Source organism: Miniopterus schreibersii (genome assembly GCF_964146895.1).
Source record: "Miniopterus schreibersii genome assembly, chromosome: 11".
In the NCBI taxonomy this organism is placed as follows: Eukaryota; Metazoa; Chordata; class Mammalia; order Chiroptera; family Miniopteridae; genus Miniopterus; species Miniopterus schreibersii.
Window position 1 is genome coordinate 32895409 of NC_138111.1, and position 288358 is coordinate 33183766.

Here is a 288358-nt window from a genome sequence, read left to right on the forward strand (position 1 = left end):
AGAGTGTTACCGACTTTTACAAACTAGCAACTTAGTGCACTGAAACAAAAAAAGCGGCCTACACCAAAGTAAACTGCTTCAGAATTCTAGAAATACCATGATGAGTTTTGCTTATAAAGATAGGTTTCTACAAGCAGGGGCCAGGGCCTTTTACTTAGAGGGCAAACTTTAATCAGTACAGATAGACTTTTCAGGATTTAATCAATGCTGAATTTTCTCATAAAATTTTCCCATGAAAACATAATAATGTAAATATTGTGGACCCTGATGAAGATACCTACCATGAAGGACTCCTGGTGGCTAACTGGGCTCAAATTTAAAAGCAGAGCTTAGCTGCCACTTCTAAACAGGAGCCTCTCAAACAAGTCAGGCTTCAGGGAGAAGCTGCACTGAACTGCCTGCCTCCTGGACTGAACTGCCTGCCTGTACCACGTTTCTGCCTTATGAACCAGCCCTTAAAAAGGAGTTCCTGGAATCCTATTTCAACCAATAAGACTGACATTCTCCCTGTCCAATTGGAGTTTTGAAACTATATTACCATTAGCATCTTCACCAATCTGAACAGCTCCCTTCTGACTAATAAGGATAGTGCCTTTGGGCCAATGAAACTGAGAGGATTTGAAGTCCTTATTTGCATGATGTTGGACTAATCAGGGACCAGGGTCAGGGACTTCTCTCTCTATGAGTCAGCATCCCTTTGGCTTGGGGAGCACACTTTTCCTTTCCACTGAAGACTGCGTTTCCCTGGCTAAAGGTAAAATACTGAAGATGAAACACCAAAGACATCTCACTGGACAAAAGCAAAGAAGAGCAAGCAGAGCTGTCTAGTTGGAGAGGGACCACGCCCCAGGGCCACCTCACCCCAGGGCTGCCTCCCCTCAGGGCTGTCTCTCCCCAGGGCTGCCTCATAGCCCTTCTGCTTCATAATTGAGCTACAACCCCCTTGAGCTGTTCCAAGCCAGCCATGCTGAATCACATCTGAGTGAGCTGTTTGCACTGAATAAAGTTTCTTTCTTCATTACACCCCAAATTGAGGATTCCTGTTGGCCTTGAATTGGTGCCAACAACCATTGGTTGACAATATATAAAAGAAAAGCTAATTATATTCAGTTTCTTGTACTTATTCATTAAAGTTGGGTGGTTAGTTTTTATTACTGTCAGTGGGGTGTGTTATATGTTGTATGCATGTGTGTTCACACATATATGTGTGATATTGCAGCACATGATTTAATTTAAAATGAGCTTTATTTTTATTGGAGACAGTTTAGGCCTTATTGATTTTAACATTTCTGATTATTACCTTGTAGTATTTTCTGCAGAAGATGTCTAGATTTCTCATCACACATTCAAGTTAAAGCATAGGGAGAGTATGGCTACTCACTGATGTACCTCCAAATCTAACCCAATTATCCAGCCCAGTTGCTCACTATGATCCAGTATGATCTTTCTGGTCCAACATGACTGCTAATCATCCCCAGAATATTCTTTATTTGTTCTCTCTTCCATTGTTAGCCTACATGTTTTCCTCAAGTCAGAATACTTTCCACTCAACTCTGCCTATCAGGATCCTACCCATTTTTCAAACTTTTGCTCAGGTCCTATTTTCTTCTGGGAAGCTTCCTTTATCATCCATCCAGATGCAGCTTTAATATCTTCAGAAGTCATCTAACACTAATAAATGCACTATCAATCTGTCTCCAGTACATAGTGTGTCAAGAAGACTAATCTGTTTACATGCTTTGTCTCTCTGAACTACAGTGTGAGTTCTAAGAGGTGAGAGATTTCTGTGCCTGTTCAATGGCATGCTCATCATGGTAATTTGTACAATCTCTTAAGGTTGGTTGATAAATGATGTTGATTCTTAGGAGTTGGTTTCATACTTGGACTCCTGTATGTTATAAGGGCTAAATTTTTAGATTTGTTCACCATTGTTAGAGAAACTTAGAAGTCTTTTAAAGAAGATGTTTGGGTGGTGAAAAAAATGCTATGAGACCCTTAGTGAGTACTTTTCAAGATAATAAAAGGGTGACCTTTAGGACTAAATGAGAAAGTATATGTAAAATGCCCCAAAGACATCCAACACAGAGAAACATAAAAGTAATTATTTGCTATTATTAACCATTAAAGCACATTTTTGTATAAAACTTTGTTTCTGCAATGTGGTTATTTCAGACTCCCGTTTAAGTAAAATTTATTACAGTCCTTGTATGTGCTAAGTATTATGCTAGGGGCTTACTTAGATGTTACTTCATTTAATTCCTAAAACAATCTTACAGCTCTGGCAAATTTTTCCTTTTTTAATAAACAAGCAATCCGAGTTTCAGAGTGGTTAAGCAACTCATCTAATGCCACACCTTTAACGTCTCCAGATTCCAATTTTAATGTTTTTTCATATGCATTAAGAATTATTATAATATCAGTCTTTGTTAAACACAATCTGTATAGGGCATTATTCTCACTTAATCAAGTATTACATCACTTAATTCACATAATATATCTATGAAGAAGATGCCAAAGACTCAGCTGAGACTCAAGGAAGTCAAATCATTTGCCCAAGATCATATAGGTAGGTGTTGCAGAATAAGGATTTAAATCTAAATCTGTCAGATTCTGAAGTCAGTGGCTGTCCTACCAAATGGGAGTCAATTTGAACAAGGGGAACACACATTTTTTGCCTCAGTGTCACAAAACTGCTGATGGCTGCTAAAATGTCACAGGCTAGGAACCAGTGGCCTGATTTCTCATTTGTTTTTTAATTGAACTGCTCTTGGAACTCCTGAAATGCCTTTGGCATCTTTGACTCCATGTACTCCTCTCCTTCCTTGCTTGAGTAACTCCCACACATTCTTCAGGCCTGGAAGTAGCTGATAACCTCTTCTCTGAAGCCATTCCTTCTGCTTCCATTCTCAATAGGTGCTGTGCTTCAGATGTGTTCTCATGGTGCCCTGGGCTAATCTCTATCACCCACCAAACACGAAGCTTTTTCTCTTTCTCTCTACTAAATTAGGTCTTTAAAGTTTGTACCCAGCACATAGCCTTGAACATGGAAGGTACTTAAAAAAGTTGTTGAAGGAGCAAATAAATAAAAATTACGTCTCATCTGTATCTTTTGCTATTTCCCTCTAGTTAGTGATTCATTCTTCTGAAAAAACAATTTTTTCTCTACTTTTGAGACCATGCTCCTCCTCTTATTCACATTCTGAAGTGGTTCTCCTCCTCCTATATGTTGGCAGCAACAACTTCATTTCACTTAAGAAGCTTTTACCACAGCATTCTGAATATCACATATCATTTTTTTGTTCTGAAACCCCCACTACCCTTGCTCTGTCTTCTTTGGCAAGTGACAATTTCTCTGAAATTGAATTTTGTTCCATTTTTATTCTCATTTGAATTCTTGGTTGCTCTTGTTTTTGGGTGGTCTATATATTTTTAAAAAATAGTTTCTTGATTAGCTAAAAGCCATGTTGGAAATGCTCATGAATGAAATTGTATATAAATGGAAAAGCACAAACACTAGTGCTGTGACAGTCCAAACCTCCTCTGACCCCAGGGAAGAGGAAGGGCGTGTGGTCAGAATAACTTCCATGTTCATCCTTAGATTACGTCTTTTGTTTAGAGACTCTAGGCTAGGCTGTTTGAGTTCGCTAAAAGCTAAGCTCTGCTTTGGGTAAATAGGGAATATTGGTGTAGTTTCAATTGCCTTATCACACTCTCTCCTCCCTTCATTAGATGCTACAGAAAACAAGATGGAAGATGGAATTAGTTACTGGAGGTAGCTTCCATGATGAATGACCTGGCAGAAACTTGAGACATGGTGCATCTCTTTAGAGAAGACCACTACATTAGTATTATTTGAAGCATATAAGAGGCAATATAGCATACTGGCAATAGGTCAGGCTGCTCTCTCTGTCAGATCCAGCTTCAAGTCCTATCTCTGTAATTTCTTAAAGCTATCATCTTGGACAAGTTATTTAACTTCCCTGAAATCCAGTTTACTCATCTTAAAGTACATAATTATAGTTCATTAAAATTTTACAGCATATCTACTATGTGACAGTGTCTACATGCAATAGGCACTCAATAAACAGCGATCATACAAATATATGTTGTATAGCACTTTACAAAGCATGTTTACAAAAAACAAACTTTTGGAAAGATGGTCCCTATCTTCACATGTGCACTGGCAAACCTCATTAATTTTATTTCTCTGTCTCCTCTTTAGACCTATTCATGGTAAGAGGTAGTTTTATATTCATATTTTAATCCCAGGGTCTAGTAGAGCCCATGGAACATAGTAAACCTTCTTTAGTATTTTTTAAATTGAACTTTAGAGAATTTCAGTGACTTTCTCAAGGTCTCTCAGCAACAAAGTTGCCAACTCAATATGAAATGCACCTGAGTCCTCAAGTCCAATGAGCTTTCCACTCTATGTTTCTGTGGTTGTGTGTCTAGAGGCAATGTTACATCCACTGGTGGTCCGGACCTTTAAATACATTTATTGTTTGTTAGATATGATTTTATTTAGACTAAAAATTTCCATCCTTATAGCTCTATAACTCAAATGAAGTATGAAGTCTTAATGTGGGGAATAAGAATAAAAGCAAAGGCATTAAAGGATGTAGAATCTGCAGTACTTTCGTGGAGGCAGTTGCTTTTTTAGAATGAAGACTATAGCTGGAGTGGCATTTGTCTTAAGGTCTCGGTAGTTGATTTTTCAGGCTCATAGTTAAACATTTTTGAGGCATAATTATTGAGTTGGACACTATCCATACACTGGCCACGGCAGGGACAATGTTTTCAAGCCTTTAATTTGTGTGGTTTGAAGTCAGAATGAAGTTCTATAGATTTCATTTTTTTAAATCTCTAGATAGAGCATTTTCGTTAATTGGTATATGCTTTGCCTCAGTCAACATCCATTGAGAAATGTAGATGTTAAATGACTCACTTTCATCCCAGAGAATATCTCTTAGGTTTTAGAATGAAACATCATAAATAATAATCAACAGGTTTTTTTTCCCCTAATGAATAATCAAAGCCAGACTTTTAGTAATTTGACATTTTTGAAAACTAGCACATTACTTGATGAGTCTGTTTCACAAACTCCCCAATTAACATGAAGGCATTAAAAAGATCCAGAGATAATACTGTGGCTCATAGCGACAGAACCGAAAGCATAAAATAGGGTAAAATCTAAATTATATAGAAAGATTCTTAGTTGCTTGAAAGATACAATATAAAAAGTATTGTTAACAGTAAAAAAGAACCCCCAAAACAGAAAAGATTGTGTTTAACATGGGGCTCAGGGAAGACCAATGAAGAATGCTGAAACTTTGGTTTAGCCAAGTGATGGCAAATGGGTTTTCACTTGTGGATCAACTCAATGAAAAATACCCGGGAGTATTTTTTTAAAAAAAGATCCTAAATCTACTTCTCTCTTAGTGGAGAGGAGTGCTATGGGTAGGGAGCAGTGTGTGTACAGTGAGGGCAGGAAGGAGAAATGACAACATATACACAACCAGCTTGCCATTGTGAACATGGACACAGCCCCAGGTTAGTCCTGGAGGGAATGTGAATCCATTCATTACATCCAGAACTTATCTAAATATATTCTGGGTGTCTCTTTAGCCACTCTTTGATAATTTATCTTAACTTTTTTTTTTTAGATTAAATCTGGGGCAGGTATGTCAACTAAATGGAGAATAGATTATAGGTACTTCAAGTTCTTGAGTTGTTTTTTCTTCTAGGACTTGCTGACAATAGGATCAAAGTTGGGTGGATTTCTGTATCTCTGTCCTTGAGGGGCTCCTTTAGTATGAGGTTCAACATATATCTCTTTGCACTGTTAGGGCATCTCCAAGTGAAAGACCAAATGCAAACATTACAAGTTTCTGTTTTAGGAGCTCAAAGGTCTTGAACTACCATAAAGAAATAATTATTTTTACTATTTAGCATAATTTCCTTCAGGATGCTTAACTATATTTTAAATCAGGAAGGCCCAAAATATATATCTTGCCTATCATTGCTCTGCTGTGGTGACCCTGTAAGAGACTTTTATCTAATAATTATTCATAGTTGCTTCAGGGGAATTTTCCAGAATACTCTCCCAAACATAACTGCTGAGAGACTTCCCAAAAAGCAACGCTCTAAAATCCATTTGCTTAGAAGGTTGGCTCCCCAAGGTTGGTGTGTGCATTGCATTATCAGGTTTCTGTTATAAAATGTGTGTGCGTGTAATCAGAGATCAATCAATGTTTGCAGTCTTAATTTCCCTCTGTGACCTATAGAAAATCCCCAAATGTGTCCCAAATTGGTCCTTCCTTTCATCCTATCCTTCCTTCCTTCTCTTGTCCCTTCACTGTCTTCCTCCTTCCCGCCTTCCTGTCTCCCTCCTTACCTGAGTCAGTCAGTCAGTTAATCAAGGTATAATAAATATTTACTATTTGTTTAGAATGGTAAATAAAGAATAGACATTACCTACCTCCTAAGAACTAACTCCCAAGTTGAGAGACTATTGTCTGAATAATAAGAATTTATGAAACATTGGCAATGAAAGTGTGTGCTATCTCAAAATGATGTTCCTTAAGCCATGTTAAGTGGCCTTGAATATGTTTTCGGGAAGGCATCTGTGATCCATTTTTGCTTCTTGCCGGACTTTTGCATTTACAGATAATAACAATATATATATATATATGTTTGCCAGGGAATAAACACTCTTCTCCCAAATTTTGTAACAGTATTCTCCCTATTTGGTTCTTTTGATTCACCTAGTTAATCTCAAAATTGTTGTAGTGATCAGTTCCAAATAAATATCCGTTAATGTGCAGCAGACACAGTGGACACAGTAGATGAACTGAAACTTTACTCAGAGGAGGAGAAATTGTTTTAAACACATGCTCCCCCCCCCCGCCCCCCGCCGCCGCAAGTACGTCAGCCTCCTAGTAATTTTGAAAATGAGCTCAGCTGAATATATGAAACGAAGAGATATGCCCCTCCTCTTTGCCAGGATTAAAGTGTTTGGTTTTCACAAGAACTTCAAAATTAACCTTTGTGTGCTTCCTTATCTTCTCTTGCTCCACTGAGCTTTTTAAACATAAATGCCCTGAAGAAACACACACTCATCTTAAAACACTGAAGGCTCAGAATGTGACAACCCCAGGGTTCCCTAGGCCTTTGTCTATTTCTTATACTCAGTAGGGGAAAGCCACCCCCTCAGCACTGCCAACCCGCCTTGCCTGCGGAGGCGGAATCTCCACATCAGGCTTTTTCATCAACATGACCATGCACATTGCATTCAGATTGTAACACCTAATGGTTACCCAGAAAAAGCTTAACTTATTCCAATTGCTTGGAAGAAAACAAAGAAACAGAAGCTGCCCACAAAAGCAGACCCCAGAGTGGATCTGTTGGCTTTTTGTTCCAGGAAGACAAAAATCTATTAGAGGTGCTCAGAGCAAAGAATTAATTTCCATTCGTCACCCTGTAGCAGGAAGCAGTGCTGCTATTCGTTATACAGTCTGATTTTGCAAAGTTCTAGGAAATGAGGAATGACTTCACCACCACCCTTGGCCAATACACACACAAGTTAAAGTACGAAGAATGTCCAGTGAGGTCCTAATACATACGTATGTTGCAAATCAGACAGTATAAAATAATAGGGCCATTTTGAAAGAAGAAGATTTATTTATTTTTTTAAATATATCTTTATTGACTTCAGAGAGAGGAAAGGAGAGGGAGAGAGATACAAACACCAATGATGAGAGAGTTGTCATTGATCGGCTGCCTCCCGCATTCCCTGACTGAGGATCGAGCCTGCAACCCAGGCATGTTCCCTGACCCGGAATCGAACCACGATCTTCTGGATCATAGGCCGATGCTCAACCACTGAGCCACGCCCGGCCAGGCTGGAAGAGGGATATTTTTTAAGAATAATTGTCAAATAATAAATTGTGTTATAATGACTCATGTAAATGATAAGAAGCTCTCAGCCGTTCTTAGGTCTCCTTTGTCACTCTATGCTCCATGAGATGCCTGAGGAGAGAAAAGGCAGGAATAAAAGTGATGGAGGGACCTGTATGCTCCCCCCACTCTCCTCTCTCTCAGGATCTATAACAGCCCCTTGGAGTTTCCTTAGAAACTGCTGTCCTTTTTTTTTTTTTTTTTTTTTTTAATATTTCTTTATTGATTTCAGAGAGAGGAAGGGAGAGAGAGAGAGAAAGAGAAACATCAATGATAAGAGTTGTCATTGATCGGCTGCCTCCTGCACACTACCCCCTGCTGGAGATCAAGCTCTCAACAAGGGTATGTGCCCTGACTGGGAATCAAACCACCATCTCCTGGATTCTAGGTCAATGCTCAACTCCTGAGCCATGCCCAGCCAGGCCTGCTGTCCTTTTCGTTATTACCCTGTATGCACTGTTGTCTCCAGTAATCAGAAAAGGCAGGGTCTTTCAGCGACTGTGAAAGCACATGGCTTTTTGTAATCCAAAGAAGGAAACAGCAGTTTTGACTTTACCTTGACCCTGCAGAATCTGGTTCAGCTGTCCTCTGCTCTGCACATCAGGTCACTTACTTGTATGTCCCAGCCCCATCCCAGGATCTGGAAGCAAGACTGGTTTGGAAGTAGGTATATGGTGAGCATGGGGTCAGTAACTTAGTGACTCGGTCCTGAGTTAGGTCTGATGAAAATTCTGCTCTGAGCTTGGACACCTGGGCTCTTGGCACCTGGAGAACTGACTTGTTCCTTTCTGGTTGAGTCCTTCAGTAACCATTCCCTATCTTGTCCCCTCATCACTTTAATAAGATCCCTGATTTGAGCCCTAGTTACCCATTGCTATACAGGAAGTGCCTCCATGATCTTTCCCAGCTTTTAGGACTGGCTTTCTTTGTTCTAACCCCCATTTTCCCCAAGCTTGGATCTTTGACAGCTCTATCCAGAGAGTCCCAACAAGATCCATTAGCCAGTTGTTCACTGTTTCCTTTTTCATTGAAATCTTTTTATTTTTCCTTCTGTATGTACTTGAAGAGAATTCCAAGGTCATAGAAATTTGCAAAAATTGTTAAGGCCTGACACTCCTTTTTTAATGCTAGTATGAGATGAGTATTAGACTGTGGCCCTGAATGCCTTTCCCCCAATAAGAGATCTTTGGTCTGGCCTTTAAGTTCATAGAATCAAATATGTGGAGCCTGCTTACAGGCTCCTAATCTCAATTTTCTCAATTCCCCATATGGTAGGCAGAATTCTAAAAATGCTTTTCAGGATTCTGCACTCAAATTTCTGGAACCTGTGAGTATGATGAGAGATCATTCCTAGGATTACGTTATGTTATATGGCACAGTTGACCTTGAGATAGTGAGATTACCCAGGTAGATTTTATCGTATCATTTGGAACCCCTTTAAAAAGCATAGTTTTTCCAGTTTGGTAAGAGGAAGAAAAATGAGAGAGCTTTAATGCTCTCTTGCTGGTTTGAAGATGGAGGAGCCACATGCCAATAAATGCAGGCAGCTTTTAAGAACTGAGAGTATCCCCACCCTATGTCCTGGCTGACAGCCTTCTAGGAAAGGGACACCCAGTCTGACACCCACAAAGAACTGAATTCTGCCAATAACTTTAATGATCTTGGAAACAAATATTTTTTCCTGGGCCTCCAGATAAGAATCCATCTAAATGACATCTTGATTTTGGCCTTGTGAGACCCTTGTGAGAATAGAACCCAGTTGTATCCATGTGGATTTCTAACCTACAAAACTGTGAGCTAATAAATGGTTATTTTAAGCTACTAACTTTGAGGTAATTTGTTACAGCAGCACAATAAATATACCCATCTTCCTTACTCCCACCTAAGCCTTAGTGGAAGTGAATTATCAAAAAACAAGAATTTTAAGTCTGAGTAAAATGCTTTATGTACTTGGAGATTTTTAAACTTTAGATGCTTGAGTTTGATTGAAGAAAGTTTTGGAATTAAAACACATGAGCTCTTATAGTCTCTTATTAATGAATGTCCATCATTGTCTTATCAAACATTCAAAGGTCAATTCAATAACTTCTAAGGTAGACTAATAGGAGCTTTTATATGTTGAGTAGAAAAGGAACCTTGTCTCATAAACACAATGTGCTTCTCTTTGTCTCTAATACGAACTGACAGGGAATGAGAGAGAATTGGGTTCCAGGTCTTAGAGAGACTGAAGTATTAAAAAGTAAACATCATAGTATTTACTTATTAACATTAGAGATTATTAACATGCTTAGTTTCAATTTAGTTTTATAACAATATATTTTGCTACATCATTTAATATTTGACTTAAAATTACTTGGGTTTATCTTTTGGGAGGTTGTGAAGTATTTAGCATAAAGACTAACTTTACGATAAAATATGAATATTTTATGGAAGCACACCCAGTAAAATAAGTTTTATTGGATGGGTTCACTTAAGTTTAGCAACAGAAGAAAGGGATGTGTAATCATATAAAGTCTTGATAAGAGTATAAATTTAGGTTCTATTTTAATGTGGGAATGGACTTTAGTATTTAATTTATAAATGAGAATAATTAGCATTTTATATATATATATATATATATATATATATATATATATATATGTGAAAGCTTCTGTACAAGGCCCTAAAAATAAAACTTGCCTGATTAGTGAATGTTTAGAGAATATGTTCTGACCAATTAAGTTTACTATTTAGCTGTAATTTTTAATATTTTGCCCATGATAATCGAAAATCTTTCTCAACTATACTCTTCCACTTTCTTGCCTTAACAAGTGTACTATTCTGAAAATAAACATATTTCGAGATCTCACAGGTTCAGTTATTATTAACTCAAGAGTTAATGTCAATAACTTGAAGTCATTTATATATTATTGTTTTTAGAGTAAATTCATATGTACTTATCTGAGCTGTTTCATGTATAACCAGAACATTTATATTAAAGTAAGATGCAGAGTAATAAAGATTTGTGTGAAAGTTTCTTTGACTTTGGTTCCAGGTAACTGAGGGGCATTTGTGGGTATGTGCACTTGAGCACATATAACTATTATGTATACAAACTGTACAACTGTAGAAAAATAGAAACACAAAGAGAAAAATAAAAAATTGTGCATAATGTCACCTCATTGTTCTCCTCTTAGAATACTTATATTATTTGATTTTTTTCCTATTCATGCAATAATATTAATAAAATATGATTATGTTGAACATACTACATTAACTATATTAAATATTAAATATTAATTATGTCAAATTAGAATTATATTAAAGATATTATTTAATATAATAATCAATGATAAATATAGAATGCTTATTCCAATACATAAATTCAAAGAAATATTTGAAATGCAGGCCACATATAAGAGAGATGAACAAATCAGTCTTTAAGAAATAAAAGGTGATAGAAAGGGTATGGTGTTAGAACTTCAAACATAAATATAGGCTACTGAGATCTTTCTAATGGAAGAGAGACGTGACACAGAGTAATGGGTAATTTAGAAGGTGTTTATATTAGTCTTGGAATGTCGTCAGAGAAGCAAATATACACACATACTCAGACACATGTATATCCCGCCTGGACCCGGGTGGGTGGTAGTAAGGAAACACTGGGTTACTGAGAGCAAACCACAAAGAATTCCATCATTGATGAGTAATTGCGGGTGACTCTTTTCTTAACAATGCACAATCTGTTTGAGTCCTTGACTTTCAAAGAAACCAGTGTAGCTGCACATGGAGGGAAGTTTTCTGGTGTACTGAAGGATGTCTTTTCTTTCCCCATTGGTTAAATTGTACAATTTTAGAACTAGAAGGAATCTTAGAAATATTTTAATACTTCCCTATTTAATGAAGGAGGATATTAAAATCTAGGCAGGGAAAATGACATGCTGAAAGTCACTAAACCTTTCTAATAATGGACAAGAACTCTTGCTCCTTAATTTCTAGTCCACTGTCTTTCTTAATTATATGATGAAATCAATTAATAAATATTTACTGGAGAGTTTCTATGTTCAGGAAGATATTTAAGTGTAGTAATAATAAAGAAGTTTATTTTGCAATGTTTCTGTCCTCAAGGCATGTACATGTATGAATTAATTAGGAAAAAAAGCCATATATTATTAAACTAATAATCATGCAAATTAGAATGAGAGCAATAACAGATACTAGGAGAAAGAGAGTATTTGGCTAAAGCCATTAGAAAATGTTGTTTTGAAGTAGTATATCTTCAGAAAGAAATGAAAATAATTTTTAGGGTTTGGAACAGAACTGCCTTTGGAAATAATTATCACAATAATTTTTAACTTTCAAAATGCTATGTTTGTTACTGTTTAAAGTTTTTTTTTGCTAATTTTGTTTTATTTCAATGTTATTAAAAAATTTAATATTTTCTGTACAATTTATGCATAAAGTTTTTATTGGAATTTTTTTGTTGCATTTGACAGATACTTCAAAAAATTTACTCCATGATGTATTATTCCAATCTTTATTATTTTTACTTTTCTATAATTTACTACATTTTTAAAGTTTATTTTTCTGTAATAACTATGGTTCTATGAATATTTTCTTATATTTCTATTAATTTTTGCTTCATTTATTTTTATACTATGTTATAATACAAATGTTACTTACTTTTATATTTTCATGGTAGCTTTTACTTAATTCATTAATATCAAATGGCCTTATTTTAATTAATGACTTTTTTCCTTAAAATTTTCTTTACCTGAAATTAATTAGTTCACTTTTATTTGCCTGCTGATTTTTGCTCAATCTTTTTCTGTCTTTTCAGCTTAGGTTTTTCAAATTGTTTCTTCAAAATAATTTATAGCTTTTTAATATTGTTTTGGTAACAACTTTACTGGAATTCATTCATGTACAGTATACATTTAATAATTTTTAATATATTCAGTTTTGCAACCATCACCATAATTTTAGAACAATTTATCACCTCAAAATAAAATGGTATACCTATTAGTCATCATCCCCCAATTACCTCATTCCTTCCCCTCAGCCCTAAGCAATCTCTAATCTACTTTCTGCCTCTATAGATTTGCCTGTTCTGGTCATTTCTTATAAATGGAATCGTACAATATGTGACTTTTTATATCTGGCTTTTTTTCATTTAGCATAATGTTTTCAAGATCCATACACATTTTAGCATATCTCAGTACTTTATTTCCTTTTATGGTTGAATAATATTCCATTCTATGTATATATAACTTTTTTATGTATTCATCATTTGATGGGCGCTTGGGTTATTTCCACTTTTTAGCTCTTTAGGAATAGTGCCTCTATGAACATTTGTGTACAAGTTTTTGTGTGGACATGTGTTTTCATTTTTCTTGTGTATATGCCATGGAGAGGAAACGTTGGGTCAAATGTTAAATCTATGTTTAATTTTTTGAGGAGCTGCCAGACTGTTTTCCAAAGTGAATGTACCATTTTACATTCTTACCAGCAGTGAGTGTATGGGGGTTCCAGTTTATCCACATTATTGCCAACAACTATTATTACCTTTTTATAATTATAGCCACCCTAATGGATATTAAGTGGTATCACATTGTGGTTTGATTTGCATTTCCTTTAAGATTAATGATACTGACTATTTTTATGTGCTTGTTGGATTGTGCTTGTATATCATCTTTGGGGAAATATCTGTTGGGCTTTGTTTTTAAGACAGTATGAAAGCTATTTACATTCATTGGCTAAACTAGTATTTGTACTTTTGAATTCTATGTGTTCTACTTTTTGACATTTTACTATATGAACTTTATTTATTTTAACCTTTCCAAATGATTTGATGGTTAGGAATAGTTATTTTCAACCATTTTGATGGTTCTATTTAAAATTTGTAAAATCTTTTTCTTACACATCTCTGATTATTGAAACAAGATGAAAATTTAAAAATATTTCCTGAGTTTCACTCAGGTAAAATTAGGAAGTTATTAAACTCTTACTTTTACTTTCGCTCCATTCCTAGATTATGTATGTAAAAGTTTAGATAAGAGGGCAAGATTATTATTAGGTTATTATATAATCATGTTACATACATCTTATTTTTAGGGTTATTTCACACTGAATTCACATTTGGTAAGACAATTCTATTTTCAATTGATTTTAATGTGTATTTAAAATTTTTAAATTTATTTATTTTTCTTTTATTGTGGTATTGTTTTAGGCTCATCATTTGATCAAATATTGGAAAGATATGTTGCTTTCACAGCTAAAAATTAGAGAGAAATAAAAGTTTGAATTTATAATCTTTTGTTTCAAAGATACATACTTATTGGCATATTGTATATTGACATTTGAGACAGTAAAATAATCTTAATGGTAAAGCATTGTGATGTGTTTCAGTTTTAGATTTTCTTTCTCTACATATGTTTAAGAATATTTTCATTATTTTTATATTCAATATTTTCAGAGTATGCTTACATAAAAAAGAACCAATCAGAAATGAAGGCTACACTAACTGAAATGAGGGATAATTCAAAGGGAATCAACAGTAGAGTAGAGGGCACTGAGAATCAAATCAGTAATTTGTAACATGAGGAAGCAAAAAACACCCAATCAGAAGAGCAAAAAGAAAAAAGAATCCAGAAATATGAAAATAGTGTAAGGAGTCTCCGGGACAATTTCAAGCGTCTAACATTCACATTATGGGGAAACAGAAGGAGAAGAAAGAGAGCAAGAAATTGAAAACCTATTTGAAAAAATAATTACAGAAAACTTCTCTAACAAGTGAAAGAAATAGACTTACAAGTCCAAGAAGCACAGAGAGCCCAAAACAAGAGGAACCCAAAGAGACCCACAGCAAAACATATATAATTAAAATGCCAAAGACTAAAGACAAAGAGAGAATCTTAAAAGCAACAAGAGAAAAGCAATTAGTTACCTACAAGGGAGCACCCATTCAACTGTCAGCTGATTTCTCAACAGTAACTTTTTAGGCCAGAAGGGAGTGGCAAGAAATATTTAAAGTGATGAAAAGCAAGGAACTACAACCAAGATTACTCTACCCAGCAAAGCTATCATTTAGAATTGAAGGTCAGATAAAGAGCTTCACAGATAAGGAAAAGCTAAAGGAGTTCATCACCACCATTACATGAAATATCAAAGGGTCTTCTTTAAGAAGCTAATGAACAAAATAAACTGACAAACAAAATAGACCCAGAGACACTGAAGCATGCAACAGGCTGTTGTATTTCAGAGGGAAGGGAGGTGGGAGGTGGGGAATGGAAAGAGATTAACCAAAGAAGTTATATGGATATATGCATAACCCATGGACACAGACAATAATGGGGCGAAGGTCTGGGGAGGGAGTGGGAGCAGGGTGGAGGGGGTCAGTGGGGGGAAAAATGGGAGACCTGTAATACTTTCAAGAATAAAGATAAATTTAAAAGAAAGACCAACTCTTGGAAGAAAATATAGGGCAAAAGCTTCATAACATTGAATTTGGCAATAATCTCCTGCATATGACACCGAAGGAAAATGCAATAAATGAAATAAATTCGCAAATTGCACTTTATGAGAAAATTATACATAAAACATCAATAGAGTAAAAAAAGGGAATCCACAGAATGGGAGAAAATATTTGCAAATAACATATCTGATAAGGGATTAATATTTAGAATATGTAGAGAACTCCTAAAACTTAACAGCAGAAAACAAATAATCTGATTCAAAAATGGGCCAAAGACTTGATTAGACAGTTCTACAAAGAAGATATACAAATAACCAATAAGCACATGGAAAGATTCTCAACATTACTAATCATAAGGAGAATGCAAATCAAAACTATAGTGAGATACCACTTCATACCCATTAGGATGGCTTCTATCAAAAATAAGAAAATAGGCATTGGTGATGTAATGAAATTAGAATCCTTGTGCACTGTTGGTGGGAATGTAATGTACAGCTGCTGTGGAATACAGTATTGTGGTTAATGAAAAAATTAAAAATGGAATTACCATAATATCCAGCAATTCCACTTTGGGGAAAATACCTGAAAGACTTGAAAGCAAAGTCTTGAGATATTTGTACACCCATATCCATAGTAGCATTATTCACAATATCTAAAACATGAAAACCACTCAAGTGTTCAGCAATGGGAGGAATGGCTAAGCAAAACGTGGTACATGCATTAAGAAAGGAGGAAATTGTGACCTATGCTACAACACGGATGAACCTTGATGATATTATGCTAAGTGAAATAAGCCATAAAAAGACAACTACGGTATGATTCCATTTATATGAAGTACTTAGTCACAATCATAGAAATAGAAAGCAGAATGGGCCAGGGTTTGGGGGGAATGGGTAATGGGGAGTTATTATCTAATAGGTATAGAGTTTCAGTTTTACAAGATGAAAAGAGTTATGGAAATGGATAGTGGTGACAGTTGCAGACCATTATGAGTATATTTAGTAGCATTAGATTGTCCACTTAAAATGGTTAGGGGGGTGAATTTTATGTTATTTGTATTTTATCACAATTAAAAAATTGGGGGCTGGGAAGAGTCTTCAGGAAGCTTCCATTCACCTTGTACTGTTGGGGAACATGGCAAAGACAATGGAAGGAGGTTGCACCTGCTTTCTTTTTTATTCCACTAATGTTTAAATATCACTGGGTTTTAGAATTTCTTGAAAAATATAATTGCCTAGAAGTTATAAAGAAATAGAAATGAACTAGAACTAATCAAATGGGGTAATGATTAAATGATGTGAGTTCAAAAGGATGGAATTTTTTTTTTTAATTGTGAAAACTGATAAGAAACATAAAAATATTTATTATAAGATGTGAAGAGGAAGATAGCATTATTATGGGCATTGTGATTGAACTATGTGTCATTGATTACAGTTTTTTATTTATTCTTACTATATATTTTTTCTTACAATAAGAGAAAAAGTCCCCCTAGGAAGCTAAATTGTCTATAGTCTCAGGAAGGCTCCACTTACCAAATTCATGATTCAACCTGTTGAGGGTTTATCCTCACAATTTACCAGTCTCCTAAAGCTCTTACATACACAGTCTCATATGATCTGCCTAATTGCCCTTTCTATCAGGCCTTTGCTTTTGAACAAAATCAGTTGCTGGGTTCTTCATCACCACTCCCATCCCAGGCCATCTTAGAGCCACCTGAGACTCTATTTAGTTCCCTGTGTCAAATTTCTACCTCACTCTGTTCATTACCCACCCACTGGGTATTGCAATAAGACGGCAGAAGCTATAAAAAGCAATTGTATTAGAAAGTCTTTAAGTTACACACAAAAATCCAATGACAAGAACAAATTCTAAATTTACTGTGGATGTAAGCTTTTCACAGCTATGACAAAATTGGCTAAGTCTGAACAATAATAACAAATGTCTCTCTTACTCAAATGAACCCTGTGTAGCATTTTCCCTGCATATAGGAGCAATTACTTTCTCCTTGCTCTCAAGATTGACTCATCATTATTGTTTAGTTCCTAATGAGCACTGATAAAATATTCAGTGGTGCCTGAAATTTTTATCTTTTTCTTAAAGGAGGTTTGAAATGACACTCTTGAGTGTATGACTAAAGGTATCCTATAATAAAAGTACATAAAAATGTGTCAAGAAAATGAAAGTGTCAATAAAAATAGCCTCTAAGATAACTTCTAAAGGATGCTTCCTGCTGACCTGGCTTTTATTTCTTCTTTAAATATTAATTGTTGATTTGCTGGTTGGAAAGCTCAGTTTTGAGTACCAATAGGTCTATAGCTTCACATTTCTGATTAGTTTTTCATTCAAAAGAGGAAACTGGATTCTACTACTCCCATGAGGAGTGTTGGGTTTGTGTGCTGGTTCCACCTGCATGTAATATGTTGTTGGTGCACTTGCTGAGTCTCCATGTCTTGTTTTAATACATCGCTGTACTAGAGATGTTGGTGGGGAAAGTTGCCCATGAAAAATAGCAGAGCAATAAAAAGGAAAAAATAAAGAGCCAAGGCAGCACTTTCCATTCTGAAAGTGTTTTTTCTTAATTCTGTCTCAACTCCTCACACATCCCAAGGAGATAGTTCAATAAAATGGGAATTATAACTTTGATGCGTAACCGTTTTTGGCCCTGCAATGCAAAAGTGATGTAATTTTCAAGAAGATTCTTCATCTATATGCTAAGTGAAATAAGCCAGTCAGAAAAAGACAAGTAACCATATGATTTCATTTATATGTGGGATCTAGAAAACAAATTGAACTAACAAGCAAAATAAGAGACAGACTCATAGATAGAGAGCAGGCTGACAGCTCGGGGGTGTGTGTGTGTGTGTGGAGGGACTGAGCAAAAAAGAAAAAAGAGAAAGAACTCATGGACATGGACGACAGTGTGACAATTGCAGGAGGTAGGGGAGTGGGAGGAGGAGGGGATGGGGGGATAAATGGTGATGGGGGAAAAAATAAAATAAAAGAGAAAAAAATTTTTCAAAAGACCCCGTCTACTTCTCCTGCCCCTTCTATCATGTGAGAATATTAAATTGAGGGTAATATCTATCTTAAGAGGATTTTGTGAGAATTAAGTTCAATAATGTGTACAAAACATGTACCAGCCATTAAAAGCATATATTTTGTGTACTCATAAAACCGCTGGCTTCACTTTAGTTTTTCTACCCTTATATATTTCTAACTACTCACTTATATATTTGTTTGTTTTTATGTTGCTAAAGAGCATGCTCCTTTGAAAGCTGCCTTAAATGCTTTTGGGAGAGGTTCGAGCGTGCCAGTTATTAATTTATTGCTTCTCAGCACCAAGCCCACACTTCTTTGTCCTCCTCTGTCCTCGTGAAGCTGGACTCAACAAACGAGATTTGTTCTTTGCCGGCAGCTCGGTGGTAGGCTCTGCCAACATGGAGCACAGAGGAGGCTGTGAGGCTGGAGGAAGAAGAAGGGACTTGTTCCTCCTTGGCTGGCTTTTGCTTTCCACATGGTACTGAGGGCTTGGTTTGTGGCAGGCGCTGCAGGTTTCACTATGCAGGTGGGTGAGGAGGCCCTAGAACAGCCTTGCAATTCCCTTGGAGGTCTGAATCTCTCCCGTCGTCTCTGTGTTCCTCATTGCTTTCCTCTCAGCCCATGGGGGAGGCAGCTGCTCCCTGCAGTTGCTACTTCTGTTCCCCTTAGAATTCTCTTCTTCCCCACCAGTTGTTGACCACATTTTATCATGATTAACCACCATAGTTAACAGTTTTTTTATTCCCTGGTCAAATCACTGGTGTGGTTTCTCTGTCCTGACCATACTCCGATGGATACACAGAAACTATGCATGCATGCCCAGCCGGCGTGGCTCAGCAGTTGAGCACCGACCTAGGATCCAGGACATCGTGGTTCGATTCCCAGTCAGGGTCCATGCAGGGTTTGTGGGCTTCATCCCCAGTATGCGGCGTGCAGGAGGGAGCCGCCGATCAATGACTCTCTCATCATTGATCTTTCTGTCTCTTTCTCTCCCTTTACTTCAGAGGAAGTCTCTCTGAAATTAATAAAGACATATTTAAAAAAAGAAAAGAAAATATGCATGGCTGACAGTATTGAATATATTCAAAATGATATTTTTATTTAATAAATTTTAATAAATTTAATAAAATTTCACTGGGACTCTAAAAACAAATAAAATAAAGGCCTCCTCCCAAGGAACTCACAGCATAGTCATCTTGTTTTGTGTCATAGAATCCTGCTGTGCAGAGAATGTTTGAGATCAGTTTGTTTATTTTTCCATCTGATTTCCAACTTGCTTCTAAAGCTGCTATGGGAGGTCACCTTTCAGTTTTTGCTTTGATACTTTCATAGAGACATTTTTGCCCTCAGAGGTTATTATCCTGTTCTTCCTCATATTGAAACAAAACCCACTGCCTATAATTTCCTTTAATGAAACAAATTCTACTTTCTGGTATTGGTTAATTCAATAAATATTTCCCAGGCATCGTCTGTGTGCCAAATACTGTTCTAGATTCTAGGGACGTACTTGTGATAAAAACAAGGGTTCACTGGCTTCACTGAATATGTGTACAGGCAAAAAATATATATATAAATCATCAAAGAAATAAATAAGATGATATTGAGAAGTTAGAAAATAAACCAGGTGGTGCCTGAAGGAGATGGAATACTCCATCACGGCCCTCTCTAAAACAGGAATGGTTTGGCATGTAGGAGATCCCGTGGAAGCCAGTGTATCTGCACAAAAGTAGACATGAAAGCAGGTGGTACACCACGAGAGTACAGTGGTGGTAAGACCCGGAGATTTTAGGGATAGTACACAATGGGAAACCAGTTGTGCTTTAAACAGGGAGTCCCATTATTTGCTTTGAAAAGGAAAGTCTTTTTTGCCCCATGAATATTTTGTTTCTAGTTATCTCCCCTATACCATTTTCCCTACTGTTCCCTATTTTCCCAACCCAGTATTATCCATGTTAAAAATTCTCAGTTCTTTCAACAGTTCTAGTTCTCTTGTATGCCGTGGTTCCCAGACCCTCATTATCTTGACTACCCTCAAGACTTGTTCTATTTACTTGTCTGGATCTTAAAATTCATAACTTTTTATGCATTCTAAATGTGATCTAACCAAGGTGGAGAAAGGAAGGCTGCCTGCTGATTTGGGTAGTAAGTGGGTACTAGATGGTTTTAAATATTTTTTAGAAGCAAACTCTGCTATGCTTTTGACTTGTGCTGAGCCAGTGCTTAGTTAATTTGGAATATGGTGAAGCCAGATTATTTTCATCTTCAATTTCATTCTTGTAGAATTGAGTTCTTGAATCAGAATACAGAAGTTTGCAATATTTTTTCTAGTTTTAAATGTGGTCTTATTGGTATTTTCAAAGTAATTCTTTCTTTGACAGTGTCTAGGTATGTATGAGTCGCCTTTCAGGAATTTCCATAATTAAAAAACAGCTGTGAATAATTATGAAATACCTCTGAGTGAGCTTCAGAAATTAGCCCTAGAATTCTGGCAGTGTCAAAGAGACTTGTGTAATTTCAGGTTCCAAGAATTGCTTAAAATTTGTGCTGTTTCATATCAGGTACTGGGAAGGAAGGAAGGAATGAAGGAAGGAAAGGAGAGAGGGAGGGAGGGAGAGAGGGAGGAAGGGGAGGAAAGTCCCTTAATTTTGTGATAGCATGCACGAACAACCTTTTTGTTAACTTTAATTTATGGCAATATATATCTAGAGCCTGGAGCTCAGTAACATATACATATTGAAGTCAGTGGAGAGGTCTATGAGAAATGTTTCCTGTCTATGCTGAGAAAAGGAGTTATATTTGCATTAGAAGACACCTAAAAAATAAAATGAGTGTAGTTAGAAAACATCTCTCAAAAGTTAACATACATATGATCCCCAGCTTTTTAAAAATTAGTATTAAAATCTACCCACTCTAGTAAAAATGTTAAAAAAAAAAAAGTGCAGGATGCCACATTGACTGTGGTTATGGGGAACCTAGATTTTCTACAAATCTTAAGGATGCAGTGATCCTACCAGAGACTCTGGATACATTTGTGACTAACATGCAGTAACCTGTAGAATACTACTTTGAGTTTTATTAGAATTTTTTTTCTGTTATATTTAGTCATAGAAAATTTTGGTTACTTTGGAGAACTTCTGTTTCCTGTTTGAAAGAATAGTTCTTTGTTTTTGCCAAAGTACCCAGGCAAGAAAAGGACTAGTCCTGAAGTGTTACTATCTTTGAAAGGTGAACAATATAAGTACTTTCAACATGTAGAAGTGAGAATAAGGGGGCAGTGGGATTTAAAGTGGAAAGAGTGTTGTAGGTCTGGGTAGGTGTCTATCTCATAAACATTCTCCCCTTAATACTTACCACTAAGACTGCAAGTTCACTTGAGAGAATCATCTTATGCCCAGATTAAAAAAACTAGCTTCATAGTTGCCTTGCCACTGTGGGTTGTCATGTGACCCAGCCTTAGTCAGTGAGATGGAAACAGAAGCCAATTGGATTGGAATTCTGAAAATGCTAATGCTTTCCTATTTTAAAGTGTTTTTAAAAGACAGCCTTAGCTGTCTTTTTGACTATGAATTCTTTTTGTGCCTTTGCTTTCTTTTTCTTAGAATGTGAATTTGAAACTGAAACACCTTCTTTTACTATGGGTCAACAGTGGGAAGAGAAAAGCCACATAATTAGAATGGCAGAGCAGACAGAGAGGGTGTGTGGGTTTTATTGGCATAATGAAACCATTGAACAGCCCCTGGACTTCTTGTTCTGTGACCAAAAGTAAACCATATTATAATAGGGATTTCTTTACATGCAGATGAATGCAATCCCAACTGGTTGAGAAATCTGACCACAAAAATGAATAAATTTGACTTGATGTTTTACAGGAAATCTCTTTTATGAAGTCAGCAATGTTGGATTAAATTGAGCCAAGTAAATGTCTAAGATGGCTTATTCGATCATTTGAACAAAACTTTCCAATAAATCTCATTAGGAAAGTGTATTGTTTTCGTTTCTATTTCTATTTCTATGAATTCCTCACAATAGGCCAAAAATATTGGTTGAATTTAACCCTCTTTTTACTATCACATTTCATACTGAGTGAAAAATAGGGGTGCAAATAGACATCTACTGGGGTTTTTCTTTTAGCTTTGAAGGTTGGCATAGTGTACACACCTGCACACACACACACACACACACACACACACACACACACACACAGGAAAAAAAAACACACCAGGCATTTCCTACAAACCAATACCCCAAAATAAAATATTGCCACATCTTTCTTTCAAGTCCTTCAAATGCAAATAGGGTTATGGGCTTTTGGCTGTTTGCCTACATTTTAGTGCAAATTACCTTTAAGATGGAGGCCCTTAATCATAATGGATTTGGCCTGCTCTGATATACAGTGCTGACAATTCATGTCTTATTAATGAGTATTTCAAGCATCCATTTCTGTATATCTTGTCTTGTATGACAGGAAAACATACCAATAAATCTTTTCTCCTCCATTCATCACGGATTTTGACATCAGTAGTGTGAGGAAAGACAAAGAGGCATGGAGCTTAAGGGGATGTGTCTGCCACCTCACAAATGGCATTGCAGAAATTCTCCTGTCTTGAAATCACAGGTAACCAACTGCCTTACCATCGCTAAACAGCAATAGTGATTTTTTTGAATTGCCATGTTACCACCATCAATTAATTCTACTATATCCAGCATGAGTAGAACTGATCTAAATCCATGTTTCATAAGGTCTAACTACAGATGCAAATGGTTTAGATAGACGTTGTTCTGTATTAAAAATCTTCCATCATCAATGATAGAATATTAAGTTTTTGTAAACCTTAGAAATGCAGTAGAAAATTTTAAAATAGTTCTAATTTATTATTTTTAGTGAGATTCCTAGCAATGTTTTTCTATTCTTAGCAAGATAGATATCTATAATACCATGGGTGTTTCTTTCTAGTACAATAGTGGTGTGTTGATTGCTAAAGGTTTTTTTTTGCTAAGCCAGAATGTTGAGATATCAACTTGTCTCCTTTTATCTGTCACTTTTCCCACCCACCCTTTTAAAAACTCTCTCTGTCTTTTTCTCTCAGTCCCCTTCCTCAGAGTATTTTGAATTGTGCAATTTCATTCTATTTTTATCACTTTTATCTCAACTCAAACCACCACCATCATTCTCTAGCTTAACCTTTGTAGCTTTCTAATCGACTTCTTGCCTTTATTTTTGATAGTTCTGCGTTTTCCCACACACTCAATACATGCTAATTGTGTTTTTTAGAAGAGTTTTAAATGTATAGAACAAATGAGCAGATGTAGAATTCTCACATACTCCCATCCCCTATAGAGTTTCCACAATTATGAACATCTGGCATCGGTGTGGTACAGTTCTTTACAAAATGAAACAATATTGGAACATTATTATTAACTGAAGTCAGTAGTTTACATTAAGCTTCAGTCTTTTCACAATGCATCATGTCATGTTTTCACCATTACAGTATTGTACAGAATGGTACCCAGTGCTTCACCTTTTCATCCCCCACCTGCACCCACACCTTCACCCCCACCCCGAGCTTCTGGCAACCACAAATCTTACTATTGTCTCTCAAGCTGTGCCTTTTCTAGAATGTCATATAGTTGAAATCAAATAGTATGTTGCCTTTTCAGACTAATAATATCTCAGTTTTCTGTGGGCCTCAGTCCCTGGGCTGTGAGAAGGATCTTTCTGAAGAGAAGGATTTTGTAGTCTTTTTTTTCCTACGTCTCTATTCAGTGTGAGCTGGAGTTGGGTAATGGTACAGTAGTTTTCCGTGTAGGAAAGCCGTGTTATGGAGAACCTCTGAATGTACTTCAGAATGGTAGCTTTTACCCTCTCCCTTCCCCTGCCTGACATAGGTTGGGGTTTTGCTCAGATCTTCACTTTGAAGACTTGCTGGGGGTTCTTAGAAATAAAACCCTCAAAAGCATGGAGATATCCCCATAAAGACTGAGCCTCCAGATTTTTTAAGTATTTGATCAATTTAAAATTTTAAAAGTATTTGATCAATTAGAAAACATATTTGCAACATGTATAATAAAGAGATTAATATGTGAAGAACACTAAAAAAATCAATTTCAATGAAAATTAGGACAAGACATGACTAAGAAATTCAACAAAAAGATATATCTCTAAATATATGTATTTTAGAAGTTTATTCTGGTCATTTTTTTTATTGTAGTAAAAGCACTTAACATGAGACCTACACTCTTGACAGATTTTTAATTGTGCAATACAACATTGTTAACTGTAGGCACATGTTGTGTAGCAAATCTCTAGGAGCTATTTATGTTGCATAACTGAAGCTTTATACCCAGTGATTAGCAACTGCATTTCCCCCTACCCCTGGAGGCAGTAACTGATAGAAACACTCAAGTGGTAATTTTGATGAATTGCTGAAGGCCTGGTGTGGATTAGCTTGAGAGCTAAAGTTTTCAGAAGTTACTCCTGGAAGCTCTGACTCTCAAGCTAGTCCATACAGGGCCTTCAGCAACTCATCAAAATCACCATTTAAGTGTTTCTATCAGTTGCTGTCTCCAGGGGATTCTGCCCCTGGTTAGCCTAAAATGGTTGAAGCTAGGGGAAATGAATGAGAGAACTTGTAGTGGAAAAGATTAGAGGGTATAGAACAGACATTATGGAGAAGATTTAAATAATTTGCAAAAGAAAAAGGGCTTAAGAGAAGTAAGATGAATAAGTGGTAAAATGTAGTTCCAGGGACACCATGGGAAGAAAACATATCAGAAAATGGAAGGAAAAGCAGAAGGAAGAGTGGCTAGCTCTACTGAATATTTAAGCAAGTTAAATACTGAAAAAGTACCTGTTAAATTTAGCAATAGAGGGACTGGCTCTTATGTGTTAATATTTTGAGGAAATCTGACATCATTTTGACCATTGGTTGGACTCAATGAACTTTAAGCTTCTTTCCAGCCCTAAATTCTAAGAAATTGTCTGAGTTGTTTGCTGTTATCTCAGCAAAGAGATAAGCTTAAAAAATCAATAAACTGGACTCTAACAAATATTGCTCAAGATTGCCAATAGCCAAAGAAACATGTAGCTCTGATAGTGATTTTCAACCTTTTTCATCTCATGACACACTTAAACTAATTACTAAAATTCTGTGGCACACCAAAAACATATTTTTTGCTGATCTGAAAAAAAATAGATATAATTTTTTTATTCATACTGGACTGCTATTATTGTGTTGGCTGTTGTCATTTTTTTATTTGACAATCTAAAGGAAAAGAGGTCAGTGCCTTTATTTAGTCAGGTATTGCATGTTTAAAAATTTCTTGCAGCACACCAGTTGAAAATCACTCAGCTAAGAAGCTGGTAATTTGAGGCTGTGTATTTTTTATCTATAGTCACTTGCTTATGTCATTCAGTACAAGTTCCAAATATAAAATTTAAGCCTAAAATTTATAACATAACTAATATGTTTACTCTGGGGGCATTTGGGATGCTGCTAAATTATTCTATTTACAAAGTAATTATTATGTTTGTTGCTCTTTGAGGAGAATTGGAAAAAACATTCTATTAGGTAAATCATAGCAAAATTTGCTTAAACAAGACTGGATTCAAGTCAAAACATTATGGGCAATGAAAAAAAAGAAGTGGAAAATATTCACAAATAAAATTTTATCCCTGAAGATTAATTTGGAAGAAGCATATGTTATGTCATTACTTGAGCTAATTTTTTGCTTAATTTATTAAAATTTTTACTGAATTTTATTGCACACTTTTACTAAATATGTAGTTAAAATCCTCTGTCTGCAAAATGTCCTTATAGTATATTCTCAAGCCTTCAGCTGTGGTATAGTATTAAGAATAAATTAAAAGTCTCTTTTTTTAAAAAAAAATTATTTGCTTTTAAAAATCATATCTACTTCTCAGTTCCATATTGTAAATTGAGTTGAAATGGTTCCATTATCTACTCTAGATATTATCATCACCATTCTTTCTCTTCGTTCTCATGGATTAATAAATATGGCTTGAAACAAAATGTTGAAAAGTTACTATTGACATGAAGTATGTGTTTAACACAAAAAGTGTAGAAATTATATCTGTAATATCAATAAGACTGAAAAATTAGAGATGTATATATATATTTCTGTAGATAATGCTGTATCAACTCACCATTTTTTAAATATCCTATCTCTCTACTATGACTAAAAAAACAGTATAGTAGCAGGAATAAAAAAGACATTATTTTGTATTTCTCTAGTGCTTTGAAGATCCCAAATAGTCTTCAAACCTTACATAGTGAATGAGAAATTTCCCAGAACACTTATTTGAAGTGTTAGGATCCATAGAGAGCAAAATTAAAACACAGTAATAAAATTCCAGTTATCCAGAATGCTTAGGGATTGAATTATTCTATGCAGCTCTTTTCTGAAAATTTGCCTTCTTTTGGTACCAAACATATTAATTTCAATAGTATTAGTTCAAATTCTTTTCAATAATGAAATACAAACTTCCCAGCATTTCAAATAACCAAGTGTTATTTTTATAAATATAAATTTAGAATAAAAATGAGCAGATTCTTGTTTCCTCCCAAACCCAGGCTAAGTACCTACAAATATTTATTTCTTGATTTGTTAAGTGTAGACAATAAGTAGACTACTTGATAAATTGGCCTTTTACTGTGCAAAAGTATAATTTATCTCATTTATTCTCACACACCTTACATTTTCCCATCTTCTCAATACAGTTACCTGATCATTTGTTAAGTCAATGTTTATTTTTAAAATCGTATGATTACATAAATATTATTTACAACAAAGCCTCATAGCACATACCAGAATTACATTGCCTTTCTTAATCAAATAATTTTTTCTGTAGTTAGTCATTGCTTCATATTTTTCTTACTGTGTTCTATCAATTCAATGCCACATTTTAAAACCTCTCAGTATAATCAAATTTATTATATTTTATTATTTTCTGGTTTTATTTTTAACAACTTTGTCTAGGTATAATTTGAATGCAATAAACTGTACAATTTAAAGCATACAAATTGGTGAATTTGACATATGTATACACCCATGAAATGGCCACCACAATCTAGGTAATGAGCATCTTCATTCCGCTCTTTTATAAACCCTCCTTCACACTATTACCCAAAATCTGCCCAATCCTACCTACTAGTATTTCCCAAAATAATTTCATTACGTTTAACAATAAAATTTTTTTAAAAAACATAGTAGCAACCTCTGTGTGATAGCTACCATTCCAGTAGACACCGGAGGAATAAAGAGTCTCTAACGGTCATTCCAAACTTTAAGGGAATGGACAACTTTTAGCAAAGTATTAATAATTGACACTCAGTAAAATAATATCTATTGAATAAATTGCTGCTTATTAGAAGATGCTTTATAAATGCTAGTTGAATAAAACTGTACTGGACAACATAAAGAATGCAGAGACTATATTTATTGTTGACAAAGATGAGTGCGTATGCCTTAGCAGAAGATTTGACTGTGGCCCACACATGAAAGTTCCTGAAGCCATAGGGGGAAATTTATAAAATAAATGTCCCTTGTGTATTATTTTTTTTAATTCTCATCTGAGGATATTTTTTCCATTGCTTTTCGGAGAGTGGAAGGCAGAGAGAGAAAGACTGATGTGAGAGAGACACATCAATTGGTTGCCTCCCACTCGAGCTCCAACCAGGGCAGGGGACTGAGCCTGCAACCGAGGTACGTGCCCTTGGCCGAAATCGAACCCAAGACCCTTTAGTCTGCAGGCCAATGCTCTAACCACTGAGTCAAATCAGCTAAGGTTCCCTTGTGTCTTTTTGAACGATTGATTGATTCCTTTTTTATTCAACAAATATTTATATTTTGCTTGTTATGTATCAGAGACTAATGTATCAGTGACAAAGAATGACAAAATTCTAACCTCCTTATTTCCATAGTTCATATTTTAGTTTGGAAGGCCAGTATTTTTTTTTTTTTAATATATCTTTATTGATTTCAGAGAGAGGAAGGGAGAGGGAGAAAGAGAGAGCAACATCAATGATGAGAGAGTCATTGATCAGCTGCCTCCTGCACACCCCCTGCTAGGGACCCAACCAGGATCTCCTGGATCATAGGTTGATGCTCAACTGCTGAGCCATGCCAGGCTGGGCAGGAAGGCCAGTATTTTTAGAAAAATCCTCTCAACTTAAAACATAATTAATTATTTAACTGTGATTGTAAAAAGTGCTCTAAAGAACTATAGGTGGGGGAGCAGGTACAGGGTGGAGGGATCATGGGGAAAAAAGGGGGACTCTGTAATAGTTTCAGCAATAAAGATAAATTAAAAAAAAAGAAAGAGTATATGATTGTATAAAATATTGTAACAAGGGACTTTGACCTAGTCCTGCTGGTTCTAGGGAGTGTGGTATGTCTGTCACAGAATATTTATTAATAACTATATGTTGGAACCACACTCTGATGATAAACTTGATGAGGCTGAAGGGCATGGCCATGTACCTCAATCTGAGGGAACAGCTTGTGTGCAAAGGATTTATTCCTTCCTTAACAAATATAGCGCACTTAAAAAATTAGGCCAAATGTGACTAGAGTGAAGGGGTGGCCTGTATTCAGATCATGCGAAACTTTTAGGAAATGTTAAGCATTTTCTTTGTCCCAAGAAAACAGAAAGCCTCTAAAGGAATTTAAACAAGGGAGTGGGAGAATTTATAAAAGATTATTCCAGATTTACTCAGGACGAGAGTATATGCAGGGCCAGAGTATTATGCAGGGAGGCACTATTGGGAGACACTGACCATAGTGCAGGAAAAACTCCCTGATGACCTGGACTAATGTGGTAAAAGTGGAAATAGAGAAAAATGGTTTCATTCAAGGGGTGTTTAGTGTGTAGAACAGAAAAGAGCTGGTCCCTGGTTGGCTACGAAGGCTGAGGAGAAGGAGAAGTCATGTCTAAGTCCCTGGTTTATCTAACCAGGGGTGGAAGTATTCTTTGAGATTCTGAAATGCTACTCCTCCAAATGAAATCTTCTCATTGTGTTTAAAGGTTTTCTTAGTGTTCTCTTTGAAATGCTGTTCCCTGGCTCTGCTTAGAGTGATGGTCTAGGTACTGCAGGTGATAGGAAATAAAATCCTTGAGAACTGTTGTTTTCATATTGCTAAGAATGCATGGTGCCAAATCTATTCTAGAATAACACTTATGCCTTGAATGGTATAATTCAGAATGTCTTCATTTAATTCACTACTAATGTTGTATTAGAAGTTAATATGACTTGTCAGTGTATTATTGTATTCACACTGAAAAGAATTCTTTCTGACATTAAGTATGAGCATCTAAAATTCTAAATGTGTTAGAAATCATGCATAAACATAAGTATTACATGATCAGTTACTTACATGGGAAATTCTCATTCACTCTGCCATTCAGCAAACATTTCTTAATTTCCTAATATATACCAGCAATTACTAAATGCTGGAGATGTAAAAAAAAAAATTTGAAACACATTTCTCGTAAACCATCTCACTCTTGGGGAAAATATATGAGGGGTGGGAAGGAGGAATGGTACCTGACAAGATTGGTCAGATCTGGAGTGTGAAGTATTTTCAGTACAAAGCTTGAAAGTACAGTTTAAGGTAATCATATAATTAATCATTTTTTTTCTTATAGACAATTTCTAGGTAATAAATCTAGAAGAAATGATAAACTATGTATCACAATTTTGTTTATAGTACCTGATGAATTAATAGAACTAGCTAAAGACTGGTAACATAAAAAAGAGAGACAAGTCATCCTCATGTACCTCTTAATGCAAGTATACGAGACAACCTATAAATTTTTCTTGCTTAAAATGTTGAAACTAAAACAGACCAGGGCTCTTGATTTGGCCACCAATTTATGGAAAAAACATAGCAAACAAGGGAACATGTTAAATGATACTATGGAAGTACAATCAAAACCCAGAAGGACAAACAACCTGTTTTCTTCAACAACTATAACAACAATGAATGAATGAATGAATGAAGGAAGGAAGGAAGGAAGGAAGGAAGGAAGGAAGGAAGGAAGGAAGGAAGGAAGGAAGGAAGTGGGGCCTTCACCCCACTCTTGTCTGTGTCCTTGGGCCATACATATATGTATATTAGTTCTTTGGTTAGTCTTAAAGTTTTGTAATTTGGTTAAAAAAGATTTCCTTTCTTGTACTCTTTAGAATAGAAAATGATATAATGCCTGGGATTGCTTCAATGTAATCAGGGATTGAAAATTGTTTGGTCATGAATTGTGAACTGTTAAAATTAGTTTATGGACACATTAGTTTCTTTTATTATTTTAATTTCTTTTCTATAGGTTTTAAAATTTCCATAATAAAAAGTGAAAAAATAAAAAGTTCTTAATCATAGGGAAAGAAAAGAAAGAAGGAAGGGAGTAACAATTTTTGCCGATAAGGAAGCTGAACCTATTTAAACAGCAATTGTAAAAATGTGGATAAGGGACAATGAGGGGTTAAGCCAGGGCTTTGATGGTGGAGATGCCGTGAGAAAGAGTTCCAGGCTTTCATCTAGAATCAATTGGATGTAGGAAGCCAGGGGACTCTAAGGATTGAATATTGGGCAATTTGACGATGAGATTAACCAAAACGTTTTCAGAGAAGCGAATGTCCCAGGACACGGGAGTTCTCTTCACTGGCATAATAACTTTGAGATCCTGGTAGGATGTCCAGGGAGACCTTTCCAACAGGAAGGTGTTGAGACAGGAGCAGGCCTGAAGAGAGTGGTGGGAGCTTCACGGTTCTCAGATTTAAAAAGAAAATGGACCATGTTGATTTGGAGCGGTAAACAGCTCTGCTAGCACCTCCACCGCACCCCTCCCCACCTGCCCCACCACGTGAAACAAAATGCTCTCTGTTGCATAGTTGCTAGCTGTTTTTACCTTTTTCTACTCTTCCTGAAACTATTAAGCCTGTTTTATTATGCGAAGTGATTCTGTAAAATGAGAGAGTTTAGCAGACAGTTGGGGGATAGATTTCAGTGGAAGAATAAAGAGGAAGAAACATTTTATTAGAAGTAATAATAAGGAGAAATGTTTTGAGGAAAACGTGGGAAAGATGTAGTAATTGTTGGTGGAGGGGAAGCTCTAGGATAAGCTAGAGATGATTGAAGGGAACTTTATATTTTTATAAGATGGGAGATATAATTTCTCCTTCTATTTCTTCACCCAAACAACAAGCAAACAAACAAAACCTCATTAACGCTTCGGGTTAGACTTGTGTCTGAGTTTTTTTGGGTCCAGGTTGTGCCAAGACAGGTATTAAGAACAGATCAGTTGGGCTTCTCTTTCACACTGGGATTCTATACTGGGTGCTTTCAGGGAGAATGGTTGGATGGAGACATGCATTTGTATAAAGAGTGTTTTATGCTGGATGTTAGCCTCCCATTTTTAATTACTATTTTTATTTGCTATAAAGAGGAATACAGCAGTTCTGCCAAATTTTATACATTAAAACATCAAAAAAGCATGTGGAACAATTGTAAAACAATGAATGTGGAAGTTATATAATATTTCCAGCAGGAACAGAGCAATAATTTTTGAAGATTCCATGGGGGCGTCAGACAGCAGACTAGAATGATAGATAATTTTGCTCTGGAGACTGCAATCACGCAAAAACTAAATGATATGTACTTGGCCAAGTTTGCAACAACTATGAAATATGTTATGCCCCTTTGTAGATCAAAACAAAAATGAGGTTCTATTTATGCAAGTATTTGACAGTCAGTGTTCGATAGATACGATGATCATAAACATCACTGTCATTGTCATCTTTGTCAGAAATCATGAAAACTGGGTGAAGGAAAAAAGCAGACACAAGGAAACACCATACGGACAGGCGCAGCTTCAGCACCGGAAGCCTGCGGCGCTCCGTGGGAGTGTTCCATGACATTGGAGAGGCTGTGCCGCTCTTTCGGTCACCTCCCCTAGGGTGGCAGCCTTAGCTCCTACCTCCTGTGGTGAGACGCTGTCCGTTACCGCCGGTGGGGCTGAGGGAACTGGAGGACCCATGTAATGTTGATGGAAATTATCTTTAAAAAGAGCACTTTATGGCAGTTGGACAAATAATCTGACATGCAAAAGGAATTGAAACATCAGCCTGCAAATAAGTAGGGACGGAGGAAGGCTCAAAGAATGGGGAGAGTGTACTTGAGCCTGAACAAGGCCTGGCTAATTTTGAAGATGCACAGCCCTCTCACTCATGGGCATGGCTATTTGAGATAGACTCAGGTGATAGCAAGGAAGGAGAACATTACCGAAATTGGCTTCATAATTAAAATATGGGAAGGTCGGCACATTTCTACAGGGAAAACTAAGTTGGAGTTTCACATTAGATTATTATAAAACAGCTGATATACACGCTGTCAAGTCTTATTCCTAGAAAAACATTTTCAGTAATAATGGAGCATACTTCAGCAAAGATGATTTCAAGATTGCAAGCTACATGGGTTTTCTTTCATATCTCTCCCCTGTTTCCAGTACAGGCAGGAATAAAGTGGACAAGGTTTTTTAAATTAAGCAGAATGGTGACTTGACAGGAAATTAGATTGGAAACTCTTTCTAGATATGGCTATGCCACTAACCAGCCTTTTGACATAGAAAAAGTTCCTTTATTAGGAAAACGAGTGTATTGGGCTTGATCTTTTCTAAGTACTCATTTTCTAAGTTTTAGAAAGAATGAGTTTTAAGTTAGATGTAAATAGAACCTGAAACACACAGAACAGCAATAAAACAAAACAAAACATCAAACCTAGAATGCACTTTCCCTTTGAAAATGACCCACCATAAATAAAATGTTGAATTCTTATGCTTAAAGCAAAAAGAATCTGTGTCATAAACACATAGGCTATATAATAGTTGCATCTTACTGGTCCTATCACATAATAAGGTTGCATTTGATTGGTTAATTCTTAGTACCAGAAATCCTTATATACAAGTATAAGCTACCTGATTTTTTTAAAAGTCATTTTGGAGCAAAAAGGGTAGGTAATTATTATTATTATATTTTTTGTAAATCAATCAAAATTAAACCTATTTTTTTGTTAGATCAGCAAAATATATATTTTTTGGTGTGCAGCAGAATTTTAGTAATTAGTTTAGATGTGTCATGAGATAAAAAAGGTTGAAAATCGCTGAGTTAGAGAATCATCAGTATACAGCCAGAATTCATGTCCAATGCTTTATTGCCTAAGAAACTGGCTTATTAACTGCAACGTTTCTTTGTGTCTTTAGAAACAGTTAATGATATTTTCTTTGATCTGAACAACTGATTTTTTTTCTACATTAAACAGAACTTTAAATTTTCTTCCCTCATTCCCAGTGGCTTGCTGATCAAGCTAGCAGAACATTAAGGCAAGTCATGGCTCTATTCAACTCATGACATCAGGGAGCTGCTTCTGGTGCTCAAATCCTATTGCCATCTTGACCTATTGAAGATGTAACACATTTTCAGTGAAATTCTTTGTGTCTTTTGAGTTTATATCTTAAGGCCCAAGGAGAAATTGACTGGGCAAAATAAATCATGTTGTCCAAGTTTGACACAGTGAAAATCTTGGTTTAAGGTTACTTATTTGGTTACAAAATAAAATCATATACAAAAGCTATGACAATACGCTTTTCATCAAAAAGTCCCAAAATGTTCTACCTATTCTCTAGGCAGCAATTTACTCATTCCATATAGGCTTGTCCTGTTTGCTCCAGTCAGGCAAGCTGGGGGCTGGATTCCAAGCCACATAGGTGGAGATAGAAGGCAGGAGGCTGGTTTGCCATGTTAAGGAGCCCGTCTTAAAAGTTCTATTTTGACCCAAGTTGCTTTAGGGATCTTTATATTTGTTGAGTCCTAAGCAAACCTATTTCTGGTGCATAGCATGATGATAGGAGAGAGCGGCTTTTAACAACCTCCCTCCATTATAAATAACCAAGAGTATTCTGTGCACAAAAAGCTATTAAGGGTGACTAGTTTATCCAGACAGCAGAAGATCAGTGGGTGGGACCACTGTTAAAATATTCCCCAAATTCGCTGGATGAGCAGGGTGCATTTGTAACCTTACTGATCAAATCCAATGAGTACAGTGACATTTCTTCTGCAAAATATGTCTTACTCTTTATTGTGATTCTAAATTATAGGAGCGGCAGCCACACCCCAGAGGATTCCAGTAAATTGCGCTATTTGTGTGCAAAAAGCTGCTTAGAATGAAGAGTTAGTCTTTTCTGTCATAAAAACACTTTATGTGATTGGCAAATCAGAAAGTGGTCAATCAGCAGACAGTTATAGAGATGTTTTTCATCTCTAGTAACAGCAGGATGCTAACGGGAGAGTTAAGAGGAAAAGAAAAAAAAATACATTGATTTGTTGACAGAGGCCTAGCAGCTGTCACAGTAAAACATGGTTCTCTTGCACTTAATCAATGTCAGTCTCCAACCCAATCGTTTTGTAGCCCAGATGAGAGGCAATCAAGAAGAACACCTTCATAAGCATGAAGCTTGCTAGATGGGGCTCAATGAAGTGTGTCTTTAAGCTTAGGCACTCAAAATGTGATGCATGACCCAAAGCTAATCAGAAATGCTTAACCCTTTGAAAGGAGGCAGCGATTACTTACCTGTGTCATTTTTATTTTTAGGATAGAAAATACATTTCCTACTCCACCCACAATTTTTAAGATATCTGTGTCTGTTTCGACGTGCTGTTCTTTTTCTAGCTGGCTAAGTTGAGGCATGGCCATTAATCATGGTTCCATCTTAAAGTGTAGGGCACTATTTTAAATGTGTTGCATTTCTCAGAAAGATAATATAGGAACAATGACTAATTTCACTACTGATTTTTCATGGTTTCTTTCTGTGTGAATATTTAATTTATTAAATATTTAATTTATTAAATATTGCCTTATTATTAGTGCCTCTGGCCCAAGGATAATGGCTTGGGAAATTTGTGTCCCTGCACATTGAGACAAGCTTAAGAGCCTAAAGCATATTTCTTGTAACATGAGGTTTAGTTTCCTGTGAGTTTCCTTTTCTGCTGACCAGTGAGGAAGTTACTCTGACACACAAAATGCCAGTGACAGACAGGCTCATTCAAATGGAGAGAAATGTGGGGTGGCCTTCTGGTTTCCCAGCTTGGGGGAGATGCCAGTGCTCCTGGGCCACTGCGTGCCTCTTCACGCCATTGCTGCAGCGTGCCCGGATAAGCTGAGTCATCAGGGCTTATATTTCTTTGTGGTTCTCGCAGAAATAGGATTCACAAGCGGTGGTGGAGAAAATTGGTTGGGAGTGGGCTCTGCATTATCCGGAGAAAAACAAAACAAGTTCCTACTTCCTCACTCCATGTGAAATGCCACACATAGGAAAATGGGTTATCCGTCTTTTGTGTCATTTTTCAATTTAGTTGCCTTCAGAAATAATCTGAGTTAAGGGTGAAAGAGACAGAGGGAGTCTCAAAGGCCTTGATAGCTAGCGTGGGATGAGGAAATAAGTATTCAATAGAGATTAAGAAATGTTAAACTCCTACACAGTAATGTATGCTTGAGATTGCCAGAAAATATTTCAACAAAACAATAGACAAGAAATTGAGATAAACTTTTTCATTTAAGACAATTGTATAGTCCTAGATTTTTTGCTAACATGATTATTTTTATTTCACAATTCAGGGACAATCTGTTTAATGGGTAGATTATCATGATGAGAGTCAGGGGGCTTTTTACCAATTCCCCACTGCTCAGGTATGTCTCTAGGAATCAGTGTTTTTATTAATGAGAATTCACTTGTTCCCACTGATAAGAAAGTGAAGCACATTAAATTTTTGAGAGTTTACTTGAGGAAAAATTGATTTGAGTCAGACAGTGACAAACCGGAAGTGGTCAGGAGAGCTCCACTGATAGGAAGGAGCTAAGGTAAAGACTTCCATAAAGAAGATGTGGAAGCGCCTGGCCGGTGTGGCTCAGCAGCTGAGCATCAGCCTAGGAACCAGAAGATCGTGGTTCTATTCCAGGTCAGGGCACGTGCCTGGCTTGTGGGCTCCATCCCCAGTAGGGAGCATGCAAGAGGCAGCTGATCAATGACTCTCATCATTGATGTTTCTCTCTCTCTCTCACTCTCCTTTCCTCTCTCTAAAATCAATAAAGACATATTTAAAAAAAAAAAAAAAAAAGAAAGAAAGAAAAGAAGAAAGTGTGGAAGCAAAGCAGGAAATTATTTGTTAGACTATAGCCTAAGCAGTTACCTTATTTGGAAGAGCCTAGTTGGCTATTTGTGATTGGTTTTCCTGACTTTGAAACATTACAGCCTCAAGTGTTGGTTTGCTTACACAGACTACTAAAGCATTAGAGCCCGCTTTGTCTAATGGTCTCTTTAATTAGTTAAACACTAAAATTCTTATTATTTGACATACAAATACATTTACTGATATCATTTTCATATTTGTGGGAGTTTAAAGTCTGACATAACAGAAATTGCAATTTACTCTAGTAACGCAAAGACAAAAACAAAACAAAACAAACAAAATATAAAATAGGATGGAGAACCAAATAGATTTTATATGTCTTTCCATATGGATAGTACTTCATCAAAATAAAACAAATAAGTGACCATACCTATGGGGAAAGGAAATTCTCAAGCTTTTTAGTGAGCTAGGGATAGACCATGGAAATGTATTATTTAGTAGCCACTTTTTATGAATTCAAGATATGTAAAAAGCCATGATATTTTTATGTTTTGCCATTGTCTTTTATTATTGTATTATGTTTTAAATACTTTGACAGGTTTTCTTATGACCCCTATCCCTTTATTCCATGCTTACCTCATAAATCTTGAAGTTACTCATAACAGTAAGTTCTTTAACAAACATGTTTAGGAGCATAGCTATGGCTCTGGAGGGAGAACATACTGATGTAGTCTTAACAAGATTTCTCAACAAGATTTTGACCTTCTTCTCCCCCAAATGTTCAAATCCAAAGCATTTATCATCTACCAGGTTAGATGGAGATAAAGAAGGCAGGTGTGGAAAAGGGAAGCAGGTATTCCTGTAGCCTAGTCTTAGATTTGTACCTTAATGACTTTGTCAGGGCTTTTATTTTGTATATCTGATACTTCTTTAATGCTGGAGCTTTTGTTACTAACAGCCTTTGTGGAAAATCTTTCTTTGCCATCATCAGCACTACTTCAATATTTACCAGTTCAGAGGTGTTAGATTCTCTTTATTATCAATTAGTCAGAGCCTGGTATCAACATATGTTGATTGATAGTTACTGAAATACTACTAAAGAACATATGTGTTTTGAAATCATTATAGCAGAGTGACTACTGTGTGTTCATTTAGCTTATTTTCATTAGAGTTGTGTGAGAGACACCTCTATTTTCATTAGAGTTATGTGAGAGACACCAAGCGAGTATTATGAATCTGAAATATCATTTTGTTTTTCATCTGAGGCTATAGTTTCATACTTGTATTAGTTGTTAATGGAAAATATAGTTCAAAATGCAAACACTCGTTCTATACAGGTTGAAACATTTCTGACAAACCCTTGGGTAGCTATATTCCTGTTAAAATTATTTTTTCAAATCCATGGAGTACAAAGATGTTAGGAGAGTATTCAGTGAAGGTAAACCAAGGCTTGGACTCTTTAGGTACAAAGTGTTTTTCAAAAACTCTGGGAGGATGACAGCTATATCTGGAAAGGGTATGTATAGCACCTTCTTGCCTCCTAAGGACACAGGCTCTAGAATTAGGATTTAGGCTTACTTTAAATTGTCCTAGGCCTTTAAGAATAGAAACAATATGTAACTGAGGTCACGCTGGGTTACATCTGGCTAAAAGTCTACTTGCTTTAAATACCGATTGAAACTATTAATTCCCATGGAGATATCAGTTGTATTTGTGTCTGAACTGGTGACTATGTTTATCTTAATCTTTCTTAGGTTCCAGATCATTCCCCATCTCCCTTTCTACTTGATTTGACACCCATATTTTATTCTTGTCTGTGGCCAAGACCACAGACTGTAGTCTTACTCCAGTATTTACCACCTTTGTTTGCATATCTGCACTTAAGTCTTCTCTTTCCTAGAATGATGCCCAGTGAAAAATATAATATTGTCTTACCTTATCCATTAGTTTTTTATTTAAAAAATACTTTTCCATGTAGTCTGCTTACCTGTTGACTGAAATTTGCCAGTTGACCAACTGGTTGTACTGAGTCCCTTTGCTGAAGGTATCACAGGGTAGGAAAACGTAATGGACATGGGTGTTGGCTGTCTGGCTGTACATTCAGTCTACACCGCTTAGCAATGGGCTGACTCGAATGCTGAGCTCAGATTGCTCCAAGGACAATGTTGCTGTTGTAACTGAGTTTAAAAAGCACTTAACACAGAGCTTACCTAGCACTCAGTAGGTGTGCTGTACATGCCAATTTTCCATTTTCTGCCTGCCAGAGAAAGAGAGAGAAGGAAGGAGGAAAGGAGAGAGGAGAGAATCTAATATGTACCTTAAGAGATGTTTCAGATTAAATTTAGAAGAGATCATGTCCTTTCTCTCATTGAATTCAGCTCTTGCCTTTAGCTGTACACGGTGGACAGCTGCCTTCAGCAATTTGCTCAAAACTAGATTTAGATGTGTGATTGCCCTGCCATAGAGGTCCCACGAACTTTCAGTAGGGCTAACACATTACAGTGACTAAATCTTCAGTTTGTCAGCATCTCTAAGTGAGACTCTGCAGCCTGGAAAAGGAAAATACACATGACCATTACAATCAATAAACAATTTCTGAACACCTACAGCTGACACATTGCTAGGCTCTGAGAGGGTTGCAAAAATGACTCACATATAGACCATATTTTTTACATTCAATACGTAGACTCACACTTCTGAAAGAAGCCACTTGCTGTGAGGATGGCAGCTAAGTTCTGATTTACGAAGTCTGATCTGCTCACTTATAAGATGGCATATTCCCGGGGACTGACTACTCAAGGAACATACTAAAAAGTCTCCTTACATAATAGTCACGTCTACTCGTTCCTAGTTCTTTTACGTAAGGGAAGGCAACGCAAATGGCTCCCAAATGCTCTCAATTGACAGCAATTTTTGTCCATTTACACATGAAAGCATGTGAAATGAACAGGCGTGGAGAAGAGTGGTGTGCAGACCCATGGAGCCAGCGGAGAGCATGGTCCTCATGCTAATGGGAGAAATTATAAGAAATCAGGTTTACAAAATCTTTTCCAGAATGTGTTATTAAAGGAAGCCTCGCTGATTTGTAGTTCTTTGGTCACCTCTCCATGCAAAGCGTTTGGAAGGTAATTCTGGATGTTATTTGATCAATGGAAAGCGATGAGTCATCACATTTCAATAATACCGCATGTACAGGAATGATAAATGAGCAAGTGATTGGTGTTCCGGTAATGAAAGGAAATGCACGCGATGCAGATGTTGCTCAGCTCTGGACGTGAAAATTAACTGGTGAGGCGCATTTATTTGTCAGAAAATTCTCACTCAGACTTTTATTTATTTCCCTTTCCCTCACTTGTCATCTATCTTTTCTCAGTGCTTAATTAACGGCCCAAGCTATGTTTAGGTACTCAGATCAGTGCACAGAAAAATAACTGATAAGTCCTTTTTCTCTTTCTTTCTACTTTCTATGCCATCTTATGCTTGATTCTTATTTAAGTTTTCTTTTATTTGAATGTGAAAATTCTTTATATTTAACATCGGGTATCTACAACCTTGGTTTGTGGTTTCATTTATAATTACTATGTAACAAAATTTGAAACTCTGAATAATTCCAGAATAAGTAATAGATTTCTAAATCCACTCTTGCGGAATAAAAATTCATTTATGAGTTACTTATTTTATCAGTAGCGAAGGAAGAGAGATTAATGAAAGATGTCTTCGACCTGAAAAAAATAAAAAACAAGGATTCAGTAAGTATACAGCTTATGTAAAATAGAATTAAAGTTTGTTTCTGAAATTATTAGGAGAAATATTCCCTGAAAATTGAACACATTGTGTTTGAAAAAAAATCAGGAATTCCTTGTGATGTGGTCTTCCTTCCTTCCTTCCTTCCTTCCTTCCTTCCTTCCTTCCTTCCTTCCTTCCTTCCTTCCTTCCTTCCTTCCTCTCTCTCTCTCTCTCTTTCTTCCTTTCTTCCTTTCTTCCTTTCTTTCTTTCTTTCTTTCTTTCTTTCTTTCTTTCTTTCTTTCTTTCTTTCTTTCTTTCTTTCTTTCTTTCTCTTTCTTTCTTTCTTTTTTTAAATATAGCTCATGGTAGACAAGAAAAGAAAAATGTACCGTATCTTTCCTATAGTAAGATTACAAATGTATGAGCAGAATTATAATCTTGAATCAATTTGGGTTGCCCTTTCCCTCTCTTACCCCAGAGTTGGCCCTTAAACTATATATAGTAATAGGTGTGGAGTGACCTAAGGGTTTATTATATATCAACCATGCACACCCTCTATTGCTGTAGAGTGAGAAAAATCTTACTACAAATTAGAGTATATGGCTTTATTAGCTTCCTGTGATTGCTGGGACAAATTAGCACAAACTTGGTGGCTTAAAACAGAAGAATTTATTCTCTCACAGTTCTGGAAAACAGAGGCTGAAATTAAGGTGTGTCAGCAGGATCATGCTCCTGAAGGCTCTAGCAGAGAATCCTTCTTTGCCTCCTCCAGCTTCTGGTGGCTTTTTGGTTAGTGGCAGTTCTCAGTATCAGGGCTATGGATTGATCTGAGGAGCAAGATCTAATCCCATGAGAAGTCCTTGCAGATACAGTCAAAGTCATGAAGGTCAGGCTCCAGTTTGAGGGAGCTATGCTGGAGATCTGGACTCAGAGCCCTGGTTATGAGGCTAGTTGGACAGACCAGCCACACATGATGGGGGATGGGTAGAGGGCCGCACCGTGAGATGCCACGAATGCCGCAGAGGGCTGGATTCACTGCAGGCGTAGGAGATTGCGTCTAGGCTTGGCGTACTCATGGGTCAGAAGCACTTACCCACTGCAGGCTGGATTCTCACGAGCAGGGCCTGACAGGGCCAGGCCTGTCCATGGCAGAACTCTCCACTTGCATCTGGGTAGGACAGGAGCTGGCAGGGAGAGGCACTCCTGGAACCGGGACTTGTTCAGCTCCTCCTTTGTCTGGAAGATTAACAGGGAATAAGATGTGATAACTCAAGAGAACCAGCCTGAGTTAGTTAGTTGTCCTTTGCTGGGCTGTTGGCTGCTGATCGCGTAACAAGAATGAACGAGTTTCCCGAGAATTAAAGGGCAAACCCACCGTTTTAATCCTTAGCCCTAGAATCCTTGGCATTACTTTCAAACTGTACATCTAGTCAGCTATTTGCTAAACCAAGCACACTCATTTTTAGAAGATATAAAAATAAAATGTTTCCATTTGGAGTGCGTGCGCGTGTGTGTGTGTGTGTGTGTGTGTGTGTGTGTTGGGGGAGGTGATGAAGGGTTGAAGTGTTTTGGGGAAAAAAGCCAACTGCTCAGTGAACACAAACAGCAAAACCACTGTACCACCATCAGCTAAAATACAAATTGGAGTTTGGCGGAACTAAGCTATTAAGGGAGGATCTCATATCATTTAAATTAAAGATAATTTAGGTTAAGGGTACATTTAAGCAGTACACTTAAGGTAAATTAGCTCATTCAAAGTCAAGAATTTTTCCCGAGGTGGCAAACACACACTAAAGCGAATTTGGAAATTGAGGAGAGCAGATCTCTTTATAGGGCGATAGCAGATTTCAAGTTCTGACTCGGGAAGGTACAATGCAGTGTGGCTGTGACACTCGCTTATACTCCCCAGCAGTGGCGAAAGGAGGCGATGACAGGCCTTTACAGAGGTTATTGCTGATGGCTGAGGCAGGGTCCCTGGGATTCAGAGCAGGCCAGGGGGCTGGCATGACTTTTGACTCACTGTCTTTCAATCCTCACAGGCTGGCTTGGCCTTACGGGGCATCTTCAACTCAAGGTAATAGCAGTACTTTTCACTTCATTCATTTCTTGGCAGGAGACTTTTTGGCACATCACTTAGTGGAGGCGTTGGCCAGTTGCCGTCAGCTTTTGATGAAAATAAGACTTTTGATTTTTACAGCATTTTAAGCTCTCACGTCTGCCTTTGACTCAGTTATTGTCTGGGTTATTTTACATGTGCCATATATTGGAATAGCTGATGTTTTCCTTTTTTTTTCTTCTTTTTTTGAAACCTTTTTTTCTGTCAAGGACTTTTCCTACCACGTAATACCATAATTAGGGGAAAATAATAAATTATGATCTGTTGGGAAAATACCAGCTGCCCCTTCCTTTACGTGGTAATGTTAGAAAGCTGATTATGTACTTCCTGTGGAAAATCTGAAAAGTTAAAGAGCACAGTGGGCCATGGTGAGTGCCGTCTCTATACGACCTTTTCAGTCTTGCAGGCCTGTGTGAGTGAACCTGGTCTCCCAGGAATGCCCTCTTAATTGATTCACAAATTTCTCCAAGCAAATTCCCCAAACCTTAGCAATAATAGACTCATACCTAAAGTTTTATGAAAAATGTGTCCTAAGAATATGTTAAAGAACTTTCCAAATGATGAGCAATGACAAAATAATGCATAAATATCTTCCCTACGCACCCGTGGCTGGGCTCCCCCTCTCAAGCCATCCGCATTCTGAGTCACAGTCTTGGCGACTCTTGCTTTCCTTCTGGGTTCTTTCTGCCTCAATGTGGGCATTCAAATGGTGTGATAATGCCTCTGAAATGGCTCTTATTACTGGACCCCTCTACTCTGTTCTTATTACCACTGTTCTAGTTATGGTCCCTACCATCTGTTGCAGACACGGTTGCAACAGTCTTAATCTCCCCTCTTTGCCATCTCTGCTTTACACTGTCACCATAGATATCTTTCTGGTACTTTGATTCGATCATTTCACTTCGTTCCTCAAAAGAGTGAATGACTCCCAGTGTCTAAGTCAGGAATAAAAGTTGATTCATACAACCTAGAATGAGAGATCCCCTCAGGATTCTGATTTAATTAATTTTTTTAAAGCAAATTTAAAGAGATAATATGGGCTGAAAATGCATATTTTAAGTTTTGATACAAAGAGCAAACATAAAGAAAAATCCATACATATTTGGTTTAACTTCATGTGTATATATAGTAATAACTTTATCCAACAGATTAAAAATTCTTTTAACCATCGAAATAATTAACAGAAAATATTACTTGGTCACCAGAAGAAGCCTAGGTTGTTCATAAAATTCAATATGAATGTTAAAAATATTATATACATATTTATAATTATGAAATTAAAAAAGATCAGAAAACCTCAAAAGGTCAAGGCATCAGAATTTTACAAAATATGAAAATTCAAGTTTTGAAACTTTAGTAATATGAATGCTAATGAACATACATAACCACAGTAAAGTTATCAAAATTAGGAAATTAACATCCATGTAATATTAATTTATATACTTTATTGAAATTCTGTCCATTGTCCCATAAATATCTTTTTTTTTTGGTCCAGAATCAATCTAAACCAGGATTATATGTTGCATTTAGCAGACATACCCCTTTAGTATCATTTACTCTATCAGCCATTTACTTTGGGACCACAGAAAATAAGACTCTGTCATAGTCTTTATGGCTCCAACCCCCACCAAAAAAATCCCCAAACCCTGAAGTCTTAAGAAGCTAAACGTAGATTCTAGTAGCCCATAGGAGATAATATCTTACCTAAGTTTTGGGCTTTTTAAACCAACATCAAATTTCTGAGAGATTTTGTTGTTCTTTATGCAACTCATGAAAAATGGATTTTGTATCTCCTGAGGCTTCCCATACATCTAACTGGAATACCAGTAGGAAATGAGCAGATTTGCTGGAGCAACGTGCTATTTACCTGCCATCCTTTTCAACTCTAGCTAGTGACCGTGCTGGGCAAGGAGTCAGACATAGTGTTTGTTCCTCTGCTGAGCAGTCAGTTGGCATTTGAGGAGAATCATTTCTGTATAATATGCCAGGTCAGATAGCTGAGGAAGGATCATAACTCAAAGAAGGGAAGTGGAGAGGTAACTAAAATCATCCATAAGGGGAAAACATTGGAATTGTTCTTAAACTGTCACATCTTAAGAAGTAAAAACAAAACATTAGAGGATATCAATTGTTTCTATCCCAAAATAACTTTTGCCTGTGCAAATTAATATCCTTGTTTTTAGCTATAGGACATTAACAGTGGCTATTCAAATGCATAATAAGTTAACATATCTATCAAACACCCCCATTCTCTATGTAATTGGTATTTAAATACAGAAATTAGTGAAGCTTTGTTCTTATTCTCAAAATGCTCATAGTGTAAGGTAGCTTGGTCAAATAGAAAAATACTAGCTGTATTTGTCATCTTAAATTTTTCTAATAGCTACATTGAAAAATAGAAACAGGTGAAATAAATTTTAAAAATTTACATTACCCAACATACCTTATATTATCACTATGTTACATCGGTATAATACAAAACACTATTAATTAGATATTTTATATTTTGATTTTACATCCTAAGATTTAAAATTTGATGTATACATTACACTTACAGCATATTTCAATTTGGACAAGCTGTATATCAAGTGGTGAGTAGCCACACGTGGCTATCTTACTGGACAGTGAGGGTCTGGGAAAAGATAGAAATAAAGATAAAACTACATTACAAATGAATAAATCTATGATCCAAGTATCTCCGAGCGTTCTGGGACAAAGTTAAGTGACTCTCTTTTTAGAACAAGATGGTATCTCGTATTCTATTGTATAAAAAAGCACTTATATATTCAGTCCATATATTTTTAATACATTCACTTTTTAAAAGAATGAGTAAATGTAGTGTCAAAGAAGTGCACACAAAGACTTTGGAGCCAAGTTTTGAGGGGCATGTTGGGTCTATCCAATATCAAAGGAGGTAAGAGTAGAAAAAAGAAAAATACTGAAAGGCAGAAAGAAGAGAATGCAGAAAATTCCTGAGATTTTGAGGTTTATTTCAATGGAACCTGTCTTTGCTGTACCACGTAATTGAAATGATCTATTGAGCTTGCTCATGCTTTTTGGATCAGGTATGATTTTGGAGGAGACCCCTGCAGAAATGAAGTAAAGACTTGACTAGCTGTTAAGGTAGTTCCTGCCAGGCAGTTCATCAATCTGGAGAATTCAGGTCAATTTTTACTTTTTTGATTTTTGCAGTTTTCCCTGCTTGTTTATCTTGCCTAAGTTTCGTGTAGAAGGTTCCAAATTCTGATCCAGTCTGGCATTATAAACATGGATTTTAGCTTTTTTTTTAAAAAAAAAATCAAATGAATATCAGCAGCACCGTCTGTTAGTGTTTGAAAGATGCTTCACAGCTTTGAATGAATTGCGTACAGAGTAACATTTCTAAAATCCACTTGACTGGTGCCAGCTCCTTGTGAGGAAAACAGGTTGTTCCCTCTTGGTGGAAAGAATCAGATGGGAAAAAGGTACGTTAACAACTCTTTCCCCTTTCAAGTCTGGTACCAGCTTCCCGAAAGCTGTCATAAGGTCATTTCCTCCAGTTTAATTTTGCCCTTGTTCTGTAGATAAATGATAAATGTATGTATCTAATGTTCTCCGTCAGCAACCATTCTCAGCTGCTAAGCTAAAGAAAGAGAGGGGAAAAAAAAAAAGGTATAAAAATATACTTGCAAAACGCAGTAGTGGAATAGAAACCCTTTTACCTACAAGCTTAAATATGCAGACCCTTTCTTTTATAAAGAAGGCTGTGGCGGGTGGTTACTGAACAATCCTAGAATTGAAAAGCACACCAGCCTCACAGAACTGCTCATTTTCCTCAGGAAATAGCAAGAAAGGTGAAAATGAAGACCTCGTCCAAATGCAAACCCACACGAATGAAGTGTGAATGCCAATCAATTTTAGCAGCGGCCTGGCAGCCTGGGCGCCCAGCAGCCAGGCGGGACAGCAAGCGCCTGAGCCCCGCGGCCAGCCCTGCCCCTGCGCTCCGGCGCACACGCAGAAGGCCCGTCTTGCATCTGTAATGAGAGGCAGGTTCTGCACTAATTGTTCTGGCTGCGGGCTCGTGCAGAAGTGACTTACGGCGTTTCTGCCGGGGTCTGTCTGTTACTGGGGTGCTGCTTCTCCAGTCCGTGATCCCCAGGCAAGGGGCATGTGGGAAATGTGAAAATGAATGGTTACGTGAAGAAAGGGCAACCTTTTTATTAGACTAGATTTACTTAACTTTTCATTTAAAGGGCCATTTCTCTTAACACTTCTTTTCCTGGAAAAACATTGACCTAAAGTCTTTGTGTATGCAATTTTTATTAAATGCCATGCATGGCAGATTATTACTTTTTTTTTTTTTATCAGACAAAACAGGGAACTTTCAAAAAGTGGAGTTACATTTATAACAGTTAATATTGTAAACAAACCCACTCACATTTAACAAGTTTTGCCAATTTTAATCCAGAGCAAGACATTTTAGAAAAAAAAAATCTCTTCAGTCAATAAACATTGCGTCATAATGTAATGTTGTTCTATTAATAGGATGTTTCAAAGTTGAAAGGGGAGAAAAATCTTCACAGCTATGCTTTCGAATTTTCATGAAAAGCAGGAATTAAATCTATTGTGAAGCCCACGCCAGCCTGAATGAAATTCAAAATTGGCAAAACATTTGAACTAAATTTATAAGGGTAGCATCTTCTACTGCTCTCTGGCCAAGCTTCATGGGATGAAAAAGAGAAAGTGGTAATAATGTCACCACAAGGGTAACACACGAAAAAATGGCAACCACATTTTGAATAACCTCCATTAAGTATTAATAGAATTTAAATATCCAAATCTTGAACATCCCAAGATTCTTCCTTTGTAAAACCTCAAAGATGACCATACAACTGAAAGAAAATTAAAAAAGGGAACTTTTTTACTTTAAAAGTAATGCTACCCTTTATCTGTAATCCAGACATACAGTAACATTAATGACCCTAGACAGACATGTGAAACCAGAATAAAAGAAGAAAATATCCACAAAATGAGGAAAAGCTATGACAAAGCTCACCAAAGATTTTTCTCCCCATAAAAGTGTCACTACAAAGCTATATAGTTGTTTAAAATAATGCAGCAGATTAAAAACAGGTGTGAATACACAATGAAAATTTTTAAAATGACACAAAGGAAAAAATCACCATCCATAATAAATGCTTTCCAAAATGAAGGACAGAAATCCTACCTATTCAAAAGCCTCTAAAAGCATCACTGTCCATATTTGTGGTTGAAACTCCTGGTTGGCTGTTCTGATAGGATATTATCAGGCCCTATCACATCTGTTACCTTCCACCACCATAAAGTCTGGAAAAGCTTGTTACTCATTTTCCCAGCCTTTTGCAGCAAGAAGTGACCATGTGACATTGTGCAGGCCAGTGAAACGTAAGTAGCTGTTGGGAAATTTCTGGAAGGATTTTTGTATTACTGCTAAGAGAAATAGAAGTAGATGACATGTTTTTCTCCCCCCCCCCCTTTTTATGACTTGAATGGGCCTATGATGTTTGGAGTTGGGGTAACATCTTGTGATCTTGCAGGGACGGTAAAAACCCAAATTGAGAGACATCAGCTGCCTCCTAAATTTTATATTTTGTTCAGACTTAGTCAGAAACATTCTTAAGATGTGGGATCCTTCAGAAGCTTTTAGCCTCTGCTGTTTTCTCAGGGCCTCAGGAACTATATTACTTTAATACAAGTTTCTCATGTGCTTCCTGTTCAAAGACTTTGAAAGCTAATAGGATAGATGAGATTTTCACATCACTGTCCTCATGCCCATGAAGTTCAAATGCAATGAACTCCCATCCCTGAAGCAGTAATCCTGGTCAAAACTGATTCTAGAACCCAGCACTTAAGTGCTGTCAAAGACCGTATTCAAGACTCAGTGTTACCCGAGAGAAAGAAGATAAAGAAAAACATCAAGGTTTCTATGTTGCAAAGAGAAAATCAGTCAGTCTAGCCTACAGTCTCTGACTTATGAACTTAAAAAAAAAAAAATCAGCAGGAGAGATTTGGGTTTAAAAAAAAAGTTAACTGCTCTCTACAATTCCTGAATCTGTAGTTTGGTGTCTGTTATTAATTTTGGAGTGTTTTTGGCTATTATTACTTCAAATATTTCTCCTGTTCCTTTTTCTCTTCTGGTATTTCCGTTATGTGTATGTTATACCTTTTGGTATCACACTACAGTCTTGGATGTTGTGTCTTTTACTTATCCATTCTTTTCTTCTCTTTACCTCTCAGTTTTAGAAGTTTATATTGCGTATATTCAAGCTCACCGATTCTCTCTTCAGCTATGTCCAACCTACTCATGAGCCCATGAAAAACGTTTTTCATTTATGTTACAGTTTTTTATTTTTAACACTTCCTTTTTATTTGTTATTAGAGTTTCTGTCTCTCTGCTTACATTACCCATTTTGAATGTTGTCTACTTTCCCTTTATATTCTTTAACATATTATTCATAGCTACTGTAAGTTCTCTGTCTAATAATTTCAAAATCTGTGTCATGTTTGAGTCTCTTTTTGACCTTTCCTTTGCCCCTTCAGACTATTTTTTTTCCCTACCTTTTAGCATGTCTTGTGATTTTTTTGTTGTTTGAAGTCGGATATGATATATTGGTTAATAGGAACTCAGGTACATTAGTGGGGTTTTATGTTAATCTAATTCAGTGATTTTTAACTGGTGTACCACAAGAATTTTTAAAACATGTAAATCTGACTATTTAGTCAGGGGCACTGAGCATAGATTGTCAAATTAAAAAATAACAACAGCCAACACAACAATAGCTGTCTGGTGTAAATGAATCAAAATTATATCTATTTTTTGTCAGATTACCAAAAATATATTTTTTGGTTTGACATGGAATTTTAGTAATTAGTTTATGTGTGCCATGAGATGAAAACAGTTGAAAATTGCTGATCTAACTAGAAGCTGGGCTATGTTTAATGTTTGCTGTAGCTGAAGGTGCCAGAGGCTTCTAATATCTCTAGTGTCCTTGATTTTATCTCCCCTGCTTTCTTTGCACTTCTCTAAGAACTCCTCTTTAAATAGAATCTATAGCTTGCAGCTTTTCAGCTGTAATCCACTGTTATTATACAGGAGTCTTCTTGACCTGGTGGTAAATTGCTGAGGAGGGAAAGTCTTTTATGACTAAATCTTAGTCTTTTAGTTGGCCTGTGTTCCAGGGCTCTGAACTTCACAAATATTTCTTGCCTTATGTCCCCACACTCAACCAATCCCTTATATGAGTCAGCAAAGATAACAAGAACTAGAGTTGGGTAATTATTCTTCTAAGTAATTGGAAGAGTGGGGTAAAGCTCTAATAAAGTCTTTCCCTTGCAGAATAAGTGTTCTAAAATATAGTATGTTAATTTAAAAATTGAGGTATAGTTAGGCCAACAAACCTGGAGATGTTTGTCATTGATAATATAGTTTATTACTCACAGTTTTTAAGAGACTGGGCAGACTATGTCATGGGTGGCCACACAGGGAAACACCAGGGCTGTCATGAGGCAGAGAAAGAGGGAGGTACTGTGGGAAATAGCTTTTATTACTGTTTCCATGGGAAGGAGTGAATGTAACAGGATAAACTGTCTTAATGTTGACTAGCTTGAGTAATTTCGGTAGTCATAGTGTTGTCCCTAGTTTTCCTGAATCTGGCTATGGGGTGATGAGGGCAGGTGGATTCTGGCCAAGAGTGAGAGCCTGATACAGGAGGTGGTTGTGTTCTGAGCTCTGGATTGGTTGGTTCGCATTTGAAAATTGTATCCTTAGGAGAGCTATTTACTGTTTCCTAGGAATTGGCTATCCCTGGGAGGGTCAGTTTCTTCAGGGTAAGGAAAACCCCAAGATGTCAAAATATCAGAATACAGAAAAAAAAAAAAAAAAAGACATGATGAATACAGTAGGCCTTTTTTTTTCTGGAGAATTCTTTTGTCACATTTCACAATGGTTACTTTTTCTTCTGCTGCTAGAACTGGGAGGGAATTTTTTTTTGGCTCTTCACTGTGAGAATTTGGTGGGGTTCCTAGGGATACAACCCACAAAAGTGTGAGGGCATCCTTAAGACTGTGAGGGATTTTCTGTCTCATGTAATCCACACCCAGCTTCTAGCCATTAGTCTGAAGCACCATTCCAGTGTCCGTACAAGCTCATAGCTCTAGCAGCTTTTACTCTGGGTCAGCGGACCTTGGCTGTGACTCTATCCTCTTGCCTATGTCTCCAGATTAAACTGTGGTGGTTGGTCCGGCAACTTCTATTCTCTGATGGGTCCAAGAAAAGTCATGCTTTTCAGTTTGTTGAACTTTTGTTTTTGTTATAAAAATGGGAATGCCAACTTCAAAGCTCTTTACGTGTTGGAGCAGAAACAGGAAGGGTTGCATCTGACACCAGAAATTCAGTTATTTATAACTATAACATCACTAGTACCTTCTAGAGATGAGAACATTCAGCTTTGCACAGATTAAATTTCCTGATCTTCCACCTTGCAGAACTGGGAAAATGTAGAAAAAAACAACATTCCAACACGTTAAAAAATTTTAAAGTCTTTAAATTACACTCTTTTTTTCTTGTAATGATATATTTCCATCAGCTGTGTCTGCTTCCTAAAGAGTCAGGTGCTGCACCGGAGCAGCCATTTCCCTGCCCATAAACAGTCACTGATATGGACAATGTCACAACAAGCTAATATGATCCACAAATGTAAAAATTATATGTTACAAGTACTTGCTAAAATCAGTCCTAAACCTGTACTTTCAAAGCATACCAGTTAGAAAGATTACATCTTTTTTTTTTTTTTTAAATATATCTTTATTGATTTCAGAGAGAGGAAAGGAGAGGGAGAGAGAGATAGAAACATCAATGATGAGAGTCATTGATCGGCTGCACCCCGCAGCCCGGGCATGTGCCCTGACCGGGAATCGAACCCCGATCTCCTGGATCCTAGGTCGATGCTCAACCGCTGAGCCACACCCAGCTGGGCAAGATTACATCATTTTAATAACTGGCTACATAGCACAGCATAAACTACTATAAATGCTAAGCTCAAGAACTTTCACGGTTCATAGTTGTAAAACCCCAAGATGTAAAGTCTCATATTCCGGCTTCATCATGTGACAAGTCTCAAACATTAAGCTTATTTTGCCTCCTTATTTATTTTTCTATGTTCCTGGCCAGTACACTGGATGATGGGTTTTCATAGGATCCAACCAATAACCTGCCCAGATTCAGAAACAACTGAGAGATTGACAAAGGAGTTATGTAGATAGAGATGTAAATATCTCCTATGTGATTGATACAGCTATATTGGAGAATGTGAGGAAAGTCTGACAAGTAAGTGAGACTGATATTTCTACCTGATCCTCAATTCAGACATTAATAGAGTTTACCTGTGGGAAACAGCAGAGGTAGTTGCCCAGAACCCCTATCTTCCACTTTTTTCTAGTTCCTACACTGCTGTGTGTGTGGTAGAGACAGCATGAAAAGTCATGCATCTCATTCTTAAGTACTTTTCAAATATTAGCTCAATTCAGCTGAGAAATGTTGATGCCTACTAAATGGATAACTTATTCCAAATCCACTGGAACAAGTAAGATATTGTTCAAAATGCTGGAAGTGTTTAGGGAAATGCGTACTTGTGAAAACTCAGAGAATGGGGATCACATGTTTTCTCCCTAAGAGGTAAGAAAGAAGAAAGTATTAAACCATCTCATAAATTTTTATATCCCAATTAGTAAAATTATAAAATGAAATACTCTAAGTAGATAGGCTTCAGTTGGCTGGAAAAACACTTACTTAGGCAGCAAATATCTAATAAAAAGAAATCGAGGGGGGGGGGGAATTTATGATTGCCTGAGACTCTCTAAGTTAAACATTGGTACAAGTTCATTCTTTTCATTCTGGGAATCTAACAAATGTTGCTCCTTTATTATATATAAGACCAAAGACTCCATGAGGTTTTAGTTGTGCTCTAGAAATACATTGTTTTAAAAAATTTTAAAGACATAGGTTAATTTTTTAACCTAAATGATTCTTTAATTATATATTAACATGTGTACCTCAGTAATCTTAAAATAAATCATATAGTCTTTATCTAGTTCCTACATTGCTGGAGCTTATATTTTAGTGAAGGTAAGAAAGAATAAATGTACACAAGTAAATAAATGAATAGATAGATATTCAAATAGTGGTCATTGTTTTGGAATGATGATAGGGAGTAACTGGAGAATATGTGAAATTACTGGATACAAAAGGCCTCTCCAGAGAGGTGACATTTAAAATGAGACCTGATGGCAAGAAGGACAGAAGCATAAACATTTCAAGAAGTTAACACAAGAACTACAAAGGGCTTAAGGGGCCAATGAGCTCCGTATCTTTGAAGAAAAGAAAGATGAGTGTGGCAAGAGTGCAGAGACTGAAGAGGTAACAGATGAGTTTTGATAGCTTCATAAAGATGAACCATGTAGGACCCTTAAGTGTATCTATGGAGTTTGAATCTTAATCTACTGCATTTGAAAACCATTGGGGGGTTTCTATAGGTGTGAAATAATCTCAGTTATATTTTAAAGATTATGTGTAGAAAATGGGATGGCAGAGGAGAAGAGTGAAAGAAGGAGATGAGTTTAAAGGCCATTTTGGTGATCTAGGTGAGAGCTCATACCTGGTGACAGATGGCATGGAGAGATGTGGAGAGAATATGAGAGCCTTAGGCAGTATAAACAAAAGAACATGCAGGTGAGCTGGCCATAGGAAATAAGAGAATAAAAGAAATCAATAAATTGTTGGTTTGAACAACTGAGTGGGTGGCAGTGCCATTTAGAGTGACTGGGAGAGGAGTAGATTTGGTATCTGAGAATCAAGGTGTCTGCTTTCACATGTTATATTTCAAACATCTATTAGGTATGTAGATTGGTATGAGAGAGTCAAATAGGTAATTTGTTATATGAATCTTGAGTTCAGGGAAGAGGTCTGGGCTGGAGAAATAAATCTGGTAGTTAGGAGTACGTGAGTGTCTTTTAAAGCCATAGGGTTGAATGAAATTTCTAGGGAGAAATTGTCCCAGGAGCAAAGGGAGTTGCCTGGAATCCCTTGGTCATAATTTGAGGTTCAGTAGAAAAGGGACCCAGAAGACATTCATTGCCCAGTTCCTGGAATGATTCCCCCTTCTAGTTTTGATGCTACCATACTATTAATATGTTATTTTCTGTGAGACAAAGCTACAAGAGTACAATTGGAATTTTAGTTAGTAGCAATTTGTTTTCTCTTTCAAAAATGTTGTAAGGATCTCTCACCCTTTGAGACGACATAGATGGACCTGGTGATTATTAGGCTGAGCGAAATAAGCCAGTCAGAGAAAGACAAATATCACATGATCTCACTTATCTGTGGAATCTAATGAACAAAATAAACTGATGAACAAAACAGGTCCAGAGACATAGAAGTGTGGAACAGACAGACAGATCTCAGAGGGAAGGAGTGGGGGGCAGGGGGCAAGAAGAGATTAACCAAAGAACTAATATGCATATATGTATAGCCCATGGACTCAGACAGTAGTGAGGTGGGGCAGGAGCCTGGTGGAAGGGGGCAAGAGGGGGAAAATGGGGGACATCTGTAACACTCTAAAAAAAAAAAGAATGTTGTAGAACTACAAAGAAATGAATGGCGCATTCAGTAGCCAATGAAAAGCAAGAGACAGGTTAACCCCACAATTGACAACAAGATGGCCCCACCGTAATGGAATCAAGAGCTATGCTTGCCTCTGCCCTTACTTTTCTTCCTCTCTTACCAAGTCTTCATTGCCAAACTGACATGTTTTTTTAACTCCTTGTGTCCTAATTTAATCAGCTATTTCATATAAGATTGTGATCAAAGACTTCTATCTTTTAACTATTGGTCTTGATATTCCAGACTGCCTGCAACACCTTGGGTCAAATTTATTTCCACAGACTTTGGGATCCCCAAGTATCTCTTGCTACTTAGACAGATTCCCAGTTTCCTGTGAGGCTTAATCGCTAGCTCATGCTAGCCTTCTCATGTCCTTTGGAAGGCTGCACTGAGCATCATCCTTGTTAAATTATTGACATCTGTGGTTTTGCACAGTTCTTTCCAGGGTAAGTTGTTTCAAAGGGACTGCTTGCACTCCTCTAGAGTTACATTAGAGAACCGAATGGAATAAGAAGCAGCAGATGTCATCTCACTTTTATTTTCAAGGCATCCTCTGCAGAACAGCATACAGAACAAAGCTCAGGTTCGAGGTCACCTCCTTGCCGGGAGCCATTTATTCATTCCCTCCAGGGAAAGTCCTTAGAATGTTGGGAACAGCAATCAGGATAGAGTAGAGGCCAAGAAACAGTTGAGACTCTGCTCTGCAACTTTTTCCCTCATAAGTATTACATAAGTGAGGGTTTCTTTACTCCCCATAATGTGTTTTCCAGCATATAGAAGGTGTCAGATGCCATGTATAAGCTCATGTTCTTGAATTTGGGATTCAAACTTTCTAGAAAGTTTCCTGATACCCTTAGAGTCACAGTAATTTTTTTTCATGGCACTCTTAGCCCATAAGAAATACCTAATCAGCCTGGTCAGTGTGGCTCAGTGTTTGAGCACGGACTCCTTGCACCAGGAGGTTACCGGTTCGATTCCCAGTCAGGACACATGCCTGGGTTGTGGGCTCAGTCCCCAGGGGGGGACGTGTGGGAGGCAGCCTATCGCTTTTGATGTTTCTCAACCATGTTTCTATCTCTCCTCCTTCCTCTCTCTCTAAAATCAATAAAAACATACTTTAAAAAAATACAAAACCTCCTTTAACCCCAGGCCCCTCTCCCAACACCACTACTTTTAGTTCTTCTAAAAAAGAGAGAGAAAAAAGAAAAGAGAAAAAGAAATACCTAATCACCCTATTTTTTAAATAGATGAGTCCAAATAATTACTAAATTTTAATAATAGTTTGTGTGATGTTGTATGGTTGAGTTTTCCCTTTAAAATTTAAAGTGTTTGTAGCACCAAAGTGAGTTTGCTCCAGCAGCCTCTGGTGCATTGGTGCTCAGCTGGGAACCATGTGGCCATGCGACTAGCTACAACAGCTTCAAGCCTAACATTCCCAGAGCAACCCTCAAGGAAGAGGGTGTCACATCTGTAAGTCTCCTGCATTCCTTAATAGGAATCTGGGCTTTGAATATTTGGGAAATTGTACATGATGACCTTAGGAGTTCCCAATTTCCAGCAAATATAAAACAAATGGCAGGCAAGTTAATCTTTTCCACAAGGAGAGCAGGAATTAGTCCAAGCATTCACTGTTTATTATTAGTAGCAGTAGTGTGCAAAATAAGGCATGCTTGTGTGAATGTGAATTCTCTTCCAACTCAATGTCAATCTGCAAGTTTATAAAATGCAATCAAAAGCCATTCCCTGGCTGGTGGTGGACGACACGTGTTTAGCATTTGTTGCCTTCCTCTTATCCATTCTAAATGTGAAAGTCGGCCTGCAGTTGATCAAGTTCTCTCATATTAACAGCCTATAAAAAGGCACAGACGATAGAAAAAATATTTCTGCATATTTAAAGAAAAAAAGTGATGAATGATGCATTTCCCCCAGAATTCAGGTGTTCTTCCTCCGCAGTCCGCCTGTGAACATTTTACTGCTGGGTTTAACAGCCAAGTTTCAGCAAGCAAAACAAGATGTCCCTTTCCTTCCTATCAGGGGACATAAAACGTTTGCATTTTTTGGACTGCTTTTAATAGTACTCTTAAACCTATAAAGTGGGTGTAGATATAAGGGCCAGGATCTGTGACAAAAGGCACAATTATACTTCATTGCTGGCTTATTTGAAAATTCTGTTTTGTTCCCTTTATGTGACCATTTTACACTTTCCTGGATCTATGTGGAATCTATTCTATATGTGGCAGTACTGAATTGTCCTGCCATGGAGATTAAAAGAATGTATGCATGTAATTAGTTAATTGGCTGCTTGGCACTTTGAAAAGTGTGAGCTGGGTGTTTCCTGCCCCAGAGTCTAACCTCAGAATGACCACCCGCAGTCTGCTCCACACAGGGGATTAGGGACAGACACACTTATTTATTTATTTGTTTGAGAATTGGTTAAAATATGTGTGCCAGATGAGCTCCTTGCCAGAAAATACATTTAATTTAGAAATGAAAGATAAAGCATTTGCTGAGAAACAGGAGAAAGAGAGAGGGAAGCAAGGGAACTGGAACTAGGTTTCAGCCCAATATTGCACATGACAGAGTGCATCCATCTATATCCTAAAGTCTGCCTCTCTGTATTTCATTTTGACTTTGTACAAGACTATGGAGGAATAGAGCCAAGACGATTATTTCTTTTATGTCTAGGACATAGGCGTGCATGTACCACATATTGCCTGGGAACACCACTCAGCATGTGTTGGACATTCAGTAAAGTTTACTGACTCCAACCATGAAAGCCTTTCTATTCACTTCCTCTCTGGAGCAGGTCTTGTGGCTAATGATGGAAGCTGGATTCAGCTAGGGCTTGGAATTATTCTCAAGTAATTAGGAGTACTGAGAGCCAAAGATGAAAAACAAAGGACAATGGAGGAGAACACAGGGTGAAAACGACATCTAAATGGCAGAACCTGGATTCCATGCTCTGGTTGGCAACATATCAAGAATCCAACCCAAGAGGAAACAGGACAAAAGAAGATGATTCTTAAGTAATTTTTACTATACTTCCTGCTTTGGGTGTGGGGGAGGCAATGGAAGAGATGTAATTTCTAGATGACAGCTAGCATTTACCCATCTTTTCTAATTCCTGTCACTGTCTATAGGCTACTTTTTCTTGCTTCCTATTTGCTTTAGTCAGAAATATTTTTAAACTAATATGATTTATTGAATTTAAGAATTAAGAATTTAAAGTGTGAGAATTATATACCCTATTAAAAACAAAAGTGAGCCCAGCCAGGCTTGGCTCAGCAGTTGAGAGTCGACCTAGGATCCAGGCAACTGGGGTTTGATTCCCAGGCAGGGCACATGCCTGTCGATGACTCTCTTATCATTGATGTTTCTATCTCTCTTTCTCCCTCTCCTTACCTCTCTCTGAAATCAATAAAGATATATTTTAAAAAAACAAAAAAACAAGAAAAAACAAAAGTATAATAATAATATTATAGGTAATTTATTGAGTTATGTACAGTTTTGACAATTCTACAAGATACTAGTATTATTATTATTATTATTATTATTATTATCCTCTTTTCAGAAATGAAGAAACTGAGTCTTCAGAGTTTTTTAGTAACTTGGTCAATGGTATAAAATTAGTAAGAGGCAGAAGTCAAAATTCTAACCTAGGCTGTCAGCCATCAGAACCAATACTCAACCAACCTATGTTGGAGATCCATAATCCAAAAACAGACACACAGCATTATCATGTGAAACTTGCTGAAAAACATTGCAGGTACCGAAAAGGAAATGCATGTGGTTTAGAGAGAGGGAAGGAGTGATGAGAGTCCTTGAAGATTTTGAAAGTCATGACAAATACATGAGAACAAATATAAAACAAATGGCTTCCTTGTCAGAGATAGTAAATAAAAAGACTGACACTGAATACTAATTTAGACATTTCATTTCAATTATTTTGAATAAGCCAAGCACTTGATTCAAAATCCAAAAGATACGAAAGTATGTAGATAAGCCTCCTCCAATCCTGTTCAAGTCCCTCAGTTTCCCTGCACAGAGGCGGCTGCTGTCACCATTTTCACGAGTACCCTTGTGTTTTCTCTAGAGTAGGGTAATCAGAGAAGCCTTTAAGACACTGATTTTGGAATGGAGAAGTAGTGCTTGTTGACAAACCCTTTCTCACATATGCCTTAGTTCCCATAAAATCTGGTTAATTAGGTCTCACATGTTTGAAATTTGTGATGAACCACTTTAGAACAAGTGACTTTTTGTACATTCTATTTAAAAATTTCTAAAGAGAACAAGAGTGTAATCAAGATCAAAAGGGTGGGATTTCTCACCTGACATTGAAAAGAAATTGCTTTCAAGTACTTTAAAAGAACTTAATTCTTAGTTTGGCATCAAAATAGGCTCCTAAAGAAGCTCAAATTCTCAACTGCCTACTTTCCAGTGCCTTCTTTACCTACATATATACATGTGTGTATGTCTGTCAAATTCTCTGGAGTTGTAATTCTTCAAAGACAATAATACTTCTCACTACCTGATTCTCCTGGTCTTCCACGTGTCCGACTTGCTGAGATTTGTGGCGGCTTTAGCATCTTCTCTATATTATGACAGAGACGGGAGAGACAGTTCTGTCCCTGAGATCAGTGAAATGTTAGTTACTGCTTCGTGGACAGAGTTGAGAATGAAAAGAAAGAGATATATCCTCTTTCATCTTTAAGGTGGCCAGGGCCCCACAACTGCACACTGGGCAAACCATCACCCTGCAGTGCAGTCACCTGTATTGAAGTACCACAGACACTTCTGCATATCATTTGGCAAGATGCAACGCAATACTTCCAAATTATGTCACTATAGACTGGGGACACAATGAAGTGGTAAATTTCTGTAACTGGTCTTGATCCCACTGAGCCTTGCCAGAGCATGGAAGCTTATAAGGCAAAGCTTTGGGGTTTGGGGACACGTGCCAGGGATTCTTTTGGAGAGAATGCCAGGCTCTATCCACTTCACGTCAGATGGTTCTCCCAACCTCTATGGAAGAGAATGGGAGAGTTTTTCTCTTTCCCTGAAGCTTGGCTTTGAAGGAAGAGGGCTTCTCCCCACCGCAAAGTATAGTGGGACTAGCAAGGTTTTTAACTGAGTTAAGTCCAAATCTCTTCTTTGCTACTATTAAGTCTATTACTTTCACCAGTGTCCTTGGTTTGAACCAAAATTCCCTCCCCTGTGAAATAAGGAAAATCATCATATAGTAACACCACCTCTGCAGCGTTATAACGATGATCTGAAATGATGTGTTCATAGTACCAACCACAGGGTTGGCACTCAGTCACTGTCAGTTTTCAAGTACCTGCATTGGAGGTTGGCAACGGATGTGGCAGAAAATCCAAAGCCTGCCCCGGGTGATTCCTCACCACAAGAGCGTCTTCAGATACTGGGGAATTTGCTGGAGGAAGCAGAGACTAGAGATGGTTTGGGATCTGTTTTCTTGAATCCCTCTCATACTGCTTCTCTTCTTTTCCTCTGAGAGAACAGAATTAAGGGGAATGGAGCCCTGGGTGCAGGTGCACTAAATGCTCAGGCTTTTGGGGTGAGAGGCATGGTCTGGCCACCTAAGTTTTCCTAAACTTCCCAAACTATTTTCTTATCAAAATAATTATTTGTTTTGCAGAATTCTTATCCCAACATAAAAAATGGGTAAGGATGTAGTATTTATGAGAAGAAATAACCCTATTCCAGTCACCACAAAGGTCTATCCCAGTGTTAATGTCTTCTATGAAACAAGAGTGAACGAGTCACGAAGAACTCAACAACATCTCTCAGAATCTACCAGCAGCATATTCCTATTAAGCTGCTACAAAATTCCAGTATAATTGACTTCTCTTGTGTGTTGTTATTTTTTTCATTTTATGTGCAGTTATGAATTATTTAAAATTGGTACCTTATGAATGTCACTGTTTAACAGAACATGCACACCTCTCTCTCAAACACATTTACACAATGAGAAAATGTTCTTGTGTAAAATTTAGGATCTCTCTGAGACTCTGAGATTTAGTGTCTGCAATCACTTGGTGATTGAGTTTTTATGTTCTTGACATTTTTCTAAATGAATTCTCCTCTGATGTCAACGCTGGAATGGTAGCTTGTCTTTCAATGTATTGGGTTAAATGTTAAGGAGAGAACATCACCCAGGAAAATCCCTTTGGTGTTGTAGCAAATCCTAGGTAATAATACGTAGGCAGTTGTGAGTGGGCTGCCAGACATGGTCAGGACCCTGTGGATAATCTGATCGCTGGGAACTGTTCAAAGCGCCCAATATGTGAAATTCGGGCTGATTCAACCATTCTCCATGGCCACCCAAGCAGCTTCCTTGGGTATATTTTTAAAAATGATCCAGACAGCAGCTGCAGAAAATTTGGGGACCCTTTTTTCCCTTTGAGTGAGTGTTTCCAGAAAGCAAAATAAATAAAATGTCAGAGTTTGTTCATCTGGTTGGCAAGGCAAGCTCTCCCTCTTCTATGGAGGAGGCTGAGCTGAGGAATGCTGCGGTTTCTGGGATTCAAAGCCGGAGACACAGCACAACACACACCTTATTTGAGAGCAATTCACATCATACATTTTCATAAGGCATGGACCAGAAAGCAAGCTTTGTTTTCAAAATGTGTTTCCTTGGCACTAGTTACAGCAATTTGGTGTGTGGTTCATTGTCAAAATGCTGTGGGTGGCAAAGCAATCCACTAAAGGTGCATGAAATATTTAAATTGGGGTGGTTTGCTCGGGCCATTTACTCTGTTCCTAACACCTGTATTCCAATGACAACGGTTACGTCTCTTGTGGGGTGATAATCAGTGTACAGGATGTCATAGCTGGCAGAAACTTCACTGAGCAAACTTTTTCTGTACAGGGCCAGAGAGTAAATATTTTAGGCTCTATAGACCATATAGTTTCTGTCCCAACTACTCAACTTTATTCAACTCTGCCATTGAAGAATGAAACCAGCCATAGGAAATACATAAACAAGTGTGTGGGGCTAATGCTCCAATAACATGTTATTTATGGATTTAGCCCACTGATTGCTGCTCATTGACCCTCAGTTTAGATCATTGGTTCCTTTTTACATATGAAGAAACCAAAATCCAATTAGGTTAAAAAAAGTTTGCCCTTGTCACAAGCCAGTTGGTGGCTGGGTATGACATATCAAAATCCTGTGCTAAGTTTTTTTGTTTGTTTGTTTGTTTGTTTATTTTACATGTAGTTTTCCCTGAATAAAAACTGTCCTCCTGTTGCCTCAGAAGTAATAGACAATTCCTCTTCTCTGGTTTGACATTTTCTTAGCTAAAGGAAATGTCTGAACAGGAGAATCTACTGTCCTTTGAACATTTAATGTAAAAAAAAATCTATCATGGGTCAGACATATATGAATATGTTTATGGAAAACATGAGTGTGTGTGTTAAATACAGAATTTGCTACTTAAAACGGTAGGGGAAAAGTCATTTCTGGTAGGAGAGGAGCAAAGATTCAGGTGCTAACAGACTGGTTTTCTGCTCAGAACGTGGCATCCTGTTTTCTAGAACCTCCATTCCTAGTCTGTTTATTCTAGTGTGACCAACCCGTCAAGCATCCCTGTGAGGTTTCTGTGTTTTGTGAACCCCCAGCTGCCAGTGACCTCACCTGCCACAGAATTTACTTCTCACTTTTGCTTTGTACTGTGCTATTGCCTTGGTGATCTCACAGCCAATTTTATTTTGTTATTTGCATCTTTATTAATTTTTGGCAATGATTAACAAAAGGAGAATTTGGCAGTGAGAGGAGAAAAGGAAGACAATGAATGTAGATTATTTTAAATACTGGAGAAAGAGGTTTTTCTTTCCTTCATCTTTTTTTTTTTTTTTTTTTTTGATGGAGACATCAACATCACAGACAGCTCTCATCTGTGTTAGGAAGAGTGTTAAGAAGTGGATTAGGGAATGGATGGGGCCAGCTCACAGTGTCGAGCTCCATTTGGATGAGGTCTTGCCCAAGGTCATCATCTTGGGCAGGGCTGACACTTTCCGAAGCCCTGAGCGTGCCGGGGTGAAGGGGCCCAAAGCGCAGCACAGTGCGCTCTGGCCTTTGTCCCGCAGCCCTGCCCAGGTCAGCATGCTCCGCAAGTTCACCGAAGCTTGTTCCCTCACAGCAGCCTCTGTGACTCATTAATTTTGATACAGACAGAGATGTGTTACATGAATAAAAAGATTCCTTATCCAAGTAAATTCGAGAAATGGTGGCTTAAAGAAGGTTCTACAAGTTTCTTACCTCAGGAATTCTCAAACTCTTGAACATGTAGCATGCATTAGGAACCTTTAAGACAAGGAGATAGTTTGCAATGTTTTCTTAATATATTGCATCATTGGACCTTGTTATCACAAAACATGTCAAGGGACAACGTCCCCAGAACACATCTGGGAAATGCTGATTTAAGTTATTGTGTCATTCAGTGTTGGTGGAGTCGCCCTTTCCCAGTGGCAGATGTGACAGATCTGTCTTAGTGAGTGTCCAACAGGTAACTGTTGACAGGTCAGCAGGCCAACGTGCCCTGTGCGGTTGAGATGCATGTACCTTTCTCACTTTCTCATCTCTTTCCCTGGAGCCCTCTATCCTTCCGAATGCCGCTTCTTCTGTATCACGTTCCTAATTCCTTGTTGCACCCTGCTGCTGCACAAATGCACAATAAGGGGCCTCGATTGCCTAGGGGACCCACAGGGGTTCTCTGCTTCCCTCTGACCTTTTCGATTGCGAAAAATTAGCTACTGAGCAAAGCTTCAGCCACTTTGGGCTTTGTGTCCTGTTCCTGCAGGAGGGCCTTGGTCTAGCTCCCCCTCCTGACCCCTCCCTCTTTCACACATCACTCCCTGTCCCACTTACCCTGCAGTCCTTTTTCTTCCCATTTATTAGCACCTAAAACATACCATTCAATGTCCTGTGCTAATCAGCCTATTTAATAAATTTCATATTTTGGCAATGGCATGTGTAAAATTTCCCAGTTCTCTAATTCTTTTTTCATATTAACCTGGTCTTGTTTTATGACTATAACTTTTTTTTTTTTAAAATCCTCTCTTTGTCTCTGATTCACTTTCCTTACAAACCAGTTGCTCTTTTGCCTCTTATATGAAACTTTCTCTGAAACACTATACCCTTAATCCTAGTAGCCCTGGGTGTTTGTTGCCCATCTCTCCAGAGGGTTAGGCCAGCTCAGGGTACCTTCATTTTAAAGTCCTGATTCGGACACTAATTACTCAGCCATCCACCGTCTGTGTTTTGGGGCACATTAGGCACATTCCGTAGCTGCAAAGCTACATCATGAGGACCACGTTAGCTATGAACATATCTGTCCAACAGCTCTGCCTTGCTTCAGGTTGCACCTAAACCCTCTTACATGGACTTTCCCACTCGAGAAGCCTGTGTGAGCTTCAAGACAGCCCTGTAGTTGGGTATTAGTAGACTAGTCACAAGTAGAATTCAGAACCACTTTTGCTTTCTCAGAACTTCACAATTCCACAAAGCCAATTGCCTCTAACTGTACTGCAGGAGCATTAACACAGGTAGTTTTGTCAGAGCTTACTTTATTTCCTATCTCCCATCTGCTCACTCCACCTAGTCACCCTGTCTTCCCTGCTGTTCTTCCAGCAGATCAAGTCTCAGTCTCAGAACATATGCGTTAGCTGTTTTCTATGCCCAGAACTTTCTTCCCCCAGTATTCATGTGGGACCCTCACATCCTTGTTTCATGTGAGGTCTTCAGCTTATTATTCTATTTAAAATGAAAATAACGCACTCTGCTCTGGCACTCCTTAACCATTGTTTTATTTTCTTACTGTACCACTTTAAATCTAATGTAATAAATCTTATAAATAAATAAGTAAATAAATACATTTATTTTAATTTTTGGTTTTATTTTGTTCATAGGCTGTCTCCACTAAAATATAAATCCCGTGAAACATAACTTCCATTGCCTTTTCTTTCTCCTTTTATGGCTGTATCCCTGGCACTTAGAATAGTGCCCAGCATGTGGTAACTTCTCCAAGAATAGTTTTGAATCTGTGACTCTGGGAAGCAGGCTTTAGAACAATAGGCCACAAGTCAGTTGTGCTGGTAAATGTCAATCGATGTGATGACTTAGCCTGGGACCTGGGGGACAGAGTGAGAAAGCAAATGATGATTCCTGCAGATAGTAAACTACAGTCACCTGGAGAAGCATTTGTGTTTAAGTCACCTTAGTTCGAGGTTCATTGGAGGAGACTGAAGACAGCAATCCCAGTGATTCTTTTAAAATATCTCAGATCATGCCACTCCTCTGCTTACAATCTTCCAAAGCCTTTCCATCCCACTCAAGTAAAATCCAAAGTCCTTCCCACCATGGTCAAGGCTCTGCATGGTCTCCTTCCTCCGCTAGCCATTTTCTTTCTCACCTGGCACTGTCCAATAGGAAATTGTGTGAGCCACAGATGTAAGTTTGAAGGTTTACACATTTTTACCAGATTGACAAATAAAAACTGAAATTAATTTCAATAATATACTTTAACCCAATACACCTTCAATAGTATCGGTTCAACATGTAATCACTGAAAAATTATTAATGAGGTATTTCACCTTCCATTTCACACAGTCTTTCACATTGAGGCTGCATTTTAGGCTCAGCACGCATCTCAGTGTCGACCGGCCTCATTTCAAGTGCTCCGTAGGAACATGATGGCTCTTGCCACCTTGGCCTCCTTGCTCAGTCTCCTCGCTGTCCCTGTGATAAGGCAAACACATTTTTACCTGAGAAGTTACCAGATTGACAAATAAAAAATGCAGGACACTCATTTAAATTTGCATTTCATGTAAGTATCAAATATTTTTCATTATAACTACATTCCAAGTATTACAAGGGGCATACTGGTGATGTACAAGAATTCACAGGTATCACGGGGAACACACTGGCATTTTATCTGGCTGCTCTGTGCCTCAGGCCACTTACATTTCTTCTTCCTATGCCCTTTCCAAGGCACCATGCTTCAATTTGATTAGGTTTCTGTTCAGAGGCTTTACTTAGGGAGGCCTTTTCTCGTGACCCTTTAGTAAATATATCTCTGTCTCCATATCATTACTTATTATTTCCTTATCCTACATTATTTTTATTACTACTTTACAGCTTTTTAAAATTTATTTTTGTCTGTTCCTACCCCCCATGAAAGCAGAACATTTTTGTTTCTTGTTATCTCCCCAGTGTCAGGAAAAATGCCTGACACATAGCAGACATTCAATAAACAGTGTTCAATAAAAAAAAGGGAAGAAGGAAATAGTGGGAAGTTATTTATAATATGGGTTTTGGATCAGACTTTCATGAAATAGAATCTTGACTGCTTCTTTACTGGTGTCTGACTTAATTTCTTCAAGTGGGTTTTGATTATGTATATAAAGTACTATTGTGAGGATTTAGTAAGTGTTTAGTAAACCACTTATGTGTCTGCCACACAATAAGCAGTACACGTAGTGGATGAACAATAATAGTAGCCGTAATAGTAGCTAACAACAGCAATGTTTGTTCTTCAGGTTGACAACCTTTAGCTGTCATTCCAAATTCCACAAATCTCTAAAATTGAATCTTTTTTTTTTTTTTTTTAAATTGGAGGCAATACCTGTCTTGAGGTCACAAGAAGCTAATCAGAGCTTACTAATAATAACTTAGTGTTACTTTATGGTAGAAATGTTAATGTGTTTGATGATAGGATGCTACCTCAGACCCATCTGAGAGTAGTTATATGTTATACAGCAAATGTGCCATAAACTTTTTTGCATCTGAAAAATTATCGAAATTCTCAAATACATGTGGCTTCAAGGTTTCAATAAAGGAGAGCAGACCTGATTAGCTAGTTGCCAAGTAGAAGCTTTGCCAAATAGAACTTCAGAGAACAGCATACTGTTATGCCTGTCAGGTCTTGCTGTCCATGAGAGTACTAGGTTTCCCAGAAGACATGAGTCTATATTTTTCTTTTCCCTAATAATCTGAAGGTACCTAGAAAAACATTTAAAGATTGTTGAGGAGAACCCTGCTTTAATGTGGCTATCATTTTCCCAGTCTGTTGGAAATAGAGCTGGACAATTAAAGCAGGGCAGGTAATCCATTTACAAAGGAGTGCTCTTCTGAGCGGAGCAGAGCTCCGAAACTATGAGCCCTTCACTTTAAGAAATGCTTTCTTTCTCAGGAAAAAATTTTTACATAAAGGAATTTAAATCTACCCCCATCTAAAAGGATCACTCTCTAGGTAAGAGTCTTGCATACCCCTACCTTGCACTCCAGGGGTCCAACCTCTGTGCTGTCAAGAAGGAGCTGAGTGGGACAAAGAGAGCAGTTGTAAGGCAGACAGTGTGTTTGCAGTGAAGACATAGCTGGTGAAGAATATAGCTGAGAACATGTTGATTTTGCACGCTTTTATCCACAACTGCTTTCCCAGATGGCTTCAGTCTTGTGTTCTGCACAGGTTTTTAAAAGCCTCTGCTGTTCTCACTCTCTGTAGTGGTTTCTAGTGCGCTAATATTCTTTTTCCTTCCTCTTATATCACACCTGTGTGACCAAGTACCTTTTTCCTCCTGCCCTGTCATGTTTCGCCTAATTATATTGATGTGATAGTGTTCTGTTCACCAGTAAAATATAACAAAAAAGAATAACCCCAGGCATACATAACTACATAATTTTACCTTTTACATAGCAAATCACTTACAAGATATATGCATCATACATTTTACCTAACCTCTTTTCTTTATTTTAATGAAATATACTATCATTCTTACCAATACCTTAATTACCGTTCAACTTGAAAATAATACAAAAGCATTGCTATGGTCTGAAGGTTTGTGACCCTCCCAGTTTATATATAGAAATCCTCAAACTGATGATATTGGAAGATGCGGCCTTTGGGAGGAGATTAAGTTCCGAGGGCTGACCCTTATAAATGGAATTAGAGTCCTTATCAAAGAGTCCTAAGAAAGCCCCCTTGCTCCTTGTACCAGGTGGGACACCAGGAGAGAGTGCTTGCTGTCCATGAGGAAGTGGGTTCTCATCAGACTCGGAATTTGACAGTGCCATGATCTTGAACTTCTCAGCTGTAGCAGGTGAGAAATAGTGTTCTGTTGTTTATAAGCCACCGTGTATGGCATTATGAAATTACAGCCAGAATGGACTAAGACATTGTTCTAAATCTCTCTTCTGTGGGCCTTTCTATATTTTGTAATGGATAACTCAGGTGTTGGTTACAATTATAGTTTAGAATATACTTAACTTAAAAAACAAGCACTTTAAATTGATAAATATGTAGTATTTTCTTGTAAATATGAATGGAAACTCATGTACACACCTAATACTATCTATGCCCTTTTTTGTACAGATCCTGGACTTACAGATCTTTTAACTTACTGTATTCCAAAGGACAATGCCATCATCTATTCGCTTAAGAATTTGAGGATTTCCCATGACTAGGCTTTGAAGTGGACTTTGAGGTGAACTCTTTGATGGTTATATTTGAAAGCAGACTTATTTGACCACAAGAAGTTCCAGGTCCATATTGCTTTTATTTACTCCCATGGTATGGTTCCAATTATGACTGAGAGCAATGACTCCTTCAAATGAGCTGACGTCCAAAGATGAGATGCCTGGTTCATTTATTCCTTGACGACTGTATTCAAGGTTATTACAGAAGCAGTCTGTGTTTTTTTAATGACATGTCACAAAACCTTATAGTTTATAAGTCCAAGTATATATTTTTAAACTAATTCTAACTCAGATATATAGTTTGATATCTTGCTTCATTATTAAAAAAATCTCAATTTATAAGCATTTTAAGAAAAATTAAGCTTCTAAGTATATTTTTACATGCACTATCCATCCACTAATATTATGCATTTTCCATGAAACTGTGTGACTGATAATTATTGAATTATCAGACTTTTAAATATATGTGTTTCCTTTGATAAGCTCAGATACCTTTCAGGAATGCCAAACGTCGGTATTTAGACAAGAACTGAAAAGTACAGCCGAGGTAGCTGTGAGCTCATTCTGTCACCTCCTTTCCTGATCTTTGTCCTGAATGAGAAGTTTAGATCAGTGGTTCTCAAACTGTGGCCGGCGTCAGAGCCACTGGAGGGGTCCCTTAACCTGACCGCTGGGCTCCACCCCAGAGCCTCTGATTCAGTAGCATTTTGGACAGGTTTCCTGGGGAAGTTGATGCCACTGGTCTAGGGACCTCACTTTAATCACCTGCAGTTCCTGTGGTCCTTCATGTCAGTGCCTGACTCTCAACCAGCCCTGTCTGCATCATGAGGAGGGAATACCACCCTTCACCCTATCGCGCGTGTGTGTGTGTGTGTGTGTGTGTGTGTCCTTTTTGTATCAAAAACAACCCTTATTCTTAGTGGACAAAAACAATAGAAGACAGAGCCCAGACAAATGCAAGTTTTGACTTAAATGTTTCCATTCTTTTTGTTTCTGTCTCTGGCCAAAATAGAAAAATAGAGACTGTCTTCAAGCTGAACTGTGTCATAGATCTCTCCTTACTATGATTATTTTATTTTATTGGTGATGTTAATTTTTTTTTCTACAAGAAGTTTAATTTTGAACATATGTCAGAGCCCTGGGTTATATTCACAGAATTATGTTTGATAATCATGTCATTCTTCTATCTCCTAATTTACACAGGACAGTTAAAAAGAACAAAAAATAAGAATTATTATAAAAATATAGGAACATATGTTAAATGTTGTAAATTCAAAACACCATTCAGAAAATTCACAAAGACTTTTTATGGTCCAGGTAATATGGTAATGTAACGCTCTCAGAATCCCTAATACCATCACAAACAATTTTTTAAATTGGGTTACTAGCCCAGATTTTTAAGCATAAACATAAACAAGCCTATAAACTTCAATTTTGCATTCTTAGATAATGGCACTATCACTGTAAAGAATAAACACCTAGTCTCCACTAAAAATAATCTACTTCACCAAAATATTTTCTCCCAGCATAATTATGAGCATCACATAATGAATTTCATGAAATAATGATAATTAAATCCCCCAGGTTTTGTTCCACACTTAGGATTCCTTCTTTTTCTGCCACAGGCCATTTCCTTGGCTTCAATTCTGGGATTGTTGATACAAGACATGGTCAAAGGAACAGAGAGAACCTGGGCCCTGTGCTTGTACTGCAGGGCTGGTTAAGGAAGTATAACTAGTAGAAGCACTTTTCGATGAGGTGGCAATCGATAGAAGACTCTTTGAGAGCGAGGAACAGGAATGTAAGTAGATTCTGATAAGAGCTGGATAAGAGTCTCCAGAAGTAGACAGGAATTTAATTTGTTCCGGCACAGTGGATTTTTTTCTTGTTCCTGTTTCCAAGACTCTTCTTACCATTCCTATTTTCCTTTTGGCCAAGTGTGATTGATTAATTTCTTTGTCTGTCCCTGATCTCATTGTAATACCTATCAGGAGAATGAATATATAATGGTTTTCTTTTCTCATTACTGTCCTAATATTGTCACTAGAAATAACTAACGTGCCATGCTGTATTATTAAGAGATTTGTTACATGAACGATAAAGAACTAACATTCCTTATCTCATTCTGTAGTCCTATTTTGTTTGCAAAGGAGCTGGCTCAGATAAAAATTAGCTTTGCGCCCAGGGTGAATTTATTCTGTGAAGTGATACCATTCCAAATACATTATAGGAGGATTCCCCTGTTCTGAGTTCTGATGTGCGAGGATTTGTCTAATGTAAAAAAAAAACAAAAAAAACAAAAGCTAAGAAAATACAAATGGTAATTTCAATGCATTTAAAAGAATGAAATAGGCTTTATAATGCAAACCCTCTTGTATATAATAGGAAATGCAAAAAATAGGCAAAAATCTTTACCATAAATTAAATATAAAATCATTGGGAACTTTGATCCGTGAATGTGTGTGCGTGCATGTTTGTACATGTATTTTGTATTCTTTACAAAATAGTGGATCTACTAGATTTAGGTAACCATGAGAAGGCCATGTTCAAAGAATATATTAGTACATATTATGGAATCTACTGTTTACATGAAATGTAAGCTCAGAAATGTGAGGATTGAAGAAAATACCTCTAATTTTTTAAAAAATCTTGTTCACCTGAAGAATCCCCTTTAACTTCAAAAGAGGAGATCATGTTGAGATATGCAAGCAGATCTTTGTAAATATTTATTAAACGCATTTGTGTGTACTACAGTCCAAGCAAGGTCAGCAGAGAGCTACTGTGTGTCTAGATTTCAGAGGTGTTGTCAGACAGGCCTTTGGAAAAAGGATTTGTGTGTATAAGTGCGTAATATTTATTGGCACTTTAAAAGAGTTACAAGGGCAGCCATGTATTGACTGTTTTGGAGGCCATGATCTATTTGAGCCCTGATGCACATATGGTCCCCTTTCTCCTCTCAAACAATGTGATAGGGTTTTTATATCATTATTTTACAATCAAGAAAAGGGCTCAGCAGAGTTTAGGAGCTTCCTCAATGTCACAGTCACTAAGTGGCAGAGGCGTAATCGAAACCTAGTTCTGCTTAGCTTCAAAGTCAATGCATCTTCTCCACTTTTCCCTAATGCCTCGGGTTGCAGTCTCTTCTGAAGTATTAAATGCAGAAAGGCCTCCAAGAGGGAATTATGTTGTACTAAGTGCCATGTTAGAGTACATAAATAAAAATTTGCATTTTCTTAACTAACTAATAAGGTATATTTTCTTAGGTTGAAAATTGCTACAATTTTGCAAGTGTAATTATTGCATATCAAATATCCCAAGTGTATGGCACCTAATACAATATACATGAATCAATGCTTTGAAGGTGTTGCTGCTAATGTTAATAAATTATGCTCATTCACATAAAGGTCCATTCACTTTTGTGAGCTTTTGGTGAAATAGCTTCAGTGTGTAAAAATAAAGTAAAATAAAATAAAAAACTAGGCAGAGCAGGTAACTATACCCTGTAAAACTCAATGAAACAAGAGTCTGGAATCTAGGGTTGCTGTGCAGGTTTTTAATAATTACTGGGAGGTTTGCGTGGTCACTTGATATAGACTTTAGTGACCCTAAGATAATAGATAATACTTCTTATTATAGATAACTAAATTCATTCAACAACCATTAAAAGAAACTAAAATTTCCAGACAAATGTACATTCATTGATATTGGGTCATTTGGATATTTTAGGCAGCAAACTTTAGGGCCACCACCTTTGACTTTCACTAGTTACAGAAACTAGTACCCAATTAAAATGCTCCTGGACAGGCAACATTTTTGAGCAGGGCAGACTAATTACTGTAGAGAACAACTAGAGAGACATACTTTAAATCATACCGGTTGACCTCAGAAGGTGAAGCAAATTAGTGCCGAGAATACAGCTGCAAAAGGCAGCAAATAAGAAGAAATAAAGTCTGCACTGATATTAAATCTTACCTACCTGAAAAGACACCAAGTGACACCCAGCCTCACTCTCGGCTTTATTTAATGACTGCCAGAAAGTTGAATGTGCATGGAATGATTTACAAATTTGTTCTTACTCTTCTCATATTTTGAAGTTACTTTTGTATTGGAATTGGGGTTGCAATTATCCTATATGATAAATATCTGCTTTAAGTGATTTTTCAGCTAAAGGCAGTGAATTTGGCTTCCTTCTTTGATGTTTCTCTTCTCCTGTACCTGATGTATTCCACTGTGGCATGGTCACATGCAAGAAACAAGCAGGGGGATCTCAAAGTTTTCTTGAGCGTTATAAGGGATGACATCATCTGACAGACCTTTTAATGATTTACATCCTGAGAAAGAACTTACGTGTGATGGTAATTCTCATTGCTGCTGAAAATAAAATCTCAGTAGATTTATAGTCTTCTTGAAAGTTTGATCTGCTCTCCAGTTCAGCCAAAGCAAAGGTGGGTGATGCCTTTATAATCTATAGAGAAATTCCTGTAATTGTAGCTTATAATACACACACATAAATAAGCGTGCGTATGCATGCGACAGGCACACACAAAAACACACAGAGATAAGCCTCACTAGAATTCTCTAAAGGGAGGAATGGCTTTGGCTTGGCTCTTCTCTTCAAGAAACAAGAATTTTGACTTTTTTTTTTTTTAAGAAATTTATTTTTATTTATTTTTTTAAATATATCTTTATTGATTTCAGAGAGAGGAAGGGAGAGGGAGAGACAGACATAGAAACATCAATGATGAGAGAGTCATTGATCGAGCCCACAACCTGGGCATGTGCCCTGACCGGGAATCGAACCCTGATCGCCTGGATCCTAGGTCGATGCTCAACCGCTGAGCCACGCCCGTCTGGGCAGAATTTTGACTCTTATAGAGAGATAGTTACATTCAATCTAGTGTTTTTAGATGACAATAACTAGATATCTCTTAACTAAGGAATGTTTGAAGATTAAAAAAAAGGATCAGTAGTTCCCCCTTTATCCATGGGGGATATGTTCTAAGACCCCCCAGTGGATGTCTGAAACTGTGCATAGTACCAAACCCTATACTATATATATAATTTTTTCTATCCATATCTACCTATGATAAAGTTTAATTTATAAATTAAGCATCATAAGATATGAACAATAACTAATAATAAAATAAAATAATTATAATAACATACTATAATAAAAGTTATGTGAATGTGGTCTCTCTCTCAAAATATCTTATGTATTGCACTCACTTTTTCACTTAAAGGACCTGTGTACCTCTGGGAATATTTTGCCTCAGTGATGAGCTGGGGTCAGGAGTAAAATTTAATCCCTCAGCAACTACAGACAAGTCCTGTATTCTACTGGACGAGAACCTCCTGCCTCTCATCTTTGGTGTAGCTTAGTGGATGAGCTGTGTATATGGAAAAAGAGATCTACTCAACCTTCCCCTGGAAATCTGAACAAGCCTCCTGATGATGGCCATCAAAACACTTTCTATGTTTGCAGAAGAAACACATTAGAGATCTCTGACACATAAGCTAATGTGGGGACCCTGAGATTATGTCCAAGTCTGAGAAGTCCTTGGGAGGCCTTAAATGTGATTCCTAGGCTAGATCAAGAACAACTGAGTGCTGGTGACTTTCTGGCCTTGAATAACATGACAAAGTTTTCATACTATTTTAAATGAACCTAAAAGATTATGTCTGTGAAGAGAGCATTGAAAAGCCTTCTCTATTGAATTGATTGAATGATTCAGTCAAATCTCTCAGTTTTGATGTACTGTATTGATACAGCCTTATTTAAAGGTATATGAAGATTTCAGGTAAGGGCTGCACTTTTTTTATTTTTAATGGAGCAATAGTAAATATATTCAATTTAGAACCAAATCCAAATTGCTTATAAGTGCATGTGAATATCAATATTTAAATTGTTTCTAACTTTTACATTTGAGAGTTAAAATTTCAAATATAGACAATGACATTTCCACTCTGAAAATTAGTTAAAATGATTTATCTAATGTTCTGAATTAGAGTATTTGTGTGTGTGTGGGGGGGGGGGGAGGCTGGTATGCATACAAAATTTCCAAAAGGTAAAATGGGAAAGAGCAAATTCAGTTTTGTTCTCTAAGTAAAATCCAGCTGATCTGATGTTACACATTCATGGAAAAAACGATTGTCTCCTGCTTTGAACAATTTTAGTTCAAAGGATGCATTTTCCATCACTTACTAAAAGTTAAAAATCAGGAATGATAACTATTTAAGTGTAGCATTTGCCCACTGAATTCTGTGATGTGATAGGAGTAAATGGCAAGGCACGTGGAAGTTATAAGATGTTGTCTGCAAAGTTATTTACTAAGCTACATTAATGTATTCCAACTACTAATATACCATTTAGAAACTTTGCCTGAACTTTAAATTTATTATGGAAATGAATATTATCTCTTTTTAGAGAAATCTAGTACAGAAGTGGTTTAGTCAATAAGGAAGAATTTAATGTCTTATGTCATGACCCCTTTTGATAATGTGATCCTCTCCCTAGGGGAGAAAAACATACATATAGGTCACATTTTGCATTTAATTTCAAGATGTTCACAGGTCCCTGAAGCTCTTGGCTCCGGGTTAAGAACTCTTAATCAAATGAGTAGAACATATGATTATAAATCAGAAAACTTAGATTCTTATCTGACTTTAATGTTGATGAAATGCGTGACCTTGGATAAATTATGTATTTTTGTGTGCATTAAAATCTTCATCTATAAACATGATTGCTAATATTCGTAATAATTTATTCCTCAATACAGAAAATTTCTGGCTCTCTGGAGGCATGTCACAGTATAAATCCAATACGATATCATTATTAAAAGTAACTTGTGGCCCAGACACTGTGTACAATAAATGCCAACTCCATATATCTACATATATTTGTTTCCTTCTTTCGCACATTACAGGAATAAGTCTCAAACTAACTTTTTCTCTAGGGATTTCCATTCTTACTGAGGCTTTCCTATGACTATCAAATTAAAAAAACTATTTGCTATAGAATTGACAAACAGGTGATTAATAGCATCCACAATTGATTATCATTAATTGCTTCCTAAGTTTTGGTTTTTGAAAAAAAAAAATAATGCTGTAAGACTTTCACTAAATTGCCCTATGGCACTTCAATCAAAGGTTTCTTTTGGATCATTAAAAGTGATAGATCTTGTTTAAAACTGAAATCATGTGGTTTCATTTAAGGAATTTCAAATTGATGCCAGACATTAACATGACTTGAGATCATTTCATTTGAAATACAGCCCTACTGCATTTGGTCTCAATTTTCCTATCTGTCTGATTTCAGACAAGGGATGGCCCTGGCCCTTCATGGTCTTGTCTGTGATTTAACATATCCCTGGGATCTTTCCATGTTGTCCGTATCCTAGAAGACAGCTCTCCTGCAAAATTTACTGCCTTAGTTATGTGTCTTTATTGACTAAATCAGAGCAGGTAAAGATGAAAATTGGACCTGTTACTGCAACAGTTAATCACTAAGAACAACACAAACCAGCTAAAGTTAGTGGAAATGGAGATGCTTTGTGGTAGGATGTGAATCAAGATTTGGCTGCGCTAACTGATCATTTTTGGGGCAGTGAAATATAAACAATTGTAAATGGGATGTTCGAATGTTGAAATCATCTTAATGAGCTATTAACAAATCCCAAGCGCTATAAAAAGCATTGGTAGATATGAAACTGTGGTTTAAGAGTGTATGGAAATGATTCATTCTTCCTTGTGGTTCTTGAAATGCTACAGGCTCAATGGCAAGCTGCCTGATTATTGCTGGAGCTTTCTATATTTCATTTCAAATAAAGATAATAAACCACAAAGTTGAGGCCATGTTCTATAAACTTCCTCTGAATGAAAAAATGCCAACATATGCTTTTCACTACCTTAACTACCTTGAAGTATAAGAATAGTGTTATTCTTTTTTATTGGGGAAGCAAAGGGCAAAAGATATTATCTTGTATTTTTCCTGGTTTTTAATATTTTTCTCAAACTTTAAGCTATTAACTATTTGAAACATAGCATCTTTGGGAAAAGAGAGTAGCATACTTGTCTAGTAGAACCATTTTTTGGAAAGTCAGGATTTATTAAAGAAATTGTTTTATTAAAAAACTTGCAATATGAGGATGGGCATATAGTCACATATAATGTACTGTACTGCATGCTCATAATTTTAAGTTAGGTGAAGTACATTGTGTTTTTCTCTCATAACATTGACTATACCTATAATGTAAGAGGTAGCTGTGTTTCTATTTAATATCTATTTCTCTCACTTGTAAGGTAAATGAAGACATGATCATGTCCATTTTATTTTATTTTTATTTTTTTAAAGTAATACTTTATTAAATTTATTGGGGTGACAATCAATACGAACATATAGATTTCAGGTGTGGGTTTCTATGTTACAAAATCTGTATATTGCTCTATGTGCCCACTACCCAAAGTCATATCTTCTCCTCTCACCATATATTAAGACCCCCTTCATCCCCCATCACCCACCCCCTTCCCAATGGCAACCCCCACACTGCTCTTTGTGTCCACAAGTTTCAGTTTTATATCTCACATATGAGTGAAATCATATGGTTCTTAGCTTTTTCTGACTGACTTATTTCACTTAGCATAATATTCCCTCTCCATCCATGTTGTTGCAAATGGCAGTGTTCCACCCTTTCCCATGGCTGAGTAGTGCTCCATTGCATACACGTACCACATTTTCTTTATCCAGTCTTCTGTCTCAGGACACCTTGGTTGTTTCCATGTCCTGGTTAGCGTGAATAACGCTGCAATGAACAAAAGGGTGCATATATCTTTGCAAATACCTGTGCTTGAGGGTTTTTTTATATATACCCAGGAGAGGGGTTGCTGGGTCATAAGGTAGCTCTTTTTCTGAGGAATGGCCAGGCTGCTTTCCGTAGTGGATGTACCAGTCTACATTCCCACCAGCAGTGAGTGAGGGTTCCCTTTTCTCCACAACCAACCTCTCCAACACTTGTTGTTGCTTGTCTTGTTGATAATAGCTACTGTAACGGTGTGAGGTGGTAGCTCATTATAGTTTTGATTTGCATTTCCCAAATTGCTAGTGAGATTGAACATCTTTTCATATATCTATTGGCTGTTTGTATGTCTTCTTGGGAGAGGTGTGTGTTCAGGTCCTCTGCCCACTTTTGGATTGGGCTTTTTGTTGGTGTTGAGTTTTATGAGTTCTTTATATATTTTTGAAGCTAAATCTTTGTCAGAGTTACTATTTGCAAATGTCATCTCCCGCCGGGTTGGCTACCTGCTTGTTTTGTTGGCAGTTTCTTTTGCTCTGCAGAAGCTTTCAGTTTGATACAGTCCCATTCATCTATTTTTGCTTTTACTTCCCTTGCCTTTGGGGTCAAGTTCATAAAATGTTCTTTACAACCAAGGTCCATAAGTTTGGTACCTATGTTTTCTTCTATGTAGCTTATTGTTTCAGGTCTCACATTTAGGCCTTTAATCCATTTTGAGTTCATTGTTGTACATGGGGACAAACTTTAATCCAATTTCATTCTTTTGCATGTGGCTTTCCAGTTTTCCCAGCACCATTTATTGAAGAGACTGGTTCCTTTGTCGAAAATGATCTGCCCATATACATGTGGCTTTATATCTGGGCTCTCTATTCTGTTCCACTGATCTGTGTGTCTGTTCCTGTGCCAATACTATGCTGTTTTGATTATTGTAGCTCTGTAGTATCATTTCATTTTTATATTTTCTGGAATTTAACAATGTCAATCAAAGAGGAAATCAAATATTTTTTGACTGTTACATGGATGAATGTTGAATTTTTCAAAAAGTTTAGGTAAAATTCCATAGTACTAAGAATAAATATAATCTTTTAAAAATTGTATTACAAAAATGTATAAGAATCTAATTAGCCCTTTTCAGCAGTGTGCTCTGCCTACATAATCATACAATGATTTTATGATGTCTGCTCTCTGAGATTTTTCTGTTGGATCCTGACCCTTTTAAGACTGTGCTTCTCACTGTGAAGGGAAGTGTGTAGGTGACCTGCTGAAAAGGAGTATTAATTAGATATATTTCATAAAAACTCCCTTTTTACTGATGACTGGCTGGCTTTTGCAACTGTTTCTGGTGTGCCTGCTTCAACATTTTCAGCATTCAGAACTCTTTAACTTGCCATTGTTTCTTACACATTGATACTTATTTCACTGTGTATTTTCTTGTAACTTTTAGGCTTTTTCCTCCCTTCTATCAGCTTTGTTGAACTGTCCACTGGCACTGCTGAGAGGGGCTCCTCATAGAACTGAGCTTAACCCTGACCTAACCAAAATCAAGTGGCTTTTTCAAGTGATATCACTTCTACTTTTCATTACGTCTCTTGATTCTTACATGAATTGGCCTCTCCAACACCCCAATAAGTTCATGGTGTAGCATCACTCTATTCCATATGGGCATGGGTGTCTGGTGGCATTCACTTTAGTTCAGGCACTTTTAAAAGTGCATTTTGCAACATGAGGGGTTGCCTCCATTTTTTAAAATCCTTTTAATGTACTTTCCCCTTTAATCCTGTGAGAATGATTTCTTTATTTCTCCCCATTTTCTAAGAAGAGCGAATGCAAACCCACCTTAATTTTAAAACATGTTAAAGTATAAGTGCAATGAATATAAAAATGTTCACAAGTGGGGCCTGATAAAGAAAATTGTTCTTTTCTTGTGATTTTTACACAATTATAAGAGCAATGTTGTTTTACGAGTTCAAATTCTTGAGTATAAAGAACGAAGATGAAGTAGTAATTGCCAACTTAGTAAGTAAGAGATTAAAAGCATATGAGAGGTTCCAAAGTGCTTCAAAGTATAAAATAATGTATTAGTGTAAAAAAGCAACTCGCTGAAATCATGCTATTTTTATTCTGTCTTGGAAATAGCTATCACATTGAACCAGTAATGTTATGTTTCTTTTCCTGTCTTTGGATGAATATGACATTGTTTTTTTCAAAGCCCTTCAGATAGTATAACAAAGAGATTCGTCTAACAGGAACGACCTGTGACTTTTTATCTGCAAAAGCAACAGATAATCATGGTCTTTTGTGGTAAAGAAATACATTAAAAACTCCTTTTGGTATATAGAAGGGCACATATTTCCACAGAGCATAATCAGAAGACAGAGGTTTAGAGGGTAGGGGAACTATAAGTGGGCTCATCTTTCTTTCTTCCTTAACCCCTTTAAGACTGGTGTTTGAAGGTCCAGTATCTCCTTTGGCTAAGGAACTCCTTCTGAATGTCGGGGCAAGCCTGAACGTGGGTGGGAACGACTCATGTCCTTCGGCAATTCTGTCAACAGTGATAACAACTTTTTGTACTAAAGTTAATATGAGAGCTACAGTTGTAAATAACACTGCTATTTCTGACACTTTGTGTAGCCAATATAAGAAATGTCTACAAGTTACTTCATGCCATGAATAGTTTATTCTTCCACTAAAATTGGGGCAAGGACAGTCGTAACAACATCCACCTTCAGCTTATCACCTTCCCTATTATAGCACATAATAGAAAGATACATTTTGAAATCTTGGGATATTCAAGTTCCTGATACAGTCTCCAATCTCTAAGGCAGAGATCAAAGGAGATTTGAGAGTTCTTTATTTCCCATGATTAGAATGGCATTGTCTCAGAATATTTGTGAGAACTTTCCTAAGCACCAGTTTACAAGCTATCCACTCTCATTTTATGCCTGTCCTTCATTAGAAGATCCTTTCTTTACTACAGAGTGATACTAGGTCTTTTAACCTAATCACCTCATTGAGGAACTAACACTCCTGATAAGTTATTTTCTGCAATGATTTAGAGTTCTTTAAAAATAAGTCTGCTATTGCCTGGCCGGGCATGGCTCAGGGGTTGAGCATCGATCTAGGATCCAGGAGATCGGGGTTCGATTCCCGGTCAGGGCACATGCCCGGGTTGCGGGCTCAATCAATGACTCTCTCATCATTGATGTTTCTATCTCTCTCTCTCCCTCTCCTTTCCTCTCTCTGAAATCAATAAAGATATATTAAAAATAAAATAAAATTTATAAAAATAGGTCTGCTATGAAAATCCAATATGTGATAATGAGGCAATTGGCTTCAATCTGATTCATTTGCTAATATTATAGCTCTACCTGAGATGTCTATAATTAATCTACCCTCATAGGCATTTATTAAGCATGAACACTGTGTCTTGTAATATGCTATTGGAAAAATACAAAACTGACCCAAAGTATTCTGGTTGAGAAGTTAGTGTATTAACTCTACCTAGTCATATTTCATTATAATTGTTATTAACATGTTGCTTTGCAATATATGGAGTTTGGTTTTCATATGTTTAATATTTACTTTGTAGTCTTCTTTCACACGTGTAGAAAAGGGACATTTGGAGGCCTACCAAGACAACTTGATTGGACTGTTTGTTATGTGGATTCCAGCTACCTCAGATGCTGCCTGGTTACCCTGAGAGCTGAGAAGAATAAATTTCAGCCACTGGTAGTCTGTCTGCAGCATCCAGGTATATCACAGTGCACTGGTTGGTAATCTTGGCTGTAGAGCATGATTTCAGATAATATTTATTTTTCCTTGTTCTGCAGAAATTTTACAGCCCACTTCATTGTTGTTATTGCTATTTTTGTTTATGACAACAGATCCTTGAAGCAATTCATCAGACTAGGTGTTTGTTCTTAGACAAAATTATGTGTTCTCAGTCCACTGTCTACTTCTCCAGCTCTAGTGTTGTCCTTGTGGATACATCTGCCAGAATGTGTTGTACCACTAGTGCTCACCCTTTTTGCTTTTGATTTTTTTCCTTCTTCTTTTTGTTATTTCTCCTTTCCCTTCCCTTCCCTTCCCTTCCCTTCCCTCCCCTTCCCTCCCCTCCCCTCCCCTCCCCTCCCCTCCCCTCCCCTCCCCTCCCCTCCCCTCCCCTCCCCTCCCCTCCCCTCCCCTCCTCCCTCTCTCTCTCTCCCTTCAGCCTTTCCTCCCTTCCTTCTTCCCTTCCTCCTTCCTCCCCAATCCCTTCCATTTCTCTGGAGAGATATAAAACTGGAGCTTGTAAGGCTGAATGCTGAAGGAAAGCCACTGGGGTTGGAGGCAGGCAGGGAAGGCACTTATCCTCTTCAAAACTTGAGCATCTTATGAAAAGATGACTCTCTTGAATTTTAGGTGAAAGAAACAAATAAACTGAATGGTTCTAAACCAGATAAGATAAAGTGGGAGGTACATAGTAATTTGTCTGATTTCATTTAGTTTTTTAACATTAGTATACGACAAAAACACAGAAAAGGGATATACATATTTTTCAAACATTATTTTATTGCAGCAAAATTATCCTTCTGTGAATAACTTCTCTATTTATGGCCATCTTCTATTTAAAATTACTTGCACTGGAAGAATGCAGATGGAAAAAAGCCCCACCAATTTGTAGCTACAGGTTCTTAATAGCTTAAGGTTTCAGATAACCTAAGTTTTGGATATATTTAGGGTGTATTGTCTGTTCAAGTACTTCAATGCATAAATATTTTTAATTGGGCATCCTACTTTGCCTAAAATTAAACAAAAACTCTTACCTAATGCTTTGTATATGAAAGTTCTTGATGGGTTTTAAAGAATTTCAAATTCGTTACAATTTATTTTGAAAGAATCCAAAATCTCACTTGAATTGTATCATAATTTTAAGGTGAGGAGATTAGGCAAAGAACATATATGAATAGCCCACGGACACAGGCAACAGGATGGTGAAGGTGAGGGGAAGGGGTGTTGGGGGCTGGGAGGAGGAAAAATGGGGGACATTTGTAATAGTGTCAACAATAGAAAAAGCATTTGAAAATCAAAATGCAATCTCACTACTTTTACAATCTGTCATCAGATTAATAGTAGAGGGTTAAATGATTCTGCTTTGTGTTCCATTTAAATTTTATGAAGGTTTTAAATATCTTATTAGAATTGGGGAGGATCATCTTTTAACAGAGAAAGAAAAGTTGTCATTATTTTATAGTGAGCATTCATTCAAACTTAGCTTTATTAAGCTATTCTTCTGGCCAAGACAGTGTGCATGGTATCCTGGCGCAGTATCAAAATAAGTATGTAGAGTCAAAAGAGAAATACAATCTCAACATGCTTATTGTAAAACTACTCCATCACATGGGTCTTTTTCTTAATCTGGACATTTATTTGAGGAGACTAGACAAAGACACACAAAGAATTCATAACCATATAAAGTCAAATAGGAAACTCCAAGGCAGGATTTTGACTGCTTTATAATTCCTAATGAATTAACCATTCTGGGAAGAAGAGACCACTGTGGACCAAAGGTGTCAATGAAGACTTTCTAAGAAAGGAGTAAAAATGCATTAAATTTGAATGGGCTAAGAAGGTGGAGACAATCCAAAAGGGGAGTTAGACTGATGTGAGAAATGGATTTTGAAAACTTGTTTGGAAACTTGCTGTAGATGTAGGAACTGTAGTGGGAATTAGGGGACGAACTGACCATAAATGTTGTGAGTGAATAATGAACCTTGTTGTGAGTGAATAATGGCCAGTGTTTGGCCCATGAAGCTGACTCTGTTTATAGAGAGAATGAGCTCAAGTTCCAAGAAAAGGAAAATCTGGACTTGATGTTTCTACCGTCTGTGGGAAAAGTAAGCTATTTGTTCAAACAAGTAATCTAGCATTTGAAATTTTCTTCCATTTCTGCTTTAATGTGATGTCTATATGTGTCTCATCTTCTACATGATTCTCCTGTCTGAAGTGGCTGCCTACTGAATATATTCTTTTTTACCCTGACATAAGTCCTTGGTGCTTAAATAGATTGGGACTAGAAAAACTCAGACATTGTAGCTCCACAACTCTCTGTTCTAGGGCTCTGTGATTTCACATGCAAATGGCATGCTATGTTCTAGGTCGCTTCAATTAAGCCCCTCTTCTGTAAGTGATTCACTTTTTTCCTATTAGTTCTTGATCTTGGTCATTGGCCTCCTTTCTGGGTTCTTTCATATAGTATTTATAAATTTTTCTATGTTCAGAAACCTTTTCAAACCACAATGGTCCATTTGCTAGTAACTAGATTATCTTTGCTTTTAGAAGTATTGTACTCTCGATTTTGTCTAGTATGTTTCTTCAGTGCTCACTTTACTTGCCAGAGATACCGACACTATGGGAAACCTGACATTTTATTCTCCTAAGTGCCATCAGTAAGGACAAGATCATAAACAATTATAGGGAATAGAACAGTTTTACTGCTCTTTAGAACTATCAAAAGTTATGGGGCAAAAGACAGGCCAGGAAAAAGTGATTAAAGAACCTGGAAACATCAAACGGTGGCTGATGTTGCTCTTGGTGAGGTCAAGAAGCTCAAAAAGGAGCAAATATGTCAGGTGAAGTAAAGGGGTGGACAGTTCACATGCTGCAGAATTTCTCTTGCACTGTGTAAGTAAGTGGCTGTTGTTCATGACTGAACCTTACGGGAGAATATTCAGCTAAATCTCTCCTCAAAACTGCTGCTATTTTCAGATACTTGGTCTTATGCTGGGCATGGCCACAGCCTTGAGAGAGACCATTCTGAAAGACAAAGCTAGTGGCTTTCCCCATTGGTCACAAGTGGTCCCACGTAGCATTGCCAATGCTCTAGATAGTGTTGTGAATGATGGACTCTTTAACAGACTGCAGTAAGAGGAAAAAAATGTGTTGGTTTTCTTATTTCTATTATATTTCTTTCTTTCTAAAGTTTCCTCTTTTAGATTTTTTTAACTTTGTTTTTATTGTTGACACTATTACGGATGTCCCCACCACCCTCCCCCCCGCCCTTTGCCCACTTCCACCCAGCCCCTGCTTGCCCTTCCCTCTGGTCATCACCTCACTGTAGTCTGTGCTTATGGGTTATGCATATATATTCTTTGGCTAATCTCTGCACCTTCTTTCATCCAGTCCCCTCCAGCCCCCTCCCCTCTGACAGCTGTCATGTAGAGGTAGATTCTCTTCTCTGAGTATTTGCCTATTGAGCATATTCTTTTAATATTGAATCAATGAACCATTCCCCAAATCAGTTTTATTTATATATATATATATATATATGATTGAGAGGTAGTGATGGTTGAAGACAGAATTAATCATAGAGTATATTAAATAATTTCAGAAAATAACAATTATAGAGGTTGAAAATATTTGAACAGCCTGAAATTCAAAAAAACTATTTCAGTATTTTATATTTCACTTCTTGTCTGTTTAGAAAGTCTTATAGATATTTGCCTCTAATTTTCATTAAATGTGAAATCTTCCATATTTGTTATAGATATATCCCCTTATTCTTTTTCTGTATTTTCTTTCATTCTTTCACCAATGCATTATTTGTATTACCATGGTACTTGATAATTTCTGAATTAGGAAAATAAATTAGTGTTATCCACTTGTATAATTTTTTCCTATTTCCCCTTTGAATTTATTACCCATAAAGTTTTTGTTAAACTTTTTTTCTCATTATTTTATTTTATTAGCAATTTTAAATGTTTATTCCTGGTGATTTTCCTTCCATTGGAGGAGTAAGTTAAGTAACTTTGATTTAACGTGAAAAAATACTGTCTTCTAAAATACACGGGTACATTATAAAATTATAAATATTATTCCACGCATTCTCTGGATACTGAAAGCGTGAGCGTTATAAGGATGAGTTACACAGAATCGTACCTTATGGAACTATTCTAGCAAATGCGTGTTTTTGACTAAGCATTCCAACCTTAAACTTTTTGTCCCATGGGTTCTGTACCAAGGGCATGACTTATTGTGAACAAATATCCCCTTTTTAATACATTAATACTAAACCTCTTAGCTCTTCGGGGGATGTAGTTTTGCCAGAGAGGAAATTGGCCTTGTTTATTGCCTTTCTGCCTTTGCTGTTCTGAGTGGATTTTCATGCTTGTGAAAATGAGATCCTGGCTGGGCCCCGAATGAAAAGGAGAATATTGGGCCCATTTTCCCCTCTGCCGCTGCCAAGCCAATTGCACTCTCGTAGGTAACCCTCCTGCTCCTCCACACTTGAGCCTCTCCTGTGCAGAAAATTAGGACAACATCTGAGGAGGTCTAGGACAAGGACAACTGTCCACTAGGGACCAAGCTAAGGCTGGCAAACCAATTTTCACTTGTGAACAATGCCAGAGCCAACCCATATGTCTCCCATGGTGAAGCACTGGAGTGCGTCATTAACCCACTGTGCCACTTAGCAGCTTCTCTCCGCTCGCTGTCTTGTGAATTAACATCTCAGCTGCCACCACATCAGACCCTGCATTTATTTCTGTGAGGAATGCTGCTGAATGAATAGCAGTTCTCTATAACAAGTGATCAGGGCACAGCACTTTCAAATTTTCAACTGAAAGCAATAGCAATTTGCCATTCAGTCCTATGTCATCATCATCATTAGGTTGGGAAATCACAATTTGAAGGCTCATTGTAATGGGCTGTCAACCTGATATCTTGTAATTTTAATATGTCTGTGGTTAATAATTAATTGCTTTAACTCAGTAGGTGGGATCTGAATTTGGCTCCAAAAAAGAAATCCCTCTGAGCGGAAATATTCTTTGAGACTCCATCTTACGAAGCTCCCCCTCAATCAACCCCCTTTGCCTTCTTATTTAAATGATCTGCCATATAATGAAATCTGGATCAAAAGCTCCAGGCTTAAAATATACAACAAAAAGCTGCTTCTGGGTGAAGAGTTTGGATCCAAATCAAAACGTTTCTGTGCTCTGGTCATTATCACACGCAGTTAACTGCTGGGAAATACTGATGTTCAAAAGGTTGGGGGGAAAAAGGCACCTGCTTTCTCACGCTGGTTCATGTTTGTGGTCTTGATAAAAATTCAAGGCAACATATGCAGAAATTGTGCAGGAACATCATTCACATGGTAATTCCTTTGTATTTGAATAATTTCTTTTCAGGTGCTGGACTGAATGCTAGACCGGGCAGATTTCAGCATCTCCCTGCCTTAAGTTCTTCCATGATCATATTTTATAGTGTGGTTCATTTTTTTTTTTTTTTTGATAAAAAACAAACCCATTTTGTCAAGTGTTCAGAATGAAGGTGCTGCTGCTTAAGTTCTTCCTGGATCACAAGCCATAATGTGAAAAGTTTTCTCATATTTTGTCTGATGAATATTACTAACAATATAGTCATGGTGTGAACTCTCTGAATTCTTTCTCAGCCCAAAGTTTTGGTTTAATACGTTTAACAGGTGGAAGAATATTTGGGTAGACTCAAAGGATGCATACTTTAAGTCAAGCCTATGAAAAATTTAAATCATACTTCCCATGCAAGCTCCAGTTATACTCTGCATTTCCATAATACCAGGTGCACCGACTGCTTGTTCTCACAATCTCTACCTGCCTGCTGTTGGAATTTAGAAATGCTAAGCATTATTCTATTTCTATCAAGTGAAGCTCAAGATTTTTCAAAAGTTATTCTGGGAGTAAACGAAATTCTTTAGAAAATCTGAATCATTAAAAATAAGGAAAATGTATATGTAAAAGTTTGTGAGTCTGTGAGGGTGAAAAATGGCCACATGCTAACCTGACTAACTCAAGGAAGGTCTGTGTGGTGGCCTTACATACCCAGAGACCTAATGTAACCACAAAAGATAGTCTGAAATTAAAAATTTTTAGCTAAAAATCAGTTTATGGTGGGTAATCATGTCCTAGGCCACCATCTTCTCTGACAAAGGTCAGTCTTTACCTTAACTGAGCCAGTCTATTGTCTTTTTGCATCTACGATAACATATCTTTGGAGTGTCAAAGTAATTTTCCTTTTTCTGGGCCCCTCTAAGCACAGGTACTGCTCTTTGGAGACCACAAATCCCCTCATTGTTAGTAAGTTAATTGTTGACTGTTAACTATCCTATACCACCTGTGTAAAAGAAATATGTTCCTATCATTTTACTTTTCATCTAATCACAGAGGTTTCCCCGCTTTGCTTTCTCCAGCCTCCCTAATCTCTCACCAATGGATTGCATGTTACCCACTTACATTGTTATGTTTCCTCTTTTGATTGTAATGTATAAAATAAACTGCCATTCTCTGGAGCATTATCTCAATCCTTTGAAATTTTTCTTCCCAGAAACTGTTGACAGTTTGGCTCAAATAAAATCACAAAAATCCTTCACAAGCTTGAATGTTTCTTACTTTGACATCTGAGAGATATATTTGACCAGAGATGGGTTGAGGGCTTAATCTCATAATTATAATCAAGTACTAGCGACTTGCTTGGAGCTCCATGTAGAGACTGATGAAGAGAGGCTGTATCCAATCTCTGAACCTATAAGTTTTTTGATAAATCACAAATGTTTGTCATTGGGCAGAAGGTAGAAAAGGGCACTGATGCTCCACAAGCCTCCACTCTGACCCTAGGAAACCTATGGTGGGATCTGGGGTGATTTGCATATGGTAACCAGCTGGTAAAAACAACATTTCACAGTTTAAATAGTTGTTTTTTCTTAAATTCATTAATACCTCCTTTCAAACAAGTCTTCTCAAGTCCCAAAGATCCTTTAGATGTCCTCATATTGTTCTTTTTTCTGCAAGAGGCACCTTTATATCTATATTTATAGTCTTTGAATATAACCATACTAAAGATTTTGTGTGTTTTTTTAAAAAAAATCTTTCTATGTAAGGCTTAATGTTTGAGTCTATTAATTCACAGGTAACTTGCCAGCCAATAAAATATACTACTAATAGGGCAGTGGATTTGTCTCTACTAAGGGCTCAAAGTCAAAACTCATGCGCTTCAATTAAAAAGATGTTTAATGGTATATAAAAAGTGGTGAATTGGATCCAGCTTATACCAACTTGTGAGAGCTGATTGTTAAATTCTCAGTACTTTTTTAAGTAGGTTGTTAAACAAAGCCATTATTAAAAATTAAATTGTATAAACTTATGGTGAACTAAATAATTTTTTAAAAAGTACATTTTTAAGATTCATCAATTTTTAATTATTTCACTACAGTTTGCTATTATCTATGCTCTTAAAGTTATTTATCTAAATGGTGAAAATAGTATAAATGGCGTGTTAATGGGCATTTCTCTCCAGCTTTGCCTCAAGTGATATCATGTTGGTGGCTGGGAATTTGCATGGTGGAGGCATTTACATCACAGAAATTGGCAAACACTAAAATAAGGGCATGATTTATTATGTTGATTGTCTAGACCATGGATTGAGAAACTTTTCTATAAAAAGTCAGATAATAAATATTTAAGGCTTATTGGCTATAGAGTCTTTGTTGCAACTACTCTAGCTTGCTGTTGTGTCAAAGCTCGTAAATGATACATTAATGAATGGATGTGGCTGTGTTCCAACAAAACTATATTTATAAAACTAGGCCATTAGCCCCCTGGCTATAGTTGGGTATAGACTGAAGAAAGTAATAGAAAAGTGTTAATCATGCAGATTACACATAAAAGTGTGCCATATTTGTAGTTATTACATAGGAAAAATTTTTGAGAAATTCAGTATTTGAAAACTATTCTCTCATTCAGTAAAGACAGATCAAAAAGACTGAAGCAAACTGCAATAGCCTGATGCTAGTCAAAGAGAGGAAATTTGGTAAACATTCAAAATAATGCAATGAATTGCAGTGCATTATATTTTCTTACATCCATGAGTTTATAACAATACTAAAATAAACATTGGTAGGTGCCCTATGAGGATGCTAGGGAGCCAAGTGGTTATTTTGAAACCTTCCATATAATGGCTAATAAGATTTTTTCGTAATCTTTTCTATACAAACTATACTTCAGGATGGGAAATTAGTATATAAGATGACATTTTAATATATGAAATTATTTAAGGTAATAAATTAAGAAGAAATGGTAGAATGTCAAGATGTTGTAACTCCTATTAAATGAATGGATCTAGACAATTACCAGAAATGGCTGAAAACATATCAAAGAGAGAGAAAATAGATATTATGTAATTCCTGATTTGATTATATAATACCACCTATGAAAACAAATCACCCAAATAATCAAACCTGAACATGATCAAACCACTAGATGTAACTATCAATTTATAAAAATAAAAAGGGGCAGAAGATATTAAACCCACCATGGTTATGCAATTAACAAAATCCAGAGCATGACAAATTCTGTAAGATGAATAATGTAATTTCTTCAACAATAAAAAAAATACAAAGAAATATGATCAGATTGATGGGAGACTATAAAACTAAAGGTATATGAAAAGTAAATCATCCAGTTGCAAATTTATTATTTTAATTGAACCCCAGTTCAAGCAAACAAATTTAGGCAATGTGAAGAATGAGTAGTTGTGCCATACTAAAGGGTAATTGTTATTATATATTAGGTGCTCTAATGAAATATTTGTAAAACAGGTGCCTGTCATCTAGAGAAGCCTCCTGAAATGTTTACAGATTTAAAAAAAAAATGATACAGAGGATATAATGTTTTATATATATGTTTTAAAATGATCAAGGGAAGGAAAGAGTATAGGTAAAGAATGAGTGGTGACTGACCTCCTGAGTGGTGGGTGTATAAGCATTTATTACACGATTTCCTCTACTTTGTTTGTCTATGTTTGAACTATTGTATAATACAACGAAAATAAGTAAAATGCTGACTCTAACGCTGTAGAAGAGTTAAGCTTCTTACAGCTCTCTGACCTTGAGAATAAATTTTCTTAAACTAGCGTGGTAACTTTTTCAATAATTTTCAAACCAAGCCATTAGGCACTCACAAGAAACATCTCTAGTTCATTCTAATTTCTTTAAAAACCGTTCAATACTTGACTCTCTTTTCTCAAAACTTCCTTTCCCATGCTCACTCACAGCTTATAAAACTTAAAGCAATCCAGAGAGCATTTCTACTGCTACCCACCACCACATCCCCCCCCACCAGCGCCTGTGTCTCCATGCTCTTCTTTCCATGCTTCTATCTAAATAGAGTCCCTCCGCTTGGGGACTGGGTGCCAACTACTGTATGTCTACTCGGAGACATTTTCCCATCAACTTTCTCTCTTCTCTGCTCTACTATTATATTCCCTGTCTTCTTAATTATTTTTGTGCTATTATTTCCCTCATCTTAAATAAGAATTTCCCTTAACCATACTACCTCTGCCAGCTACCATCACATCTCTTTGTTCCCCTTTTAACTAAAGCTCTTCAGAAGAGATGCCTCTATGTGTTGTCTCCAATTTCTATTTCCCATGGTCTCTTAGAGCTACTCATATTGGGCTTTTGCCCCCAATATGCCACCAAAAACTGATATTGTTGAGCTTAACCATTAACCTTCATACTGTTAGACTGATGATCAGTTTTGGGTCCTTGTATTACTTGACCTCCTAGTAACATTTGACGGTGTTGGCCACTCCACCTTCCTTGATCTGATGGCCTCATTTGACTTTGAAGTCACCACACAGTCTGCTTTTTCCTCCTACCTCGCTCATTACCCCACACGTAGTAAATCATCCACCATCATATGTCGAGTTGAGTTTTAATATTCAATCAAAACTTAACAGCTGTGTCCTTTTGCATGTGCTCATCTTCATAGCGATTATCCAAATAAGCAGGTAATTTGAAAGACAATCTAAATTTCATTGAAGAATTTATGTCTTTTCCCAGCAAAATTAAGTTTTTAAGTTAAGAATTTAGTCATTTATTAAAAATGTGTCTATTTTTTATGTATATGGTGGTTGAGAGTCAGGGAAAGAAGATCATGAAAGTATTAAGTTATTGGGGAAGGCCTGACCACAGAAAAATCATCTGTAACAGGTATTTGAGAAGCAACAATATATGGAGGATATTTTTACAATGGCTCTCAAAATAGGAGAGCTAGAGAGTGAATTAGAGAAGCAAGGATGAAGTGAATCTCTACTGTCATTTCATCTATCACCTTCATAATTATTCTTGAGAAACCTCTGATTGCTATAGTCCTAGTGACTCAAGATTTAGAAGTTTTAACACTTTGCTTGTGACACTTTGTCACCATTATAAAGAGTCATTGATTTAATCCAAAAGCTCTTTTCAAACTCTTTACACTGCATTATGCTGGAGAGTCCTGTTTATTCCTCAATTACCGATTGCAAAAGGAATAAGATCTCACAGGGAAATATTTTTCCCCCCAGCTCTACATAGGATAGGATTAACCTGAAATGTAGGGATTATTTGATATTCTAAATGCAGGGTACTAGCCCTCCATTACTGAAAATGGAAGCTGATAATAGTACTTTTAACAATTTTAATGAAAGTTCTTTCACTTGTGTTTCTTTAGTTGGATATTCTGGTAAAATATAGGACTGTTATCATTTGTTATCTCTTTGGAATATTGGTCAGAAAGTTCAAAACAGGATAACCACACTGAACCACATATAATTAAATCTTATGCACTCTAAAAGGTTTGTTGGCTACCAAGCTATTTAGCAAGCACGGGGTGAGCCAAGTTGAATCGTAAACGAAGATACCGTCTGGTAACCACCGGGGCATTGCGGTCTGGGGACGGTTATTCTGGCTCTGGCTCTCCATTCCTAATCTCTTGGAGAAGTGTTTACATCCTATGATTACACTTCCATCTCTACACCAAGTTGTGGCTTACACTTTAAACTTCAGGCTTTTCTGGAATACTGTTGCTTTATCTTTTTCAAGATCTGCCTCGAGAGCCCTACGTTTTATTGCCAATTAGATAGATTTCCTAAACCATAGTCTGAAGGGAAAGAAAAAAATTCTGAAAACATTAACCATAATAAATAGGTTTTATAAAAGTTTTAAATCCCAGTATAGTTAATCAATTTGAACAAGACATTTAGGCTGTAAATAGCATTTTAAAATAAACAGAGCTTTACACAAAGTGACAGTTAGAATTACATTTTCTGCTTCTGAGTGTGAGAAAATTAATGTACCAAAAAAGTGCCTACTATTTAAAGACGTCTTGCTCCAGACGTATTTAACAACTGAGAGTTGCAGTGGGTAGACCGCTGAAGTGTCTCGTCATTAAATTATGTACTGAACATTAGAAACAGATGTACTCCTGGAAGTCTTGCATGACAACATTGTTTTGCAATTTCCCAATTAAGACATTGCTAAATCTGGAAACAGAACTGAACTCACAGGTCAACTGTCTTACCTTAACCACGGAGAAAGAGAGTGGTGAGTTTTGAGAAGGCCTAGTGGTTTACATTGGCAGTGTGATATAACTTTGAAATGCTATTTCTTTACCTTGTTTTTGTTCAATAGAAAGGAATTCACAAAATTATTCATTTTAAATATCACTCAAGCTTTAAAGTATTTAGTTTTCAACATACCAATGCCATAAACTACTTTGGCATATCAAGTCACAAGGGAAATCTTACAAAGCAAATACAAAAAAATAGAAGTAGAAAAAAGTTATACTCATTCTTTCTAACCACTAGGAAAAGTAGCTTTGTAACTCTCTGGAAATGAACTGTAGAAAACAGTATTTAAAGAAAAGCAAAATTTCAGTGAGGCATATTTATTGGGATAGGATTGAGCAAAATAAATGTATTGGAAAGAAGACTTACTGCCCTAGATATTACTGCTATGATAGTTCACATCAGGACTGTGGCACTATTATTAAAAAGTCTAATTTATTAACCATTAAAGTGATCTGTTGGTATTTGAAAAAAGAATGGAAAATAAAATTTTAATTTACTATTGAGATATTTCACCTCTGCAAATTTCTTATAAGCAGATTTTATATTCTGATTATTTCATTTTAAAAAATGGATATTCAGCTTCTGACCAGGATGTAGAACATAACACTGTACTGTATAGAATTAAAAAGCCTTAAAAGCTGAAGTTTAAAATTCATTGACCACGTGTCTAGGGGGAACTTTAAACTAGAAGGGATACCAATGCTGTGAAAATTCACTGGCTCGTATTCCTTCACGTGACATATTTTCCATAGAAATGAATTCAGGAAAGATTCTCAAATTCATTTGATATGTGTGAGAATTCTCGTTTGAAGATTTGTCCTCAAAGACTTTGGTAGTAACAACTTATAAAAAAGTCAGGCTTTGTTAGGCAAAAATCAAAAAAATTTTGTAAATTTTCTTTTATGAAATAATATTCATTGGAGACTTCTGTATGAAATGAAATGTCCTTTAAAAATTAAACAAACCAAATTTTTTTTCTCTGAATAAACGGGAATAAAAGCTACACATTTTCTTCATCTATGGTTGCCATTCTCAAATATTTAAAAAATATATATTTCCCCCCCCCCCCATTTTTTTAAAACCATAGGCCACAAGTCCTTTTGCCCACCATCTGCTCATTTCATATGACTTTGTTCACTAGGAATTTTTATTTAAGAAAAGAAGAAAATTTTCTACAATTGTTCTATACCCATGGTGAAGGTTCTTGTGCCAATATATGCATTTGCATTCATAAGAGATAAGCACTCTAAGACATCACTTTTCAGTAAAAAGGTTGATAGATTTCAAAGTGGCCCCAGATGACTGATGCTTCCTTAGCTCTTGCCCAATTGGAAATCTTTGAGAAAGAAGAAAGAATTTCTTTATTAATTCCTCATTCCTTACAAACACTGGTTAGAACAGTGTAAGTCAAAGAAAAATAACTTCAGGTTATATTTTTCTAATTTTAATTTTGAAATATTGTCAAGTGAAAAAACTTATCCATTCAGTTACTCTATAGTTTATAGTGTGTACTTGTCTCAATTTGTTTGGATGACTGCAATTTTATTAATTAAAAATACTGTTATACATGAGTTGAGGTTTTTTGGGGAGTGAAAACAATGCGTAATATTATGAAAGACAGACGTGTCTAAAGTATTGCCATTTGTTTCACATGACTTAGAAAAGAATGACATAGCTCTATGTTTTGAAATCATCAGTCTTCATGAATTATTTTATAAATAATGTTTGAAATAAAACCTCAGACTTATTTTTCCAATACATTTTCCCTGTGATCTTTAAATCTAGACCTAAAAAAGGGAAACTAAATCCTTAAATTTTAAAGTTATGAACACTTTATGCACCAAGAAGAGATTTATAAAGCTTAGTTTTTCTGTTTCTGGTCCCATAAATCTTTTCAGTATTTATTTATGTCTTTATTTGTTTGTTTAGAGAGAGCTCTAAGTCCACATATTTGGTAAAAACTGGAAATTGTGCTTTAGTCAGTGTAAACATATCAAAAAATAAAGTATCTTCTGGATTTGCGTCAGAAACCCAAACCTCTGAGATTGAGTAGCTTCTCATGTTGGCAAACTGTGTTCCCCTCATGAAAGATAAGATATGGGCCAACAAGTAGCTTTAGGATTTTTGTCTGCTATTTGCATATGAATCAAATGTGATCGCTCTTTAAATTGGACTTACTATTGGAGGCACAGCCATGTTTAATTCCAAACAATTGGCATTTGATGCAATCATTGGTTGGTTGTGATTAAAACCTTACAGAAAGCCCACCTATGATGCACAATCTAATATTTGTGGTCTCAGTTGGTAAACTTTGCCAATTCCATAAAAATCATTTTATCATAGCTAGATCCAGGCTAACCACATAGAGCTCTTTCTCTATCCATAATTACATAATTAAATTATTTTTATCTTAAAGTGTACTTTAAGAAAATTTTCTCTGTGGTATCTTATTAAAGAATCATGCTTTCTTAAAGTCTTGTTGTAAGCCAAGATGCCCATATGGTATGCATTATATAAAAAAGGTTTTCATGAGGAAATTTCTGCTCAGTTTTGAACCAAGGTCCAGGAACTGTATTACAGACTGCCAGTGATGTTTTAGAGCAAAGGGAATATACTTGCAAAGCAAACTTTACTAAGGTAATTGATGAGAAAAGAATTGGTTGTTAAAAAAAGTTATTACTCTCAAGGCAAAACCTGTCTCTCTCAAGAGGTGAAGAATTAGACATTTGAGATAAGACTAAAAAACATGCCGTCTGTACAGGAATTCCATCTGCCATCATGGGCTGAGGGAGAGGCAGTCTTGATCTGTAATAAGTCTAGTTTGTCTCTACATTTGGTTATTAATGGATATGTTATTTTTCATCCGCATTCTCTATTGTAGTTATGCCAAAGAGATAGTGTGAATACATGAGTAATAAACAAACTAGAAATACAAGGTTTGGTAGCTATGACTATGAATTCTGGAAAATTACTTATATTTCTCTATTTATCTTTAATTATACTAGAAATGTCAATACGCCTACCTCATGCTTGATATAGCAGGAATGAGTAACAAAGATATGACTCACATGAAGGACAGAATGCCTAGGGAAATGGAAACTTGTGATATTATCGTCTTACTCAGCCCAATAGACAACATTAGTGAATGGCAAGTGGTAAATAGCTTCGATTACAGTTATTTTATTTTCTGTGCCCTGGTGGATAAAAAATTTTCATCTTCATTCTCTATTTTATATATTCCTTAGTAAATAAAGCTATTCTTGAGGTTAAAGGATATAAAGAATCAAACATGGAAGAATGCTCAAGTCCTATCTGAATCTACCTGCACCTGAATTATTTTAATTTTTTAATTTTCTATGACAGAATGTTTCTTTATGCAGATCTGCAATGAATTCTTGAAATGAGAGAGTTGTCTTTCCATTCTTTCCAATATCCAAACCCAGTGTCAACACTGCTGAGGTTAAGTCATTAAATTTATTCCTAGTTCTGGCTGCAATGTTACAGCTCTTTGGGATTTCTCACAAAGCTTTTTCCCAGGTTGGCATTCTATTTTGAGAAAGGATTAAGTTGGAAAAAGTTTCAGTTTCCTATAAAGTACAAGATCATTGTTTCATAACGGCTACATCATGACATGATACATTTTATCATTGATTTTGTGGAGTATACAACAAAAGTAACCTAGGTAGTAAGCTGGATTTGGTTATTAGTTGTCTATTCCCTCCAAGAAAGTTTGTGAGCTCATGATGCAAAGTTGCTTATCCCCATTCCAACAACATAGAGCTGTATTTCAACAGTAAAAACATTAGTTCTCATCACTGAACTAAAAATTTTGAAGAAGGCAGTATCTATTTTTAAGTAGTTTACAGTAATCAGGACAGTGTGGTATTGGTAAATGAGCAGACAAATAGATCAATGGGACAGAATAGAGCACTCAAAAGTAGATCCACACAAATACAGATCTTTGACAAAGGAACAGAGGCAATATAATAGAGCAAAGGTAGTTTTTTCAACAAATGGTGCTGAAACAACTGGACAAACATGTGCAACAAAAAGAAATAAAGAGAGACGAGGGGAAGGGTGTAAGAGAGACAGACAGGGAAGAAGAAAAACAGGAATTGAATAAAAGCAGACTTCTTTTTAGAAACTATGAAAGCCAGAAGACAATGGCATAAGACCTTTAAGATGCTGGGAGAAAAATAATTCCAAACCTAGAATTGAACACCTATCACAATATTTTTCAAAAACAAAGGCAAAATAAGTTTTCAGACCAATAAAATTTGTGAGAATTTAACAAGGTCCACACTACAAGTCATGCTTAAAGAAAATTTTCAGACAGAAATTATTTGGTAACAAATGTATATTTGAATGTGCAAAAGAAGTGAGCCTTAGAAATGAAAATTTGTGGATAAATATAAAGACATGTTTTCTCACTTTTAAAACTTTCTGTAGGAGATAATTTTTATTATTAATAAATATACTTAATATTTATTATTAAGAAATAATGTAATGCATAGTGAGGTTTATAGTATTAGCAGAAATGAAATATATGACAATAAGATCACAAAAAGGAAAAGTGGTTATGGAGATATGTTCTTATAAGGTTCTTACATTATGTTTGAAGTGATAATATTTTAACATAGACTCTAAGATAAAGATGTATATGGTAAACTCTAGAGCAACCACTAAAAAGAAAACAATGAGATATGACTAACAGTAAAGATACAACAGAATCATAAAATTAAACTCATAAACTCATTACTATTAACAATGCAGAAATCCTGGAAGAGGAAAGAACACATGGAACAAATGAAAAATAACAACATGATAGATTTAACTTCAGTATTATTCATAAATACATTGAATATGTTGTACTCCAATACTCTAGTCACATTTAGTTATTAGGCATATGATATGTGATATAAATATAAAACACACACTGGATTTCAAAGGTTTAATATGAATTAAAATAATGTAAATTATTTCACTAATATGTGTTTAAATGGTAATATTTTGGACATATTTGGATAAATAAAATAATGTATTCAAATGATATGTCACTCATTCTTGGTGTGTCTATCAAATTTTTTTAAAATTACATATGTGACTTACATTTGTGGATCACATTTTATTTTTATTGGAGAGCACCAGTCCAAATTTTCCAATTAAGAGTAATTATTGTCAGATTGGATGAAAACCAAGACCTATATATATGTTGTCTACAGGAAACCCCCTTTAAGTATAAAGACATATGTTAAAAGTTAAAGAATGGAAAAAGTTGTAACATAAAAAACGACTTAAATGAAAGCTAGAGTGGTAATATTGTATCAGACAAAGTAGACTTCAGAACAAGAAAAAAATGCCAGGACCAAGACCAAGAGGGAGATTATAGAGTAATAAAGCGGTCAATTAATAAACAAGCTACAATCATTTTAAATGCAACCAGTAAGAGAGCTATGAAATACATGAGTAAAAGCTAACAGCAGATTGACATTTTAAGAAATGCTAAATCAAGCTAAAACAAAACAATTTATTCAGTTTGAAAGGAAATGATACCAGATACAAATTAGATTCTTAGGAAGAACTGGTAAGTATCTGGGTATGTACAAAACACCTTTTCTCTTTTCTAAATAAAATATATGTATAAAGTAAAATATCTATATATTTGTACAAAGTCTGTTTAAAGCAAAAGTTATAGCTTATTTTATGAAATTTATAACCTATGTAGATGTAATATGAAAATTTTAGCTAAATTATGGGGGTCTTGGTAAATGACAACCTAATAGTTGCACTGTTTCTACAATTTATGTGAAGTTGTACAAGTTTAACTCTATACTGGTTATGAAAAAATAAATATGTTCATTGTAATCTCTAGAGTAAAAAAAAATGCGAAAAAGCTATATAGTTAATGGGCCAATAGTTAAAATAAAATAAAATTTTGAAAATACACAATTTCAAAAAATAGTAAAGCAGTAGAGTAACAAAAAAAAAATTAAGGGGACAAATGAAAAGATACAATAAAATGGCATCTACATCAAGCCATATCAAAAATTACATAAAATATTAGGAAACAAAACAAGGAATTTACAAACTTTGGCCAAATGGATAAAAGTAAGACTCAACTATATATTGTCTAACAGAGGATGTTGTTTAAGTAAAAATACTTGGAAATATGCAGAGATTCTAAGATAAAGAAGCATGACCCTGTTAATAAGAGATGTACTTAAAACTTAAAGACACAGATAAAGTCAGAGTAAATGAATGACAATGAGAAATATATACAATGCAAATAGTAAATAAAAAAAGGCTGGAATGACTGTTAATAATAGATAAGATCAACTTCAAAGCAAAGTATTATTAAAAATAAAGACATTTCTTAATGATAAAAGTGATTTCATTAGGATGACATATTCATGAAGTAAAAATTGAGAATTAAACATAAAATAGATAATTGGAAAATAAAAATAAGTTTTGATAGAGAAGGATTTTCTCCTCCTTCAGAAATTAATAGAAATGCTAGATTTAGAAAATCATTAAAGATATAAATGTCCTGAACAACTCAGTCAACCACCTTGACCTAACTGACATTGACAGAACAAACACTGTGACATCCAACAGTCATCGAAAACACCATCTTTCAAGTGCACGTGATACATTCACCAAAACAGATCATGCTCTGGGCAACAAAATACGTCTTAATAGATTTAAAAGGACTGAAATCATGTCAGATAAATATATCACATATTAAGCCTCTTAAACTAAGACAACACCTTTTTCCTGCTTATGTTCTCTGATCACAATAAAATTAAATTGTAAATCAATAACAACTAGATGTCTGGAAAACCCTGAACATTTGAAAACTAAACAAACCCTCTGTGAATAATCTCTGGGCCACAGAAGAAATGATAAAAAAATCAGGACATGTATTGATATTGGCTTCCTTTTTCTTTCTCTAGCTCCAAGCCACTGGGAGTGCTCTCATCTTGGGGCCTTTGAACTGGCCTCTGAGTTGACCCTCTGCCTGGGACACTTCCAGCAACCAGCCACATAGCTTTGCCCTCTCGCTTCCTTTAGGGGTCTACTCAATTTTCATCTCAGTAAAATTTCTTTCGCAACACTATTTAAAATTGGATCCCCAGTAATTCCTACCTTCCCAGTTTCATGACTCTGTACTACTTAGGACTGTCTCACGTACCATATATTATTTTTGCTTTACTTTTTGTTTGGCTTGTCCTATTAGGCTTTATAAGAGCAGGGCATTTTTTTCCGTTTCCTTTTCTGACTTATCCTATGACTCCCAGTAACATTTAATGAGGGAGTAAATAAAGACATAAATACAAAATGTGCACCATATATTAAGAGACAATATTGTTAGGATCTGGAATTATATGCAATTTAATTTTTTGTTTTTTATTTCTACTTATCTGCAGTTTCTAATTCTTCTATATTGGTCATGAATATCTTGTGTATTTTTAAAAAATATATATTTATTGATTTCAGAGAGAGGAAAAGAGAGAGAGAGAGACAGATAGAAACATCAATGATGAGAGAGTCATTGATCGAGCCCACAACCCGGGCATGTGCCCTGACCAGGAATCGAACCCCCATCGCCTGGATCCTAGGTGGACGCTCAACCGCTGAGCCACGCCCGGCTGGGCTCTTGTGTATTTTTTAAGAACAAAATCTTGTTCAGAAGGGCCTAGTGACATATTTCCCAGAGCTAAACTTTGAAATACTTATTTCATAGAACTTAAATACAGGATGGAGGGGAGCAGGAGTCATAAACTTCCAGAAAATCTCAACTATCAAGATGTGCTGTCATCATTTTTCATACAAAAAGTTTTCATACAAAAGTTTTTTAAAAACCTTTTCTATACATGACATGAGATATATATTAAACATACAAATAAAAGAATCCATAATTTGTTATTCAGTGATGATATACAAAATATTTTATTTTAGTTTCAAATTACACTACCAACGTCATTTTCCTGACAGATTAACTTGAATTACAGTGTACAATCACATCTGACCATTCCTTATCTCTAACATTCTTTCGTTCAGGCTGCCCTGATGATTTGGCAGTTGAGTTGAAAGTGATTAGACAGTATCCGTAGCATTAGAATTATCTTGTTACTCTATAACTTCACTAACTTTTTAACTCGTGTCCTTGTTTAATTTGGAATCATCAGTACACCCCAGTGCCTACTCAGAACTTCAAAATTTAACCTCAAAACCAATTTAGCCTCAAAGAACCTAAAGTATAAAAGCATTCAATATAAGCCTGTGGAGATGTGCCTATAAAAATGAAAATAATCCTAAGACATTTGGTACTCTGTTTTCTATGTTGCATAGCAGAAGATACAACAATATCTCTTTTATATAAAATTTCAAGAATTAGATTTAATTTCTTTTATTTTGATGTCTGTTAAAAAAAACCACCCTATTTTCTATTTTATCTTTGAAAACAAACATTCAAATGAAGGCAAAATAAAGAGCACATACGAGACATTAAGCCTCATTGTAAACTGAGTCAACGCCCATCTTCGCTTCACCATCTTATTTAACAGTTAATGGCAAAAAAATGGCTGAAACTGACGGTATGTCTTGAAAATGAAAATTACCAGGAAACACTTGCAGCTCACAATGTTTCAGGCACGGGAAATGTAACTTCGTTTTATGTCTTAGTCCAGCTGGAGTGTGTGCTTTTCGCTGCTCAAGTCTTGGCTGGATCTGGTGGTTGCCGTGCACCATGAACATTTTATATGGAAAAAAAAGTGGTTCTTGTACAATGGCCAGTATTGCATGGCATCTGAGTAGACAGAAAATGATAAAAATATATTTCTCAAAACATCATCCATCCATCATGGAGTCGGCAGTCTGTGTTGTTAATTAGGGCTAACGCTTCTGCAGTTTTCTTATAATCGGATTTCTTTTTCTCTCATCTACGAGACTGACATGCATGCGCCTTCTCGCTTCTTCCTCCAACCGCTTCTCCCCCTCTGCCCCTTGAGAAGTGACACTGTTGGTTGGAGTTTTTTGAAGAATTTTCTGGGTGCCAGTCCAGGATCTGGCATTATTACTGACAGTCATTTTAACTGGATTCAACCCAAACATATTAAAGAACTGAAGTAAATTAATTGCGTTGTCTATTTCAATAAAACAGCCACCACAGCCCAGCCAACATAAACAGGCTATAACAGTAATGGCCCATTTAAATGTTCATTAACAAATACCGGTGGTAGTACTGTGATTCCCACCCTTTCCTCACTCAAATATTTAACGGCAGGAATTAAAGACACCAGAGAAGAGACTATATGACACTATGCAGGCTGAGCTGGATCAGATTATTTATTATAAAACATTCAAATATGATTTAAGTTCCAGCAGCCTTGCTTATTTTCAGATTTAGTCATACCCCCCAAAACAAGACAATATTTTGGGTTTGCTTTTCTGTCAATTTTTCTTCGGAAAACATTCCTTCCTAATGAATTCCCCTCCTTCAGGAATCTCTTTTTTTAGTTGTTTGAGGTGTTTGATACAATTTGAAATTTGGAATCTCAACTTTATTTCCCTTGTTTGTAGGGTGATGGCTGAAAGATGCAGGAGAAACAAAAATGACAGGAGTGTCCTGGAATTGAAGTGTTTTGCCCCTTCCTCTGGGCAGAAAAGAAGACACAGCTGCTTTGATCTTCATTTTAGAAAAATACTTTGCTGTAACCTGTGTACACAAGGAAAAAAAAACACCACACAGACAAAAAAAACTTGAAATGACAAATTGGTAAAACTTATTTACAAAACTATACATTTGTGAATAAATTTTCCCAGTTTGAGTATTAATATTAATCACTTATCTACTAAAGAGTTTTAACCAGCCAGGCGGTTACACTAATACCTTAAAGATATAAAAAAGTGAGAAAAGTTTATAGAAGTTATAGAAGAAGAAATACAAATGACCAATAAGCATAGAAACATATGTTCACCCTCATCTACACCTTCCTTTGCAATAATGATAAAAAAAACAAGACTCAACTTTCCACTTATTCTTTCAATAGTAGAATTTGAGTGGGAGCTCTTGCTGCTGAGGGTGGAGTGAAACAAGAAAAATAAAGGTAGACGGTGTCTAGGACCAATGGAATATTTACGTGCTCTCTCTTTACATTCTGCTTTCAGGAGCTAGACTCTGTAAAACTGCTATGAGATAATCACATCTGTAAACAATTGTTTGAAATGTAAGTAACTACAATATTCTGGAAATCAATGTACTATGATAATTTTTAAAAATGTTTGAACAAACTCATACTCTATTGTGAGGAAACAATCACATGTGCAAACAAAAATATAATTACTAATAGGTTTACAACATAATACTATATAAGGGTGAAAAATCAGATCTAATCTGCATACCCAAAAGTATAGCTTAAAAGAGCACAACAATCTTTATTATGGGATACCATGCAACCACTAAAAGCATGTTTCCAGAGAGTATTTATTAATATGAGAAAATGACTACATTGAATGTTGGTTGTTAAAATGAAGAGACAAAATGATGTATAAGCATGACTTTATTGAAAGTTATGTAAAACACAATACATACATATTTATATAATTATATAATAAATATATTAATGTTCATATATTTAATTTTATGTATTCACCTTCATATCTAAGACTAAAAGGAAATGACAATCTCTGTCTCTGGGTATATTAGTTTTCTTGGGCTTCTAGAAGAAAATACCATAGACTGGGTGGACTAAACAGTACGACTTTATTTCTCACAGTTCTGGGAGCTGGAAACCTGAGGCCGGGGCGCTGGCAGGAGCTCTGCCTGTGGGTTGCAGATGACCGCCTCCCTGCTGTGCTTTCTCATGCGGGAGGGCAGGCTCTGGCTTCTCTCCTCGTAAGGACACATTGCATGGGGGTGTCACCATCATGGCCTCACCCAAACCTAACTACCTACCGATGACAACACCTCCAAATATCACATTGGGCATTAGGCTTCAGTATATGGATTTTATGGAGATACTTTCAATCAATAGCACTGAGTGATTATTTTACAATAACTTATAATTTCTCCTTTAAACATAGTAATTACTACTAAGCCTTTTCTAAGGATTCTAAACATAAAATTTTTATAATCAAACCATATTAACAACTATTTTAAAAATTAATATTCTAAATGGGACTATGAAGAATCTGGATTCACTGTACTCTTTTGAGCATTTTATTAACCTTCTCTTGATCACCTCTTTCATGTGCAGGAGCTCTTTGAAACTGAAATGTGACAGTCACTATGAATGCCATTTCTTTGATATGCACATTGCTACTTCAAATAAGAGTAGTCATTTAATCAGAGCACATAGTTGCTATGGAGCAAAATTGGGAAGTGAAAAATGTTTTTAGATTCTTAATGTTGTATACAGTCTAGCAGTCCACACTGGCATAAAATAGTTATGTTTCCAGTAAAATACCTTGGGAGGAAATCCACAGCAAAGAAAGATCAGGCTTTTCCTTCATACATTAATTAGTCAAGTAAGAAAGTGCTAATGAGAAAACACTGCCAAACCACGGATGCCACATGGAGACAAGAATGAGGCTGCCAGGATGGCCTTCTTAAAACTTTATAGCTCAATTATATTTTTTCCTAATTCATTGCAAACAAAACCTAAAATAAATAAATAAATGAAGAAATAACAGAAAGAAATAGAGAAAACAACTGATATCAGGCTTTGCCCACAACAGAAGAATTCATCCTATTACAAGAAGAACTATCTAAAACAAATTCCACTGGTTGAATGCCCCATTTAATCAATTACAAAATTGTACGAGAATATGCTTTGGACTCTGCTTTTTTGCTTGTTTGTTTTTGTTGGCTTAATGACATCCTTTGGAAATATTTTGGTCTTGTTTTGATATCAGAGTAATACTAGCCTAGCAAAATCAGTCAGGAAGTGTGTTTTTTGTGTTGTTTTTTTCTTCACTTCTATTTCCAGAACATTTTGTCCAGGATTGTTACTATTTCTTCCTTAAAGCTTGAGAGAATTCAGCAGAGAAATCAAGTAGCTTACAATTTTATTTGTAGAGAACTTTAAATCAAAAATATTTTTTAATAGTTAAAACACTAATTAGAGTTTTACAAAAAAAGTGGCATGTCATCTAGTTTGCCAAATATATTGACCTAAAGATTTTCTAACATCCCTTATTATCAAATTAATTTCTGTAGATTCTGTATTATTTCTATTTCATTCCTGATCTCTGCTATTTGTGACTTTTCCTTTTTTCCCCTTGATTAATCTAGCTAGACACTTTTCAAATTTATTCCTTTTTTCTTTTAAAGAATAAGCTCATGGTTCTACTTTTCTCTACTTTCTATTTTGTTGGCTTATGTTCTTATCTTGTTTCTTCCTTCTAGTTAATTTGAGTTTTCTTTTTGCTTCACTTTTAGCTTCTTTAGGTAGAAGAACCTTAAGAAAATTGATTTTTTTTTTTTCAGATTGGTAGCTTGATAATTTATTAGTCAAGGAAACTAGCTTTTATGTTTTATCCATTTGGCCACAAAACCAATCGATTTCTGCCCCTGCCCACCAGAATCTAAGTTTTATATAGATCCCATCACTGATTTCAGTTACATATACCACCCACAGCTCTCAATAACATTTTTTTTCACCTTGCAAGTCCCTTTTTAAAATTTTATTTTTATTGTTGACACTATTAAGAGAATTTATTTCAGAACTTTCTTTTCAATGTAAACATATTAAATCTATAAATTTCCCTGTAAGAAATAGGTTAGCTGCATCCCACAAATTTTATTATATTTTTACATTTTCTTTCAGTTTAAACTATTTTCTAATTTTCCTTGTGATTTTTTTTCTTTTGACTCATAGATTATTCTGAAGCATTTTGCTTTCTGTCCAAATTTTGGAGTATTCTTTCATATATCTTACTAATGTCCCTTTTCTGATCCATGATATAATCCAGGTTTTCTCATTTCATTTAGTTCTCATGTTCCTGTGTCTTCTGACAATTCTTTAGTCTTGCAAAAACTGATTTGAAAAAATGCTAGGCAGTTATTTTGTAGAGTGTCTCTCACTTTTAACATGTCTAATGTTTTTCATGAACTTTTCTCATAACTTAGATTGAAGTTATACTTTTTTGGTAAGAATGACATAGAATTGATGTTATGCTCTGTTCAGTACATCATATAAGTTACTAGCAGTGTTAAATTTTACCACTTGGTAGGAGGCACTTCCACTATAAAGTTACCATTTTAAAAAAATTAAATATATCTTTATTGATTTCATAGAGAGGAAGGGAGACAAAGAGAGAGAGAAACATCAATGATGAGAGAGTCATTGACAGGGTGCCTCCTGCACCCCCCTACTGGGAATCGAGCCAGCAACCCGGGCATGTGCCCTGACAGGGAATTGAACCCTGATCACCTGGATCCTAGGTCGATGCTCAACCCCTGAGCAACGCCTGCTGGGCCATACCAATACTTTTTATTCCAATCCAACACTACAGTATTCGCTCTAGCCTTCCACTTTCAATTGCTTCTACCTCCATTCTCTGACCACATTATACTTACTTTTTTCTCAATCCTACCATACATATTGTGTATTTGCAAAGTCATACCTTTGTGAAAAGCACATTTGTAAACTGGAATACAATATTTGTACACAGCTTCTTTTGTCTTTAACCTTATATATATAGTCAAATAGTGTTTGAATTTTTAAAAAAAATTGCTTTTGGCCCTGCTGGAGTGGCCCAGTGGTTGAGCATCAACTTATGATCTGGGAGATCTCTGCCTGGGTTGTGGGCTCGATCCTCAGCAGGGGTGTGCAGGAGGCAGCCGATCAATGATTCTCATCATTGATGTTTCTATCTTTCTCTCTTTCTCTCTCCCTTCCTCTCTGAAATCAATAAAGATATATATATATTTTTAAAATTACTTTGGTTGGCCCTTTTCTGCCTGAATCTTACCAGTGTGGTTATATTTATCATTTGTAATAGAGTTAATTTTATTTATTTTTTGTACTTAATTTTGTATTCTCCATATCTTGGTAGATCGTAATTATTTATTTTGGGCATAGCTGAAACATTATCTTTGCTCTAAAAATGCTCAGCATAGTGTCACTCCTCTCTCTTCCCTATACAGTATCATGTTTCCATTCTGTTCTTTTTATCCCATTTCCACCCACCTTCTATAGGGAAACGGTCTCATTAGTTTATAGATTATTTTTCCTGTATTTCTTTTGCACAAAATATCACACAGGCATATTTACTTAAATCTCATTCTTTCTTACTTATAGTATGCTATAGAAACTCTTTTGCATTTTACTTTTATCACTTACTATTTATCACATTCAATGTGAAAATAGTTAAACGTAGTTACAAGAGCCTATAACAGCCTTACTTTCTAGTATCAGGACCCCTCTTTTCTGTTCTGTTGTCTGATTTACTCCTGATTGTCATTCACATTTTCTTGCTTCGTGGCAGGTTTAATACCTTTTTCCTTATGCTGGAATTGTGAGTCTCTGCATTGCTGTTGTTTTCCTTGAAAGAGTGCTGTACTTTCACCTGGCAGGCAGTTTAAGTTACTTGCAGATCCGACTGTTTCTTTAGGGCCTCTTTTCAGCTTTGTTGTGGTTGGCCTCGCATAGGCTTCATTCCAGGTACAGTTTAGCTCTGCTACCAGGGCATGACCTCGTGGGCTATCACCAGGGACTCTCTGTGGCCAGATCAAATGTTTTTCTATTTTCTGTGAACTCTGGGAATTGTTCTGCTTACAAGTTACTAATTATCCTTTGTTCAGCCTCGTGGACTTGAACTCTACACATGCACTGATTGGTTCTCAGCAAAAATATAAGGTTACCCCAAGTGTGTGTCTGAAGCTTTTCCTCTTTATCCTTCCCTCCTTTCTGGAACTTGCTGTGCAACCTCAGCTCTGTCCCCACCAGTTTCTATACCTTCAACTCAATAGGACTTGGTCTCCTCCTCCCTGGGCCTGTGATTCAAAATCTGCAATCAAGTAGAACATGGGATGATCATATGCTGATCCTTTTGTTTCCTTTCTCTCAAGGTTCACTGTTTTGTTCTCTCTATTGTACAATGCCCGAAACAAATCAGTGCATGTACTTTGTTCAGTTATCTGGTTGTTCACCTCAAAAAAGCAAGTTTAGTCCTTGCTACTGCATCATATTGGAGGGCAGAATTTTGGCTATTCTTAGTCTTTATTGATTTCAGAGAGAGGAAAGGAGAGGGAGAGAGAGAGACAGAAACAGCAATGATGAGCGAGTCATTGATCAGCTGCCTAGCCCACAACCCGGGCATGTGCCCTGACCGGGAATCGAACCCTGACCGCCTGGATCCTAGGTCAATGCTCAACCGCTGAGCCACGCCTGTTTGGGCTATTCTTAGTTTTTAATATCAAATTATACATAGTACCCACTCGTCAGTATGCTACCTTTGTGCAGCGTAAGAACAACGGACCATTCTTTATGGCACTTACTCACAAATCTGCAAATTGTGGCAATAAGTAACATGTGAATCTATGATGACTGTGAGGTGAATAGCGCCCTTGGAGCTGTGCACAGAGTAACTTACACAGGCATGAACCGTGGCTCTGGAAGAATTCTAGAAAGAGAGAAATTGCTGCTGCCACATCACTTCGAATTCTGTTTGTAGAACAAAATGGGGACAATGATCTTACTTTTTTGTTAGAGGCTATCATGGCTCAAGGGGATTTTTAAAACAGATTATGGAGACTACTAAAGGAAATAAAAATATAATTTAAGAAGTATGAGAAACATTGTGGAAAACCAGTCACATGATTGGATGCTGGAAACTAAACTACAGGGTGTGATATAATGAGGAAATCAGGGATCCTCAGGGTGTACACAATTGCACGTTATATATGTACACATATAGCATATATATTTATATTATGTATCTACAGAATCACAAAAAGTAGCCCTCCTTGGGTCTTCTTTAAGAGAAATTAATTTAAGTAAGCAAGAGAAAGACTTCCGCCTTAACTGGAAAATAAAAGGCAAAAATTGTATGCGAAAGCATAGAGAACCTGTCTTTCTTCATACTCTTGGGCATTGTTGGCAGGTGAGATATGGGGCTGAGAATTTTCTTAGACCCACTAGCAGAGCTAAATAATCCTCGTCTTTAGCAACTTCTTGACTTACTGTGTAGGCACTTATAGTATGGAATTTCTATAACTTCATCCAACAGTTACTGACACATACTAGGCATTCTGACAAATAAGGTAAGATAAAATGCTTGGTTTTGGGCATTTTATAGTATGGCAGGAGGGAGATAGACACAAGAAAAATAGTTTCAATAGAAGTGATATTTTTCCAAAGAGAAACATGTATGAAAGATGAAACTGTAAGGAGTATGAGTTGGGCAGAAGCATCCTCCCAAATCATTACAATCTAGAGACCTCTCTCGCTACATATATATCTCCATACAACCAGGTATATACACATATACACACTTAAATTTATACTCCTGTTTAGAGCACAAATGTCTGTGAGTTCTTATAAATTATTAATGAAATAGAAGTTCCATTAAAGTTTTTGCTTCAAATTTAAGATCCTTTAGCATTAAACATAGATACTCATTTTGTTCTGACAAGTGTAATTAATTTTAGTAATTACCACCTTTCCTGTAATACTATTACACCCATTGAGTTTATTTGATGAGATTAATACAGTTGCAGCTATCTAAGAGTTTCCTGCCATGTGCTGTTGTGATGTCTTAGGTTTGAAGCTCTCTGAGTTTGCTATGGTTTCCAATGAAATTTATCAGATTAATTGCAAAGTTAAATGAAGATCATTGAAATCCAACAGAATATTGAATTCTAAGGGTTGAAACAATGACTTCTTGGAGAGAAATAATACTTCTTTCTGTGGCCTGCATCATGCTATTACTAATATAAAAAGACCAAATGAATCACATCATGGTTGCTGTGAGCATCCCACACTAGTGTCCTATTTCTCTCTTTTTCGTTTGGTCTCGTAGGAAAAATGAGGCAGCTTGTTACATTGAGAAATAGAAGGGCAAACCTTCCATTGCGATATCAGTGGAGAAGTGTTAGAATTGTATTAGAATATCATTTACTAAAAAAAGTTTGTTCTTTATATTTCTTTTCTATTGCTGCTGGAACAAATTACTATAATCTTAGTGGCTTAAAACAACAATAGTATATTTTGTTACAGTTGTAAAGTTCAGGCATCTGAAATGACCTCATATAGCTGAAAGCAAGGTATCAGCAGGGCTTTCTGGAGACTGTGGGGAAGGGTTCAGTTCCTTGCTTTTTCCAGCTTCTACAGGCTCTCCACATTCCTTGGCTCAAGGTCACTTTCTGACTTTTTTTTCTTTCTTTTTAAATTAAATTTATTTGGCTAACATTGGTTAAAAAGATTATATAGGTTTCAAGTATACAGTTCATGATACATCATCTGTATCTTGCACTGTGTGCCCACCACCCAGCCAAATCTTCTTCCATCCCATATATTTGACCCCCTTTACCCTTTACTACCCCCAACCCCTTCTCTCGGGTAACCACCCTACTGTTGTCTGTGTCTGTGTGTTTTTGTTTGTTTATCTATCTTGCTTGTTTCTTTTTCACTTTCAATTTCATATCTCACATGTGAGTGAAATCATTCGGTTCTTGAATTTTTCTGTCCCACTCATTTCACTTCGCATAGTCTCACGATCCACCGATATTGTCGCCAACAGCAGTATTTCATCTTTTCTTATGGCTGAGTAAGTAGTATTACATTGAATATACCACATCTATCAAAGGACGCTTCAGTTGTTTCCATGTATTGGCCACCATGAATAATGCTGCAAGGAACATAGGGGTGCATATGTCTTTGCAAATAAATGTTTTCAAAATTTTGGGGTACATATCCAGAAGAGGGGTTGTTAGGTCATAGAGTAACTTTATTCTTAATTGTTTGAGAAACCTCCATGCTGTTTTCAGTGGCTGTACCAATTTAAACTCCCACCAACAGTGAATGAGGGCTCCTTTTTCTCCAACCTCTCCAACACCTGTTATTACCTGTTTTGTTGATAATAGCCATTCTAACAGGTGTGAGGTGGTATCTCACTGTAGTTTTGATTTGCATTACCCTAATAGCTAGTGAGGTTGAGCATCTTTTCTTATGTCTGTTGGCCATTTGTATGTCTTCTTGGGAGAAGTGTCTGTTCAGGTCCTCTGCCCATTTTTTAATTGAATTGTTTGTTTGGTGTTGAGTTGTATGAGTTCTTTATATATTTTGGATATTAACTCTTTGTTGGAGCTGTTGTTTGCAACCAGCAGTCACATCAGTTCAACCTTTGCTTCAGTCATCTTACCTCCTTTGCTATCCCTCTCTTTCTCTCTGAAGTCTCTTTTTCACTTATAAAGATCTTTATAATCAGTTATTCCATTCTTTAAGGCACTGTTCACCTAAGTGACGTGGGCCCACCTGGATTATCTTCCCATCTCATGGGCAAAATCTCTTTTCCCATAAAATTAATAGTCCCAGGTCCCAGGAATTAGAACATGGACTTTCTTGTGAGACATTATTCTGCTTACCATGCCCAAGATGTGATAGGTCTTAAACACTTCCCATGCTATTAATTTTGATAGGTTATATTAGTAGGCTGGTAATAGTTTACAAGTTTATTTTGAATTGCTGATTTAAATTGGATGCAGGAAAAAATTCAATATCCAAGGTAATTTTAACGAATTGTAGAAAGTCTCTGAGATGATGCAATAACTTCTCGTGTTGAATTTATTGCTGAAAATGCTTGGCAGCAAGAAGACCTTGCATATTTAAAATATTTGAATTGTATTTCTGTAAAAGAATGTCTAGTGTCTGAAAATGTGCTTGCTCTCTCTGTGCTCCAGGTACAGTGTCTGTCTATTGGTTATTGTGCAGCTTACTACATGGGACTTGGTCAAAAACTCCTTGTGGTTCTGTTACAGAACTTAATTGATTCTGTATTATTGGTGGCTTCACAGAGAATCCTGGTTTTCTGAGGACACAGAAGTATTTAGGTCTGATGGTAAATCTTTAAAAAAAGAGGCCTGAGCCACACAGCCTGTCCTATCTACAGCATATCTTCTAGGCATCAGACAATGTTTGTGTAAGTAATCATTTTGCCTAACCGCCATGGTGTGTTTCAGTCAAAACAGCCTAAGGTTCTACTGTGGTTTTCTTTTGCTGAAGCATTTCTGCTGGTTCAGACCTCCTCTGACCTCAAGCAGAAACACAGATCTTGAGCCCAGCTCTGTCAGGGGTCTCGTTTCCCCTTGTTTGCTCCCCTCAACACTGACCTGGAAGTTGGAGAGGTAAATGCATGTTATGCCGTACATTGTGCTAAACTCCTCCGCATCACTGACAGTCTGAGACTCAGTAGTGGTGGGTGTTAGCAATAGCCAACACGTATTCTTGAAGATTCATCTGTCCGTGTGAGCTGTTATGTTATGGTGCAGTCTCATTACTGAGCAGAATGATGGGGTTTTGTGAAAGGAGATAATCATGCTTTAATCTTTGTTTTCTGGGAGGAATCTGAAAACATTGGGTGGACATATCAAATTATATATACAGATAATTTTTATTTTAAATGCTTATGAGACAAGCTACTGTCATCCAGCTTGCTCTATGGGTCTCTATGCTTATTAATATATGATTAATATATGATTCAATCATTTTATAAATACTCTTATGCATTTTTTTCTAGGGACTAGAAGAGGCATCTTATGGAGAGAATAGAAATATAATTTGAAAACTTATAAATACAATAGATCATTTAAATTTTTTTCTTATGCTTCATATCAGCAAATATAACAAAGTGGTTTGATGGTAGTGGGTTAAGTGGTTATAGAGTATCCTTATCTCCTGTAAAACATTTGCAGATAATTGAAACTTCATTTTCTTGTTAAGTTGGTAATTGGTTTTAAAGGTAGCTTTAAAAATATTAGGAATATAATGGCATGTTTAAGTATCCTGATAGGAGGACTAGGCATCTATCAGATGCTGAATTAAATGAGTATCTCCCAAGAATTGCTCCAAAAAGTGTAGAGCAAAGTGTAATCCTTGAAACCTGTGAATAAGCTACTGTACGTGGAAAAGGGATTTTGCAGATGTGATATGTTAAGGATGCTGAGATGGGGAGATTATCCTGGATTACCTAGGCAGGCCCAGAATACTCATAAGGGCCCTTAAAAGTGGAAGAAGGACTCAGAAGAGAGGTGGAGGGAAATGTGGCTGTGAAAGCTGGTTTGAATTGATATGGTGTGGGAAAGACTCAACTTGCTATTGCTCATGTAAGGATGGAGGAAAGGGGCCCAGAGCCAAGGGATGTGAGCAACCTCTATAAGATGGAAAAGGCAAGGGAATGGATTATTCCATAGGACATCCTAAAGGAACGCAGCCTTGACGACTCTTTGATTTTATCTCATGGAAACCATATTTGACTTCTGACCTCCACAACTGTAAGATAATAAATTTGTGTTATTTAAGCCTCTAAGTTTTAGGTGACTTGTTACAGTAGTATTAGAAAACTAATACACATGAAGCATAGTGTATTAGAATTATTAATATTTGGTTTACTTGCTTTGGTCAACTAAAAATCACCTGTAGTTGAAAGTGAATTACAGAACCATCAGTTTGTTCCAAAATTAAAAAGGCTCTCTAAAACTTAGCAGCTTTGTTTAATTATTTTATTTAAAAAAAAAAATTAGTAGCTTTAATTTTTTAAAAAATTTCAGAGAATTAAGAGACTCCAACAAGCCAAGTTTTGAAACTAACTTAAATTTATACAGTTATGAATTTCTAACAATGTGTCAATATTTGGAAATTTCAACTCATTTGTTTCTTACAAATGTGACTTATTGCTCTAAAGACATGTTACTAAATCTTCACATACAATTTTATAAACTTACATTTTCCAGTTTTTAAATAAATCAAAGCTGATCAATGACATTTCTTTGACAATAAACCATACCCTGTGTGTGTGCATATATATATTTTAAGATTCAGCCTAGAAAGTTCATTCTGCACCTGCTCCTTTAAATTTTGTTTACTTCAGAAGCATTCTGTTTTTTTGTTGTTTTTTTTTAATATATCTTTATTGATTTCAGAGAAAGGAAGGGAGAGGGCTAGAGAGAGATAGAAACATCAATGATGAGTCATTGATCGGCTGCTTCCTGCCCGTCCCCTCCTGGGGATCGAACCTGAAACTGAAAGTGGGGCATATGCCCTGACCAGAAATGGAACCACAATCTCCTCCATCATAGATCGATGCTCAACCACTGAGCCATGCTGGCTGGGCTCAGAAGCATTCTTGAAGATACTTTGTGAGAATGAAAATTACAGCAAGTATTCTTTTGTGTGGCTCATTTGTTGGTTTACACATATGTGTTTTTACTTTCTGGACTCAACATCATTATAATAGGATAAGTCTTTTCTTTGAAAGCACTGTACCTTAGTTATGGAGAAGAGATGAAAAGAATTGCTAGGAAACATTATTTTGAACATAGTACTGTAGTTCCAAATGCACTGTAAATAATAAATAAATGCATAAATAAATACATAAGTACAGATGTCCTTTAAAATGAATAGAGAGTATTCATGAAATACTTGGGTTTCAAGTTCCCAGCATCAAAACTCTGATTTTATAACCCACCCCTGGCTTAGGAGTAAGGGACAATACTTGTATAGCATAAGGTAAAAAGCCAAGAACCTATCATGAATCTTTATCATATTCAAGGTTTTCCAGGTGTTCTCAAAATCAAGCTGAATGCAGACTTTATGTTGTCATTTAGTTCTTTACACTTATCATGCTTTCGAGTTGCTCATATACAGTACTTAGAGAGCCATTGGCATAAGACAGATAATAATGTTCAATAATCAATTAACTCGAATGATTAATCATGGCTTGATTAGACTCTTTTTTTTATTCATAGCTGGTTCACTTCAGGCTCAGGTGGCTCGTGCTGTGCAGTCACTCTTACCTGCACATATTACAGAGTCTGTAACTATATCTCGATTCACTGGCTCTTCTGAGGCAATAACTTATGTCATCCACTCAGTCTATCATCATAATGACTGAGAATTGAAAAGCAAAGAGATTGACTTCATTTCGCAAATTTGGTTTCTGTGCAAGAGTGTGGGGAATTGCGTCTAGCTGCACTACACTACTCATTTCATGAATAAAACAACACGAAATCAAGCATTTCAATTCCTCCAGTCAAAGATTTAGTTATTTTCATTAGGATTATGGTTATGTTGCAAATATTTTAACATATCTATGCCTGGAGTTGTCTATCTAGGGAACAGAAAGGAAAAGTCCTGTGTATTGACTCCAACACTGTTTCAAAGGTTAGTCATCCCTACTGAATTTGCAATTAGGAAGAATTCTAGTAGTCCGTCATGATGAAGTAACTGATTGAGCTAAAGCTGACCCCCTTCCTCAACAAAATTCTAAAACTTTTATTATAATCATCTGCATTGATGAATTTCCAGAAACATGTCGTATATATATTTCAGCCTTGCCCTCAAAGAAAATAGGAGTCTCAAGTGACTCAATCCATCCTAAAAATATTAGTTTCCCTATCAGCCAGCAAATATTGCTTTATTGATTTCAAGTTTTCCTGGAAATCATGAGTTATGATAACAAACATGGTTGAGGCCATCAAGTTTTTTTTGAGGTTTTAGTTTAAATGAGCTGATAAAATTTCTACTCATGGAATAATGCATGCTATATTGCAAGAAACTATAGTAAGTGTAATAGGAATTCATGGGAGACACCGTGGTGAACTGGGAAGATGGCGTATCACTTGAGTCTTGAATAAAATGGTAATCATTTTAGAAGAGAGGAAAGAACAGGAGAAAACGTATGAAATAAAAATGGGCATGGCATGAATAAAGATACAGGCAGGATAACTTTGAAGTAATGTGAGATGATCTTAACTTTAATATTAAAGACAATCAGCACTCAATGGATGAGAAGGGCTTATCTATGATTATTAAAAATATATTATTAAGGAGAATTGCATGATTTTTTGATAACACATCATGTTACTATCATTGTGGTCACTAAGATTGAGAGACAAGGTTCTCTGTTCCAACATGCAAAGATGACTCTAGCTGTGCAATTTCAAAAATATTGAGAAAAAGCATCAGGGAGCTCGTGGTCATAAATTTCCTCTGTGATTCCACATCTTATAGAGACTTGCTGAGTGAGACTGCATACCAAAAGCCAACCTTCCACAAACTTGTTGTATTGGGGGAGGGGGGAGTTTGGCCAAGGAGACAGCTTTTAAAAATGAAGACAGGAGCTATGCATTTGATTTACATATATGTCTAGCTATCTAACAGGAATTTAACATGTAGTACCTCAATTCACATAAAACGTTTTTAAATAGGTAACACCGTCTCAGTCACACTGAATAGGTAGCACATTGTATCAGCCAGGGACCAATCAGGGACCAGTCAGGTACTTCAACAGAAATAATTTAACGTAGGCAGTTGATGCACAGGTGTTGGTTAGCTGAACGAGAAAAAAGAAAGGATGGAAGCAACCGAGAAAGCAAGTACCATCCCTAAGGTTGGGGAAATAAAGGGAAGAAGTTAAGAGCATCAGGACATAGGAGCTCAAAGGATGGGTGATGAGCAGTCGGGTCCTAGACTTTCGAGGAGCAGTCACTGCCTGCCTGATGATGATACCTGCGAAGGACCGTGAGCATCATTCTGTGAGTTCCAATGGGAGCTGAAAATTGGGGCCAGCAGTTGGGGGAAGAGTTGATGAGAATTGCTAGCAGAAGGGAGAACAGAAAGTCTTTCCCTTCCCCTTCTGGATAACCTAACAAGAAGCCAGCTGGCAATGAAGAAACATAATTGGCAAAGCCCCAGCTCCAGTCATACAAAGTAGAGTATAGAGAGGTGATTTAAGAGCTGAGAGACATAGCATATTAACCAACATAAGCATTTTACTCAGAATCTGTGTGATACCCAGAAAATTTTAGTTACACTCCTAGCATCATATAATCAATACATGGCAATCAATTTAAATTCTAAGTTGTCCCTTTTAACAGTTGGCCATGATGTTTGGGGCAATGTCTCATCAGAATGCTCTTGTTACAGGGCTTCCAAAGTAGATTTCAGGCTCCCATCAGGACATCTAGCAGCATCAGGCTAATTGAGGTACCAGCATTGGCCAGATACCTCCACCCAGACACCATACAATATATGGGCAGGTAATGGCTATTACAAGGGTCTGCAGAGCCTTTTGAAGTTGTGTTTGTTCAGAGAACAGTTTATCATTGGTTCCAAGCCTGAATTAGAGACAGAGATTTGCTCACCTCTTCTGGGATTCATCTTCCACATCTGGAGTGGGACTCATTCATAAAACACTTCACATTCCATATAAAGTGGTCCTAAATGCATATATAAAAAGGATTTTTGAGAATGATGTCTTACCTCTAAGGAAGTGCTCTGGCCAAATTGCTTGGAGAATAGGCTAGTGTGCTTTTGTTCTGTTTGTGTGAGTCCCCAAGGGCAGTTAAATGAGCATGCATTTTGCCAATGGTCTTAAAATATAAGAGCAAGTTTTACCTAAGTTGCTTTTGTGTATGAAACACAACTTCAGACAACTTGAAACACCCTCATTGGAGAAATGTTAATGAGAGGCCTTGGCATCTAAGAATCATTCTTAAAGTTTTCCCACTCTCAAGGATACTTTTCTTTCTAAGTGCTATTCTCAAATAGAAAATGGAAAATTCATAGTATCTGAAGGGTTAGATTACCTACTTTATCACCCTTATTATGGTAGCTCTAAGAGAAATAGCAAGTGATTTAACAATTGCCCATTTATAAATCTGAATGTTTAAAAGAAAACACAGAGTTAGGATTTCAAGTCATAGGGAAAATTTTTATAAGCAATAACATTAGTCAAAATGTGTTTGCCTTCACAGTAGGTGGAAATGTGTGTGGTAGAACATTTGAGACAAGAACATGTATTCAAGCCACATACATTGAACATTTTCAGTCGAAAGAAAAAACAGTTATAAATCAGGTTGAATATTTACTGTTATAATGTCACTAGAAAGTAATTTCTCAGAAGTTATCCCAGTTGCTGCTGTACAAAATTTTTCTTAACTTTTTTTGTTGTCGTTAGAGTCAATACCTTGATTTGTTCCAAGGAATAATATTTACTCCAGGAAAATGCTTCTTCTCGTCATTTTTCCAAAACCTCTAAGTACTAAAAGCTCTTTTAGAAGCTGTTTTCTTTTGGGATTCTCACTGAGCCACCTACTCATTGGAGGAAAACTACTTCAACACCAAAACCAAATAAAGCCAATTAAGAAACACTGTGGCTGCTGAATGATTGGCCTAACTGCCCGGAATATCGTGGGTAGCCCGGTAGAGCCACTGACTTGCCCAGAGGCCTGAATAAAGGTACAATAAAGATACCTTTCTTTTCAATACATTGCTGATCTGACTGATCTTATTGGTCTAAGTGTCCATCCTTAAAAGTCTATGAAATACCAACACCCCTATGCAATCTTTTAAACCACCCAGGGAGTACAGTATAGACTTGCTAATTAGTATTTGCAGTGCCCTTCAAGATTCCAACAGGAAATAGTTTCTGGAACAAACTGCCAAAAGTAAGGGTGTTTGCATAAGAAGTTTATAAAACTTTCATTTTTTTAAAGTTTTTTCCTTCTTTTTCTTTGCTTATTTATTTATTTTTTTTCTGTTAGCTATGGACAAGTTTCCTCTGCCTGTATAGCATTTAAAAACTATTGTGACTACTTTTATAATGTTACGCCACTAGTTCATATTTATCTTGTGTGGTTTGTTGTTGGACCTCATGTAGTTTTATGGAAACAAGTTCAAAATTAGTGTTCTTATTCCCAGGGCACAGTCCAAACTGCACAGAGGTCAACTAAGTGATGAGATGAATGAAATGAAGACTTCTTATCTGGAACGTTAAAATCTTAAGAAAAATGACATTTTTAAAAAATGAAAAAAAATGAAGAAAATAAATTATTGAGCTGGATGTCTTTCATGAAAAGTTTTCTAGCTCAACACAGGCTTTATGATTTCAATGTATTATACACTAATAAATAAATTTGAGCTGATTTGTGTCTTTGGTTGGTTGAAATAAAATTGGAAACCACAAGAGTATTAATTATGCACATACAAAGCAAGTGCTTATATACATGTATGTTTTCAAATGCACACAAGTTACCATATGCACACACACACATCAAATAATCTCCAGCTAGTTAATTATCATTATAAAACAAGCACACCTCAGTTATTGGAGGAGCTGACATAGTTCTGGCCTCTTGCAATGTCAGCATTTCAATATGCATAAGGCATGCCAAGAAAAAGCTAAACACACACACACACACACACACACACACACACACACACACACACACACCTCTGAGGTCATGGTTACCTTTTGATCAGAGGATTTGCAAAATATCCAAAGCCCTGAAAGAAACCATGAAGTTTGAGAAATATTTGTAGGTTCTGACAAGTTTCCAAGCTTCCTGGTGGGAACACTTTGTGTTCTTTTCCATCCTGCCAGAGGAAAGCGGCGGTTTATGGACAAGCTCCTAGGCAATTAGAATTCCATAATTCAAATTAATAACCTCATAAAACACTGCAGATTATGTACTTGGTTTTTGAACCTATAACTAAAGTACTATTCTAATAGTAATTTTGAAATTACTTGGAATTCATCCCAGCCTTGCTAAAAATATATATTTTTAAAAGTTAAAGACATTTGAAATAAAAAAGCATTCATTTAATGAAGAGGGTTTTTTTTTCTTTTAAAAAAAAACAACACAATTAGATTTTCAGATTAGTAGGACATGGAAAATATTTGCTCTCACTGGTTTTGCCTTCCTGGGTGGGAAGTAGAGGTTAAGGTCACATTTTTCTTATGCTGACCTTTCCTCAGTAGGAAAGGGGAAATGGCAGGAGGAGGCAGAAACTCATCTTCATTTTATCATGTGCCTGTTATGCTTCATCACATTGTCTAGTGAAATGAATGAATAAATTAGGTTTTTGATTTCATGTGTTGGATTATGTGTTTTATCTATTTCCCTACTTTTAATTTAGTAGGACAGTCCTTGCCATCAGAAGATGGGTCTCATTAAAAGAAATGTTATTATGAAACTATGTGCATGAGGTTTAATTTCCACTCAATTTAAAAAGAATACTTGGGAGAGTAGGGCATTGAAGAGCACGAAAATGATTAGTTGGGGTTCCTTTTAGAGAGAGAAGCCAAATGTGTGAGAAGTAGTGCCTCTGGGGCAAATAAAACAATCAAATAGTCGGAAATGGGGTTGCAGGCTTCGCATAAATGACCGCACTGCTCTATTTCCAGACCTCCTGCCTTTCTTTAATGACCATGTCTCTTTTCCTTGAGGCAACAGAAGAAAAAGGGCTGGGGGTAGAGGGAGGAGGAGGGCTTTGGCCCAACTAGGACAAGACCCCTGGAGGGATGCCTTTAAGGATTTCATACATTCTCTCACCAAGAGAAAAGTCCTGTCTGTCGCTGAGGCGAGGAATCCCATTTCAGTTTGAACCTTGACCTAGCCCAAAGTTTCTTAAACTTCAGTGAGCATAAGAATCACTTGGAGGACGAGTTAAAACAGGGTGCTGGTCCCACCCCCTAGAGTTTCTGAAAGACTAGGTCCAGAATTTGCTTTGTAAATAAGTTCCCAGGACCAGCTGCTGCTGCGGCTAGTCCTGGGACACACTTGGAGAACTGTTGACCCAGCACATGCTTATGAAGGACCATCTGAGTCCAAATGAATTAAAGGCATATACACATGCAAATATGAATAAATTAGCTTTTCCTCATAAATTAGTTGGGTATGTAACCAGATCTGAGGCCTGCAGTTCTCAAGGTTTAGCTGATCCCCAGTTAAATCTCCTCCATTCATCCCCATGCCTCACTCTGGGAAGCTCTTCAGCCCTACAAAAGCATTTCTTTTTTGGTTGGCATAATGGGGGTGGAGTTTACTGACAGATGCAATAGGAGAGCCATATAGAGATAATAATTGTCTGGAAATCTTATTAATATGGTTGGTATTAGAATTGTTTTCTTACAGGTCACAGAAAGTCCAGATAACTAACGTAAAAAGGGACTTTGTTGTTAGGCAATGGGAGTGCTCCCAGATCTGATTAATATCCAAACCTGAGAAGGGTGAACACCCAGTCTGGGCTCTTTGAAGCAGGCAACAGCTCTGAGTGAGTTCCAGGGTCCTTCGTATTCTCTTACTTTGATTAAGATGTAAATTTTAGAGAGAGAACGTACACTTAGTTCAGCCTAGTTGCAGTGCCCACCTCTGCAGTAGGGAAGTCAGAGCACCTTCATTCATAATTCCACTGGACTCTGTGTGCTGGGGGCAAAGAATTCCCCACTGGGAGTCCACATATGTCCACCACATTGTTGGTGAGCCTTCAGGTACTTTCCAAAGTCCATTAAAAAGGTTAACAACTGAAACAGTGGCTTCCAACCTATTTTCTCCAGAGAAGTTATGGGAACCCATAAGAAATTTTCATAATTTGTCTTTGGTGACTAACGGTTTCCATCACTGGTTAAGTCATCTGTTATGGACTGAGTTGTGTCCCCTCAAATTCACATTTGAAAACCTAACTCCCAGGACCTCAGAATGTGATGGTATTTGGAGATAGAATCTATATAGGAGTGACTAAGTTAAAATGAGTTGTTTAGGATGGCTCCTAATTCAATTTGACTGGTGTCGTTATAAAAAGAGGAAATTTCAACACACGGACTCCAGGGAGCCACAGACAGAGCAATGGCCACATGAGGATACAGGAAAAAGACTGACATCTGCAAGCAGGGAAAGAAGACTCAGAAGAAAACAGACTTTCCTACACCTTGATTTTGGACTTCTAGCCTCCAGCACTGTGAGGAAATAAATTTCTATTGTTTAAGCTGCCCAGTCTGTGGTAGCTCTAGCAAACTAATACACCATCCCAGGAAGGTAGTTGGCCATTACCTTGGTATCAAAGACAAAGCTCTCACAATGTACCTCTGTAGATCACCCCAAAGCTTGATTACAATGTTTTTTTAATTGACAAAATGTTTCTTAATTAATTTAAATATATTCCATTTTTAGCCTTCCATGAACATTAAGATGAACTAGTTGGCAGATCCCTATTACAACCATTGAAATGCTTGAAGATTACCGCTGTTCCCTTTATCTATAATTAACAACACTGACACCTTTGTTGGTCATAGGATATGTCTTATATCACCCTGATCATTTGTTTTCCTTTTTTCCATTTCCACAAGACAAGGCCGCAAATGGACTGCCCACATGTCATACGGCAGAAAAGATCTAAGAAGCCAGCCACTGTGACTGCCCTTGCTTTGGCTGACTTTGAATTTTCCATAGTCAGTCATCTCTGTAGGTGAGTTTCCTTGATGATTACTAACTTAATGTTTATGACAAGCTTCATGTTTTAGTTCCCTCTTCTGTATCAAGCTCTTCATAGTTCGATGGCCCCTTGAAACCCATTTCTATTTTACTAACCTCTACCTTCCCCATTAGTCTCAAATTTCTCATGCTCACCTTGATTTGGAGCACTTGCAACTCCAGGATGAACTTACTACTTCTGTCTGCATAGACAGTCTCAAGAATTCAGCCTGAAGGAGCAATCACATTATTCTAGTCTGAGATATGAGGAAACAGACTCACAGACAAGATAAGTAACTTGGTCAAACTCATACATTTGGTAATGAGTGAACTATGGTTTCCTCCCCAAACAGTAGCCAACATTTATGCTTTAAGAAAAACTGGGCTATGTCCACAGTGTTGTTCTTTTATTCATTAACTTTTGACTTTCAACATTCATTTAAAACTAATATTGATTTTTCTAAACATCAACATGTCATTTCAAAACCACTGTTCACAGAGGAGACTGACTGAGAGCATTTGGTTTGTACATTTGGTTCCTCCGGTGGCTGGATTAGTGGAAACACATGGAAAACACACATTTTGCAAATAATGACAAAATTCTCCAAATTTTCTGCAAAGTAGTCCTAAAGTAAGAGAGAAATCTGATCTGGGTGTTCTGGATGACTCACCAAAGATAATAGCTCTCATCTTTTATCTTAATGATTCTTCCAAATATTGAATTCTACTCAATAGTATATCTGTGGTTGCCTTGTGTAAAGTATTTATGTTTAAATGCCATTGCTTATACTTAGAGGAATTGTTTTCTCTATTTCTTGGTTGTTGGATGAGATACTATTGCATTGAGCTTCTAAATTTTAAAAATGAAATGGACTGAAATGAGGAAGATTCCATGAACCAAAATACCTCTTGGTGTTACAATAAAAAATTTACACATGGATATATTTGTGGACCCAGATCACAAGCCTATTCTTTTACTGATTTATAAGTTATGTTGTAATAATCACTGAGTTAAAAGGCCCATAACTTTGCCACAAAATAGTCTAAATACACACCATTATTGTTCAAAATTTTATGAATTGTTTGTACATTTGAGTCATACGATAGTGCTGAAAGTTCTCTGCTCCACCGGGCGTTCTCTTTTACCCTCTCTGGCATGTACTCATCACAGGGATTTTCAGTGAAGAAAGATGAATGATGATGTTATTTTTATCTTCAACAAAGACAGCATAAACATCATTACTTTTAATTGAACTAAAATGCTCCTCATCCCCACAGCAATTCTCTGGTTTCAGCTCTTGACATTCATTTTCATTGCAGTGAACTTGTCACAAGCAGTAACAACCTTGAGAATGCTCCTTGCAATATTGATTGAGATTATTTAGCCTTGGAAAAAGTATCTTCTGGATAAGCCAATTTTGTTAAACATCATTTGTCACTGAAGACAAAAAAGAATTAATGCACCTTATTCAAAGGTTGTCTGTCCCTTTGCTGGATGTCTTCATTCCCCTTCTTTGTAAGTAAGTAAAATTACCACTGAAGCCAGAGTTAGAACCCTTTGGTCCCTTCAAGTACCCATCTGGGCTGTGATTTTTCCAGAGATGAGCTACAGCTCATCTGTGTAGTAAGTTTTCAAAGTCACTTCCTACCATTTTTCAAAAAAAGATATTCAAATCACTGGCCTTTTTTTTTTTTTTTTTAAAGTGAAATTTTCCATTTGTACCACCCCATTGAGCACCCAGAAGAAATCAGGAGGTGTATTGTTTGAAGGGAGTATTCTTGGTAAATGATGCAGTGGCCACTGGGTCATTCACAATGAGTGATGTCCTTGATGCAGGTAACCACTCCCCAAGTTTTATATGGGCGCCTTTTTCAGCTTGGCTGCCTCTTTTTGATCCAAAATAGATTTAGCCGTGCCTACAGCACAGGTTCAATCAAATATTCTCCACTTATGTGAACTTCTTCTTTTAAAATAGTTTTGAAAATGACCTTGAAGTTAACTTTAAAGGATGTTTTATTTACCTATTTGTATTTTTATTGAATTTCTCCCAGAAAATACTTCTTTTTTATTTATTTGGAAAAATTCTAGGTGATACCATTTTGCCTTAAATTTTCCTAGCAAAAAGTTTACAAGGTTTTAGCTTTTTTACTTCTCTATAGTAAAAACTCATATTTTAAATGAACATAAAAATATTTTTTATTTTGCTGATGCTTGCCACTTATAGGGTAGTGTTATGATTTTATTAAATGTCAGACTTGGGAATTTCTTGGAAAATGTCATGTCTGAAACAATTCTCAATACCTTCAGATTTTTCTAGTTCTTTTTATAATCTTGTATAAATTAACAGGTTTCAAAGGTTCTGACTAGATCTTTCTGTTTAAACCAATAATCCATACATTCATCTCAAAAGATAACTAAAAAACATTACCTTTAAAAAAACACAAAAGTGATACATTTTTAATAATAAAATGAACATTTTGGTTATTTTATATTGTGGCACTTACTGTGGTAGAAATCATAGCTAAATTTAATTGTGTTCATGTAAATTTATCCAGATCATAGATTCATAGGTTGAATTATTTAACTTTGTGCTTTTTACTTCCCATGTGCTTGTTTGTGACTTCCTTATTTTGTGAGAGGCATTCCACATTGCCTCCAGGAGAAGCAATTTTGTTGTTGTTGTTGTTTTTATAATGATATTTAAAGGACCTTTCAGTGTTCATTCTTTTGACATCCAGAATAGGATTTTGAGAATCAAAAGGGGAGGGAAGCAAGTGTTTAATCCATATCAATGGAATTAGGAAAAGAGAAAGATCCAAAAAATTCTCTCTACTCAGAAGGTCATATGTGTTGGGGGTGATTTGTGTTGAAGGAAAGAAGAGAAATCAAAGGTAGGAAAAATTTAGCTCATGGGGAACCACATGGACACATGCTGGGTCATTAGGAAACTCACCAATATTCAGTCCAAGAAGCCATGGGTATGGCCCACCAATTCCTGTAGATCATTCACGGCTCTTTGAGGAAATCATTGATTTCAACTCTGTGGGTTGAGCACTTTCCATTCATAGTTGCTAACATATACCTAGATCATCCAGCAGAAGAGGGCTTACCTGCTCTGAAACTGCTGAGTCCTGATCAATCTTCATCGCCCTTCATTTTCAGCAGTTCAGGGTGAGGTCTTTAAAAACTAAGGAAAGAGAAGTGAAAAGAAAAGGGAAGTACATGGGAGTAGCTTTTAAACTCATTTAATTCCATTGTCATTACATAAAACATTTTATTGACTGTAGTTGTGGCAGGAAGGGCCAATAACTGTGTGTGCATGTGCAATCAAAAGCCGGAAAGCAAAACAGTGGTTTGAAGGTATAAAACAAAAGAAAAGACTAAATAGGCTACCACTGAGAATTCTTTTCAAATGTTCATGCTGCAACTTATTTGGACAGACAAGAATTAGCCTTGAGGGCCAGTGACATTAGCAAGTCTGGTCTTGTCAGAGTAACATTCAGAGTTCATGATGTCAAAGGCATGCTGGATTTTTAATTATCACAAAAAGACTAGATTGCCTATGTACTCTGAGCACATTAAAACAGTCTGTTCTTTCGGCTTTCATGAATAACATCAGAGCAGCGGACATGGAATACATGGCATACATGGAATACACATTCTGCTGATTCTTGTGTATGTACATCCTCTTAAAGACATTAACAACACAACAAACAACAAAACCCAAAATGCCCTTGCCTCAGTTTTGCAGTAAAATTAACGTTCTAGGTCCATAGACCATGCTTCTTCTATGGGATGTATACCTGAGAGTGTGACACCAGGGGATATGCAGGTCCCAATTCAAAAGGGACCATTCCATTTCATGTCATCAGCACTATTTATGGAAAATACATAAATGTTAAACTGATGCTATTTTTATTGGTTTCTTGAGAAGAAATATAGATTTCTTGGAGGGTTGTTGTTTTTCTTTTTCCTATCAAGTCAAAGTCTAAAACCATTAAAATAAATCTCATTTGAAAATAAATCTTACTGGGGCAGGGCTAATGACTGAGAATGGAAAAATAACTGGGTCACATGATTTTCCAGCCCATAAGTTGTCAAGTCAATTTTCTTGTTTCTTAACCCTGGGTATCCATTGCTGATATGATTTATTTAGTTCTATGCCTATATTAATTCTACTCATATTTTACTGTCATATTACAATGACATCTCTACCTAAGTCTTCCTGGATGCCTTTGCCTGGAAGTGATTATTCCTTCCTCTCTTTCTTCGTAGGATTATATTTGGTATTTTTCATTACTTTCTAACTCATTTCCTTATTTATGTGTATGGCTGATTTGTTTTACCAGAGTGAAAGGGCCTGAGGACAGGGACAATATATTACTCAATTTTGTAGCCTCTAGACACAGAGGAAAGCAATCATTTTCTATAAAGGCCCTGATAGTATACATTTTAAGTTTTGGGGCCACCCAAAATTTTATTTTTTAACAATCATTTTTAAATGTAAAAAACATTCTTAGCTTGGGAGTTGTACAAAAACAAGTCATAGACCAGATTGAGTGCTCAGACTATAGTTTGTCAACTCCTGCCTCAACATATAATAAAAAATAAACAAATGTTTGTAAAGGGAATGAATAATAATAATAAATAACAACTACAAAATAAGATACTGGATTATTCAATAATATTTTTATTCTAATCAACATGCATAAAAAGAATAAAATGTTTGTATCTCCGATAAACAAATTTACCAGATCATCTTTTGCTCAGAAACTGCTTAGTCATGAAAAAAAATAGAATTAACATTTTTAAGTACTCAATTTTAGCTAATTATGTAGTTAATTTTCTTTCTGAATGTGTACAATGATGGTTATTCAAAAGTCCATACTTTGTGTGTATAAGATCTATATACACTAAAGTATTTTAAAAAATATGAAATAGAGTATTGTAAAGGAACACATCTTTATTTTGTGAGCTCTTAAATTATGAATACATCACTAAATATTTATTGAGTCATTCCTCCCATGTGAGGGAAGCAATATAAGTGTTTCTGCTTAGGATATAGAAAGCCATAGGAGTAAGTCACTCCTATCCTAACAATGAGATAATCTAAGAAACTGTAGCTTTTTTGAACCCAGCAGAGATCTGAGGTCATGACACAATGAAAGAAACTGAATTCCAAAGAGGGACAAGCTCTTCTGAAAAAGATGGGAAACATGAACTAGTTCACCTTTAGAAAAACAGAGGAGGAGGAAGTGGCTGCCATAGAGGGGGATAAGGGATAAAAATCAGCTAAAACAGTAATGAATTTTAAAGGCCAAGTATAGGCTAGTGTATCAGTTTAGAGTACCTGAGAGATCCAAACACACATTCACTCAAAAAGTCTACTTAAAGGGCCTCCACTGAGTGATCTTGAGAAATACTAGAGGTAGAGCTCATGAATACAGAAAGTGATTGCCTGTCACTGGGCTAGAGGTATTGTCCTAGGATCATCCTAAAAGGCGAAAGACTGATGCATCTTGGAAAGAGACAGCCAACCTTGTTGTCCCTAGGGCCATTATGGAAGTAAAACATCTCTGCATCTTGGAAAGGGTAGAAAACCCTACTTCTTGCCTCAGAAATCAAAGGTCTATTCTTTCCAGCAAAAGCCTTTTGCTTCTGGAGAAGAGACAAGAAAGCTTCTTAAGTCTATAATACTACAACAATGCAAAGTAGATTTCTTCTAGGGCTAAAGGACAGAATTACAACCCTCTCCTGCAGAGAACCTCCAGAGATACCAGGGAGAGTACATTTGGTTGCCTTGCAGATCAAGAGGCAGAGACACTGAGAAAGCCCAGTCCCCAAGGACCCAGGCTCGACAACCTGCCCAATATTAAAACCAAGACAGGAAAACAGAGAGCAGGCCAGCTGCCATGGTGAGCCTAACACTGACTAACAAGTGACTAGCAAGTCTGCCTAGGGGGAAGGAATGAGAGAAGGGATTGGCCAACAGGCCTTTGGGCCAATTCCTCCAGCAATTATTTTTGCAAAACCTGTGAGCTAAGAATGGTTTTAAAAGATTATGTAATAAAAATGAAGAAGAATATGAGACAGAGACCATATGTGGCCTAAAAAGCCAAATTATTTCCTATCTCACAGAAAAAGTTTGCTGACCCTTAGAGAAGAGCATGGAAAGAGACTTTTCCATTGCACAATTGTACAAAAACTTCTAAAAATGACGGTGGAGTAGGAACATAGGGAAAAACTCTGCAGCACACCATACCTCGCAGTAAGTTCTATAACGTAAGGCAACCACTGAAGGAAATTGAAGCTTATGGTGTACTGACAGTAATTGTAGTAACACAAAAACACAAATCTTGCTCACATTGCTCACCCAGCTCAACTACTAACTACATTGACTCAACACCTTCGTGTTAACAGCCTGGCAGAAAAAGAGGCATGACTATTTCCAGGTTTAACAATTATTTACTTCAGTATCTTTTCTTCTTCTACATATAATTTTAATTATTTCAATTTTAAAAACTATAAGATAGAAAAAGTAGCAAGAAAAAATAACCTATTTTCAAGTGATAAAGCAATTAACAGAATGGGGATTAGAGATGAACCATATGTTAGAATGATCACAGCATAACTTAGTAATAACTACAATCAATATGGCAAAGTAGCCAGTTAAAAAAGATGGAAAACATGCATGAACAGACACTGGAAAAGGCAAAGAAACAGATTTTCCCAACAGGCCTCCAGAAGGAATGCAGTCTTACTGACACTGATTTCAGTCTAGTAAGACCTATTTTGGACTTCTGATAATAATTTCATACTGTTTGAAGCCACCAAGTTTGTGGTAATTTGTTACAGCAGCAATAGGAAATTAATATGAACAAAGATATAAATTATTTAAAAGTATTAGCAAATCAAATCCAGCCATTTAAAAGGATACTATATCATGATCACATACAGTTTAAACCAAGAATGTCATGATGGTTCAACATTTGAAAATTCAGTCAATGTAATTCAACATATAGGGGGATAAAAATTGAAAACCACAGTGAACACCAGTACACTCCTACCAGAGGGGGGGAAAGACAAGTTCACCTGTTGGTGGAAATTAGCTATTAGAACTCTTTTACATTTCTGGTGAGCATGCAAAATGATACAGACACTTTGGGAAAACTTCAGCTATTTTGTATAAATATAAACATACATTTACTATAGAACTCAGCAGTTCCACTCTTAAATATTTACCCAAAAGAAATAAAAACATATGTCCACAAGACATATACACAAATACACAAATGTTTATAGCAGCTTTGTATATAATACCCCCAAACTGGAAACACCCAGATTAACTGCTATTTCATGATAAAAGGAAATGAATGAACTACTGAAATGTGCAAGAGCATGGGTGAATCTCAAAAAGCATTAGTCCAGGTAAAAGAAACCAGACCAAAAATATTCCACGTACTTTACAATTCCATTTCTATGACATTCTAGAGAAGGCAAATTTGTAGGGATGGATATCAGATCAGCAGTTGCCGAGAGCTGGGACTTAGGGGAGGGTTTTGACTTCATAGGGCACAAGGGAACTTTTTGTAATGATGGAATGTTCTATAGCTCAATTATGGTGATGGTTATATGACTGCATATATTTAGTAAAAACTCATCAAAATGTAAATCTGAAAAGGATGAATTTTGCTGTATGTAAGCCATATTTAAATAAACTTGAATTTTCAAAAGGGGAAAAATGCATGCTTGGGAGAGTTGAAAGATTGGCTTGAGGAATAGAGGCAATTAGTTTGGATATTTAGAACATGGGCAACATGGTAGGAAGCTTTGCAACACAAGCAGATGAAATTAAATGTTATGTTTTTGGAAATAAACCATTAGAAGTTCTTTAAGCAAGATGATATGACTTCGAAGACAGGGAAATGTAGCTCTCAGATGAAATTAAACATTATGCTTTTGGCAGTAAACCATTAGTTCTTCTTTAAACAAGATGATATGACTTTGAAGACAGGGAAACGTAGCTCTGAATAGAACTTTGCAAGATATCTTATTTGTCATCATCTATTTTATTCTTAACTAAATTTGTTGGGGTGACATTGGTTAATAAGATTATATAGATTTCAAGTATACATTTCTATGATACATGATCAGTATATTGCATTGGGTGCCCACCATGTAAATAAAGTTAAGTAATCTTCTGTCACCATATATTTACCCTTTACTACTCCCCACCCCTTTTCCTCCTGGTAACCACCAAACTGTAGTCTGTGTCTATGAATTTTTGTTTGTTTTTCTTATTTGTTTATTTATTACTTTCAGTTTTATATCCCATATATGAGTGAAATCATATGGTTCTGAACTTTTTGTATTTCTCTTAGCATATTCTCAAGGTCCATCCCTGTTGTCGAAAATGGCAGTATTTTGTCTTTTCTTATGGCTGAGTAGTATTCCTTGTATATATGTACCACATCTTCTTTATCCAATCATCTATTGAAGGACACCAGTTGTTTTCATGTCTTGGCCAAAGTGACTAATGAATGCTGCAGTGAACATAAGGATGTATATATCTATGCAAACAAATGTTTTCAAATTTTGGGAATATATACCCAGAAGAGGGGTTGCTGGGTCATGTGGTAACTCTATTCTTAATTTTTTGAGAAACCTCCACATTGTTTTCTATAGTGGCTGTACCAGTTTATACTCCCACCAACAGTGAATGAGGGTTCCCTTTTCTCCAACCTTTCCAACACTTGTTATTACCTGTCTTGGTGATACTAGCCATTCTAACAGGTGTGAGGTGGCATCTCATTGTAGTTTTGATTTGCATTTCCCTAATAGCTAATGAGGTTGACCATCTTTTCTTATGTCTGTTGGCCATTTGTATGTCTTCTTGGGAGAAGTGTCTATTCAGGTTCTCTGCCCATTTTTTAATTGGATTATTTATTTGTTTGGTGTTAAGTTGTATGAGTTCTTTATTTATTTTGGATATTATTTCTTTGTCAGAACTGCTGTTTGCAAAGAGCTTACATCAAAATGGTTAAGTAACACGTTTCAGGTCTTGAATTTTGTTATTAGTCTTACTTTTCTCTGTCTTCTAATGCATTAATTTACTGTTGTATTTTATTAAATTATTTTTTTAATATTTCAATAACAGTTCACATACAATATTATATTAGTTTTAGGTGTAGAATATAGTGATTAGACATTTGTATATCTTATGAAGTGATCACTCTGAAAAGTTGAGTACCCACCTGACACCATACATAGTTATTACAATACAATTGATTCTATTCCTTATGCTGTACTTCACATCCCCGTGACTATTTTTATAACTGGCAATTTGTACATCTTAATCTCTTCCCCATTTTTAAATTTCTTTTTCTAAGTTTTATTTGGTAGTCATAATTTCTTAATTGAGTATACTTTACTTTGATTCTTTCTTGTGTACCTTTAGTTAAACTCTATCTCATAGTTCTAACATACTATATTCTCATTGCTTCTAATTTCTAGGTATTCTGCAATTTAAAGTTTTAGGTTTTCCTCTTTGACTCAATAGTGATTTAACAAAGCTGTGAAATAGCAAGATCACTGGATTCCTTTTGTTGCTTGGTGTGTGTGTGTCTAGTTTTTGTTACTAATGTTTAGTGTTATTAGGCTATGATAAAAAAGACTAACAATATTAAAACTTTTTGAAAGTCAATGAAGTTTATTTATTCTCTCTTAAATAGTCATTTTTGTTATGGGCTTGATATTGTGTAGAGTGAACCCTAGAAAATGTCGTATTCCTGTTTTAGGGGATATATATTGATACATGCCTTTACAGCAGAACCTTTATTTCTTAATGAAGAGAAGAAAGTTAGTGCAATTAACATTCTTCCAGCCTGCTCAACACACTTCCCTTCTCCCAATTGTTGTTAGGCATGTTGTGTTTCCCTATATTTTAAGATTTATATATAGCATTGTATTTTCTTGTAATTATAGTTGGTATTTGACCTTAACTCTTTTCTACTAGGGCTTTATTATTTCTGAGAGCTTCATTTTGATTTATCTTTTAATTGTTTAAATTTATGATAAAAATTTTATTCATAAAGCATTCATAAATACTTATTTCTTAAATATTAATATGTCTTTTGCTTTTGTACTTGAAAAATAATTTAGTTCAGTCTAAGACAACTGGGTCACACTATTTTTCTTGAAAAGTTTTGTAGATGGTTTTTGAGATAATGTTTTACCTTTGAATATTGCCTTGGAGAAGTCTGAAATCACTCACATTTTTTAATTCTGCCCATCCCTGCTTTAGGACCTTTTAAAAATTTTTATTTAATGTCCAGAAGAGTTGTTGTTACTTTGAAGTCTGGTAACTTTAGCAAGACAATTCAGTGTTGGCTATTCTGTACCAGATTTTATGGGACACAGTGTTCATTTATTTCTGTTATATTTTAGCATAGTTTTGTATTTAATTTAGTAAGCTGACTTTACTTTGACTTCTATTTATATCACTCCTAATACCTTGATCTCTATGTTTTTAAATTTATTTTGCTTGATATTCTTAAGATTATTCATTATGTCCTTTTATTTTTCAGTATCTGTTTATCATGAGCAATCTGATGGCGAGAACCCATGAAACTATTATGGTATTCTTGAGCTATGGTACATGGCTCAATACTTCTCTTTAGTGCATCCTATTTCATTGGACTGGGTTGATATTGCAGATGCTTCCATGAAGACCTTTCTCACAGCTTGTGTTGTGAGGCTACATGGAGAGTCACTGGGCATAAGTCAGGTTTTTAGTAGATTGACCATAATTGGGAGTGGTGGAAGACAGACTGAATTTGCTTGAGATGGGTCTAGTGATCTCTGTGATCTTAAATGACTTAGGGAGTGGGCTTTCATCTGTAATATCATGAAATGAAAGAGAGTAAAAGTCTGAGAAATGCTTAGGAAATTAAATCATATAACAAGCGTCATGAAAAGCAAAAAGAGCTCAGAAAGTGACAACTGTTTGCTGCAACACTATATAGGCCAGGGTGCCTTTAGGTGAAAGTCTAAGATGGAAGGTTTGAGTTTTGAGATACTATAAAGCATTGCAATTAAAAGTGTTGACATAAAATGTTTTTTACTAAAAAAATTTGTGAATAAATAATAAGTCAAAGATTTTACAAAATTATGATTTTTTGGGAATCAATCAGTCACAAATTTCTTGGGTTTTCAAGTCCATGATTAGATAACTTTTTAAGTGCTATAATATGCATGAAAAACAGACTTCACTCCATAAAAAATCTTCAAAATTGAATGATGTAATTTTGGAAAGAAATAAAGTAGTAAAGGGATACCAAAGATACTTTTCTAATACTTATTTCTAGTGATATAAAGTTTTTTGGGGCACTAAAATTGTGAACTAATTTTTTATGATAAGGTAAGTAAACAGTGCTTGCAACTCAAACACTATGTATAAATGCTATCCTAGGAATTCCTTTTGCCTAACTTTCTTCAACCCTTTCTAACTATTTTGTAGTTCTTTCCTTATTTTTTCCTAATCCTTATAATTTTTAAATACAGATAATGAGGCTAGTTTATCATCTAGAGATTAAGACAGATTTCATGGGTTCAGACTAATCAGGATGTTTGGCTGGGCATCAAACCAAGACGTTTCAAATCCAGGATTTCTTAAGACCTCACAAGTGATTTTCTTGGAAACATTTTCTTCTTGAAAATTCTATGTAATCTCTAGTTAATCTTACAATTTCGTCACCCGAAATTTGCAGCATCCCCTGAAAACCTCAAATCAAAGTTTTCCTTTTCTCCCCAGGCTGCGCTGAGCAGCCAGGATAAGACAGGCAGGGTAAATAGGAAGTCAGAACCCCTAAGGAGAACAGCAGGTAGGGCAGGCTCATAAAACACAGGCCGCCCTGCCATATGTGGTCATCTGGCAGCCCCATGAATCAGTCACACAAAGACAAGCACCTTTGATCTACTTGAAAGGCTAAAGATGTCAAATGCAAACTTGAGTGACCTTTGAACTTTCAGCATGAGCAGGTCACCCTTGTTCCTTGAATACTTTTTTTTCCTCTAAAATTCCCCACCACTTCAGATGAACCCATGTGACTGTGATTTTTCTGCCTCTGTTCTTGTCCATTCAGCAGCGGCAGCATGTGCGTTTTTATTTTTTGTAAAGATGGTTCTACAAATTCTGATTTCAGAAAGGACACCTGGGAGCGGAGCAGAATGCCTTTTAACTGGTCTCCTAATTGCTCTCCCTGATTCTGCCCCTGCTCCCCTTCTGTTAATCCTCAACTCAGCAGCCAGAAAGATCCCCCAAAATCTCACTCTGAGTACTCTCTCCGCTGCTGAACATCTCCAATGGCTTAGGAACAACCACCAAGGCCTCTAAGACTTTTCACAGACCCAACCTTTACTACTCTGTGACATGATTTTCTCCATCTCTCTCTTTCAGTTATCTTTTTCTTGTCATCCTGGCTTCTTTGAATTTCTTCCACAGCTGCAGGGACATTGCTTCAATGCCTTTGTACTTTCTGTTCTCTCTGCCTGGAACCCTGCTCCTCCCAGGATGTGCACAGGACTTGCTCCCTTTCTTTCTTTAGGTTTCAGCTTAAATACAACTCCATCAGTGATATCCTTCTTGATTTCTCTTTTTAAATAACAGAACTTTCACTCCAACACCCCTGATCTACTCTACCATGCTGTATTACCCTTGTTAGCATTTATGTATTTGTATACACACATGCAAATATATAAATTATACCTGTATAGTATATATATTTATACATACATTAAGAAATATATTTTTGTTTACTAACTTTCAAAATGGAATATTCTAAGTTAGCAAGGTTTTTTTCTGAATGATTCACTGATGAACCATCTTTTACAATGGTGCTGGGCAAATAATTGGCGCTCAATAAAATGTGTTGGATGAATGAGAAAAAAAATGAGAATTCTTAGAATATACTTTACAATGAACAGTTTGTTTTATATTAGAAGAGGAAATAAAATGAAAAGTGTAGGGATGGGTTCTAAGACAGAGATACTGTCCCTGGCATGAATGAGCAAGGTCGTTCATGTGTGCTTGGCTGTGGGATAGAGAGAACTATGGTTCCTGGACGCTCTCTTCAGCCTGCTCTTAGGCGATGAGTTGCCACTTTTCTTGACCTGGTTTCCTGACATACATGTCTGTGATTGGAGGCGGCTTCCTCATTCTTGGATTTCTGACCATATTTGTGCTTGAGATTTAACTCACTTCTCAAGAGGATCTGGATCCTGAAGCCGTATTGGAGTCCAGTCTGTGAAATCAACCAAGATTTTCTTCTCTCTTCCTCTGCTTTCTCCTCATGGTCCTTTTCTTCCTCAGTACCGTTATCGAGCCAACAGTGTGTTAACCAGATTATTTTCTCAACTCTTCCATGTCGAGACTGTTTTAAAAAAAGTTCCCAATTTATCTGTATTTTTATATCACTCTTTTCCATTTAAGTTTATGCTAGACCATTTCTTGAACTTCTGCCAAGCTGAAGCATTCATCCAAAATTCATAATTTTAAAACTGTGTTTGGTCAACATGACATATAAAAGATAAAATCTATGATAGACTTGATTCTAATTGTTCCAGACTTAAAGGCCCTGTTTACAATTGTGCAAATAATTTAGAAAGTGCCATATTCCAAAACCTTGGTATTAATTTTAAAGTCAATTGAAGTTATAATGGCTCTTTTAAAACCTTAGTTAGTAAGAATAACTGATTAGAAATTCTGGGAAACAAAATAAAACAAGCGAAGACAAAGGTGACGTATTCTTTTTAATCAAACCAGAGAAGACATTGCCAGTGTTTCTTATCACCAGACCTTTATCTGCATGGTTATTATAATAAGTTGGGCAATTATCAGAACTGAAGTATATGAAACCTTCAAAATTAAATTAAAATGGTACCTTTGGACAAATATCAAGACATTATTGTCAGTTTTTCGGTGTACCTCCAAGACTTCTTTTTATGATTTGCTGAAGAGAGAGGCTATGATTCTGATGGGGCATGGCAGAATTTGTGTGGGGGGTGCATGCAAAACTGAAAGAAAGAGTATTCAACTTATTAATATATTCTGTGATATATAATGTATGTGATATGTTGTTATTTAACGTGTGCAGTGCTTAATTTTACTTTATTTCTGGCTCTAAAACAAAGCAAAGCATGTTTGGTTTACATGGTCAGTTTGCTCTATGTTCTGTGCAACCTAGGGAAAGAATTATTGTGACAAACGTAAAAACTCAATGTTTATATTGATATCATGTGAACAAAGGAAAAAAATACAAGTTTTGTATCTTTCAAATTAAAACTAAAAATTTTCTTCTCTAAAATTGTATTTGACTTATCTTGTGGTTATGGCATGTAATTTATCTTTTAAAGAATTCAAGAAGAGTGCTTGGTATTTATATTTACTGTAAGAGAGCATTGGCTTGATAAGAAACACTAACAGGTAAATTTTCTGCATAACACACTAAAACAAAACTTGTACAAGAGAAAACTATGAGAAAAACATAGGAAATTTATGAGAGAAAGAAAATGGCAGATGGAGATGCAAGTCATTAATCCAAAAAAATTTTTATTTAACAGTTACTATGTGTCCGATGCCACCTTAATTTTAGCCACGGCTACATTCAGTCTTAAATAGCCATGAATAGCACAGAGAGTTAAGTGACAAAGAGCAGAGAATGAAAGCTGTCTGAGCTGCAGGTTTGGGATTGTGTTTTTGATCACAGGCCAGCACCTCTGCTTGTCCGATGCAAATCTGGGCCTCGGGTGATATAAATCACTATAGGCATAGGCATTCTGGCCTGGGCTGCTTGTAAATCGCCCAAACCATGAGTATTATATATGTGCTGCAAGCGGCCACTACAGAGAGTGGAATAAATCAGAAATAAAGATGTTTTGACTCCTGACTACATTGACCCAGTGTTGAAAACAGTTAATGTGATGTGAGAGAGACTGGTGGGCTTTAGGTAAATAAATAAGGTAGTCAGCTTTGATCTCATCCCAGAGTGGGGATATTTGTTATAATTGGTAACGAACAGACATTGATACATTATCATCCCAAATCCAGGATTTGCATTAGGCTTCACTCTTAGTGTTGTACATTATATGGGTTTGGGCAAATGTATAATAAAACATGTATCCGTCATTATGGTTCCATACAAAGTATTTTCACTACCCTAAAAGTGCCCTGTGCTCTATTCTTGCCTTCCCACAAACCCCTGGAAATTACTGATATTTTTATTCTTACCACAGTTTTGCTTTTTCCAGAACGTCATATAGTTGGAATCACAGTATGCAGCCTTTTCAGATTCACTTCTTTCACTTTGTAGTATGCATTTTAGTTTCCTCCATATCTTTTTGTGATTTAAAACTCATTTCTCTTTAGCACTGAATAATATTCCATTGTTTGCATATACCACGGTTTATTCACTCACCTACTGAAGGACATCTTGGTTGCCTGTCTTTGCTTGGACAAATTTTGGTGATTATGAACAAAGCTGCTGTAAACATTCATTTAGACACAGGTTTTTGTGTAGACATAAGTTTTTAAATTATTTGGATAAATAAAAAAGAGATCAATTACTGGAGCATATGGTAAGAGTAGTTTTAGGTTTGTAAGTAACTGTCAAATTGTCTTCCAGAAGGGCTATAATATTTCTCATTCTCACCAAGGATGAAAGAGAGTTCCTGTTGCTCCATTGTTGATAATGTTTTATGTTTCATGTTGTTAGCAGACATTATTGAAGACTTGATGGCAGGAAATAGCATACATCATGGGAATAATTAGGTTTTTGCTTAGAAAAATAATTCACATTATTTTAAAAATATTTATATTAATAATATTGTGGGCAGTGAGCAAATGGTGGTATAACAACAGTAAAAGAAGTGAAAAAGAACATGCTTGAGGCTTTTCTTGATATAATTACCCCAGAGGATGCTGAGAGTAGCAATGATGGAGGTTAATAGATGAAACACATATGCTTGGGCTTTATCAAAGCATTCGCAGTTGAGGATTATAGACAGGGATCCATTCACGTTTGGTCAGTTTTTAGTTTGATAATTCCATAATGTCACCCCCTAAGAGTTTATGTAAGGGTGAAGATGCTAAGGTATTACAGAAACTTCCTCATCTGCTGCAGCACATCAAAGGCCAGGTATTAGCTCATTATTTTAGTATATTTTTTTCCTTTGGCTTAGCTTGTTTAGGTAGTGATATATTTAGGAATGAAGTGACTCATAAATCTCATTTTTCTGCTGTTAGTGGTGAAAAAAGGTAAATGCTATTTTACAGAGATCACTTACCCTCAAAATTTATACCAGACAATAACCTAACCTGTCTAGTCTACATGAGGTAGTTTTAGGGGTATAGAGTATTATAACAAATTTGTTTTAATTCTTTGACTTTTGAACTGCCTTGAAGTAAATGAAAGATCAACCATTTTCTAGTGAATTGTAGTATATTAAGGAGTAATAAATATCTTCTACATATAATCTAGGTATTCAACTTGTTGAGTTGCATAATTGAGTTCTTTAGTCCTACAGAAATACTTGGTGTTTAACTGTGCTTCCTTTCACATCCACGGTAAGTCTTTATATTTTTCTTTGAACGGGAGCTAACTAATAGTAGTAAATTTGTATATCTTAGAGGACATATCATTAATGTATTAGTCAAGGTCGAACCAGTCTCTGTAAACATTTAAAACAAAGGGTATTGAATCCAGGTAAGTGATGAAAGAGCTGGCGAGCTGTATGGGGGATGGTGAGAAAACCGAGAGATTAAACAAACAAGAAGCTGCTACCTCTCCTTGTTGGAAGGCAAAGACCAGAGCTACGTTAACTAGGGGCTGCCTGGGGTTTGAGGATTCCAGGAAGAATTTGGAATCACGTCAGGTTTTGTCATGCAGGAGACGTTAGGCTATGGTGGACACACAGCTACATTCAGGGGCTGCTGGAAGCGAAGGGCATGAGGGAGGGATGGAATGGCTCTTTTAGTGCTCATGCTCCCCAGACTCCCCGCAGTGTCACCCACTGGCTGAATCCAGGTGGAATCCAGCATTAGCAGAGCCTGTGATATCCAGCCTGCAGGAATCAACATCCCTGTGAAACAGAAAGGCAGAGGTAGAAAAAGGGCAAACAGTCCAAAGACAGAGTAGCTAAAGCACTGCTTGGGAATGCTATAAATTTCCTACTTTTTCTATATGTATTGGGCCTGGGAAACATTAATTGGACTGAGTTCTTTCTTTCAACTTTATATTCATCATTTGAATAAATAAAGCAAAATGGTTCCAACAAAACTATCCTTCTGGGAACATTTACTTTGGAGTTTATATTTTGACATTTTTTTAAAACTAAAATTCATAAAGTTTATTTCTGTCTCTTTTCTATATTTAGTTAATTGTGGGAGTTTACAGGCTTTTTAGCATTTTGATAATCTTAAAAAAGGAAGCTTTAAAGCGATAAATTGTTGTCTAAATATGTATTCCATAATAATTTGATTATCAGAGTAATTCAAGGTGCTTTTCAGTAATTTATTCTGTAAATGTAAAAATGTCACTAAATTGGAAGCATAATATATGATTCAAGCTGTGATATGCCAATATCCTTTAAAAGATAGCTTAACTCCAGGCCTCCTGCCTTATATTACTTTTCTATAGATGTGGGCACAGACCTAAAGTTTCCTGTCTCCATCTGTTCAGTGGGCATTATCATTTGATACACAGAAATCAGGTTTAAAAATTTTAACTAGTTAGTTTTTCCAGACTTTAAATGTTTGATCTTTAAATTTAGCTTTTATTCCAACAAACTGCTCTTTCGTGATCATAACACATTTGGTACCCATGCATAGCAATATAACAAATTGTTCCCCTCTACATTTTTTCCAGATCGTTTCATTGGTTTATATATTGCAGTGTTTCTCAAATTGGTTCTGGAGCATTCTTCCTGTGTATCCTTGATTTACCCATCTAGTATACACAGGTGTTTCACCTTGTATTTTTTACCACAAATGGTAGCTTTTTGAATTCAAGTAAGGTTGAGATTTCTTTTATGGCTTACAAGGAATCTTCCAAATTGAAATATATCTTAATATATATTACAGTCCTTCTTAATCAACATATGAATATGAGAATTAGATTCACTCATAATACCTTGGAAATAAAAACAACTGAGGTGCTTCTAACCCTCATTAGTGTCTTATCTCAGTGATATCAGAGTAAAGTAAGATTGTATTATATAAGCTAAAATTTAACAAAGCATACTAAAATTTGTATAAAAGTTAAACAATATTAAGAGGGAGGAGGTAGTCAACATCATTTCTAGAAAAAGGGAGAACCCTAAAACCAAATTTAAGTGTCTCCCATATTGTAAAACAGTCTATGATGGCCAAGAGAATCTCTCCATCCTGGTTGGCATATGGTCCACGTTTATATCCACCACTACCAATAAAATATAACAATGTTTACTTACTTCAATCACCTCCTGTATTATTCTGCTCAGACTGCTATGGTAAAATACCATAGATTGGATGGCTTTAACAACAGATATTTATTTCTCACAGTCCTGGAGGCTGGGATGTCCAAGATGAAGGTGCCAGCAAGTTTGGTTTCATCCTGAGACCTTGTCTCTTGGTTTATAAGTAGCTGACATCTTTCTGTGTGCTCATATGATTTCTTTTTTGCACACGTGTGGGGAAAGAGCAAGCAAGCTCTTTGATGTATCTTCTTACAAGGGCACTAATCCCATCATGAAGACCTCATCTAACCTCCAAAGACCCCATCTCCAAATACCATCAGATTGGGAGGCAAGGCTTCAACATATAAATATGGGGGGGGGGGCATAACATTCATATCACCTTGTCAGTAACCTTCTGATTATTATTTAGTTTGAAGTCCTGCCTTCACCCCAGATGAAGAGGAATTATAGAGGCAGGCTTTAGGCTGGGATTGTGATGTACTAAGAGTTCAGGTCAGTAAAGGGGAAGAAAAGACAAGCTCACAGGCTTCAGTGTATAGAAGTTAAACAGGACATTATGAAGAATTCCAAGTTACATGCCCCACAGGCCATCCAGTTGAGTAATCAACCTGAATAGGGTGGGCTAAGCAAAAGCGTGCAGGCAGGAGTGAAGCTGTAAGGACAGAACTGCCAGGAGTGACAGTGTCCAGAATAAGGATGGTAGGAAGAGCAAGAAAAAGTCTGAAGGCTCAAGAACAAAACCAAGGTCATTTTTGTGGCAATGAAGATGATGATGTTAGAGGGCCTATCCCTCTAGGACATATATTTGGTTTTCTATTTGGACTTTTCTACATGGAAATAATGTTTTAGGTAGTATTTTAATTTGCATGGCAGTTCTATATTTTGTTTTAAATAATATGTTAAATGAATTGACCTTGCATTTCACATATTAACATCTTGTTTACTTGAAAAATGTAAATTCTTCTTCCTGAATATGAGCAACTCTGGTACACTCTTAGAAGTAAGGTTTTGGCAGCAAAGTCAAGTGACAGAGCAATTAACATGGAGATCACACTACAGAAAGTTCTGCCTCTCCTGACTGTTCCTTCTCTAAAATGTCATCTTGTATCAAACAGTATCAAATTTGCAAAACATATTCTCCAAATCTCTGTCACCTTGAACACAACAAAGATTCTTTTTTTTTCTCCATTTGGTCACAGTCTAAATCTAACTAAAGTATTAGTTGGGAGAAATGGCTCTGCTCCACCCTGTCATTCAGGGATCTAGGCACATTTCATGTAGCGGCTACCTTCCGGGCCTCAGTTCTTTGCTGATTTTTCTGAATCAGACCAAAGAAAGGGGAGAATTATGCAGAAAGGATATTAATGACAGGTCTGGGCATGGCATACTTTATTTCTAGCCACTTTTCACTAGAATTCAGTTGCATGAATTATTCACATGGCCCCATACAACTGCAACAGTGACCGAGAAATGGAGTCTAAATGTGTGTCCAGGTGGCAAAGGCATCTAGGAAAGGTAAACATGTATCTTGTTCCTCCTATATCTTCTTTATTACCATCTCTCTATAAAGCTCCTTCTTCATTCAGAGAAAAGCTATGGAAAAGCAGATTGACAATTAAAGACACCTTAAAATATGTTTATAAATTGTAATAGCTATCTCATAATTTCTAAAACATAGATTAACTAAAATCTGGACAGTGTAGCCTTTGTGTGTACAAAGTCAGTTTCACATGGTTTTAGGCTTCTTTTTGAAACACACCATATGGTCCAGAAACAATAAGCCTGTGTTTTATATGAACTAAGAGAATCGTTGCCAGTAAATTTAAAACAAATTCTTGCCTATCCTTAGCATTGGTAGATTTGTTATTGTTTGAGAGCTTTGGTTACAGTTCTTCATGGTTATTTGTTTATCATATGAACATTAAGTTTTCCTGTAAACCCATATTTCAGTCGATGGAAGCATTTATGCACTTGCTTCAAGGAAGAACTTGTAAGTGGTCTTTTGGGAGAAAGCCTTAGTGCTCCTCACCTTGAATAATACACCAGAGAAGACTTTTTCAAAATAATTTTTAAGGTCAAAAGTTGACCATAACCATAGCTGGTATACAATGCCTTTTACTTTGTATCAGAGGGAAGAAACAGACTATTTATTTATTTTAATTAATTAATCTTAGAACTGTATTCTCCAATATAGTGCTCATTAGCCACATGTGGCTATTTAAATGTAAGGTAATTAAGTCAAACCAAATAAAAATTTAGTTAGTCACTTTAGCCACATGTTAAGGGCTCAGTAGCCATATGTACCTTGTGGTGCCACATCGGAAAGGGCAGACATAGAGCATGTCCATCAGTATTGCTGTTGGGCAGCAGTGGTCTAGAAGCACAGTTTGCCAACCCATAGCCATGTGAGAGGGAGAAACAGAGACAAAGAACTCAGATCAGGGTGAATATGTACAGCAGACAAGGGATGCCTGTTACTAATTTTTTTTTCTTTTCCCTTTTTCTCATTCACAAACAAATCCAAATCTGTTCAGTACTTAAAAAAAAAAAAAAAATCAGGGTTATTTATTGAGTGTTTGCTTTGATGACTGGAGGAGGGTGGCTAGCTCACTGGGGACTTTTACTCAGTCCTTGTACCAGCATAAAGACTGTTAAAGCAATTCAAAAGAAAGCCATTTTGTCTGGTGTGCATGGGAATAATAAATTAAGTACATAGCAATCTGACCTATTATACTTAAAATAGCAAAATGTGTTGGAATACTGGTGACATGAAAGCCAATGAAAAAGGCCACTAGAGTTTTTTTCTTTGCTCCCCCCTTTCCATCTATCTTCTCACATCTTTTTTTTTTTTTTTGGTTCCTGGAACATTCCATTTTTTTTACAAGCTAACAAGTTTGATGTGGCCCTGTGTCTTATTCCCTTCCAGGCTTGCAGCTGTTTTGGCAACAGAAGAAAAAATCCCCATAACAAATCAAATAAAAGCCCTTTCTGTGAAGAGGAATTGAAAACAGCAGGCCTCAAAGAGGACTGCACATGAGATGCCTTGTTCTGGCTTTCAACACAACTCAAATCAGAAACACATTACCATAATCTGAAACAGCCCACTGCTAACACAAGACAGATGGTGGGTAATAACCCATGCATCATTAATAAATAAATTCCAGCATTAAAGGCTTTACAAAGTATGACAACATTATCTGGGCACAATTACTGGCCCTCTCCCACCCCCAACATCATTTCAGTGTGTTATGGGCTAAGCTAGGGTTTTTTCCCCCCTCCTCCAACTCCACGGATCTGAAGGAAGTTTAAACACCGCACAAGTTTTAACCAGATGAAAGCTATCTCAGTGTACAGGACAGGTCTGAAACTCCATAAGGGAAAAATAAAATAGCTGCCAAAGTGTAATAGCTCCCATGTTCTGCTGTTGGATCAGCCGACGGCAATTTATTGCACTGCCCTCGAGGGCTGGCCTCACCCTCTCCGGTGCGCCTCTGTGCCTGCATCACGCTACACACTTCAAGCAGGAATCTTGGCATCAGATTGGCCACAAAGCTGAAAGATATATGTGTGATTTCTCAGCTTTGCTTTTGCAAACGGTACCATCTGTCTCTTCTCCCCCAGCTCCCCTCACTAAGGGGGAAAGAAAACGCAATATTTGATTAGATTGGAAAAAGTGAAAGGGAGTGGGAGAGAGGGAGGGAGGGGGGAAGAAAGAGAGAGACAGAGAGAAAAAGAGAGAGAGAACAAATTCTAACTCCGTAAATGTTGAAAACTGAAAAAGAGAAGGCCATTTATTAGATGCCCAAATACACCAGTTACTTTATTTTATTTGGTCAATGGGGCAATGTTATTCCAATGGGATGTAGGAAGTATGGGAATGCAGTGGAGGGCTGGGCAGGCCTCTAGGTGATCATCTCTGGGACTCCCCAGAGTTCCCAGGGTTCTGCAGCATTTCTACAAAGTCTGGGCTGTCACTTTCTAGGCATACCATCCGGAGCCAAAAATCAAGCACGGTAGGGCCAAAAATTCCAGAGGAATGTAAGCTCTGGGGCACCAAATACCAAGTTTGATTCTCTATATATGAAGTTACATATTTCTCCTCAATAATGGGCAATATAAGCATTTTTGTCAAACGTGCCAGGATTATGTTTTTAACAAAAGAGATAAACCCTTTAGCATTGCCTCATTTGATGGGTAAAGAGCTAGGGATAGAAAGTATTGTACATTCTAACTTGGCTAATCCCTAATTACTAGAAGGTCAAGTGAAAATATCTCCATGGTATCATTCCATGGCCCAGGTGTCACATGGATGTGATTTACCATCTCTGAGCATAGAATTGCTTCCTCTAGTCCAGGGCCATTTGGGGGGTTGGGGAAGCGAAAATAAATCTCTCCTTGGAACAGCTGTCCCCTTTCTTTCGGCACACAGAGAGCTTTCCTCTACTTAGACACAAGCATGTGCAGGCTGCAAAGTCCGCAAGACTTTCCTGATTAGCATCTAAATCCTTTGCTTCTATCTCCTCCTCTTCCCCAAACTTAAATCAATATTTTTGTGTGTACATATGTATCTACTTTCTCTTAATTGACTGTGTGTTTATCTTATTTCCTCCATTAAATTGTGAGATTCCTGAGGGTAAAAACCATGTCTAATCTCTGCTCTCAATTCCCCTTAGCACCCCACGCAGAATGCCTCACTCAAGCTAAATGAAATCACAACTTGGAGAGAAACGCCAGGGCCCCTGGCAGTGCAGACTCGGACAGAGTCCATGAGTTCCAGGTGAGTTTGTTCCAAGGCAGCTTTTCTTTGAGCTCTCTCCAGCTTTCTCTGGGAACAGCTGCTGAAGGATGGTCAGAAGGAGGTAAGTTGAGCTTTAATTGGTTCCTGAGGTATGCAATTTACTTCATGATCTGAACATGATGGAGGGAATTTCAAATGCACTCTGATATTGAATCAGTAGACAGAGAGTGGAGGAAAAAATCATATTGATCAAGAGACTTGCTAAAAACGGCACATCCTGTGAAAGTTAGGATTAGTTCCAAAAAAAATCTTGGTCTGTTTCCAACTCCGTAATTTCTGATATCACATCTGATAGTCTTTATCTTCTATCTTGTGGTAATTCCTGAGCAGATGATTTACTAAACTATCATTTCATCATCATCATCATCTAGATGAAATCAATAAACTTCTATTTGCTCATTTTAACCAGATTTAGCCCTTATTGTCTGGGGTTTTAAGTCTAGAAAACAAACCCCATGCATGCAAACATTATAACTCTGAAAAAACAATATAATTCTGCAGCAATTATCATTTAGATTGTTATTTTTACTTTTTTATGTAGCAAAGAGCAAAATACATCATGAGATTTATGAAAGAAGAATTACTTCCTTCTTTTTTGATAGTCAAAAAAGTGCTTTTCAGGAAATCAAGGGGTGATCTGTTCATTAATGAATATTTACATGTACCAGACATTGTACCAAGGGCTTGGAGTACAGCAGTGAACAGATCTGGAAGTGACAGAGCAGAAGAATTCAATCAGAAGATGGGCTGGCTGAACAAAGAGGGGAGCTTCATTCAGAGAAACCAGGTGAGGAGGCAGAGGATCAGTGAGCACTCTTGTGAGACCACATGGAGGACTTAGGGGCCCAGAACTCTCTTCTACAAACCTGAACTTGTCCAAAGAAGAGACTACATAATTAGCACCATATGTCCTTAAAGATGGGCAGGGATGGGGCTTGTCACCTCCCTGAGAAACTTGCAGCCACATATTAGTGCCTATTAATTTTTCTATATGTCTGCCTCTAGAGCAAATAGTTAAATATTTGTGAAGTTCTAGTGCCTCATTTTTCTTATCTGTAAAATGGGGGAAAATTCTATGTATCACATGTTATTTTGAGGAGTGAATGTACTTAAAATGGCCCAGAAAATTTATTAAGCACTTAATAAATTTTAACTGTTTTTTTTTTTTTACTAAAAGTCAGGTCCTTGGCTAGACCTCTACATACAAAATAGCTCATTTCCCTTGGTACCTGGAAGCTCACAATCTAGAGGAAAGATCAACACAGGAAAATGATTTTTGTGTAATACAGTGATTCCTGATTTCACTCTAGATACATTTATTGATGCCCACTCTGTTCCAGGCTCTGATGGTACTGCATCCTGAGTATGCCGTTACAAGAAAAAGAGGGACAAGGTCTCTACCCTCAATTGACTTTACAGGAAATCTTGTCACGGATTTTACAGTTCTTCCTTCTTCTCAAGGTGCCATGGCTTTGTAGAACTTCAATTCTTAAACGTAATGTACCATCACAGTAATTAAATTAACTTAGACGTTTGGTATTTTGTTCCCCTTTGGCTTCTAATTTTTCCACTTTTATTTTACTATCATTATAGTATTGATATATTTATGATAATAAACTGCCTTAAGATGTTTACTTAGGGGGTGAGAGGATGGGGGGAGAGAAAGAGAGAGAGAGAGAGAGTTAATTTTATAGCCCAGCACTATTCAATAGAAATATGAGTCACATATGTAACTAAATTTTCTAGTAGGAACATTTTTAAAAGTAAAAAGAAACAGGTGAGATTATTTTAATAATATATTTTAATTATCCAAATATATCCAAAATTTTGACATGTAATCAATGCAAAACTTATTAATGAGAAATATTACATTTTTTCTTACTAAGTCTTCAAGATCCACTGTACATTTTACACATATCGTATTTCATATAAATTAGAAATTTAGTTCTTTCATTGCATCCATCACATTTCAAGTGCTCAATAACCATACTAACTGATGGCTACCACACCAAACAAACAGTACAGTCACAAAGTATTTGTAAAAGTAACTTTGCTCCATGCAAATAAAAATAGAGAAGTATGGTGAAGGGCTGTCAGCTCTGAAAAGCATACTACAGTTCTTTGCCTTCTGTGTCCCTTTCTCCCTGGATCATATTTAAGGGTGTGTGTGTGAGGGGGAAGTGGGGTGATGGGGCTAAAAAAAGAAAAAGATATTCAGCCCAGTGATCTTAACAATTCCAGTGTGGTTGACCGCGTCCAGTGGAGGCCAGCAGCCACAGTAAATGGGAGCATTCTGAGTATCCCTGACGCTCAGAGCAAGCGCTGCCCATATTTGGCACGAAGGCTAGATTCCCACAGTGAGGAGACATGGGAAACAAGGGCACTGTTCTTGTACCAGTAAGTGGGACTGGAGCAACGATCCGTAAAATGGTGTCCTGGAAACTCCATCCCAGGTGCCCCGCTGTAATTGTTTTTAAAATGGTGGTGAAGCGTTTTGCAAATCTTCTCCTAACCACCCGCTGGAAAACGTGAAGGCAGCAGTCACCCGTTGGAAAGGGTGTCGGTGATGGGCTGGGCACCTACCTGCGCCTGGGCTTCGGAGCAGAGTGCGCTCTTTGTTTCAGGCAAGGAGAACGGAGGAGAAGTGGCCTTCAATGCAACCTATCTCATCTACAAATCTTGGATTTATAAATTTGTGATAAATTAATAAATTTAGAGTCTCGGTGGGGTTGCTCTGCGTCTCATGTTAAACCAAGAAGCCTAGTATCTGAACTTTCTGTCTGACATTCGATTTTGCCACTATCAATGGATGTCCAGAGTTGTTTGGGACCTGAGAACCTAGTGAAAGACGTCCCCTGCCTCTGTTGGAACAGTTGGACGTGTTATTAAGAAATGGAGCTGTGAAAGCAAGTAGGTTACCCCAATTCCTTGCTTTCAAAGAGATACTGTGACATTTGAAAATAGTATTTATTTTTTACTTCTATTTTATGGGACTGATTCAGTCCCAGTAAATAAATCACAGAGCTGACATTCAGGTTGTTTTAGCCTTCAGCCAGTATAGGAGTGCTTTGCAAACAGGCTGCCCGCTTCTGCAATTATCTCTTCCAGGGATGGAACATAAATATTCTTTGTAAAGCAGACTGTTTCATTATGTGGACAAGTCTTAATCTGAACTCCCTTTACTCTCAACCCCTTCTAATACTGAGCTCAAATCTGTTACCTTCAAATTCTCACTCATTTTTTCCTAATTCTATATTTTAGAGATTTAAAGAATTTAAAACTTCATCTTCCACATGATAATCCTTAAAACATTTGAACTCAAACCCTTCCCAAAACAGTCTTTTGCCCAAGCTCCATGTTCGCATTTTCCTCAACTATATTTTTAAATTGATTTTTAGAGAGAGAGGAAGGGAGAGGGAGAGAGAGAAACATCAATGTGAGAACAAAACATCGATTGGCTGCCTCCTGCACACCCTCCACTAGGGATCAAGCCAGAAACCCAGGCACGTGCCCTGACCAGGAATTGAACCATGACCTCCAGGTTCATGGGTCTGACGCTCAACCACTGAGCCACACCTGCTGGGCAAACTTTTTACTTTAATTTATCTTAGGGTAGCTTGTTTATTATGGGGACAGCAGTGGTCTTAAGTTGAGAAATTGTTCCAACAGATTCATTTCTATCAGAGCATAGAGTTAGTTATCAGTGTCCTAAGTATGTTCTCTCTCTCCTTTTTTAATTTATAACTTTAATGTTATCAAGTAATATTCCTCTCTACCCATTCATTATTTTGGTTTTTATTTCTTACAAGTGAAATAGTTCCCTTCCCAAGGCATTGTAGGGAGCCTTGTAATGGCAGAATTGTTTTTCTGACCCTTTAACTTAGACTTGGTAACAGTGTTGTAACTCTAGGCATTATCTCAAGCAGTTGAAAAATTTAGAGGAATTAGTAATTAAAAGAACTATTGAATCAACTGCTTGTTGCTGGAACATGGATTTGTTAGAGAAAGAAAAGGAAAGGCTAATGATGATGAATCACCACTGTAAAGGGAAGTGTGAGTCAGAATGTCTCCTCTGCAGAATGTACAGAGACTCCTATCTTCTTCAGCCAGTGGGAAGGAAATGCTGAGGATCAGGCCTGCAATTAAAACACAAGTGCTTCAGAGTTCCAGGAAAGATTAAATGATCAAAGACAGGAATCATGAGACTTGGATTCTCACATTTAAATTGATGTACTCAGTAATCTTGAATTCCCCTGTTTCACCAATGATGTACCTTGAGTTATTTTTTTAGTTAATTTTACTGAGCATTCAGGCGCCTTCAAAAGAAAAATACCTATTTTTCAGTTTGGGAAAATTTTACTTATGTATGTCTTTGATAACTTTCTCTTTCCTGTCTTCTCTGTTCTCATTTACCAGGACTCCTATTAGCTGGATATTGGGCTTCCTAGATCAATAATTTAACTTCCTCCATCTCTCTGTCTTTTTTGTCTACTTGTTGGGAGATTTCTTCAATTTTAGCTTCCAAATCTTTGAATTTCTTTTTCTACATTCTTACCTGATTTTTTTTTAATCCTCACCTGAGTATATGTTTTTATTGATTTTTATAGAGGAAGGATGCGAGAGAGAGAGAGAGAGAGATGGGTTGCCTCCTGCATGCACCCTACCTCGGATCACCAGACCAGAATCCAACTGCCACCTTTTGGTGTATGGGAAGGCACCCTAACGGACTGCACCATCTGAAAGCCAGGGATGATTTTTAATATCTGTAGATTTCTTATTTTACTCTGATGATTTCTTTGTTAATAATACTTTTGACTTTTGTCCTAAAATTTCATTGGATTTATATATATTTTAAAGTTCTGTTTTTAGATTGTAAATAATTTCTCTCAGTTCTTTTTTACTTTTGCTCTAGATTTTCTAGTTTTGGTTCTAGTTTGATGGCTTGCCACCCCTGTAGTTCCATTTATATTAAAGAATGAGGCACTAAGACGTTGATTAGAAGATTTGGAATTGTGTACCCAACACCCACTACATGGTGATCAGAAGGTAAACAGCATTTTTTTTCCCACTTGGAGGACTTCAATGTATTAGAATATATAACCATTCAGTTCCTTCCATGAAGACTTTTTCTCTCTCCTTGCTGGGATGCTTATCTGGCAGCTTGAACTCTGAAACTAAAGGAAAGAGAACAGTTTGGGTCCCATGGTTCACACCCCAGGCATTATTTCACCCATGTTTAGTACCCTGCCACCCACCCACAATCATTTTGCCTTGTTTCCCTAAGTCCTGAGCTATCTTATTCCAGAGGGAAAAAGTACTGGTTACCTGCATGTTGAATATTCAAAGTTTTGTGGAAAACGGGTGACAAGGTCTACTGGCTCCCTATGCAACCAGTATACTCTCAGCTCTGCCTCTTAACTTCCCCTTTTTTCTGCACTTCCTGAAGCTTCCACATTCTGAGATTTCTGGGATTTGGTAGGATGGATTGATTCCTTAACACCAGTATTTTAATCAGGGTATAATCTTGGGAAAGAGTGCATATGGGCCTCCATTTTGTCATCTGAAAATCAGAAAATGTAAGTGGATTATTTCCAAAGATTCCCTGTAGTTCTAAAAGCTTGTATTTTGAAATACATTTTAGATAGTTTTAACTATTCATGCAGATTTGCATATGTCTTTACATTGGATCATTACTTCACTTGATGCTGGATTCTTAGTCAGAAAAACAAATCTCATTTATAACAAGTTCCTCAGGGAACCTCTGATCTGCTTTATGCTTACCTGCTTTACAATGTAATTTTCACTTCGCATTTGGGTAAAATGGTTGGATAATCCATGAAGAGAGGTTTTAAAAGTTATTTAATCTAAGACTTAAGACCCAGGCAGACAAGCAAGTTGGGATTAAGTGTGTGGTAGGGAGACACCCACACCAGGGTCTGATGAAGAACAGGATTTAGGCAGATTTGTCTTAAATCAGTAGCGCAAGAATAAGTTCCAATGTCAGGACAGGTCAGAACACAACATGATGTGTATCTCAGTAAGGACAAAAGTCCTTAATAGACTAGTTATGATGCCATAATAAAAACAGGAGTTGGCAAGCTTTTCCTGTAATGAGAGATACTAAATGACTTAGGATGTACAGTATTTGTCACGCTTGTTAAAATTTTTGAATAAATTAATTATTTGCTTCATCAGTCTATTTATCTATATCCCAAGATCACACAGCTAGCAGGTATGACAGACAGCACTAAAACTGCCATCTCTTATTCCCAGCCCATACTAACTTCTCCAACCACGTGGCAATGAGTGTGTTCACTTATTATGCAAGAATATCTAACATATTACATACAATACAAGGTGCAATTATAACTTCTCAGAAGTTCTATGTATTTAAAATTAATATTAACTTAATAAAAGTAATTAAAATTAATCTAATTTACTGTTATTTGCTTACCTTTTTGTAATATAGAATTTTGTTTTGTGTTTGTGGGAGCAGGGGGCTGGTGGGCAAGTTAGCCAGGAGTGAGGAGATAGATTACAATAGCTAAAGATAATCATATTCCCTCTACCAAAGTGTAAATTTATGTCATTTCTGTTGTTCTTCCTTTCCATGATTCCCAATCTAAAGCAAAGACTTCACAGGTATAGTATTTATTTTTGTTTTTAAAAAAATAAAAACTCAAATGACTAAAGACTTTTGCAGAGCAGTTTTATGAATGAGTGGCCTCTCCAGTCATTTCTTGTTTATATTTTATTCTTTCTCTGATAATAGAAGCCTCCGACCTAAAATATCAAGAACAGAAAGACAAATATCACATGATCTCACTTGTATGTGGAATCTAAAGAACATGATAAACTGATGAACAAAATAGATCCAGAGACAAGGAGGCATGGAACAGAGGGACAAATCTCAGAGGGAAGGCAGGGTAGGTGGTGGGTGGAGAGAGATTAACCAAATAATTTATATGCACATATGCAGAACCCACAGACACAGACAGTAGTGTGGGGAAGGCCTGGGGTGCGGGGTGGGTGCGGGTCAATGGGGAAAAAAGGGGACATCTGTAATACTTTCAACAATAAAGATAAATAAATAAAAAGCAGTGTAATATTGCATTTCTAAGTGTAATAAAAACACAAAGAGAAATCTCATGGATGTATGTGAGGAGAAAACAATTGTAAACATGATCGTAATCTTTTCACTAGATTTGTTACTGTGAAAGCTATTTATGATCATTGGTATGTATAACGCGGTTTTGTGTATATATTTAAAATATTACATCATAGGACCTGTCACTCACCCTCTTCTTTAACCTTTGGCAAGTACCTTCAGTATACAAGGAATGACCAGAGTAAAAGTGATGATTACTGGAATAATCAAATGGACAGTGTTAAATGGAGAGAGTGTAAGAAACATGAGGTTCTGTGAGTGTTGACTACTTGTATCAGAGAAAACGTTTCCTTGACAATAAATTATTATTCCCAAAGTGAATTCTTAATTTTTCACCAAGATGCACATTATATTTCATGACTGACCTAGGAATGGGACCTTCCATTCCTCTCAGAGTGATGACACAGGTGTGGCCTGGGACTTCTCAGACTGAGCTAACCTCTGGTGTTGGTGAAAGGTGAGGACAGCAGTGGAGAGAGCCTGGGGGAGGATACCAGATGTGGGATCAAGTAAAAGTAAATTTTTTAGAAGTGGGTCAGAAATTATAAGTTTTAAGTGAAACTAGATGCAGTCCAATTAAAAAATGCACCCTCTGCATAGGGTGAAAATAATTAATTTAAATGGGATTTCAGGAAGGAGATCAAATTGATTTTATTCTTTCCTGTTGAGCAACTATGAATATTAATACCACATAAGTATACTTTATTTAGAATATTTTAGCATTATTTAGACCACTTTCAGAGAAACTCCTTTTATTTTTCATTTCTCTTCTATCAGCCTATTTAGCCAGTAAATTTATAATTACCAGTAAAACATGCATATAGAATAACAAAAGAAAAAAATATTTTTAAAAAATTGTGGATGTTTCTAGAGGTTATCCAAAGCAAAGCTAACTTCCCTAACTTACAGAACCCCAGGAAGCCCCCGGAGCAGGATGGGTACATGGCATGGCTAAGTAGAAAGCTCAGTAAGCACACGAGTGACCATACTTGAGCACGGTGTAGGAGCAAGAATGACATGAGTATAAAATAGTGAAGAAGAAAGAAGCCTTATTATTGGAAACAAAGGATTACTCAACACTTTCCTTTTTCTGATCAATGAGCATAGGCCAGACAAGATCGAGTGCGTTCAGGGTGGCAGGGCTGTAGACAGCAAACATAGACCAAAGAGAATCAAGCTCTCGGGAGATGGCAGCATGAACAGATGACAAGGAAGGCCCCCTACACCAGACTCAGACCAAGATGCTTTATCACTACATCAACTTCCTAAAAATTTAACTCATGCCAAGGCAAACAATTTCTTTCATTCTACCTGAAGGGAGGCTTATATTTTGAAATAAGTTGCATTGTAGGGGAAATTTAAAATGTTAGGTCTTTGCACACCTTAGTTATATAATAAGATTCATATCCACTATATGTGGATAACTAATCCAGGGGTCTACAAACCATGGCCCACAGACCAATTCTAGCCTGTTGCCTAATTCTGTACAGCCCATGAAATAAGGTTGCTTTTTGCATTTTTAAGCATTAAAAAAAGTCACACAAAAAATCAAAATATTTTTGTGACACATGAAAATTATATAAAATTCAAATTTCAGTGTCCATAAATAAAGTTTTGTTGGGACGCAACTGTGCTGATTCATCTACCTATGTCTATGGCTGTTTTTGTGCTACAATGGCAAAGTTGAGTAGTTGTGATTAAGATTGTATGTCTGTTGCACATAATCTACAATTTTACTATCTGGCCATTTACAAAAAAAAACTTTGCCAGCGTTTGGTTTAATCTAAGAAGACTTAAAAATTGGTAAGTTTTTCATTTCTTTCTTCCCTTGACAATATTTGTTGCTGTGCCCCAAGATACATTTTTGTTTTTGTGTGTAAAACATTAAAAGTTCAGAGATAGTTCCTATTTTTAAGATCTACTTTTTTAGGCAAAATATTCTTAATTGCATAAACACATTTCCAAATCTCTAATTCAGAAATTTGCTCTGATAGTAAAGATAGTGTTGATGGAAGAAGAGTACATACTTGGGCTCAAATATTCACAAAATAATTGGTGACTCAGAATGCCAGTAGGTGCCCAAATAAAGGGTGCAGTAAGTGGAAAGACTAATCAATGCAGCACTATCAAAATGTAGACTCTAAGATTATAGTTTATATCATCTTTCAAAGAACAGTAAGGTAATCCTGCAATCAGCACTGAGTTATCTTTCATGCTTGTTGGGTGCTCTTAAAATGCTTGTCTGCTTAGAATACTTCATCTGTATCTAATTTCATTGGTTCACCCCAACCTTCCCAACCCAGCAATAGAAAAGGAAATGTGCTTTGAGGTGGCTAACCTCATTATTAATGGTCTGATGAGATTTGTCACTTTAAAGAAATTATTTTCACTGCCTCAGCATGAGAGAAAATATATAAATACTTTTTTGTTCCAGAGAAAGAAAATATTCTATGCTACTCATTAGTTCTTTAATGTTCTCAGAGGTTTTCTTCGGTTTTGCTTTTTTCCCATTTTTTAATATCTAATCTTGAGGGTTTATAAAAAAATTAAATTATTAAAATCTTATGTATTACTTGATGAGGAATTTAGAATATATTAATCAGTGTTTAACTCAAATCAGGTCTACTGAGCAGCACTGATGTAGATACCAAAGGCTAAACAGACAAACAAATCTAGTTTTATAATTTTTAAAATTTATTTTTTGCTCTCTTAAATATTAAAAGAAGAAAAGTGTGGTTAGTGCTGACTGACAAGTCCCCCTTCTGCTATAATCCACTCAGTTCAAGACAAATATCAGATCCATATTCTCTCTGTGGAGGAGAATTCATTGGGATTGTCCCTGTCGATTTTCAAAACTTTATAGACTCAACTCCATTGGTGTAAGAATGGTAATAGATTTCCCTTTGCTAATTCAGAACTTACTTTTCAACATTTCGGGTGCAAAGCTGTGGTGAAATAAACTCCTAAGGCCTAAGAGGGAGCCACTCCTGTCAGGTGTTCCATGTCAGCAAACCAAAATGAAGATAACTTTCCTGTCCTGTACATGTTCTGCTTGACAAGAAACGTAGTATATCCACCCCCTCAACCAACCTTCAATGTCACGCCAAGTCTGGACTCTATACTTACTTCCTAGGTCCTTAATTTCCCATGTTTCTCTTCCTTGCTCCGTATTGTTTATACTGTAAAAGCCTCCTGATTTCCGTTCCTTTTTGCAGTTCTCTGGACCCCTGGGAACGAAGACTTCTGACATCATGAGGTGTTAAACTTTGTTTCTATCAACTAAATTGTCTACTACTGTAAACACATCAAAAGCTCTCAGAGCCTATAGGATATAAGTTCTCAGTGATCTCTCTAACCTACTGTCTTTGTGATCTCCCGTTATGCTCCCTGCTCTACAGGCTGCTATCTGGCTCTCCCTGGAGCATGCTCTTTCAGCCTCTGGATCTCTGTTCCCCCGTTCTGGAATGCCTATTCCACCCCCTTGCCTGCTTTGGATTCTATTTAGCCTTCAAAGCACTGTTCAAAATTCTCCTTTCATACATACAGTGTCCCTGAGTCCTTCAGGTAACATCAGATATTTTTTCTTTTTTTTTCTTTTAATCTTCAGCCGAGGACATGCTTAGAGGGAGGAAGCGAGGAAAAGAGAGAGAGACATCCATGTGAGAGAGAAACATCAATCAGTTGCCTTCAGTACATGCTGCAACCAGGAATCAAACCTGAAACCCAGGTACGTGCCCTGGCTGGGACTCGAACTGGCAGCCTTTCGGTGCACAGGCCTACACTCGATCCACTGAGCGACTCTGGCCTGGCCAGACACTTTTTTCTGTATGTTCCCATGCACCTTCCCTCAATCCCTATTTTATTATTTCATATAGTATGCTTATTTTTTTCTTTCCTTGTATTAAGTTTATTGGGGTGACATTGGTTAACCAGGTTGTATAGCTTCCAAGTGTACATTTCTCTGATACATGATTTTCATATTGCATTGTGTGCCCACCACCAAAGTCAAGTAGTATGTTTTCATTACTTCAGCAGTGCTGCTTTTTGGCATAACTTTGAACTCCTTGGGGATACAGGTTGTGTCTTGCTTAACTTATTCTCATAGTGCCTCCCAAAGAATATGTTTGATGTATGTGTATTATACAGAAGAGGGTGTATTTGAAATTCTATGTTCTTCCAAAATTAAGCGCTTCTCTGAGAATGTTATTGAATGGTCGGTCTCTTAGTTTAATATTCCTTAATTATTTGCACCATTCATACATTTTTCTAAAAACTCCCAAACCCATTGGTTGACTTGTCTGTGCATTAGCTGCTTAGCTTTTCTGAGCTGCCTGTGCAAAGGCCTTCATACCTTCCAGAGGCCCGGGGCAGGGAGGCAGAGGAATGCCCAGCCAAAGGCTTTAGCTCAGATAAAAAGTGCATGCACCAAAATCAAAGTCATAAGCCATGTGCAGCAGAGCAACACAAACATCTTCTACAGCTTCTATTTGTAAAGTGTTAGAGGTTTTATCAAGAAGGAATGCAGCCTGCCGGCGTGGCTCAGCAGCTGAGCATCAGGCTAGGATCCAGGAGATCGCGGTTAGACTCCCTGTCAGGGCACATGCCCGGGTTGCTCGATCCCCAGTGGGCAGCCAATCAATGACTCTCTCATTATTGATGTTTCTACCTCTCTCTCTTCCTCTCCCTTCCTCTCTCTGAAATCAATAAAGACATATTAAAAAAAAAGGAATGCCAAATTTCATCACTTTTTTCTCACACCTTTTTTTTATCTTCACTCGAGGATATGTTTTTATTGATTGAGAAGAGAGAGACAGAGACTGAGAGAGAGACAGAGAGAGAGAGATAGAAACATCACTGGAGAAAGAAACATAGATCTGTTGCCTCCTGTATGCACCCCGGCCGGGAATGAAACCCGCAGCATAGCTTTGTGCCCTGACTGGGAAGCAAAACTGCAAGCTTTTGGTGCACAGTTAGATGCTCCAAACAACGGAACCACCCAGCCAGGGCTGTTTCTCTCACTCCTTTCAATTCATTAATATGATTTGCATTAATTAGCTTGCTTATGTTAAACAAGCCTCTCAATTCTGGGATAAAACCAAGTTGGTCATGATATATTCATGTATTTATACAGTTGTGGATTCAATGTACTAAATCTTATGTTTAGAATTTATGTAATTTCTGCAACTAAATTCAGGAATAATGTTTCTGTTATCTTATACTTTTGTTATCAGGTTATGATATCAATGTTATGCTAGCCTCATAAAATAAATTATGGATTGTTCCATTTTTCTTTTGACTCTCTGAAAAGAATTGCAGAAGAATGGAATTATTCAGTTCTTTAAATATTTGGTTGACTTTGCCAGTAAAACTCCTAGACCTAAAGTTCTCTGTAAGAAGACTAACAATACTGTTTTTGTTTTTTTTTTAATGGATATAAGAGTAATCTTGTTTCTACTTCTTGCTCCGGTTCTGGTAAATTATGTTTTTATAGGAATTTATCCATTTCATTTCTCTTATAGATATAAATTACTGAGAAATTTATGTTAAAATCTCCCATTATGATTGTAAATTAGTATATTTCTCATGTAATTCTGAAAAATTTTACTACGTATATTTTTTTGAGACTATTCTATATATTAGAGGTATAAAAATTTAAAATGTTCATATCTTCCCAGAGGATTTAAAGTTTTATTTTTATGTGGTAATGCTCTTTATTTCTAGTATTTTTGCCTTTCAGGTCTTGCATCTGATGTAAGCATTTCTATGATAGCATTTCTCAGATATACCTTTTTCCACATTGAGTTTCAACCTTACCGTGTTCTTTTATGTTAGGGACATCCATCTGGTCATGGATGCTGTGTTGTATTTCCCACCTTTCCTCCTCTTTTCTGTAACATTAATGCCATGGTTGAAAATTCAGAAGCATCTTGAATAGTCAGGCCATGTTGAGAATGGGAGCCTTGTGGAATGAATTGTGCAGCAGCTGAGGAATCTGAGTACTTGACCACCGTGAAGCCACCTTTCAATCCTTTAATATTTGCCTTTGGATGTAAGCCACCTGTTGTGGTTTTCTCAGATATGCAGCTGAGTTTCATCTTAGCTGATAATCAGATTATAACCTGTGGAAAAACTGAAGATGAAAACACAGCCTGCATGAATTTAACATCCAATTACAAGCAATATATTTTACACACATAGCACCTAAGTTTGTGTTTATTTTAATAACAGAATTTTGAACTGTAATACTTCCTTAAGAATGTTTAGATGAGATATTATCTTAGTTCAAAGTAGGTATCAGTTACGAAAGTTATCTGGACGATGATGACTTTTTAGGCGAGCTTTGACTAAAAGGTAGGATTAAGATATGAAAAAGGGGAGGAGAATGATTACAGTTATGAAGAAAATCGGGGGAATAGACTCAGAAGGAGAAAGTGAGAGGCCTGTCTCAGTGATGACTTTTCAAAATTTTGGAGAACTTAAACAGGGTAATAAAAGGAAAGCAGCAGGAGGTGAGTTCTAAGGGTTGACTTGGGCTGGTTCACAAAGTGGTGTTTGTTGCGTTAGGGGTTTTGGATTTTAATCTCAGCATGATGGTTAATCATGGAGAGGTTTGAGAAAAGGAGTGACAAGATCTGAATTGTGTTTTGGAAAAGATTACTCTGATGTCTGCGTGGAGGCCTGATGAGGGAGAACGAGAGTGTAGCTCCGGACTCAGGACAGAAAGGAAGCATTGGATGCAGTCAGGTGAGACGCTGTGGTTAGAACAGGGCGGTGGCTACTATCAGAGTGGAGAGAAATGGTCAGAGTCTCAGGGTTATGATGAATATACTAAAAATAATATGTGAAGATAAGATCATGTTAATGATATACAGGCTTTAGAAACCCCAAATGTGGTAATCTGCAAGACTTACAAATCAATGCCCCGAGGTCCAGATTTGTTTGGCATGCAGATAAGTTCTTTGGTTAATTAGTTGCCAATATTTAAAAGTTAGGATATTTTACATGAAAAAAAATCTGCATTTGCTCTTTCTTTCTGAAAAAGCAGCACATTTGACAACTCTTACACCTACCCTACGCTCCAAAATGTTTCACCATGTCTACATTTGAAGAATGCCATCGGAGGCTGCCCCTGTAGACCATGTAGAACAGCAGACGTTCAGACCCACACACATCTTCATTGTTTGCTTACTTCAGTGGTTTACAGTGGAAATCTAGGCATCTGTTAATGTGAAGCCTCATTTCTGCTTTAACCTGTCTTATGTACGAGGGTCTACCTAAAATTTAATTTGATGTTAAAATGTTTCCTAAAAAGTACCTTCTTTCTCATCGGATCATATTCCTCACTAGGATCGACACTACTATTCATTTTTAAAACTTTCAAGAATCACAGCATGTTTGATGGTGGTGCACAGGGCACGTGGGAATCAGAACTTAGAGAGTACACTCCGTCTGGCAGAGGGGATCCGAACTTGTGTGTAAAGACAAGGACAGCCTAATTAGATTTTTAAATCAAGATTTAAACTTCAAGACATAAGCTGTGTGGTCAGGAGACCATAACTGATGGGAAAAGGGCCAGCAGTCTAGGAAGAGAAGATACAGCCTCATTTGTAATCTGGCAGGAGAAACTTCTCTGGCCATGAATAGTTGCAGGGGATGGAGGGCTACAGAGCCAGACTCTGCAGCCGGAGCAGCACCGGGAATGCTAGCTGTACCCGGCTGACTGTGCGCCTTCAGGAACCACTTGGGCAAAACTCCATTGCTAGAATTTTAGGTATCTTGGAAGACTACAAAAAACTTGTTATTTTCTATTTGCAAGCACGGTCAGGATGCAGTTCAGAGAACTTGGTAGGTGTCCACAGTCCAGTTTATTTCTAAGAAAGGAGAGACTGATAATGCCACCGGTGATGACATTACCGTGTTCCGAAGAGGAGCCCCTGGGAGGGCTGTGTTGTCTCCATGGTGAGGTGCTGAAAGAAAGTTCAGGGTGACAATTCCCAAACGACTTTTGCGTCAAGCTGCCTCATTTCTTCTATTAAATATTTAACACTCTACTCTATAAGTATATGTGGATTTTTAAAAAAGCCATTTACATTAAAGCATAAAAAGTGACCATTTTGGTGAGACCTGAATCAGCGTTCTCTGCTGAAAGGCCTTACGTTGGTGGGTGGGGCAGTCTTTACTGAGAGACGAATCATCTTGCTTTTTGATCATGTGGAAGTTTCTGGCCCTTATCCTGCAACCAAGTACAAGAAGTGAGAGAACATTTTTAATGAAGAAACATGGAGACTGCAAGGATTTCCTTTTGCTAACTGCCCCTTTATCAGTCAGAGACAGACAGCCTCGTGGAGCGATGTAATCAGCCTTTAAAACAGATGCCGAGGAAATTCACTGAAGGAGAGCAAAGGGATCGGGATGAGTGATTGCCCTATCTCTAGCGTCCTACAGGGGACTTCTTTCTGCACCTATAGATTATTATGTGAACAGTTGCATGGGAGATTATTCCACATGAAATCATTTGGCAGGTAAAAGGAAACAGCTCAGTAAACATCAAGAGGCCATTTTCTTGCTAAAAATGAACAGAGGCTATACAAAAAGCCTCCTGGGATGCACCTGTTAAGTTATCCGGTGATGCCAGCGTGTGAGGACAAGTGCAATATGTTAACCATGCTCGAACTATGCACCCCAAATCCTGAAGTAGTTGTTTGGGGGCCACGACAAGTTATTGAAGCTGTTTATTAAAGGACATTTCAACTTGATCAGCTTGATATTCTAGAATGCTGTGTTGTTTCACTGTATTGCTTTTTCTAAATGAAATAGCTTGGTTAGAAAAAGTTGGCTCTGTATCGATATAGGCACACACACACACACACACACACACACACACACACACACACACACACACACACGTGCGCTCAGGTGAAAAAGCCAGGTTCCTAGTTGCTAAAAGGTGCCTGATCAGTGAACTGGAAATGTTATAATTGTTTCCCTTACGCATATAACATAGGGTACCCTCCTTACTTACTGTTTACATTTTTGTCATTTTTTATAATTTTTATTTTAAGGGAAGATGATGGGCCAGTAGGATAGAAATGCCGGCACTCTCTGGAGCATAGTTATGCTAATTTAACTAGTTTGAGTCTACGGATATTCTCAGGTGAAGCCTGTTATGTTTCTCCTCACTATTCAGAGGCATTGGCTCCTCTGAGCTCAGGGGCCTGATGGACCCAAGGTTGCTATTTTTAGTCATTTATATTTCCTGCCTGCAATTGAAGAAAAAATGTCATGGCCAGCATTGAGAAAAAGATTACAGTCTGTTAAAACCCATTTACTAGAATAACATCCTTACAATGTGAAAATTAAACAAAGATAAAGCATTGTTGCTTTAACCGGCCTTTACTTTCTGGTGAATGTGAATTCTTCTTTTCAAATGTTTATCAGCCATGTGTGTTTCATTAGTAAATGTCTGTTAATGGCAAACTTGTATATGACAAAAATGCATATATCAAGGAAGATATTGACTAAGTAAAAAATTTTATTCTTAAAAGATTAGAAAAAAGTAGAATTTGAAACTATGTTATTTTCCCTTCATAATATTCTAAGTCCGCTCATCATGTTACAGTGAGTGCGGAATCAGGCTGTCAATGTTTGTTTCTCCTTTATACTTTATTAAATATTTAATAGAAAATATTCTTGGTGATTACATACATTATTTCTGGAAGGTTTCTGAAATGTTAAAGTAGCAACCATAAATGTAAACCGGCAGAAGTCATTGCCATACATTGATTATATATCATGATGTAACTGTGCTTTACTTTTGAACAGAATTTTCTGAGCACTTAAGGTTCCTTAGGGTTCCTACTGGTAAAAAATTAAGTTTACCAAAAAAATTTGGTTTTATGATTTCACATTTTTATTTTATTAAAAAGAAACTTGGAAGGTCAAAATGGAAAAAAGGAATAAAAAAATAAACAATAATGGTATAATCCAGAGAAAAACTATTAACATTGTGATTTATTTATATAACCTTGTAATACTAAAAATTCTTCAAGTGAAATTTTCAATCACTGCATAATATCTGTATTTCATTTTTTTCTTATTAATTTTCATTGATTTGTTGTTTTTTCCTATTATAGCTAACAATATAATAAATACCTTTGTATATAAATGTTTTTACTCTTTGTATATTCTTAGATTATTAGACATGTGTTATATTTTTAATACTCATTAACATTTTAAAGATCTGTAGTCTGCAGATTTAAGAAATATTACTACCCTCTATTAGTGTCTCTGAGGCATACTATACAACCCTTTCCAATGTGAAAATTTTTTAAATGATACATTATTGTCAAGTTGCGTCTTTATTTTATAATGAGCCTGAATTTTTTCTATGTTCATTAGCTATTTATAGTTACTGGTGGATAAATTTTAAAAGTCGCCTAGTTTAGTTTTTATCTGTACAGCATACTTTTCTTTGGGGACAATTCCCATTCCCTCTTTCAATCCATAGTAATCTGCAGTTCAGTTCCAGTCAGCCTGGCCGATTCCTACTCCCAGCCTTGATACGACCCTGCCACTGAATGACCACATCCAAGCAGACTCAGCGAGAAACTCTGTGAGAGAATTGATACACGGATACTCAAAGAGGGATGGTGGCCCTTACTCTGTTATTGAACTCTAAGAACAGAGGCTCGCATCAGCCTAGAATCATCTGGCTGACATCACACTGCCACATTGAAAAGCATGTCTGAGGATGAAGCCAAGAAGGAGCAGTAGGACTAAAAGATGGAGAGAAAGAAACCATTTCCACAAATTCTGTTAGTATCCTAGTAGGAAGCGGATGCAGAATGCAAACCTAGATAACCTGGCCCAGAATTCATAGTCCTAATCACTACCCTCTTCCTTTTATTACAGACCTAATACTCAGGTCAGAATAATAGAAGACAATAGATAACAAAGGATATGTATGAAACTAGTGGTGGCTAAGAAAAACCAAAAAATAACAGCCTGGTCACACTTCTGTGTTTCTCCAAATGGAACTGCTGTATCAGTTTAGATCTTACACTTAGCCTCACCTTAACTCTGCCTCTATACCCCATGAGGGGAGAAAAATCACAGTGAAAAGAGAAATTAAGTGATATACTTCAGGAGTCCTTTTATTTCAAGAAACAGAAATACTCAAAGAAACTAAAGTGTCAGAGATATTCACGTGTTTCTCCCAATTCAGAATGACATTTTAACTTTCCTAATATCATATATGTTGTAAGAATGACATACTTTTTTACAATCCTTTCCCACTCTAGAAAGTGAATCTGCCTTTTTAGTCATGGCCTCTTGGACTCAAGGAAATAGGCAAAGGATTGGAATTTCATCTGTCTCTGGAAGGCATTGCCATCAGAGGCTGGAAACTTGTCCAGATATTTTCTTCTACTTTCATTTCTGCTCTTCCCCACCTGTCTGCTTCTTTGTTCTTTATTCAGGATAGATGCTAATTTTCTTCTGTCAAGATTGTAGGTGGTGGAAGAGGTCTGTTACCCAGTTACCATCTGAAGAAAGTCTTTCTCCCTCTGTCAGTTTGTCTTCCTCTCTCTCTTCCTCTCTACCAAGTACAGATTCCAGGGAAACAGACTGACATTGACCTACCTCGGGTCAGAGGCCTAACTCTGGATCACTCTTTTGGGGCTATTCAGTGGAGCACAATTTGCCATTGTGGATAGGAGTAGGAAAGTTAAAGGATTTTGTGGGCTGGAAAGACACTTCCAAATGTGTCTCCTTAAAAAACATTAAAATAATAAAATTTAAAAAGCCATTATTTTAAAGCCAAAGCCAAGCTAGGTCAAGGTTTCTGACATCCACTACTGCTCTTCCTTGGCCACTGCTTGCCCTTTATCCCAAGTTCTGATTCTTATGGCATACGACAACCCATGACTGAGTTTTTCAGGAGTAAAAGTTGAAAGCTATTGTTTTGTCATGAAGAATAGCTAAATAAAGATAGAAAAAAGAAAAAAAAAAGAGTGGGTGACAAAATTCTAAATATTTTTTCCTTTATAGACAAATCTAGATTTTTTTTAAAATGTTCATTTGAATGTTTCCCATTATGCTGGCATAATCAAAATACCTTCACATCCAGGAGATTGTGGTTCAATTCCTGGTCAGGGCACATGCTTGGGTTATGGGCTTGATCCCCAGTGAGGGGTGTGCAGGAAGCAGCTGATCGATGACTCTGTTTCATTATTGATGTTTCTATCTCCCTCTCCCTCTTCCTTCCTCTCTCTGAAATCAATAAAGAAAGTCTCCATAGGAATAGCTTCTAAATGTTCCTATTTAATAGCATTTAACACCTTAAGCATTTCTTATTCAACAACCTCTCTCTTTCTCTCTCATTGGGTTTTAAAAACATGGGTCTCTTCACTATAGATTTATTTCTCAGAGAATTATAAGTTACTTATGTTTTCAAGGCCATTATTGCATATCTTTGCTTTGGGAAAAGGAACATGGCCACCTTTGTAGAACATAACCAAACCCAAAGTGACTGCCTCCTTTTTTTACATACAGTGGAATTTCATGTAACTTACAGCCAAGCAAAACTGGCTACAGTACAAAATGAAAATGCAGGACTCCTTGGTCAGAAATTATTAAGCAGATCATTAAACCAAAGATGGGGCCCTTCTATGTACAGATTCAGGGTGATGGCACAGGTTCCAGCCCCTGACACCAGCCCTGCAGCCAAGTGTCAGATGAGGCAGGCAATTAACTTGTGGACTTCAGCAATTTGCCTTTAAAATATATCTTCACTCTAAATGAACAGACCTAGTCTAACTTTCTAATCAGAAATAATCAGTTAAAAATTATAACAACTCGCAGACTATGATATTCAGATACAGTGTATGAATGAGTAATTTACCATGCCTGCTCTGTTTCGAGTCTCTACGACTGCATGATTCTTCTGTTACACAATGTTTGCTATTAGTGTTATTGTTTACTCTAAGACTTCTTAATGAAAATAAAACCATTATCATCAAATTGGAGCAGAAAGAATGCTCTATTAAAAAGAAACCATTTCGATAAGGAGATAGCATTTTATTTTTTATTATTCTACAAATTCAAAAAGCTAAGTTCTATAATAAATAGTTTCTTGGGAACACTTGCAGTCTAGCAGAGAAGCAAAAGACTTTTAATTCAGGTTTCAAAACAGACTTAGGAACTGTGATGCCCAGAGATACCTCGCCAAGGCAATTTATCTGTAGCAGCAAATATGCAAATGTAATAACATATTTGAAGTTAGTAATCAGATGTAAACTTTAATAGTACAAGCTAAGAACTAAGGCCTTATCCTGATTGGTAGTTCTTATCTGTAAGATGGAGAGGAAGGGTTGATCCACTAACTCTAGGCTTTCAGTGGATGTAAATTACATGTCAAGTAACAGGGCCCCAATCCTCTGATAAGAGGAGTGAGACTGCTTAGATAAGAAAGAGAGAAGGCAGATAAGAGGGAGCAAATAAGAGGAGAAAAGAGCACAAGAGACTTAAACCACCAGGCTGAGGTTTTCTGTGTAAATATCGTGCCATTTAATTTCTGAGAAAGGCAAGACACTGGAATAATGAATCTTAGCAAAACGCACCGGTGGGTAGCCAGAGATCTGGATTGTAATTCAAGTGCTTTTTAATACCCGATAGGTAGTGTATCCTTGTGCCAGCTTTCTATTTACCTTTGCTTCAGTTTTCTCTTATGCAAAGGGAGGGATTTAGAGTAGAATAATTTGCAAGACTTTGATAGTTCTAAATTTATGTATCTAGTTCTCATAAAAGTTAGATCGTTTTGTAGCAAAAGTTCCAGGCTTTTCTCAACTCTTTCTCTGGGAAATCTATTAACATTTTACCCAACATTCGCTGACTGTCTGTTTGATCCAGATACTTAGTGCTAAGTCCTGGGAATGCTGTGGCAATTCAATAGGCCCCGTGGTGTCATGTTTATATAAGATGAATATAGCATCCTTCTTCATATTAAAATAAAAGAGAAGTGACTTAATTTTCCCACTTATCTACTGATACTCTTGAGAAAAGAAGGTACTGATCATTGGTATTATAACTACTATATAAGGTATCCTGTCTGTATATCTAATATATATATATATATTCTGATAAAGATCTAGGATCTGGTATTTGCTCCCTAAGGTCAAAGGGTGTATTCTCATTTTTTAACATTTGAACTTGACTGAATGAAACCAGTATAATGATACTGGTTTTTAAAATACTGATATAGACTTCTGAATGAAGCTGAAAAGGGTGACAAATTTAGACAACAAAAGCAAATTCTATCACTAGATAGTCAGTTAAGTTGGCAAAGTAAAAAGCCTAAAATGATAAGAAATTGAGTCCTTAAATTTCAGAGCTAGGAGGCTCTTCAAAGTTAATTACTCTGTTTTAATCTCTTCATTTTATGGATGAAAACACTGATATCCAGAGAGGTTGTCTGTGTTGGGAAAGGTCATCCAGCTGGTGAGTATAAGCACCAGGATTTGAAGGGAAATCTGTCCCCTCTACCTTTTTAAGTGGTTAACTCAATACTATAGTGAAATACATATTAATGTAAACTTGACATAGGATTTGACAGGAGAAGGCTTAATAGAATCTGTGTGCAGGAAGTTAGATTAAAAAAAAAGCTACCCTGATTGAAAATATTATCCAAAACACCCAAGAGGAAGTAGTTTCTCCTACACATGATCACGATTGGTTCTTATAGAGACCATGTATGGAACAAGAAGGATGAGTATTAGAATTCCTGTCCTATTAACTAATGGGGCAGTGGCACCTTGTTAAGATTATTTGATTCCTAATGTCCCTGGGAAGGACCAGATATTTATTTTATCTTAAATTCTTATATTGTCTCTCTGAAACTTTAAATCTAAAAACTGAGGAAAAATAAGTTTAACAATGTTGAAAAAATCTAATAATATATATAATATATTTTATATAAAATATAAACATATGTTTACCAATCAAATGATATGATTGTTTTCATTTCCAATTATTCTCAGCAAAGGCCTAGAAAGCAATGTGATATAAAGTGCTGATATGGGCTTTGAGAAAGAGAAATAGTAAGTCTATGACTATTTGGGACTTGTAATTTATGTACTACTCTTTTTTAGTCATAATATTTCTAAATGTAGTCTTTCTAGAAACATCTAACAAAATAAAAGGGAAAATATCAGGGAAACTTGACATTGTGCTAATTAATTATTCTTAGATGACAAACCCTGGAGTGAACCAAAGGGCCTTAAAAGATAAGACTGGATTCTGTACCCTTGGTCAGAGATGTTAACTTAGAGTAACAATTTCAGCTCACTTTTTTTTCTTAGTTATAGGTAAGATCATGGAAACCTCTCCAAATCTTCCTTAGAACTTGGTAGATGTTAATGACCAAAGCTGTCACCAGGGGAATATGATACAGAGAATAGAAGTTATTTTCCTATTTGCCTTTTTTATGAGGAAAAAACTATATAGATCTATGAGAGGGAATATGTATTGCTGCAGCAAGGTAGAATGCAAACAGTTGCTTCCAAGAGGAAGCAAGCAGTCTTTTGTTTTGAGTTTAGAGAGAGAGGAAAGAAGAGAGTAAGAGAGAAAAAAGATTAGAGTGATTTAAGGAAGACATCATGAGCCAAGGAGTGCAGACTGGTTCTAGAAACTGAAAAAAGGCAAGAAAATGGATTCTTCACCAGTTTCCAGAATGAATGCATCCCTTGATTTTAGGTTTCTGACCTTCAGAATTATAAAACAATAAATTTGCATTATTTTAAACTACCAAGTTTGTGGTAATAGAAAACTAATTCAAGGATTCTTTCTAAAACACCATGCCACTACCATATTCTGTCCATCTTGTATATTGCAACATATTTTAAAATACCTCTTACTCCCTGTCTTCACAGATAGTCAAGATATCCTTAAAGATAGACACAGTATATCATTCATCTCTTTGTATCCCACACTTTCAGAGTCAACTTTATAGATGTTGAATAAAGGAGCAAATAACCATGTACTGACATTTATTAAAATACATCTGAACTCCACTCATAAGATGGATTTGACAGCCACTCAACAAATATTTTATGGAGAATTTTCTATGTAAAGGGTACTGTGATAAGTACACACAACATATGAAAACTTGGGCAGCACATCTCTTTTGTGAACATTTTAGTTGCTGAAATTTTGTTACAAGATGATAAGCTTGACATCAACTCAATTCAAAGGAGCATATTGATATTTATTAACTGGTATTACCCATGATTTAGGTTCCAAAAGGACGAAACGGAATGCAAGTGGGACAGTTCCTCAAAGAAAATCCATTTCATAGTTTGGCTGCCCAAATCATACATACCCTTTTCCCTTAATATACAGTTTTAAGAATGTTCCTGCCAAACTTAATAAAACTATTCCAAACAAAACTGAAACTTTCTTCCTTCTCAGGAGGAAATAACCCAAATCATCTCCATTTTTCTATCCAGACCTAAATTCATTATTTCTAGGAAATGTGCTTAAGCCTGAATGGGGCTCTTCATGAGCCAGAACCTAGACTGTAATGAAAAATTTAACCATCCCTACATGCATAAAATACAAAAAAAAGGAAAAAGTTTACTCAAAATTAGCCTTATGTTTCAATTATGATTTTTAAGAGTTGCCTCAATTTCTAATCTATATTCCTAAAGCATTTATAGTAAGTAAGGGATATTGATAAAATTTGGTCTCATTCCTACACATTGAAGTTTTATAACCTATTCATAGTGCTCTCAGGCAATTAAATCAGACAATTTAAATTAAACATTATAGCATCATGTATTATCGATAGGTTATTAGTAAGCTAGTTTATTAAAAAGTTTTTATTAGTAGGAGTAATTACCTAGTCACAACAGTGCTTCTTCCTGTAGCCCTTCAGAAAATGTATATGTGCACATGTATGTGGTAGTTGCTTTTGGTTTTCAAAAGTGAAAACAAATATTGACAAAAGATTGCTTTTTATTTAAGACGGCCTTCCAAACGTGAAACTCAGTTCAGTGAAGGGGCACATCTTCTGGATCTGTTGGTAGAGATCAGTTTGAACTGTTTATCTCTGTTTTCTAAACAGTGATAAGGAAAGATTTCCATTTTGGCAAATGATTTGAATGTAATTATATGTAACTATCTCAGTGCACTTATACTTTTCTTCATCTGATTAATATCTTTCCACTTGAGAAAGTGTGCCCCTCTGTGTATTTTGGACTACCAAATGCAAGCCTACTCTCTCCTTACCAATTCCCCATCCCATCAAATTTTGGCTCATGAATCACATTGGTTTAAATTATCTTCATTCTCTGGAAAGAGTGGTTGTTCCAAATGGTGGCAAGTGATCCATATGGGAACAAAGTCTTTTTACAGTGATTCGTGTAGAGTCTGGGGGTTAGGGTTTCTCAATGAGATTAAGGGTTTTCTAGTCAAGCTTAGAACTTTGAGACTCCATCTTTGTCCTGGACACCTGGGAATAAGGTCAACATGAAGGGAGGCAGGGTTGAGGTAAGTAGGTAGGCAGATAGATAAGTAAGGAGGGAGTGAGGGAATGAGGGAGATAGGAAAGAATGGAGGACGGGAGGCCAATGGAAACTAATTTGTGGCGTATCTTGACCCGCTAAAGAAAATAACCTCAGCTAACTGAACAAACATAACAGATAACAAAAGCAGATAACTGGGATATCATGTAATAGAAGCTAATTTACCTTAATTTGGTTGAAACTTTTTCACCTAGAAACAGAATTCTAATATACTATTTTACCAAAAATCTAAAGACTACGTAAATCATGTCTGTGAGTCATATCTCTCTTCACAGATCAATCTCATAGTAACATTAGATGCTACACCAAAAGGTGTATCCACAACTGTTCACGCCGCTCTAATAGTCTTCATCTTCTGAGATATAAAAAAAAGTTACTCTTATTCTAATTCTACTCACATATGGTCACTAGGGTGGTGAGAGTGGGTCAGAGGCATCCTGCATTTCTTAATGTTAGATTTCATTGTTACATTTATCCTTATAAAACATAAGATACTCAAAATAATCTGATTTGATTTGCTGCAGTAACCACAGATCTTGCTTTCGCTCAAGGAATATGATTTATGTATATACATATATTTGTATAGGTGTGCTTGAAGGGAAGGTATGGGAAATAGATACTGATTACTCTCACATTGGAAATGCAGTCAGAAATTATCATATAATGAGTTTGTCAAGGGCAGTACCTCTCAAACTTCAACGTGCACATAAATCACCTACAAATTATTAAGCTGCAAATCTCTCTTCCATGTATTTACCCAAAAAACTCAAAAACATTTATTTATAAAGATTTATGCACCTCTATGTTCATTGCAGCATTATTCACAGTGGCCAAGACATGGAGACAACAAGTGTCCTTCCATAGAGGACTAGACATACTACTATGGAATACTACTCAGCCCTAAGAAAAGATAAAATACTGCCATTTGGGACAACACAGATAGACCTTGAGAATATTATACTAAGTGAAATGTCAGTCAGAAAAAGCTAAGAACCATATGATTTCACTCATATGTGGGATATAAAACTGAAACTCATAGACACTGACAGATAACAGTATGGTGGTTACCAGAGGAAAGTGTGGGATGAGGTAGTAAAGGGTAAAGGGGGCCAAATATATGGTGATGGAAGATGATCTGACTTTGGGTGGTGGGCACACAATGCAATACACAGATCATGTATCATAGAAATGTACACTTGAAACCTATATGACTCTATTAATCAATGTCACCCCAATAAATTTAATAAAATTTAAAGAAACAGATAATGAAAAAAAAATTAAGCTGTAAATTCTGATTTACTAGATCTAGGGTGGGACCTAAAAGTCTACACTTCTAACAAGTTCCTTAATGATGGCAATACTGCTTATCATTGGTCCACATTTTTAATAGTAGGGTTCTAGGAAACTTCATCCACTCAAAGTGTACCAGGGATAAAGTCTCTAGTCAGGCTCTGTAGTGTAACAGATCCAAGAGTGACATATCTGATGGCATCAATAAGTTAAAATATTTATATATACATATATATATATATACATATATATATATATATATATATATATATATATAGACATATGATAGATGATAGATATAGATAGATGGAGAGACAGATTTTAGAGAGGGAGGAAGAAAGAGAGAGAGAAGGAGGAGAGAAACATCAATGTGAGAGAGATACATCGACATCTTTCCTCCCCTATGCGCTTGGACAGTGGATGGAACCTGCAACCTAGATATGTGTCCTGACCAGAGTCTAACATGAGGACTTCTGGTGCATGGGACGATGCTCCAACCAACTTAGCCACACCAGCCAGAGCAAAGAAAAAGTGTAAATATCTAATGCTATATATTAAGAATAGTGATATAATTAGTTGCTGGTAGATCCTGAGTCCTACAGAGAAGAAAAGCAACACAGTGTAAAGAATAAATTTTGTGGTTTTTTTTTTTTTTACTGACAGAAACCACAAAACTAATCAATGATTTCAGTGAGAAAGTCAGTTAGACAATTTAAAATTATACTCATTAATACCAGGAGAAGATAAAGATATTGGGTTGAGTTACCTCTGAATATTGTCATTGTGACTCTGGGAAAAATTATTTTAAAAAGGAGTTCATAGTAAATATCCAAATTTCCATCCTTTGATGGACACTTGTAAATGTTGAGCACCTTCTATATGTAAATAGTGAGGATGTCTGCATTAATGGAAAGCAACACATCCATTATTACTAATCAGTACTGTTTAATATTAAAATGTGCATTTTCAGTATTTCTGATGTTGAAAAGCTTTGCTAAAGAGCAGCCTTTCCTTAATGGAAGTTCCAAGAAATGGAAACCTCATCTTTTGTTGTCTGATTATTTCAGCTCTTTTTACAAAGATCTCTTGTATAATTTTTTTTTGGCAGAAATGTGTTTCAGTGGAAGAGGGTATAAGGGGATAAATAGTGATGGGAAGAAAAAAAAGAAAAAAATGTTTCATTGCTAATTGCATAGAATATAAATATTTGTTTTTTATGTTTACATTAAAATAATAAAGTTACTTTAATAAATGTTGAAATGAATTAAAACACACACACATAGTCTATCTGTATGTTCATACATGTTTGCTGAATGTTTTATTTTGGTTATTAACATTTATCTTAGTAAAATTTCTGAATTGACTGCATTAATTACTAAATGCAAAACATTTTATCTTTTGTAGGTAAAGGCTTAATAATTGGATTTTAAGAGTATAATAAAATTTATATGTTCCTGATAAATGAAATATTGAGACCAAAGTGTCTTCTATTGTTGGTCTGAGAACTAAAAAGCATATATATAAGCATATATATGTGTGTGTGTGTGTGTATAAAATTGTCTTAGAACTCTCTGGTCTTTATCTGGCTTGACGGATCACTTATTTTCCATTTTTAAATATGTATTCCTTTTTAATATTAAATTTTTCAAATATAGGTATATTACTGGGTCATGTTAAAGATTAAATGAATCAAAAATATATAACATGGAACTGAAGAACTTGATGTACTTAGTGGTATCTACATAGATTTTTCCCAGCTTCTCTTTGAAGAAATAAATATACTAATAAAAATGAATTATTTTCCTATGGAGTTATGATATTTAATGTGTCAATTTTAACTTGGAGAATTTTAAGGGAAATTCTATGATCTCCAGAATTTTATTGACCAACCACTCAATGATAAAAGCTGTAAGTCATATTTATTCTTTAATTATTAATATGAATTATTTATTAACCAGTGTGGGTGACACTGACTTCTCAAAATGGCCTTCCCTAAGAAGCCAGAGTAAATGCTTTATGGAAAATAATGGAAAATGACTGAACATTGCTATCCCAGTGTATTCTACCAGTTTTCATGCTCAAGTAATTTAAATTCCCCAAAAACATGAATAATAACAGTGATTAACACTTCTGTTTTTTCTCCAGAGTAGGTACTTCATCTGAGATAGCAAATAACTTTGGGAGTGTTGTACTGAGTTTCTTTAATACCAGCTTGCCACATTAAAAGTTTTATCCATGGAATGTTGAATAAGACACAATAGTGTTTCTTTAGATCCCTCATAACTTTCTATTTCCAAGAGATCTGAAAACAATACAAATGTGTTGGCAATTCAACTTCTATTTATTTCTAAGATTTTCAAAATGGCATCCTTCACTAGCTAGCCTCAGGGTGCAACTGTGATAAGTAAAGAATACAATAAATTAAAATGCTCAAAAAAACAGCTTAGAGCAATATTAAAACAGCATGATAAGAATCATTAAAATAGTGAATATCCATTACATCGTGCCGCATCACTGCATACGACAATCTGGGAACATTCTTTTGCTTGATTTTGTATAAAGTCAACATACAGAGAATTTATCAAGCAGTTTCTAGCAGGCACTGAATAAGTGCATGTTGAGTTAATGAATAAATATGTAAATAAACACTTAAACATTCAAGAACAAAAATGAAAGGGGAAAAGTTTTATATAGTGCATTAGATGCCCTAAGGAAATTGAAGCCTTGGTTGTTAAAGGGACTGAAATATTGATTTGTATCAGTGAATGTTTTATTTCAGTTAAATTTCAATACATTAGGAATATACCCTAAATCTATTACTAATTGGGATATTTTATGTAATGTATTTTATTTAAGAGGAAAATAACAGCAGGAACAATGATCTGTTTTTAGCATTTCACAGTCTTAATCACACTTGCCTTAGATATAAATAAGAAAAATCTATATTATAAAAAAAAAACCCACAAAATATTTTGATTAAATGCAGAAATAATTAAATATATCATAGAAAAGAAAGAATGAAAAGCAAATAGATTGATTTTGTATAGGCCAATTTTAACTGAGCAAGCCATTTAAAATGTTTATATTTTAGACAGTAAGTATAATACACATGTTAAAATTAAAGTATACATAATAGATTTTGAATCTAGATAATAGTCCATCATGCCCTCCACATAACTGGGGTGCTCTCTTTCCAAACCTGTGCTCAAATTCTTTCTCATAGTTTATATACATTATAATACTTACACTTTCCTTTGAAACACTCATCTAATGCAGGACACTAAAAATTATTTTTCATTGTCTAATCCACTAGACTACAAGCTTAATGAGCCCAAATTCATCATTCTTTTGTTCACCACTCTATCACACTGATTAGAAAAGTCCTCAGCATATTTGTGTTCAGCAAAGATTGGTTTTATTAAATATTTAGCTTGCTATGGGTCTCGGAGATCCTGGGACTCCTACATCTCACAGTGCAATGATCTCCCGAAACACTCTCTTTTCTTACTGCAAGATGCCAGGGGCATACAAAGAAGAGATGATCACCAAAATGGGGGGGGTGACAAATGGCACTTGGAAAAAGTTAGAGAAAAATGGTCTCAAAAGCTAGGAAACCTCAGATTTAAAACCAATTGACCATATGATTTCACCCATATGTGCAATTTAATGAACAAACTGAACTACCAAGCAAAATAAAGACTAACTCATAGATACAGAGCAGGCAGACAGCTCTGGTGGGGGATGGGTGTTGGAGGGATTGAGCAAAAGAAAAAAAAGAAAGAGAACTAATAGACATGGACAACAGTGTGGTGATGGCAGCAGGGGTGGGGTGGGGTGAGGTAGAAGAGGGCATAGAGTAGATGATGGAATCAATCAATCAATCAATCAATAAAATTTTTTTAAAAATTGAAAGGGAAGATATAATTTCTTCTTCCTGAAGCCAATAATAATAAAAAAATGTCAAAGATGAGATTCAGAAAAATCATGTTTATTCAAGAAAACTGTATGGACCATTGTGAAACATTACTGATATACTTTCCCTAAAACAGCTGTTAAAGCCTGGCTAGTGTGACTCAGTTGGGTGAGCATCATCCAATGCACCACAAGATTGCCCATTCAATTCCTGGTCAGGGCACATGCCCGGGTTGGTTGCAGGCTCTATCCCCAGGAGAAGGTGTGCAGGAAGCAGTGATTGATGTTGTGCTCTCACATCAATGTTTCTCTCTCTCTTTCCTTCTCCTTTCCTCTCTCTCTCAAAATCAATAAACTATTTTTTAAAAATAAAAAAGTTGATGTGGCCCGGCCAGGTGTGGCTCAGCAGTTGAGCGTCGACCTAGGATCCAGGAGATTGGGGTTCGATTCCCAGTCAGGGCACATGCCCGGGTTGTGGGCTGCAGCCGATCAATGACTCTCTCATCATTGATGTTTCTATCTCCCTCTCTCCCTCTCCTTTCCTCTCTCTGACTTCAATAAAGATATATTAAAAAAAAAAAAAAAGTTGATGTGAGTCCATCACTGGCACCCCTGTCTCTGAGAATTCTGTCATGGCTGTCTTTGATGTACTCAAGGTCTTCATTAGCCCAGTGGTAGAATCAGCACTTGGTGTGTTTGAGAAGTGGGGAGGTCTCCCAGAACTCTAGAGGCGTGTGAGTGATGGCATTTAGAGACTAAAGTATAAGGGGCAAGTCCTCAGTTCATAGCACAAAAGTATCACAATCCATTATCATAAATTCTAGCAAGGCATATTACTGATAGAGGGATTAAAATACTAACTGTAGATGTTCTTTAACCTGAGCTATTTTTCACTATTGAATGTAGCAGTCTTCTAAGTATAAAATAATGTGGTCTTCTCCAAAACTGATAAATATCAGACACAGGATGCAGTCTAATTCATATTTGCTTTAGTGAAACTTAAGACATCCTAATTCAATGTGGGCCCTTTAATTCATTTTGGGGTTTTGGACTCCGGAGAAGAGGAAAGATTGGTGAACTTTGAATAGCCTCTGTTAAGAAAAGCTGCTTTCAGGCAGTCAGAGTTCTAAGGGAGTTTTTACAGGTCTCTCATTGTAGACTTAATTTTATATGACTTAATTAGGTTATAGTTTATATCTGATTTAAGCAAGAAAAAAAGTTTTGGCTTGGAATATCCTATCATGGATAATGCAGTGCTAGCACAAGGGCTATTGGAACAGTTTGTACTTTTTAACATTTAACATTATCCTGTGGTTTTTGAAGTGTGACCATGCAAAAAAAAATTTAAAAAAAGACTGAATGAAGCAAATTGTGTAATATAGAAAGCAACTGAACTAGATTATATGCTTGAAAATGTATTATACAAATGTTCAAAATAGTTATTTGCAATTTCTATTCACCCATATAAAGAATACATCCATTTTCATGCAATCATAAGTAGAAGCGCATATCTTGACATATTTTGGTGTTCATATTTCAGGAAAACAAAGAAACACTTAAACTCTTTTTATTTTCCCATTGGTCTCATTTCCATGTCCCTAAAGTACCATTCCAAAAGTTACCTGTGGATTTATAAAGTGGTAAACATTCAACTGTAAAAGGTTGAATTTAAAAGGCTGTTTTAGCAGGTACTAGCAGTACCCTGTCATAACCATCAGCACCCACTCTCTACTGTATGTCAAATGCTTCTTCCTTCTGTCATTGTGACTCTCTACCTGTGTGGTTTCTCTGTGCAAAAGAGCATATACCCTGCTCACTCTCGGGTCAGACTGGGAGTGCTGGGAGGTAGCGTGTATAGTTAACCATCCTGGGAGCAGCCCTCAAACAATGAGGAATAGAAGTTTGTAAATAAATACACCGCCTACCTCACCCTTTAAGTGATTACTCTGAGTAATGTCCTGCATTGTCTCCCAGGAATCCCCTCAGGATTATACCCCAGTTGGTCATCTGCTTGTTAACTTCGCATAGGCTTTCTTTCTCTGTCTCACTGCTGTCCCCCTACTGCTGCTTCCTGGGATCAATTCCCAGCTAAAGCTTTTAGGCTTGCTTATCTCCTTCCTTAAAGGTTTGGTTCCGGGGAGAAGAACCCACAGCTCCTATGAAAATGTGATCAACTTAAAAAGTAAAGAACCTAGTGAGCCTAGAGAAGGAAACTGTGGAAAAGAAATAACCACAAGGTGAGGAAATGATCAGACTGAACTACAGGATATAGGAAAAAGCAGGGGGGAAAAAAACAGAAGAGAAAATAATAAATATAAAATGAGCAAAAAATGCTCTGGAGACAAACAAAAATGAAAGGCAAAAAGGATGATATATTAGATTACAAAAAAAACCAAAAACAAACCAACAACAACAACAACAAATAGCAAGAAAGATAGTAAAATCTAGACCAAAAAAAAGATTGGTCACTTATTCCTTCTACCTTATCCTGGACAAGAAGCTGGGTGATCCAGCCACTGTGGGTTCCTGAGAAGCTGTGAGACAAGGTAAGAATAGCTTATGTTCATGGTATTCTTTGGGGGAATCTAAGAACATACATGAAGCATGAGAGTGCAAGCAGCAAACCAAACATGTGTGCTTAATGTATATGTCAGAGGAAAAAGCAGTAACGAGAAGTCAGCGCACGGAGAAGCAAGGAAGGTGAGCATAGGGACATCACGTCAGCGTGAGTGCAAGACCAGGATGGCCTGAGCCTACCCCAGAACTGCTCGTGAGCTGCACTTGACTTTAATTCTTCTGAAAGAGAATTGTCTCTTGTTTCTCCAAGACACCGGACATCTGTTTTCCTTACTCCTGGGTAGATAGGAAAGAGTGGAATTGCAGAGTCTTAGGGTAAGTACACGTTTACCTTTACAAGAAACTACATATGAATTGTCCAAAATGATTGTGCCATTTTCCACTCCACCCAGTGCCGTCTGAGAGTCCCAGTTGCTCAACATCGGTACCGACATTTGGTGGTGTCGGTTTTTGGATTTTAGCTATGGCTGTGGGTATTAAAGCGACATTTTGCACTACAAATTGTAAAGAGAAGATTTGCATGTTAGGAGCATTTGCATGTGTCTGTGAGTTACTTACATATTATCTTCTATGAAGTGTTTATTCAAAATGGTTTCTTCTTCTTCCCGATTGTTTTCCTCTTCCCTTTGGCAAGAGGACAAGCTCTTGTGATCATAAAGCAAACCTTTTTCACTATGTACCACTAGAAGTGTTAGCTTTTCACGTAAGTTGATATAAAACAACTCACAACGTAAAATAGGTTTGTTGCAGAGGCACAGTGTTTTTGAAGTTTTTAAAGATAGTTTAATGTATATATTGGTACTAAAAGAAAAATAAATTCTTGCATGATTTCTAGATTCCCAGGGGCCTGAGCCAAGTAGTAGGTTTCATTTCTCACATCTGACAAGATAAACAAATCTTAATTGTTATTACTTATCTATTACTCCGATTTAACAGATAGCTCCATTATCCATCTTCCAGTGCCTGAGGGTCTCTTAAAACATGCATTGTTTCTTGTTTTCTTTAATAAAGAACAAACAAACAAGCTACCTCCTTATCATAATATCAAGATAAAAAATTACTGTAGCTATTTTATTTAAATTGTATGGTCCCTAAACATCAGATATTGTGGAAATATTAGGATAAGAAGTGTTACATAAGGCAAACTCTAGGTAAAGTGTAATGTCAGCTTTTATGAAAAGGTTACAGTTTTATAACCACTTTCCAAAAATATAACAGGATATAAAAATCTCATAAATCTCATCACATTCTAACCAACATTGAATTGATGAAAGATTAAATCTAAAATCTTGGTATTTTAGAGATTACTGGGACCCAAAGAATTCTTTAGCACCATGTTGCTTAAATATTTGACATTTGTTTACCAAAGGATTCAATAATCTTAAAGATTAATAACTGTAAAAATCATCTTGATATCTAAGTAACAATTTCAATCAATGAAAGGGATTACATAACTGTACCTTTGATTCAGTTAGTCACTTTGAGCCACAATCAATCTTTAGGCCTACAGAATATTATGTAACACAGTAATAATGAAAAATAAATATCTTGTATAAACTTAAGCAATAAAGAGTAAATAATATAAAAATATGTTTTGAATGCAAACTGCAACTTCAATTTACATTGACGAGAAGTCAATATCAAAGTTCTTAAAGCATATGTCCAACCTTTAAGTTTATGATTAAAACTAGAATAGAATTTCTTTGTAAATCAGTGTGCATTTTTATTTCAAAATTTTTGCAGTGCATATGAACAAAATTCTTTGCTCTCTTCCTCTGACACTATCAAACTGCCAGCATAGCACATACTCTATTATGTCATAGTCTAATGCATGATGGTTTTTAAATGATTCAAATAAGAAACATTTCTTAAGAAGTAGAATATGATTAAGAGCCATTTCATTCAGTAAGAGCTGAATCTCCTCTGACTGGTGTAAAAAAGATGAAGAAAAAGTGTAAACACTGAACAGAGATGGCAAAAGTATTTCAGCATCATAAGGGTCGACAGTAGCTGATTGAAGTACCACATTGAGACAGGAGGAAAGTTTTGTCCAGAAAGAAAGAATAACGTGGTTTAACAATAGCTGCTGTGAGCATGGGGTGCACACCCCAGGTATGCTGGCCATGTTTTATAATCTCTTCCCTGAGACCCTTCATTCTTTGTTATTGAAAATGATACAAGAGTCATGCTCTCTTTATGATTATAGGAGAAAAAGTAAAAATAACACCAAACCCTGGTTTTTGGAAGTAATATCAAAAATAAGAATGTGGTATTATGGCCAAAAACCAGGGTTTGGTGTTATTTAAACACTTGACAGACTAGAGGAAGGATCTTATTTGGTGTTATTTAAACATTGACATACTAGCTGAAGGATCTTAGATTTCCTAAACTTTGTCGAAATAGGTGCTCTTGTGTAGGTAAGAAACTCATCAAAGTTATGAAGTAGATGTTCACTGAAGCATAATTTACAATAGCCAAGATATAGAAACAACCTAAGTGTTCATCTATGGGTGAACTGATAAAGAAAATGTGAGTGTATATGTGTGTTTGTGTCTATATCTATATCTATAGCTGTATATTTATATCTATATCTATCTATATAATGGAATATTATTCTACCATAAAAAAGAATGAAATCTTGTTATTTGCAAAAACATAGATGGAATTTGAGGGCATTATGCTAAATGAAATAAATCAGACAGAGAAAAATAAATAGTATACGGTCTCACTATATGTAGAACCTTAAAAACACACACCAAAAATCAAAAATATAGATACAAACATCAGATTGGTAGATTGGTGGTTGAGAGGAGAGGGGTGGGCAAAATGAGTGAAGAGGGTCAACAGGTACAAACTTCCAGTTATAAAATAAATAAAGTCATAGGGATGTAATTTACAAAATTATATAGTTAATAATAATAGTTATAGTTAATATTGCAGTATTACATATTTGTAAATAACTAAGAGAATAAATATTAAAAGTCCTCATCACAAGAAAAATATTCTGTAACAATGTTTGGTGACTAATGTTCACTAGACTTTTTGTGGTGATCATTTCACAAATGCCAAACCATTATGTTGTACACCTGAAACTAATATAATGTTCTATGTCAATTATAACTCAATTTAAAAGCTTTTTAATTAAAAAAATCAGGGGTGAGTACAAAAAATTTAATATGACTATAGAACTACATTTATTAAAAATACTATTTCGTTGATAAGAAGCAATAGTTGTTTTTCTCTGGAGATAAAGAACAAAAAATTCTATGATTACTACTTTCTCCTGACCTCAGGACAAACAATTGTCTTGTGACCTTAGCCATATTTTGTATGACCTCAGACTACATTAAAGACAATGGCTTCAGAATTTCTCTATGGAAAAATAGCGTTGATTTGTAAGTCACAGTTAGATGACACGTCTTGAAGTGATTTTGCAAAGCAAAGTGCTGTTTTATTTAATTGGTGCTTATTTGGGGTATTTGAGGACTGCTGATAAAAACAATGGGGGTGGCTAATGCTCTCTCAAGCCACTGCATTTGGAGAATATGAATGTATTCCATACCAAAATTTTTCTTTGATGTTCATCTAGTAGTTAAGAAAATAATTACTTTGTGTGAAATAAGCTGGTTGTCATGTAGAAGCACTGCATTAATTATTTAACTAGTGATAGTTGCATTGAAGCAATTTCTGATGCCTCATTGAATGACCTGAAGGGCCTGGTCTTGTTTGTTTGTTTCTTGTTTGTATTTTGATGAAATAGCCTGATAAAGGAGTTGTATGATGACTCCCTGAATTTGTGTTTTACAAATGACAAACTTACAGAACAAAGATTTAAATAGTACCAAGTTCCAATCTACAGTCTCATATGAATAATGAGAACTTCTTTCCACACACAGAAGAACATCATCAACTTTCCAAACAGAATTAAATATAAGTCTTTGGGGTCATTCTTCCAACCAATGCCCATAGGTGCTTATATATAAGACTCTCAACTAAAACAAATAACAAGAGGAAAATGTGTCCAACAATGACTTATGAATCAAAAGTGCTTTGAATATTTATTTTTGAAGTTTGAGAATATTTTTAAGGGGTCTGTCAAACCTAATACACATGTAATTGAAACACTAAAGGAAAAAAGAGAATTTAATTTTCTGATTCTGAACACGTTTTGTTGCAGTGAGGAAAAACTACAACTATTGTTCAGTTATTTAGTGTGTTATTGCAACATTATATAACACAGAACATTTATTGTTATAGAAAGTGCTTTTCACTTTAAAGGCCTAAGTCATAAAAAGTTGTGCACCGGTTATTATCATTTACCTTTTCCTTAGGTACATTACTTTTCATATGCTTTCATTAGTGCATTGCTCCCTAGTGTGCAAGTAACTTAAAGTCGACTTGCCAAAGCTCAGCTGGGGAGAAAAAAGGAGTTACTCTTGCTTCAATTCTTTAAGTTGGAACAAAGCATTTTGCAGGAGACGGTGGTTGTAAAAGAGCCAGACGGAGGAGCCTATAAAGTGTGGCCCCAAGCAGAGCATTGCTGTCCCTGATCTGCAAGACTCAATAGACTTCAGGCAATTAATAGATGTTATTTGAGTTTTATGTGATCTTAATTTTGCATAGTTCCTTAACAATGGCTACTCTAAAATGCTTGGTTAATCTTTTTTCACAAAGCTTGATAATTCCTTTTAGTACAAGGTGGCTTTGTTGTTGTTGAGAAAAAGAAAAATGATATGAGGTAGCTATCTTGAACCACTCGCCTAAAAATTTGAAGATTGAATAAATCTATCTTTTGCTGTGCACTGAAGTGTCATTTCAGATAATCTGATGTCCCGTTTCTTGTTACATTTTTGGGCAATAAGTTAATGTCAGCAATAAGTAGAAACCATATGCTTTCAAATATTACATTTTAGGATGAAGCAGTAAAGCTTGTAGTTTACTATCTGTATTACTCTGTTAACACTTGAAAACTATAGCATAAAAATTCAAAGACAGTAAAAAAACATGGATAATAACATTCAAGTGATTCAATGATTTCCTTGGATTCCCCCCGAGCTTATGAAAGAGGGATGCAAAAGATCTCTCAAGTTGCAGCTTGTCAAGTGAAGCCACCGGCTGACAACAGCAAAGTGCTCTCTGCTTTTGCCAACTATTAACATCCAGAAAGCTCAGTTCTTTTAAAAACAATCATTGGATGATTTTGCAAAACAAACAGAAACAATGAAAGTTATTTAACACCAAAAGAAAATATTGAGGAAAAGGAGACCCAGGTTCCCCGACACTATAGAGAAATAAGGAGCTACAGCTTCCCTTCGTGTAACTAAACCTTAGCGAAGCCACAGGAGTGAGACGGATAGTGTCTCATTATTAATCAGTCTTCAGATAACCTAACTTTACTCTACCCTCTGTTTTCGAACAACCTGTGGTTGCTATATCACAAATAGTTCTTCCTCTTTACCTCATTGGCCCTGCTCCCCTAGGGAAATGTAAGGGACCAGAGCTTTCCCATAAAGTCAGCCCAATTGGAGTGAGTCAACGACCTAAAGAGAAGTCTAGGGAGGAGTAGAGCACATGTCGAGAGGCATGATTATCCACAACAAAGGGAAACCTCAGAATAAAATTGAACGTTGCCACTTGAAGTGGGTGGGCCCTGGCTTCAATATCACCGCTTGTTGCTACTTATGTTTATATCATCATTTATTCATCAGTTTGAATGAAAATCATGAGACCATTTAATGAGTTAAATATCCCTGTGACTCCTGATCATGACTTATTTTTTCAATGTGAAATATAGAGTATCTTAGTTGTCTAGATCTGTGGTAAAAAAATTATCACAAACTGGGTGGCTTAATATAAAAGTAATTTATTGTCTCATACAGTTCAGGAAGCCAGAAGTCCAAAATCTAGTTATCATGGTTGTTTCATTCTGGAGATTCTGGGGGAGGAAATCTCTATGCCTCTCTTTCAGCTTCCGGTGATGATCAGGAATCCTTGACACTCCTTGACTTGTAGCTGAATTACTGCAATCTCTATTCTGTGATCACATGGACTTCTCCCCAGTGTGTATCTCTGTGTCCACTTTTGTTTTTCAAAGGACCCCAATTATTGGATTTAGGTCCCACCGTAATCCAGTATGACCTCACCTTTACTTCACTAATTAAATTTGCAAAGACTCTGTTTCCAAATAAGGTCATGTTCAAAGGTTTAGGGTAGGATTTGGGGGAGACACTACTTAAGCCACTGATAAAAGTCTCTGGTATAACTGAGATCTATTACCTAAAAAGACGTAATACTGTTTGCAATAGAATTAAATATACTCTGAAAATAGCAAAGGATAGAGGTACATTCTGTTCACCATATTAAGTGAATGCTTTGTATTTTCATGAAGATTCCATTATGCTAAATATTTATTCTATTTTTCTAAATATATTTACTCATTAGCTTTAACCACAGTACTTGTTTATCCTGGAAATGACTACTTTACTAGCATATATTTCATGAGTAAAAGAGTGACATGGACACTTGACTTTGGAAGAAAGCTTTGACCTCTGCTTTACCCACCCAATCAATTCCATGCCTGTTCACTTATTTGTTTACTCATTGATTGATTTATTCCTTTATTCTGCAAGCAACCAGTGAACTTAACTTTGAGGAAACAGGGAGTTGTATTTTCTTCCCCTGGGATTTTACAGTTTAGTAAGGGAGTCAATAGGTGCAAAATTACTTTTGCACTGTGATTATGTGTGTATATGGATATATTTACTTATTTATAGCATACATATATAATATAAAGAAGGTAAAATATTTATAATATAAATATTAAAGTAGAAATAATAAAATAGGAATTGGCACGATGGGGAATGGAGTCTCTTATATCTGTCTATCATATTTGTTTTATTATCAACATTAGGCTGAGGTTAAGGAAAGCTTCCCTGAGAAAATGATATTAGACATATGTGTGCTTTGAAAAGCTAAGTGGAAATTAGCCTGATGAAATAAGTAAAAGTCATTCTAGGCACAGGAACCAAGATCTGTAAAGGCAAATGCATGGCCTAGAATAATAGGTTTAAAATGAATTCTGTGTGGTTGAAGAAAGGGCACTAAGTTATATATATCTTTGTAGTAAAGTTGTAATAGAAGAGTTTATGAATGTAGAAGGAGACATATCATGACACAGAGCTAAGGAATTTAGATATTTTTCTGAGGGCCATTAAAGTGCTATGAGCAGGAGAGTTTAGTGTCAGATGTACTACTAGAAACTTGGCTCCAGCTGCAGTATGGGAGCTGGATGGAGTCAGGGAGTGGTGATCAAGAAGCAGCAGGAGAGCAGAGGTAAAAACTGATAAGAGCTGAAATAACTTCCCAGAAAGAGACTGAAGAAAGTTCATTTGATAAAGAATATAGAACTTGCAGAATTTTGCAACTAACAGGATATGGTGACAGTAGAAAACAAATAGTTGACCATATTTTATTTGGCCATTTTTTAGCATAAGCTCACTCATTATTCCACAGCATAGCCTGTACACTTTTAAAAACGTTCCTATGAAGTTGAAATCTGCATCTCCGCTACTTGATCTTCATTATTCCTGCTAAAATTACTTAAAAAATAAATCAATCTTCCATACCACTGTCCTTCAGATATATTAAATATAGCTATATTTTCATCCCTACATCTTTATTTTCTCCAGATAAAAAGGAGCCCAGTTCTTTAATTATTTCTTAAATGACATGGTTGCTAGACATCTCTCAATCTTAGCTACCACTTCTAAAAATACTTACATGTAAAACTTCTAAAATGCAGTTCGACTCACGTGATTCAAGATGCTGTCTGACCAATGTATACCCTAGGACAAGCTCCTTGGTTCTGAATGTTGTGCCACTGAATCCAATAGTAGAGCCTGTACTTGCATGATCCTTCTTCCTCATTTGGTCCTTTGCTCCTTCGGTCCTTTGTTCTTTTATTCCTTCCCTTCCTTTTCCTTCCCTTCCCATCCTTCATTCTTTTTGCCAGTTATACTGTAGTTAGTGCTATGTTGAGCTTATGGTAGCCTAAAATCTTAAAATTATATTGTATTAAAGAATCCTTCTCTAACTTATATTTGAGTAGCTATATTATTTTAACCTAATGAAGAAAATTTATATGATTACACAATCTCAGCCCACCAATGAAATTTACAGATATCAGTCTGAGTTCTGATTCTTTCATTTGCCATATTAATAATTTCCCATGCTGTCTGCTCCTTTTATGAAACCTTTACTTATTTCCAAACAGAAGATAATCTCCCCTCCACTCTCTTTGAAAAAGCAATGGAAAAAAATATCCTCAGGTGAGGATTAAAAAATAAATAAATAAATATTTCAGTCCACTCTCTTCTGATTACTTGGTTTCTGATGAAAAGTCCTCTGAAATTCTTATTCTTGCTCCTTTATAGATAAGGTGACCTCCTCTCTGTGGCTTCTTTTAAGATTTTCTCTTTGTCTTTTGTTTTCTGAAATTTGAATGCGATAGGCTTAGATGTAGGTTTTGTTTTGTATTTATCATCATTATGCTAGGATTTTGGCTGTATTTAATATTTGCTGTAGCTATAGGTGCCAGACTCAAATTTCTCTAGCGTATTTGTTTTTGTCTCCCCTGTTGGCTTTGGGCTTCATCAAGTACTACTCCTTAGAGAGTCTTGTCATTACAGGTCTCTCTGGTAGAATCCTCTTTTCTGTCCTGGAGCCTGTGTGGTGTGGTGGTAAGGTGTTTGGTGGAGGGGGAAGTGTTTTATAATCTTATGACTAAATCTCAGCCTTTTTCTGTGCCTATATCCCTGGGCAGTGACCTTCACAAGTATTTCTTAGTTATTTCCATCCCTGAAACAAGTCAGGAAGACACGAGAAGACTAGAGAGGACTAAAGTGGGAGAAATGCTACCTGTAGCATATGATATAAGGTTCTGATAAAGTCTTTTCCCCTGGAGAAGAGGCATTTGCTAAGGAAAATGCTCCATGTATCTCACAAAGATTACTCTTCCCCTACTCCTGTCCAAGCCAAGAGCAGGTATTTTTGACTTTTCATCATGAGAATTGGGTGGAGTTCTTGCAGGTAAAATCCATGAAATGGTAGGTGTCCTCTTAAGACTGAGGTTTTTAGAAATTTCTCACTCACACAAGATAAGCGAAATCATTCAATGAACCCACAGATCCGTGAACTAAATAAATGTTTATTGTATTAAGGCCCAGAGGTTTGAGATGGTTGGTTATGTAGCATTATAAGGTGGTAAAAGATTCCTGATATAGATGACAGGACTTTTGGATTGACTTTTTTAGTTAGTATAGAATAAACACAATGGTGAAATGCCACCTGGTAATCGTAAGTCAATGTAAACCAACACTCTCCAGCAATTGAGAGACAACTCATTCACAGTGTCATTGAAGGGCCATTTTACAACAATTCTTTCTGCCAAATAATCAAAATATTGGCTTTTTAAAAGCAACAAAAGTCTAATAACCCCTTCTTGTCTATTCCTCCTATTAGCATCAATTTATGTTCTTTCAATGTTTCCTATTTAACTGCTATGTAATCCTTCTCATCTACCAGTCTTATCCTGCTTCTGACAGTTGCCTTCTCTTTTCTGGCTCTCTTGCCTCTGTTTAACCTGCCACAGCCTTTTGTTTCCCCACCTGTGCTTCAGGAAGAGGCAGATAACTTGGCATACCTGCCAAAAATTTGTGACAGTAATATATGAGCAGGGTGCTCCCCTGATGTCTTAGAGTACAACAGTATCCTCAAGAAGACAAACCCTCTGTCGTTTGGTTTCCAGGGATACAAACATATCTAAAAATGCAGTGCTAAATACATTTTAAAGTAAGAAATTCTTTTAAAAAATGGAAATGCAGAGAATAAAATAGAGGAAAGACCGTTAGCTTTGGAGTAAGACACTTCTGCAATTAAGTCCTGACAGCCTTTTACCTCCACAAGTTATTTAGATGCTTGAGCATCCTTTTAATCTTTTGCAAGATGCAAGAATTATATGAGATAGAATAACTAAACTCTCAGCATGTTTCTTTCCCCAAATCTCTCTGACCTCACCAACCGCTAAGACTTCTTTCACCTCACTTCTAAACATCCCTCAAGTCCTTTAGCAATTCTTCTCTATCTTAGTCCCTGCAAACTAGTACCCTTCCTGAGCAAAAGTTCTATGGTAGCTAGAATTCAACTACCAAAGACAAAGAGAATAGAAGCTATAAATAACACTTAAAATTTTTTACTTGTATAAATTTTCAAATTGGAATCTTTTATCCTTTTTACATTAATATAAATAATGCTTCCATGATTCATTAATAAAACACTATTTTAAATTCCACAGAACTCACAGGACAAATATGGAAGATACTAGAGCAATTGTGAAAACACTGTTAGATACAATTAATAGAATATAACTAATCAACTTGACTTATGGATCTATAGAATGATGATCATTTCCTGAAGGACCTCCTCATACAAAAGGTATTGGACAAAGTAAAAATTCACATCTTGGTTGTCTGATAATAGTTTTCTCAGCTTTGATTTCACTGGATTATCATGCATTTAAATATCTTTTCAATTTATTCAAATCCCCAAATTTGTGCCACATCCACCTTCATAAGCATTGAATTTTAGATGATGAGGTTTGCGATTCTTCTTTTTGATCAACGGGGTAACTTTCTTGTTCGTACACTGTTCTATAATAGAATAACTTTAAAAAGCAACAAAATCCTTTCAAATGAGGTACCAAGCACTTATTCCATGGCTGAGAGATAAAAATAGGAGCTGCCATTCATTAAATGCCTTAAATGTGCTAAGTACTTTGTGCACATTATCTTATTTAATTCTAATGAAAATGCTTCAGGATAAATATTTTTAGCCCCATCTCATAAGATGAAGATAACTGATGCTGAGCGAATAAGTAGCCTCCTCAAGTTAAAGTGGCCATTTTAATATGTATTTGGATGCAACACAATTAAACTAACAACAAAATAATAACCATCACCCAGACTCTCTTTTGAAAACAACATCCCCACAATTTTTTCTCTCCCTCTATAGAGCGGGATTCATTTATATCTTAGTCAATCCCAAATGCTGTCTGTTTCTCCTTGTATTTCCTCCAGTCAGGATTCTCCTGCCACCTTGCCTTACTCATTGAGTTGCTACTTCTGCTTTTCTAAAGAATTGCTTACGCTATTCTTGAAGGATTTTAGAGAAGGATGTTTTCAGGTCAATGTCCAGGTGAAGAATTGAATTCTAAAGTGAAAATGGGGAGAATTCAAAGGGGGTAGGGATTATTTTCAATTTTTCAAACCCATAATAGAGATATGAAGATAAAAATCAAATGTTGGGTTGGGATAACTCAATGAATTCGGATCGCTATCATAAGGCCTATAGATGCAACACTATCAGCTCTGTTAGTCTTTCGTCCTTGGCCATAAGGATCAGGAAAACTTCTTACAGTCCAATGTAATAATCGAGGAATCATTTTCAAGTATATTTTTGGCACATGGATGCTATTAAAAACTGAAGAATGGTTTATCCCAGCCATTCTTGTATGATATATCAGGAAAGAAAAAAAATATGAAGAATCCAACTAGTTTCTTATAGAATTAATTTAAATTCTTCAGAATAGGTTGCCAGGTTTTCACTTCTGGAGGGAGCAAAGGAAGAATAGCAAAAAAACACTCATTTCATTTGTTGCATGGTGCTCTTTTTGTTTTCCTTGGAGCTATATAAAACTAAACAGAGCACACTGTATTCTCAGAAACTCTACAGCGATGTTAACACTTTGCTCTTATATAATAGTGCTGACCCAACTTGGAAGCTGCCATCAGATTATAATTCCTTCTGAATGATGATAAGCTAAATGCTGGTGATATAATACAATTTCCAGGATTCCCCAAACTGAAGAATTCCTTACTTATCCAAATAACGTGACCTAAAGAAATCTGGGAAGGAACAAAATACATGTATTTTTCTTCTGTAACATTCTTGTATTGGATTTCCCTTCCACCTTATTCTCAACCATGGCCTGAATCTCAACTCTCTAATCCTCTGGAAGTTGAACTAATGTTATATTTTGCATCACTTGTCTTGAGGTTACATCCTTGCTGGACTTCTTTCTCTCCATTACCCACTTCATTTCCCCACTTAATTTTTCCAAGGAACACTTCCAAATAAATCACGTTCACATGAATCCTCATCTCAGAGTCTGCTTTTGGAAAACCCAAACTGAGATAAACATACCATAAAATTGTGAAAATGTTTGATGACCAGGATAATCTAATTAGACTTTATTAAGCATCTATTCAGTGTTGGCACTGTCAAGACATTATTACATAGCTAATGTTCTTTATATTGAAATTTTTCTGTGGCTAATATTTAGGTATATCTCCTTCTCTTGTTTCAAGTTTAGGTTATAAAATTGTGTGTGGCTTAGTGTCCCAAAGAACTTTTCAAACTATCTAAAGTAGTCCCAGCTTTCCATAAATGCTTCAAGAGAAATTAATCAGCTTAGCCATAATTGCATAACTGGCTAGAAGTAAAAGCTGGAATGAGGAGCTTACTCAGGACTTTTTCTAGCCGGTACACATTGGTGTCTTCCTACTATAAATGGACTTTTTTCCCCCTCTATATCTGCCTTCGTAGAGACACAAAACAGCTGGTCACCATCCTTCCTATTTGATAAAGGGTGCAAGAATGTATGATTGCAGAAATCACCTCCTTTCCTCCAGTCTAGTGGGTGATGACTCCACTTGAGGGAAGGAGCAATAGAGGGGAAATTTTCAATGCCGCTGGCCTGCTTCCACGTAGTCTGTGGATAATAGAGCTCTTTGATGTCGGGTACATTCATAACCACAAAACTCAGCTTTCCAGTCAACAGAAAAGCTATTTTACACTACTTTTGATGTGATGAAATAACTTAACTAGACATGGTTAATCACATAGCTAGTGATTATGCCACGCAAGGAAAAGCCATTAAAATAAGCCAAGCACCTCTAAAAAGAACAAAGGAAAGCTCCCCAGCAGGCACACACGCAGCTGACTCAAGTGCTCTGGCATGACTCGTTTTTTTACCATCCAGATTCACTCTCGCTATTTTCATAACATGAAACATAAACATCGCCGCTTCCATGAAAATTCTGCATACCTGCCTAACTTGCTTATTGCTTATTCTCTGAGACAGTCCTAATTTGTCTTTACTCTGTTCCAGACACATATGGCTTTGATCACACCGCCAGGCTGAACACCGACAGATTCTGGGACTAAAGCAGAGAAAGCTCTTTTGTAAAAGTTTAATCCCACTTAGGTCATCTGTTTATTGCTTCATCCAAAACATCTAGGTTTTTAGATGATTTGACCAGTATCACAAATGCAAATCCTATAATAAATCACAGTACCTACAGGTTAGCAGCCTCAAAGGAAAATATGCTCTGGGGATAACAGCACTGACAAGTTGGTTTATTAGTTCAGCTGGTTTTAAAGACCAGCCAAGGTCCTGTTTTCAACTTCATTGTTTATTTGTATCAGTGGATGCTCAGCTATATCATAAAAATAAGCAAACTGGATCCATTGGAGTAGAGGCTTTCTGTGTAGAGGAAATATAAATTTTTGTAAATCTAATTGAACTGAAAGTTAATGAAATATGATATTTAACCCACATTCAAACATTTACAAAAGCCTAGCAACTAAATGAATCAGTGGCCCTGAAATTAAGGTATTAATTATAATATATGACTACATTTTTATTTAAACATAAGCTAAATAAAACAATGAACTGTCTTTAAATAACCTGAGAAGCGTGTGGTGAACTCTATCTAATGTTGCTTGAACATAGAGGGCACTGTTGTATAAAAACCATTCAAGAACCAATGTAGACCTATAAAGGTATAATTTTGCATACAAGTCAAATAGTTTTAGAGGAAATTAACCAGTGCTGTAAAAAGAATTTAGGCTTTGTGCTTATGATTGATCTTTTTAAGAAGGAGTGTGATGAATCACTCTAAAAACTCATTCATATGAAAAACATTGTATTTTCCAATAGTGGGTAAATTTGTTAACTCTATTTAAAAATAAAATACCAACCATTAGGCAAAATAGTTTTCAGTGATTGACATTACCAAAGACATCTTAAGAAGCAAGTTGCTCTCAGTAACCACCAGTTTAAGCTGGACAGGTAGGACTATATCACCTAAAAAGAATGTTCTTAGATAGATAAGTAGGCCCATTAAGTCATTTACTGCTTTAGAATACAAAGCTCTTACCACAATGTGCCACTTGGCTATGAACCTCCTGGTAATTTATTTCTATGAATAGGAGCTTTCTCTTATCATTCTGATTCATTTTCTACCTGTGTTCCTGGAGGCTAAGATATAAAACAAACCCTAGCCTTTTTCCTTGCAGAGACCCACCATCTTGCTACCTAAGGTTACATTAGGCTACCTAAGCCTCTGGTTCATAAATTCCCTTAATAAATTCTTGTTTAATTCTGGAATTGTAAGTCTCTTTTCAGTCTCTTGACCCTGTCCTCCTTTGGAGGTTGGTTCCAATACACCCTGGGAAATTTTTCCAACACCAAAGGGCCATGAAAAGTTTAATTTCAGATGTTTTCAGAGTCTATATCACCAATGAGACAGCTTCAGATGGTGGTAAGAACTCAGAAGAAAATAAGAAGATGGTGTGACAGTGGCTTGGAGAGAAAAGCACTACTTTAGTTTGAGTAGTCAGGGATAATCTTAAGAGGTGTTCGTTAAGATGAGAGCTTCTGTGGAAGAAAAACCTTGCAAACGTGTGGTATAAAGGAGAGAATTCTAGATAAAACGAAGTCAAAGTCAAACCAAAGGCCTTAGGCAGGACAGAATTAGATGACAGAACAGAAAGTCAGCATGACAGAGAATGGTGAATAAAGGAAAGTAGGTCAGAGAAACAAGAAGAAACTAGGTACAAGGTATTTAGACCAGGATAAACATAGTTGTGTTTTTTTACATATAGAATTTGAGGGAATTAATGGTAAGGAGGCTTGGCTATATTGTCCACTATCACAGAAAATGCACATAGGCTTGGAGCAAAATGGCGTAATTGAACCATCACCTTTGAGGACAGTTAATGTTAATCCAGTTTCTCATTCTACCAGGCTAACACCTTGGACCAGTTACTGAACTGTCTGTGGCTCGGTTTTCTAATCTATAAACAGCAATGACAACACTGACAGAACACCCCTAAAGGAGCAAGGGGACAATCCCTGTGAAAAAGTGCTTTACAACTGAGTAGGCATTTTTGGTTTTCCTCTTGTCAGAATAAGTGTTTCTATTTGCTAATTTAACCAAATAAAATTACTTTTTAAAAAGATATATATCTTTATTGATTTCAGAGAGAGGAAGAGAGAGGGAGAGAGAGAGATAGAAACATCAATGGTGAGAGAGTCACTGATCGGCTGCCTCCTGCACGCCCCCTGCTGGGGATCGAGCCTGAAACCCGGGCATGCGCCCTGACCAGGAATCTATACTCAGTCTCCTGGATCACAGGTAGATGCTCAACTGCTGAGCCACGCTGGCTGGGCCGAATAGTTACTTCTTAATTTTCAGGCATTATAACATATTAGGATATTCGGGATAAGATTCTTTTTTTTCTTGGTTTAGATCTACTATACTTTTATTTCTCTTTTCCCTCACACCATTGCTTCTCTGCTTTCCCTTCTTGATGTTTCGTTTCCTGTCTTTCACACTGGTCTATTTTATACCAATCATGCTATCGCCCTCCTTCCCCTCCTTTATCATTGGTATTTCTTTTCCTCCTGTTGCCCTTTCTCTTGCCTGCTCATCACTGCTCTTCTCTTTGGCTCAGCTTCAATACTTATCTGCTCTGTGACCCTACGGGCCAGAGTGTGCGTGGTTGTAGGCTCCTCTTTCGAACCAATCCCCGAACTCTTTGATCTTAAGGAGGCCTGACCAACCATGGTATTTCTTTGAACTCAGTGCCTTTGGCTTTTCTCAATAGCTCTTCCTAACTTCTGTCTGTAATTTTGCATTCCCCAGAATTCCACTTGCTGAAAGGTGCCAGTTGTGTAGGCGCTAAATATTTGAGGTTTTGTTACGTGATCAGAAATTTGGATGTTTTAAATCAGGGAAATTTAGCAATGCTCTAGTGCTTAAATGAGTCTTAATAAATACATATTCAAGGCTTAAAGCAAAAAAAAAAAAAATTATAAAAGTTTCATATGAAAAAAATTAGTGAGAAACAATGGCAAATATGAAGTGGATGTTTACATTATATTGCCTCTATAAGAAAAATATGAATGATTGTCTTAGCTCTGCAAAAATTCCACTGGAATCCCCTCCCACAAATTTTAAAGTAAAGCAGCTGGTTTTCTTTTGGGAGTGAGAGAAACAGGCAAAAAAATTATTATAGTGTTGTCATAGAAAAGATAGGGTTTGAGGTTAAGGAATAACAGGGAGAGTGAGCGTTTCAGATGTAAACGGAATGAAGAAGGAGCCATCAATACAAAAATTTGGAGAAAGAGCATTCCACCTAGAGGTAAAAAGCTCAGAGACAGGAAGACGTATGCTGAAGCTATCTATGCTACAAGGCTGCATCAGAGTGGGCCAGGGCAGACAGTCTTTGATTTGCACAAAGTGTTTTAGGTCTAAGCTTTGAGGTATCTGTCTATTGAAGAAAATTTTAAAATTTATATTTTCTATCTATATGACTTCTATTGACCAAATTAGAATTTTTAATTTTATCAATAAATAGAACACTCCAATAAGAATTTTTAAAATCAAAGTGGAAGATTATACTTATTGTTGTTTTGAGCTGACAGGTACTTAAATTATAACATTAGTCTTGCTATTTTGCTATTAATATATATCTTTTATATGTGGGATTTTTTGTGTGCAAGTATTTTAAAAATAAATAAGACGTCTGGCCCTGGTGGGGTGGCTCAGTTGGTTGAAGCATAGTCCCATACACCAAAAAGGTTGTAGGTTTGATCCCCTGCTGGGGGGGAGGTAACTGATTGAAGTTTCTCTCTCACATCAATGTTTCTCTCTCTCCTTCAACCTCTCTCTTTCTCTCTTCATCCCTCTCTAACATCAGTAAAACACACCTCAGGTGAGGATAAATGGGCCTTTAACCCTTCTTAGGTTTATGTGTTGCTATTGCTAAATGAGGAAGCTATTTTACATTTTTCTACTTGGTGGGACAATATAATTTTCTAATTCCTTTCCCATTCTTTCTTCATCACTTTGATCATATACCAAGTTCTTATATATGAATGTCTCTAATTTCTATTAATTAAATTAATTTTTATATTAATTTCCGCATCTCCAAATACCTTGAACAATCCTTACCCCAGAGAACTATTTAAAAAGATGATAATAAATATGATTTATAGAACAGTGCTATTAAGACTGTTTCTTTTTTAAAATTTATCTTTATTGTTAAAAGTATTACAGATGCCCCTTTTTCCCCCCATTGACCCTGCACCGCCCCCCAGACTTTCATCACACAAGAGTATTTCTTGAAATATTTTTTATACGCATTTGTCTCCAAACTTTAAAATTTAGCAAGATTTTTAAAAAATCTAATGAGTTGATTTGAAGATATGTCTCTGCTCTGCCACTGATGAGAAAAGGCAATGTTATTCAATATCTTAAAATGATCTGTAATATTCCGTACTACTCCAAAACTCAGTTTTATAGTGGAAAGCAAAGCACATTTGAATGACTGAGATAGTTTGTGGGTATAGTGAAAGTTGAAAGTGTCCTACTCATGTCATTAGAAGTGATAGTGTGAAATTCCACTTTTATTATTAGATCTTACCCACTCTTCTGGATTTTCACAAAAGCAATTTGCAGTCCACAGCTTTTCCTAGAATCTCACTGGAATCCAGGCTTCCTACCTGATTGCCCAAACCTTCAATGTCACATCAGTGGGAGAGTACTAGATACCAGTCGATTACATAGATGTTTTGATTTGTAATATCCAGGCAGCACATTTCTTAATCATATTCTTCATTGGAAGATGATTTTGTTGCTTGCTGGTAGCTATTTCATTATACTAAACTTTACTGCAATATGGCTAAATGATCACTAGCCATTTGCTTAGTATGGGAATGGAGCTGAGGATCTATTTATATATCAAAACACACTTTGGAACAGCCTGGACACATCCTGGGAAGAAATAACATGTATATATAATTCTGGGTAGCATGCTCCTAATTTGAATAATCCAATCTGTTCTGTGTTCTCCTTGCCATCATAATGTATGGGTTAGGATTGTGCTTATCTGAGAGTAACAAAAAACCTTAGTACAGTGGCTTTAAAATAAAAATAAAAATGCTTAATTAGGTCATCCAAAAGGAGGATCATGGGCTTATCCAGCTATATTGGGTTAAATGAAGTCATCAGTGCCCCACACTAATTTTTTCTTTCTACCCTGTGGCTTTTGTCCTCATGGTTGTAGGATAGTGGATCTTAAATTTTTGTTTTTTAATAAGTGCAACTTTTTTCAGATGGATTACCCTTATAATATATGAAAACATGTTACCTTTCAATCTGCCTTCTTAATATCCTAGATTCTAAAAATTCCTCTTATAACATTATTTATCCATATTTCATTTAGCCCTTTCTTCTGAAAATTATAGTTTCTAAAATGTCCTTGTGAACTGTGTTGTGTAGAAATGATACAAATAAATTTTAATCAATGTATTATTGCCCTTGATCTAAATACTATGATAAAAATAAGACATTATAATTATATAATAAAACATATAAATAATGCATAATATGCACAATACCAAATAATGTGTAATATAGAAAAATATAATATTTATTGAGAAATTATGAGGTGGCAGCTTTCATCAAATAAGTGCTTGATATGGAATAATCCAGTTAACCTCAATTTAAAGCTCAGGTACAAGTAACTAGTAATACTCCCATTTACAAATGAGGAAATTTAATTTCAAAGAGGGCAAATACTTGCCTAACATGTTACAGCTAGCAAGCAGCTTTGCTGGAATTTGAATTTAGGAATCTAGCTACAGAGTCATGGTCTTCTTAAATACCATACCACAACTGTTGTGATTCTATATATAAAGTTTGTTTCCATATAGTAATTTTTGCCAAGGTGTATTATATGATTGTTTTATACTCAACTATTCAACTTATAGTAAGTAAATTCCTATATTCTCTTATAACACTTAAAAATATATGTGCATGTGGTGAAGACCTGTATCTGTGTGTATGTGTGTTATTGAATCAATTTTATAATATACTAAGTGATTCAGTAAAGGACCTTGAAATGCATATGGGCCCTAGGTGTTTTGCCAGGTTTTACAATTACATTTCTTTCCCTCTATTTAATCTAACCTCATACATCTGAGTTTTGGTTCATTTTTGGCAGAGTAAGTAAAAGACCTTGTTACCAAAAAAAAAAGAACATGTGAGATGAAGTCTTTAATTATTGTTAATTCCTGTAAAATGTACAGATGTAGCCTTAATGTGTGCTAGAAATTCCAGTTTTTGTAAACCAAGAAATGTGGGACACACCAGTAACCTTGTTGGGGGGAATACATCATGATTCCCAGTTAGACAACAGCTCTCAAATCTATACTCTTCAGCTTTCCAAAGTTCTAACCCAATTAACGTACTGAAGTTCTTTAAAAAAGGCATTGGTATATGGGCCCATCTTGTTAGCATTTTTGGAAAGAAGATAAAACATAAAGTTTTATTCATATAATATGTCCATGAGCTGAGGACAATTTGATTAAGTAACAACAAAACCCATATAAATTAATCTTTGAAAACCTAAAGAATGATGAATTTTAGTAATAGCTTTATTTGTAATCAAAAAGGAAATTAGTTCTAACAGTTTTCGCTCGATGGTTAGAGCCTGCGGAGTGAAGGGTCTCAGGTTCGATTTCAGCCAAGGGCACATGCGGGCTCCATCCCTGGCGGGGTGCATGAGGGAGGCAACTAATCTATGTGTCTCTCTCACACCGATGTTTCTGTCTCTCTCTCTCTCTCCCTTCCACTCTCTCTGAAAAGCAATGGAAAAAATATTCTCGAGTGAGTATTAAGAAAAAAAAATCAAAGAGGAAATTAGAAATACTTTAGCAGCATAATAGGTCACAATTTGTTATAGACCATTGAAAGCCTTTAAAATATACAAACCTTTTGCTTAGCAAAGATAATAAGTCTTTAGAAGAAATAAAATTACCTGATGTATTTTAGGAGCCAATGGATGTCATATCAGTGTTACACAACATAAAAAACCGTATTTTGTTCTTGGTTGGTGGAGAAGCTATATTCCAGAAGAATAAGAATAAATGAGTAATGAAAGACCTTTGCCTACTGTCATGCAATCTGACCAAGTCAGAGCCCCTAAAGGTGCCAATTGTTGATGGAAGAATATTCTGTTAAAAATATTAGATATTCAATAAATACATAGAAATAAAAATTTCAAGTTGGAAGGATCTTAGAGATTATCCACCACAGCGATTTTCTGTTTTCTTTTCTTTATTATTTTTTTAAATCTCTTTTTAAAAACACATGTGTGTGTATATTTCAGCATATGTAAAAAAAACCAACAACCACTGTCATGAGAGACTGCTCTAGTTGGACTTCTCTTAGAGAGTGCCCTAAGGCCCACCTCCTGAGACCCTCACTTTCCCATGTTGTAGTCATTACATTGTTAAGTGACACTGGAACACAGTCTTAAATAGTGATTCCACTATTTGATAGAAATAAAGAGGTTGAGGCACAAAGATATTAGTGTCAGCAAGAATTCAAATCTCCTTTTCCTGATTCCTAGATGAGTGCTCCATCAATCGAAATGTTGCATTGAGGGTTAATGCTCAAGGATAGATGTTAGCACAGTGCAATGCTAGGTCAAATGGAAAAGATCTCTATATTACCTGTATTTTGGAATTATTGATGCCACTGTTCTGCTCCATTAGTAGGGATAATTGTTATATGACTGTTATGACTGCATTGAGTCATTTTGAAAGTTATTAGATTCAATTGAATGCTAAATGCCTTTTGCTACAAGTAATAGGTTTGTTTGGCACTGGAATAAGTTATCAACAGCAAGTTCTGGTAGCTTCAGAAATCATAAAACTAAACATGCATCCTCTTCATACACCTATCAGGTTGCTTATCTCCATTCACTTCTTTATTTAATTTTAATTTTTTTAAAATAAATAGTTTTATTCTAGTATAGTTTAAGAAAAATATAACTGGCCCGGCTGGTGTTGGCTCAGGGATTAAGCCTCAACCTATGGGCCAGGCAGTCACGTTTTGATTCCCTGTAGGGGCACATGCCTAGGCTGTGGGCTTGATCCCCTGTGAGGGGCGTGCAAGAGGCAGCCAATGGATGATCCTCTCTCACCATTGATGTTTCTATCTCTCTCCCTCTCTCCCTTCCTCTCTCTGAAATCAATAAAAATATATTTTTTTGAAAAAGAAAAGTATAACTGGAGAACCTGACATTATAGTAAATAAATGGCCTTTTTTGGGGGGAGGGGGGTTAGTGAGATTAACATTTTAGTTAATTTTATTCCCATAAGTGTATATGAGAAGCCATCTGATTTGCAAATGTCACAAGAAAGTGGCTACTCTCATCACACATTACTCTCACTCTCTTCCATTCAATAAAACTATGAAAGTAAATAATTTTATCTAGGTTGGTGCAATCCTACAATAATTTATGTAAATTCAAAAGTCAGATACAACATTAAACCCAGTCCTAAAGCAATGAAACTCCATTAACACCTAAAACCCCAGTGATACACACCTCTTCCAGGTTTTATTAATTCTCCATTTACCTATAATTCTATGACTCAAATTTCTTCTCATCTGGAAATGCTATTGTACTTGAATGGCAGTCCAGATGAAAGCAGCTCTGGCGCCTACAGTTGACTATTTCTTTCTCTTTCTCTTGGGTTACCACCTTTTTTCTGTCTCTCTTCATTTGTCTAACTCTAGATTTGGAATCTCAGTCTCAAGGCCATCATCTTACTTTCTAGGGGCGACCTGAGGCCCTGTCAATTTCACCAAAAGCACGGAAAAGGATTTTCTTAGTTCAAACAAAAAGAATGAATTTAAAATCAAGGTGTGACGTATAAAATACATGCCAATGCAGAGAAATAAATTAGTTGATAAAGGCCTCTGTTTTCTCTTTTAATCAAATTCTGGCCTAACTGTAGGTTGACAGACACAATTTAAGGGACACCTAACTCTATTTCTTTCCTTTTGAAACATCTTCTTGTTATTGGCTATGGGCCGAAGGGCCTTCATGATGGCATAACTTCCTCTGCTTTCTTAAAACCTTTTCTTTTTGTGTTTTAAAGTCCATGAACCTATTGTCAAGTCTTTGATTTCTGGTGGGCTGTTGATTCAGTTTCAATTTTGTATATGATTATCTGCTTCAAACTGTCAGAAAAAGTACATAAGAGAAGTGGTTGATGTGCTCTGAATGATCCGACTGACTCAGGTTGCCTATCTCCACTCACTTCTTTTTTTAAACATCTTATTTTAATTTAATATTTTAAAAATAGCTTTATTGTAGCTACCCATGATAGAATATCTTTCCAAAGAGTAGTTCCAGGGGATGCATTTGCAGAGAGAGAATGTGACTGAGTAGTCAGGTTGTGGGTGGACAGGTGCACAGCAGGGACATGAGGCTTCCAGCTGGCCCTGAAGGCATACCTAAGGTAATGACTATACAGACCCCATGAATCTCATTCTATGACCTAGCAAGCAGAACACTTCAAGGGTCAACTCCCCTCACGTGTGTGAACAAAAAAAGGTCTATGTAATAAACCTGACAAGCTCAAGAGGGCCACATGGCAGGCCCGACACATTCAGGGACCAAAAGTAACCACACAGAATATTCTGGTTATAAATTCTGAACTGGGGAGGTCATGGCAGGTAGTCACATCACAGGACTATAGCTTCTGTAGTAAAGGTCAATCTTTACCCTATGTGAGCCCTGTCCATTGTTCTTTTGCTTTTTAATTTTTATTTTTTTTTGCAATTACAGTTTACATTCAATATTATTTTGTAGTAGTATCAGATGTATAGCATAGTAGTTAGATAATTATATACTTTACAGAGTGGTCTCCCCATATTTCAAGTATCCATCAAGCACCATACATAGTTGTTACAGTATTATTGACGATGTTCCCTATGCTGTACTTTACATCCCTGTGACTATTTCGTAACTACCAATCTGTACTTCTTAATCCTTTCACTTTTTTCACCCAGGCCCTCAACCTTCCTTCTTAACTTTCTTTTTCATAAATTTTTCCTCATTTCCTCAAGAAGAAAGATTTTCAAAAATAATATGACCACGTATTCATGTCTTTATCCCTGGATTAGGGGTCAGGGACAAGAAGAATTGTCGCACTAAGACTTTGAGATGATCAAAAAGCCAGTCCCATGAAGAGAAAAGAAAATATTTTGTGATTCCACCTTCTTCTCTCCAAAACTACTGTCCTTCTCTTAGTTTAATAATAATATTATTTTCAGAAGAGGAGCCATCAATTCCCTGAAAATAGCCATAAATGGAAAATATTGGAGAAAGAAGGATGTGCTGTTGAATTTCTTTCCTGTTGGTGAAGTAGATTGCTTTAGGACTAGAAATGTCTTGGATGCAAATTTCAAATTTGTAAAGTTTATCTGAAAACTAGAGTTCCTATGTGGATTGAACTACATCTCTATTTTAAGTTGAATACTCTTTATAGAATTCAGATTAATGTAGCAGCCTCCAAAGTGTTTGGCTAGCCCTTAGTTACCCCCAACTCCAAACCATTCTCAAAATAGTAACCTGAATGATCTTGTTAAAACAAGAATCTCATCAGTTGCCTCACCTACTTTAAGTCATTGGATGACCCTTGACTCAAGGACGTATCCGGCCTGCCCTGTCTTTCCTCAGATTTTGCATTTTAGGGGTTGATGTTCTTTTACTTCCTTGTTTACTCCATTCTATCCATCCCAGGCTTTCACGGACTCTTTTCTCTTCCTAGAATGATTTTTCCATCCATCTCTTCCAAATAACTCTCCGACCCCCACATAATTAAACCCGCACCCTGCTTTACGTAAATGCTTGTCTCTCCTTCCCCTCTGCTCACCTGGGCCCGAGTGCGTGAAGCCCCGGCTCCACTTCATTCTCCCGAAGTGCTACTGAGCATCTTTGCCCCTGAGGAGGGAATGGGCACTGTGCATGCTCAACTCCAAATTCAAACCACTGTTTCCAGAGGCTAAGGGGGAAAAGAGTAATTTTTAAAGATTAATATATGCCTGTATATTTCTGATAAATAACTGTGGTAAGAATCTATGAATATGCAGTAATCTTAATAGTGCCAGGCATGGGAAATAGTTGCATTAGCTAACCTTGTCTCAAAGACAAATCCTTGTCCTAAGGCAAGAAACTAGATATAACATTTATTGAAAATGAGCACACTTTCTATGTGATTTTCTTTAAAAAAAAAAAATCCAGATGGATTTGAAATTGGAATTACATATAATGCCACATAAGCGTTCCTAATGTCATGAGCTCCACTGGGATGAAGTGTCTCACTCCAACCCCTCCTCAGATGGTCAATGATGACTTAAATCCTCTTGAAAGCTCCCTTAAGACTCTATCGTTAGTGAATGTCAATTGTTCAATTACAAATCAGGTTTCAAATGTCTCCAAATTCTGCATATTGAAGAAGTAAGTGGGAAAATATTTGAGGTGGGGAAGGACCAGATCAATTTGGACTTTCATTAAACTACACATAATTAACACAGAACAGATGCTCCCCAATTTACTGTGCTGGCTTCAGACCCAGAAAAATTCTCTTGGATAGAACTTAGCAAGGATATAAAACTAGTAAAACCAATATATATTCTATAATAATTTATAAAAATATTACCATTATCTTAAAATATGTATATGCCTCTGTGCATGTCATAGAAATAATGCTACATAAAGTTATTTAAACATAAAATTATTTAAACACTGAAATCTCCATCTAGGTGTTGAAAATTTAAAACACACAATATTGATAAGGACATATGAAAAATGGGCAAGTACTAAGTTGGGTATAGAGCAAAATATATTTATTTCTAAAGAAATAACACAGCTTTATAAATTTTATATATGTATATATTCATACATATATGGAAAATATTGTAGGGCATTCACAAAATACTAGTACAAGAATATAACTTCAACACATAGAAAATATCACACACCCTAAAAAAGTACCATCTGCTAGAAAAAGAGACCAAGGCTTTGTCTAAATAACAATTCCAAAGAGAACAAAGCTTTTTAAAGAGCAATACAATTATGAGTATGTAGTCATTACCTTGCCAAATATATTAATTCTAGTTTTAAAAAGTTAAAAAGATTCATCTTTTCCATTCTTTTGAAACTATGATTTTTGCATATCTGTATTTATAGATGCTTAAAATGATATTAATTACTTTTATAATAAGGATATAAACATATTTGGTTTTTAAAAACAATAAAAATAGTTTAATTTCCTGGGTTAAAGTGTGGTCATTGGAAATGATGCAAATATTTTCCATATAAAGGAAGCAGAAAAGTGGTAAGAATGGAAATTTAATTGGAAAGGGAAATTAAAAAATGTATAATCTATCCATCTACAAGCACACACACACACACACACACACACACACTCACCTAATTTATGGAAAAATATTCTAGTAGGTACATCAAGACGGTAAAAATCCAAGCTTATTTTGATTATCTGTGTTTTTAAAACTCTCTACAATTCACCTCTGGCATATCACTTAAGATCTACAAAGTTAGGTTCTCTGATTCAGTTTCCAGTTGTACCATTCACTAGGTGCCTGACATTGTCTAAGTTACATAAACTAGCTAAACCTCAGTGTAGCTATTTACAAAATAAGGATAGTGGCCCCTCCAGCATAGTACTGCTGCAGGGATTCAATCCTAAGATAAAAACCTAAAAAACATACTTACCAGACTGCTTAGCATTTGACACAAAATATTTTAGTTGTGGCAATGACGATCATGATCATGTAGATTATGGTGAAGACATAATTAACTATGTAAGGATAATAGTTGTGTTATAAGGAGGATTTGGCTATTTTAAGGACCAACAAAACTGATTTAAAAAAACTAGAATTAGATTACTTCTGCTTGATCAAATAGTCTATTAGACATATTTAGTAACCAATTCATGTTTGTCAAATAATCATTCAGTTCTGTAAATAATGACTAACAGGGTGCCACTAAAAGACCTTTAACAAAATGTCAACGTAAGACTTGCACCTGTAAAGTGGCAGTTTATAAAGATCTTGATTCTTGATATACTGATAAGTTTTAAGAGCTCCAAGCATACTTTTTTGGACTCTTCAACTTCCTTAGCACTTATCAAAGCTGAAACATGGGCTTATTTACATTAAAGTATATAGAAATGTTTAACCGCAAATATACCTTTTTCTTCCTAGAAATTTTACACTGAAGTTGAAGATGAAATATTTTATTTTGCCAATCCTGTGTATCATTAAGGTAGGATAATGGGAGGTAGCATTTATTAACTATTTATTCAATAATCACTTGTTAAGCATTGACTGTGAACCAGGTATGCTAGGCAGAGTAGAGAAGGCAGACATAGACTCTGTTCTCACAGGTGTCAGATTTTAGTATGGGACACAGGCAGAAAATAGAACATTACAGCCCAGGGTGATAAATAGTATGAAAGGGGAGGTGCAGGCTGCCCAGAGAGAGAAAAAGACATAGACAGCTTTTCGGAAGGAACCGATGTGTAAGTTGAGACCCAAAGACTTACCTGAAATTAACTAAGTGAAGAAAGAGAGGTAAAGACAGAGAAAGTGGTATGTGCATATGCCTGGAGTAAAGACAGAATATCATGTTTTCTGGAAATCGAAATATAGTATAACTAAAGGAGAAGAACATGGGGGGGAAATCAGCTGAGGAAGTCAGCAGGGGGTGGTTACAGCAGCCAAGCTCCACTGCAAAGGGAGCTGCATATTCTAGTACATGTGAGATGCCTTCTGAAAATATTCACTAAACATGAGTTCAGAATCAAAAATCGTAAATCATGAAAAGAGTGCAGTGTAGAAAGTTGTAGAAACAATGACGCTTATTGCTGCTCATTGCATATATCTATGTCAGTCAGGGTTCTAGCGGCAAACAGAATTCACTCCAGATGCCACAAGTGAATATGCTTAAATAGAACCTACTTACAGATGTATGTCAGGGTTACGTGAACAAACGAGTTATGGAAAAGCACCCAACTGACTACCAGTAAGATGGCATTGTAACCCCAAAGCTGAGAAGAGACCAAGGGAGGCAATAGATTATCAGTGATGGTGAGAATTGTAACTCTGGAGAAGAGGCCATGTGGAAGATGCTGTTGTAATGGGCTGGACAGATAAAGTCATCTGGAGACACATCAAAAACAGGGAGAGGGTGGGGAGGAAATACACTGACCTCTGTCTTTCTCCACCTCTTTGATCTCTTGCTGGGATGTCCCATTACCTGAACCCAAGAAGCCAGCTAGTAAGCTAGCGTCTGCGATGCAGCGTCTAGAGGACAGCATCCTGGAGCACAGGAGAGGAATGGAGAGGCGTAGGCATGGGGTGGACGTGGGGGCAATGAGAGAATAACCAACACGCATGTGTAGAAAAGTACTTTTAAAATGTGAAGTTTGCAAGTTTGCAAACCAGCTTCCGAAATATGTTATCTTTAGAGAACTAGGGAAAAGACTGGCTTGTTGAGCAAGGAAAAGAGACCCAGCCCTGTGGACGGAACGGTCACATGGAGGGAGGAAAGAAGGAATACTTGTCTTTTTGCTCACTGAAATAAAATCAGATGAGAATGTCTGATGGTATAGTTTTCTATGGCTCAAGCTACCCTTAATATACACTTTCTTAAGAACACTTGGGGGAAAATATGGCAAAATGGCAACATTTGTTAAATCTGGGTGGTAAAAAGAATTCATACTTGTTTTTTGTACTTTTTGTACTTTCTTTTATGAATAAAGTAGCCTATGATTTCTTTTTAAAAGAAAACATTCTGCTAGTTTAGCATGCTTGAACTCTCTCTAGACTAGTGGGTTCCAAATTTTAATGGATCACAGATTCCTTTGAGAAACTGAAGAAAGGTACATTTTTTCCTTTGCAACACCTCGCCTCAGCCCAACAAAGAATCACACACACATTGAATACATAAATTCAAAAATGTTTATATAATTTCAGAGAGTTCATTGACCAGCCCATTTCTGAGCAACCTTTGGGTCTATAAGCCCCAGAAACAGTGGGTAAGCGCCCTGTAAACAACATATGTCTTTAAAGCAAGGCTAAATAAAGATCTTCAGTGTTATATAACGTTTGACAAGAGAATGGTTGCATGTTTATTGAATTGACTGAAATATTCAAACATACCCAGTAATATAAAAAGCAGGATTGTGCTCTGTCCATTTGTATGATAAATGGCAAAACTTTCTAAGATCTAATATAAGTAAAGAAATCTAAAAAGAAACTGTGTTTTCACCATTAAGTATGATGTTAGCTACATGTAAGATTGTAGATGCCGTTGTCAGGTTAAGAGAGTTCCCCTCTGTTCCTAGTTTGCTGAGAGTTTTCATTATGAATGGAGGTGGGATTCTGACAAATGTTTTCTTTTGCATCTATTTAGATGATCACATGGTTTTCTTTCTTTAGAGAGTTAATATGATGAATTACATTGATTTTTGAATGTTGAATCTCTCTTGAGTTCACGGAATGAGCTTCATTTGATCATGACATATTATTGTTTTATATATCCCTGAAAAAGACTTGATTATACTTTGTTAATAATGTGCCCATATTCACGAGAGAGATTAATTTATAATTTTCATGTAATGTCTTTTTCTGGTTTTGATACTAATTCAATACTAGTCTCAGAAATAAATTTGAAAGCACTCTCTTGTCTTCTGTTTTCTGGAGACTATGTAATATTAATTCTTCCTTAAATATTTGGCACATTTCACAAATAAAATCATCAAGGACAGAAGTTTTACCTTTTTTTTTTTTTTTTTTTTTTAATCCTCACCTGAGGATATACTTCCACTGGTTCCAGAGAAAGGGAGAAGGAGAGGGAGAGAGAGAGAGGAACATCGATTCGAGAGACAACGATCAGTTGCCTCCCGCATGCCCCCCAACTTAGGATCGAACCCACAACCTGGGTATGTGCCCTGACCAGGAATTGAACCTGTGACTCTTAAGGGTTCATGGGATGATACTCCAACCAATTGCGCCACACCAGCCAGGGCTAGAAGTTTTACTTTTTTTCTGAGGTTTTCAAATACACTCAAGGTTATATATTTTTTCTTGAGTGGGTTTTAAAAGTTTGTGTTTCAAGAAATCATTTTACTAAGTAAAGAAAAAGAGGTAAAGGTAGAGAAAATAGTATGTGCATATGCCCAAATTGTCAAATTTATGGGCATAGATTATTCATTGTATTTCTATCCTTTTAGTGTTGAAGTCTGTAGCGATATCGCCTCTTTCATCCCTGACATTGCTAATTTGTGTCTTCTCTGTTTTTGTTTTTATATTTTCTTCATGGTCAGTCACACTAAATTATCTAACGAGTTGTGGTTTTTTTGTTGTTGTTGTTTTGTTTTTAAATATACCTTTATTGATTTCAGACAGAGGAAAGGAGGGGGAGAGAGAGAGATGGAAACATCAATGATGAGAGAGTCATTGATCGGCTGTAGCCCGCAACCCGGGTGTGTGCCCTGACCTGGAATGGAACCCCGATCGCCTGGATCCTAGGTCGACGCTCAACCGCTGAGCCACGCCTGGTCGGGTGAGTTGTGTTTTTTTAAGAGTCAGCAGTTTCATGGATTTTCTCTATTGGTTTCCTGTTTTTAACTTCATTAAGTTTTACTTTTATCTTTTTTATTTCTCTCTTTTTCTTTGCTTATTATTTAGACTCCTCATTTTACCTAACTATTAAAGCCAAACTGATATAGTATGGTCCAAGTCCTCTTCAATCAATCACAATGTAAGCATAAAGTACCTGACATGGCCCAAGGCCACACAGAAGTAGACAAAGAAATGTACAAGGCAGGATAACCTAAGCGTTCAGAGATTATCTCCAAGGACCTGGTCAAGGGCCATTACTTTGAAATATCCAGAGTTTGAACAACCCAAACCTGCTGAGTTCATCCTTTATGTGCACTAACATTTCTTTTTTCTCTGAATGCCATCAAGATTTTCTCTCCTATATATTCATCAGTTTGTATAGAATATGCTTAGATCTTTGTTGTTGTCTTATTTTATGTATTTGTCTTATGTTGTGCTCCCTAAGGTTCTTGGATCTATGTTCTGTGGTTTGTCTTTTAATTTGGAAAATTCTTGGATATTATTTTTCAAATATTTCTCCTGCACTAAAAGCTTTTACAACTCTTCAGCTGCTTTGACTCTCATAGGACCCTTTAAAGCTTTTTTCATCTTTGCTACTATGTTTTTTATTTCTAGCATTTTATTTGATTCATATAATTTTCATCTTTTTACTGAAATTACCCATCAGACCTTGCATTTTATCTACCTTTTCTCTAAGAATTTTTAGCATATTAATCATGGTAATTTATGTTCCCTGTCCTAGAGTTTCAACATCTGTGCCATATCCAAGTCTGGTTCTGATAATTGCTTTGTCTAAGAGGATTTTTTTTTTTTTCTTGCCTATTTATATGCCTCATATATTTTTTGTTGTAAGTCAGACATCTCATGTAGGATAGTTGATCTGCTATAAATATATTTTATGCCTGAGCAAACCTTTCCTTCTGCTAAGTCTGTCATCAAGGAGATTGAATTAATCTAGTTAGGAACCAGGCTGGATCTGAGATGTAGCTATGGTTACTTCAGTACAACATAGGCTTCAAATTCCTGTAGAGATAACGTGTGTTTATAATAGTACAGTTAGTGTTTCATTATAGCTTGTAGGTGTTCTTTTCACACTCTGCCTCAGAGAAGGTCTCTGCACAGGCTGTTGATCTTCCCCTTGTCCACTTTGAGCAATACTCTGCCTTTACTTGTTATTCAAATGTGTTAGCTTGGTGATGGGTATTACAGGGGAGGAGTACAGTCTTTGTTGTTTTTAGTAAGTCTCAGTCTTAGGGTGTGGCCTTCTTGGTTCTCCTGCCTATCCCCTAACCTTTATTTATGGGATCTGCTCATAATCTTGCCCTTATTCCAAAAGCAGGGTTCTCTTCCTCTTTCCCAGCTCTAGTTTGACCAGTGTCCTAAGCGCACAAGTGTTTGTTGGCCTTCCACAACATATGCTGGCTTCTGTTCCATAGTGGAAATATGGAAAAAGGATCTGGTCAGAGCTTCTTCCCTTACTTCACAGCTATTGTTCCCTTCCCCTAGTCTGTGCACAGCAGATACTTCTCTGTCTCTTTTCAGTCATTACTGTGAGTGCTCAGTGGGTTTTGTGGAGGAAGAGCTTGCAAGAAGATGCAGACTCCCCCAGTATCTGTGGCCCCAGGAGTTTTACACTGCTGCATCAGCTTGAATTTCACTTTTATCAATTTTTCAACTATTATAGCTAAACCCACAGGAGTTTCTTGTTGTTTCTACCCCAGTTCAGTGTGTGTTTGCATCATTCTTCCTTACATTTCTTCTCAGGGTTGAGGTCAGTTAGTGATCACCTCTCCGATGAGTTAAAAGAAGGTCAGGATTTTGGAGTTAGTGTGACTGATTTTTATTGTAAGGATAAGGAAACTGTTCTTTCAGCTTTCTGCATCTTAGGTGGTAAGTCATAAACCTGGCAATGAAATATTAGCCAAAGTGAAATATTTGCAAGTGTTTAGTTGCTACTACTTACCCATCCGGCCTGCTCTGATTCTGCTGTGTGATCTCAGAAGCATGCATTTGTATAGAAGAACCATAATGTGAAAGAAGACAGCCTCCTTGGATAAGTTCCTATATTTGTAATAGACACTGTGAATGAGCAAACTTTGTCTTAACCCATCGAAATTGTGAAGTTGTTCATCATAGCAGCAGCACCTAGCATGTTCTGACTAATACAACACTTAATTAAACTAGAATGTCTTGGGTGATGGCAGAGGCAGCATTAGTAGAACAGAGGCAGAGATAAAGATGTGTTTGTAGAATATAGGAGGAAACAAGAACCACAGGACTAGGGAACTTTTTCTAAGGCCTCAAGAGTCTGGGGGCAAAAACAGAAACCCAATTATTAAAAACCAAAGCATAAGGCAAAGACTAATTAATAGAGTTAATGACATAATTATAGATTAGTTATAGTAAAACTACAGGCAAGGCCAAAATACATTGCCTTGAAAATGGAAACAAGGTAAAAACAAGTCACTCAGCAAAAGTGACTCACTGTGAGTAATGGGCTAGCCAGTTCTTTCTGATCCCCAGCATCTTAGACAGATCTCTTCCTAGAATGGTAATTGGCCTCAACACTGAAAATATACCTGCAAGGATATACCACAAAAAGCCAAAAAAAATTGTTATAACCCAAAGTATGACTAAGAGCCTTTGTTGGTGGAGAAATCCCTTAAATAACAGAATATATCATCTTAATCAAAATACCATTGTGAACTTCTCCTTCTGTGGCAAACAGCTTGAATGCTAAGACACTTCCACCCACGTCCATATGTCTCAGTGTTAAGCTCTGCCAGAGTGTCTGCTTGCCATTTGCTCTGTCTCTACAATGCCAAATACCCAGGTGAGAAGTGAAATATTCAGTCAGTGTTTCTAAACATCCAGATGTTGGTACCAAGTATGCAAAATATCTCGATGCATGACAGTTTTTTAACTTTTTCATCTGCCTTTTTTGGCATCACATAATATGAACGAACCATTGCATAGATGCTTAGGACTAAGAAAATATAGAACTTTGTCACAAATCAGCACATATATTTCTTTAAAGTATTAGACAACCTTAGCCTTGAAATCTTAGGCTTTAGAGGACATCTAATGAAACTTCTTTCATAATCTATTTGTGGTATCTCTGCAAGTAATCCAAGGGGACTCCAGAAAAACCTGTTTGATATCAGGAAAGATTAACCTCCGGTCTCTGGATTTAGGTTATACACATGCATATAGCTTCATTCAAAAAGCATTTGTTGGGTGATTCTTTTGATCCAGGGCCTATGAGTCAAAAAGACAAATAAGATATGGCCTTAAGGATCTTACCTCAGGTTAGTAGAGGAGAGCTGCAGAGGAAATGGAGAGAAAAGCCCTGCTTGGAGTGATATTTAAGACATTGAGTCAAGAAGATTTGGTGACGATAAAATATATCTATCACTCTTTGAGCATCTCTTAGTAGTAGGCATATAGTAGGTATGGCACCAGTTTTTCCCCATTTAATCTGGATAAAACCCTTAACACATAGCTATTCTTATTCCCATTTTATGGCCATTTAGAGGGATTAAGTGACATTTTCAAGGTGATAATACTTGAAAATTCAGAGAAGATGGTTTGCAAAACAGAATCTTCCCCCTCTGAACTTCTTTCACTGAATTGCTTTCCTCCCTTCACATATCTCTAACAAAGCTCAGGTCCTCAAAACCTTGATTTTGTCATTGCATGAATGACCAGACCCTGGAGAAAGTTTGGATCCCAAGATTCTTGGAGATTTCTACTGATGGGATATAAATTACCCAAGAAAGCCAAACCAGCCAAAATAAAGGAATAATACATAAAAGAATGATTGACACTAAAAGATAGAAGAGAACTCAGCCTCCTACATTGGAAAACCAGAGAAAATGAAACAGGCATAAATGTTAAGAGCAACTGACAGAGCTACTCAGGTAGAACTGGGTTGTTTCCTAAGTAAAAGAGCACATTTTCCATCTTTAAGGTGTCAGATAAAAGCAAATCTGGACTTAGATAAGGAGAGGTTTTAGTCAAAAAGACTATTGTAATAAGCAAAATATTCTAATCTTGGCATCTGCAAGTGTCTCAAAAATCAAACAGATGTTGATTGTGCCTCAATAAAGTGGTTTTAAAAAAAATCAAACAGGAGAAAAAAAGCTTTTCTTTTATAGGGAGGGGTAATTGGGCTAGCAGGGACTTTTAACGGAAAATTGAGCAAGTAAGGGAGTGAGCAGATAGCATGATAGAGGAAGTCTGATGGGAAATGTTTCCTGCTGTGGTCAGCTGAATCTCAGGATGAGCTGTTAAGGGGAGATGTTCTGCATTTTAGTGCTGGCTCATATTTGGGGCCCGTGGGGAGAAAAAAAAAATCTGACTACAGTTTGGTCAAGCCAAGGCAGAGGGTAAGAAATGGGCATCTGTAAACACTTGGTGAAGAGCCATCTGTGGTATTGACCTGTGAGAGAATCATCTATTTTACGTGCCAAGTTTTACTTTAGCTCTAGTGCCTTTCTCCCTACATTGCAGGCTCATTTTTGTCTCTTTTTAATGCTGCTATGATTATAAAACCCAGTTATAAATTGCAACACTTAGGATCCTCATTGCCCAACCTTGACTTCACCCTGCTGCTGAACCAGTTTTCCCTGGATAGAGGCATAATAAATCCACCCAACTCTGAACCCTTCTGCCCTGTTATAGGAAGTTGGCGCAGGCTGGCTGGTGGATTCTCAAGAAGTTTTGTGGGGGTTTTTTGTCATCGTTTTTTTTGTGTGTGACTAAGCCCTTGGCACAAGAAGCCCTGTTGGATTACATTTCCTGGATTTCAGCTTGAAACTGGAGCATTCCTCAGATTTACTCATTTTGGTCCTCATGGAGCAACTTGTTGAAGGGGATATTCTGAATCCTTACCACTGGTGCTATGAGACTCAATGACCCATTCTTAAATTCCTTGGGAAGCTTTATTTAGAATGTAAATGATTTCACAGCAGACAGTGGTTTACATGTTTCTGGTAAGAGATATGTGTCGAAAGAAATTTGACCACATGGAATCTTGCTTTAAGCACCTTTGGTTTGATGTAATCTATGATTTTTACAGCTGATAAAAAACAAAATCCCATCCCTACTAGTAACATTCAAAACCTATATTGTAGCCATTAAGTAAAAGTTCAATTATTTAGATGCATGTTTCATCCTGTGACATGAGTGAAATGTAAGATGCAACAAAGCTTGTAGATTTCCCTTATTTTGCTGTTTATTTTTTTGTTACTTTAGGGGAGTACAAAAAGACAATAAAGTGCTTGAAGAATAGTTTATGATTTCTTTAATTTAGCTTTTTCTTTCCCATAATGTGGCTATTTCTTTATACTTTCTCCTTATTTATAGCTTTACCATGGTACAGTAATTGTTCATTGTAATCCCAAACTTCTCTTATAGAGATTGAATTATATACTCAAAGAAGGCGAGATAGTCTGTAGGGAGTGCAACAGGCAAGTCATTTTGGATTAATGCTGGTCTTACAAGCACAATATGTAAGTTATAATGAAACACATGGGGGTCTGGATAATTTACTGCAGTGCACTAAAGACCACCATACATGTCCCAGAGGTGAAGGCTTGAAATATTTAAAGTTCAAGAAGGCAAACTGAAGAAATACTTTTTATATCTAAAATACTCTGATTACCATGTGCATCTGGATTACTGGCAACAATTTTAATTTCCTGGGTTTACAAAAAAGGAAAAGAAAAGAAAGTAACAAGAGAAATGAACACCATAATGTCAGAACGTGGTCATGGTTAAAGGTATTGGCGGTAATTCAGGCCTGATTAAAGTTAAAGAGAAAATAGCTTATATAAATGGTATATTGTTTTTCTTCTATAAATGAATGATTAGAAAACTATTGAAAAGTTCATTTCCTACAGCCCACCATATATTCTTCTTGAGAATGATTCCAAGACCATCTTATTTACTGTTCTGTTTCTTAAAACCCATCATTTTATAAAGGGCAACCACTTCTGAAGTTGATCAAGAGTGAACAGTCAATACCTAGGAAACAACTATAATTCCCACAACTATTGTGTACTTTATTTTAAATGGGTAATTGTATCCTTTCCAATTATTGGGTGAGATGGGAAAGTAGTAAACAATATTATAAATCTTTGGAATTCACTCTATGATAATGACATATTAAGTATCTGGGCAACTAGAATTCATATGGCCAAACAGAACTGAGAGGATGCAGTCCTCTGTAATTCTATAAGGATCATGAACACACAGGGGAAAGAAAGTGGCTACTCAGCACCAGTATTGCTCTGTGGCTTATCTAATTGTACACGGCCTAGGTTAACTGAATTAAGGACATCTCCTGCTGTGTCAAAAATAGATCACAGTGCCTAAAGTTGATAATAATTGACAAAGACAAAAAATTGTGCTGCAAATGACAAGATGCCTCAGAGGATTATCAAATTTATTATCTTGAAAGATTGGATTTTCAAACTATCAAATAGGAAGAGGGAAGTTAGGAAAGGAAAAAAAAAACTAAGACAGTTAATTGAATTTGCAAGGCATGAGTGTCAGCAAGGGGAAAATCAAGGGAATTACATAGGTAATTCAAGGAAAACTTGACACTCTTCCTTAAAGCTTCATATTTTCAGTTTATAGTTTTATGTAACTCTCTCTGTGTGTGTGTGTATGATTTTTGTGTTCCCTGATGATTAGTGATGTTGAACATCTTTTCATATATGTGTTGTCCATTTATGATTTCTTTGGAAAAATGTCTATTCAGTTCCTTTGCCCATTTTTTAAATCAGGTTATTTTTGGGGGGGGGGCTATTGAGTTATGTAAGTTCCTTATATATTTTGGATATTAACTCTTTATCAGATATATGGTAATATTTTCTCCCATTCCATAAATTAATTGCCTTTTTAATATATTGAATGTTTCCTTTGCTGTGAAGAAACATTTCAGTTTGATGTAGTCCCACTTGTTTATTTTTGCTTTTGGTGCCTGTGCTTCTGGTATCAAATCTAACAATTCACTGCCAAGAACAATATCAAAAAGTTTTCTGCTATATTTTCTTCTAGTAGTTTCACAATTTCAGGACTTTCATTTTGAGTTGATTTTTGTATATGGTATAAGATAAGGGTACAGTTTCATTCTTTTGCATGTGGATATCCAATTTTCTTAACACCATTTGTAATAGAGACTATCTTTTCCCCATTGTGTGTTTTCTTGTTGTCTTTACTGAAAATTAGTTGACCATATATACGCAGGTTTCTTTTTTGGCTCTTTATTCTATTCCATTGGTGTACGTGTCTGCTTTTATGCCAGTGCCATACTATTTTGATTATTATAGCTTTGTAATATAATTTGATATTATGAAATATGCTCTCATAATCCCACTTCTGGGTATATAACTAAAGCAAATCAAACCATTACCTTGAAGATATATTATATCATTCAAAATAAGCAAAATATGACAACCTATCTGTTGATAGACAAATTGATAAAGAAAATGTGATCTATCTATCATCATTCTATCATCTAGCTACAGAGTGAATTTAACCAAACTACTCCATAATATTGATGCCTCAGCATTCATTTTGTGTGACCAAGCAGATTGCAGGGGCCTCAGACTAACTCTAGCTCCTCCTATGAATTCAAGCCCTAGAAAATAGTCTGCAGAGTCACAAGTAAATGTAAGTTCCTGATATGACTCCCCCAATAATCCGTGTGATGAGCACTCTCCTCCACTTCTTGAGGCCTTCGTCTTGTAGGCCCCTTAGAGAAAACCACCAGCAGCCTTACCAAAACACCACTCTTTTAGGTTTGAATTGACCAATCTGGTCTTATCCTTGAAACCCCAAAGCACTCTCCTTGAAAACACTAATAATGGCATCTGCTCAAGTTTTGTTGCACTCTCTCTGCCTGCACCCTGCCTTGACCTCCCCTCGTGGCTCCTCAAAATGTGCCTTGTACCATTTCCAGGACTTGTAAGTGATACACTTCTCTATTTCACTTTTGTGTGCAGTCTTTTGTTGAATCATGGCTTATCATGGATACCCCAGAACTCTAGTTAACCAGTGTTAATTTAACACAATCACAATAATATACAAAAGAATATTATTTTGCTTTAAAAAAAAAGGCCATCCTGCTATTAGTGGCAACATGGTTTAACCTGAAGGACAATATGCTAAGTGTAATGATTGCACTTATATATAGAATCTAACAAAAGTTGAACTCATAGAAGGAGAGAATAGAATAGTGATTACCAGGGTCTGGGTGAATAGAAGAAATGTGGAGATGTTGGTATAAAGTTAGAATTATGTAGGATCAATAAGGCTAGAGATCTAATGTACGACATGATAACTATAGCTAATAATACTGTATTGAATACTGTAAATATGCAAATAGAGTAGATTCCAGGTGCTCTCCTCACATACATACACAAATGGTAACTATGAGAGGAGTTGATATATTAATTAGTTTGACTATACTAATCATTTCACTATATACATGTATATGAAGTCATCATGTTGTACACCTAATATATATAATTTTAAAAAAATAAATAGACAAAATGAAAAAAAAGCATGATAATTTTGGCAACAGTTGTCTATTGATGGTGTGATTGTAATTGTTATTATGCTAATGGAAATGAGAAAATAATCTACTTTTTTTCCTATAATATCAGAACAAGTTTATATTTTAAATAATATTTTTTGTGATAATTCTGGAAGTTACCTAGTGAGAATTTATCCTTCAAACTTAATATGACACGTCAAGAACTTTAGACTTAATTTTCTTGAGTTGTATATGATTCTAATAAAATAAAATAAACTCCAATATCTTGCATTTGCCTACTTTGTATTAAGCTGGTCCTCATAGGAAATGATCCTGAACCAGTTAATAATAAAAATCTTTTTCCCTAAAGAAATTAATACACCATTTTGGGTACAATTTATTATTACGTATTCATTTTAGACAGAACAGCAGGCATCTTCAAGTAGAGATACTGTAATAGTGTCCTCAAAGTCCCTGTCTGCTACTGCTGATCAGAAATCTACATACTTAATTGTTATTGCACATCAATTATCCACACATTTGGAAACAGCCACCTAATGCATCAGTTAATTTAATTTAATATCAAAATATAAATGGCTGAAAATTTCATTAACAATTTTATTTATAGATATTTTCTTTATCTGATGAATTGAATTACTATAGATAAAAATAAATTAGTATCATCATACAAATCTGCAATTCTTAATAGGTTCCACTAGTCATCAAAACTGAAATAACACTCATTTGTATATTTTACCTGGCTGAAAGGTCAATTTATCTCTACTTCTTCTAATTAAATAAGAATGCAGTGAGCTCCTAGTGAGAATTTTTAAAATCATAGTTGAAATTTGGTCTGGTTTTGAGCAAAGAGGGTATTGAGAGATACCATAACATTCAGCCGAGAAGCACCTCCATGACTGAGCAGGGCATTGAACCAGTGGTAAAGCAAAATCAGGCACTGACTAGATTCTTGAGACAATTCCAGCTGTGGGACCCAATGACTGTAACTCTGACAGTGGGTGAGACCACTAGAGTTTTCTCTGACATAGTCCTAAGGAAGGCTTCCTCAAGATCCAAGAGAAAAGTCACATAATAAATGAAAACTGACCGTGTCTCCCCATGTGGGAATCCAATAAGAATGCGGCAGCACCTGAGGTTGGGAGAAGAGCTAGACTGATATCAACAAAGGTAAGTGTTAGGTGCCAGATCCTCTCCTTTGAAGAGAATTTAAAGGTAAAATGCATCATATTCATGATCCAAACCTACCCTTCCACTTTGGATCATCCTTGATTATACAGGGTGAGGCGAAAGTAGGTTTATAGTTGTTCGTATGGAAAAGAATAGAATAATTAATAAATAATACAAGAATAAACTGTTTCACATACTCACAACTGTAAACCTACCTTTGCCCCTCACTATATTCCTCCTTCCAAGTCATAATGGGATCAGAAAGCACTGGGAACCCCCAGTCTTGATGCTAATGTGCAGATAAGTCATCTAAGCTCTAACTATCCACCTGAGACTTAAATACACAGGAAACAGAACCCATTCAGAGAATGCCATGTGGAGGATCAGTGAATTTTTGTGTGTTTTCAAGTTTAATGCATATTTCCTAAATCCCTGTCTGTAATTTGGCTGAACTTATATTCATAATGTGCCTTTAGTGTTGGAATTATATAATCATTGTGTACATAAATTTTATAGGAAATGAGAGTAATTTTTGAACCATGTAGGTTTATTGGACAGAGATTCCCAATGTAGGAACACATAGTTTCTGTAAAATTTCTCTGATCAATCAGTCTTTGTCAGATATCAAACTCATGTATAAAACACATTGTATAAGCATAATTTGTGGCATGTTCAAAGAAATAGCTTTTAAAATAATTTTCTGCATTTTTTTTTTTGTACTCTCCCTCCCTTTTTTTCAAATAAACTGGGAGCCCAATTTGTTTTCCATGAAATTACTCTCCAGACTCTGCGAATGGATTCCTCTCAGAGCTGTTCTCTTGGAACATTCATTTAGCTCTGAGAGCAGCATTTATCTGATTTGTCTCTGCAATCATTGTTTCAGATGAGCGTATTCCCAAGGACAAATTTAAAAGCACTAATGCAGCTTTATCTGTTTGAAGTGTCCTCTCTGTCACTGGCATTCACAGAGCTCTCCGGTCCGGCTCTAGTGTTCGCAGTAAGTGCCTCCAAGTTCTTTTCAGCTTTCACGAGAGCACTGCACTCTTTGCTCTTAGTCTGTTATGGAAGCGCTTCTTCTATAAGGAGGGAGGACAGGGGATCCCAGAAAGGAGGGAAATGGCTACAGCTGGAAAAGAGGAAAAAGCTTTTCCTGTTTTTTAGCCTAGGTGAAATCACTGTTTCATGGAAGTGTCTATGAATCTTGCTATTTACACGGTTGAAAACAAACTTTTAATCAGGGTTTTATGGAGTTAAATTGCTGTGGTCAATATATATTATGAGTGTGTAATGTGTGTGCATACGTGTGGCATGTAAGTGTAAACATGACTTTTATTTCAAAATCAAGCGATTCCTAGTTAAAAGTGATTCCATTGTGTAGTACAGTGCAACTTATCGGAAATAAGAATTGTTAAGTCAGCAGTCGCTAGGAAGTGCTTCTTACCAACTTTGAGAGACATCATCTTGACCATAATTTTCAGGCAGCCCCATCTTGTTCACATTGCCTTTCTTAATAGTACCTGAAAACTTTTTTTTCTACTCAAGATTTTATAACAACAAAAAAGATAAGCCAAGAATAATTGAGCCCACTCCATGGAATGAACTCTGGTGCTTACTCAATGTTTAACTTAATGTCAAACAGCAACCAGTATTTATACAGAGAAGATTTTATTGTGATTTCTAAAAAACAGGAGACACTCTTAAGTGCCTGAGGTTAAGGGATGCGTGTGTCTTTGATCCACAAAATTTCTCTTTTGGTTGTGTCCTTTATTGGAACTTTTTTCTATTTCCTGGGTCCCCTGATATAGATGCACAACTTAAAAAAAAAAGAACACAATGTTAAAAAGTGTGACACTTGCAGTCAATGACTTGCTCTATCCCTTACCACTTGTTAGAATTGGGCAAGCTTCTTTGGCTTATTCCTCTATAAAACAAGAATAGCAGCATGTCAGCTATTTTAAACTTACAACAATATTGTTAGGCCATCAGGATAGCAGATAGATAGTCTTACTAAACATAATGTCTCCAACACTATATAGGATGCTGCAGAGCTGGAACAGAAGATATTTACTCCCCTGTAGCACATGATTGCAAACTGTTCTGAACCGATGTAAAACAATTTGGTTCTGCACAACTTAGAGAGGTTCCTTTAAAAGAAAAAGCTGAAAATGGTGAGGTGAATGAGTGTTTGATGCTCCTTCGTAACTTTGTTATCAGTTGCAATAAAAATAAGTCTCAGATCAAATTCTATTTTCATACAGACATACATTAATTAAACATAAAAAATTAACATGATGAAACTGAAAGCTCACTTTTTTTTTAACACAAACAATACCTTACATGAACTGACATGGATGATTCCCTAGAAACAGACACAACAAGCTTTCAGAGGCATATTTTGTTACCTGAATAAATTAGCATCAAGCAATAAGAAATTCTGTCATCTAAAGACTGGATTCAAGTCCACTTAGGAATCTAGTCTTAGGTGCCATCCTCTTATGGGCTGAGTGTTGAGTCACAATTCCAAATGTGATGGTTTTTGGAGATGGAACCCTTGGGAGGTAATTGGACTTATTTTAGATTAGGTCATAAGGCTGAAACTCCCATTATAAGGTTAGTGCCTTATAAGAAGAGAAACACAGAGATATTTCTTTCCATGCGCAGCCACTGAGGAAGGACCATATGAGGACAGAGCAAGAAGGCAGCTGTCTACAAGCCAGGAAGAGAGCTCTCACCAAGAACCTAATAGGCCAGAACCTTGAAGTCAGACTTTCCAGCCTCCAGAACTGTGATAAATGTCTGTTATTCAAGCACTCAGTCTATGGCATTTTGTTATAGCAGGTAATGCTAAATAAGACACATCCCAAAGGGCACAAAAGGTGACATAGATTCTAATTCCCCATTTTATGCAAGTATTAAGTGTGTTTCCAAAATACTTCAACCAACACAGATCTTGAGTTCTACTAATTTCACAATTGAGAACCCATTTCTAATATCCATTTTGCTGATTAACAAGCCACTAAATTCACCAATGAAAATCCATTTCTGACATTAATTATGCTAATTAGCCACTCATCTGGTGTTTCATTAAATATAAAGATAGATGAAGCTCATGTTGTAGACCCTTCTGAAGTGTGGCTTTTCTGATATAACACTGCCTGACCCCATGGAGTGTGTTGATTTTATTTTACTTTATTTTACTTTATTTTATTTTATTTTATTTTATTATTTTATTTTATTTTATTATTTTATTTTATTTTATTTTATTATTTTATCAGAACCGATAACAGTTTGATAGTCCTAAAGTGAAGTAAAAACCACTAATGCGTACATATTTATCCTACTCTATGCTGAAGAATTTGATAAGTAATTTACTGACATCACGACACCAAGTATCTCCTATTTTCTCTGTCTCTTTCTGTGTCTGCCTCTCTAGGACTTACGCTTTCTGTCCTTCTTTACTACTGAAGGTAGTCTAGAGGATTCCAAGAAACATCACAGATTTTTTGCAGGGTGATTCATCCTTGAATCCAAATCAGCAACTTCTCTATCTCCCCACCCCCTTACAAACTTTGCAAAAGCTATGCTACTCTACTTCCTTTCACCAAGAATAGCCCTCTGCACTGAGACTCCCAAGGTTTTCTCAGTTTCAACAATTCCATGTGTGGCCTATAATAACCTTGTATTGGTTTACACTGCCTTAACTTTTAGGATAATAAAGGCAAATATATGGGAGAGTAGAATTGGAGCAAAACTTTCTAGGTCAAGGGATACAGCACAGTTTTCTACCACACAGAGGCTACACATGGGACACACATATGCCACATTATCATTCCATCAACTTCCTAATTCTTCTTTGCCTTTTTCCCCCTAAATATTGGATGCATACTCCTTTAGCCCATTGCAGAAACCCTAAACCCTGAAGCGGAACAACCAAAAAATCAACAAGTGATGGGGATTGTGCCTGTGGAGAGAGCTTAAATTTCAAAAAGCCAGGTGTAATATAATCTAAACACACATACTGTGCCTGTTCTGTAGTTTCACATGGAAATGTAAATTTGGAACAGTTAGCGATGTGTGCAAATGGATTAGATATCTTTGCTGCTGCCAACAAGAAATGCATAGGTCTTTTAATTTTTGTCTGTGAGTAAGGGTTTAAGGAAATAAGTATGAGTGATATATGCCTACTTCAGACTCCTTCACCCTCTACACTCTTGGCAACACTCATAGATCTTGGCTGGAGAATTAGTCCTTTCTTGGCTTTTATTTCTCTTTTCCTCACCTTACAATTTATGTAGAAACTGTTTCCTTTTGAATTTATTCTTACACCTTAATTCAGTGGCCCATTTTAGTTTATTTATTCCAGATGTCTGTTTTGCACAGCATCAAATACATAATGTATGACATACTTGTGGGTAGCCGTGCTCTTTCATTGGGACTTATATTAAGTTTATTGGCATCCTAAAATTTTTTAGGTGATAAAATTTCATGTAACACAATAACAGTGTTTCACATTATCTGGTATTATATGCATTTCAAAATCTTCAATTATTTTACAAATTATTTTGCAAATGAATGTATACTCATTAGTTTTGTGTGGCTAGAAAGGGTGAACTTTCAGATGTCTATTTTTTTGAAAAGAATTTAAATTGATTTTTAGAGAGACAGAAAGGGAGAGGGAGAGAGAAAGATAGATGTGAGAGGAAAGATTGATTGGCTGCCTCCTGCACACTCCCCACTGGGAATCGAACCCAAAACCCAGGTATGTGCCCCAACTGGAACCCAAACCAGAAACCTTTCGGTGCCCAGGACGATGCCCAACTAACTGGGCCACACCGGCCAGGGTTGAAGTCATCATTCTTATCCTTACAATAAGAAAAAACTAAACAAGCTGAAAATTAATTACTTTTCTTAGATCGATCAGAGAACTAAGGTTACAAAACAAACCACCACTCTGAAATCTGGAGAGACTGATGAATGCAGAGGTTCGACTATGATTTGCTTATCTGCAGCAGAGGCCACGGGAACCATAACTAGTAGTAACACTTAAATAATAACCTTGATAAATGCTGGAGGCTAAGTGTGAAACAGTGTGAAGATGAAAAATCCCTGGTGGGTCCACTGTGAGTGGAGCCCCCACACTTTCATGAATGTTACCCGTGGAAACCTCGCCAGGTTTTCACAGTTAAGAACTCAGAAAGATCCCCTCATGCCTCTGGCAGGGGCTCAGTGAGACTGCTCAGTTTCCAAGATAAGGTCAATTCCAGCTTTTATTTTCATTATGCTGATTGCACTTCCTAAAATCTAACAAAGTTTTCTTTTAATTTGCTTAGCATACATGGAATAACCAAATGCTTTTGTTTTGAGATTGGCTATTTGGGATTCTATCACTACATTTGCCCTTGTCTGTATGACAGTAGACATGAGGCCCAATGCTGTGTTAGTGTTAGACCACCACACTGTGAAAGATAAATAAGTAAATATCAGATAATAACCATGCTTTCATTGTGATTTTCAGTGATTCTACACATCAAGAACAAATGTAAAATGAAATTAATTGTGCCAGATTTTCCCCAGAATAAAACTCTTTTTTGGAGAGTAAATTAAAGGCCTTAGAAACTGTGTTAACTCTTTGGATTGCTTGCCTGTTATTTAGTATTTCAGTAGCTTATTAAGCATTAGACAAATATAGCCCCTCTCCTTGTAATTTTTCTGATGCGATGATGAATCTTTTTGTTTCTAGTTTCTCTGGAAGTATGATGAGTTTCACTAAAATATTATTCATTTAGTAATTATTCATTTAATAATTTCAAGTCCTTTGTTGAATTTTATTAAAAACCAACATCCTCCCTAAAAGGGAAGCCAAATGCAAAGAGAAATGTTAAAGTGCAGTTGAGGGTAAAATAGAAAGATATTTTAGGACTTATGAGTGAATGATATATTAATTATTTTAAAAATTAGTACAATATATAAACCAGAAATATTCTTTGAAAGAGCTTCTTAAACACTTCCCCCCAAACAGCTGTGTGTGTACATGAATTTTATATTGTTCAGAGTAATAGATTAAAACAAGAAGAATATTTTCCTATCAGCTTTATAAAATAACCCAGAAGCTACCATGTGCTGAGTATCATTGTTTAGTATAATAAGGCAATGAATAAGGAAATGATATATTGAGCTAGATTCATCCTTACATCTGAACGTCTCTACCATTCTAACTTACTTGCTTAAGAATTAAATGTCCTTTCCTGTCTATAAAGATATTGATTACCTTCCCTATTATGTCTGATTTTGAGTAGTGATTCCAACAGTCATATGTGAGCACTCATATTTTCAATCCCATTGGGTTGCAGTGTTTCTGGCTCATGAAATATAGTGATACAGGCAGCAGGAAGAGGATGACTCATATCACACACACAAAAGTATTTATTACACTCCTGGATGATCAAGAGTTGATACTTGCCTTAGCCAAGTCACATAGGCTCTGTCATCTACCAAACGCAGATATCAACACTATATTTCAACAAATGCCCTTGAGAGGTTAAAAATCACATTCAGAAGTCATTTAAAACATTTGGGGAGGAAGGCTATGAATGTAGTATAATTTTTTCCAAAGCAAAGCTTATTTTTGGATAATAAATGTTTGGCCATGTTAGCAACACAAGCTGTTTCAGTGGGTTTGTATCTTTGATTCAAGAATCACTTGAAAGAAGTAAATGGTCTTGTTAAACACAGAGATCATACACCTAGACACATTCTTTTCTTTCTGTACTCTACTGTGAGTCAGTTTTCCTGGAAAGTTGAATTCTTTATCCTAAATAGTAATTATTTTGCAATTATTTTGTAATTATCCTATAAATTGGTTTTAGAAACCATATTTCTTTAAATTTTAACACTTTGTTCTTAGTTGACAGGAATATTTCACAAGTTGTTAGACCATGTTGTGGAGTTATTTAAATATGCAGGTAGCTCCCAATTCTTTAATAGTTTATAATTTAAACATTTATTGTAAGCTGCCTATAGAGCCCAGGATAAACTTACCATCAAAAGGTGTTCTGTATTAATACAGGAAAAAATAACACTCCCATACAAACAGAGAAATTCTGCATGAAATATTATATTAAAGAAACACGACAAAACATCAGAAATCTCAAAATTGACATCCACACATTCCAGAAAAGGAAGAGTGATGTCAAAGTTAGAGCAGTGAGGAAAAGCTGAAACAGGCCATTCCTGGGAAAACGGAACATATCTAGGCCTCAGAACGAGGGACTTGGAGGAGAAACAACCTCAGTCTGCGTGGGGTGGAAACCTAAGCAAGAGCCAAGGTTCAGACATGACCTAGGCAGTTATACAGAAGACCGCGTCTTTCTTTGATGGTTCAAGAGTGCAAAGTACTCTTCTTTTCTGAATATAAAGGAGAAACATGCAGCCCAAGACCCCCTGGCAGGCAGCATGAGATCACAGGAAGAGAAACTTGCCAAAAAAGGAACCAATACCGCAAAAGTCAGGTAAGAAATAAGGAATGTGCTCTACTCACATGTTTGAGCTACCAGATCAGTCCAGAGGATGCTGAATCCTTCTCTTCCTCTTCCTCCTAGCGATGCCAAGTTTAGAGGACTGAGTTAAGAATACTCCATAGTTAGGGAATATTATCTTCACCTGCCTATGAAGGAGCCCTTCATGGAATTTTTCCCTTCCATGGTGATTCCCAGTCGCTTTCCCCTCCCTTCTGTAAGCTAGCACTCTAAAAATAGTTTCTATATGTCTACTTATGAGTTCGTCCATCTAAATTATGTTTTATTTGTGTATGTATTATTAATTTACATTAATGCATTTTGCTATAAATTGTGTTCTATTCTTTTTCTTTATATTGAGTATAGTGCCCCCGGGGCCTATTTATGACACTGTCCATGCATCTAGTAGGTTCAAACTGCTGCAGAGATACGGGCATCCCTGCTTCCCCCAACATGCTGTGTTTGCAGAAGCAGTGAGTTGGAAGCAAAATACTATTGTTGCTGTAGTGAATAAACTTATACCTGACTTCTTTGGGAACTCTGTAAATATTTATCATGATATATATCGAAGAGTAGACTCTTTAGGTCAGAGAACTGTAAATAACTGCCAGCTTGCTTTTCTGAATGACTTAATCAATTTACACTTCCACCAGAAGTTAATAAACATTCTCCCCACATCTTGACCAACATTTTATATTACTTACCCTACAAATTGTTAGCATACTTAGGTGATTTATTATCACATTATTATTTTGGTTTGCATTTATCTAATGATTGGTTTCAACCACCTCTTCAGACACTTGCTAGATATTTTGGCTCCCTTTTCTTTGATTGGCTTATTCAAAATCTTTGAACATTTTTCTATTTGGTTTCCCAACTCTTTCTTGTATTATTTACAGGAGTTTTATATATATATATATATATATATATATATATATATATATATATATATATACCAGATGGTTTTTATTGGTTACTTATAGACATTACAAACATTTTCTCTTACTTCATTATATCTCTGTTAATTTTGTCCGTCTGCTTTTGAAGAATAAAAATTATTAATTTTGCCTAAATCAAATCTATCAATCCTTTGATTAATAATTACTAGTTTGTGGAGGTTTTTTATAAATATTATTTTATTGATTTCAAAGAGAGAAAGGGAGAGGGAGAGGGAATAAAAACATCAATAATGAGAGAAAATCATCAACTGCAACCTGGGCATGTGCTGTAACCAGGAATTGAACCATGCCCACCTGGTTCATGGGTCAACTCTTAACCACTGAGCCACATTGGCAGGGAAGTTTGTGGAGTCTTGTTTAAGAAATTTTCCCAATCCTAAATTTATAAAGCTATTTACCATTTACATATTAGCTTTCTGTTTGTTTTTCATAATATGTCATTGATTTCCCTTGAGTGTACCTTTGAATATAGTATAGATTAGGGACCCATTTTTATAATTACTCAACTGATCTGACACCATTACTAGACTCTCTTCCCCCATTGCATTCTGTTGCCTCCTTTATTGTATATCAAGTCCCTTTATACACATAGGTCTGTGGCTGAGTCAACTATTGTGATTCATTGGTCTACATGTTCTTGTGTCAGTCCCATGCTCTTGTTATTATATGTTCACTGTTTGCCTTAATATGATCCCTTTTAATTTTATTTGTCAACACAGATTTTGCTACTACAAACTACATTCTTTTATCTGAATCTTAGAATTTGTTTGTTGAATGCCCAAAATATCTTAACTGCAATTTGATCTGCGTAGCATTTAATCTATAGATTAATTTAGGAGATTTGTATCCTTGCAAGTTCAGTTTTTCCTTTTTTAAACATGCTATCTATATCTGCCCAGTTATTCAAATAGTATTTTATCTAGTATGCTAGAGATTAAATCTTGAATATTTTTGATTCTTCAATGTGATTCCTCAATACTTCACAAAGTCTTCCCATTTTGCTTGGCCCCATCCTTCTCTAGCCATCCCCATCCTCATCACTCTGTTGGTAGTTTTTCATAAATTTTGTGTCAATTCTTCAGATTCCTATACTTCCTATTTTATTCTACGGCATCTCTAGGTTTGGAATGCCAAGGGCAGGCAACCTGCAGCCTGTGCTGGTTTTCCCTCTGGGCCCTGTTGATTGTCTATGATGGTGTGAGCTGGACTTTTTATTACTTGCAAGTGAACCTCTTAATTGAAATGGCACATCAGAATGTGGCACACACACCATGTTGATAGGCGTAGGATTGTTGTTGGGCATCATTTTACATTTGTCATATTGTTTGTTTTCAATGATCTGATCTTAAACATTTAGAAAAAACCTTCTAATTGTTTATGCCAAGAGAATTTGCATTCTAACAGAGATAGTTTCAATCCAAATCAATTTATAATTGGTACCAAATTTCATAGTGTAACAAATAAAACAATTTAATAAGCACAGTGGAGAATATTTCTGGGTTATGTCATGAGGCTGTTCCATGGGTCGACCAATCTTCAAAGTATTTCCTCTCTCTAGCTTGTTCCCTTACCGTAATATTGAGTAAAATCTGAGCACATAGGATTTTTTAAATTCTGCATTATTTTTCTTTATTTTTTTCCCTATGCAATGTTGTGACATTGCACTGTGGGTCTGTCACACTCTGAGAGAGACAGAGGTTTACTCATCAAGCTGTTTAATTGGGGGTCAATCTCAAGGCTAAGCTACAAGGTATGTAAATTGTGAAACTTAGGCCTCCAAAGTCTAGACATTAACCCAGCAAACCTCCAAACTCTAATTAGCTTTTGCTTTAACCTCATTTTACTTTCTCTTTCCATTTTCATTGTGGGAAATTTCAAGCTGTTAATAGGATAAAATTGCTTCTACCTTTGTTTGTACGATATGTCATTTCAAAATTTAATATCTGAAAAATGTCCAAAGGGGAATTTCATCAGATACACTCCATTCATTAGTAGAAAGGTTATTGAGGTTCTCTATAGAGTTTATGTAGAATATAAGGGTCATTGTTTGTTTGTTTCTGTTTTTTTTTTTCCCTTTTCATTCTTGCTTCCTAACAGATCTATATTTATAAATGTATAATCAGGTGTATTTGATACATGCAGAAGTTCACCAACACAATGAGAAAATTGTGCACTTAAACACTTTGAAATTTAAGTTAGCCTCTGTTAAATTATACTTCTGTTCCTGTGTCATCTAGTATGATTTTAATGAGTCACAACAAAATCGATGGCTTTACTAATTAACTTTTCAGTAATTTTTAAATTTTCAGATTTATAAAACATAATTATTGTTGCAATTTATATCTCTAAAACATGCTATAATTATTTGTTTTATGATTATCGAGTATCAGATTGTGTTGGAAATATATTCATTAGTAAAAACATTACTTCAGATTTGGAGTATTTTTATTAGCTATACCTAGATAGTGTAAATGAAATTATTATTTATTAATCAATATTGATTATAAATAGTGATTATTACTGTTCTATTTACTTATAGCACTTAGTGATATACTTATTCTACTTTTGATATTATGAGCTCAAGGTAGTTGTTGAAAATGCTTTAGTAAGTATTATAGGCAGAGAAGAGACACTAGGATTTGGAAGGTGATTTTACAGTGTAAGAGAAAAAAAATAATCTGATTTTGTTGTTTTAACTTCTGTTTGCTTTTCTCAAAAGTCTCTTCTTAACTAGTGAGCCCAAAATGTCAAGTCTGTAATCCCAGAAAGAGCTTTACCAGGTGTGTGTACCGGCTGGATCACATAGTTCAATGAGCTGTATTATCTGCCTCAGCACAATCTCTTCTCAAGCCAGTTACTGTTGCTGTAATCATAACCCTTGAAATGTATGGGTAAATAAAGAGTTTCTTTATCAGAAATGTGTAACTTCTCACTCACTTTTCTCAAGAGCCTCTTAATGGTAAAACTACGATAAAATGAGCAATTTCTTTTCTCCCTGTATTTGAAAACAATAAACTGTAACCATGATTTCAAGATTTCATTCCAGTGCCTCATTAACTTGGCTCCCATGTTATGGAAAGCCCCTTGTGAAAGATATGTTTGCAAAGGAAACTTGTTTCATTAAATGCTCAGTCAAGTCCTCTTCTTGAGCTTTGTTATTTATTTCCTTTTGACCCAAGAAAGGCCACAGAGATGGCCCCTGAGATCTAATAAATGAGCATCTATTTCCCTCATATATAATAATTAATAACAATACATAACTAATCCAGTAATTTCCACTCTACTGAATGGTCTCCTGTGCAGATCCTACTTTGGTTGACATGTAGAATAGGTTAGATTTTATAATACTGAACCATTGTCACACAAAAAACTAAATTTTTGCCTAGTAAGAGTTTGTTTGTTTTTTTGCTCTGTTTTGTTTTCCAAAGACTGAGACACACTAGATAAAGCATTGTTCTTTCCCACCACAAACCATAAAACTTAAAGGAGATAATTGGGTTTTCCAGGGTTTACCAAGACTTGATTCAATATTCCTGGAATCAAATCACAGCTTCTTAGAACTCAGGTTGTTTAAAACCATTCTGTAAGTTTTCTCAGAGTTTTTCTTTAAAAATCCCTCTTCAAAATTCCACAAACCAGATTTTAAAATTCCCGCCATTTGGGTTTGGGCAATTCTGTGGGAGGAATAAAATATTTCCCCAAAATATATAAGGAACTCATACAACTCAACAAAAGGAAGACAATCCAATTTTTAAAATGTGCAGAGGACCAAAATAGACACTTCTCAAAAGAGGACATACAAATGGCCAAGAGACATATAAAAAGATGCTCAGTGTCACTAATCATCAGAGAGATGCAAATTAAAACTACAATGAGGTATCACTTCACACCTGTCAGAATGGCTCCATCAACAAGTCAACGAACTACAAGTGCTGGCGAGGGTGTGGAGAAAGGGTACCCTAGTACCCTGCTGGTTGGGATGCAGACTGGTACAGCCACTATGGAAAAATGTATGGAGTTTCCTCAAAAAGTTAAAAGTGGAACTGCCATTGACCCAGAGATCCCCATTCTGGTAATATACTCTAAGAATCCTGAAACACCAATCAGAAAAAATATATGTACCCCTATGTTCATAGCAGGTCAATTTACAGTAGCTAAGATTTGGAAACAGCCCAAGTGTCCATCAGTAGATGAGTGGATAAAACAATGTGGAACATTTACAGAATGGAATATTATGCAGCTGTAAAAAAAGAAGAATCTTTTACCCTGTGCAACAGCATGAATGGGCCTAGAGATTATTAAAGTGAAGTAAGCCAGTCAGAGACAAACAAATATCACATGATCTCACTTACATGTGGAATCTAATGAATACAATAAACTTACAAACAAAATAAGTCCAGAGGCATGGATGGATGCATGGAACAAATGGACAGATCTCAGATGAGAGGGGGATTGGGAAGAATAGGAAGAGATTAACCAAAAATGTATATGCAAATGTGCATAGTCCATGGATACAGACAATAGTGTGGTGAAGGCCTGGGGTGGTGTTATTTTGCACATTTCATATAAATAGAATTCGCCAATATGTGTACTTTTTGTTTCTGGCTTCTTTCACTTATAATATTTACAAAGTCCATCCATATAGAAAGTATCCCACTTCATTATCTTTTATGGCTGAATCATATTAATTGTATGGATATACCACAATAGTTTATCCATTCATAAATGGGGTTATCATTTTGGATTGTTTTCACTTTTTGGCCACTATGAGTAATGCTGCCATGTTTTGTTTGTTCTCATAGAAGTTCCACCACTAAGCCTTAACTACCATCTTTCTCCAAGCAGCAGTCTTCAGCATTTGTATCTGCTATTCTCAACCTCAAATGAATATTCTTGTCATACCACAAACTTTGTCCTACTTTATGTTTAGATGTAATAAAATACAGAATACATAATTCCACTTTAAGAGATGTGTTTTTATTGGTTTTTAGAGAGAGAGGAAGGGAGAGGGAGATATAGAAACACTGATGAGAAACATCAACATCGATCTGCTGTCTTCTGCATGCCCCCTGCTGGCGATCGAGCCTGCAACCCAGGCATGTGCCCTGACCTAAAACCGAACCAGAGATCTCCCCATGCCCAACCACTGAGCTACACCGGCTGGGCATAATTCCACGTTTATAAATGGATTTTAGGAGGCATCTCCACGTTGGCATTTAGTCCGTATGTAAATGTATTTAAAAAGATCCAGCCCTACCTAGCCTGTTTGACTCAGTTATTAGAGCATCAGCCCATGGATTGAAGTGTCCCGGGTTTGATTCCTGTCAATGGCACGACACCTACCTTGGTTGCAGGCTCAATCCCGGGACCCTGTTGGGGTGAGTGCAAGAGGCAACCGACCAATGTGTCTCTCTCACATTGATGCTTCTCTCTCTCTCTCTCTCTCTCCCTTATACTCTCTCTGAAAAGCAATGGGGAAAAAATATCCTCAGGTGGGGATTAAAAAAATATATCCATGCTTTTACCCATGATCTTTCAAAGACAAAATAAAAAAGGTAGATCATTTTAACTCCTACTAAAATAATGTGTCCCGGAATAGATTCCTTATTGGTCTCTAAGGAAATTTCAATACATTACCAACATTGCAATGCTTTTTTATCCTCCCTTAGAACAGCATGAAGACTTTTGGGCCCAAAATATAATTTTTAAAATCTCTGTTAAGCAAAACTACTTCTTAATGAATTCTGTTTATTCTTTATTAGATACATCTCTTCTTTCTGGTCCGAAGGGCATCTGATTGAGAGAGACTCTAAGTGAAGCTAGAGTACAATTAAATAGTGTAACTTAGCAGAGAGAAGCCTAGTAGAACTGAAAGACATGCCTCAGTTTCAATTGCAGTCTCATTTCTGTCCTGATTCAGAAACCTTCAAGCCTGCATTAGAGTATGTGGTCCCTTCTCCTCTTAACATCTGACATGCACAACCAAAGCACTCACAGCTGGTACTGATCAGACCAGGCCAACACACTCAAAAACTTACATCAGGGAAGCAAGGCCTGGGGTCAGACATCCTTGGCAAAACTTGCTAAACATTTTTGTAAAATTACTTGCAGACTCATCAAGTTACCAGTAATTTTTCTGCATGAATGGGATCCAAAATGCATTTGTGTGCCTGTGGATGTGCTTTTAAAACTCAAACAAAAAGTAAATAATTGCCCAATTTGCATTACTGAAAATATGAGACCTGAGGGGTGGGCGTGGAAGGGGCAAATTAAGGAGAAGGAAGAAAATGAGCATTCCCAGAGGGCAGCTGTTCTTGATGTTACCAGGACAACTCTGAAAAAGAAAATGACCTTCAGAGTTGGAATTCCATTTGGGGGGGGGAGGGGGAACAGTCAGGGCTATGATCCAGAATAAAAAGGAAATAGAAATGCTTTAATTTTACCCCTAAAGCAATGGAAATTTATTGTGTGTATTTGGATGAAGATTTTATATTTTTTTACTACCCTGGTGGGTATGCTGAAAAAATCCATTTCATCCATTTTATGAGATTACGGCCCTTTTGGATTGAGATTCAGGCCACTGGCAAGCAACATTAGTTTGGTTGGACAAAAGGTTAGTCCAAAGTTAAGGCATCATTCTCACTAAGCTGGCTTGCCAAAGGGACTCATCAACCACATGCACCTTCAAACAATGGGAAGGTGGCCATTGGTAGGAAATTTCGACTTGTGATAGCTATGTCAGGCGTGTTAGTATCACAGTAAATAAATCGTGTTTGCTTATCTATGGAATAAGCAAAAAGATATAGGGAATGCTTGAAAATTAACTCAGGCTACATTTTTGTTTGTATTGCTTCAGAGGGATAGTGAAAAGCAATAGGTTTCTTGCGTCTCCCCCGGGGATACATCGCTTTGCTTTTTTTTTCCTGTGAGTTGCTCCCCTTGAACCGATTGTTACTTACTTCACTCTGAAATTATTGTAATTGCTTACTACTTAAATCCATTTCTCATTGAAAGAAGGAATCATGTCTTCTTAACCTTGTATTCCCAGTGTATGGTACATAGTAGCTACTCAATAAGAACAATCTGATTAAGTCAAGATTATGAAAAGGGCATCCTTCAAAGTATATTAGTTGAGATTAAGGAAATTATTTCTTATTTAGAATCTTTCTTCTGAAACCATATAAATCCCTCATGTTTAAAAAGAAATTGTCTGGAAGAATTCAGTGGATTGGCTTTCCTTGAGAGATAGCCAACATTTTTTCTCTTGATCCATAATTGGAATAAAGTGAGGACAGCCATTTAGATGTCCTTTCAAGAGTTCCTAAATTAATCCAGAATCACAAAAGAAGTGGGAGGAAGAGACAGGGAGAGAAATGAAGGAGAAGTTAGAAGTAGAAAGAAAGGGAGGCAGAGAGGGAAAGGGAAAGATTGGCTAAGGAATTTTTTGCTGTATTTGTCTTGAGATATTAACACGTTTTATGTAACTGTAATTTTGGCTCCAAATTTTATTTTTACCACATATTCCTTGTTTTAAACTAACTCCCAGAACTGTGCCATGAAATACTCCTAGTTTAGCATCACACCTGGGTCAAGTTCAAGAACCTAACTACTTCTATTCCTCACACCAAAGCTTCACCCTCATATGCCAAGAAAAATAGTCTTCGCCATTTACCATCTGGATCCAATGTACTCTCTTTATTTATTTTTTATATTTTAAAATTATTTTACAAAAAAAATTCACAACAGTAAAAATAGTGGGATAGTGAAAATCATTTGAGAGTTTTAATATGAATTTGAACATAGTAAACTAAAATTTTTATTTTGTATTTTTCTAATTTTGATGTTACATGTACCCGCAAAGGCAACATGCTCTGAATGAAACTAATTGTTCATCAGTCAGGCAATTTCTGTATTTCAAATATATATCTAACAAGAGCTAGCTTATCGTTCTCATCATAAAATGCAGTATTTAAAAAATAATTTTTGAAACTTTTGGATGACATAACTTTGGTTGTATCTTCTTTGCTCTGTAATTACAACCCACTTTCAGTTTTACATTTATAAACACCATTTAAAATGCTCAATTAATTTTGTTTCTACTCATGACTTTTTTTTCAGTCACCTTTTTTTACACACACTTGTCTTCAACAGTTACCTGCTTACAAACTTTATCAAGTAAAGTGTGGTGTACAAACATTGTAATAGGTGGAAGCAAACTGTCATGCATCATTTTAACAAAACAGTATAGTCCAGTTTTCATTCCAAAGATTGCATGGTTATATGCTTTCTGTTGAATGACTAACTATATGAGAAAATTATTTCTTGTTCATCCTTAGAAATATATTCTTCACTTACTGATTGTTAAATCTGAGAAAATTCATCTAGGATATTGTCATCTGAATATTTATTGTCTTAAGTTTGCTTATGTGATAACTTTTATTATCAGTATTAAAATATAAAGTGCTTCTATCTGTGTTTGTACTTGATTTCTGAGTTATCTTGCAGTTGTAAAATACCCTCCTCTTTCAGTTTTTTTTCTGTTGGCCACTATGAGCAAAACATGAGAAATTCTGAATTCAAAATGGTGTAAACATGGACTACAAAGTAGTTTCTCTAGTCTCCTTTCACACCTTCTCAAAGATGATGCAATATTTTGAACTGCACAATAAGAGAACTGAAGGATAATACAATAGTAATTATTTATTTCAATATATTACTATGCTTCTGGGTAACTTAATTATTTCTCTGTTTTCTTATTATTTTTTAAGTATACCTGGGAATAACTGATAAGTAATGAGAAGATAATTCCTACAATGAATAAATAGCAAAATGTTTCAAGATATAGAAAAAAATAAAATCACTAAAAACTTGTAATGTACTTATAGATATAAAAGTTTTCGATGGATTCAAGTGATAATTACAAAACAGAGTGAATGTTATTCTAGTTTAATAAAAATACCTGAATCTTTCTCTTTATTATTTGGAATACCCCCAAGAAAGAATAAAAATCATGAAATATCAATACTTAGAAATATAACTATTCTAAAAAATAAATGCAGAAACTAAAACTGGGTTAGATGAATGCTGATGGTATATTGAGTTAATCAGATATATAACAAATACTTTTTAACAGCAAAAATCAGCATATGTTTGTTTGTTAAAACATACTATTCATTCTTCTATGTTCTGTACAATATTGGAACTAGTACTCTGGTGTTCCACTTTCATATTATTCATTGCATCTTTCCTTAAATTGAATTCAGCATCAGTTTTGCTCTGGATCAGCCCTGAGGACTATGATCTAGTTCACTGCCCCCATCGGTGGAAGAGTGAAAATCTTGATTCGGTAAACAACTTGAGCTTTTGATCTGAAAATAAATAGCTTCCAGGGAAATAGCCAAAATATATTTTATTTTCCTGGCACTGTCTGTCTCTTTTTCATTCAGAAACTCCAACTGCATACAAATCACCTCCCTCCATACTATACCTGGGAGCACATAATGGGTACCTCATATATGTTCAAGAAAATATTCATTCTCTTGCAGGCACAAGGCTTCTTGGTGTTCCTCTGTTAGGAATAGCAGTGGTCCTGCCAATGGTTGCTGGCCCAAGTGCGGAGTCTCTCTCATTGATAAACCAAACCTATTATTTCTTTATTGGTAGATTACATAAGTCTTCAGGGTGTCAAAGTTACTATAAAGAAGTGCCTAGTTTTTTTTCTTTTCATATAACAATCCACTGGAGAGATTCCAAAGAATATTGTTGGGGCCCAAATGTGTCATAGGGTTCAGGGAAGCAGCTTGTCCAGGTTTTACCTGCAATTCTCCTTTGCTGTCCTTTTTCCTTAGACATTGTTCCATAGCGTCGCACAGGGAAATCGCTGGGTCCAGGCCACCTGCAAACCCTATGTTTCTCTCAGGGTGACTACAGGTATCTAGCTCCCGCTTCTACCCTTAGTTTTGTTAGATCCCAGTAGGTTTTCTGCAGTCTCCTTGCAAATAAATTTAACTAGGTGACCAGATATGTCCACACAGATTTCATTACAACATGTTTACACCCTTGGAAAATTGAGATGAAGTACAAATCTAATTCATTTGGACCCATGCAAAAATTTGTCAAACATGCCCTAAGTTTCTTAAATGTAGTGGCACAAAGTAAAAGACAATTATCCTAAACTACAATCCCTCTGGAGTTAAATCTAAACAAAACTTATCGTTTACTTCTGTCAATAAATGTTACACATTCTTATGTCAGAATTTGGAAAACAACAAAACGTGGGAAGAAAATATGGACCGTATCATATTATGTTCATGGTTGTTAATCTGAACCTGAGTTAGACATAGAGAAGAGAAAGCACAGCATTTTATTCTGAAAGTTGAAATTCATTTGTCTTAACTTCCTATGCTTTGACAATATTTTGGTAGACTACTTAAATCATGTTGAATAAAATTAATTATGTGAAATGCTCAGTTTTACAAAATTGACATTACATTGTAAATTCAGTTTTATTTCCTCTTTTTTCACTTAAATTTATATTTGAGCATTTTCCATGTCATTAAACATTATTGAAAATACAGTTTTAATGGCTTCATAATAGACTATTGTTAGAAAATAGCATAATACATTGAACTAATCTCCTATTGTTAGACATTTAAATTGTATCCCATTTTTCACTGTTATAAAAAACACATTATAAACAGTCTTGTATGTAAGCTTTTAATTGCATATCACTGATAGTTATTTCTCTGGGATGGATTTCTTGGAATAGAATTACTACCCCAAAGCTTATGAATATTTCTAAGGCTTTTAAACATATTGCCAACTTGCCCTCCAATGTGGGTATATGCATTTATAATTTGTTAAGTGCTGTTCAAAGCATTGATTCTAAATCCAAAAAACTTTTGAAACTCTCTGTTCTCCTCTGCTCTAGCACTGAGATATTCAAGAGATTGCAAATCAGATAGTCCACTTATTTATTAACTGACTTGTCTTCTCAGGAGAAGCAAAATATGTTTGTGGCCAAGAAATTCTAGTCTTTTAGCATTTTCCCTGAATTATTAAAATAATTTGACCCAATCAAAAGATTATATTTAAAAGTGAGAGATTATGCTTTTCGCTCAGTGACTCCATTTATGTACATATACTCCCTTCCATTTTCAAACTTCTTGTTTTGAGCAAAGCAAAGCTACCTGTTATCCACACAACTGTGGAAGGGAAGGGTTGTTAATCCTGTTTGTACAAATGCTGAATGAAGGTCAGGCTCAGAGATCTTTGCACCATGTGACCCATGAAATATGTGTAGAGCCATGATTCAAACCCAAGTCTACCTGTTTACAGAGCTTCTGTGAGCTCCTGGGTACTATTCTTGATTTCTAATTAGTACATTTACAAATTTTTGTGATTTAAACAAACCTCCTGCTGTAGTTGAATCCTAAGCATTTGGCATTAAGCCCGATTGAAATGGAGAGATCCATTCCTCTCTCCATTCAGTCATTCATGTATTCAGCTCTGTGCATTCAGCATCATCTATGTGACAGATCTTATGCGAAACACTGCTCTTCAAGATACCTGGACTTGTAATTCAGGAAGCCCGAGTTTATAGTCAAGGAATATTAAATTCCCTACATCTACTATGTCAAAAAAGTGCAGCATACTGGCAAAGATGAGCAGGCCCAAATAAATTCCAGAACCTACTGATGTCAAATTTGACACCTGATACACTCCGAAGTCTCTAAATTAACATGGTGAATACTCTGAAGAGCCTTTGCTATTGTTACTTGTCAGGCCTCAGATTTTCCCCCATTTATTTTGCTCCCAAGATATTTTTGCCTACAACTATGTTGTTCAGTGTGGTTAGGAAAAGGAAATAGCAAAGTGATGTGGTGTATCAGAAAAATAACACTAAGAGCAAATGGAGAAAAATGGGGCCGAATCCATAAGGAAACCACACTTCAGGTGACATTGATTTGTATCCAGGAATGCCTAAAAGGCTCTCTAGTGAGTCTAAATACTTAAGAGCGTATTCATTTCCTTCTAGAAGAAACCAAAATTACCCAGTAATTTAATTCTTATTGAACAAGAGAGGCAGTCAGTTACACACACACATCCACGTAAACGTGCTGGTTTTGCTTTGCTTGTTTCCATGTGCTGGAGACCAAAGAACTAGAGATATGTTTACAAAACATGCAATGAGGAGGCAAACTTCAGCTGTTGTTAGCATGGCCTTGGGCTTGATCCATCAAGAAGTTACAGCCAAATTGCCTGTGACAGAATATTTTCTCGTAGAGAAGCAGACCAGTACCTATCACGCAAACTGGATGCTCTCAACTGTAGCAATAAAAGTGCTGGCAGTAGAAAGAGTTAAATAATAAAAAAGAGGGGGTCAGAAAACTTTGAAAACACAGTTGTGTTCCTTCCCCTCACTCTTCCTTTTACCTGTATTTAATCCTATTCCTGGCAAAGTTTATTATCTCCTGAATTGTTTTAGGTTTTTGTTTTTTTAAAATTACTACTTATATCCTTGTTTTACCTAGAAGGATAATTTACGACTGATTACGGTCAGATCTGTTTTCGTGGGAGATTGCCACGTGAAAAAGTTTATGGTAGGGTGTGTACATGCTGTTTTTGAAGAGCCAACGCTTTTTCCACGTGAAAAGAAGATAGCAACAGAGTACACCTATTGAAATAAGAGCCACCTTTGCTGGAAAATAATCTTCATTTTTCACTCACAATGCACAGCTTTGCAGCAAGAGAGAGGCCTTACGGTTGCCACTAAAACTTCTGATATGTAGAAGATTTTTATCCCAGGTTATATGCAGAAAACAACCTACCTGGTTTGTACAAAAGAACACTGCTCTCTAGTGGAATAAGACGAAAGAAACCCATTACCTCATTCATTGGCTTTGCCTGCCTTCTGGGCTGCCGCCTGTGGAAGGCGGCTGAGCTTTGTCCCGGGCTTAGGACATGTTATGATATATGGCTACAATTATTGTGATATTATACTGTGAAGTGGTTTTGCTCTTGTAATCAAGCAAAAATCTTTTCCCCCCCAAACCTCCTTTTGTAAATTGAAACCAGTAGGTCTCCCCATCCCATCCTTCTCAGCTGCTGCTTGTACCAAAAAAGAAAGAAAGAAAAAAAAAAAGCCTGCAACTAATAATGATTTAATTTATACAGGAACTTGCAATAATTTAACTCACATCAGGTTAATTTGAAAGTGATTAATGGCAGCATTTATGGGGCTGGAAATTTTTAATAATGCTTTAGCTGTGAATTTATGGCATTTGTGTCTCAGACAGTGGGCTGCCTTTTTGGGGTCACTGTCTGTCTCTTCCATCCCTACGCATGATGTCCAGCTCTCCCTTTTCTCCCTTCCTGTGTGGCACAGGTTGAGGAAAAAGTAATAGATTTTCGATGCTCCGTTTCTTATCTCAGAGGGAAGAGCTACAAAATTAGTACAAATTTGCTCAGATGACGGGTTCTTTGCCCTAGAACTGTAGCTGCCTTAGTCATGATTTTCTTTTTCTTCTTCTGGTAAGTTTAGGAACTGCCACAAAACTCACTTACTGTTATATACGGGGTGGGGCAAACGTAGGTTTACAGTTGTTCATATAGAAAATAATACAATAATTAATAAGTAATAATACAAGAATAAACTGTTTCATGCCCTTATAACTGTAAACCTACGTTTGCCCCACCCTGTGTTTTATTGCTTTCCTACACAATCTGAAATAACTATTGGGTATTCCAAATAGTTTTATTTCTTTCAGATTATTTTTTTTATTAAGAAAAATATTGTATTTCATTTTTATTGAACTTATGGGGGTTACATTGCTTAATAAAATTATATAGGTATCGAGTGTACAATTTTAACAATACTTGCAGGGACCGTTGGCTCCTTGGATACCTTTGATCACCATGCTAATGCATTCTGAGCTAGTTGGTCAACATGAATGTTCTTGGGTGCAACAATGCTGTCCAAAGAGATTCTGAGGGATTAAACCTGCAGTCGATAGCCTTCTGAAGATTTATCATCAACATGCCTCATTCCCAAGGCCTGAAAAGTAACTTGAAGTTGGTTCTTCTCTTCAACCTCCCCAACCTTGAGGGTAGGGAGAACCCTGCTTTGCTCAGAATCTTCATAGGCAAATGCACACACATGGGAAGATGCATAATTGCCCCTTACCACCACCACCACCACCACCACCACCACCACCACCACCACCACCACTACCACCACCACCACTTTCAAATTCTATCCTTTTGCTGACCAGCACTGCAAATAATTTCAGTATAAAACTGTAAGTAATAATTTGAGAAAGCAAATTTTTGTTTCAGAGATGGTTGGGGACAAAGGTGAGCTAGAGACCCCCACACCCTTATATTCTAGTCACGCATATCCACTGAGCTTATCCCGAAGCCTGCTCAGGTTCTGTGGACCATTTATACAGTTGTGAGAAGCAGAAGTCAATAGCAAAAAGGAAAAAGAAAGCATTTTATGAGAATGAAAAGCATACTTCTTTTTATTCATGTTTGATATTTACTTTATCTTCACCTCTCACATCTGGGCAAAGTTAATAATCTCTAATTAAAAACTCCCTCCAAAATGCATTAGATAAATTGCGTTTCATCTGTTATAGAGAAAGTGTAAAATGATGCTTCTTGGAAAAGTTTCCTCCTCCAAACCAGAGAAGCAAAGCTCAGTTTCAAAATTCTGGTCAATGGAATTTGTTGGTTGCCATTTTCTCATGTGTATGAACAATGGGACACCATTGTTCAGGTGGTAGAAACTGCTAATTGAAAGTAGGCTGCCCGACCTGCATGGCTCAGTGTTTGACCATCGACCTAGGATCAAGGAGATCGAGGTTCGATTCCTGGTCAGGGCACATGCTTGGGTTGTGGGCTTGATCCCCAGTAGGGAGAGTGCAGAAGGCAGCCAATCAATGACTCTCTCATCATTGATATTTCTATCGCTCTCTCCCCCTCTCCCATCCTCTCTCTGAAATTAATAAAGATATATTTAAAAAAAAAAAAGTAGGCCTTGTTGAAGGGGTGGAAAGAGCCCTGAAATAGGAGACGCATTCAAGCTCCAGCTTTTCCACCAATACATTTTGAGCCTTGAGTCAAGTCACTTCTATGGCAACTTGGCTTTTCATCTCTAAGAATTACCTACATTAAGGATTTTTATGGGGATCAAATAATGCAATACATGAGAAAGATTTCTGAAAAGACGTAATGTACCACACTTATTGAGGAGTTTGAATACTATCTTGGTTATATGCCAAGTAGGCAAGATAAACTCTATTTCACAATATATGAAATGTTTGGTTTGTTAATCTCTCCAATCCTCAGTTTCTACTTCAGGAACATAGGAATAATAACTACTCCACTCAGAGGGTTGGTGTGAAGCCTAGAAATATTATGTACCAACCACCTGGCTTAGTACTTGGCACAAAATAGGGGCTCAATAAATGATAAATGGGACAAAAATGTGCTTGATAATGAAGGTTAGAGATAATTCATGGAAGTACCTCATCCAGTTCCAGTCATACAGTAGGTGCACAATAAATTCTAAGTGGGATGATAATGATAATGATGATAATCATAATATTGTTGCTATTGATAATGATTATGATGATGACAAAGATGATGATGATAATAGAGAATAAATCCTGCATGATGGCTGGAAATTTTTAGCTGGAAGCAGCATGGTATGATAGAAAGAATACAATGTATTTGAGTTTGAAAACTGATTCACGTCTTAGTCATAACCTTGAGAAAATTATTAACTTCTCTGAGCCTAGATTTTCTCATCTGTATAAATTTTGGCGCTGCTTAAAGGACTGTCACTAAAGCATGTGATCCAACTACTGACATCTGCTTTATTCTAGATATAGAACCCCTTTCCTTCCTTCTGCCATCAGCGTATATATACAGAACAGCTTGTTTTGTCTCCTTTTCTTTTAAGTTTTGGGGTGCTCACATTCTACTTTTTGGAGAGGAAATTACTTTGCTTTATATAAATATACTCACAGTCTGTTGGTCAGAGCTAGTCATGTGAGACTAGTTATAAGCAAAGGGGGTAGTGAGAGCAAAAATCTTCTCTGAGAAGTCACTTTGGAACAACAACAACAGAAAGCTCTATAGAAGAAGAGCTAGTCATGGCTACTACAGTCAGCTTCTCTGGCCTTCAATTATTCATGCTCTTACACCAAACACAGTGCACATTCCCCATTTCCCCAAGGGAGGAAACCCAACAGCCACTCCAGTCCCTCCATCCAATTCAAAGTCCAGGATCTCCAGGAATTGCACCATTATGTCTAGGTCTATCTTCTCAAGGTCTAGAAACAGCTATCTGCAGTTTTCCATGGATTTACCATTAAAAGAGAATGGAACATATGCAAGATATCACAATGAAACTTTTTTTTTTTAAGGGAAGCTTTTGGCCATAGCAACTGTGAAGGTCCCCCTACACTGAGGATGAGAAAGTTCCTTTAAATAGCCCAAGATTCTTGGATACACCCCTTCTTCATTTTTCTCGCCATGACCTCAGGCTCAGAACTACCTGAGGTTTTCCCTCATCTATTATCCTCCATGGACATATTTGAAATGGAAATTGGGACAAATGCACAACTTGGAGACCATACAACTTCTGCAGGCTGTTTCTTACTCATGCAAATGTGGGATATAAAGAGTAGCTTTAAAGCTTGATGAGTCAAAGGGGATTTTTAAAAGATTGGACTCATTGTCTCTTTGGCAACACATTTTCTTTCACAATTTCGTAGAACTCTGATCCATTTCCTTGCAAAGAATTCATTCCATAATCCAATACCATGACAATGTTGAACTTTACCTGAGACCTGGGTTCCCAAAAGACAGTGATGGTTAAAAAAATCCACTTTTGTGTTCTGGGAAACAACCTACGGTGAAGAACCATTCTTCCCCATATGACTTGGAAAAGACTCACAGATGCCCCCTTGTTTATTTATGACAAGGCTTGATACAGATCTTTCAAATTCCCTTCTCATCTCTTAATGATTAGCTGAACTCTTTGTCCACTGAACAAAGTGCCCATTGACTTGACCAAACTTTACCACCTTTAAAAAAAAAAAATCATTGATTTTGGAGAGAGGAAAAGAGAGATATAGAGATAGAAACAGATAGAGATAGAGAGAGAGAGAAACATCTATTTGTTGTTCCACTTATTTTTGCATTCATTGGTTGTTTCTTATACGTGCCCTGAGTGGGGACACACCTGGCCAGGGCTTATTGATTCGACCAAACTTTAGTCAGACTTCTTTTCTTCTTCCAGGTCCCTAAACTTTGTCTCATCTCTAAGTTTAAGGAAACACTGAAATGGGGAACAACTTTTCTGAACAGTCCCCTCTGAGAACAAATAGGCTGACTACAGAGAAAAACTTTTTGCTCAACTTTGGAGCATACCACTTCCTCATTCTACACCCATGTCTTACTAGCCTTGTTTAGTCCTGTTTGTAAAAGGGAAGCTTCATGAACTTGGATCTCTATATCTCTCCCAAGATTTATGAAGTTTCGGCCATTATTTCTTTAAATAATTTTTCTTCGTTTTTCTCCCTCTCTTCTCTTTCTGGATATACCCTAATGTGTAAATTCTTTCACTTGATAATATGCCAGAAATTACATAGCCTTTCTTCGCTTTTTTAAAATTTCTTTCCTCTGTTCCTTTGACTGGATAATTTAAAATGGCTTGTCTTTGAGTTTATAGATGCTTTCTGCTGCTTATTTAAGTCTGTTCTTGATGCTTTCTATTGCACTTTTTAAAAAATTTTTTCACTATATTCTTCAGCTCCAGACTTTTTTTGATTTATTTTTTATTATTTCGACCTCTGTTAAACTTCTCATTTTGTTCTTGTATTTTTTTTCACTAATTTTGTTGCATTACCTTTTTGTGTTTTCTTGTAGCTCACCAAGCTTCCTTAAAACAACTATTTTGAATTTCATGTTTGACATAGTATAGCTCTCCATTTCTTTGGAGTCAGTTACTGAAAAGTTATTGTGTTCCTTTGGTGGGTCATGTTTCCTACATTTTTTTCCTGTTCCTTGAATTCTTACATTGCTGTCTTCACATTTAAAGAAGCAGTCACCTCCTTCGGTCTTCTTTACTGATGGACTTTGAGAGAGAAATATCCTCACTTGTCATATCCGCTGGAGATTCTGAGGATCTCTGAGACCTTTTTCAGATACTCCTCCTCCACATTCCTTGTACCCTCTTGGGTGGGGGAAGGGATGTTCATAAGATTGTATTTCCTCGATCCTACAAAGCCAGGGTGATTACTGACAGTCTCCCTTTTGCTTTCTGTAGGGTGGAGCTGAATGCTCATGCTTGTATGCTTTCTCCCAATCCCAAAGTGTTGGACCAGCTTTCTGTGCATGCTCACTAGCCGTCTGTGAAGGCTCACATTCATTGCCCTCCAGGGCATGCACAAGGAGCCAGCTGTGGGGTATGTGTGTGAGGATGGGGGTGAGGCATGCAGAACATTGGGAGTGCCCGTGAGCCAATTGACAGGGTTCACAGACGAGGCATCCCCAGTGGCTCATGGGCTGACTTCCTGATGGCATCCATGAAGTGATTCATAGCATCTGCTTATCTCTGATGAGCTCTGGGCCCTGGCTGCTGTGCTCCTAGCCTTTCCTTGTCTCTCAGTCATGCAGATCACCTCAGTACTCTGAATGAGGTGAGAAATAATTGGATCTCTTTGGCAGCATCCCACACAGCTGGGAAAGCCAGGTGCTCACTTATACACTATCACTTTCTCTTGTGGGAGAAATCATGAGCCAAGGCATCTCTCTTGGCACTGAGCTGTGCTGCCTTGGAGGAGGGGTGAAGTGAGTAAGGTGAAACTGTTCCACTTACCCTCTTTAATGTATCCAGTCTCAGATTTTTTTCTCCAATATTGTGCTAAAACTTCTCTGCTGGACACTTAGGCTCCCACCCAGGTACTCTTGTGTGGGAATGATTGTCCAAATCAGTGGAAGAGGGTAGAAAACTCCTATTTCACTATCTTGCTTACATCACTCTTCAGAAGGCTACTTTCTTAATCTGATCTTGGCCATGAGTCATTTTATCCATCTAAGAAGTATAATAGGACCTTGGTAATTCCAGAGCAAATGGAAAAGCTCATATATGTTAATGCCAAGTTCTTTTATGAATGTGAGATTGAACCATCCACCATGTGTCACATTAAGCTCCTAAATACTTCCCACAAACTGTCCCTAAATTGAAATGGCAGAAGAGGATTCACAGTAATGCTGTAGCATGAATGGCTTTGTGATCTATATTAGAGAGAATTGATAAAAAGTTCTTCAAATATATATACACACATATACACATATATACACATATATGCTTATACATGAATATATGTGTGTGTATGTATATATATGTATGTATATGCATATATGCATAAAAACAAGGAGAAAATATTAATAATACATTTACTGCAAGAAAAGGATTGAGGTGCTTAAAATAAAAAGTAAACTAATTTAAGTGAGAATAAAATCTTAGGAATCTTATAATAAAGCAGGAGATGGTAAAAATACAAAATCTAAAATCATGGATTAAGAAAATGAAATTAGCTCTGAGCTCTCTGAAAAGCATAAACAAAAGGGGAATAGTTTAAGTTGATAACAAGAGTAAGAATTATATGTAACAGGAAGAAAAAAGAAATTAGGATCTATAACTATAATTCCTTATGAAAAAAATGAAACTCTGATAATGAAAGGCCTTTTGTTCTGTAGAGCATGTTGATGGGTTGGGACATTCATGTTAGGGAATATGAGATGTGGAAAGCTATGTTTCTGCCCATAACAGAGAATGTGGAGCTTATGAGGCAACCTGGGTGGATAGGTGAGATAATAAATCTACAACAAAAGACTTGGTCAATATGATTAGCACCATCTCTATGACCTCCAAAATTTTGAGTAAAAGTTAATAAACTTAGGAAAAAGTTTTGTTTTTTGAAGGAACCAGTGAAAGTGTTGTGCTGTTGTTTGTGATTATGCAGAGTACAAGAAAGATCATATTAAGAGTGTAAGAATTGTATGTAGGAACACAACAAAACATATACTACTACAAATATTCAAAATCATGGAGAGGACTTTTAAATTTTCTATGACTTGGAATATTATGATTAAAGAATTATATATCTATATCATAGGGAAAATGATAATCTGGTAGTAATAAAAAATTAATATAATGTATTTTAGGGTAAAAAAGCAAAAATCTAAAGTCTATAGGGAGATGAAGAATGGCTCTGTAAACAGTGATTGTAACCATAAACTGAAGATAGAGGTTTGCATGCAAACCATCCTGAAACTCATCAGTCATCACCATTGTTATATCTCATGAGGAACTGCCTCAGAAATGCAATAGCGCATCTATTTGAAACACAGAAATTTAATATTATGAGGACCATGGTTTCTGCAGTTCCATGTTAGTATTATTATTCTGTTTTTAATATTCACATTTTTAATAAATTTTGCATTTTCTTCAATTTTTGGGGGGCAGATATTTCAATTCCATATAACTTAATAGGAAAATTGTGTTGGGATAATAGAGGAATAAGATGTGTCCTTTCATTTTCTTTTTTTCTTTCCCTAAGGGAAAAACAAAGTATAAAAAATAGTAAAATAAAACTTCACTAAAAAATAAAATGCAATGTTTTTATATTGCTATTATTGGGGGACAGGTTCCAAATCCACCATAAAGAATTCTATCACTTGAAAGTGCTGAGACTTCAGGATGCATGCTAGTAAGGTTCCTTAATTCTCCTAGGATATTTTAGTTGCCAGATTTTTAAGGTAGCTCAAGGATGGGCAGACAGATTTGCTTCAAGTATGGACACTCTATATATTTCAGACTTTCTGATTTCTTCTCATCTAAAACACTCTTGTAAGTTGTTCCACAGACAGAACGTTCTAAACATCCCCACATTTCATGCTTCTAAACCACATCACACAGAGTTCTAGACTGTCTTTTAACCCTGAATTTGATACAAACATACCTGAACACGTCGTCACCTGACCCTGCTATGTATTTCTGAAAATGTGGTCATTATATGGCCAGTATATGGAGCCTATAAAATGTTGTGCCTCTGCTCACCCTCATTATAATTCTTAAATGAAGAAATCAGCATGCTCTTTGGGCACTGGAATAGCAAAATAAACACAGATCAGATCAGACCCCATCAAAGACTCACAGCCGCCTTTATGCAACAGCTCAGCTGAGCTGGGCGAGTACAAGCAGCATGTCCCAGGCAGTTTGGTGTGCGGTCAGGCCCCACCCCTTCTGGTGTGTGCACTTGGGCAACTTACTGTACTTGTGGCTGTTTCTTAACCTCTAAAATGGAGATGAAAATAATAGTGCCTATATCATGTGGTTGTTTTGAGGTTACATTAGTTAATATATGCAAAGTGCTTTCAGGAGTGCCAGGCACAAAATAAGTGCTAAAACATCTTTTCTCCTCATGTATTGTCTTCGTTATCACCGCCACCACCACCACCATCATCATCATCATCATTCCTGGCCAAGGAGACCAGCTTATAACCAGAGTGGATGTAGCAATACATATAAAGAAATGATGTATATGGGTTTGGGGGATGAAAGTGGTTGGTTAAGATAAGTAGGACCCCAGGAGAAGGATCTGTTCTAGGATTTGGAACAAATCTAGGAAATCTATAAAGAAGGCCAGACTATGACAAATTTACTGACCTATTGCCATCACATAAGGTATTTCAGAGAAGAACTTGTAGACAGTCCCCTGTGGCCCCATCCCCACAAAACTCCATTGGGTGTCCTTTTATACCTAGGGACATCTTTCTGCGTAGGCAACGGAGAGAAACAGGTTACCCCACTGATTATTATTCTTAGTTTGCTTTTTATAAATGAAAACCAATTTACTTTTAGACAATAAAAAATATATGAATTTCTTTTTCATATAGTGAAACAGTGTAGTGTGCAATGGTTTTCAAAAACAAAAATTCTTACAGTTGCACTTTTTAGTGCTGCCCTTTTACAAACTAATTTACCTTTCTCCCATTTACCAGTGGTACCAGGCCTTTGTTATTAGTTTTAGTAATGCTAGTCTCCTTAGGTTTATTAGCTTTTAGATCTGAGATGCTAAATACCTTCTTATTATTGTATTGAAAAAACTTAGCATAGTAGGTGAATGGAGATGTCAGACAGATCTTAATGGAAATCTACTCTTGTTTCTATTTGATAGGCTTTGAAGTGATTTAACCCCTTTGATTCTCAGTTTTCTCCTTTGTAAAACAGGTTATATAATTTACAAAATCAAAAGAGAATGAATAAAATACTATAAGTTAAGTTATTGACGCATTGCCAGTTCTAAATAAATATGAGCTCCATTTTGCCTCCCTTTCTGAAAACCAATATATTCATAAATTGTTCTAGTAATACCAGGTTAATTACATTTCTCTCCATTCACCTGGTTCTGTCTTTTCAGCTTTTACTTTTTAATTATGAAATGATCCTAAAACAAAAAAAGTAATGCCAATTAAGGAAACCAAACCAATATTTATGGAAGACTTACCTCATTTACAGTATGGTATTTATAATCAAAAACCTGTCTTTTGAGACTGGCATCATTATCCCATGGGATGGAAGATAAGATCAAGGCTTAAAGTAACTCACCTGACATATTTAAAAAGCGATGGAGCAGGGTTTTAAACTTCTGTTTTACCTGACCCCCCCCCAAGTTCATGAGTTTGGTAAGCTTCCTCCATTGACTCCCGCCCCCCCAAGTTCATGAGTTTGGTAGGCTTCCTCCATGAGTTTCGAACTGTCTTTTGAAAGTAATGGCATTTTCTCTCTCTCTCTATTTAACTTTTATCAAGTGAAACAGTGTTTGCAATGAGCTTCATGTTGCTCTAACTTTCCTTGATATAACAATGAACCAAAGGGACAGAGGCCTTGCTGAAATGAAGCTTGCAAGTGTTAGGGGAAGAAGGAGATCAGACAATAATAAAATAAATTTATGACATTTCTATGGGTATTAAGTGTTATATAAAAAAGTAAAGCACAGTAAAGATTAAAGATTGATGGTAGAAGGAGTGCTCTATCATATAGCTTGGCCAGGAAAAGCATCTTTAATAAGGTGTCTTTTTAGCAGATATGAGAAGAAAATAAGGGAGCAGCCATGACAATATCCAGCAAAGTCTTCCATGCAGAGGATGTGCAAAGGCCCTGCAGCAGAAGTTTGGCTATGATGTTTGAGAAACTGAAATGAGGCCATGTAGTATAAGTAGATTGCCAAAAGGGGAGAGTGGTAAGTGATGAGGTCCGAATAGCATCATCTGAGATCTTTTAGACTGTTGATCATGTTAAGGACTTTGGATTTTTCTTCAAGTCATGGAATAATTTGATGAGAGGAGTTATATGATCTAGTTTGAGTTTTAATTGTTTTACTTTGGCTGATGAGAAAAGAATAGATTATGAGGGGGACAAGAACAAAAGCATAAAAATTAGTAAATTATCTCAATTTTTGTAGGTGAGGTTATTTTCTTCAATTCATCTCCAGATCATTATTCTCTCTTCTTTGATTCCTTAATTTAACCACACTTTACACTTCTTGTCATTTCCTCTGATACCTCCAGCCTCTAAACACTGGTGTGCCTTATAAATATCAAGACTTTAAGTATAAAGTCTGGAAATTAATAGAGTCTAGCATCGATGTAAAGTTTTACATCTGAGCCAATGCAATGTCAATTGCTCCATACACATTGGTCTCTCCTTGCTGATTCAGAGGCAGAGCCACACATACCCCAAAATAATGTATAACTGAAAAGCATCCCAAATTAGCAGAAAGAGGACTGACACTTCATAAATAATTCCAGGATAATTGCTTATATGCATGAAGGGGGAAAAAAGTGATCCCTACCTCACATCATTCACAAAAATAAATGCCAAGTAATATAAAGAATATAGACAGCAATATGCAACAATATTGAAAAATTCTTAGAAAATGGTAGAAGAATATGTTTAAGACTGCAGGTTAGAAAAATCTGCGTAAATAAGATGCCAAAAGTTATAAACCATAAAGGAAAAAATAATAATCCATTTTTGCTCCTCCGCCTATCAGACTTCATTCTTTCAAACCTTATCTCCCAGGTGAGCAAAGAGGGGTACTTGTCCTCAAGCTGGAACTTGGCAGATTTATCCGCTGCACAGCAAAATTATAACAATGAAATATCTAGTGATGGGGCTTTTTACTCATTGTCAGTATATACAATAATTCAGACTGCCTTGTATTAAGGAAAAGGGTGTTTTTCCTAGTGGTCTGGCAATCAGAAATACAGATCTATACCTAATATTTAACATAAAATTAAACACTTCAACTTTATACATCAAATGTGGGTGATAATATATTTTATACCTACTTTATAAAAATTAGAATCAAATAAGATTATGTAAATTTAAATACTTTCGGGTCTTTCAAGCATAATAAAAGATCAACTATTCACACTAAATCAGATATAGATTAGTAAGTAGATAAGAATGCATTAAAAACTGCAATTTTTAAAACTCACTTCTATGTAGTTTTTCTGGTTAGTTTTGACAAAAATGAGCAGTCTTGATTTATCCAACAAGTAGTTTTTTTTCTGCATTTTATTCTACAAAAGTAGACTTGGGCAGTTAGTATCTTGCCAGATAGGTAATCTCTCTGGATAAAATGTAACCACTGTGATTATTAACATTAAGCCTTAGATTCTGCAGATAAAAAATGAAAAACATAAGAGAGGTTTCTAAAACCTTAGACTCATGGGAGCCACAATTTTTCTTTATAGCATCTTCTTTTTTTCTAAAGTATTCAAACTGCTTTCGAGGGGATATTGTTCTGTGCAGCTGAGGAAGATAAAGCGCACGTGTGAGCAGTGGCTCCCAGAATGCAGTTAGATGAACAACCAGAAAGCATCGGGAAAGAAACAATATCTCTATGTGCTGGCTAGGTCTGAACAAACAACCAACACTATGAAGTACTGAGGCATTTAGTACGAAGGTGAGTAAAGCACGTTCCACTTTTGTTATCGCTGATATAATTTAGATAGAATTGTTATAATGATAATATAGAGGTGATGAGACGGTCAGAAAAGAAAGAAAACAAGGTTAGGGAGAGAGGAACTATTGAACTAAGTGTGGGTAAAAATAAACCTAGTTTATAATATATCGAAGGCATATCAAACTCGGGTTTCTTACATGCTTACATTGTCGTCTAGGTGGGTCTATTCTCATGAAATGGCACCGTCAACAGGAATATAGTGTCACTGATGGTGCCCAGAATTCTGTGTCCTGTGACCCCCGAGTCGTCACCGATACACATTAATCTCAATAACAAGATGTATCAAGGATAATAATTTGTGATTCCAAGAAGAAGAGTTTGGTGTGGTTGGCACCAGAACTGCTTTATTCCCTTTATCTTTATACGTAGGATCCCAGTTTTGTTCAGAGAGCAGATGCCCAGGGGAAATGTTCAGCTGCCGTTGTAGTGAAGAGCAACCCCATGAGGTGGAGATGGAGGTCTACCTGAGGAATAAACGATACCTTTTATTTCACACTGAAAAGGAAGACTTGGCTCACTGCCCTTTGCCTTTCGCCTCTTGCTTGCCTTCCCTGGGGAGGATGGGTGCAATGCTAAGGGTGGTAGAGCAGAGGCTGGAAGGAAGCCGGGCCACTGATGACCTTCTCAGGCACTTGCCCCATCCTTTTACTCTCCACCTTCAGACTTTGATTAATGTGAGAACAAATTAAAACCACTATTTGATTAGGCCACTAGACTTGGATTTTTGTTACATGCAACCGAACAAAATCCTATGTGACACAGCAGCCCACAGGTCATTATCAGTGTTTTTCATGAGCTTATATGCAGTATGGTACTCTTAGCAATGGAGATAATTTGGGGTGACATTAAATTACATGTTCAGAAAAGTATTTTCCAGTTATCATTCAACCTTGATGACTTCAAGGAGGAAAGTCTCAGTTTAGGGCTAGTTTGTCTTAAACAGCTCTCTAAAATTTATCACCCTTGTACGAATCTAAGATTCACGTTAATCTAAGGGCTTTCATTAAGCATAATTATATAGCTAAAACTTAATAACATTGTTTTGTTTCCAGTAAGTTTAGCTTATAGTCACATTCTCATCATGGTGCAGAGTTACTGGTTTTCCATTCATGGAAATGACATAAAGTTTCCTTATAAAATAAATTTAAATAAAAAATGTAAATTGATTTAAAGAAAAATGTTAACTAAGTACAAATAAGTGTTACAGGGAGGAAAATTTTTTGAAAGGACAATAGCATGTAAATGAGTAATGTTTGATAAATTAAGAGCTAGGTGCATTCAATTCTGCCCTAGGCCTGTAAGAATAATTTCATACTAACACTTTTGAGCCATACTCTATTGGTCAGTTTGAGACAGCTTTGACAGAATTTAGCCTGTTAGTCAAATATTCTCAGTACTGAGAGTTGACCAAGTTTAGGAACAAGTATATGCAAAATTTCTTTACCTCCTACTTCACTGTGACTGTAAGTAGAATGTTTAAGGCTTGTTATATTATCATGTAGACTCAGTTACCAAAATCTCAGTCCAAATGTCATCCTTCGTAGTCCTAAAAAATACTCTAGCATATTGTCTATACAGATGATACATCAATATTTGTCAAATTTCAGTGACTGCTGAGAAGGATAGCTACAGAAACATTCTGTTGAGCTAGAATTACAGCTTCATCACCTAGGATTATTTAGACAATAACTTGAAAGTTATTAAAACTTGGCCCGGCCGGGCTTGGCTCAGAGGTTGAGTGTCGACCTAGGATCCAGGCGATCGGGGTTCGATTCCCGGTCAGAGCACATGCCCGGATTTCGGGCTAGCCAATCAGTGACTCTCATCATTGATGTTCCTGTCTCTGTCTCTCCCTCTCCTTTCCTCTCTCTGAAATCAATAAAGATATATTTAAAAAAAAAAAAAAAGTTATTAAAACTTGATAGTGAATGCTGAATTTCAACTCATTTGATGTTTCTTTGTACATGGTTTTCAGTAGAAGTTTGGTTGCTCAGATAAATATTGCTTGCTGTTGCAAGTTCCCCTTGTTTGAGAAATTTGAGGTTTCAGTTATTGGGCATAATATTATAGGGGGAAAATGGAGCAAAGTTCAAATTGGGTAGGAAAATTTGAAACCAAAGCTCTGCTATTGTGGAAAAGGAAAGCTTAAAGTTATAAATTACAGATTCTCTGATTTTAAAGTTTTACCAAATCTCCTCTGTATTCATTGGAATACTTGCATAATTATCATAGTAAATTTTATATTAGGGGCCTTGAAAATCTGAAAAATTGTTCAGAAATTATATGCACTTTGGATAATTTTATTATAAAAGTATTTTCTTCTTATATAAGCTATGTGCTTCTTCCTCTTGATAATTCTAGAGCAATTATAGATATATGTATGCATTAGAGTTACAGGCATGGAGTGATAATGGGTTACTGTATAAGGAAAAATTATACAAAATAACTCAAAAGATAAGGGAACAACATTGGAAATGTGGCTTGGGCCTGAGGCATGCCGGTCTCCCACAAGATGGGGACAGGACCGAGGGTAGCTGGTGAACCCAATGAGGTTATGCAGGAGCAGAGGACACCAGCAGAGCTTGGGAACATTTTCATGGCTTCAGAGCCTGATGCATAAAGCCACAGTGAAAGAGTAGATATATTTTCCATGGGAGTTGGCTCCCAGATTACATTAATTCTAAAATATTGGCCTTGAAATATCCAGTCAGGAGGTGACTGTGCAATAAGCCAGGGAATATGGGTTGAGTGGAGAGTCAGAGGTATTGTGACTTGTGCCCGATGCCCACTGTGGTATATAAGTGCTAGCACTCAAAACCATTGGTGGCAAAGAGCTCATGGGCTCCACACTGAGTGCCACCATTTACGACTAGGCTAACATATTCTAGGCTAGAGAGTATTCTTGGGCTATTCTGAGTCAGTCCCACAAGCTGAAGCACAATCCCATAAGCTTTAGTTAAGTCAAGTAGCAGGATCTATAAGAAGTGGGAATTTGAACACATGTACCTGAGAGGTGGGTAGCTGGTATAATGGGAAATAGTAAACACTGTCCTGGGGAAACACGTGGCTCAGGGCAAAGCCTCACTAGAAACCAAAGAGGAAGTGACGTAATTTGGGTGAGCACATGCAAAGTGGAAATCATAAATAGCAACAATAATGCTGAGAGAGATTTTTCTCTTAGAGGCAGCTTATCATGTTTCAGCCAGGCTTGGAGTAGCTCCTAGGCTACGGTGTCTTAAAAACATGATACAGGTTTTAGCACTGCTTCTTCTGTACATAATACTTACTATCTATTCAGAGATAATATTGCCCTGCTACCTCTGAAACTGTTATAAAGTAACCATATAATTCAGACTTAGTTGGGTGTGCGTTTGTGAGCATGCATGTGAGTTTTAAAAGAGACACAATACAAATGAATAGATGAGAACAGCAGGTTTTTTTAAAACCTTCATAGTACATAAAAGAGTCATTTCTAAGTAAATGTGCTACTGCCAACTATTGGGATACAGAACCACTTTTGAATATTGAAGCAATAATTGACACTGTCTTTGAGGCAATGAATGGCTCCCATGTTGAGACCACATATGCTGTGTTTACTTAGAGTTTGAGTTGATGATAGACTTTATATTACATTCAGGAACAAAATGAGAGTATCTGAAAGATGTTTCATACCAATGTTATTGTCAACATTGAAAGAGACACTGGTTTCTAACGTGAACTTGGCAGGTTTTGATTTTTTGTGAGGAGATAGCATTGTAAGTTTTAATGGAATAGTCAATTAACATTAATCAAATATATTTGAGAACTGATTCAAAATATAGAAATTTGTTCAGATAAATGTTATAGTTAAGGAGAAGGTGAAAAAACAATTTCTTATATTAGAAAGAGAATCTCCCGACATTCAGATAGGCTCTCTTCTTCCCTTTGAACTATAACTTACAATTTTTAAAAATCAATAAAATAATCAGATTTTTCTGTTACCTAAGTGTTTTACTTTGGTTGGGAATCTTGGTCCAAGAAATCAGGTAAACATGGCTGTACAGAGAGATCTGGGGAACTTTTCAGGGAGTGAAGTAGGTAAGGTTCTACATTTTAAGAGAAAAGACTGGGCATTCCCATTTATCTGTTGGACAGCTTTCAAACTGCCATTCAGCCTATTCACTTTATTTTGGTTTTATATCCATCTCTGTAGCAGACTGAGTGCTTGTACATACCAAATTCTTAAATTCAAGAACATTAGAATCAAGGTTTTGGACAATCTAGGATGATCTCCTCAAATGCATAGTAACCAATCAGTAAGTGAAAATTAACAATAAAAATTGAATATGTTACAGTAAGTCAGAAGAAAAGAGTGATCCAGAGACACTCCAAGGTAAAAAGGTATCCTTGGAGGTTGACTGCTTTCTACATTTCATAGGTGTGAATTACCAAATTACCAAGCAGAGCCTAAGTTTCAGCTTTAAATGCATCTATGGTGAGAATATGAGTATGAAAATCTGTGCTTGGAATATTCTTAGAGAGCTCATTGACCCTTGCCCTTCTCCTGAAGATGTAATTTATTGGATGTTATGAATTTAATCCATCTAAAGCTCCCAAGTATCTCACCTATCTTTCTGTAACTCAATTTGGCCAGCTCATCTCTGTGCTGAGACCATGAAGAGCCTTTTAAGCCTCTGGCATTCTCAGATCATAAAGGTATTTCATATCTTCCTTAAAACGGCCATATCTATTTGAGGAGCAGCTGTCTTGATACATAGAGCTTCTTGTTGGCAAACAGACGGTAAATGGGATTCTTTGGAAAGGATTCATTTTTTTTAAAAAAGTTTTTATATCCATGACATTAACATGAAAATATAGTTTCTATCTAAAATATCCTACTACTCATTCTCAGATAGGATGAGAGAACACAGTTTTACCTTTATTCCAAGGCAGCCAAATATCAAGCTGGTTGAATAAATGGTCTAATAAAGCTCACATTGTTACAGGTATAAGCTTGTTTTGCCATCTTTACAGGGTGTGCACGTCTTCCTAGGACTGCCTTCCACTTACCATCCAGTAGGCACAGACGCCCCTCGCAGGGATTACCGCATGCACACAAGGAGTCCTCTCACAAGGTTCTAGATTTGAGAAAACTGAATAATTTCCAGTCGAATTTTCTCCTCTGGCTCCAAGGATTCAACACTTGTGAATCACTTCTTTCAAACCTCAAGTTTTCAAATGACTGCTATTCTCTCATTTATTTAATTATTGCCCGTAAGAATTGCGATGGAGAGGGATCTCCGGCTTTATTGGCTTCCAAAAGGAAATAAAAGGAAAAACAATTTGCCAATTGTAGGGAGTCAAACAACCCCAAATCAGTGATTCTCAAATGAAAAACTCACTTCACGATCCCTTTGCCAGTGTGCATATCCTAGCGCCCTGAACTGTGGTGTCAATAACGCATTTCTGCTGCAGGGCAGCCTTCCCCAGTCCCTGCCTGGGGCCTGAGCTGGCAGGATGCTCCCTAGCACCCTACCGTCTGCTGGCATGCTGGTTAGTGAAATCTCTGGGTATATGTAAAAGCATTTATTATCATTAATGTTTTTCCAAAGATTCTAATGTTTGAAATATCATCTTTTTAGGAAAAAAAGAAACATTTCCTCTTTTTTTTCCATGGAGTTAGTAAGATATTGGGAATTTATACAATAAGTTCTGGGGTGTTTTTTTGTTTTGTTTGTTTTTTACATACTGTAAAGTTAAGAAACAGGGCCTGGAGGATAATTACTGACACTGACAAAAACACTTAAAATTCAGGAAGTCCATGAGTTCTGAATACAGATGCTGATAAAAGGTAAGAAGTAATAACTCAGGTAAAAACCTGAGTTTTTCTCTGGCCTTGAAGTTGATCTATTACAATGAGAATTTGATGTGCACTCTAATTTAAAGTTTAAAGGAGGCAATAGTTTTACAGATGGACATTTATCCTCTGAACTTATAAACATTTAAACAATATATGCCTCACAATGATAGGAAACAGGTGCGCTGGAACAAAAATGCGCTGTAATGTAGCCTAATGTCAAGTATTAAATTCATTTTCAGACCCTTGAAATTTTTTTCAGTGTAAGTTATGTAAACATTAAAGTTATAAAATAACCATCATTTGTCAAAGGAAGAAATGTAAATTATCCTGGGTGATTTTATTTTTAAGGATCCACATCAGCACCACTATCTGAAAACTAGGATGTTTATGTTTAAATTGGATATTTGTTCCATTCCTCAGAGACATTATTGGCTGGGAGCCTCTGCATGGGATAAATGGGTTTTAGCTCGCTCCACTCTGGTGGTTAGATCTGAAACCTAGGCCAGATATTTATACCAATGTCCTTAATTATGTGGTTTTAAAAATTCTTTTTATGCCCTCAGAGGAATTAATATAATTATCATTTAAAGTTGGTTTCTACCCTTTTTTCTGTTCTTGCTAGGGTCACGTAAATCTATACAGAAAGAACTTCCCTAGTGCTTTATTTGGCTCTTGTTTAAATATATCCTTGGACCTTTTTGTTACCAGATAGAGTTTGATAGCAGCCATTGGGGTTGGCAGAAGATCCAGCCTTGGGTAAGAGAGTCAGGCAGTTTGAGAGTTCTTCCACCTACAGGCTGAGAGACTGGGAACAAAAAACTGGGCCTATGTGCTCAGTTTCCTCATTTGTTAACTGGACATAATAATACCTTTCTGACAGGGCTGAGATAAAGTTTAAATTATTTGTATGTGACTGTTCCTCTTTCATAGGAAATAGTTCATGGATTTAGTGTTCTTTATATGTTGGAGGAAAGGGGCAGGGGCATAAGGCATTATTTTGCATTTCATTTTCTATTGTATGTCTGTGAATATGTATTTGTATGCCCACCTCATAATTATTGTTCAGCACTATAAAGGAGGTTAGTACATTATTTATTTCTTGCACAAACAGACCACAAGCTATGAACTGTTTTATGAATATTTTTTTACATCTGACCCCCTCCGGGAGCTGTGATATAGCTATTTTGCAACTGCTAGGAGGGGGGAGCCCTTTTTCTCACTGCGACCATCATAGGAGATGTTTTTCTGCTTTTGTCAGTTCTGAACTGGAATATTAAAAAGCCAGCCTTTCGTGAACTGGCCGCACAATTAAGTCCCATTTGTAATATTACTTCATTGAAAAACTGTGTTCTAAGTTTCCATTTACTGACAGAGGACGAACTTTGGTACAAAGCCATGATACTTAAAGCGCTTAATTTTCATTATGAGTACATACATTTTGTCAAACTTAATGTATATCCAGCAGTGGATTAATGTTATTTTAAAAAATTATAGGTAAAGCCTGGGAATTACGAAAGAGAAATTAAAGCTATATACTTAACAAGATATAACGCTTTTCCTCAGAAAAAAAATGTAAATTTTCTTTTTGTAGAAAATGCTATGCTTTCTTTTTTTTGTTTTCTTAAATACATGTCATATTTTATAGTTAAATGTTGCTGTGTATTAGAAGTCTTTTGTCATTGAAATAAAACATGGACCCTTGCTCTTAACATTATAGAAATTCTCTATGGTGGTATGTTTACAAAGACAGATGGTTTTTAAATCACTCTTTTAAATTTCTTCTTTGTTTCTCAGATGTATTTAATCTCCAACACTTGACTCGAGTTAACTCGAAGTCTCTATAAAAGTTGAAGTGCTGCCTGAAAGCCTCTTTACTGCTGGTTAATTAAATACAGTAATGAGCTTGAGTGGCAAAGGGAGAGAATGGAGAAATTGTGTTACTTCACAGAGTTATACTTGAAAAATGTAATGTTAAAAATCAGGCAAGAAGCATGATACAGTGGGAAACAACCTGGGCTGGAGGCCGGGGCACCGGCCTGGCAAGCTCAGCCTGCGGCCTGCGAGTCGCCGCATCTCTGCAGCCCTTCTCGGGTCCCCACCTGTGTTTAGGGAGGTGAATTAGGCCACCCTGACTCTTCTGTCTCTACAAACTATATGAGCAGGCGCCCCTATATAACAATATGCTCTTGAGATCACTGGTGTCTCTTCAGCCATCTTAGGATGAGTTGCTGGCACCATGTGATAATAGAGACATGTCACAATGAACTATTCCGCACATGGTATCATTTGTGATTATTTAGACACGGTATTACTTTTGAACTCAAGCCCTTGGGAAACAAAGTGGTTTTAACTGCTTGTATTCTAGGCACAGAGGATAAGAGAAAAGTGAGTGAAGGGGTTGAGTCTCTTTACTAAAATAGATTAGGCTTAGATTTAAGAATAAAAAGCTCTCTCCATTTTTAGGTATATATTTTGCAACAAGATACTCAGATGACTTCACATTTAAGAAGTTTAAAGTGAAAAAGGCAACCTTAGTGAATTGCATCATTAGCTGATTAAAGAAAATGTTAACTAAAACATCACCATCAACCATATGGACTGATCTAATTAGTTGATTACTAATTCAGATTTAGTGCTGAGTACCTTTATTTGAACATCAATTTTAGCTTAATAAGAAGTTCTTTGCTTCTCTGTCATCATAGAAAACAAGGCTTGGCAATTGAGTGATTAAAGAAATGAATGAGTAATTATTAGATCAAGGCCTTTCCTGAGATCCATTTCTAAGGGCCAAAAATGTTCTCCACAGCATATTTGTTACAGAGTAAGAAGCCATTCTCCTTCCCAAACAAAATGGTACCTTTCAACCATATCAAAATCTCTCTCCATCCAAATCTATATTGTCTTTTTTATTTTTATTTTTTTGAGTACTAGTACATGCCTGACCCTATGGTGTATTCTGTGGGTCTAGGGACAAATACAATACAGTGTATATCCTTAAGTAGCACAGTGAACTGGACAAGAGAGTCATGTTAACAATCTCCTGTGATCAGCAATGGAAGGTGAACGCGGGTATTGGTGATTGCCATGGGCGACCAGGGGAAAACATGTAACGTGGTTTGAATGGGTGGCACAGAATGAGTGAAGGTAGGTCTGTACTAGAACAAGGGGAAACAGAAGAACTTCCCATGCCTTTCTCACTTACTTCCTTTGCCCAGTTTTTAAAAGGCTGATGTCATTACCTGACTCCTTTTCCAGGCTCTCTCCCATTTTATCAAAGTTTCCTTCTCTCCCCCCTAAACACTCCCATCCCTTTTCCTCTAGAGACCAATAATCTTATCCTTTTAGTGACAATGGCCTGGAGGTCTACTGACTAATAATCTCATTAATTCTCATGATATCTTTTCAGAAAAAATAATATATAAATGGCAATTATTACTTCAATTTTGCACATGTAAAGCTTGAACCACAAAGAATGAGACAGATTTGCCCAAGGTTACATAGAAAATAGAGGAGCCAAGATGGAAATGAATGAAACCCCAGGATTGCATGCATACACAGTCACCTTGGGCTTCATTAATAAGCTTATTATTGAAATAGAAAATGTCAGGTTTCATCTAGAAATATTATAACTGTATACATGTTTCAGAATAATGCAGTGTAAATGTAAAAATCAGCATTCTAAAAATCTGAATATATAAAATTTTATGTATTTATTTTTTGTTATATATCCATTATCATCCAGTAAAGTTGTAATATTGTGAAATAAAAATACAATTCTTGGGTTTAGCCTGTGAGTTAACTGTGTGTGTGTGTATGTGTGTGTGTGTGTGTGTGTGTGTGTGTGTGTGATGTTTAGTCTGATTATAATGGCAGTTTGAATGCTTGACTAGTCTACAGAGATTGGTAGTAATTAGCATGACAGACAAAAGAAGCAAATGCAGTCCGTTTATGCCTCAGGCTGAACTAATTTTAGTGTTAAGCATGAATCTAATATCCATAAATAGGGAATAGTTATTAGCAAATATTGAAGTCAGAATCGTATTTGTAGTTTTGCAGCAAAGGTAAGAATTGCCTAGCTTCAGTAAGACCATGGGTTTTGTTGTTAATGAGAATGTTATGAAAATATTGACTGGATAAAACTCTGCTTAGAAAGTTAGTGTCCAACAATTTATAGACATGAAGTTGAGCTTATCTTTTTTGATAAATGTTAATCATTTTTAGTGCATGTATTCAATCAAGAAATGATATGTTTTACAGAACAGTTGCAATGGGATCTTGATGCAATACGCATCTATGTTTATAAACTGTAGCTCTTTCTTTCTAAGCATTATATCAATTTGTTTCTGGCTCTAAATAAAACAGATAGTACCTTAGTCCAAAGAATGTTGAACTGATTCAAGTTTTGAGAGTACCAGGTGAGTTGGTAATTTGGGAATTTAATCTCAGTGCCCTTTTATACTCTCTCTGTCTTTTCCATGGCATTAATGACATTGTCAATTCACTTTTGGATTAGCAGAGAAATGTAGAAACAGCAGCAAAATTAACTCTACTATAACATATCCCAGTTCTATGCCTTTTTTACAACTTTACTGTAGGGGCCTAACACATGGAGAGATCATGGAAAGGACATGTAATTAACTGAAAGAGAGCCACACCTACATGGCCATCTTGGCTCGACCACTTATTGCACGTGAGAACTTAGGTAAATAATTTAACTTCTCAGAATTTAGTCATTACAGTTGTAGAGATAATATAGCCCTAATCATGTCATGAGATTATTTTAGTATGTTGTTTGTTGATAACTATTAAAACAGTTCAGTAATACTCTGCACCACAATACAGTATTACATATATTATTAATAATGAACACATTCTAGTAAATCTATTTATAGCTAATACACAGTTTTAGCAATGTTGCAGGGTACAAGATCACATACAGAATCACTTGTATCGCTATGCACTTGCAACGAACAATGCAAAAGTGAAATTAAGAAAACAAGTCCATTTATAATAGTGTCAAAAGGAATAAACTATTTAAGAATAAATTTACCAAAAAAGTGCAAGATTTGTACACTGAAAACTATAAAACATTACTAAAAGAAATAAAAAAAGACCTACATAGATAAAAAAAATCTTATTTTCAAAGACTGGAAGGCTTAATGCTGTTAAGATGGCAATACTCCCCCAGTTGATCTACAAATGCAACATAATCTACATCAAAATCCAAGCTGGATGTTTTTAGTTGACAAACTGATTCTAAAATTTATATAAAAATTCAAAGAATTCAAAATAAACAAAATAATTCAAAAGACTATTTTTAAATAGTCTTTAAAAAGGAAAATTAATTTGAGGGACTCACACTTACCAATAACAACACTTACTACAAAGCTACAGTAATCACAGCAACGTGGTACTGGCATAAGGATAGACATACAGATTAATTAAACAGAATTGAGAACTAAGAATAAACCCTTACATTTATGGTTAATTAATTTTTGACAAGAGTGCCAAGGTGATTTAATGGAGAAAGCAAAGTCTTTTCCATAATTGGTGCTGGGACAAGTTGATATCCACACATAATAAAATTGAACCTCTACCTCAACCTATATACAAAAATTAAGTCAAAATGAATTAAAGACCTAAATGTAAGAGCCAACATTATAAAAATATTAATAGAAAACATGCATAAATCTTATTAATTTGATTAGGTAATTGTTGCTTAGATACCAAAAGCACAAGCAGAAAGACAAAACAAAAGATAAAATTAATTGGACTTCATCAAAATTAAAAACTTTGTGCTTCAAAGGTTACCATGAAGACAGTGAAAAGACAACCCTCAAAATGGGAGACATATTTGCAAAAGATATATTTAATAGAATCTAGTAACCAGAATACATAAAGAACTACTATAACTTAAAAAATACAACCCAATTAAAAATGGTCATAGGGGTTAAATAGATGTTTCTACAAAGAACATATACAAATGGTCGCTAAGCACACTAGAGATGCTCAACATCACTTGGATAATGCAAATCAAAACCTTAATGAGATACCACTTTGCACCCACTATTGCAGCTAAAATTTAAAAAATAAAAAGGACATTAAGAGGTATTGTTGAAGATAGGGATCTATTGGAACCATCATAATCTTTACAAACAATTGAGCAGTTCCTAAAAGTTAAAAAAAGAGTTACTATATTACCCAGCAGTTTCACTCCTAAGTCTATATCCCTCAAAACTGAAAACTATGTTCACAAAATTATTGTACATGAATGTCCTTTTCGGCATTATCCATTATAGCTAAAGATGGAAACAACCCAAATGATGAGCCCAACTGCTGAATGAAAAAACAAATGTAATAAAGCTGTACAATGGAATATTATTCAATCATAAAAAAGAATGCAGTACAAATACATGCTACAGCATGGATAAATCTTGGAAACGTTAAGCTTGCTAAGGGAAAGAAGCCAGAAACAAAAGGTCACACAGTGCATGATTCTATTTACATAAAATGTCCAGAATTGGTAAATTCAATGAGGTAGAAAGTAGATTAGTAGTTGTCAGGGAATGAGGGAGGGGAGGTTATGGAGAAAATGCTAATGGGTTAGAGTTCCCTTTTAGGGTGATAAAATTGTTCCAGCGCTAGATAGTGGTGATGCTCTTAAACCTTTGCAAATAAACTAAAAGCCACTGAATTTTACACTTTAAAAATATGCATTTGTGAAATGTTAATTAGATATCAACAAGCAACAATAATAAATAGGTACCCCAGTAATGCATTCAAGGCAAGAAAGAACTTAATGGTTTGCTACAACACCTGTAATTCTCACTATTAATTGGAGTTGAAGACAAATGTTAACATTTAAACATCTGGGTAGTAAATCTTTCTTTAAATTAAATTATCAGGTTTCTGAGACAGATAAACATTTGTGGGATTGGGAAGGATTAAAGATCCAGAGCCTGAGGCAATGTCCATTGCGGTGTGGGACAGGAGTGAACACCTCTGGGTCATCTATGGGCAGCCTGAAAAATGTATCATCTTTTGGCAGAGGTGGAGAAAATAATTAAAGAAAATAAGAGGATTCATAAAAAGGATTTTAAAAATGATATAGCATACATTAGAAAATAAAATTTACCTTCATCAAAATTTTCCCCAGACTTACCACTACTCAGAAATATAATTCTCACAAACCCATTCCATTGTTTTAAGAAGCGATGATTTTAAAAAATATATATTATATTGTCCTTTGCATATTGAAAACATCATATGGCACATTTAGTTGCACCTTTTGTAAGTTCATGTCCTCTAACCTTGTCTCAAGTTCTGCAAACAGATCCTTAACCTCAGGCATATTAAAATTGTGGAATAATTGCACATGTATAAAAGCTAAGGTAAAGGAAATTCATCATAATGTCTGTTCATGAAAAATTGTTTGCTCTACACCTCTGAGGCTCAGGCTATGCTTATCAGAGAAAGCTGGAAGTGCAAATTTCCCTGGGCTGTGAATTCATCATGAATTACACAAAATCATATCATATTCCTGAGCCCAATATGAAATAGTAAAGTTATTTTTAAGTTATACTCTTACAGAGACGTATCCACTTAGAGAAATGAACTTTCATGTCCTGCCTATATGACCATAAGGGGTGTGACAATTTTTATTGTATCCATCGGCTGTCTTAATTAACATTCTGCAAGTGGTAGTAATACCAGGTCCCTGCCCTAGGCAGTCATAAAGGTACAACCCAGCAAGGAGAACTAACGCTTTTTGTTTTGTTTTGTTTTTTTTCTTTCCCCCCCAATAATAGTATGCTCTGTTTACCTAGTCATGGCCTGATAGACCAATTCAGTGGAACAATTAGTTAAGTTATCCCAAAGGAAGCTGCTGAATATTAGAAGAGGGAGTATTTTACTTGGATTCAAACAAGCTTAGTCCCAGTGTTTGTCGTTAAAATTTAATGTTACTCTAAGTGAGAAAGGCCTGAGGCATAGAACATTCTTCTCCCTCCCCCTCCTCCTCCTTTCCTCCCTCCTTCCCTTTCTCCCTCTCTCCCTCTGTCTTTTTCTGTTCAATTTACTCTCTAAACTACCCTCTTCATAGTACTGTTTAGAACACTTTGTTGGCAGTGTCGCCACTATCCTACTGTCTACTATGGTCGGCATGGTCTACAGTAAGAAAAAAATTGAGTAATTCTTCAGAGCGCAATTTTGAGAGCTATCTAATAGATCTTTCTGCAATGATAGAAATGTTTTAAATATGCACTGTCTGTGAGCTGCCACTACTGAGCATCTGACTCGAGACCCGCACAGGTCAGGGCTTGAATTTTTAATTTAATAGAAATATTTATATATGGTTAGTGGCCACCAGATTGGACAGTGCCACCTGGGAATTTCCCTTTATGTGCTGCAGGTAGTCTTTATATTCTTGACCTGTTGAAGCTGAATGTTAAGCGAAGTTGTGGGGATAACCTTGGGAAGTTTGAATAATACTTGACAGGTTCCATGTAGAACTAATTCCAACTTCAGAAGGACCCACCAGGGCCAGCCCTGGTCTGGGCAGGGTTTCTCACCTCAGTCTGGCCAAACCTAAATCTTTTGGAGCTTATCTTTGAACTAAAATGCTTAGAATAACTCTAGAAACTTTGCAGATACAAATATTGAGAAAGTATAAGTTTAATGAACAGAGATCTTACCGTCTTCTAGTTATTTGGAAGTGTACTCTTTCTCTCTTTCTTTCTCTTTCTTTCTTTCTCTTCTTCCTTCCTTCCTTCCTTCCTTCCTTCCTTCCTTCCTTCCTTCCTTCCTTCCTTCCTTCCTTCCTTCCTTCCTTCCTTCCTTCCTTTCTTTCTTTTTTTCTTTCTTTCTTTCTTTCTTTCTTTCTTTCTTTCTTTCTTTCTTTCTTTCTTTCTTCTTTCTTTCTTTCTTCTTTCTTCTTTCAATGTATGCTGCAAAATAAAGGTTAAAAAAAGTGAGAGACATTCTCTAGAAAAGATGAAAACCAGCAGGTGAGTATCTAATCTCCAAGGTAGGCTAAAAACTTAATTATAAACTCCCCAAATCCTTATATGAGACTACATCTATTAGGGATTTGGGTAGATTTCAGCCCAGCTCTGTCCTTCCCTCACTTTTTGCTTTTCTTTAACCAAACTATTGTGTTTCAAAATAGAACACATTATTATTTTATTCATGACTGTTTTCTATTGTTTTATAATATTCCTCCAAAATTTTTTAGTTACATTGAGAAAATTTTCTCTCAAACTTGCAATTAATATGAACATTTTTTTAAATCTTTTTCCACATAGTAATCCAAATAAGAATTATTAATAAATAGAATTTGGCACCCAAGAGCAATATGAAGACATAACCAATCAATCTCACCCAAAAGAATTATTTAGCTATATTTAGAAAAAAATAAGAAAATATTAAAAAATAAAGAAGTAGACATTTTCTGACAACCTTCTTTGTGTCATGTCAAAAGCTTTAAATATGTTACATGGTTAATTCTCTGAAAGCACTGTTAGGTTGATATTATTAACCCAAATGAAAAGAAAAAGTCTCAAAGTAGTTAAGAAATGTGCTCTAAATCAAGCAGCCAGTTAGAGCTAGAGTTAGAATAAGAACACAGGTTTAGATCTAGGAGTTAATAGTAAGTTTCAACCCAAAGAGAATGAATTTGTCTATAGCCAAGAATTTCCAAACTGCTCGACTGGGCTCTTTCCAGTTGCTCTGATTTCTCTTGTCACAGTCCCATAGTGGGCTCTAGGTCATTTCTCTGAACCCCAGGTGAACAATACTATCAATCATTGTTTCACTGATATATTAAATAACACTAACATCTAGCTGGGACATCATTTGCTATAATCACAAAGAAGAAAATTCTTTCTAAAAAAATCGTTAATTGAATATAGTAAAATTTAAAGTTTCAACAACTGGAAACAAAATGATTGCTACTTTTATCGGTACATTTTTTTATTAGTATTTACTTAATTTTCTAAAAATGAATTCAGAAAAGGATCACATGAAAAAATAAAGAAAAATTAATTTCAAGATCTAAACTGCCATTCCTATTTTTTAAAGTCTATTTTTTCCTTTTTAAAATAACCAGGTGTGATCTTTAACATCTTTTGTTTGGTTGGTACAAGCTGAAATAGAATTGTCTTACATCTATATCTAGTGTCAAGTATTAGAAGATAAGCCTCCAGGAGGCAAGGGTTATATAATATATATGCTGTATACCTCAAATTAATTAGATATGTACTTGTATATTATAGAAATTTAATAATGTAATTGATTAAAGTTTCTACTTCTTTATTTAAATAAGTATTTTTTGTGTCAAATAATTGTTTAGGACTATGATAAGTGACGAGTTGATTTATAGTGAACTGTCTATATATTTATTGAGCTGGGGGAAAATATTTGTGAAATACTGTCAAAACTAACCATGAGTTTTAGAAAATAGATGCAATCACTTTGGACCCTCCACTATTATGATCTCTTGATCTGCAGTCAAAATTTCAGAGAGATAAAGCATAGAAGGAGAATATAAAATATTTTTATTAACGGGGAGGCGTGTAGAAGGAGACTATATGTATTTATTTTGAAAGAGAGAGAGGGAGAATCTAATATGAGTTGATCAGGTGGTTCCACTCTCAAAGTGAACTGATCTCTGTTTCCCCTTAGGAGGAAACTGGGGCTTAGGAAGATTGCATAACTTGGCAAATCTCACAGCTAATTGGTAGAGACTAAACTCAAAACTAGAGAAGCTTTGAATTCCAGTACCACCCCATAAGTAGTAGGCATAATGTGGGGTTATTATACACATTTTTAAGGCATAGGATCCTAGAATTGATAGGCATTAATAGGACAAGTATGCTGAGACAAGAATCAAGACCTCCTGGTTTCTCACTCCTTTTTAATCTCATCATACATGTATCTTTGGTATGGGAAATGCCTATTTCTTAATCATACAGGTACATGAAATCCTTTAATATAACTGTAGAAGGATCATATATTTATGAATTAATCAGAGTATCCCCCCCCCCTTAATTTCTACTACATTTTTTTAAAGTTGGGAGATATTTCATTGTTTCAGAAGAGATTTATTTATAAGAGAATCAGAAAATAAGTCAGATTCTTGACAGTTGTTTTCAAAAGCAATAGTCCAGTTATAAAATAATAATAATGAAAAAAATTGAAATTGCTGATCAAAAAGGGTTAGTTTTCTTTGTGCCTTGGAAACTAGATAAATGTGTCAGGGCCTGGGGAATATTGAAGGAGGAAAATAATGAAGAGGAAGGAGCATGACCAGGAACCAGGGGATCCCACATGGGTGGACCAAGTGCACAGGAACAAAACCTGCTCACGGAATCACCTAGCTCTTCATAAAAGGCTCTGTCAGAGCGAACTGATGGTTGCCAGAGGGGAAGAGTGCTGGGGGAATGGGTAAAAGAGGTAAAGGGATTAAGAAATACGAATTGGTAGTTACAAAATAGTCATGGGGAAGTACTAAAGCATAGGGAATATAGTGAATAATAATGTGATAATTATGTATGGTGCCAGTTGGGGTACTGGAAATATTGGGGGAACACTATGTAAAGTACATGATTGTCTAACCACTAAGCTGTATACCCGAAGCCAATGCAAAATAAAAAGAAAAAAACCCAAAGTTTTAAAAAAACAAAAATAAAAACACTGTCAATACCACCAGGGAGCCAGACCAACACTTTGAGGTCCAACCTCAACGTAAGCAGGTAAGAGGGCCCAGTAGGTCAACAATGCCAACAAGTTTTAATAGTTGTCTTTCCCACTGTGGTCCAGAGGAAACATGCCCTTGAGAACAGCCAGTACACCTCTTTCTGATCAACAGGAGTGATGCTTAAGTCATGGGACTCTGCCCAGACCCCATTTAATTACCCCTCAGCCCCAACCCCACTTTAAGTGGGTTAGGATGCCAAATGCCCTTTCCCCAACACAAATCCTCACCCAAGGCAGGGAATATGCAGGGGACCCCTAGAGAGGGGTGGCCATGTGGACCAGACACCCAGTTCCACTACCAACCACCCCCACTCCCACACACACTAACACACTAGCCTGAGTGAGACTGGAATCCATCTAAGCTTTTTTGTCAAAGTCCACCAGTAGTGAAACAAAAATACACTAACTTAGCTTGTTTCTCTGAAATGTTTTATGTGCACTCCTCCTTGTTAGACGATTACATCCTTGAATAAGAACCATAGTCTTTTTTTTTTTCATTTCTCCAATTATTTGTTATATGAGCTCAGAGGCAATTAGGAACCACTGAGTGTTTGGCAGCTTGATTGGAGGACCCCAGGGCCTGAACAATGTGAAGACTGTAAAGCAGATCTCCCCGCTCTCTCTCTGTGACCAAAACACTAAAGGAAATGCGAAGTCTATGACGCTGTAACAGAAATCCCTAAAAAGGGCACTTTGGCTGAATTGCTACTACTTAAGAGCGAGGATTACCCTCTGGGCCCCTAACTCCCAAAGTACCAGGCACTATAACCAGAGGAAAATATCAGTCAACTCCACCAGGTAGTGTTTGCCAAGCACCTGTCTTCAGCAGATTATGAGTATCTCTGTTGCCTGTTTCTCCTTCGCTCTTAATCTTATTTCCAGTTTTTGTTAGTTCACCAATTAAGGGCATTTTTTTAATAAAAAAGGAAAGATACTTTGAAAATTATTGCTCTCAGGTTTTTATCTCAGGGTGTTTGCTTTGCTTTAGAATCTTGTTATTTAGCTTTTATAAAGCAATTGGAATTGCATTTTGTAACAAGATTTGTCGAGAATAACAGTCGTCTAACTTTAACTGCAGGAAGCTGGAGGATGTCACTGGACCTGCAAGAGGCAGCAGACATTTAATGTAAACGGTCACGCCAGCTAATTTTGTGCAGTTTATAAATCCCAGTTTTATTCACTTTCTAAACACCCTTCCCACTAAATTCCCAGCCAGGCTCCCTTCTTTGTCAGCTCTGGCTCCAAAGTGTTCTGTTAATTTCCAGATCTGAAGAGAAAGCGATCACAGAGCTTCATGCTCTTGGAAGGCTGCTCTCACAAAACATATCTAATTCTTGAATTTTTAGAGACCTGTTGAAACTTTTAAAATGGATTAAGGAATTGGTTAATCCTTAAAGTAGAAGTTAAAATTCTTAGGTGGGATGAGAATAGCCTAGAGCCGTTTTACTAGCTTTGTCATCCAGCTGTTTTTCAGCTCTTGTACGAAAGGGAGTTAAAAGTGTCTTTGAAATCTCTGATAACATTTCCTTCCATGAATGTGTCAATGCTTCTGCTGTAAGAAATTTGATTTAAAGGTTCTGGGCCAATTCAATACTTCTGACAAATCGGTTTGAAGGACTGTGTGTTCATCCTGCTTCTTATAGGCCTATATATTTGGAAAAATAATAATGAATATTGCAATTATTAAAATACTGGCTGAAGTAGTTGCAAAAGTAAATTCACTTTTGCTTCCCAAATTAACTTAGAGTAAAATATCTAACACAGAGCTTCTGAAAAAGTTGACGTTTGCATGACAATATCTAAGTTAGCTGCCAAAAAGTCCAAAGTTTCTTTTTATGTTTAAATTTGAGGGCAAAGACTATTGACGCAAAGAGATATAGTAAAGGTTCATAGAAAACCATAGAAGAAGGAATTCTAGATAGAAACAGACTGGCTATTGTTTTAGATCTTGTATCTCAAATTACCTTTCTGAGTAGTTGCAAGATTCTGTCAGCTATTTTTCATTCTTCAGATTTGAAGGGTTCCCTTGTCGTTGTCATTTTCCTGATAGCTTGGTTCAGCACCAGACATCTTTCATACTCTGCTTGGAGGGTGCTCTGGAGAGCTCTGGAGCCAATTACATCATTGTGCTCCCAACAGTGTTTCAAAGTAGACTCCAATTTATAAATGAGGCCACAGAGTCACCAAGATGTCAAGTGACATTCACTTTCATGGAGTGTCTCAGACAAGTTTAACATTTACCCTAGAAGCCCATACTATCCTATGTGAGAACTTTACTGATGCCCAGACTCTAAAACTAAACAAAAATTATCCATAGCTTACAAAAGGTTCCATGGAATTCACTAGTATTATTACTGAAAAACTGGCAAAGACTTCAGAAATTTGTTTTGCTAAGCAAATACAAGTTTATATGGATGGGGGAAGTTTATTAGCATATTAATTTTTCATCATTAGCCCAGGATGAGCTGTTATACAAAGGTGACTTTTAAGCTCTAATATTTTGTTTTTATCTTAATTTTCTGATAACTTTTTCTATCTAATGAAAATTTTTACCTACTTGAACAGATGCTGTTAACATAATTCAATTTCATCTTAATGACTTAAGGTCATTGTTATGAGAATGTTTGGTGATTCTTTAAGGGAAAAGAAATGTGGGCTGAATTTTTTAGTTAAGATTAGTCCATGTATATTGTGAAATTATTTCAGTTAATATTTAGAAGAAATGTGGACTTCAGTATGTTACTGAAAAGTTAACAATAGCTACCAGAAGAACTCACAATAAGATATGTCTTCTAAATAACTAGGGGAAAACTTTATATAGAATTAAAGTAAAGGAAAAGAAATCCAAGAAAGCATAAATATTCAATTTATAAATAGTTTTTATTGTTTAATAAAACAAATGCAAATGTTTTTTTCTCTCTGTACATATACTTTATAAAATAAATAAAAATGGTTAAATTACTGTATTAATTCAAAGACCATGGGATTAGATAAAAAGCAAAATACAAATATATGCTGATGCCTCCTAAAACAGAAGAAATGTTCTGATTTAAATGTCCAGGAAATACTAAAAGAAATTTAAGTAATTTAGTAGGCTATGACAAAATTCCATGTTATTTTATTTTTTCCCACATTTCACTCACCCCACCCCCCACACCCCACCCCATCCCTGCCTCTGGCAACCACCAATCTGTTCTCTGTACCTATGAGCTTAGTTTTGTTTAGTTTTGTTTGTTTGTTTTAGATTCCACACTATAAGTGAGATCATCCGGTATATGCCTTTCTCTATCTGATTTATTTCACTTAACATCATACCCTGAAGATCCATCCATGGTGTCACAAATGGCAAGAATAAATATAACTTCTTAAATTTAGAACAATCACAAAATACCACACATAACCAATATAATGCTAGCATCAATACATAAATATCTCCCATAAAGGAAAACTCTAATTTGGTTTAAATACTAAGAAGAGACATTGAAAAGTTCCATTTTTAAAACTGTACTTTTACCTTTCTGTTTGTCTCTATCTTATAAAAATGCTCTTTTTAAATTGATCAGGTCTCTTCTTTATTTCATTGAATAAGCCTGTCTTTTAACCATTCACCTTTATCACATAATGCAAATGAAAGTTATGTGCTTCTCTGAACAAAATAATTATCTAATTAAAAACCAAAATGTAAGAACTAAAAACTACATCATATATTCTGGGGAGCCAAGATCACCTACAATAATTATTGCGAATGGACACTGTGCCAGTCTTACTCTCTTCCAATCACTTAAGTTTAAATGAAAAATATGAACTCCACCTGGAATATCCATGTAGAAGTAGTTTTGAATATTTTCCATTGGCATCTCATCCTAGTAGCATTTTTTAATTCTATACTATTTTCCTGCAGGTATGTTGTAAAAGACTGATGAGATCAAACTTCTTAAATTGTACCTCTATGTTGTTACTTGGGCAAGTAAATTACCAAAATTCGCTTGCTTTTGTAAAAAAGAAAAAAGTGATCTTCAAGCATAGGTTTTCATTAAAGCTTCACTGGTTGAAGACAGAAGACCTTTTTATATATAATTATATGATCTCTGTACAGGAAAGACATCACGGTCCAATGCTTGCTGAATTTTTGAGTCACCTTTTCCTTCGCCAAAACTCATGAACAGTTTTAGGTCGAGTAGGAAAGTGATAATTAAACATAAAGCATCATTACCCAAGCATGTGGAAATTTTCTAGGTTCAGTGAGTGGAAGAATACCTTTTATTGGTTCAAAAGCACCAAGCTAGATATAATTACATATTTTGAATATTTTCCAGTGGATAATTTTTGGGTGCTAGAAGGAATAATTACTGAGCCAAGTAAAGAGTTGCCCACTTATTTCAGTAGGGGAAGCTAAAAAATTTTTGACTCACCAATAAAACTTTATTAAAGACATTAAAATTGTTTAATTATCAAGATTATTTTCAAATTTTATATTTAGTCATCAACAAACTTTTATCTAAACATGATTTTCTTTATGCCCAGGAAATATGTCCCCCCCCCCAAAAAAAAGAATCCCTAGAGAAGAAGCCCTGAAAACTTGGCCATAAGCTACATTTTCTACCCCAAATGCCAAATTCCTGCAAAGCATCCTAAGAAAAGAGGGGCAAAAACAAGGATAGTGTACAATTGAACCTTTCTAAATTACTGGCCCGTTGGCAGGGAAAGGTCAAAAGGTGTTTTGACACAATTTTCTTTTATGTCTATGAGTGCTTGCATTAGAATGAATAAAAAAGTATTTCTTATCAAATGTATTTAACCAGACAATGTAAAAGTATCAAGAAACATTTGAAAAGACTTACTTGGAATGGAATCGTAAGGAAAATCTTTACACGAGCATATAAGGGCCAACAGATCGAACTTCAATTTTAGACACAACTGGGACGAGCATTTTAATATGCAGAGGAAGAGAGGGGTGGGGAAAGGAAGGGAGTCAACTATGAGAGGACCCTCTTCAAGATGTTTCAATTGGCTTCTTATCTCTTATCCTTAATAAAGACAAAATCATATCTTAAGAACAGAGAGCCTCTTAGAAATTACAGTCCTGTTGCAATCTGGGCTGCCTCAGGAGGGCATGCTGGGTTCCGAGAAGGCCTGCTGGTCATATGGAGGCACCAGAACCCACTTCCGACGCGTCTCTCTGCGAAATAAAAGATGGGGCCTCGGTCAAAGTGATTTTACAGCACGCAGGGCTCTCAGAGGAGCTCATATTGTGAAAGACAATACTGAGGATTGCACATAAGCAAGGACTATTAGACAAAATCTCTAAGACTTGAAAATAAAGTATTTGGTCCTGTACCCTTCTTTCCCCCCTCCCTCCCTTCCTTCATTCCTTCCTTTGGATATATATTAATATAAATATAATATTATATACCTTGAATATAAAGTATTAAGAAATATATATTTTTAAAAATAACTAGTGCTTCTTTTTTTGATGAAATGAATACTCTCCATGACTTGAAAGCTACAAATGAATTTAGGCCATTCTTAAAAATAAAACTTTCTTTGACGATTGTGTGGGAAAAGATTCTTTATGAAGATTTGATTTGAATGAGTACTGACTAATGTGAAGCAGCAACCTCCAAATTACTTGGCCAAACTAGCGTAACTAAAATTATTCCGCTGCCTACCTCTTAGAGGAATATAATAACGAAGTTCAGTAATCTTTACACTGTCTGATATTGAGGACTCTGGAGTTTCCACACAAATGTTTCTGGGCAAAGAAATGAAGGAGCTCCAACTTTCCCAAGTGACATCAAGAAAACTGCTGAATTTTGTTTCTTACATATATTAGGCTTCCACAGAATATTTTATATGAAAGTATGATTATCTAAAAGCATTTGGAAGAACACTAAATAAACCTGCTATTTTAGAAAAGAAAATAAGAAAATTCAAAGAAATCATTTTCCCGAGAACTTGGGGCTTGTTTCTAGTTGTAGAAAAATGTAGATAGTTTTAGAAGTGTGCAGATTTTTAAGACAGGTCTCATTCTTTTCTTAATGAATTCAGTGCACACATTTTCCCTCACCTCTTGGACCATTTTAGCCACGACGTGAAGAAACCACAGGTATTCTCACCTCTATCAACCATTTTCTGATCATTTATAAATGATTGTCATGTGAAGATAAACCATTATATGAAAATGCCTTAAGAAGGCCAAACATTGCTGTAGTAAAAATGAACTCATTCAGTATTCATATAACTATTTTTTCTCCTCTAATATCTAAGGGGTAGACTGGGATTAAGGAATAGACAGATCTTTGAGAAAAGGAGTGGATTCTTTGGGTTTTGTTTTTAATTTTCAACAGATACACTTGTACATTGAAAATGAACAACAAAGATGGTGATCATGCAAGCACTAAAAATGATTCTAGGCCATTATGCTAGTACTTTAAGCAAATAACTTACTAACTGAATTACTTGGATATTACAAATATCTTTATTTAAAATTTGAAATGGCTGTATTATTCCTTTTATTTTTCATTCTGGGCAAAAATGCAGAAACGAATCCCCTTTAGGTAACTCCTAACCTATTGGAGTTCTTTAGTGGTTCCCAACCATTTGCAAAAATTCTCCCAGCATCAAAGGCCTTTGTATGTTCATACTTAGTGCAGGATTTTGCACCTCAGGCAGCCTTCTTTAGTTTGAAACCCAAAATGCTGATTTCTCTGAAATGGGCCATTTGTTAACAAGTCCTGAGGGTGCTGTTGATTGTCTCAAGCTTTTGTCTGACAAAGTTGTTTTTGATGTTCTTCAGAGAGACCCAAAGCCCAGATGGGAAGGCATAATTCAGAACTACAGTTTTTTTAAAGATCTTTTCCTTTACCCATGGAGATAAAACAACACAAATGTGTGTGCAGAAATATTTTCTCCAAGGTATTTTTTTCTTTTTTTCTCTGAGTGTCTGAAAGTTTGGCTCTTTTGTGCACGTGAGAGCACACACACAGTAGTTCTGTTATTTCAGAAACTGCTTTTTCATAAGAAGCTGTTGCTGGTACTGGGGTTTGTCCTATCTTCTATATCTGTACTTTTACTCTTTATTTTTTAGATTATCTGTAATATATATATATATATATGTATTGGCACATCATGATTTACTTTACAGCCTTAACTTATAGAAGCAATATGACAAAATTAAAGAAAATTTTGCAAAGAGGAGAAATATATTTCCTCTGACCTCATTACAATAACACAACCATCTTCATTTTTTTCTATACTTTTTTCATTTGCACACTTGATATTTATATTGTTACAGTCAGAGCAGGAATGCAACATTATACCAGGCCTTTTGTTTTTTATCATGTGATTACTTGCATTTCCCATGTCTCCTCTAATTATTGCCTTAGTTTCTACATAATACTTTTTGAGAATGTTTTTATGAATGGATGTACTATAACTTCCTTAACCATTTCCTTACTATCAGACATTTAGAGAGATGGGGAGAAAGAGTCTCTTCATTTGAATTTTAAATTACTATAAATTCTTAAATGTAAAATTTCCTGAACCAAATGATACAGCATTTTTTAATTCTTGATAAATATTGTCAAATTGAAATGTAAAATAATTGCACTAAATTCAACTAAAATCAACAACTTAAGAGTGGTGTTACCATACTTTTTCCATAACGGTTATATTAATTTACATATCCACCAATGCATAAGGGTTCCCTTTTCTCCACTCATTGCCTGCACTTATCTTTTGTCTTTTTGATTAAAGCCATTCTAACAGGTGTGAGGTAATACTTCACTGTGGTTTTGATTTTGATTTTCCTGATGATCAGTGCTGTTGAACATTTTGCCTATACCTGTTGGTGATTTGTATTTCTTCTTTGGAAAAATGTCTATTCGGGTCCTTTGTCCATTTTTTCATTGGATTATTTGTCTTCTTGCTATGGAGTTGGGTTTCTTATATATTTTGGATATTAACCCCTTATTAGATATATGATTTTCAATATGATTTTCAAATATTTTCTCTGATTCATTAGGTCGTTACTTCACTCTGTTGATTGTTTTCTTTGCTGCACAGAAGACAGGAAACTAACAGCTTCGAGGAATACTGATCACCTCCCTCAATTATTTTTTTCTTTCTGGTGTTTTTCTTATGATTATAATAGGGTTAGGGTTTTTGGAAGAAACACTGCAGAAGTGCCATTTTTAGCACATCTTACAAAAGACACATACTATCAACATGACTTGTTAATGCTGATGTTAACCTTGACCAACAGGCTGGGGTTGTATTTGTCAGGTTTCACCACAATCACTCCTGTTTCACCTTTTACTCTTTGGAAGAAAGTCACTATGCACTGCTCGCATTTAAGGGGTGGAGAGTTTTGCTCCACTTTCTGAGAGGGAAGTATCTACAGAAACTATTTGAAATACCTCTGCATGAGAGATTAGTCTATTCTTCTCTTAACATTTTTTTTTTTAATTATCTTTATTGATTTCAGAGAGAGGAAGGGAGAGGGAGAGAGAGAGATAGAAACATCAATGATGAGTCATTGATCTGCTGCAGCCCGAAACCCAGGCATGTGCCCTGGCCCGGAATCAAACCCCGATCTCCTGGATCCTAGGCCGATGCTCAACCGTGGAGCCACGTCTGGCTGGGCTTAACATTTATTTTTAATCCTCAAAGCAATTCTATCTCATAAAAAAGAATAAAATACACAGGAATAAACTTACCCAAGGATGCAAAAAATTTGCGCACTTAAAACCACATAGTATTTCTGAAGGAAATTAAAGAAGACATCAATAAATGGGAAGATATCCTATGTTCATGAATTGAAAGCATAATATTGTTAAGATGTTAATACCACCTGAAGCAATCTACAGATTCAAGGGAATCCCTATCAAAATCCCAACAACATTTTTTGAAAAATAGAAAAATCTGTCCTAAAATTTATATGGAATCTCAGGCTATCTTGGAAAAAAAAACAACAAAAAACCTGAGAAAGAAGAACAAGGTGAGAGGTCTCACATTTCCTGATTTCAGAGCTACAGTAATCAAAGCAGTGTGGTGCAAGCATAAGGACAGACACATAAAACAATGGAATAGATGGAGAGCCTAGACTAAACCCTCATATACACGATTATATGCTTTTGACAAGGATGACAAGGCCATACAATGGGAATAGAACAATCTTTTCAATAAATGGTATCAGAAAAACTGGATATCCACATGCAAAGAATAAAGTCGAAGCCTTACCTTATACTATGCAGAAAAATTAACTCAAAATTCATCAAAGACCCAAACATAAGAGTTAAAACTGAAAACTATTAAAAGAAAACACAGGACAAAAGATTTATGACATTGAATTTGGCAATAATTTCTTGGATATGACACCAAAAGCACAAGCAACAAATGTAAAAATAGATATATTGGACTATATCAAAATTAAAAACTTTTGTACATCAAAGGATACTATTAACAGAGTTAGAAGACAGCCCAAGGAATGGGAGAAAATATTTGCAAATAGTATCTCAAGAGGTTAAATATCCAGAGTATATGATCAACTCTTATAACTAAACAATATCCAAAACAACAAGCAACCCAATTAAAAATTGGACAATGAACTTGAATAAACATTTCTTCAAAGAAGGACATACAAGTAGCCAATAAGCACATGAAAATGTGCTCAGCATCACTAATCATTAGGGAAATTCAAATCAAAACCACAATGAGATACCACTTTACATCCATTAGGTTAACTATTATCAGAAAGGAAACACAGAAAACAAGTGTGTATAAGGATGTAGAGAAATTGGAATCCCATTCCCTGTTGGTAGGAATATAAAATAGTATAGCTGCTATGAAAAAATGTATGGTAGTTCTCAAAAAAAGCTGAAAGTAGATTTAAGATATAATCAAGCAATTCTGCTTTGGGGTATATACTCAAAAGAATTGAAAGCACAAACAGATATTTGTACACCCCTGTGCATAGCAGCATTATTTACAGCCGTCAAAGGGTGAAAGCAACTTAACAGATTAATGGTACCTTAGTGGGTTTGGACTGCTATAACAAAAATATCCTGGACTTTGTGGCTTATAAACAACAGAAATTTATTTCCCACAGCTCTGAAGACTGGGAAGTCTAAGATCAAGGCACTAGCATATTCGATGTCTGGTGAGACTCTGCTTCCTGGTCCACAGGTGACATTTTTTTCACGGTGTCCTCACATGGTAGAAGAGGGCAAGGAGGCTCTCTGTGCCCTCTTTTCAAAGGGCACTTATCCTATTTGTGAAGTTTCCACCCTCATGACCTAGTCACTTCCCAAAGGCCCTACCCCCCAGTACTGTTACCTTGGGGATTAGGTATCAACATATAAATTTGAGGAGATGGGGGACACAAAAATTAAGTCTATCACAAATGAATAAACCAAATATGGCATATCTGTAAAATAAAATATTATTCAGCCTTAAATGAAGGAAATTTTGACACATTCTGTAATATGGATGAAATTAGAAGACATTATGATAAATAAAATAAGCCAATCAGAAAAGGAAAAACTAGTATATGATTCCACATAGATGAAGTACCTAGAGTGGTCAAATTAATAGAGGAAGAAAGTAGGAGGGGCTGGGTGAGGAAGGTCGCAGGAAATTGTTGTTTAATAGGGACAGTTTTAGTTTTGGAGATAAAAATTTTTGGAAATGAATAGAGGTGAGCACTGCTGTGCACACCAATGTAAACATACTTAATGCCATTTAACTGTACACTGAAAAATGGTGGAATGTTAAATTGACTACATATTTTTAATTTTAAAAAATAAAGCTGAAAAAATCATGATAATTCCTAAATTTTATATTAATTTTTAAAAATTGGTGTCAGAAATGGCAAGTACAAGGCTCCTCAGCTAACACTAGACTAAGCAGGTATTATCTAATTCCAAGGTCATATGTTTTTAACCAAAGATTAAATGGATAGATGGATAGATAGATGACAGATCTTGCTAATTCATATGATAAAAATTGTTTTCTCATTTTTTTCTGCATATCACTAAAAATAATATAATTCTTAGTTCTAAAAGTTTTATAAGTTATTGTAATTTTATGTATAAATCACCCTCTATGCAGGTGCTTAAAACGGAATTCTGGGAGCTATTCTTAATTTCTTGCCTATTTTTAACCACACACGTAAACTATTAGCAAATAAATTCAGCTGTAGCTCCTTAACATCTCGCACATCTTTTCATCTCTCTCACTTCCATTATTTCTAGTCTAAAACACAGTCCTATTTCACCAAAGCTATAGCAATAGCCTCCTTACTTCTCTTTATATTTCTTTATAGTCTTTCTTCACAGACTGTGTGATCTAAAATGTACAAAAGATCACTCCTAAGTTCAAGAGTGGGTAAATTTTTATGTAAAGGGTCAGATAGTAAGTACTTTATACTGTGTGGACCATATAGTCTTTGTCACAAATAACTTATTCTGCCTGTGTAGCATGAAAACAGCCGCAGACAATATACAAATGTAAATAAATGGGTGTGGCCTCATTGCAATAAAACTTTACTTGCAAAGGCAGGTTACTATCTAATTTGGCCCACTTTCACCCTGACTTAAGGCTTACCAAATGTTTCCCATTGCCATTAGGATAAAACACAAGTTTTTTAACCTGAACCTCAAGATTTTCCATGATCTGGCCAACGTCTGTCTCCCCAAACCCTTGTGTCACCTTGTCCCATCCCATATTCTAGGCACGTATTTCTCCTTTCCCTTACAATTGTTTGAATATGAAGGTTTATTGTCAACATAAACCCTACACATCAACTCTTTACTCTGCTTAGGATGTTCTTCTCCCAGATTTTTGCACAGTTGGCAACTTCTTATAATTCAAAACAGCACTACCATTTACGGAAAAGCCTTCCCAAACCTCCCAACCCAAGGTCCTTCAGCTCTACACTATCTATCTAAATTTGCCTGCTTTTAAAAAAAAATAACATATGCAAGCATCTGAACCAATTCTGCTTTTTTATTGTCCAAAGTGTATATTCACCTCTACCGCACCTCACAGCAATAAGTTGTAAGCCACATAACAAATACTCAGTAAATTGTTGATAACAGAAAAAATAAAAGATGTACTTATGAGAAATATTCATGTATTTTTACTGTATCGTCAGTTGAATATAGACTAACCCATTAACAGCCTAATTTAATATACCCTACAGCTAAATTCCCAAAGACCATCTCTACTGAAAACTTAATAATCACAACAAGCAAATATTATAGTTGTATTTAATTATAAATACAAAACTAGTTTGTTTCATACATCAAAAATGATGATATAAATATAAAATTGAAGTTTAGTTTTGTCATCACTCATCTCATAACATTTTTCAATGTTTCCTAAATATTTTAGCTTAAAAATATTGTGCTTTTATGATGTTATAAATAAGCAAACCATGAAAAATGTCATAAAGGATACAAAAACACTATAACCACTAATCCTATTTTATTTTTTAAAGGTCAGTGGATATGTTATTAACTTTCATTTTTTACAGTTGAATGTATCCTTTTACATGTCACATAGTCATCCTTTCTTTATATCTACGTTTATGTTCATTTTATTTATTAAATTTATATTTTATTGAATTTATTGGTGTGACATTGGTTAATAAAAGAAAACTTTCCACTGAAAAGCCACTTGTGTAATATAAACATGATTTCCATCCACAGATTTTAATTTATAATTATTTAAAATAACCACTAAATATTATCTTTTTGCTCATAAATTCTGACTTCAGAATAAAGAAATGATCTTCAATCCCTTTTAGTTCTCTGCTTTTACCAATAGGTGGCAATAATCATTCCTCCCTACATTTGCTTTATCGTAATTGGAAGCCAATATAAGCAGTGTGTCCTAACAGTGGAAGATTTTACTAAAGATTAGTTATAGGAGAGGAATATAATCTTAAAGGCAACCCATTTTTATTGTCTGACACTCCAGTTGTTTAAACTTTGCTTTGTATGTTAAGCTAAAATTCTAAAATGGTATTCTATAGTAAGCCCAGGTCTATTTTGTGAGGCCATGCAAAAGAATTCTCTAACTATTTTACACGGCAGTATAAAGATACTGGAGAAGTTTTATCTTTCCACGTGTAGCATCACAAATTTTATCAGCCATTTCTCATGAAACATGGCTTCAGATACTCTACACTGTTAACCTTCTTTGACATATTCCAATTGGTTTGTGGCCCAGTTAAAAATATAGCATCCAGACTTAATCACAGTGTATAATGCAGGCAATGAAACATTCAGTAAGACTATTATTCATCTAATTTATGGATACTATATTCCTATTAATCTACCTCAGAACTTTATTGTTTTCTTTTGGCAGATTAGTCACAATGTGGCTTTTTCTAGACTCACATATTTTTAAAAGATCCTCAGATCTTATTCACATGTGTTTTGAAACCAAGTCCAAGTTCATTCATTATCTCCAATTATATTTTATCATTGGTATCTTCATGTTTAACTCAGCCTGTTGATATCACTTTGAATATTGATTCAGTCTTCTCTTGTATTTGATCATCTGTCCCAGATTTATAATCCACAATAAGATAAAGTTCTGTTTTCTTTCTATCCGAGTAATTGAAAATTTTCAAAAGTTCTTAACTGAATTAAACTTTTCTGTATTTCCAAAGCCTCCACAAGGCATTTGATTCCTTGATGCTTTTACAACTAGAAGTTGTGGTCTACAACAGAAGACACCCATATGTGAGGAACTATGTGAATGATATAAGTTAGAATTTTGGTAACCAGAGATCTCAGTTCTCACTGAGGCATCTCTGAAATAGAGTGCACCTGAGTTGCATTTTAGACTTTCATTGCAGACCTGATGTGTCACATATAATTTTCACAATATTTCACAAATATCATCAAAAACTACTTTGCCATCGGCATAAGCCTTAGATCATGATTTTGACCAGTCTCCCCAGTCATACTCATTAGTATCTGCAGCAGCTTTATTGCTAAAAATCACGGAACCGACTAAAATTTTGTGAAAACTCTTTTAAATAGCCCTTGTTTAACCATCACTTCAATGGCCCATGAAGAGCCAATATTTGTCAATTTTGTTTTATTTATTTGTTTGCTTGTTTATTTATAGCTATAGCCCTATTATAGTTCTTTTTATTTACAGCTTAAATCATGAAGAAGATACCTCAGAGCAAAATAAACTCCCATCAGTTCTCCTGCCTCATGTTTACAAAGGCATCATTGCCTAATTACAGCTGTTACTGGTCCACAAGCCACAGCTCAGAATTATTCAGTATGAGGCAGTAACCGAGGCTTTGATGTAGAGCCCTTAACGCAAGACAATGCAAATGACATTTACTAGCAATTTTTTCCCCCATTAATGAACAGTACTTCAGGGAGTGTAAAGGCAAGAGGCATATAATTTCTGAACTATTTAAATTGCTAATTAGATCTGTACAGGAGGTGTATTCCTAATGCAGACAATTACAACGGCTCCTAAGTGTTTGCCTTACAGTTGCTAATTACTGCAGAAGCCAATTAATTGCTGTTGACTTTTTGTATTCTTTTGCATATCGTCAGTTAATATTTACATTTATAATGAAGACAAAATTGGCAAACACTGTGTCATTTTGTAATGAACAATTCCAGTGTCTAAACAATGAACGCATTATCCTCATTTGTGCCTGAAGAGTGCAGCTGATTAGCATATGTTCTGTGCATGCTAGAACATTGCTCTTTCTCCTCAAGAGGAAAAACGTCACTTAGGTGCAGGACATACAGGTGCAGTGTCTCCAGGGCTCTTGGAATTGGTTCCCACCATATGCCATATAGCAGAGAACAAAACTGCAAGGCCCTATAGGGCCAAGCTACAAGATTGCAATGACTGAGATTTTCTACAGAAGATAAGTGTTAGGAGGATACTGTGGACAATTGTCATTCATTGGGCTACTCAGTATCTCTACTGCCTATTATGAGATCTCCCACTATAGATGCTAAAAAGGCCGGTTACCATGATTCTAGCCTCCTTCACAACCATGATTGGGCATTCCTTAGGCTCCATCAGTTAACGCACTATGCCACATCTGCTATCAGGATCTAGCAGGGAAAGGAACAAGGAACACAGTGTATTTTTCTATTAGAAGGGCGGCAGCACTGCTCACCATAGAATGCAGTGTTCAGTGCTCATGGTGTCAACAAAAACAGCAACAGCAAATAGCACCTGGTTGTGCAAATAAAGTGTTTGCTGTTACTTTTCTTTCCCTTGGCTTTGCAGCCCTATGGCCAGTTCTCCAACCCTCTTCGGGATTCTGTGAGCAACTCACGTATTTTAAAAATATTTCCTGCCTAAATCGGCCAGTATTTTTGTTGTTGTTGTTGGCTACTAAGTACAATAGCAGGTATTTTGCAAGTTTGACTAGGGGTAAGGGATGCTCCCATGGCCCAGAGTGCCATGTTTCACGTATTCTTTGACTTTTATAAAATCATTTATTCAGATACCTTATATTAAGGACTGAAGAAAATAGAGATGAATATTTTCCTAGCTTTGCCTTACCACCAAAAATAAATGAGTAAAACACAAATACACAACCACATGTGCACACACATGCCAGCTTTTGCCTTCGTGTTCACCTGCCAAAGGGAGTAAGTTGGAAATAATTCTTTTCCTAACCAGCCTATTTGTCAGAGTGTGTATTGTAAACAGCGGGGGCCTGAAGTGATTTTGTCAACCAGTTTTCCAACAGTGAAAACATAACTTTCATTCGCAACAACCTCTGGGCACTGCAAACAGAAGAGAGGTGGAAAATGATTTCTTGAACAAGCAAAACTTCTTGCTCCCTCTTCCAGGGTAGATACGCTACCCTGTTATCCTCACACTTTATTGTTTCCCCTGTGATACCACAGTCAGGTACTGGAGACAGAGAGTTGGAACACAAGAATAAATAGCATATAAAGTGAATAATTTAGTTCCCACAAATTAAAAACCCAAAATAGACAGATATTGAAAAGATGAGGGGCTCTATGCACTATTAAGGACTCTCAAAGAAATGATGTGATAAATGTTTAATAACAACTCAATCTCCAAAAATAAAATAATAAATAAAATGCTCTGACTTGTACCATTGCCATCTCCTGGCTGTGAATGCCATCATGGCCAATTTCAACCTACAAATGGGATTTCAGTGAATACAAAGTTGGGAAGGGATGTTCAGTAGCACAAATACAGCATTTTCATCATGCAGATACATACACAGATATAAATAACCCCAAGAGCATAGAAATAGTAAAAAGTAGTGAATTAATTAGTAGTGATATGTCTTGAGTACTTGTTTTAATATAAATTATTTAATGATAGGTTTAAATGATTTCAGTTTTGATAATCAGCTCTCAACATTCTTGAAAATGTTAATAATTGTCTTTTCAAGAATGTTGGAGCTAGCCCCAGCACACAACTGTAATAAGTCACATATAATTAACTGATGCCAGAGATTTATGCCTTGTTCATTAAAATTGAGTTTTCTCCACTTATAGCAAAAGTTTCAAAATTTACTTTGCTGGGTAATCATTAAATCAAATTAACTTGAATGGATTATGGTCAACTTGATAGTTCTCTGGTTTTTGAAAAGTGTTTATAGGAATAATTGCAACACGACTACTACTACTAATAAATTGTAAGTATCCCCAATCATTATTACTTACCTTATATGTGGCTATAGAATCAACCAAAATAAAGTCATCAAAGGTGGATATTATATTATTTCCCAAGGTGTTTCATTGTACTGGGGGGGAGGGGGATATGAAAGAGGTATCCATTAGTTTATAGTCTCATTTTCATTGAAATTTTTCAAAAATCAGTCAATATGCATTCAGTATCATTACATTCTTTTTTTTTTTTTTTTTTTAAATATATCTTTATTGATTTCAGAGAGAGGAAGGAAGAGAGAGAGATAGAAACATCAATGATGAGAGAGATGTCATTGATCAGCTGCCTCCTGCATGCCCCCAACTGGGGACAGAGCCCGCAACCTAGCATGTGCCCTGACAGGGAATCTAACTGCAATCTCCTGAATCCTAGGTTGATGCACAACCGCTGAGCCACACCTGGTTGGGCAAGATCATATATTTGTTATAGCATTGTCTACACTAACATGTTTATTCCCTGATAAGTATTTCAATTTCTTAACGTGAGCAATGATTAAAAACAATGAAGTCCAGGCATTAATATCTTGTAGAGGCCAAGAAACTCATGAAATATTTTAGGAATCTTCATCTGTGGTACACAGAGTGAACATATGCCATAGAGGAAAGCCTCATGTGAATTAATGGAATGAACATGAGAATGTTTGGCTTCTTAGTCAAGGAAAACCAGCCTTGGGAACATTTAGATAGTATTTCGGTTCTTGAAGTTGCCAGAGCATTGCTTATTGTACTTGAATTTCTTCCTTCCTCCACTTCTCTACATGCTTAATTTCATGCATTAATTGCATTGAAAGTTCTCAGAAGTAATAACATTGGCCTCATGTTTTTCTTGTCGCTTCCAGATTGGAAAGCCAGAGCTTCCTAGAAACAATTCCTCCTCTGATGGGGCCACACATGTGTCTTGCCCCTGATGTTTCACTGATGCAAGGACAGTGCGATAAATCAACTTCCCATGTAATTACAGGACCTAGATGTATAACATCCATCAAACAACTCTTTCCGTTTTCTCCCTGTATGCTCTTTGTGGCCCCTCCCTCTCAGGAATTAGAACATGCAGGCTGGATTTATAGTCTTCATTGTGCCTCCGGTATTTCTTTAGGTCCTCAGCTTCATTCCACACCTGCTCTGGGTTTTCCCCTGTGTCTCTGTCTTGCCTCCATTGGTTTTACCCTTCCAACTGTATTTGACAAGGCACTCCAGGCCTTAGAGGGAAAAGTTCTATTGTAATCAAACCCTCCTTTGATTGTGTCATTAAAATAAAATCTAAAGAAAATACAAGAAAAGGCTATATTGAAAAAAAGGGAAAAAAAAGGAATCTTTAAAAAGAAGTAAATTACAAACTCAAATGAACTCACTACCTTATGCAAACAGGGCAAGCTCCCTGCCACTCTGCAAGTCTTTCCCTGTGGACTCCTCCTTGTCCCTCTGCTCTGCACAAAGAGGATGACAAAATTTAGGTTGAACTAAAGGTCACTTGGAAGGCCTCCAGCTGTCCAGTTAACTAAACTACAAGAATAAAGGATTTGGGGCTCCCGCTTAAATTTCACTTTCTGCATTGTCACTAGCTTGTAGTTGTGGATGTGTGAATTTCTTGATGAGTTTCTTTGGCTTCATCCCCAGTATAGTGAACCCCCAGACAGCTCATCTGTGCTTTGTTCTCACCCAGCATGCTCTTTGTTTGGAGTTGGTGGTGATGGATGCATGTGGCATATAAAAAACCTACGAAATCACTCAAACAGAAGGAACAGGAGAGGATTAGAGGAAACCAGCTGGCTAGAATGAAATTGGCAGGGTTCATCCAATGAAAGTCAACTTGCCAAGATTTAGTCTTCTGTTAGGTCATCTGTTTCCTCCTAACTAAACAACTCTTGGATATTTATAGACATAAATGAATTTTTATTCTCTGCAATAGCCAATAACTTGTCATTTCTGGTATTTGAATGTCAGTCATGGGGAAAAACAAGGACTTGTATATAGAACACTCAAGCATAGTCGTCTTCAAGCGGAAAACAAGGAACAGATATATTATTTTACTACATTGAATGCCAAACCAAAACAGAATTTGTGGAGATTTTATACAGTTGGCAAACATTATACATATTGCTGGACAGCTGTACATTATTTATAAGACTTTCCAAAGTTTAAGTATTTTTTAATATGTACATTTCCAGCCCTCTAACTTCATGCTTCCAAAAACCTGAGTCGTCTATAATCACTTTCGGGGACAAGGTGTTTTCTCACCTAATTTCAACCCACGTCTGAATCTCAGGAAGAACAACAAAAATAAACTTATTGTTCAAAGTTCGATTCATGCTTCACTTGCTGAACCAGTTAGCTTGTCTTGTATTTATTGGCTTATGTTTCATACAGTACACCTCAAACTAATTTTTGCATGAGTTTTATAGCAAGTTGCCATGTGATTGTATTATTTCTTTTTTTTTTTTAATTGAAAAAAATCAAGATGACTTAGAGCTTACTGTCACCTAGAACTAATTTTTGTTTTGCATGGGGAGGCTGAGAAAACAGTGTGGGAAATTTGTGTGTGTGGATTGTTTATGTATATCAAGATATATATAAAAGTGCATGTGAGTTTACAGAAAACTTTTGACTTTTGTAAATTTAACTGCCATATTTCTGTCTACTTTTCAGTGACTCAAAAGGTCCATGATCTATAGTAATTGGTATTTTGCTGGACCATGAGTTTAAGTCACATGGGTTATAAGTGTGATGAGTAAGAGTAACCAGATCAGTGGTTGCACTTAACTGCTCAAGCCCGTGTATCAGTGGAATCTTTACGTTTTCTCCATGGCATGTTAAAAAATTGCTTTTAATTTTCCTTAAAGTATAGTTATTATGTGAAAAATAAAGAAGTCCGTGGAAGCTGAAAACGTTGTTAACTTGTGGTGTGAAAATATGCGTAGGAAATAATGTGATTATGAGGGGGAAAGAAATGCTTCAGACATTGCTAATAGCTCATAAAACATTTCCTGACAAGCTCTTTAGGACATTGGAGCTAAATAAAAGTCTTTCTTATATCCCTTTTCAAGTTCTAGAGCAGGGGTTACAAACTCTAACATCTCTAGGGCCCAGGAAGGTAATATCAGTGAACAAAGGGAACTAGATTTAAGAAACATTCTAAGAGGTGAGAAGTTTTAGAAAGCTTGTGAGCACTTTTAAACTTGCCATGTTTAAAAAGGCAAGAAGTATTTAGATGCAGTCAACTTATTATAGAGAATAGAGGATAGTGCTGGGTGATCTTCAGTTTTTTAGAAAAAGCCAGAAATACAGATTTATATGTGAAATTTTCTTATTTGGTACCATGTGGGCCAAAACAAACAATCAAAAACATAAACAAAAAACACAGTAGTTAGCTATGTTACAACTTCTGGTCTAGGGTCTGCACAAACACGTATGTATGCCAAAAACAAAAATAATGAGGGTGTTTACAAATCTCTCAATCATGAATGGATGAGCCATTAACAGAAGTCTGCCTCTGTCAGACTCCCTGCTGTCAGATCAACATCACCACCATCATCTCAGAAGGTTTCTTCTGGAATTCCCAGAAAGAGTTTGCCAATGAGAGTCACTTGTACAAAGACTTAGAAGACAGAAAGTAAAGAGGCCATTCTTCTCTGGAAACAGTTCTATCCAGATGTGTGGGAAAATGT